Source organism: Miniopterus natalensis, chromosome 4, assembly GCF_054644295.1.
Source record: "Miniopterus natalensis isolate mMinNat1 chromosome 4, mMinNat1.hap1, whole genome shotgun sequence".
Classification (NCBI taxonomy): domain Eukaryota; kingdom Metazoa; phylum Chordata; class Mammalia; order Chiroptera; family Miniopteridae; genus Miniopterus; species Miniopterus natalensis.
The window spans coordinates 79,832,764-80,114,442 of NC_142084.1; the positions used below are offsets into that span (position 1 = coordinate 79,832,764).

The window sequence follows — 281,679 nt, forward strand, 5'->3', positions numbered from 1 at the left end:
GAAACCCCGGGAACGCCCACTCAGATGACGCAACAGGGCCCTCCCCCGAGAATCCGGGACGCGTGGCCCTTTCGGTCCAGGACAGCCAATCGCAGGCAGGAAAGCGGCCAAGGGACCGCGCCCCGTCCAGCCCGGCCCAGCCATTGGCTGGGGGCCGCGTCTCTCGCCCACGGTGCCACGTGACTGCCGCGGCTCGCGCGTCTGCTCGCGATTAGCTTTCCGCGCCCCACCTCTGGTGCCGGGTCCCGGCGCCCCCGGGTCCCGGACGGCTCGGCCCCGCCTCCTCGGGGGCCGGAAGATGGGCGGGGAAGGGGGACGAGCGGGTAAAAGGGAGGCCGGTCCAGGGCTGGCTGCCACTGCCCGCGCGGTCCCGTGCCCTCCGCTCCGCGCCGTGGGGGACGCTGCTGGGGGCCTCGGCGCGCCGGGCGGCTCCGACCCCGGAGGTGAGAAGAGGGCAGGGGGCCCGAGAAGGGCGGGGGCGGGGGGAGCGACGCGGGCCTCCCCCAGGTCCGCCGGCTGCTCCTAGGGTCATCTTGGCTGTGTCCCAGGCGTGCGGGGAGGAAGCCCGGACCCACGGTGGCCGTGGACGTCGTGGCCCAGCCGTGGTCGGGGTTATGCCCCGCAGAGGCAGAGGCGAGGGAAGGGCAAGTGTCAAAGCCCCACTCCCCCGCCGGGTCCTCCTGGCCCTGCCCCTGGGGCTGAGGGCTTCCCTCCTCCCTCCAACCCACGTATCACGCCATGTGCCCTGCACCTCGCTGATAAAGGTGTTGCTCTTCGGACCGAGTCGTACGCAACCCAGATATCTGGGAGCAGGACCCGGGAGAATGAGCTGCCTCTCCCCCTCCTTCACAGATGGGGCAACTGAGGCCTGGACACCAGAGAGGACTTGGTGATCTTGGTTTTTAAAATCACACACCTGGTCACCTGGTTAAGTACAGATCAGGACCTGTGTGTATTTCTTGGAGATTCATAGACTAACTTGAAATTCTTTCAGGGATAGATGGGGACCCTGAAGGGACACAGAGAAGACCAGGGTCTTGCCTAGAATTACACAGCAAGTCATTTGCAGAGCTAGGACTTGTACTCCCAAACTCACAGAATATCAGACTGGGCCCTTGCCTTGCACAGATTGGGGACTATGGGGAGTTAGAAGCATTCAGGACCTAAACTCCTTTCTGGTACCTAGTCTAGTTCCAACCCCCACCCCACCCCTTTGTCCCTACGGCTCTGTATATGAAGCCTGAAACTAATGTGATATCCAATAATTGGGTTAAGCAGAAGTTCTTGTTTTAGAAAATAGCCAATAAGAAATGGAGAACCAAACCTGTTGGAAAGAAATGAGCTCACTTTTTTCCTTCAGGACTCTCAAAGGACAGAGACTAGTAACTGTCATTTATTGAGCAAATGCTAAATATCAGGCACTGTTCTAGGTACTTTACTTGTGTGAGCTTTACAACACCCTGCAAGTTAGGTGATGCTATCTATCCCCATTTTACAGGTGAGAAACTGATGCTGAATACAATGAAGTTTTTCACCCAGTGCCGTATTGCTGTTGAACAGTACAGCTGGGGTCTGATTAAGATCATACCCAGTATTTCTCCAAGTTTGGCCTTAAGCTCATTGGCTCAGAATCATCCAGGGTACAGAGTCTTAAATCTCATCCCTGAACTTGCCTGAGAACTTGCATTTTAATAGATCTCTGGTTTAATATCATTGTACTCACAGTGCTATAATGTGCTGCCTCCTAGGGGAAGACCTAGAAATGACAGGGCTTTGCAGAGATCTAGATTAGATTTATTAGGGGTGATTTTTGACCATTGACATAACATTTAGTGAGCATAATCCCCCAGGCAGATGCTTGCCAAATTGTATAACTTCTTTACACAAGCTTGGTTATTGTGTGCAGGGAGTGGAGGGAGAGGGGTAACCCCCCCCCTTTTTTAACACACAGTTGTTAAACTATCCTTTTTCCATTCCTCAACAATACTTGCTAAGAATTTAATAAAACAGCAAGTTATTGCTCTCATGGGAAAGACAGACAATTAACAAAAGAGTAAATGCATGAGAGGAGATGGTGAGAGGGTCAGGGAGAAAAATAAAATAAAGCAAAGTAAAGGAGACAGGAGTGCAAGGCAGGGATGAGCTCTGGAGGGAGGCATGATGGTGGCAGTGATGCTATTTTATGTGTCGTGTCGAGGAAGGACCTGATTAAGGCAGCATTTGAGAGAAATTCTAGCATTCCAGTTAGATGGGCAGCAAAAGCAGATGAAGGCAAGAACCTCCTCAGCTTGCTTGACTATTGTCTGGAATACAAATTATTCTAACCAAAATGTAGCTACAGACAATCCTTTTACCAAACCTTCTTTAAGCAGTTTGTTCCCTTCACTAATTAAAATTAATAATAACTCAGAAATGAGTTGAGGACTTGGCCACAGAGTATTGCTTTAAACTAGCTCCTAAGACCTCTTAGCAAGGAAACAAACTTGGGGGCCATGTAGTATTTTAGAAAGAGAGTTAAGCTTGCAGATTGGAAGGTGAGGTTTGGGAATCTGGTCCTACCAGCTGAGCAAGTGACTAAATTTTTAATTTGCTCATATTAGAGAGAGGAATTCATACGCTGTTCCCAGATTTATTGAGGTAAATGGGAGATGTATATGAAATCTTTTTGAAAGCAGTGAATTACTATTTGCTGGAACTATTTAATTATTTGATCATGATTTTACATTAAGTTGTTTTCTTCTTGGGTATTTTATTTTTTTATATTTGGCTTTATACTAGGATCAGTATGTCATAGTGCTTGTACTACTGATATAAACATTATGGTGGTTCTTTTTGCATCACAGACATAACTGAACATTGCTAATAATTTGTGATAACGGAAAATAAGGAATATTTTTTTGTCCTCATTATATTTATTTGAAACTTCACCGAGATGTTTATTTCCATAAACATAGATACATAGCCATACATGTCAAATGTGAGGCGTCTCGTTAGTGCTGGGTTAGTTGGAAATGAGAATGACTTGGTGTTTGCCCTTAAATGAGAGGCATGTAAACGTAAATGCTAAATAGTCACATGTAATATGTTGGGGAAGCACAGCCCAAGAAGTTTCAGCCCCCTTATCCTATGTCACTTGAGGTGGGCCTTAAAGGATTAGAAAAAGAACAAAGATGGAGATAGAAGGGAAAGGCATCCCAGACTAAAGAAAGAACACGAGCAAAAGCTCGTGATGCTTAAGGATGTAAAGGATGCTTAATGTATCATGAATGGGTGGCTGGGACACTGGTGTGTGGAAGGAAGCAAAAGAAAGGCAATTTTAGGCTCATTCATAGAAGACCATACTAAAGTTTTTAGACTAAATTCAGTAGGAGGTGGGAAGCCATTGCAGATTTTTCAGGAGTATACCTAAATGATTTGGTCTCGTGTTGTAATGAATGCTTCTTTTGAAGAAGAGGCAGCATAGCATAGTGGTTAAAAATGCATGTTCAGTTAAGTGTTTAAGGCTAAAGGATGTCTGCAACTTTCAAGTAGTTCAGGGGAAGAAAAAACCCCCCAAATAAGCCTGTGTGTATGGAGAGTGCAAAAGTGCAGATGTAGCAAAACATCAACAATTGGTGAATTGTTAAATAGGTAAACTGTGAATAGACCTGTGTTCCTTTCGTTCAGCTTTTCTGAAGATATGACAAGTTTCAGAATAAGCATTCCAGAGACAGAAGAGAGTCTGTTTGAATCAGAAAGGCTTTGGTCCCAGGCATGGTTCCCCTGCTTACAAGCAGTGTGAGTACTGGAAAATTATTTCCAAACTGCGCAGGCCTACTTATTCCAGCCTTACTCTCGTGTAACGGATTTTTCCATGTAAGAGAAGAGACTTTTTGGTAGATGACTTGTTCATGTAATAGCAGGTTAATGTTAAGACTTCAGGTTTTCCACAAATTATTTATATTGAGGTTATTTTCTATGGTTCCTATTTATTTCCTCTTCTCTGTCTTCTTTTGGATTACTTAATATTTTCTGTGATTCCATTTTTTCTATTTTGTTGATATATTAGCCATGACTATTACCAATGGGATTGCTTGAGGGTTTATAGTATGCATCTTTAATTTATAACAGCCAACCTTCAAGTGTATAGTATAATACACTCCATTTAATGTATAGTATAAGAATTTTACAATATTATGTTTTCTCCCCTCCTGCTTTTGTGTATGTGAGTGTGTTAAAATATATATTACATAAATGGGCTATTTTAACCATTTTTAAGTGTACAATTCAGTGGCATTAAGTACATTCACAATGTTATATAACTAGCACTGCCATCTATTTCCAAAACTTGAAACAGAAACTCTAACTATTAAGCAATCTTCATTCTCCCCAGCCCCTGGTAACTAGTAATCTATTTTCTATATCTATAAATTTGCCCATTCTAGATATTTCATATAAGTGGAATCATACAATATTTATTCTTTTGTTTGGCTTCTTTCACTCAGCATAATGGTTTCCCCCTCCCATTCTTCCTGCTATTTTCATACATTTTACTTTGTAAGCTATGAACAAAATGCATTTCTAGTTTTGCTTTGAAAGTTATCTTTTAGAGGAATTAAAGATTTTTTTAAATTAAAAGATGAATTTTATTTTATCTTCATATGTTCTATTCTTGTTATATATTGTATAGACCTGGGTTTCCTCTGTCTGGTATACATTTATATAGTAGTGCTGGTCTCCCAGCATTAAGTCCTTTTAGTGTTTGTTTGTCTGAGAAAGTTTATTTCTCCATCTTTTAAAATATATTTTCTCGCCCGGCCGGGCGTGGCTCAGCGGTTGAGCGTCGACCTGGGATCCAGGCGATCGGGGTTTGATTCCTGGTCAGGGCACATGCCCAGTTGTTGGCTTGATCAGTGACTCTCTCATCATTGATGTTTCTACCTCTCCCTCTCCCTCTCCTTTCCTCTCTCTGAAATCAATAAAGATATATAAAAAAATAAATAAATAAATAAAAATAAAATATATTTTCTCTGGGTATAGAATTCTGGGTTGATAGTTACATTTCTGTGATAAGGATATCTTCTGGGTTGTATGATTCCCAATAAGAAGTCTGTTTATATTCTTATATTTGTTCCTGTGTACGTAATGTGTGTGTTTTTTCTTTGGCTGTCTTTAGGATTTTATCTTTGTCTTTTGTTTTTAGCAGCTTGAATATAAAATGTATAGATGTGGGGTTTTGTTTTATTTATTTAATCTTCTTGGTATTCTCTGAGATTCTTAGATGTATAGTTTTCTGTCTGTCATTAATTTTGGAAGATTTTTGGCCATTTTGTCTTCAAATATTTCTTCTGCCTATTTTCTGTCTTTTCCTTTTGGAATTCTAATTATGCATATGTTAGATTGTTTAATATGTCCCACAGCTCTTACATGCTCTCTTACATTACTGTTACTGATTTTTAAATAAAATTCTGTTTTTCTCTTTTTGTTCAGTTTAGACAATTTCTATTGACCTAGCTTCAGTTTCATTAATTCTTTCCTTGGCTCTGTCAAGTTTACTGATGATTGTGTCAAAGGCATTCTTTATTTCTGTTTTTGTGTTTTTCAGCATTTCAGTTTGATTCTTTCTTACAGTTTCCATCACTCTTCTGTGCTTTCTAGTATTAATTTTTATCTTTTTCCTTACCAGATAGCAGCCATATAGGGCAAGATGTGGATTTTGTTAGTTTTTCTTATGCCTTTCTTGCATATCTTAGGTTTGGAAAAGCCTTTTGACCCAGAAATCACCAAAAGTTGTTCCAAAATAGAATGACAGAACATAAGAAGTACACTTGGAGTAGGTAGGCCTGAAAGTGGAAGTGAGAAGAGGGTTACACAGTGGTTGCATTGAGGAATGAAGACCTGCGGTGTGTATCCACCAGTCTGATTGACTTGCTCAGGGTAAGTGGCCATCTAAATCTATTTCTTTTTTTCCCTTATCCTGTTCAGAACAAGACAATCAGAGTAACTATTATTTTACTCTTTTTTAGTGGGATGGCCCTTCATCCTAAACAAAATTAATGTGGGTTACTTTTCCATATCTTGTGCTCTTAAATGAGTTGTGGGTCCTGGATTCTGACATCTTAGTAATGTCAGGTTTATAGAACTTCACAAGGGCCTATTTTTCTTTCAGTTCCAAAACAGAAAGCTTCCTGAGTCCTCTGTCTACTGTGTTTTCTCTCTCTGGCTGTAGTCATAAATTTGTTTATTCATTTATTCTTTCATTCATTCAAACATTTGGCAAGCCTGTTCTCTTAGAGTTACTAAGTTATATTCATTGATGACTACAATGGTCAGCAAGATGCCCCTTCCTCCAGGAGCTGGAGAGACTCCTACTTAACAAGTACAAGGATGTGTGTAGTACTGTAGCGGGAGTGCAGAATGCCATGGGACATAAAGGGTGGAATGATTCATCGGGACTAAGAGATTGGTCAGTGCTTTGTATAAGAGGTTGCATTTTAACTGGGCTTTAAAAACGATTAGGATCTTGACAGGCAGAGGAGGTGGATGGCCATGCTGAGTTCAGCAAGCAGCCAACACAAAGACACTGATTTGTAAAGTATTTGGTAAAAAGTCTATTCCTTTGAGAGCCTGTTGCTTTTCCCTCCTCTTTCACTCTTATTACAAGATTTTTTGTTGTTGTTTCTCGCTCCCCCTTTTTTGGTTAATTTTACCTTCCTCATTTTCCTGTAGTTGTTAGTGGAAGACCTTATGGCACTAGTTCTGTAGCTCAGGACCCAGAGATGCAGGATCACCTGGTTAACCTCCAAGTGGAAGTGCAGGGCCACACTATACTTCTATTTAGAGTGTGGCCTTAGAATAGGAAAGCGAATCTTCATTTGCACCAACAGAGCTGATATGACTCCGTGCTAGAAGACAGTAGAAGAGACCAAAACTTCCAGAGCATGTAGAGGACACTTGCCCAATCAGCCCACCCCATGTTCTTGACATCTGTTTGCTTCAACAATCTCTTATCAACCTCTCTCTACTCTTTCCTACCAAGCAAAGGAATGGTGTTCAAAGACCTAAATTCATTCCGCCCTAGCTTCTTTCTTTTTCCAAAACCATTTATTTTTACTCTTTCACTTGCTCTTTCTTCTTTATGTTTATTTTCAATAATTAGGGAGTTATTTACAGAGTCCCCCCAAATCATCTTTCTTGTTTCAGGAACTTGCAGGTAGGGTGAAAGTTTGGGACCAGATTCTATTTTGCAGTATATCTGGGAGTGATAAACCTGAAAAGAAGACAGTTGATGGCATATAGAAAGGAGGAAATAGGCCACCCTGATACCTTTTCTGGAGAAAAAACTATGGGGGGGGATCCAGGCAGGCATGGAGAAAAATCCTTGAATGATTTATACTCTCAAAAAGTCCTGTATCCAGGGAATTATTTGCTTTGACTTGGATGTTTATGGTCTGTTTGTTTTTTTCTGACGAAGACAAATGAGGCTTTACTAAGGAAAGTGACTGTAAGATACCTACCTCAAAACTGAACTCCTCTTAATGCTCATGAATGACAGGTAGGGCTCTTAAAATGTTGTGCACTGACAGTTACTTAATCAGCTAACTCTGGTATTTTCTCTGCGGTAGGAGGCTAAAGCATCTCTGTCCAGAAATGTCTTCGGAAAGTACAGAACAACATGACCTGTCACCCAAGGACTCACTTGAAGGAAATGGACAATACAGCGCTCCGTCTAGGATCCGCGTGGAGCTTGAAAGGGAATCGAGTCCTGACTTTCAGCAATTTGAGGCCACTAATCAATGCAGACATTATCCTAGGATCCACGTGGAGCCTCGAGAGAAATCAAATACCAACTTTAAGCAATTTGCCATCAAAAAACTACGGAAGAGTTGCCAGTGCAGCCCAACCAAAGCAAAAAATACGATTTTTGGTTTCCTTCCTGTTTTGCAGTGGCTCCCAAAATACAATCTGAAGAAAAACATTTTAGGAGATGTGATGTCCGGTTTGATTGTGGGTATCTTGTTGGTGCCCCAGTCCATTGCTTATTCCCTTTTAGCTGGCCAAGAACCGATCTATGGTCTGTACACATCTTTTTTTGCCAGCATCATTTATTTCCTACTGGGGACTTCCCGTCACATCTCTGTGGGCATTTTTGGAATACTGTGCCTTATGATTGGTGAGGTAGTTGACCGAGAACTAAACAAAGCTGGCTTTGACACTGCCCATATTGCCCCGCCCTTAGGAATGGTTTGGAATGGGAGCACACCATTAAACCAGACATCCGAAAGGATATGTGACAGAAGTTGCTATGCAATTGCAGTGGGCAGCACTGTAACCTTTATGGCTGGAGTTTATCAGGTAAGAAACAAGGGCATGAGTGGTTGTTTCTGATAAAAGAAATCGCTATGCATGAACTCTCAGATCTGTAACGGATCTTAGATACCACAATAATTAAAGCTATTATTTATTGAATGCTCAGGATGTATGAGAGGTAGAGCCAAAATTCAAACCCTGGTTTGACTCTCTAGGTAAGATAAGGCTGCGTCTCTTTTCTCAACCCTAGGCTGCCTCTTAACCAATGAATTTCAGTCAGCCAAATTTTAATTATTTGGTTGTAAGAAATTAGACCAGAAAGGGACCCTAGACTGCCTAATACAACTCCTTGATTTTATATGTCAAAAAACATTGCTGAGTCAGCCTTAACAGGTAGGCAGGAATAGTAACAGAATGGGGATTAGGAGAGGAGGAGTGTGGGAGTTTTTCAAACTATGGGTGACCAGCCCCCCTTTCCTTTAGAATTGCTAGATAGTAGTTGGACTGTTGCAGAGGGAAAAAGTTGAGGAACACTGTATTATCAACCAGGAGAAAGGATTAGAAATGAAATTCTTCTTGGGTCTCCCATAGAACCTGTTAATCTGCCATTCTCATCATGCCCCTGCCTTTGAGCATCCAGGAGTCAGTGCCAGCATTAACACTCTGTTACAGGCAATTGAAACCAGTAAGGGAAGGGAAGAGTAGCTCACTTTATTTGGTGCTTGGATGAGGAGAGGGAGTGGTGTACAGAGTTGTTTTAAGAGTTTAAGAAGGTAGGAATCCTAAATTCTTGTCTCACCTGGGCTAATGAGTAACAGTGTGCTTAGCCCTCTGAGTGTCAGTGAAATGAACCCTGTCTTTAAAATGAGAGGATTGATGCATGAGTGCATTTTTCTCTAGCTCTGACATTCTGTGATGCTCTGATAGTATATCTCCGTACAAAAAATGCCGGGGGTAATACAGGATTTAGAGGCTCCTATCCACTTATATTTAACACTTGTATATCCTTCCTTCCAGGTAGCGATGGGCTTCTTTCAAGTGGGCTTTGTTTCTGTCTACCTCTCAGATGCCTTGCTGAGTGGATTTGTCACTGGTGCCTCCTTCACTATTCTTACATCTCAGGCCAAGTATCTCCTTGGGCTCAGCCTTCCTCGGAGTAATGGTGTGGGCTCACTCATTACTACTTGGATACATATCTTCAGAAGCATCCATAAGACCAATGTCTGTGATCTCATCACCAGCCTTTTATGCCTTTTGGTTCTTTTGCCAACCAAAGAACTCAATGAGCACTTCAAGTCCAAGCTTAAGGCACCGATTCCTACCGAACTCATTGTCGTCGTGGCAGCGACATTAGCCTCCCATTTTGGAAAACTAAATGAGAAATACAATACCAGTGTTGCTGGACACATTCCCACTGGGTTCATGCCACCCAAAGCACCGGACTGGAACTTAATTCCTAGTGTGGCTACAGATGCAATAGCTATGTCTATCATTGGTTTTGCCATCACTGTGTCACTTTCTGAGATGTTTGCCAAGAAACACGGCTACGCGGTCAGAGCTAACCAGGAAATGTATGCGCTCGGCTTCTGCAACATCGTCCCTTCCTTCTTCCACTGCTTTACGACTAGCGCAGCTCTCGCGAAGACGCTGGTTAAAGAATCGACAGGCTGCCAAACTCAGCTTTCTGGCGTGGTAACTGCTCTGGTTCTCTTGTTGGTCCTCCTGGTAATAGCTCCTTTATTCTATTCCCTTCAGAAAAGTGTCCTCGGTGTGATCACTATTGTAAATCTCCGGGGAGCTCTATGTAAATTTAAGGATCTGCCCAAGATGTGGAGGGTTAGCAGAATGGATACAGTTATCTGGTTTGTCACTATGCTGTCCTCTGCACTGATAAGTACTGAAATGGGCCTGCTTATTGGAGTTTGTTTTTCTATGTTTTGCGTCATCCTTCGTTCTCAGAAGCCAAAGAGTTCATTGCTTGGCTTGGTGGAAGAGTCAGAAATTTTTGAATCCGTGTCTGCTTACAAAAACCTTCAGGCTAAGCCGGGCATCAAGGTTTTCCGCTTTGTAGCCCCTCTCTACTACATAAACAAAGAATGTTTTAAATCTGCATTATACAAAAAAACTCTCAACCCAATCTTAGTAAAGGCAGCTCAGAAGAAGGCAGCAAAGAGAAAGCTCAAAAAGGAAACAGTGACTCTCAGTGGACTCCAGGATGAAGTTTCAGTGCAACTTTCCCACGATCCCATGGAACTCCATACCATAGTGATTGACTGCAGCGCAATCCAGTTTTTAGATACAGCAGGGATCCATACGCTGAAGGAAGTTCGCAGAGATTATGAAGCCATTGGCATACAAGTTCTGCTGGCTCAGTGCAATCCCTCTGTGAAGGATTCCCTGGCCCGGGGAGAGTATTGCAAAAAGGAAGACGAAAACCTTTTTTATAGTGTATATGAAGCGATAGCTTTTGCAGAAGAATCTCAAAATCTGAAAGGAACATGTATTCCCAATGGTCTGAGTCTTTCCAGTGATCAGCTGGATAAGTAGGTGGAAGGAGGAAGAATGTCTGGCCAATAGCAGCTTGCACACTTGAAATTTTAACCTGTTGAGTAGACATCCTTCCTTCGAAGCTGATGGCCTTTGTAGATACACAGATGCAGCAGAGCTCCTAGTTAGGATCAGAAAGAAGGAGATATCGTGGTTCTATGCTTTCTTGCAGATAGGAAGTATTCTTGAAATTAAGTATCTATTGAGGTGAACTGTGAAGTAGCCCTTACACTTAATGACCATCCTCTTTGAGGAGATATGTATTTGGACTCTTCCTTCTTCACGGGGTAAAGGGGGGTGAAGTTGGCATTTTACATGAGAAGTGCTGGAGCCTACATCATATGGCTTTTTGGAGAGAGAGTGGAAAGGAGGCAGGGAAAGAATGTTGTGTCTGCTATTGTACCAGCAAGTCAAGAGACCTCTGGAGCCCAAGGTAATAACTACACAAATTTCTTATTTGTACTTCTGCATACCCAGTTTCTGCTTCCCAAATGGCAGTAGGATCTTTGGCTTTTAATAGGAAAGCACCATTCCTTTCCTTAAGGCAGGGAACCGTGGGCACAGGCCCATCAGGAGTCTGATGGCTAGGTATGTTTTTGAAATCCTACCAGTCAATTTCACATTATACAGGACACTCTTTGTAAATCATTTGATGTTTTTGGTCATGCCTTTTTGTTCAGGGTAAGTAGGTAAGCAAAGAGCTTTTCATAACTAGCAAAAATAATGGGAATCCTCCCTCTCTTTTCTGTGATCTCTGTCTGTCCCTGTTTCTGAGTATTTCTCTACCACTGAGCTCTATTTTAGCTTTCAGTAATTCAGTGTATTTTCCATGGAATCTCTCCTAAACTGCTGTGTCTGATTACCAGTGACAAGCTTGCCAGATAAAAGGCAGAATGCTGACTGCAATTCTATACAGCATTTTAAATGAGCTTGAGGCAAACTGTTAAGGACAGATTGCAAATAGGAATGATTGACAGTTTCCCTTAAGAATTTGTTTACTTAGCAGTGATTTTTTTTTTCTTCCCATGGCATTTTAGCAGGGGTCAGTTGGAGACTGACAGTCTTTCTCGAATAGAAGTTACTGTTCGTCTTTCCTCTGCAAGAAAAATTTATTGGAACCAACAGAAAAGAATGCACAGAAGCTTCCATAGGAGCATCAATAATTAATTTGTAGATGTTTTAGTGAAAACAAAGCTAATGTTACTGCCATGAACCCTGTTGATTTACAACAATTATTGATAATAGTGACAGCTTTGAACTTTTTGGGCCACCTAAAACTATTGTGCAAGAGGATTTAGAAGTGTCACATTCATACAACCCAGTTATTTATGATAGCTGGCCACAGGTTGTGGCTGTAGAGAGAGTTCCTTTTGAAAAGCAAGAATGTCTGACATTGGATGCTTAGAGTTCTATATCTGGACCTTGATAGGCTAGAAAAAACCAGCTTTTCCAAAATTAGGACTAGGATACTCATTTATGTGAGATTGAAACATTTACCCACACCATTTAAAACAATAATATTTGCAAAAGTGCAATATCATTTTTTAACCTGCTCCTACATTCTTGCTTTCTGCCCCCAAGCCAGGTTTGAATCCAGACCATTATAGATGTCTAATGCTGTGTGACAGAGTAGAGTACATGTTTAAGACAACTCTATAATTTAGCAAACACTAGCACGGAAAAAACAAAAAAAGTCCAAAGAATTTGAAAAACCCCTTAGAAGAATGGGGTAACAGAATTTGACCTTTACCTAACATTTCTCTCCATATGTGGATATCAACAATTCTGGAGCTTTATGCATTTAGCAAAGTCTTGAATTGTGCTCTGGTTTGTCCCTCTCCCACCCAAACAAACAAGAGATTCTGCTTTTGGTTGCAAGTTATAAAAACATTTAAGATTTCACTGGAATTTATATCTTACCCTTTCTGCTTGGGTCTAGGTCAGCCTATGTGTACACGTTTTAAAATTTTTTTGCTGGTATTTAAAGAGATCAAGCATGAAACCAAAGCTTAATTCACCAGCAAAACTAATGTTTTCATTTCCTTTGCTTTCTTACCCAAAGCCTTGAATTTTTAGTTCATTAGGTGATATTTTACAAGCTTATTAAGGTTCAAAAATATCTTGTTTACTCTAAATTTCATGTCTAAGTGAAATATTTTTTCAGTGCTTATTGACAAATGTACAAAATTCTGAATATCTTAAAATGGTCACTTAATTGAAATGTATTGTGTACACACATTAAAATGTAAGTTAAAAATGTACAACCTTATTTATTTTTAGATTTGCTACAGTCAGAGGGGTGGAGGGTGCCCATGCACAAAGAGACTAAGGATTGACATTCAAGAGATGGGTGAAAGGAATAAACCATTGAAAAGAATCCCTTACCAAACAAAGGAGGAAACAGAGGGACTCAATGGAATAGGATCCAGTCCCTGGTTAGCCCCACACAGCAGCAGGGAGGTCAGGATTAGGAGCCACACCTTAGTTTGAGAGCAAGGTCAAAACTGGGTTCTGTTTCTAGAAAGAGAGGGGCACAGATTCACCAGAGGTGAAAGAGCTGAGGAGCATGCAGTAGCCAGCCTTGGGACAAAGGCCCAGGTTGACCTACTCTGGAACACTAGTGACGACAGTACTGTCTCTGCCTCTGATGGCGGTAAAATGGACAGATATCTAGTTGACAATTACTTTTTAAACTTTTAAATTGGGACCAAAGGAAAACAAGATTTGGGTAGTCTGACTTACTTTTTTAAACAATAGTAGACATTGAAGCCAAATTTGTTGCTAAATTTAGAGTATGATAAATGGTGATCTTTTAAACATGTATTGTGTTCTCTCAGTAATTTGTCATTTAAGAACACATTGTCTGGGTGTTAGCTCTGACCTTAGAAAGGGGCTGCAGTGAATTTCTTGGGAACTTAAAATTGAGTCTAGGAGTTATAATGATAAATTCAAGGTCTATGATCCTTATTAATGTTTTTAATGAATGGTTTTTCTCTGTGTAGTGCAGGGGTGGGGAACTCTGGCCCATGGGCTGTATGTGGCCTGAGAAATCATTTGGTCTGACCCTATCAAGGCAATCACAGGAAGGACTCAAAATTCAATAAATCTAGGAGCTTTTTTCATAGCTAATTTTTAAGTTGGTAATTTTGTATGGCCCTTGAATGATGTTATAAATATCTAAGTGGCCCTTGGTAGAAAAAAGGTCCCCCACCCCTGATATAGTGCTATAGATGAGCTGTAGGTTCTTTTTGCATCGATGTAGATAATTCCTCAAACACTTCCTGAGGATCTATGCAAAAGTCTAGGGCTCTGCCAGATGCTGCAACGATGATACTAAATCCAGTAGGGGGCTGTATGGTAACCCTTCTGGGTGACACACAGTGGTGCTTGGAGGTGCTTTATGGAGGAGTTGAGCTGAGCCTGGACTGAGGTCTGAGCAGGAGGCAAGCAACTGAGGCAGGGATGCCTTGGTCTATTCAGAGAATGATTTTACAGTGACATGGTAAAAACTCAATTGATAGGATTTAGACTTTACCTAATTTTTCTGTTCTTTAATGTTTCTCTCTTATTTTTTCCTCTAATGTTTTCTTTATCTGTTCTAGTGATGCTTTATTTGAAACTGGGCTTAAAAACTGCAAAAGGAGGAAATTGGATCTAGAAAGTTCTTAGGCTCAGAAGTAATTTGGCTTTATTTTTTGTATAAAGATTTTTGTTTGTTTTTGTTTCAAATTATAAGAGAAAGTTTATTTAGAAAGTTACAGAGGTAGTAGAAGTGAGCCAGCTGGGCTGCCTGGGCCCACGAAACAAGTTACAGAAGCAAAAGAAGGGCCCTTGGAGCTTAGGAGAGAGAAAGGCAAAGGTAACTACCTAGAGGGAAGTGGGGGACAGGCATGCTCCCCAGAGGGACAGCACCAGTATAAAGATTGTAGATAATCATAAATGGAATCATTAATCTGAGTGCTAACAACAACAATTTCTAATTATAATGGAACAGGCCAAAATAATACACCAGCTGGTTTGTTATCATAGCCTATTATTAAGGTAAAATTCTATTGAAATACTGTAACTTAAAGGTACATTTTAGTTTTTAAAAATATATATATTAGTAACTAGGAATGAAGAATTTAGATGTGGGAGTGGGGGAGATTTATTTTTATAAGGTAATTTTTATCCTGACAAGGACTATTTTTTTAAAAGTGTTTTGCACTTCAAATTTTAAAGTAAACATGTTAAATACAGTTAGGAAAGTTAATAAGCATTATTCAATTGTGGGGGTGGTGGTGTGTATTTTCTTTTCCTCTTCGTGATATAAAATAGGAAGGAGAGATTGAATTGTGAAAACTGGAATAATGGAGGACACCAGATGCCTTTACTGGAGATACCATGTTTGTAAGTCTACACTGGATCCATGTATATAACCTTTCTTGGACTTGAGTCATGATTCTGAAAAAGGCCAAATAATCACAATCTTATTACAAAATACCAGTGACTGAATTTCTAACTGAAGATTTTTTAGTTGGCAAACAGACAAGCAGCCTAAGCCAGAAAGGATTTTTAACTGCAGGTTTAATAAACTTATTTTAAGGAGTCCTCTACCCCTGCCACATTCCCCATCCCTAAAATAATTAGGTAATACTTGGAGTGGAATGGCTATTGTCTTTTAATTCAAATCCGTTGGGAAATTATTGTTTGAATTCTGATGCTGCCATGACTTCTCAAAAATCATTGTGAACAAACCAGTTTATATAAAATGCTACCTTTCTGTCTCCTTTGCAATTTAATATACAAATCAAGACAATATCAAGGTGACACATGAATGAACTCAAATTCTGAGTCTCATCACTTCACCAAAAAAGTATACTGCCCTCTTCCCCCCAATTATTCAAGACCAGTAACTTTTAAGAACGTGTTTTATACCACATATATCTTTTTTAAAGCAAGTGCCTTGATGCTATTCCACATAAATCATGCTTAACTCTCTATGGAATGAAGATGAGTTATGACTGCAGCCTATTGCAGGAGAGGGGGAGTAGGTTACTAGCAGATCCTTTTCTGCTGGAAGGATATGTTCATGATGATTACTACGTAAGATCCTATATGTGTTGAAATCTAGAGGTGGTATGTCATTTGCTAATAAATTGTTATGCTAATAAAATATTCTGTGTCTAAATTATTTAAGTGCAAGATGGGGTTCTAACTAAGAAGTACATTTAGGTCACCAGTGAGCTTAAAATACCATCTTTTTACCTTCAGAGTGATTTAGTCATTAATTTTCCCTAACTGTAAAAGAGGATCTGTCCTTATAGAAAGCCATAAAGCATAAAGAAACCCGATTCTTCCTGTTTGCTTGTGGCTCTGAGGAGTAGGTCAACCCTCGGGGGACTCTTTTCCATCAGCGAAGAGGGAAGGAGGATAGATTGAGAACTCTTCCAGTTTTCATGTGCTATGTCTCTGTTATGTACTGTGCTGGAATCAGAAACCCAAATCTGACTTATGTTTTACCTTGCCCAACTCTGCATTTAAGTAAGTGAATTCTGAATCACATTTTTTTTCATTAGTCAGTTGAGGCTAACACCTTATACCGACTAAGAGAACTGGGAGTGGAATTCCTAACTGGAGCACAACACTGTGAGGGATAATCTGTACCCTACCATCTCCCATGTCTTCAGTGAAGCCTCTCCCCACATGTCCTCCCCTTTCTACATCTCTCAACTCTGTGGGAGAGGTGGAAGTGTGGATACAGGGGTAAGGACAGTTCTCAGTCTTCCTTTTGCAGCACTTCCCCTCTCAATGTCTACCTTGTCAAGAGAAATTACAAGTGACTGCTCCTAAGTTTCTTCAGCCGGCTAAATTGTCTCCCGTATGTAGTCTGCCTCTGCCCTCTGGTGGCCAGAATATGCTACCACAATCCATTTCAAAGCTGGCTTCAGCTGGCATGAACAGTTCTTTAATAGGTCTGCAACGTTGGAATTACATTATCTGTGCCTATTTATCCTTTTGTATTATGATTTTATGGAAATACTAATAAGTGAAACAGTGTTTGACATATAATAGGCAATCAGCAACTTAGTTTCCTTTTTTTTTTTTTTTGCTGCAAAAAACTTTATTGTTAACCTTTGGTCCAAAACATGGGAGAGGGCTTCAGGGTAGTTAAAAGGATGCCTAATGGTTTCAGTGAGAGGCTCAAACAGAAGCCAGACACTAGAGGGGTACAGAGGGGCCCCACAAAGGCCTCTGGGCTCTAAAGGCTCCTAGTCCTTGAGGGTGAGCCTTTTGAAGAGATACTCAGCCTTTCCAGCCCCAGGGCTGGCCAGCTTCTGGAGGTGGGTCAGGTGGTTGCCCATCTTCTGGATGATCTTCACCTCCTCACCCAGGAAGTGGTTCTTCAGGAAGCCACAAAGATGGGGGTCTATGCTGGCAGAACCCAGGGCATGCAGGTCCAAAAGGGCCTGGTTCAGGCTCTTCTCCAAGGCCATGGCGGCTTCCATGGCATCCTCAGCTTTATCCCACTCATCTTGAGAAAGCTTCTGCACCTTCTGGAAGAAGCCCTTGCCGCCGCGCTGGTTTTGCATCTTTAAAAGACGGTCGGCACCTTTGTGCTTCTCTTCAGCTAACTCGCGGAAGAAGTGGCCCATGCCCTCCAGAGCCACATCTTGGTGGCTGAAATAGAAGCTGAGAGAGAGGTAGGTATAGAAGGCCTGCAGATGCAGGTTGACCAGGCGGTTGATACCAGCCTCTACCTTGGTGGAATAGTTCTGACGAATTTGGGAGCTCATGGCTGCCCCGCAATGAGTTAATCAAAAAACAATGTTGGCTGGTCCCAGAGGCCGAGGATGGCTGAGATGATTCCGAAGGTGGTGACTGAAAAAGAGGTTGGAGGGTGGTCAGAAGCTGGAAGAAGGGGTGTCCCTGGGTCTGTTCTGTTCAAATACTGTTGAAGCAAGAAACAGATCCAGGGGACCCCGAGGGCACTGCCAGTTTCCTTCCTTTTCAATTAAAGAGCCCTTCTTAGGAATAGGGCAAAGAAAACTCCCAGAGTTCTCTATTATCTATTATCTGTCAGGCTGGTGGTTTTGGAACACAACCCCAAGATCTGTTAGTGTTAGATAGGGCCGCTAAGGCAGGTCCCTGTCTCTGGTGGTACTGGTAAAGTCCTAACCGGGGATGGAGAGTAATGACAATAGCATTTCTAGAACTAGTCTGTGTCAAGTACACCTTTTTATTTTCATGACAGCACAACTGAGGTAGGTGCCTAGTCCCAGAATATTGGTCTATGGAGTAGATTGGTCATCTGGGGCAAAGCAGTCCTCATGTGGGGTTGGAGGGACCAGAGAGGCAGGGAGAAGCTGGAGAGGGCGTGAAGACAGCAGACTGAACAGGGATAATAACCTCTTTCAGTTTAAAAAACAAAGCATCAAACACCTGAATGCCCAATAGAATTAAAGGTTTAGCCAATGTAAACCAGATTGCAAAAGCTCTCTTTTGGATATCATTGCCATTTATCAGGCTCTAATTCATGATATGTAAAATGAGTTAAGAATGTGAGGATTTTTTTTAACGCAAGTTTAAGCACATATTTACTGAATACTGCTAATGCAAGGCACTTAGACAAAGCCTTTCATACTCAAGTCTTGTGTGTATACATGGAGAATCTCCCAATAATGCTCAGTGGAAGAAAGCAGGCTTAACTTTATATATTAGAATTCTTCATTATCAAAGAACAGGCTATAACTTGGATTGGAATAATATATTAGGCAATGATATTCATGGAAACTTTTGCAAATCCTTCTAAACAGAGGAAATGCTATCTTATCTCCAAGTCATTTTCTAGTATAATCAATGCTTCATACAACTTAAAAAGGTGGCCTTGACACATGTATCAATTTATACACAAGTGTTTACTGAAGTGCCTATGATGTGCCCAGCACAGTGCTAGGCACCATTAAGGTCACAAAAGGCTGGTTGCTCTCATGGAGCTTACAGTCTAAAGAGCCACAGAACACTTTTAAAACATTTAAGTGCTTAACTGAGTGGTAGAGACAAGAAGTGCTGAGGAGTTGAGGGAAAGAAGGGTGGAGTAGGTACTGGAGTCTTCAAGAAAGGCTAGAAGAAAGAGGACTCAAGTTCTTGAAGAATCCAGCTAGACCAGTGGTTCTCAAAGTATAGACCCTGGACCACATCAGTATTAGCATCACCTGGGAACTTGTTAGAAATACAAATTCTTGGGCCGCACCTAAGGCCCACTATATCAGAAACTAGAGGTAGAGCCCAGCAATCTGGGTTTTAGCAAGCCTTCCAAGTGATTCTGAAGTGAGCTTAAATTTGGAAACCCCTGAGCTAGACTTACTGGGAGGAAATTAGCTCCAGGCCCATAGTGTGCTTGATTTTCCTATGGTTAATCTAGTAGTTCCCAAACTTTTCTGCACATTGGAATCACCTGGGGTGCTTAAAAAACTGCTAATACTTATGACTCATCACAAGAGATCATGACTTAACTGTTCAGGGATAAAGTCTGGGCTTTGGAAATTTTTAAAAGATCCTTAAGTGATCCTAAGGTTCAGACAAGTTTGGCAGCCACTGGGTTAATCAAAAGAGAACACACATATTAGTCAAATTTTATTTCCAAATTCCATTCAAGGAAGTTTCCTGATTATTTCAGAGGACTGGAATATTGTTGCAATTATGTTGCTTAAAACTTAAATTCAATATCCCCTCTAAAGAAATCTAAAGATTTAAAGGTTCTTGTAAGCTACATCTTTCAAAGTAAGAGGCAAAGTAATGCCTCTTTGGAGGAAATCTGTAACTTTGAAATCAATAAGAGTTTGTAACTTTCGAATCAATAAGAGTTTGTGCTACTCTTCTCATTAAATATTCATCTATGCCATTTAGCTGTCCAAAAATGGCATCAGGAACATCTATGCAAGTGGAAAGGAACCATCTAAGTCTCTGTACACTTGAGATGGCTTCTGTGATGGTGATTTTTGGCTGCTGTGGTAAAAAGATGCTTCCCCCTCATCTTCACTTTCAGCTTCATCAATATTTTCTTTCGCTAGCCACTATACCCTGGATGACCTCTGTATCCATCAGCTCCTGAAAGATGACAAGGTCATCATCTACCATGACAAAGTCCTGGAAATTTACTTCATTTGAGACACAGGTGGCAATAGCCACTGAGTGCTACAACTTTTCAATGGCAATATCTTGTTCAGTAGCTGCTGCTTCTGTCAGAATCTGTCAATTCCATAGGGACAATGTCTGCTTTCTGCCAGCATTTCACCACTGCCTGACCACCATGCTGCAGCCATTATGTCAATGGCCTGCTTGATATCCACTATTCCTTGCTCCTCACTGCTGTTGAGCTTGAGGAGGACCTATTTTAGAAGATGGCTCCTGTACATCACTTTCATGGTGTGAATTATGCCAAGATTCAGTGGCTCCAGGACAGCAGTACAGTTTGAGGGCAGATACCCTACCTGAATCCTTTCCAAGCATGGAAGCATGTGGAATGGCATTCTGCCCACTTCATCCTGGCATCTATTTGCATCAGCCACTCATTGAACAGATTCTGTGTCATCTGTGACCACTGGCTGGCTCGGTAATCACAAGGGAGGGAATGGACGTTCTTAAGGCAGTGTGGGTTGGCTGACCTACCAACAATCAATGGTCTCATTTTTTTCAATCCCCCACTGCAACAAAGGAGTGCTGTCAATCACTGCTTTGCTTTCTTGCCCCCTCTACAATGGTCCCCTTTAGCAGCCAGCATGTGCTGGGGAAGCAACTGGAAAAACACTCCTGTCTTATCAGCATTAAAGATATCATCTGGGCTGTAGTCAGCAACCAGTTTTATAATTTCCCCTGCTTGCCACTTGTTAACCTTATCTATTCCTAGACCATTCATTAATCTGTCACTATCCTCTCTACAGACTTTTCAAAGCAATTCCATAGAGATCCCTAAATCTGTTCAACCAGCCCACACTTGCTTGAAAATTGTCATATCCAAGCACATTGGCCAAACTTAGTGCTTTTTTCCAAATGACAGAACCAGTCACAAGAATGTTTTTGGCATGAATATCTTGAAACGAAGCAAAAACAGCCTCCTCGATGTCGTCATAGAGTATTCCTCATCCTTTCCCACTGGAGTTCACAGAGGCCTCCTCGCCTTTCTTCAAATTTGGCATGATCCTTTAAGAAGGTAGACAAAGCAAAAGGAGTCATACTGAATTCTTTTGCCACATCACCTTTCCTCTTGCCTGAGTCTGTAGCTTTTACAACTTTCATCATTTTCTCTTCCAGGGAGAACTGCCGACATTTCTTATTCCCCTTGTTTGCCACATGTGCAGAATGAGGGCTGGGCCACAACTACCAGGGCTGTGTCCGCTCCTCCTCATGGTTTGTTTGCCACAAGTGTGGAAAACTGAGAAGACAAAATGGAGTACTATCAGGAACCAAAGTTAATGAATTGCCCTGAACATATGAGTTCAGATTTTTAAAAAATCCTATTAGGAGCCCTGGCCAGTGTGGCTCAGTTGGTTGGGTGCTGTCCTGTACACCAAAAGGTTGACTGTTCAATTCCCAATAAGGGCACATACCCGGGTTGTGGGCTTGATCCCCGGTAGGGGGCATGCAGAAGGCAACCCATCGATGTTTCACTCTCACATAGATGTTTCTCTCTCTTTCCCCCTCTCCCTTTCTCTCTTTCTAAAAATCAATAAAAAAAAATCTTTAAAATCCTATTATGAAATAATAAAAAGACAAAATCAAGAGAAGATGGGACTCATGATACTGACGTTTTGTAGAGATTATTTTAGAATGTTTGAAATAGAAGAGATCTTACAAATAATCTAACACTTTCTGAGCCCCCATAAAAATAAAAATGTGTGCTCCATCTACTATGAGAATACATTGAAATAATAGACGGTAAAAATTATTTGCAAGTAGCAATGCATTGTATAAAGGATTATTATATGACTTGTTTTATAAATACAGAAATTGAGGCCCAGGGAAGGGGGCTATCCAGGTTCATGCAGCTCAGATTTCTTGACTCAGATTAGTGCTATTTCTGCCACTCCATAGTCCTGCTTGAAATTCCACCAAAATGAGATCTTCAAAGCTCTATCACCATTTGGCTTGGAAGGATGTTCACTGTGGGAAAATGTTTCTGGTCGTATGTATTCATTTAACGAATATTTACAAGTGTCAAGTGGTAAGGATACTGTGATGAACAACATAGTCAAGGTATTTGCCCTTATGAAATATAATGTGGTGGAGGGAGATAAACAATAAGTAAATAGATAAATTAGAGTGCGATATGTGCTATGAAGGAAATAAACAGGATCCAGCAGTAGCAGTTTTGGTAATTGCCTGCTTAGACCTTTTATCATGAGAATCCTCAAAGGACAAGAGGAGCTGCTGTGAAATTATGCTGTGACTGCCTCTTCCTGAAGAATGGCTTCTACCACCACCCCCACACATCTGTCTATCCATTCATGGCATCCTCTTTGTGCTAGGCACTGTGCTCGATGCCAGTCGTACAGAGATGAATGGAGCATAGTGCCCACCTTTGAGGAGCTTACCAGGGAAGAAGAGAAGACAAACACTGGAGTATAAGGAATACTATAAGAGAGGTTACAAAGTACTATGACTAGAACATAGAAGTAGGGATGATCAACAAGTACACTTCAGAGAGAAAACACTACTGATGTTGGGCCTTAAAGTACAAATAGGAATTCATGAGATAGAAGGAAATATGTGTAAAGGTAATGAATTACTATAGGAAATAAAATGGCATGGTGAGGAAAAAAATGTCTTTGGACACAGAAATCACAGAAAGGCCTACTAAGGATTTTAGCTTGATCTTGGGACAATATGAGGCCGTTAGAGGTTGATTTTGTTTTTCTGAATATAATCAGAGTTGCACTTTACAAAGAGTCCTTTGCTTGCAAAGTGGAGAACCTAATGGGTAAAGTCCAGTTTTCTAAGAGGTAGCCCTAAAATCTAAATCTAAAGGCTAGTCTAGTAGGCCACATACAGTTTAGATATGTTAATTTGAGTCCACAAGAAGCCACTGAAGGATCTTAAGCAAGGAGAAAGATGACTGCCGTGTGAAGAACAGAGTTGAATGTGTCAGAGAAAAAGCAGGGAGGCTACTTAGGAGGCTGCTTCAGGCGTTCAGATGTGGGATAATGGTTGCTTGGATTAGAGTAATAGTGGAGATGGTAGGAAGTAGTCATTTCGGGGCTGTTTTTGCAGATCTTGCTGATGGACTGGATGTGAAGTGCATGAGGAGTCAAGAATAGCTCCCAGATTTTGGCTTGAGCACTGAGTGATCAGTGGATGGTGGTGCCATTTACTGAGATCAGAACGAATTATTGAGGATCTACTTCGTAAACATAATTTGTTACTTTACATGCATAATACAGCTTACATGTGGCAGGACTGGAATTCAAACCCAGGTAAGGCTCACCATAAAACCAGTGTTCTTAGTACTATAGAGTGTTATCTAGCTCGTTCTTGGAATTACGTTTTGAGAAGAGACATGGAAAGGGAATGAAGGAAGAGCCAAACCAAAGCCTTGTAGGTCCAAAGCCAAGAAATTTGATTTGTAGTCTCAGTGAACAAAAAGGCTCTGGATGGTTTCAAGCAGGGAGTGACCTAATCAGATTACAGTGCAAAAAGACCAGTCTGGCTGTTGGAGAATAGATTGTAGAGGAACAAGAGTGGAAGTAGGAAGAAATTGCATCAGTCCAGGCAGGATATGATGGTGACTAGGAGAAGGTTGGTGACAGTGGTAGCTAGAGAAGAGTAGGCATTTTGGAAACACATTTGCAAGATAGTGAGGGTTGTGGGTAGGTGGAAGAGGGCATACAGGGCATAAATGGTGTTGGAAAAATAAAAATTTAAAAGACAGTTAAGGTACTGCGAGGACTTGCACAAATGTGGGACAAACATAATCTGTGACATCGGCGGGAACGGACAATACCAGCTAGATTTGATTCCAGAGCCTCTCCATTGGGTCATTCAGTTCAGTTTGAATCACTTCAGGAACTCACTGCCATTACTGTGTGTGGGACGGTGGGAGAGAAGGGTTCAGGGCAGAACACTGGTGAGGAGGACGGCTTAGTGCGACACTAAGGAGAACCCTATCCTGAACGGGCGGGGACTGACTGAGGAGGCCTGGGGTCAGGCCGTGATCGCGGTGCCGAGAGTTGTACTGCTGAGGCTCCCCAGAGCTCGACTAGCCTCTGCGAGGACAAGCGGTGCCTGCAATCCTCCACTCTCGGCACAGTTACCTGAACGCCCTACGTCAATGACTGGGGGCCGGACTGCAGAGACGTCCCGCGGTAAGCGACCGCAGCTTCCTCTTCCTTCCAGAACTTCTGACCGGAAGCAGTCCGTCCGCGTTAGCAGCCCCCTCTAAATCTCCAAGCAGTTCCTATGGGCCCGCTCCTCAGCGGAGGCTGGGCTGTTGCGCTTGCGCGAGGGAAGGCACGCAGTCACGCGCGGCAGCCGCTTCCGGTGCGCCGCGAGGGCCGCCGGGACGGGTCTCCCAGATGATTCGAGGTTACTGTTGCCTCTGCTGTCGCCGCAGTCGTCGCCGCTGTCGCCGCCGCCCCCACCGCCGAACCGGTGCCCCGGCGACGCCGGTGTTTCTGCTGTCTTCCTCGGGCTCCCCGGGGTTTGACCCCCCCGGGGCCCTCAGCAGGCGTCGGTGAAGAGCCTGCCGAGTGAACCTGTGCTCCCACACCCGCCCTCCGAGACCTCATACCGCGACTCTGAGGAGTAGGAGCGAAAGGGGCTATCGCGACTCCGCGCCGTGTGTCGCCGGGCGGGGCCGCGGGGCCGGGGCTCCTCCAGCCCCCGGGATGCGCGCGCGAGCCCTTGCCTCCACTTCCTTGTTGCCACTGTCACGACTGGAGCCGCCTCTCGCCGACAGCGGGGAGCGCGAGTGCGCGGGCCAGCCCGCTCGTCGAGCCCCCGGGCCCGGTGCCTCCGGGAATGTGAGCCGCGCGGCTCGCACGCTCCTCCGGGTAAGTCCCGCCCTGGAGCGCCGTGCTGCACCGCGTTGCGACCGGCTGGGCGACCTCGAGCAGGGTGCGGTGGCTCTCTGAGCCCTGTTGCCTTCTGCAAAGTGGGAGCAGTGAGCCTTAGTCTCCTCCCGCATTGGGTACCTTTGGGCTATCTGGGACCCAGAGAGGGAAAGGAACTAACCCAGAGTCAAACCGTGGTCCGTAGCTGAGCTGTCAAAGCCATCCCATGAAGTTGGGAGGACAATATGATGGGACATTGAAAGTGTCTGGCAAATTTCAAGCACTGCCCTTAACTCTGCTTTGCAGGTGAGAAAACAGAGACTTAGAGTACGTAGATTGCCCAAGGTCGTAGAGCTCTGTGGGGGCTGTTAAAATGTGTACCTTAAATTAATATCCTGATTTTCTGCCCTTCAGAGCCCTTGGTTTTAACCTTTATATTTCCTGCCTTTGGGGGGGGGGGGGGGGCATTGCTGTCCTGAGGCCTAGGATCTGAAAACAATCTTGGACCCAGGCTAAAATAGGGTAGTCAGACAGACAAAAACCCAGGTTAGTCTCTTTCTGCCCCCACCCCAAAGTGGTTGTAATGGTTTTGTTTCCTAACTCATTTGGCTCTGGGTGCTAAAATCCTATATGCCATTCTTTGTAGATGCTCTCCTGCAATTATGCTTTTCTCTGCAAGACCAGTTTGAAGGGCTGAGAAATCAGTTATTAAGACTAAAAAAGTACAGGCCCCACGTAGCCTTGATTTGAACACTAGCTTCCCTTACTCATACATACCCAGCCAAATTGTGTGTTATGTTCTCTTGCAGGGTGGCACTATTGACAGAATGGAGGGGTGTGTGTGTGTGTGTGTGTGTGTGTTTTAGATGGGAAAGGAAATTATTTAGAGATGACACAGAACTAGAAATAACTTTGGGAATAGAATAATATGTTCTTATCCTGGAGTATGTCTTTAAAAGTATAGGTGAAATACTTTTTGCCTGCCTTTTCTAGGAAAGGATTTTTAACTTTCACAACATTCTCAAAGGGATTCCTGCCTCCCAAAAAGTTAGGAGCCATTGATTCCTGCCTCTTTGTCTCACTTGAGGAACAACTGAAATTTACAGAGATCATGTGGTTAGAATTTAGAGTTGGATCCAGGTCGCCTGATTCAACATGCTGTGTTCTTTTTCTCCTTATACCCTGTAAGATACCTTATCATTTGTGTAGTGAGGTCTGAATGAGATGTGAGTGGGCTTTGTGATACACAGATAGCCCTGTGTATACCACAGCTCCCTCTTCCCAGAATCCTAAATTCTCTCCCAAAATTGACAGATTTTTAGGAGCAAGCATGTTATTTCTTTCACATAAAATTCACATGGTTTTTGGGAACCTTTCTCCCTCCAAGGATTGAGTCTCGTGGGTTAAACTCCAACTTAGAATGTGGCCACAACTAACTCATTCAACTGCTGCCTGCCTTTCTTTTACTAGGAAAGGCTGTTAGATTTTCTATTGTTTAGGCCAGTGGCAGAGAGCTAATGTTGGTCTGTCAGATTACTGTCTACACCTGTGCTGTCCAGTGCCATAGCCACTAGCCATATGTAGCTATTTAAATTAATTACAATTAAAATGAATTCAGTTCCTAATCACACCAGCCATATTTCAGGTACTCATTAGCAATAAGTGGCTACCATATTGGAGAGCACAAATAATAGAACATTTCTGTCATCACAGAAAGTTTATTGAACTGTGCTGGTTTAGAGGGTTCCAGTGGAGATGGGTAGCAGTGTAGTATAATGAAATAAGGCTCAGAGAGTTGGATTTTTGAATTTAAAAAAAAAATCTGTCAGACAAGTCCCTATTTGCTATGGTGGCCTTGGGCAGGTCATTAAGCATCTCAGCCAAAGATTATTCATCTTTCATAATGAACCCTTCCTTTTGTATAGCACTCCACGATTCTCAAATAGAGTTATGTCTATGATATCCTTGAACCTTGCCACTAAAAATCTATGGTAAAGTGGGTGACATCCCTTTTTTTTAATCCATGAGAAAAATTGAACCTAAAGCAGCTAAAGGACCTGCCCAAAGTCATACACATTGGCAGAGTATAAAGAAGTCTCTCATCTATAAGCACTTAATGCATGTTTGAATGAATGACTGAGTGAGTTAATGAAGCAGATTGCTTAAGGTGGTGAAACATGAGGGAGGGAACTTCTGATTTCTGGCCAAGTATTCTTTTTACCTGTTACCATATGCAATTCTTGTAATGTGGGACTAAAGTCTTTGAGCCGAAGGATTACTGTGAGTATCCCATGTGTGAGTATATTCCAGAGGGCTAAGCTAATGTTCCCACATTTGGCTGGTCAAAGGAATCACCTGGGGCACTTGTTAAGTATGCAGATTTCCATACCCTTTAGACTAGATGCTGATTCAGAAGGTCAGGAGGAATCCTGAAATCTGTGTCTAGTAAGTATCCTCCAGGTACTTCTTAGGACCTGCTGAGTTTGGGAAATGACTCAGCCTTAAGGCCCTAGCAGAGATAAGGAATCATTTGCTGTTCCCTTTAGGGTGAATTCTTGAAATATATTTTGTGTTTGACTGTCTTCTAGCCATGGATGCATCATATGATGGTACTGAGGTAACTGTTGTGATGGAGGAAATTGAGGAATCCTACTGTTATACCTCCCCTGGGCCACCCAAGAAGAAAAAAAAGTATAAAATACATGGAGAAAAGGCCAAGAAACCCAGGTTAGTCAACATGTTTTGGTAGCTGGCATTTATAAACAGTAGCTGCTAGAGAGCTATAATGAGGAGGACTTTAAAGCCATGTCCAGATTTACTGGGTCCCGTGTCAGTTGAAATCTCTGCATAGGCTTTGGGGTTAGGGGGAGAGGAAGATGGGCAGTGGTAAGTGGGAGATTGATGCCAGCAGTTGCCATTCCTGGCCAGATTTTGGTCACATTTCCAGGCTGTCAGAGGAAATTGTACCATACAAATAATGGAAGCTATGTACAGCAGGTCCTCCAATAACATCAGTTTTTTAGTGTCATTTCTTTGAAATATTGATGGGATGCCATAGAGACTTAACACTTGTTTATATCAATTAGCCTATGGTAAAATAGGTTTCGTTATATGTTGTTTTGCCACAATTCCAAGAACCTGTCAATGCTGTTAGGGCATACTTACTGTACAAAATAATTATGTTATTTATTATTACCATTGTTAGTATTTAAATATTTAAAATAGAGCATTAATAAAAATGTAGAATTATAAATAGTACCGAAGATACCTATAAAAACTATCCAAATTATAGCTCTGTCCTCCCTCTTAACTGTGAACACTCCTAATTTCTCTCTGTGGCCACCAGCATTGGGTCACTTTGATAGTTCTGTTTGCTTCCCACTCTCAGCCTTGGTGAAGTGCAGTTGACCAGTCAGATGACTAAAGTCTGTAAAGAGTGTGAGTGGTAACCTGACTATGTAATCAGCCCCCCAAGTACCTTTCTGAGAGTGGAGTGGCAGGGTACTTGAATCTGTCTTTGCTCATATTTGGTTTTAAAGCCAGTCATCCCTCCAGAAACGGTGGTCCATGGAAGTAAGCCAGACAAGCCTTTGCTTCCAGGTTTCTGAAGAGAGAAACCTTTGATACACCATCTGGGGGTGTTATTTAAATGTTTCTTTGCTCCAGTTCTTATCTAGTTAAATGCTTTGAAATGAAAAGCTGAGTTTTGTATCTACTTCTTCACCACCAGTATTTACTGGTTGAATGAGGGAAAACCTTAAGAAGGCATTGCTTCCTCAGGTCGGCTTACCTTCTGTACTATTATGACATCTACCTGAAAGTGCAGCAGGAGCTCCCACACCTCCCACAGTCTGAGATCAATAAGAAGATTAGCGAGAGTTGGAGGCTTCTCAGCGTGGCTGAAAGGAGTTACTACTTAGAGAAAGCCAAACTAGAGAAAGAAGGTTTGGATCCTGTAAGTAATTTTTTTTCCTAACTGATTTCTCCATTGGTTCAGTGGTGAAGGCCTTGGGGAGACCAACACCCTTGCTCTCCTGTCTCCTTTACTTGAGAAAACTTTGAATTGAGTCACTTTTCGTTCTTGAGTCTGATATTGCCTGTTTTAATTTTGATGATACCATGTACTCTTTGGTCCTCTGATTACAGCAGTGTACAAGGAGATGACATTTTCTGAGTTATCTGCAGCAAGCCTTACATTCCTTTTCTGAATTTTAGCATATGTTGCAGCCCCTTTATCCTTTTTTTTTTTTAAATATAACTTTATGGATTTCAGAGAGAGGAAGGGAGAGGGGGAGAGAGAGAGAGAGAGAGAAACATCAATTATGAGAGAATCATCATTGATCGGCTGCCTCCTGCATCGCCCCAACTGGGGGTCAAGCTCGAAACCTGGGCATGTGCCCTGACCAGGAATTAAATCATGATCTCGTGGATCCTAGGTCAGTGCTCAACTGCTGAGCCACGCCAGGCCAGAGCCCCTTTATTCTTGTGGGTAATTAATATTATTTACCTTTAATATAGTTGCTTATACAGGGGTGGGCAAAGGTAGGTTTACAGTTTGTATGAAAAAATATAATACAAGAATAAACACTGTGCTTTATGTACTTATTACTGTAAAATCTACTTTTGCCCACCCTGTATAGGCATTTCTCCTACATCATAAGTGTTCATGTTATAAATTGAATGTAATATAATTAATTTGTGTTGTACTGACTACTGTCAGGTATAACAATCAGCAGTTAGGCTTTGTGTTTAGAGAGAGAGATAGTTGTTTTGTGTAATGTCACCACTGGTGGTTATAAACTATGCTAGAAGCAGAAACGCGAAGTTAAAGCAGAAGATAATGGAGAAGACTGAAGCTTTGAGTGCATGGATTAAAGAATAAGCAAGGAAGCATTTGGGTTTGTGTCCCTCAGCCATTTTGTTACTCTAGTTCACAGTAACAAAATGCATTGACAACTATTAACACTGCTATATTTTTTTAAACTAAAATTCCTGTAGGAAAATAACCTTGTTATTGCATGCTGAAACCTATTAACCACAACTCCATTTTTTTAATTGAAACACTTGTCTCTGACTTCTTTTCTGATAATGTAGAGCAAAAGTTCCCCAGGAATGCAACTGTTATAGCAGAACAGGGTGTATTTTTCCCTTAGTGGAGCTCATCTGCCACTGCCATTTAGATTCTTTGTTCTTCAGGCTTGGCATCCCTCTTCCAGGAACAGGTTTGTGTTACCTGCGGTCTTGGAGATGCTACTGTGTACTCCGTCCTCCACTTAATTTGCCTATACACTTTGAATCTGGGAAACATCATGAGGGGTGGGTCTAGGAGAAGTACACATACCTCCTTTGGTTTCCCCATTATATAGTTGTCAATCTTTTTGCTCATTATATCAAATTTTTTTTACCTAATCTGGAGTGATATGGTTTTAAAAAATACATTTCTATAGTCCTTATTAAGACTTTAAAAAAAATAAATCCTTTGCAGTGATTCTTTTTTATCCATTTTGAATTTATATGTACCATCATTTTACCACTGCCACCAAGAACATGAACAGATTACCTCTGATACTAACTAGCTGTGACCTTGGAAGAACCGCTTAACCTTTGAGTATTGGTTTTCTCATTTGTAAAATGGAGATAATTATATCTACTCACACTGTTTAAAATAGATATGTAAAGCTCCTAGCTGAGTTCTTGGCACATACTTACTCGGTCAATAAATATCACTCTTTAGTAGATTAAATGTCCAGTGACCATATAATAAGAAAAGGTGGCATTTAATGAGCATCTGGACTATGCCAAAACTGAGTGAGGCTTTTTGTGCTGTGTTTGACCTCACCCACAGTGCCAGATGTGAAGGTGAGACCCTCCTGCCTGGATACTTTGGAAACCTATCAGAATCCTTGTGGCAGGCTGACTCCTTAGCAGCCCCTCAGGCCTCCTACCAAGGGGTGGGGCCCATGGTTCCAGTGTTATTCCTTCCAGTCTGTAAGATAAATGTCGTTCAAGCCACCCTGGTTTCTCTGTCTTTGAATCTGTTCATTAAGTCCAGACTATCCTGTGCATTTGCCACTGTTTAGTTTTGTTCTCCTGACGTGTCTACTTTAAAGGATGACTTGAGAATGTCATTTCTCCATTATCTCTTCAGTAAAGGTTCCGTAAAGGATTCCGTCTGTCTGCTTTTCTGTTTCATCTGAGTGCTTCCTTTGTACCTTAAGTAGACTCATTGACTTACTGCTTTTGATTTAAGGATCCTTTTGTAATTGACTTAGTATTTCTTTTAAAAAATGCTTCTGAAATTATTTTTGTTCCGTTTAATTTCAGTTCTCACTTAACTGCTCACTTTGAAAGTTTCTATTTTTCTTATTGGGTAACTTTCTGTTTAAATTAAAAAAAGAAAAGAAAACACACACAAAAGCACCCTTTTCTTGGTGCCAATTAGTCATGCAGAGTTGTGCTTCTAGTACCTGGCCTCCCTTAGTGGAGCCCATCTGCCAGTGCCATTTAGAATTTTTGTCTTTATTGGCTTGGCTTCCTTCTTCCAAGAACAGGTTTGTGTTACCTACAGTCTTGTAGATGCTACTGTGTAGTCCCTCCTCCAGATAATTTGTTTATAAATTGTGAGTTTGGGAAACAGTCCTTGTGGGGGGAGAGGTGTCGGAGCATCTTAGTATACCTGGAGTCCCTGCTTTACTACTTACTAATTTTGTGTTTTGGGCAAGGTTACCTCCCTAAGCTTCAATTCCTTCATTGTCACATGGAAATAATAATAGTATCTGACTTAATAGTGGTGTTTTTAAGGTTAGGAAATTATTTTCTAAGCTTGAAGATCCTCGGTTGGTGTCGGTGTATGTACACCCCCCCTCACCACCACCACCCCCACCCCCCCACCCCCCCGTATATTTGAGCCCTTGTCGCATAGCCCCTGGCAGGTGCGCATTCTCCCGAGGCCACTTTGGCCTCATGAGCTTTTCATCCTCTTCTCTGTCATTTGGGAGAAACCAGTAGTGTCTGAATGCCTGCTGCCTTGGGTTCCAGCTCAGGCTGTTGACTTGTAATTTAGGCTTTTTGCTTTTTTATCGCACATTATAAATTCTGGCGTTTAAATCTTCTGCTACTGTGGAATCCTAGAATATCAGAGCTGGAAAGGAATTCATAAATAGCCAGATTCAGTTCCCTCATTTTCCAGTTCGGGCAGCTAGTCTGAAAAAAGGGAATGGATTTGCTCAAGACTATGCCACACCTGGGTTCCCATTCACAGTTTTGGATGCCAAGATCAGTGCCCTTTGCAGAGTCTAATCCATTTTCTCTGCCTCCTGTGTGAATGAGTGAGGAAACTCCATTGGTTAGAGTGTAATTCAATTGAAGAATCACAGCTTTGTGGGGGGAGAAGAGTCAGAGCATTGCTGTTACAGAGGCTGACCCTACCTAAGTCTTAGGTCAAGAGAGTAGAGTCTTTCTGGTCCCTTTTGCAGGGAAAAAAAATGAGCACAGAAGTGTGTATCCATGTGGCCTTACTCCACTTATCTTTGCTTGTCTCCCCTTTCCTGGCTTCCTCATCTTCAGAACTCTAAGCTCTCAACACTGACCGCCGTGGTTCCGGACATCCCAGGTTTCCGCAAGATCCTACCCCGATCAGATTACATCATCATCCCCAAGAGCAGCCTACAGGAGGATCGGAGCTGCCCCCAGCTAGAACTGTGTGTGGCCCAGAACCAGGTGTCCCCTAAAGGATCATCTCTTATATCCAACACTGCCTTGGAAACAGTGCCCAGCCATGCAGGCATGGCAGAGCAATGCATGGCTGTGGAGGCTCTAACTGAGGAGGTGGGAGCCCTTGCCCAGCCAGGTGCTGTACAGGAGATCACCACCTCAGAGATCCTCAACCAGGATGTGCTCCTGGAGGAGGCTTCCCTGGAGGTAGGAGAGAGCCACCAACCTTACCAGACAAGCCTGGTAATTGAAGAGACCTTAGTGAACAGCTCACCAGACCTTCCCACCAGAAGCCTGGCTGTGCCTCAGCCCCAGGTTGGGGAGAGCATGTCAGTGGTAACAGTCATGAGGGTAAGTGGCTTTGGTACTTGATGTCTTTTGCTTTCTCAAGAATTACTAAAAAGGCAGCTAGCACCATGCAGTTTGATTCTGGAGCTATGGTTATGAAGAAAACTGCTGATGTGGCACTTCTAGTAGAACTGCAATCCTCTTGAACCTTCTTGCCCCTGGGCTCACTCCAGGTGGTTTTCTGTTTCCCGGGCGCTCTCACTAGCTTCTCTTGCCCAGCATAGGTGGAGTTTTCTTCATATGAAATAGTACATAATACATTAGCAAGAAGGATGGAAACAATATTTGGGCTATCCATGAGTTAAAGCCAGGATCTGTCAGGGTATTAGGACCTGTCAGGGCTTTATATTCCCTGAAGATTGTTTCTTCAAACTCAATGGCACCTTGAACTGTATAGGAAAATTTTCAAATGGTCTTCATGGGCATGGAGTAGGCAGGAAGAAGGAAGTTTTCTTCAGGTTGATGGGACTAAGAAAGAAGAGGCAAGTCTCCAGAGCTCGAGTGGCATGTCCAGTTGAGGGGAAGAGCAGTTTCTGCTGAGAGGCCCGGCATGCTGCAGCCCCTGTGGTCTGTGAAGATGAGAGCAAGTACCCCTGCAAAAGAGTGTGCCAGGCCTAAGTCCATTTTATCGTTTGTTGCTCCAGTGCTGCTAATGATAATGAAGTATGCTGCTGGCCGGGCTAGGGCAGGTTGGCGTGGTGCTAAGAACATTCGACAGGGTCAGAAGGGGTGGGTTCTTTCACTGCTTGTGTGATCTTAGGAGTCCTAAGTCTCTTAGAACCTCAGTTTTCTTATCTGTAAAATGAGGGTAGCACATACCCTGTGGTAATGTTGGGGTTTTTTCTAGTTTTATTTGCTCTTAATTAAACTTTATTTTGAGACAATTGTAGATTCTTTTTTTTAATTTAATAAGCACATTGTGGTTATTGGACTCGATCTGATCTTCCAGTGTTGGGGAGCCCTTGGTGTTCTTTACTCTGTCTCAGTAAAACTCTTCTTTCCATGTGCCCACAGGATTCCAGTGAGAGTAGCTCCTCTGTGCCGGCCACACAGTTCATCATGTTGCCTCTTCCTGCCTACTCCGTTGTGGAAAATCCCACCTCCATCAAACTGGTCAGTGTGTGGGGAATTGATGGAGACTAGTCCTCCATAAGAATTCTCTTCCAGGTAGTTTCCTAGAAGTCTTAGACCTGAAGACGCTGGGATGGCCAAAGTTCTCAGATTATCTGGTCATTGAGTGTGTCAGTGGCAAAGTTACAATCCAAGGCCTGGTCTTTTTTCCTGGTGCTGCAACCACTTCACACTGTCATAATCACCTTTTCCTAGGTAGCCTAGTGGCAGCTTGGTGTTTTCTCAAGAGTGATTTTTGCTTTTTGGCCAGGCTAGGGAAGCTGGGATTAATAGCTGAATACACGTTCTTAAGTGACAGTACAAATCTGACAGGGAAATGTTCTCTTTCCAGCATTAATCTAGAAATGGATCATGACTAATTTCTATTTGTAACTAAAATACAACAACCCATTGTAATACGTTCTGTTGAAATCAGCACAGAGATGGTGAGAGCAAGTGGCTGAATATTTTCATAAGCAAGTAAAATTGACCCTTAAACAACAAGGGGATAGAGGCACTAACCCCCTGCACAGTTGAAAATCTAGGTATAACTCAAACAGGCCTGCCCTCCGCATACTTACTTGGACTGCCAACCAGAGATTAAAAATAGTAATTAAATTCTGATTTCTGCTGAAGTTCCTTCTCATTATTTAGTGACCATTTATAGTGACCATTTAGTGATTATTTTCTATCTCTGAACCCTCGATTCTCTGGTTTTAACGATGGGAATGAAGATGAAGCACGTTCTTTGAAATATTCAGAGTCTCGGTGCAGCAGGGCATACAGAAGGGATCTTGGACCAAGAGTCAGAGAGAGCTAGTTTCTAGGTCTAGCTCTGTCCTTGAGTCACTACAATTTCAGGCAAAGTACTTAACCACTCTGAACCTCAGTACTGATACGACTTCATAGCATTGCTGAGGGCAGTAAATGAGATATTGTGTAAAATGTTTAGCGCTGTATGATTCCCCACTCAATGGCAACTGCTCTCATCACAAAAAAAAAATTACAATTTCTAGATATTAACTAGACTTGTGATTGTTTTGGAATACATACAAATATTGATCATTATTTTGGACAGCTGGAACTAATATGATGTTAGATGTCACTTATATCTCAATTTGAAAAATAGGAGCTATTACTATCATCATTTTTCTGGCATCTAACTGTGTAACCTTGGGTAGCTACCTTTTCTCGTTTGAACTCAGTTTCTCTGTTTCTAAAAAGTTTACTAGTTGTATCTGAGGATCTTTACAGCTCTGGCCTTTTATACCATGAATTGCCTTATCCTTCTACAAGTTGGTGTCCTCCTGTGATTATAATGGTCATCAGGATCTGAGAGAGGTTAGACTGTGGTGTTGATTCTGACCCACTCTTCTTTTTTTTACGCAGACCACTACATACACCCGCCGGGGCCATGGGACATGCACTAGCCCAGGTTGCTCCTTTACATATGTTACCAGGCACAAACCACCTAAGTGCCCTACCTGTGGTAACTTCCTAGGAGGGAAGTGGATCCCAAAGGTAAGGTCTTTTGGCCACTGCTGCCTGCTTTGGAAGCCCACAAAGTAGGTTTCCCTTAAGAACAGATGACTTTAAAAATTAATATTTATTTTTATTTTCTGATCATAAAATTTCATTGCAGACTGTTTTAAAAAGAAAGAATAAAGTATTATCCATAATCTTATGCCATCCGAAGAAAAACCATTATTAGTTAACATTTTGGTCTTTTTTGTGTGTGAATATACAAGTTCTGTATCTTGCCTTTCTTCATTTAACGTATCATGCCTTTAGATATTCTTCAAAAATGTTATCTGTAATTGCTTTATAATTTCCCATGGATGACTATACCATGTTAATTTACTCATTTCCTTTTGGGGTTAAATTTTTAACAATCCATCTTTTACACTGACTGCTTTGTTATTCAGATGTATAGCTCACATCTTCTCACCCCTTAACTCAGAGTCGTTTCAGTCCCCTACGTTCCTGTTAAAAGTGGAAGTTCTTAACCTAATACTCAAGATCCTTCATATTCTGACTCTGACTTTCCAAATATATGCCTCTGTCTCTCTCCAAATAATTGATGCTTAGTAAATAAATGAGCATCAGAGCTATGCCCCTGTGAAGTTCCGTTCAACATAGTCAGAGATGGTTTTATAGAGGGTATAGAGGGGATGGTCTAGAAGGATCAGTAGAATTTGGGTAGATAGAAAAAGAAAAGGGGCATTGTTTTTGTGAAAATAGCTTATGCTAGGATTGTGTTTATAATGTGATTAACTCAGCATCATCCAAATATATTTGTGTAGAGAAAACTTAGCAGTATACTTATTTTCTCTGGGGCAATTTCTAGAACATCTCTTAGAGAAATACTGGGATGACGATTTTTGCCCTCTGGCTGAGTGTTGGAGTTCAGGGTAGCACCAATTCCAGGAGACAGAATAGGGTAATAGTTAGGAACACAGTCTGGATTCAGCTTTATTAGTTCAAACCTCTGCTTCCCAGGTTTTTAGCTATGCAACCTTGGGCAAGTCATTTTATGTCTCTATTCTTGATTTAGGTTTCCTTTCATTTGTAGTCGGAAGTTAATAATACCTAACTCATTGGGGTTGTTGCAGGGGTCCAGTGAGATTATTCATGTAAAGTGGATGACACATTCCTGGCATTTATTAAATCCTCAGTGAAGCTTCACTTCTGTCATTGTTGACAGCAACATAATTATTGTCTCTATTATTGCTATTAATGTGATCACTCAAGGGACAGGAAGGATCTAGCGTTAGCGTCTGCTCGGGGTTTTGTCGAGTATCTTGTGCCCACCTCTGCTGTGTTTCTGTGAAGTCGTTCAGTCTATTCCCATCCTAGTTCTCCCCAGAATTTACTTCCCGGCTGCAGCATGGAGGTGGAATTGGACAGTAGTCAAACCCTCCTTGGCCCTTCTTCACTCATGCACAGCAGGTCTGTCTGTTGACATTATTTCCTTGCTTTTACATGGAAGAATCTTACTGACCCTGTGGCCATGGCTTCTTCAGATTATGTTTTTATCTGCTTTCTTTTTTATTTTATGTCTTTTCTCCCACCTTTGATTGAAACAACTTTTGAGCCATGATTCTCTTTCTGAGATCAAACTCATGACATGAAACAATTTTTATTCTTAGCTACTTGTCCCCCATATTGACTTGCTAAGTCAGAATTTTCCCCCAAAGGTTTTTGTAAAAACTTTTATGTAAAGAGTAGATTCTATGATTTCTGAACCTCATAGGAACAGAGTAAGTGAGTACGAGTAGAAAAAGAGTATAGCATTAATGTACTTAGAATTTTAGAGATAAAAGTGACCTGGGTTATCAGGTAGTTCAACTCTAAGTTTCCAGCAGAGGAAAAATAGATTCAAGGGAAGTGACTTGTTAAGTTCACTAATTATGCCAGCACTTTTTCTTCCACTAAACCGCACTTTCAAGCGTTGCTGGGATTTTTTAGTCCTGATTTTTGAAGCAAGTATAAATAGTTTCTAAAAGCTCCAAATGTGTCCATGCCAGTCAGGAAATGACTCACCTTTTCTTGTATTGTTCTGGAGTTCATACTGGCTAAAATTAGCCCCAAAAAACATGTGGCACAGTTCCCAAGGAGTTGGATGGAACAAAAGATGGTGTAGGAGGTGTAGGATAGCTCAAGGCCTCACTCCTATGGGCTCTTTGATAGTGGTAATTGAGGTCTCTCTGAGTGGGCAACTGGTAGTATTTGCCTTTCATCTTGAAAGAAAGGTGACATCTAAAAAGGGTAGGTTGAGTTAAGGAAATGTGAGATCACCAGCTAGAATTTTTGTTCTTATTGCTTAAATTATTCAGTCCTCCCTGCAAAGGATTTTTGTCTAGTCTACTTAAGGGGGCAATGTTTTGCTCAAAGATCTCATCTTAGAGGCTTAGTTTAACTTGTCTCCTGTTTTGCTGCAGACTTTTCCCTCTTTAGCAGTCAATACGCCCTGTGCAGTTTCCTTGGCATTTTTCTGTATTTTTACTCATCCTCATGGGCTAGTGGGTGTTAGAATCTGAGAATGCTTTATGCAGATTTCTAAAGGTCGTCTATAATTTCTTAAAGTTCTTAACTAGATGCAACATGCTGCCTGGGGGGATAAGGGGTTTTTGGTAACCAGTGACTGGAAAATAGTAATGAAATTTAATGACAGCCACAGATGCTAGTGGGGCAGGGGGATCCTGCTTCATTTGGGTTATCTGAAAGGCTGTCTTGTTGCTGTCGACAAACACTGAGAACCCAATTCTCTCTTATTTTATAATGGGGAAATGAGAGTTCGGCTGAAGCTTGCCTTGGGTCACTTAGTTATTAGGAGTGAAGACGAGCCTAGATAGAACCCAGCTTTTATGTTCGTCTCCTAGGTTTCCAGTTTTGAGTGCGTGCAACAGAGTTTATTCTTGTATTATTAGTTATTAATTATTGTATTTTTCATATGAACAACTGTAACCTACTTTTGCCCCACCTTGTATATGCATGTGTATGTATATGTTAGTTGGATAAAAGTTAAAGCACCAAGGAATTTTTAAAGTAGGTCTGTCTGAGCCCGGCCAGGCATGGCTCAAAGGTTCCAGGCGATCAGGGTTCGATTCCCGGTCAGGGAACATGCCCAGGTTGCGGGCTCAATCAATGACTCTCATCATTGATGTTTCTATCTCTCTCTCTCCCCTTTCCTCTCTCTGAAATCAATGAAGATATATTTAAAAAAAAAAAAAAAGTAGGTCTGTCTGAGATAGCAGCTGATACTTTTAGTGATTTTGAATATTTTCTAGCACATAATGAGTATGTATGAGTTAAATTATCCCAGGGAGAAGTTTGTGGCATATATGTAAGTCAGCCTTAAGACTCACCTGAAAGAATCTGGGACAAAAGATAGACTTTTTCCCAACAGAGTTGGAAGCTTTGAGTCTATCTGTGTGAGATTGTGATCACATTGGAATTAACTGAATCTCACAAAGGGACCACCAAGATAAATAACTTAGGGGTTCTAGGCCCAATATGGCACATGCCAACCCTTTTTTTAGACATACAAAGAAGTAGGTTTTGAACAGTCAAAGGTCATGGTAAAAATGCCATTTGTTTGTTTGCTGAAACCTAAAGAGGCATACCAGTAAGAAGTTTGTTAGGAGGAGAAGAGCTTTACCCTAACACAGGCATTGAATACGTAGTGAAGAAGGGGACCTGGAGTCAGAAGACTTAGATTCATGCCAGTTTCATACTTGGGACCTTAAGTTAGCCTCTTCCTCTCTCGTGGCCTCAGCTTCCTTATCTCTTGCCCGTAAATTATTGTTACGAGCATCAAATGAGAATATATTTGTGAATGTGTTGTCAGTTGTAAAATGCCATATGTATACAATGTATTTTTATTCTTTCTAGGAAAAGCCAGCCAAAGTCAAAGTGGAATTGACTTCTGGTGTCTCCTCCAAAGGCTCTGTGGTTAAAAGGAATCAGCAACCTGTCATCACTGAGCAAAATTCCTCTAAGGAAACCGCCTCCAAACTGACTCTGGAGAACTCCGAAGCTGTAAGCCAGCTCTTAAGTGTAGCTCCTCCAAGAGAAGTGGGTGAGGAGAATGAGTGGGAAGAAGTGGTCATCTCAGATGCCCATGTTTTGGTCAAGGAATCTCCTGGGAATCGTGGTACAGCAGTCACTAAGATGCCAGTGGTCAAGAGTGATGTGCAACCTGAGATCTCTCTGAGGACAACTGAGAATGACAGTCCTAGCCCAGACATACCACCACCAGCCGAGGGGACCAGCACCTCCAGTTCACTCCCTGCTCCTAAAAAACCTACAGGGTAAACCAATGTGTTTATACATTATAGGATTGCATTTAGAATAGCATCTGGGGAAATGCCTCATGTTTGTTTTGTCCCATATAGCATTCCTGAGAGTCCACAGATCCATTTATGGCTCCTATTTTAGAGATGAAGAAACCAGGGCCTAGCAACATGCAATGATTTACCTTTCCTCCTATACTCTGCTGTCCATGCCCTGCTGTTAGGTTCCTAATACATCTCTTTCTGTCAGTCTCCCTAAAGCAGCTATCAGGGTCTTGCTGGTGCAGGCTGTGGGCAGTATTATAAACTATTATTCAATCCTGATACTAGATTTGGAAAGAGAAACTCTATTAAGTCACCTTATAGAAAGATTCCTGTCATGGTGGTCAGAGAATTCAGTTCTGTTTGTGACTCTGTCCCTGGCTTCCATTTGACCTTGGGCATAGTCACTTCATGCCTCTTATCTTCAGTTCTCACCTCTGAAAAATCTTGAGTTGAGTATTGAAAAAAATCTTATCCTCAGTGGCTCACCCATACAGACTGAAAAAGATTGTGCACCTTGCAGATAGGAGGAGGTCCATAAACGCGGGCTAATCCCCCCCCCACACACACACACACTTTCCCTCCTTAAAGGCTTAACTGGATTCTCCATGTAGCCCCTTCCCAGAGGTAGTTGTGGTCTAGTAACTGAAAGCCCTTGTTTATATCAGTGGTTCACAATGGGGAACAGTTTTGCCTTTAGGGGATGTTGTGTCAATGTTTGGAGACATTTTTGGTTGTTACAACCGGGTTGGTGTAGGGGTTATTACTGGCATCTAGTGGGTAGAGGCCAGGAATGCTGCTACATATCCTACAATGCACAGCACAGCCCCCACAACAAAGAATTTTTTGGCCCATGATGTTAATACTGCCAATGTTTAGGAATTCTGGTTTATGTTATTATAGTTTTAAATTTTTTATTGTTGAGTATGAAATACATTCATTCACATGGTAAAACTCAAAAGGTATAAGGAATTTACACTGAAAAAATTCACCCTTCTATCCCATCCTTCAGGCATCTATTTCCAGTTCTGAGAGACAATCAATATTCTCAACATCCTGTTTCTAGAGAGAATTTTAAGCATATTCAAATATATAAATGTGTATTGTTATGTGTACACATGTATACTTTTAAACAATGTACTTTGAGATGGTTCTGTGTCCTTAGAGGTGGAGGGTAAAGCTGCGCACTTGAGACCTTTTGTTTGGGCAAGTGAGTCACTTTAGCACATGCATGGGTTGAGGCCTTCTGTGCGGCAGGCTCTGCGCTCAACCTGGAAGCTACAAGAGGAAACAAATAGGTGGTTCTTTTGGGTCTCTCAGCCGCTCTCATGTGGGAGATTGATATGCTTTAAATACTTGCTCTAATTAGAGACTAATTAGATGTTATATTACGGCTATTGTACACTGTAGGCACTGTTTTGCACATTTTTATCTTCATAATGACCCCATGAAGTATATGTAATTATCCTGTTTTACATACTAGGAACTTGAGGTTAGCAGAAGACTGAAATTACTTGCCCAGGGCCACACAGCTACTTACAGGTTTTATTTGAACCCCATCTGTCTAAAGCCTGACAGTTTAACAATGAAATTACTCCTCTAAATAAGTGCTATTTAGAGATTGCACTTTTCTCTTTCTTTTCTCTTTGTCCTGAATTTCTAGGAGATTTTCCTCCTTGTTTTTTGTTTTTTTTTCCAGAGTTGACCTGCTCATACCTGGTCTTAGAGCCCCAGAGCTTAAAGGCAGAGCACGGGGCAAGCCTTCACTACTGGCTGCAGCAAGACCCATGAGAGCAATTCTCCCAGCTCCAGCTAATGTGGGCCGAGGCAGCAGCATGGGACTTCCTAGGGCCAGGCAGGCCTTTCCCCTGAGTGGTAAGGACTGGGACAGACCCAGGAGGAGGGGCTGTCTAATGGGAAGGGGACAGGAGTATGGGGTTGAGAATGGAGATGAGAGACTTAGGGAGACAAGTGCACTTAAGTTACCAGTTTGGCTCCTGGTTGTCTCAGATAAGACTCCTTCTGTGAGGACTTGTGGCCTGAAGCCAAGCACGCTGAAACAGCTGGGCCAGACCATCCAACAGCCATCTAACACTGGTGAGGTGAAGGTAAGATGCATTCCCTTCCCTGAGGAGGAGCTGTCTGCTCCAAGAACAGGGGTTCCATTTAGTGTCCCAAAACTATGCAAAAAACAGACTTTTATTACACTGGGGGACCTCTGGGAGGAGGCTTAGCATGAATGAGTTATTTACTTTTTAATTAATTTCTTTTCTTGTTATAAAATAAATAGATATTTTAAAGCTATCTAGAAATAATTCAAAACATAGAAAAACACTTGCACAAGTAAAAATTAGCAAAATCAAAGAGCGCCCATGTACTTGTTACCCAATTATCTATTGTTAACATATTAGTCCATTATGCTTTATAATGTGCTCATATGTGTCCTCCCATATGTGTGTGCATGTATAAAATATACATAAGTTAAGGCTATGTGTCCTTTTACTTACTAATGCTTCAGGGTGTATTTCCTAAGAATAGGATATTCTGTTACTGAAACACTGATAACAATACTTTATCATTTGTATTCCAACCCTGTCAGTTTTACTCAATTATGTCCTTTATAGCATTTTTCTACTCCAGTACAGGGTCCAGTCTGAGATTAGATATTGTGTTTAGTTGTCATGTCTCTTTAGCCTCCTTTAAAAAACTGAATGCATCTTTGTTTTAGAAAACATAGAAAATTCAGGTAAGGCAGAAAGAAAATAAGTCCCTTGAGGTCCTGCCACCCAGAACTAACTACTATTAACAGCCTGGTGTGTGCTCGTTTAACCTTTAAGTTCTTTTTTGCATTTGTGTGTGTTTACTTTTTTAATACAATTTTTTTAAACCAAAAAATTATGGCTCTTACTCTATATATTGGTTTGTAGCCAGTACAGTTCATTCAGTTTAACGATATAGTTATTTAAGATTTCTGAGGTGTCAAAATTCCATGTACTTCAGCACATTTATTCTTAGATATATATTTTTTTAGTTCTTTTGCCATACGTGGCTAGAATAGTTATTATCAAAATTCTCTAAATCAGTACTCTTCACCAGACTGCTTTTTTTGACCAAGACCCTCAGTAGGAAACACATTTTTACATCAAAGCCCAGTAAATATATGCATACAGCCACACATTAAAAGTTTAATGAAGCAGTGCCCTTAATTGTATGCAGTCACTTCGGTATTTTCCATTTCTTTTTTCAAAGTGCTAGTTTTAGCTCATTAAATTTCACGACCCCTCAGTGGATTGTTGCTTGTAGTTTGAAAACCCTGTCATGGACCAAATTGGAACAGGAAAATCGGCCTACCATCTCCTTTGCCATGTGCACTATATCAGGTAATTTCCTTTGTCTGATAGTTCTGAATTTGTCACAAGAATATCAACCAGCTTTTACTTTGAAGGCTGACTTGCTTGTCATCCAGGTGTTGTGTCAGCACTGAGTGTACCACTTTGTAGATTTCCAGGCCTTAGATTATTCCCTTTACTTTGTAAACTTCCAGTCTTCTTTGTAAATAGTTTTCTTTGGTCTAAACAATTGGTATTTGTTCAAATAAGCCCTTTTGCTAGTCTTAAACTGTACATGAAATCTTATGTTCTATACATCAACTTAAATTCAGTATTACAGAATACTTTCAATTTAGAATGCTTTCTTTGTCTTTTTTAATTATATAAGTAATATCTACATTTAGTATAGAACATTTGACATTTTGTAGATAGTGGTAAAGGGGAAACAATCATGATATTCTCTCACCCTGGAACACTTTAGTGAGTACTCTTTCAGACTTCTTTTTATGCCAGCATTATCCAGCCACATAACTACTACATGCTTTTCTCACTTGATGGTAGTTTTAAATCTGATTCATAGTGTTTCTAACACGCAGTGTTAGAAGCTGCACAGAAAAAGTGTGGCAACCTGTGAAGTTGCTCATTTGGAACATGACTACAAATTTCCTGGGAAACTTTCTTCAAGCTGTTTTAGAACACAGGACCTCAGGAGTCTGAGGTTCAGACACTAAATAATTTGTTCTGATCCACAGCTACCAAATGGCTCGGCCAATAGGACATCTCAGTTGAAAGTTGTAGAAGTCAAGCCTGATATGTTTCCTCCATATAAGTACAGCTGCACTGTCACGCTGGTAAGTGTAGCCAGGTGATGGGCTGACACAGAGGTGGTTTGATTTTGTGGTTGAGGGCGAGTAGGAGTCTGCGGTAGGTGGGAAGTAGTGGTAGTTAGGAGTGAGAGTAGGGTCAGGGATAGATCGTTGATTCTGAAGACCCTGTCACTAATACAAATGATAGCTCCTGGGTAAATCAGCTAGATTTGTTGTTTTTCCCAGGAGATCTATAAAGCTGAGATCAGGATATTTCTACTAAAAGTAGTTGGAGATGAGAATACATTCCAGTTTTAGCGTTCAACAGTCTTTGTACCTTTTAGCCTCAAAAGTGTATTCCATAGACAAGTTTGGAAAATGTTATATTTTTCCTCCCCAAAGTAGAGTCACATTCAATCCTAGTATCTTAAAGGTTTGAGAAGTACTTTAGAAGTAACTTATTTTGTTTAGCCTGGCATTTCCCACCAAGGTTTTCCCTCTCCCTCTCTCATTTGTAACATAACACAAATGTGTAACTCTGGAGTCATCCTTTTAGAGCGTAAGCATCATGGAATAAACACTAGATGTCAAAAAAATCTAATCCAAAAGTGGATCTGGCTCTGCTGCTAGCATGCCATGTGACCTTGGGCAAGGCTCTTTCCTTCTCTGGTTCTCAGTTTTTATTGTCTATTGCGTTGGTTTGGATACCATGTTGGGGCTTCTCTTCCTCTTAGCATTCTCTAATTTTGTTGATCCTTAAGATATCAACCAGCCGGATACCTCTGACATGTTCTCTGGCTGAGTTGAGTAAGATGCATAGATTTTGAGAGAGCATCTACATTTTTAGAAATTCTTACCAGATATAGGCAGTCATTTACTCAAAACAAGATTTATTGAGCACTTACTCTGTGCCAGGCCTTGTGCTAGGGATCCAGTAGTGAACAAGAGAGCACAGGTTGGTGGGTTAGTACCTAGTCTGGCCTGATCCTTAAGGAGAGTGTGTCTCTTATCCAAGCATGTGCTCAGGTTTCTTTTTCCAAAGACCTAATTACTACCTTCTGCATGCCATGCTATTCTCACCACCCCCTCCCTTTGGCTACAGTTGGCCACTCAGGTTACCATCTGGTGGAAAGTGCCCAGGACCCTCTGTTTGGCTGATTAGACAACAGCTTGTCATAGGAGACTAAATGCCAGAGCTTTTAGCTTAAGTATTTCAGAAGTTACAATTTGTATTTAGGAAGGGCTTGAAGTCTTTAGTTCACTGCAGTTTCTTGTACTCTTTGTTAGAACAGGCCTGCTTCATTCTGCCAGGTGTCTGAACCCTGGAGGTATTCGAGTCCCTGACCTTTGACAGTCAACTCACTTGTTTCACAGATGGGGAAGGACTTGACAAAATTATATAGGCTGTATTAAGATGAAAAGGGATAACTGCAGAAAAGGGATCTTGCTTCAAGGCTCTTTGGAAGTTAGTCTAAGTCTGGTTTTGCATTTGCTACTTTCTTCTCTGATTTACTGATAGCTGGTCATCCTGGTTCTTGGCTCTGTCCAGGTATAACTCAACTTTTGAAGAATTGAACGTTGGTCTTACTTTTTTAGGATTTGGGCCTGGCAACATCAAGAGGCCGGGGAAAGTGCAAGAATCCCTCTTGTAGCTATGTCTACACCAACCGGCATAAACCGAGGATTTGTCCCAGTTGTGGTTTTAACCTTGCCAAAGACCGGACTGAGAAAACCACCAAGGCTCTCGTGAGTTCCTTCCCCAAACACATCCCTTGGCCTTGGGTTGGGCTCTGTTAGTGAACTTGTTTTAGTAGAAATAAAAGGATTTCTTAGTTAGAGCACCAGAACTGGAACCAATTTATAGGTTCTGAATCTGGGCAAGTGCTGCCTTCTCTCCTTGTCCTCATTGCCAGGGTGAAGGGGTTGACCAGATACCTTGATCTCTGAGACCCTTCTGGCCCAGTGAACCGAGAGCTCATTCACCAAAGAAAATGGTAACACAGGCCTTAAATAGAATTCAGAAGAAGAGGTGGAAGGGTTACATTCTTTTACCTCTGAGGTCTGATAGAGGACCTGTTAATAGTATTTTGGTAAATAGAGAATGCCAATACCAAGATTGTAGATTAGATTGATGCTTCTCATGTTCCTTGCAGAGCTTTTATCTAATCACAAAGCTTTATTTCTAGCAGTCTTAGCAAGCCTGCTCTCTGAAGTTGGAACAAACTATTTGGATAGTAAAATACTTTCCACTTGGTTCCTTAGGGCTCACTTTTTATTATTTAGAACCAGGAAAAATGGGCTTTTTCAGAGGTCCTTTGAATTTCCACATGGGAGTTTTTTAAAGTGAACAGAAAGTGACAGCATCTGAGGCAGCAAGTGGAATGACTAGGATGAAAATAATTAGAGAAATGTCAGCTGATCTGCCTTGCAGGGGAAGGATGTTACATGGTCAGGATCTGAGGTGTACCTGGCCACTCCAGATCTAAGCTGAGCCTTGCAAGATGGGTAGGATTTGGATTGAAGGGGAAGGCATGCTGTACTCAAGGGCAAGCATGAGCAAAAGTTAAGAGGCAGGGAGTCATTGGGTGTTCACTTGGCCAGAGGAGAAGGATGTATGGGGAGGAGTATGGAAAATAGGCTTGAAAGGCATATCAGGGCCCTATCACGGAAGATGTTTAATGCTAGCCTGGGCAGTTTGTCTTTTAGTCATGGGGTCCCACTGAGTGTCCTTGAGCCAGGGAGAGGCCCAGAAGAAGGTTAGGAGAGGGAGAGGGAGAGGGAGGAGGGAGACTTATGTGGGTTTGGGAGTGGATAGGACTGAGACACGGACAGAACTGCTTCAGGCTTCTAGGTTTCTTTGCATATGGGGAGGGGCCTTTCTTGCAGGTGAATCTCATCCCCTTTTTTCCAGGTTTGTCTCTGTGTTTGGGGTGGTGGTCTGAGGTTATCATCTTTGTGAGAAAGGGGAGTGGAACTAAAGTATGTGGGCATTGATGGCTTAGTGGAAAAAACACTGGGACCAGGAACCAAGAGACCCTGAGCTGGAAGCTTTTGTTTTCCCTATCAATCAGTGAGCCCTAGAGCAAACTCAGAATTGAGTTTCAAATAATCTGTAACTCCCTGAAATTGCATGTAAATAGGTCCACGCTCCCATCACATTCTGCTATTCCACTGGGTGCCCTCTGCTGGCAGTGAGCATTCTTCCTGAATTCTCCATGTGCTTGCTTGTTTCTCTTCACTAGTGTTGACCACACCCTGTCTTGACTCCCTCTTTTAGTTCCCTATGAGACTGTAATCTCTTAGGGCAGGTGTATCTGTTTACCCTGTACCTTCTAACCCTGGAGGTTGCATACACAGTACAATAATGTGTTGATCAATGGCTATGGGATGAAATTGCATTCTGTGTAGGTAGATGCTCTGAACATTCCTTTCTCCTTCTATAGCTGTTGGTTTGCAGCATGGAAGTGGGTGTTGGTCTCTAGGTCTTGGATGATGAGGTCACTTAACTTTCCAGGTGAGGCAAGAATTGATTTCAAATCCCACTCTTTCTTATATTATTCTGTCTTTGGCTAACTGGTAGCTGCCTACCCCAAGAACCCTCGTCTTCAGCTGTTCCCTTACCCTCCAATCTCCTTAATTTTAGGAGAAATAAAATGCCATGGTTTTCCACAAAATCAAACACAGGTCAGAAACCCAGAGACCTTTGGGTGTGTTACTCTTTGGAGCCCCCTGGTGGCCATACATTTCCTATGCAGTTTGTCCTGCTGTAATTAAGATTGCAACATCTTTGGGTTGGATTGGTCTTCATTCCTGTCCATCTTTCAACTGTGGCTCAGAGCCAAAGGACAGTATTCATGCCAACTTCTGTCCCAGCCCATGGTTCAACATAGTGATAACAGGGAACACACAACCTCCCGGGGCAACACAATTCTAGTGTCACTCAGCTCTTCATTCATTCTTTCTTTTGGCAAGCATATATTGAATGCTTACTATGGATCAGGCTTTTGGAGATACAGAGATGAGTGGGACATGGCCCCTTCCCTTGAGGAGCTTACAGTCTAGTGGGGAAGAAAGATAAATAACCAAACTATTGTAGATAAGAGTTAACCTAGGATGTAGAGTTAACAGAAAGCTCCTTCTTTTATTAAGCACATAACTTCTACAAAGCAGTGTATACTATGTCCAGCAACTATGAATTAGCATCTTTTGTGTACCCAGCCTCATTCTGGTATTGGGATTTAGCAGGGACCCTACACTCACTGAAGAGTGGGGACAGTTGCTTACCAACTGTGAGACAGTGCATTCTACAGTAAAAGAATGGACTGTGGGAGCATGGAGAAGGGAGTAATTCAGGCTGTATTGGCATAAGGAACCTTCATTGAAAAGGGACCCGCCTGAGAAGGACCTTTTTTTTAATCCTCACCTGAGGATATTTTTTTCCATTGTTTTTTTCAGAGAGGGAGGGAGGGAGGGGGAGAGAGAGAGAGAGAGAGAGAGAGAGAGAACGAACACATTGATGTGAGAGACACATCGATTGCTTGCCTCCCACACATGCCCTGACCGGGGCCAGGGATCCAGCCTGCAACTGAGGTACGTGCCCTTGACTGGAATTGAACCTGAGACCCTTCAGTCTTCAGGCTGACGCTCTAACCACTGAGCCAAACCAGCTATGGCAAGGACCTGTTTTTAATGAGCATTTCAGAACCTTGTTCCTGGAAGCCTCTGACTGGTATATAAAGTTCTCATGTACCTAGAACCCATAAAGCATTAAAAATAAATACTTTAATTAGTATAGCTATTTGTTTATATATCAAAACTACCATTCATAGGGTTTTCATTGCATCCCAGGCACTGTGCTAAGTGCTTTACTTAATATCTTGTTTACTTTGTACAGCTACTCTAGGATATTACCAGTATTTTGTTCCTCCATTTCATAGGTGAGGAAACTGAGGCTCAGAAAGATTAAATTGCTTTGGGTCACACACATACAGTTGTTAAGTGGCATATCCAGAGCTGAAGCCCACGTCTTTATCCTCTAGATCCCCTACTTGGTGAATGGGAGCTGACACTTGAAATCATTACTAAGAGGTGTATATAGTCTTTTCATTTTTATTGATAGAGAAACAGTGCCAGAGGGAGAAAGTACCTGCCATAAGTCACAAAGTGAGTTATTAGCTGAGTTGGTTAGGAGCCTAGGTTTCCTACCTCTCAGTCATGGGCCCATCCCTCTGCTGCTTCCAGTCTCTCATGATATAGCCTGAGGCTGGCTCTTCATGCTCTGGGTGCTTGGTGATCAATCCACTCTCTTCCCAGGAGGCGAGCTCACCGCTCCCAGATGGGCTAAGTGTCACAGAGCCCCTGAGTGCAGCCCAGAGGGAGATCCAGCGCCAGTCCACACTGCAGCTGCTGCGCAAAGTCCTACAGATTCCTGAGAATGAATCCGAGCTGGCCGAGGTCTTTGCCTTGATAAATGAACTCAACAGCTCTCGACTCATTCTGTCCAACGTGAGTGAGGAGACAGTCACCATCGAGCAAACCTCTTGGTCAAATTATTATGAGTCTCCATCCACGCAGTGCCTTCTCTGTAGCAGCCCATTATTCAAAGGGGGACAAAAGTAAGCAGTCCTTTCGCATTTCCTGCCCCTAACTGCCCCATCTCACTTGACCCATATTGCTGCTTTCTTCAAACAGCTTTCAAACTATAACCTTTGAAGATGTTATTCTCTGCTTTTCTTAGGTTTCCTTTACTTTTCCAATTTCTAATTAATAATAATTAGTAATCATCCATTATTTCCATTGAAAATGCCTGAAAGTTACTGTCACCAGTTTAGGATTTAGTTTACATCTGGACTGCCCAGCATAATGCTTGCATTTGGGTTCAGTGGGATTGGTTAAATTGGGTAACAAATTGAGAGGTATATTAAATTTGGGTGTGATTCTACAGACAAGATTCCCACAAAATGGAACACCCACCTAGAAAGCTTTGGGACACAAGCTCTCACACTTCACTTTCCTACTGCATTAAAGTCTTGAGAATTTTGCCATTCATCACTGAGCCCTGGAGGCTGATTAATTATTAAGAGGTTGATATCCCTTCTGTTTTTGTTGGTGATGTTTTGGGTACTAGCTCCCTTGCTGGGCCCCAGGAGTGCTGGCTGCTGACAGCCAACCGGCTACAGGTGGTGACTGCCCAGGTGAAGATATGTCTGAATCCCCATTGTCTGGCACTGCATAGCTTCATGGACATCTATACAGGTGGGTGCCAGTCTTTCTTCCCTCAGTGGGCCCCCAAAACAGGCTTGAGTACAGCCTCTGTGGGTCAGACCTCTGGTCCTGTGAGCACTGGACCTTCTCTCAGATGGGGCTTCTGAAGGAGAGGGGATTTTCCCTCCTGGATGTCTCAGCCCCAGTATACATGTACCTGTCAAGTGTTAGGATCATCCTGGATCTTTAAACAAAGTTACTTTTAAAATAATAGATTTTGATTATAGAAAAACTGGAAAATGCTGACAAGTAGAAAGAGGAAACTGAAAATCATTAGTAATCCTGCTATGAGATAAACACAACATTGTGCCCTCTAATCCCAGGTGTGCTATTTATCACTGCAGAATATAAGAAAGTGTGGAGGGATTTATAGGTTTATAGCTTTAATTTCAACAAAAATGGGTTTTTGCTGGATGTTGTTTTGGAATGTGCTTTTTAAAATTTAGCAGTATATCATGGGCATCTTCCTATGCCAGCAAGTGGAGAAATACATGACCATTTTTAAGAAGTAGCACTCCATTTTAGAGGACTCTTTATAATTAAATCTTTGTTACAGTCTTAATTTTTTCCTTTGGGTAAATGCTCAAAAGTGGAATTGCTGTGTGTTCACCCATTTCCCCTCCATTCATCAACATCAAACATTTATTGAATATTTATCACGTGCCAACCATTGTGAGAATTTGAATCTTGAGTTTCATATGTAGAATTGGGTGCTGAAGATTAAAAAGTATATGTTATTTTATTCTGTCTTCAGAACCTTATGGTGCCTTATTTTGAATTCATGTTTTCAGTGTCTTGCATTGCCAGATTAAGTTTATACTATTTTATACTCTTGCCAACAGTTAATGGAATGCAGCCTGTCTAGGCTAGTAGTACCTTAGGATTATATATATGTATATATTTTTTTAATTTTAACTTGATTTTTAAATTTACACACAGTAAAAAATTTACTTTGTTGTTGTATAGATATGAGTTCTGACAAATGCACTGAGTTGTGTAACTGCCACCAATCAATATGTAGAATAGTTTCCTCATCCCAAATCGTTGTCTTGTACTGTGTTTTTGTGATCAAGCCCATCCTTTACCCCTCACCCCAGCAACCATTTGATATGGTCATCTCTATGTAGTTTTATTTTTCCAGAATGTCATAAATCCAATCATAGTAGCTAGTGTTTCGAGTCTTGTTTCTAAGCATAATGCCTTACAAAATCACTCATTTTTGAATGTATCAATAATTTGTTTCTTTTTATTGTTGAGTAGTTTTGCATTTTATAAAGTATCACAATTTGTTTATTCACTCATTGAAGTTGAAAGACATTTGGATTGTTAACCAGTTTAAGAACTTGCCAGACAGTTTACCTAAATATCTATGTATACCATTTGGCATTCTCTCCAACAATGGCTGAGAGTTCTGGTTTGCCCCACTTGTCAGCACTTGGTATTGTCTATTTCATTTTATTTTATTTTAGCCATTCTAATAGGTATGTAAGTGGTATTTCATTGTGGTTTTAATTTTTATTTCTTTGATGAATAATGATGTTGAACATATTTTCTTGCCATCTGTATGTATTCTTTGGTGAAGTGTCTGAACTTTAGCCCATTGAACTAGGTGGTTCATTTTCTTACTCTTTAGTTTTGAGAGTTCTTTGTATATTCTAGATACAAGTCCTTTATCAGATAAGTGATTTGCAGATATTTTCTTAGGGCCTATGGCTTGTCTTGTCATTCTCTTAACAGAATCTTTCACAGAGCAAAAATTTTTAATTATGATAAAGACCAATTCATCAAAATAAATTTTTTTTAGTTCATCAATTTTTTCTTTTATGGATATGCTTTTTTTTTTAAATCCTAACCTGAGGGTATGTATTCATTGATTTTTAGAGAGAGAGGAAGAGAGATCAAACCCAAAACCTAGGTATGTGCCCTGACTGGGTATCAAACCCACAAACTTTTGGTGTACAGGACTGTGTGCTCCAACCAACTGAGCCACTTGGCCAGGGCTGGGAAAAGCTTTTGATGTTCCATCTCAGATTTCTTTACCTGGGTGAGAGTCATAATTTTCTTATGTTTTCTTCTAAAAGTTTTATAATTTTATGGCTTACAATTAGGTCTGTGAATTGATTTTTGTATAAAGTGTGAAACTCAGATGGAGTTCATTTTTTGTTTTGGCCTGCGGACCTTCAATTATACCACCATTTGTTGAAAAGCAGTCCTTTCTTCAATGAGTTACCTTCATTTCTTGGTTGAAATAAATTCATCATACATGTCTGGGTCTTTCTGCATTCTCTTCTGTTCCGTTTATGTTTATTCTTTTGTCACTTTCACACTGTCTTGCTCACTGTAGCTTTAAGCAAGTCTTATAATTAGGTAGCATGAGCCTTCCAACCTTGCACTTGCCTGAATTATTTTGGCTATATTAGTTCCTTTGCGTTTCAAGGTAAATTTAAGAATCAGTTTGTCAGTGTCTACAGAGTCTTGCTGGAATTTTAATTGGGATTGTATTGAATCTGTAGATCAATCTGGGGAAGTTTGACATGCTTAAAAAATACTAAGCTGTTCCCATTTATAAACATGGTCTGTCTCTCCATTTTATTAGGCTTTCTTTTATTTCTTTCATTGATGTTTTATACTTTTCAGCATATAGGTCCCACACATATTTTGTTAGATTTATACCAAATTATTTTTGTAGGAATTTTTTGTAGATTAGTATTGTTAGTTTTTAAAGTTTATCAATTTGGTAGGTAAAAGCTGATATATCATTTCTTAATTTTTTATATTTCTTTGATTTCTAAGAAGATTGTATATCTTTTGTGTGTTTTTTTTCTCCATGAATTTCTCATGTATTTCCATTCTTTTTGGGGGGCTATCTTGTTGACAGAGTTCTTCCTCAGTTTATCAGTTGTCCTTTAAATTTGTGATTTTTTTTTGACACAAAGGGTTTTTTAATTTTTTTGTTTTAATTTTTATGTAATCATTGCTTTGGTCCTCTCCTTTATGGCTTCAAAGTGTATCATGCTTAGAAAGGCCTTCCCCATTCATTTGTACCCTTTTTTAATGGGAACACTTATTCCATAATTGGTTTTTGTGTAAATTTGTGTGTTATGTATTGTGCAAATGTAAAATCACCCTCTTTTATTTGTCTCAAATTGGCTGATTTAAATTCCACTGAGTCTTTTATCCCAAGGGTCGTAGAGGGGTGATTTTATAGCCTTTGTCACATTCCCTACACATCCCTGGGCTAAAGAATACTCCTGCTCTTTCCCTGCTGCGCAGCTGTGAGAGGTCATGAGGCCTGAGCTGGGTGGTTGGGAGAGGTTTCTTTTTTTCTCTTAAAAAGTTCTATGCGTATTTTATTACTTGCTTTTTTCATTTAATAATGTATTAGGGACAACTTCACATCAGATCATTTAGGTCTACCTTATTCTTTGTAATGTTGCATAGTTTGCTATTTTATGAATGCACCCTAATTTATTTATTTGTTCCCGTATTGGGCATTTAGTTTGTTCCCAATTTTTACCATTGTGTATGATATTGTAATGAATTTCCCTGTTGCCTCTTCTTAACCTGCAGGTCTCTTTAATGTGGGAAACAGGCTGCTAGTGAGCCTAGACTTGCTTTTTGCAATACGAAACCAGATCAAGCTGGGAGAGGACCCCAGAGTGTCTGTCAGTGCTGTTCTGAAGTCGGTGCAGGAGCAGACAGGTAAAGGTTGGCTCCCTCCCTTTCCCAAGATTAGGTGTAAGCTCCCTGGGAATTTTCAGTGATGGGCTTTGGTTGAAAGAGTCCTCTTGGAGTAGAGCTTGATATTTTGAAAAGGAGACAATCTTGGCCTCCTAACACACTTTTCCTCTTGAATTTTACAAATGCCAAACTAACTTTGGAAAGCGTGAGTTTGTCTGTACATCCAGGGACCCTCAGCATGAGGTTAAACTGACTTTTAGAAGCTCGTCTTTTGGTGATAGGTACATTTGATCTCACTGCATGTTAATCAGACTCATCTTGAATACACAGCTTCTGGAGATATGCTACCAATCCCAGGGCTCATGCTGAGAGGACCACCCTCCTTACTATTAGAAATTATTTTTCCCTTGCTCTCCTTACTTATTTCTGTTTGTGCTCTTCCCATCCCATTATTACAGACTCCAATCCTCCTGCTGTGAGGTCAGATGGATTAGAGCAGAGGTTCTAGAGCCAGAAAGGCCTGTCTTGGCTCTGCCGCTTAGTGGCAATGTGATTTTGAGCAAGTTATTCTCTGTGCCTCAGTTTCTCCAGTTACAAAGTGAGGAAAATAATAGTTCCTTATTCATAAAGATATGAGTTAAATGAGATAATTTGAAGTTCTCGGCACAGCATCTAGTACCTAGTAGGTACTTAGTACAGGCAGATGTAACTGATTGGAATTATCCTCTGGGTTGCCACCTGAGCACTTGAAGGTCAGGGTGCTTGATCCTCGGAATGGTTAATACTCTTGGGTGTTCTCAGGAGAGAAGCTATCTTGCACAATTGCTATTCTTGCCAGCCATTAGCTCATCCCCAGTGGCCTCGGGGTCTTTTTCTCTGACCTCCTCAGAGCTCTTGTTCTTCTTCCAGAGAAGACACTCACCTCAGAGGAGTTGAGCCAGCTGCAAGAGCTGCTGTGCAATGGCTATTGGGCTTTTGAGTGCCTCACTGTCCGAGACTACAATGACATGATCTGTGGCATCTGTGGTGTGGCCCCCAAGGTGGAAATGGCCCAGAGGAGTGAAGAAAACGTGCTGGCACTGAAGAGTGTGGAGGTAAGTGCCTCTCAGTCACCATGGGTAACCTTTAGAACTGTTCTCACACTTTGCTGTCACCTTCCTGCGTGATGTCCCCAGGGGCAGATGGCCTCAGTCCTGTCCTGTGTGAGAAGAATGGCCTTTTCCTGCCACTGCCCAAGTTTTCATCTAAGGAAGGTCAGATGGAAATAGAGGCATTTGTTATTCATTCAACAAATTTATTAAACATGAACTAGGTATACTTTTTAGACACTTGGGAAATGACAGTTAAAAAAACAACCCACAAAGTTTCTGTGCTTGTGGTGCTTGCCTTCTGGTTTGGGGAAATAGGAAACAAACATGAATTATATATATTATATATTATTATATGTAATAAATTACAAGAAACGTAGTAACCGTGAAGCAGGGTATGGTGGAAAGGGGAATTCCTATTTTATAGAGGGTAGTTAGGGATGGCCTCTCTGATAGTGGGCGTTTGAATAGAAATTGAAGCCCATGTTCTTCTCTGGGGCAGGAACATTTCCAGGCAGAGGGAGCAGCAAGAACAGGGTCTAAGGTGGATTTGCTAGACATGGTTGAGGAACAGCAAGGAGGCCAGTGTGGCTGGAACATATGAGTCATGGAGAGAGTGGTAGGATATGTAAGGTTCAGGAGCCAGACTCTACATGGGGTCTCATGGGCCATTTTAAGGATAAACACTGAGGAAAACAGAATCTCTGAAGGGTTTTGAGGACGTGATCTGATTTAGGTTCTTAACTAAAAAATGTTCACACAATGATAACACCAAACTCATATAGCTTTATATATTGATTCTAACAAATATCCAAGAAACACATGATTCCAGTCATAGAAGAATAGCACATATGCATCTCATTGTATAAGGTCACATAACCTTGAAAACAAAACTAGATGTTTAATATAATAGAAAAAAATGAGGCTGATTATACTCATGAATACAGATGTTGAAGTCCTGCCTAAGATAATAGCAAGTCAACTCTAACAATGAATAAAGTAATCCATTGTAACTAACTTTATCTCAGGAAAGCAAGATTGCTTCATTGTGAGAAAGTACACTAATATAATTCACTACTTAACAGATTAAAGGAGAAAAGCCATATGGTCTTTTTTTTTTTTTTTTTTTTTAATATATCTTTATTGATTTCAGAGAAAGGAAGGGAGAGGGAGGGAGAGATAGAAACATCAATGATGAGAGAGTCGTTATTGATCAGCTGCCTCCTGCACGCCCCCGATGGGATCGAGCCCACAACCCGGGCATGTGCCCTGACCCAGAATCAAACCACGATCTCCTGGATCCTAGGTCGATGCTCAACCTCTGAGCTACGCCCAGCCGGGCAAGCCATATGGTCATTTCATTAGATATAAGAGGCTTTCATTATTTAACACCTATTTATGATAAATCTCTTAGCAAACTGGGAATAATAGGGAATCTTTCTTAATGTGGTACAGGGGTTAGAAAACCCCATAGGTTGGTTAGCTGTTTCCCACGATCATGTGCCGTAAGTCTGATTCTGCACATAGTCTCACTGGGGTACGATTCTGTGACCAGCAGACTGGAACAGAGAGTAACTCTTAAAGGCACCAGGCCTGTATCTCCACCTGTTCACCACCAGGGGAGGTGTGGGACCTTTGGAGAAAAGCTTTAGTCTTGCCAGCTGAACATATTTAGGATTTAATACGTAGTCTCTTTTTCTTCCCAATTAATAAAAAGTACATATATTGATCAAATATTTATATTTGAAAAATGGTAGTATATAACAAGAAATATGGAAAACAAGCATGCTGAATCCTGGCACTTTCCAAGTGTTCCTTGTAGATAAAATGAACTGCAAAATTTTGCTTTTGTGTCTGGTCTCACCAAGAGGCTATTCTAGACTCATCCAAAGCTGCTTGCCTAATAGTAATATTAACAGTAATGCAGCTACGGTTTATTGAGCATTTTAGTACATATACCAAGTTCTTACTCTGTGCTCAGTGCTTTGCTATATGACTGGCTTCTCGCCCCAACACTGTGAGATTTGTGTAGATGAAGGGACTGAAGCCCAGGTGACCTTGTCCATGCTCATTTAGCCAGGCAGGGTGGAGCTAGACCTTGACCTTGGTCTAGTTGTCTGACTTCAGAGTCTGAGCTCATAAACACTGCCATGCTCACCCAGACCTCCTGGGTCTCTGAGCTTTGGTTTTCTAAACACACTGAGCTGCAGAGACTTCGGTTTCCAGAATAGACAGAAGCCCCCCTCCCCACAAAGTTCACATCTCTTAGTCCTGCCAGTGCATTCCCTTCATTCTCAAGATGCATGTGTCTCCCTTTCTGTGGCATTGGGATTTCTTTCTTGAGACCAGGGCTTGCTTTATTTTCTCCCTTTTGTGCATGTAGAGTGGTATGTGTGTGGGGAGAAGGGAGTACAGGGTATCCTGAAGTCTGAAATAAAACAGAAAGTTATTGAACAAAATTTAAATATGTAGTTTTCTATGAAGAGACTGTCGGGTTGGCCCTGTCCTCAGGGACTGTATAGAGGAGGACCCTGTGGACTAATGACAGCCATGTTAGTTGCACAGACCGTATACTCATTTGGCATTTTCTGTCCCCTGTTCATTGTGGAGAGGGTGTGCTCAGAACCTTGTGAAATTGTGGTGGGAGACTACCATTTACTTGCAGCATGTGCTTGTGCCCCATGAGATGGGGAAGGAATAGGAGTAAGATGGGGAGATAGATGTCTTGCATAGAGCAGTGGTCCTCAGACTTGGTGGGCATAGGCATTATATTGGGCAGTGGCTGTCAAAATTTTGTGTGGAGGGCTTGCTTGGCCCCACCCACAGGGTTTCTGATTCAGTAGTTCTGGAGTGGGGCTGAGAATTTGCATTTCTAACAAGTTCCCAGGTGATTGATGCTCATGTTGTTGGCCCAGGGGCCACACTTTCAGAACTGCTCACATGGGAAATTGTTTTAAAATACAAACTTAGAGATTTAGTTCATACTGATTGACATGCGCCCTGGCGTTAGCATTGCTAAGTAACACAAATTACTCTGCTCTAGGTAATAGGATCAGGCCACACTTTGCAGACCATATAAGGGAGATACCAGAAGAAAAATTGAATCGCACAACTACTAGGTGCCTACAATAGATAAGTAAATGCTGCGTGAGGTAGAGGAGATAGCTGTGTGCTGGCAAAGTCTGGGAGGCCTTTCTGGAGGAGGTCAGGGATCAACAGGGCCTTGGAAGTGGGTGATGATTCCTGCCAGCAAGTATAGGGATTAAGGGCATGGGCTTTGGAAATAGACCTTTGTTCACAGCCTTTCTGCCCTTGTTCCAGTAGTCTCAGACACCTCAGGCTTGTATATGGCCAAAAGACAGGTACTGAGATGTCAGATTTGGGGGCATCCCAGCAGTGCATGGCTGTCATAACCCCCTCTCCCCAGCCTTGGTTGCCCCGAGTGTATCAAGAAGGTAGGCTATTGTGTTGCTAATATTCTGTGGCTCCTACAGCTTGACCTTTTTTATCCTGACCTTTTAGTTCACCTGGCCTGAGTTCTTGGGCCCTAGTGAGGTAAACGTGGAGGACTTTTGGGCCACGATGGAGACAGAGGTGATTGAGCAGGTGGCCTTCCCTGCCAGCATCCCTATCACCAAGTTTGATGCCTCTGTTATTGCCCCCTTCTTCCCACCACTCATGAGAGGAGCTGTGGTCGTCAACACTGAGAAAGACAAAAACCTGGATGTACAGCCCGTACCTGGTAAGGCCACCTGGTGGCTGACTGGGGTCAGGGAAGGGCCCAGTCAAGAGTCTAGAACATTGCCCATGGCAAGATGCACAAATGCAGAGCGGGGGCCAGGCCCACCTGAAGGGCTCCTTCTGGAAAGATAGGACACCCTGTGACAGAATCCCCTAGAGATTAAATCATGTTGTGGAGTTTTGAAGAGCTGCCAGCCACATTGTATAGGACTGACCTACACAGTCCACTGTCAGCCTTCGGGGATGCACTGCACTGAACAGTGGAAGTCCTCTGAGAAATGCTGATGATAAGGCTCCACTCCAAAGATTTTCATTGATAAGTGTAAGTGGAGGCCAGGGAGTCTGCCTTCTAAGTAGTTTTCTAGATAGTTTTGCAAATACCTTGTGGATATACATTGAGATGTCCTGGACTAGCTGTTGAGAGCATAGGTTTCTGACAATATGAGTTTGAGTCCCAGCTATGCCACTTAGTATTAGTAGCCACGTGACCTCCACCAATTCCCTTCATTGCCCTGAGTCTCTGTTGCTTCAGTCACAAAGAAGCATGATACAGTTACCCACCTCCTGGGCTGTTAGGAAGTTGGAGTGATCTAATTAGAGTGATAGTCTTCTACCTTTTTTTTTTTTTTTTTTTTTTTTACTGCAACTCACAATAAGAAATAGGTTCTGCATCATGACCCAGCATGATACTCATATAAGTATGTACATGTGTGTTTATCTGTAAATGAAGCAAAACTTTCATAAAACAGTATTTTTCCTTACCAAATGCAGTATATGTTATTTTCTGTTTTATTTCATTTTTAAAATTCTGGATATGACCTACTGAATTGATTTTTCTAAGTATTTAATATGTTGTGATCCACTGGTTCTCAAACAGTGCTTCCTAACATTAGATATTGGGGCCCACCTCTTGTTTGCTGCTTCAGGGCCCAGGAATTTTTTTAAGGCCCCCACATATTTCTGTTGATTAGGCAGGTTCAGGAACATAGTGTATAGAGAGCATTTTAAAATGGGAGTTGCTGCTTCTCGTTGCTGTAGTTGTGGTAAGCATCTGAGATCTTGGTTTTGAAAAACCTTCAAAGGTTAAAAGCTGACCCATTTGGGAGTTCTTTGCGAGGGCACTCTGCTGGATGTATCCCTTAGATGTTCGAGGGCATAAAGCCAGTTGTGAGTAGCTTTAGATCTCTGCAGAAGTCATAAGACCTGCCTTGAGTCCACCTCTCCCAGTGCCCAGGGCAGTGCTCAGGGCAGACTGCTTCCACCCCTTGCTGCACTTAGGCCTTGCCCCTGCCCCTTTGTTCTCATCCTCACGCATCAGGTACTACTCGTGACCTCTGGCTGAGGCAGTGTCCTCCCCTCAGCACCGTCATCTCTTGCAGGCAATGGCAGTGCCTTGGTGAGGCTGCTCCAGGAGGGTACCTGCAAGCTGGAGGAGATGAGCTCCTACACTGAAGAGGAGCTGCAGCATCTGCTGAGGCAATGTGGCATCCCTTTTGGGTCAGAAGACTCCAAGGTGAGTGTCAGGGGTAGTAGTAGAGACAGAGTTGTTGGGAGCAGGCTGGTGGTCCATTTCTGGGCAGGAATCTAAACACCTGTGACTGGGCACCTGTGTTGGACAAAGGATGCTGGCAGTCAGGGAGGCCTGGGAGATAGCCAGATTGTGATGTGCACGTGAGGCCTTTCTCTCCAGTCAATTCCTCCATTGAAGGTAGTGGGTTCAGAATCAGGGGCTGGGAATCCTGGTCTCCTGCTTGTTGTATGTGACCTGGGATGAGCACCTTACATTTCTGAGCCTCATTTTCCTCATTTTGCCAAGTGCAGAGAACTGAAATACCCACATCACAAGATTGTTGTCAGGAAGGCACTTTGCACAGTGTCTGGTTGTCACCTGTCCAGGCTCCTAGAAAGTGAGTGCTATGACAGTTCAGAGAGCGTGTGTAGGAGTTTATTCATACATTATTTACTTTTCTTCATACTCATAAAGCTGTTGAACATTTTATGTTTCCTTCAGTTCAGACTCAGATATTAGCTTCTCTTTGAGACTTTCCCTGCCCTGTAAAAAGTAGGAGGAACACCGGCCTCAGAGTGGCCTGGACAAAGTTGCAGCTTGGTCAGTCGGGCTGGCTCTGTCTGACCTGAATCTTTCAGGGCCTCGGCCTCTGGACCTCCATCTGTACCTAGAGGACGTTGGGCTGGTGGGGCTCCAAGGCCCACTCCAGGCTTGACGGTTTATTCTATGGCTTTAGGTATTGAAATGATCATTTGGTGCTATGCACAGGCCTGGTCCTTTAGCATTTACTGCTGTGTTTTTAATCTTAACTTGCTCTAGGAACAGCTCTGCTTCTCCTTGTTGGCCCTCTATGAATCTGTACAGAATGGAGCCAGAGCTAGACAGCCTTCACCTCATCTCACAGGGGGTAAAATCTACAAGGTGTGCCCCCATCAGGTAAGAGGCTAACAAGGAGCGGCTGAAGTGAATTTGCTTGTGATTCATTGCCTGCATCGTGATTGAGCCAGCTCATCCTTGGCAGGGTGTTACCTAGCTCACTCGGCAGCCTGTGGAGTAGCTCCACATGTGTCAGGTGGGGAGCCCAGGTTGTCATCAGTGAGTATTAAGCACCCTACCATGTGCTGGCCCCCACATTAGCTTTTGAGGGTACAAAGGTGAGCAACCATGTCTTTCCTTCCTAGTTGACCTCATTTTAGTGGAGAGACAAAGTCACCACAGCTTGTGGTACAAGTGCCTGAGATAGGAAGTTACCATGAGGGACAGTTAGGGACCTGCTGTCATGGGGCAGCCAGAGAAAGCTGAGAACCCCATTGATGAACTAGGGGTTCCAGCAGAGGGAAGAGCGGCCACTATGCCCTCACTGGGGAAGCGTAGTGAGCCAAGAGAAGGGGGAGTAGAGGAGTCACCAGGGGCCAGATCATGTAAGACTTTATAGGCCAGAGTAACAGTTTGGATTTTTTTCTGAGAGCAATGAAGGACCCCCTGGATGGTTTTGAATGGGAAATGGGATGGACATGGCCTGATTTTGGTGTTAGGGAGATTGTCCTGTCTTTAGAGGGTGTGGGCAGGGTAGGCGCCGGGATCACTCTGGAAAGGTCGTGCTATGTGACACAGTGGGCCCAGGAAGACACTAGGGTTTAACACCCCATGAACAAGCACTGAATGGGCTGGGGGGGCTAGCAGAGCTTCAGTTCACTGAGATGTGTGAGTGGACAGGGTGACCTGGCTGTCAAAAGATAATTAGGTTGTCAACTCCTTTAATAAAAGCTGTGTCTGAGTAAGACCCTGGATGCCTCCACCCAGGCAGATCAGAGCCTGCTCAAAGGATTGTATTCATGTGAACTGGGACTGTCTCAAGACAAGCACTTGGCAAACAGGGACAAATGTGAGAGCTAGAGATCTCAGTGCTGTGATGGGAGAGCCATATCACTTAGAGGCGACAGCTAGGCCTGGTGGGTATGAAAGTGGAATCAGAGGCAGAATTCTCCAGTGTACACACAGCTGCCTGGCGGTGGAGTGGCGTTTGGGGGCCATGTTAATGGAGGTGTTTGCTAGCCTGCAATCAGGGTCTGGTGGGGAGCTGCTTAGAATAAAGATGCCTTAGATTTCAGGTAGGGCCCAGGAACCTCCATTTTTAACCAGCTCTTAGCTGCCAGTGCTGTGCATCCAGGATAGGGAACCACTGGGCTAGATGGTGGTAAATGCGTAGGGTGATGTGGGGGTATGGTGGGGCAGATGACCTGGGAATTTTTAGCCTCAGTTGAGGACTAGATGTTCCCAACTCTTCTCTCAAGAGGTCAAGGATGAGCCTGTGACTTCATTTAGGGACAGAAGGAAGACAGAAGCAGAATGTTATGGGCTCTGGCAGGATCGCTTTTGCTTCAGTCATGAAACCTGATTGTTCATCTTCCTGGGAAGAAGCCATTGAGGACTTGACTCAGTCTGTCTGCAAATCAGCTTTTTAATCCTATGCCGTGCCCTCCACCTCTACCCCTAGGTGATCTGCGGCTCCAAGTATCTTGTGCGGGGTGAGAGTGCCCGTGACCATGTGGATCTGCTTGCTTCTTCCCGCCATTGGCCACCTGTCTATGTGGTAGACATGGCCACACCAGTTGCCCTGTGTGCTGACCTCTGCTACCCAGAGCTGACCAGCCAGATGTGGGGGAGGAACCAGGGCTGTTTCTCTAGCCCCACAGAGCCGCCTGTGGTGAGTTTTCTTCTGAGGACCCAGAATAAGTTCTGTGGGCCAGCCATTTCTCACCCCCTGGTTCTCTTGGAAGGCCTTATCTCTAGTATCCTTTCTCCATCAGTATTTTGTTTTGATGCTCTGGAACCAACATTTACTCCACAGATTTTACTGACCAGCCCGTGCGTGTGTGCAGCCACAGCATGTCACTTAGGGTGCCCAGGGTGTCCCAAACGCAGTTATCTTGGGGGTCACTGTTGCCTTCCTGATAAACCTAGAAAATTGCCACCTTTGAGATTCATCATGAACACTGACATACTAAAGGCCCCAACCAGCCCTGTCTTGGATTAAACCATGAATATGCCCCATGGCATGTCTGTTATGGCCTGGAGGCACAGCAGTTTAGAAAACACTGACCTTATCCAACCCTCTCCTTTTATTAAAAGAAAGTAAAGCCCAAAGGGGGAAATAGACTTGTCCAGTGTCACTCAGCATGTTAGTGGCAGAGCCCTTTTCTCTGTCTTGGTACATTGTACCAAGCAGTGGTTCTTGCCAGAGGCATGTGCCCTCCAAGGCCAGCTGAACCTTGTGCAGGAAGAAATATTAGGATGGTAATAGGAGAAAGGGGACATCATTATCACCACTCACCTTTTCCTTATTCCCTGGGGCTCACTGGCTCTGTGAGTTTGTGCTGAGCACTGCAGGAGACACCTGACCCTCAGTGGGAGCACTCCCTTTCTGTCACCTTGTAGCCCTGCCTCAGTTGACCAGGCATGGCAATAAACAGTGGCAGCTCAGGTAATCCAACATGTGCTCTGGTTACTGTCCCTGTTCTCACATGAGGAAACCGAGGCACAGAAAGGGAGAAGAGGGGTGACTTGCCCCAAGAGAGATGATATGTGTTGACATGAGGATTTAAACAGAGCTGATGACCCCACAGCCTTCACTCTCACCCACCACACAGGTACCACCTGTCATTCCCTCATGTCAGAGTAACTTCTTACCTCTTTTCTAGAGTGTGTCCTGCCCAGAACTCTTGGATCAGCATTATACTGTGGATATGACAGAGGCCGAGCACTCTGTCCAGCACCCAGTCACCAAGACTGCTACACGGCGCATAGTCCATGCAGACACACAGCCCAGTCCTGGTGACTCCAGTGCTGGACACCACTCTTTGGCCCTGTGTCCTGAGTTGGCCCCCTACGCAACCATCCTGGCCTCTATCACAGACAGCAAACCAAACAGTGTCCGCCAGCGGCCCATTGCCTTTGACAATGCCACCCACTATTACCTCTACAACCGCCTCATGGACTTCCTCACCAGCCGCGAGATTGTCAACCGGCAGATCCACGACATTGTGCAGAGCTGCCAGCCTGGCGAGGTGGTCATCCGTGACACCCTTTACCGCCTTGGGGTTGCTCAGATCAAGACGGAGACAGAGGAGGAGGGTGAGGAAGAGGAGGTGGCCGCGGCAGCAGAATAAGCCAGGCTTTTGTACAGGGACCGCACCATCTCTCTCAAGCCATAGTGAGGCCCTTACCAAGGCAGAGCCATCCAGGGGACCTGCGGGAGTGTTCACCTGTGGAGAGGGCCTCTGATACTGGCACTGACCAAAGAGCTCCCATTTTCTGAGCACGGTGGGGCCTGGGGTTCTTGGTTCTCAACCTTCAGGGGGTTGGGAGAAGTACCAGTACATTCCTTACCAGCCCTGAGAAAGCACTTGGAGGACATAGTATATTCAACAAAGAAGGGAGGCCGAGGGAAGACTGATAGCCGGTGGCGGAGGTCCTGGGGTGGGCTAAGGCGGAGTGTGGCACTAAGTGGGCAGGCTGCTGAGGTAGCCTTTTGGGCCCCTGGGGACGCTGTTTCCTGCCCCACAGCCACACGAGCTCCTTAGCCTGTTGTCTTTGACTCAGGGCCTTGGGGCCTCATTAGCTCTAGGGGCCCCTTTGGGCTCTCCCAGAGGAGGACGCACGCACTTCCCTCCTGCTTTTCCTACACCCAGGTCTGGGGAAAGGGAAAAACAGCCACGACTCTTCCAGGTTTGTCCTGTCTGCCCGAGCTTTGAGGAAGAGGATCCCCTTCCTCCTTTTCCTGGCCACTGCTGCTGCACCCTATATCCTTTCTGGGCCCTGGGCCCTCGCCACAGAGGGGATGTGGCCCATGGCATGACATAACCTGGCAGCAGTAGGAAAAACTCCCTTCTGTGAAGGGGAAGCAGACTGGGCTATAAGGAACAGTGGGACTGGCTCAAGTGCCCAAGGTTTGCTTAGGGCACAGGAATTGGCCATGTGTTATTTAACTTATTCAGAAGAGTAGAGTAGGTGGCTTTTTTTCCTCCCTCTTTCCCCAGCAAGGATAAAGTTTATTAAATTATCTGGTTTTGGTGAAGTAAGAGTCAATTCCATGCTCATTGTGTGGGGCACAATGTGGTTGAGCTCTGGAGGTGCTGAGTTGGTCACTTGCCATGAAGGAGGGATGGTAGGAGGTTCCAAGGAGTCTGTAGTCCTTCATGAGATGCAAAGAACCAGAGACCAGCTGTGTTAATGCTGTTAGTTTAATGCTGACGGCGGCATCCCATAGCGTGACTGTTAGTTATGATGAGTCAACTTGGGGAAATGCGTGCTGCTTGCTTGGTGTGGCCAGCCACACGGGTCCCTGCCTTCCAGCTCAGGAGGACGGGGCAGGGGACTGGGCAGAACACCCCAAACTTTAGCTGCCACCTGGCTCATTACAGCAGTACCAGATTCAGGGTGGGATGGGGTTGTGGGGAGAAGACCAGAGGGCAGACACTAGGAGGTACAGTTAGATTCTTACAAAGGAGCCACTCTGCTCCGAGGGGTCTGAACCTAGCACAGCTTCTGAGCATCTGTTTGCTCTTGCTGCTCCACTTGGTTAGAGAGGGGGCCCCAGGAGCATTGTTTTCTCAGTGTTGGGACAGCTACTGGGGACTTCATAGGTGCAAAACCAGTCCATTTCCATTGAGACGGGTGACAGGGAGGGAAGGGGTTCCTAGAAATGGGAACAAGGTTAAGAGGGTGAGCTGGGGATTCTCCCAGTTGGCATAGTGAGCATGTAGCCACAGTGTTGAGAACAATGGGAGGGGAGGGGCTCAGCCCCAGCCCCTGACTGGCAGTGATGACCCAGGCCCTGGAGTTGTGGTGCTCTTAGATATTTCATGGATCCCACACTCCTGAGTTTCAGATCTGGGCTGGGCTGAGTGAAATGACCAGGGGCAGAGTCTATGTTCTCGTAGCACCCTATCCACAGAGGAGTTGAAGCTCGGAGGAGGGGACAGGCAGTGCTCCCCTGTCGTCATCTCAGCAGAACTGGTAGTTGTTAGGCTGCAGCAGGGGCTGGGCAACGTCCCCCTCCTCACAGCAGGCCAGCTGCTCGCTCGAGCTCTCCTCTTGCTCACTGCTGCCGCCACCACCATCACTGCTGCTGCTGCTTGGCAGATTAGTGTAGCCCTGAGGGAAGGAAAGGCCAGAAGATGTTGAGACTCAGCCTGGCCTGCTCTAGCCAACCCCCATTCTGAGCCTGGCGTCACTCACCTGCTCTCCGCTGTCCTCTTGGACCTGCTCCTGAAGGAGGAAGCAGATCTGCTGGAAGGTGGGTCTGTGGGTGGGTTCCAAGGACCAACATGCCTGCATGATGCTGTATCTGAGACAGAGCAGAGGCTGCCTGTGGGTCTGGGGATCATTACACGTGCACATCCCCTACAGAGTCTTGCCCAGTAAGAGGGCCCAAAACCTAGTCAAAGTGAGAGCATGAGACCTGCGCTAAGCCCTTGGCATTTGTTATCTTAATCTTCCCAGTAGCCCTTGGAGAAAGGTATCTTCATCATGCCCATTTTGACAGTTGTGGGGAGAAGCTCAGAGATGCTGTTTTGCTCAAGCTCCTAAAACAAGAGGGGGCTACTCTGTGGTCAGCAGGTAGATTTGTGAGGTGGGCTGAGAGAATGAGCAGTTCATTGGGTGTAGCAAGAGACTAAAGAGGAGAGTGGGCTGAGGGGCAGGTTAGCCAGGTTGGGTAGATTTACCCTGGTGGTGAGACAGGGAGGTTGTGTTGAGAGGTCCTGGAGAAAGAGGCAGTGGGTGAATTTGTGGAAAGGCTGTGATGAAGGCAGGGAGCCAGTGAGCAGCTCGCTTATGGGGGCTGGCTGTGGTGAGGTGTCAGGCTGTAGTGTCTGGTAGCACCACAGATCACCAGGACAGAGAAGAGATGAGAGGAGCCTTCCTTGAGGTCATAACCATCTGAGTTAAAAATCTGTCATCTGTGTTAGGACCGGCCCAGTTAAGAACCGCCTTTGAGAACATCTCCCATGCTGCCTGGGAAACCAGAGGTAACCCTGAACTTAACAGGGGCTTGTTCTTTAGTCCATTGTGGGGAGATGAAGCCTGGACCTGGAACACTGGACTGGAAAAGCTGGGTCACACACCTTTCCATGCCCTTAAACTAAAGTCAGATGTCCTCCCCACTCCCCTCCCCCCCCCTTCCCGGGGTCCTTCCCTTACATGTTCTTTGGAGCGAATGCAGGCTGAGCCATTTGGTATCCATCCTTCACCAGTTTGTAGAACTTGCTGTTTACCAGGATGCCAGGGTAGGGGTTCAGCCCTGCAAATGCCAAGATCATGTCAAACTCAGTGCTCCCTTCCCCATCCTCACCCCACACACATCTTGGCAAGGTTGGAGTTCAACAATAGAACCCCAGCTCCTCAGTGCTTTGTGCTGGGCACTGTAAAGGGCTTAGGTTCTAGAAAGCTGAGAACCATCACCCAGCCTGGTCACATCACGCAGTTCTAGCACAGGCTTGGGAATAAGAGGAGTTTAGAGGAGTGCATTGAAGGGCTTAGCCCAAGTCCCTGTGCCCAGCACTCCAGAAATAGGAGCTGCATCTTCAAGGACGTGCAGGTTTCAGATAACAAGGGGAAACAGCATTATAGGAAGCAGCAACAGCACAAGCAGACAGATGAGGGAACAGTCCAGAGGGAATGCCTGTCTGGATAGAGGATCTGCCCAGCCCATGCTGGAGCGCAACACTTGTTTTTGTTTGTTTTAAGTATATCTTTATTGATTTCAGAGAGAGGAAAGGAGAGAGAGAGAGAGAGAAAAAAAAACCATCAATGATGAGAGAGTCATTGATCGGCTGCCTCCTGCACGCCCCTGACCAGGGGTCGAGCCCACAACCCAGTCATGTGCCCTGACCGGGAATTAAACCCTGATCGCCTGGATCCTAGGTCAGTGCTCAACTACTGAGCCATACCCTGCTGGGCCAGCACTTGGTTTTAAGATGCTCTGCACATCCCTTCATTTCCACCAGCCCTTGCTCTGCTCTGGGCCCCAAGCATCCTGGACTAACATCCTCTTTGAGTCATAAGACACTGTGGGTAACCAAACATGAGCCCCATAGCTGAGCCTGCACCAGGCCGGCTGCTCACCAAGTGAGAAGATCTCCCAGAGGAGGATGCCGTAGGACCAGACATCGCTCTGAACCGTGTAGATGCAGTCGAAGATGCTCTCTGGAGCCATCCACTTCACGGGTAGACGGGCCTGTCACAGCAGACCCCAGTCACCTTGGGCCCTGGCTCACCACCCTCTCCCCAGCCTGGTCCACACCTCCCAGCACTCACGTTGCCCTTGACGATGTAATTGGAGTCATTCATGATGTCTCTAGCCAGTCCAAAGTCTCCAATCTTGGCCACACGCCCACTGGTCAGTAACACATTTCGGGCTGCCACATCCCGGTGGATGCACTGGGGGATCCAGACAGGGTTAGTCCTGGCCCCTCCCCTACCTGAGCTCAAAGTGCAGGAGAAGACAGAACCCCAGAAGGCCTCGGCATCCTCTTGTGAGGGAGTGGGCATCAGTTGTCCTGACCCTGGCTCCTATCCCTTCTACCAGGGGCTGAGAAGATTTTATGTGATCAGACAATTCAGTGTTTAAAAACCACCATCACACTTGTTTGGCCCTAAGCAGCAGCTGACATTGAGCTACGCGTCTACACAGGCCGAGAAGCAGTGAGCCCTGGCTCAGTGAGCCATCACTGGCCCACATCAGCTGCTAATAACAGCAGCTGCCGTTTTCAGGGCCCTACCATGCCAGGCCCTTCCCTAAGCACCTGCACACATTGTAACCCTGTTTTGCCCTCAACCCTGTGATCATGCCCATTTTATCAATGTAGAGACAGAAGCTCAGAATTCCAATATTGCTGAAAGTCACACAGCAAGTGGCAGAGCCAGCAATCAACTCCCAGTCATGCTCTAAGGAGGATGGTCACCTGTCCTACTCCCGGGGCACTTATCCCTGGACAGAGTGTATTGTACACTGTACAGGTCACCTCATAGCCTCTCAACTATTTAGGGAGGTTCCATTTTCATCCCCACAAGACCGTGTGCTTTACGCCATTGACCCAGCAGTTGTCCTGTTCATACTGTTGGTTAAAACTAACACCTGTTCTTGGATATGGGTGCACAGCAGCCTGCTGCACACCCGGCCCCCCTGCAAGAGCTCTGGCGCAGCTCTTTCCCACCCCCTCCTAAAGCTCTTCGAGGCCACTGCCCATGTGCTTTCTGGCGTTCTGGCTCCTGTCTTGCCCCTTCATGCCTGCTTTCCTCCCCCTCATCCTCCTCCAGCCTCATGGGGGCTCAGCGGCCCCCCACCCTTCTGGGTGACTACATGGGGGACCTGGTTCCCGACTCACGTTCTTGGAAGCAAGGAAGGCCATGCCCTGGGCCACCTGGCTGGAGAAGTGGAGCAGGTCTCGCAGTTCCAGTGGCCACTCATCTTTGCCCAGGTCTGGTGTGGGAAGAGGCATCAGGGTGGCCTGCCACACCCCCGCCCTTCCCTGCCCAGCCCCCAGCAGCCCCTCTCCCTCTCCCTCTCCCTCCTCACCTTGTTCGGAGAAGGAGTCATTTGAAGAAGAAGTGGATACAGGCCTCATCTCCACGTAGGTGTCCACACCCTGGCTGGAGAAGCCACTGTCCCTACATAGGAGGGCCAAGAGCCAATCAGTCCCAATCACCCCAGCTCAGGTCTTGGCCTCCAGCCACTCAGCAGGGAAGGGAAGGGACCTTGGAGTCAACTTGAACATCTTTTTCTGACAAGGATCCCCCTGCCACATTCTGTCTGAGTGATCACTGATCCCTGCTTGGCCATCCAGTGAGGGAGCTGACAACCTGTTCTCTGGGCAGCTCTGCCTATTAGAAGGTTCTTCACCATCTGTGATGTCAGTCTGCCCCAGAGATTTTTCTCCTCCTGGTCATTGCTCTGCCCTAAGGGCCACAGAGAAGTGGGCTACCCCTTCCCCATAACAGCCCTGCAGGGATATGAGCATATTCTAGGACCCATGGCCCTTACCCCTGGCTTCATATTAAAATCATCTGGGGAGCTTTTAATACGTCCCTGTGCCCAGGCCACTTCAGAAATTCTAGGGGCAAAACAGTCATTTGGACTTTGAACTCTCTCCAGGCAATTCCAGTGTGCAGCCTGAGTTTAGGCCCACTGGTCCAGAGTAGTGCTTCTTAAACTTGAATTCATGTGCATAGACTCATCTGAGGAATCTTATTTAAGTGCAGATTGTGATTCAGCAGGTCTGGGTGGGCCTGGGATTGTGCATTTCTAACAGCTCTCTGGTGATGCCTATGAGCCCATGTTTTGGGTAGCAGGCAAGTTTGAGAGGCACTGCTCTAGAATGAAGAGCTATTACCACTTCTAATATTCCAACCTGATGAGTTCTGGGCCTCTCACCCTCCTGTCCCCTCTGCGATAGAAATGTGCACCTTGACAGTGTCTATACTCTAGTGTTCCCCAAAAGAGAACCTAGCGTTTCATTTATGGGCAGACCATGGCAAAAGCATCCCCTCCCTTGATCTAGAAACTACTATTAATGTAGTGTGGATCCCATTGGCAGGATTGGTTCACATGCCATTTGCCCTTTAAATCACCCCATTCCATGAATCCTTTTCCCACCGGTGGATTTGAGGATTGAAGCTAATACTTTGGTTCTCATTTTGATTTGATCTGCCCTGAGGTTCCAGCCTGCAGAGGCCCAGTGTCAGAGAATCAGAAGAGGAAGTAGATCTGGCCAGCACCCATGTTCAAGCACACTGGATGGAGTGAAATAGCCTCCTTCCCCTTTTGCCTCCACAGGCTTAGCAGCTGACAGTGGCCGGGCTAGGGGCCCAGTGTACACCTTTCTTGTTCTGATCCTGCCCCAGCCCCAGCAGCTTGGTCCTGAGGCCCCACAAGCCCCAAGACTGAGACTTCCAGGAGAGCAGTGTGGCTCAGGTAAGCACTGGGCCAGGAGTCAAAAGAGCAGAATCTAGCCCAGGCCCCTCCTCTGCTTCTGACTGATATGTGACAAGAAACTGGCAACTTCCTCTCTCTGGTTCCCCATGTGGCTCTGTCCATCTGCCTCTGCGTGGTTTCCAGGAATCACAGCATTACCACGCAGGAAAGACCCTGAGAGGTTCAGCCTCCTGATGGCTTGCCTGGAGAAACTGAGGCCCAAGTGGACCAAAATGGCTGTCATGCCATTTTGCCTCCTTTCACTCAACAACCCACAGACTCTGTTCCCACTTCTCCGTGGGGATGTGGGGAACTGCCACTGGCTACTCCCAAGTACAGTGGATTCTCCAGCCTCAAGTATTTGTCGGTTGGTGAGAGTAAGTAGACAGACTGAGTTGCCTTCTGACCTGGGGGGGGCTACTCCCCATGGCACAGATGGAAATGTGAGGGCCACTTGCCACCCGACCCTGAGCTGGCTTTGGGGACAGACCTGGGGCCCCACCTCCCAGTCAGAGCCTCCTTCTTGTCCTTAGCCAGGGTGCTACCTGCGGGCGTATTTCTTTTCCAGGTGGATGTTTTTGTAACCCGGATCCTGGCCTGGACTCAGGCTGGGTCCCAGCATGGCCTCAGCCTTCTTTCGCAGAAAGTTGAGCAGGTCGCCATAGCAACAGTACTCAGTGATGACCAGAACAGGGCCTAGAGAGCCAAGAGAGTGGGGTGAGTGCACCCCTTAACCCACTCCCCATGTGAACAGGAACACGGGCAGTGAGGCACCCTGGACCAGGACTTAGGAGCCACATCTGTCTAAAGTAGAGGAATCTCAAAAAACTAAAAAAACCCTGTAGCCAAAGAATTCTGTCTTCAAAGGCAGTCTATGGCAGCTCCATAAAGGTCAGAGCTCCTACGGAAGAGGGTGGGATGGACATGGAGTCCCAATAGGCTGTGGGGCTTCACTCCAGAGCCACAGAATCAGACTGCCTGGAGCAGGGCCCAGGGATCTGCACTGTTAGTGCCCTCTCCAGGTGACTGATGCCCACTGGTGTCTGAGAGCCACTGCTCAGAGCTCCCAGAACCATCTGCCAGGCACAAGCAGCTTGACCAGCTCAGGTGTCTGGAACTTAAAAGACACTGATGCTGAGACAGGGGTCCTACCTTCACTTGGAGGAGATGGGAAGTGGAAGATGGACTGAGGTGGCCCTGGGGCCCTCAGACACCTGAGAGGCCCCAAGACCATGGGCCCCATGCCATCAGGGTCCCTCACCTCCGTGGGTACAGGCTCCCAGAAGGTTGACTATGTTCTCATGCTGGCCCAGGTGACTCATGATCTTCAGTTCAGACATAAGGGCCTCCTTCTCGTCTGCATGAGCCGTGGCTGGGAGGAGGGACCACAGGTCCCACAGATGGGGAGAGAGCAGGACATGGAGAGCCACACAGATAGGATATACCCAGGGGAGTAGGCAGGGATACCCAGAGCCCCAAAGCAATCAGGAGCCAAAAGTGGGAGAAGGGGAAATGCAGACACACAGATGGATGTTAGGAAGAGAGAGGAGAGATGGCCAGTCACTGAGCTGGTCTCAGGTGGCAAGAAGCCAAGCTGTGACCAAGCCCAGGCTGGCCTTTGTGTACCCCAGCCTCTCTGTGTATCCAGCTCAGTCAGAAGCCCCTCCACACCCAGGAGTTAGAGGGAGCCTGGAGCTCAGAAAGGAATCTAGGAGTCCTCACTGCCAACCCCAGGTTCTGTCCCCAGGCTCTGATAGACCAAAAATGTAGGTGATGCCTCTTCTGACAATAGGACAGATCCTCCCCCAGCGTGCACCACTTCCCACCGGTTCCCCTAAACTCCCCAGGCCCCTTCCCCTTACTCACACTTCAGCATCTTCACAGCCACCTTCAGGACAGCATCTTCCTTGCCCAGACCAAAGGCTGTGGCCTCTACCACCTTCCCAAAGGCGCCGGCTCCCAGGGTCTTACCTGCCGAGCATGCAGGCAGGCTCCTTAGGTCCCTGGGCACCAAAGGGCCCTTTCTTTAAGGGCCACAGGCTCCCTGTAGCCCATGCTGCCCTGTGACTGGGGGCCCTGGTGGGCTGGGATCCCATCTCACCGAACTGCAGGTTGTTTCGGGGGAACTCCCACTTCTCGTTGTAGGGCAGCTGGGTGGGATCGATGAATGTGTAATTGTTGCCCTCGAAGCTCTCAATGATCTTCCAGCGCACCTGATACTTGGGCTTCTGCAGAGAGAGAGGGAGGAAGCATGTGGCAGTCAGGCCTGGCAGGATCTTCTATCTCATTCTGACCCCCAAGGGCAGGGGGAGTGGGCAGTCCCATGCCCTCGGCAGGAAAAGGCAGCATGTGGCCCTAGATCTGGGGAGAGTGGCTGTGTCTTCTCATGCCCATGGCACTGAGAGTCCAGTTCCTTCCTGACTTGGCCTCGCCGTGTGACCATCCTATGTATTCAAAGAGTTGGACAGGATCGCCTCTGAGAACCTTGATAGCTCTGATAACTTAGGTAATTCCTGAGCTGGGAGGGAGAGTGGAACTTGAGATCTATCCATTCTCTCATCCAAATATTGTTTGTTTTTACTTTTAATTGCGGTAAGATACACTTAACATGAAATTTATCATCTCAACCATTGGTGTGTACAGTTCAGCAGTGTTCAGTACATTCACATTCTTGTGTAACCAGTGTCCAGGACTCTTCATCTTGCAAAACTCCATGCTCTTTAAACAACTCCCCATTCCAACTTCCCCCCGGCCACCACCATTCCACTTAGCTCATGAATCCGACTACTCTAAGTGCCTCATGTAAGTGTAACCATGCCCTATTTGTGCTTTTGTGACACTTAGCATAAGGTCTTCAAGGTTCCTCCACGTTGTAGCGGGGGACACAAGTTCCTTCCTTTTCAAATCTGACTAATAGTCCCTTCCAGATACTTCACTGAGCACCTGTGCCAGACACTGTCATTCAGAGTAAAAAAGACAAAGTCGCTGCCCCCATGGACTCTGCCTTCTAAAGGCTAAGACAGGCAGTCACCTCAAATAAATAGACAAGTAGGAAATGTTCAGAGTGCTGTGAAGAAAATAAAGCAGGGTGGCGGGATAGAGAGTGGTGTGTACAAGTGAAGATGAGTCAGGGAAGGCCCCCGAGAGCTGGGAAGGAGCCCGTGCATGGCCGTGGGAGGGAGCTCGGTGAACAGAGAGGCAGATGCCTGGGGTCCTAAAGGTCCTGGCAAGTCTGACAGCAAGGTGCTCACCCACGTGGCTCAAGGGGAGCAGGGGAGGCTGCAGAGTCAGGAAGGTCTTGAGGGCTGTGGGGAGAGGCTCTGGCCACAGTGTCTGGAGGACCTGGGTTCTTTCTCAGGCTTTTCATACTGTTGCCCACCACCAGCTGGAGCTGCGCTGTCTCTGGGGAGGCGGAGCGGGGGCCTTTCTCTTTCCAGCCCAGGGTGGCAGCTGCTCGGGGGCATCATGCCAGGGGCTGTCCATGAGAAGTGCTGATGGAAGATGGCGTTTAGGAGGGAAGTGGAAGCTGGGCTGGGGCAGTGGAGGACACTGAGGCCTCAGGTCAGCAGTCCAGCTTTCTTTCCTGTCAGTCCTCTTGGGGACAGGGACCAGCTGGGCTGTGCTTCACAGCTGGGCTCCTTTTTGGGCACCCAGCTCTGGGGAGCTACAGGAGCATGAGTGGGTGTTGGGAAGGAGGGTGGCCTGAGGCCGAGAGTCTCTCTGGGTTAAGAAACAAGACTCCAGATAGCCATGGGGAAGAACTCCCAGATGGTAGTTTGGGAGAAAAGAGTGCATTTAGACGTAAGGAAGAGCTGCCGGGTTCCACTGGGGGTGAGGGGGTAGAGACTACATTTGAACTTAAACACTGCCATGCTAGGGCTTGGGAGGAAAGTCTGAAATGGGACAGAGGAAGGACTTATTTTTTTATAAGACAGAGAGAGAGAGTGAGGGAGAGAGAGACATCACTTGCTGTTCCACTTATTCATGCATTCATTGGTTGATTCTTATATGTGCCCTGACCCAGGATCAAATCCACAACCTTGGCGCATCAGGATGATGCTACTCGGCCAGGGCAGGGAAGAACCTTCTGAGTCTCCGAGGATTCAAACCTTGCACATGGTGCCTTTCCACCTTTCCAACCCAAAACACAGAGAGGGAGTTAGGAGGGGATTCTTTGACAACCCACCCCCCCCAGGCCACTTCCATCTCCAGGAGCCTCCGTGGCCAAGCCCTGTTTGTCTCCTCACCACTTCTCCTTCCTCTGTCCCCCACAGCTGGGCCTGAGTCAGCCCCCTCCCCACCGCCGCCCCCAGCCTGTGGGCAAAGCCTCTCAGGAAGGGGATGTTGGAGAAAGCGAGGGGGTGGAAGGAAGATGTTGTCTGGCTAGAATCTCTGGGTGCCAAACTCTCTACCTGGAGGAGGTGGCAGCTCTCCCCAGCCTGCCTCAGGCATCACGCCTCTTCCTGGCAAGTGGCCCCCCAGCTCTGCTCATGCATCACTCAGGCCTGTCCCTGGAAAGGGCTCAGATGTCCTCCCAGGGCTTCTATCCAGAGGGGCCTTTCCTCTGAAGGAGAAACTTACAGGGAGGCCAGATTTCCTAGTAACAGTGGTAACAATTATGATGACAGCAGCAGGCGCTTCTGTAGCACTTGCTGTGACCAAGGTGCTGGGCTGCACACTCCTCCTGCACCATCTCATTTATTCCTCATGGCAGGCCCCGGACCTGACCCCCCCCCACTTCCTCTTGGCAACTAAGGTGGGTGCAGGTGGGCGGGAGACACTGAAGTCCCTGCGACCCTCCCCACTAGGCCCACTGGTTCTGGGAGGTGGCTGTGCTCTGTCTCAGGAAGGTGGAGACCTCAACAATTCCCACAAATACCTTGAGGAACTGCATGTCCATTCCCAATTTGACCCTAGTCTCCACAGCTCAGTTCTGACCCCCAGAATCCCAGCCTCACCAGCGGCCTCCCGTCCCCTGCACTCCTCTCTGCCTCATCCTTTCCTCCCTGTGTCCTCCTCCTTCCCGCCTGCTGACTCCTGCCCTTTCTCTTCCTCCTTGGCCCTCCCACCCACCCTGTGGTCTTTCTGAGGACCCAAAAGGCGATGACTCAGCCTGAGGCAGAAACAACCCTTCCTCCAGATGAGGCCACCACCCTGGGCCTTAGCAGTGAGGACTGACCAGGCTGAGTCCCCAGGGAAGGGTTAAGTCTCAGAGCCCCAGGGAGACAAAATAGAGAATTGGCCTGCCGGCCCTGAGATGGAGCATGACCATCTTGACCCCTCGAGGTCTTGTCCCGTGGGATGCCCTCCTCCTTCTCTTGGCCTTAAGCGGGATCAGGGGGCAGTTGAATTTCCTGGATGGGAAATGAGGTGACTGGGAGTACATGTTCCAAAAATGGTCCCACGGAGAGAGGATAAGGTGTCCCTAATCCACAGCTGGCCAAGGGGGCTGGCAGCACCAGGCAGAAAGGGCTGGAGGGGGAATTGGGAGCTTCTCTGGAATCTCTGCAGCCTGGCTTGGGCTGAGGAGGCAGCTCTGTAGGGCACTGGGAGGCAGTTTCAGCTCCATATAAGGAAGAACTCAGCAAGCCAGAGCTGCTCAGAGAAGGAATGGGTGGCCACAAGCGTGAGTGAGGTCCCGTCCCGGAGGTGGACCAGCAGGGCCCAACACCACTTTGGGTATGTAGTCAAAGTGATACCCAACCTCAGGTCCCAAGATGCATGAGCTAACTTGGGTTCCTCGGTCAACTTCCTCCTGGGACGAGGTATGCAGCTTCCATTCTGAACACTATGCCCAGCACCCTGTGGAGTCCTCTACCTCCCTGATGTCGTGAATCCTTAAGACAGCCTGGTAGGGTAGCTGCCATTATTGACCCCATTTTACAGTTGGAGAAAATAGAGGCTGAGAGATACCTATTTTTCCAGAGTCCTACAGCCAGAGATGCATAAGAAGGATTCAGACCCAGATCCATCCAATTCACAACCCCTGGCTCTTAAACCAGACCATCAGTAGGTTCATGGAATGTCAGAGGAACAGGGCTGTAAAAGGCCACCAGTCCCATGGCACAGGTGAGGAAACAGGTCCAGAGGGCAATGAGTCAGCTGAGGTCATAGGGCAAAAGTGTCAGAGATGAACCCAGGTCCCCAAAGTCTTGACCTGGGGCCTTGGTTTCTTGGGGGCTGTGCTCTGAGCTGGGTGCTGGCATGAGCATAGAGAGCCAAACCATGGGCCCCTCAGTGCCCCCACGTCCCATCCATCCTGTTACTTCAAGTCCTCTTCTCATACTGAAAACCCCAAGGTAGGCTGGGGAAGAAGTTACTCGCCCCTAAATCACATCACTACCTTATGCAAACCTGCTGACGGCCTGGAGACTACAAGATGAGATCCAACCCCTTAGATCCCCAACCTGCTCCCATCTGCCTCCTCATCTAGGTGCCAATATTTCCAGAACTCACCTTGGTCTTCCCCTACCCTTTACACACATTGCCCTCTCCCTGAGAGAGCCTTTCCCTGAGTCTTGTCTCTCCTTGCTGCACCCCTCATCCTCCAAAGCCTGTCCCACACATGACAAGCCACCTCTTCCAAGCAGCCTCCCTTCCCTGCCAGCGGCAGAGATCCCTCCTTGCTGGCTTCCACAGCCCTCTGGCCCGGCCCTGTCTGCACCTGGTCACACTGGATGCCATCGTTTGTGGAGGGTGGCCAGGTGGTGGAGGCCACAGAGCTGGTGTGGGAGGTGCCGGGAACCCTAGGGCAGGTTCCACCTTCCACCTTCCTGAGCCTCAGTTTCCTTATTGTAAAATGCTGACTGCCATTGTCCCTGCCTCCGGGTGTCATGAGGATAAAATAAGATGATTCAGTGTTTCATATAATGGTTAAAAACTGGCTTTTAAAAAAACCAGCCTCAGCCATCGACCAGCTGTAGACCAGGGCAACAGTCTCCACCTCTCAGAATCTCAGCTCCCAGATCTATAAAATGGGGTTAGTGACACTATCTCCATGCCGTGGCTGTTGACGGCATTGAATGAGAGGATGTGGGGTAACGCAATTTATAGGAAACGCCCCTGAAATCGCTATTACCGATTATGCACTCAGAGTGACAGGCAGTGCACTAAACATCAACATGCAATAAACAGTAGCTTTGAATAATAATATTAAATAACAAAGAGGCTGATGATGGCCAGGCCTTCCTCCTCCACTAGACCTCCTGCCACCTGAGGGTGAGACACAGGCCGGGCCTGTGTTGTCCCCTCCGTGTGCCTGCGAGCCCCCGGCTGGGACAGGATCCGGCGCTTATACTCTTCCAAGCCAATTCCTCTCCCAGAGCATCTTCCACCCTCGCTCTCCTGGTGACTTGCTTATTGACCTCACCCTGCCCTAGACAGTGAACCTGTGAGGGCAGAGCCTCAGAGGCTCCGAGCTTGGCACCTGGCCCACATTGGCCCACAGTAGGTGCCCACTAAAGAGCTGTTGGCTGAATGACTGGCTGACAAGATGAGCGGGTGCTTGGGAGCTGAAGGGAGAACCGTGTGGCCTGGCGGTGCCGTCCCAGGGTCCAGCACACTCAGGGCCTAGCTGTTCCTCCCTGTGCAGACTCACCTGCTTGTACTTGTACAGAAGCAACAGGAGCAGCAGCAGCAGCAAGGCCATGATGGACAGGCAGGCGACCAGCACGGGAGTGAAGAGGGGCTCCTCAGAGAGCTGCATGATGGCTCCTGGGAGGGGCGGGCAGAGGAGTGAGCCGCAGGGGCTCTCTGTGACCCCCCCCACACCCCCACACCCCGAGAACAGGCCAGTGCATTTCCTGGAACACAGTGGGCACTCAGTAAATGCTTTGACTGAATAAAGTATCCTCTCACATGGAAGCCTGCAGAGCCTCAGGGAGCCTTCCTGCAGACTGTCCCCAGCCAGGGGCCAGGGGCCAGGGGCAGGGAGGTCAGGCCCTCCAGCTCTGCTCATGCCCAGCCCCAAACCCTGCCAGAATCACAGCCTTGTGTCTAGGGGAGCCCCTTGTCTGCTGCTTCCCTGAGTGCCCTTTGGGACCAATGCAACCCTTCATGGGGCCTGAAAGCCAGGCTCATGGCCCCTGGGTCTCCTCTTCTCAGATCAGTAACTCGTAGTTCCCTTGATGTTTTGAAAGACGTCATTTCCATCACCTTGCCCAGACCAATGGCATGGGTCTGAGGCCAAATCTCACCTCTGCTACTTAGGAGGTATGTGGCATTGAACCTGTAACTGCTCCCAAAGCCTCAGGTTCATCATCTCCAAAGTCAAAGGGAAATAGTACTGACCTCCTAGGGATGAACCACTTCATCAAGACAATGCCTATAAAGCTTAGCACAGTGCCTGGCACAGGGAGACTGGGAGCAGCCATAGCAGCTGCGTGTGGAGACGGGTCCTGGCAGCGGCCAGCAGCTGGGCACTTGAGGGGCTACCTCTGAGCCAGGCAGAGGCTCCCGCTTTGTCCTCTCTGGCCCAGAGAGCCTTGCTAAGTCTGGCACATGGGTGCTAAGATCTGCTTGTCAGAAGTCAGAGTGCTGTGGGCTTCTGCACAGATGAGAGAGCTCCCCACACGGAGCCTTTGTGCAACCCAGAGATGGGCATCCCTTCCCCTCAACAGTGCAGCCGCACTGATGCATGGAGATACGCTCCCCTGCACTGAGTAGGTCCCTGGGATGCAGCAGATGCCAAATAAATACTTGTGAATTAATGCACGAGTTCAAATGCAGGGCATGAGCAGAGGGGCCAGTTAGGCTGTGCTTGCTTCTGGCTGCTTTCTCTCTGGATGCCTGCTTCCCCTCCACCCTTCCCCCCTACCTCCAGTCCTGGGGATTTTGGACTACTCCATCTGGCCACTTCAGGAAACCTTTGTTTAGGAGGGGCCTGGAGTGGGACCCACAGAGGTAGGACTTGGTTCAGCTGGGATCTGGGTAAGCGCCACATTAGAATTCTGGCTCCTTGAGCTGGGGCAGTGTCCTGGGCCCCTTCCTGTCCCAGCCTGGAGGGGCGGACGCAGGCTCACCTGCTGAGATGGGCTGGAAGGTGTTGGAGCTGTTCCCCGCACTGTTGTGGGCCCTGCACTCATACGTCCTGTTGTGTTCCAAGGTCCCAGTGACCAGCAGGCTCTGGACAGTCACCTTGTGGAAGGGCTCCTGGCTCACGATCTTGGGGTATGGGTCCTCGAAGACCAGCAGCGCTTGGGCCTCATCGCATCTGGGAAGAGCAGTGTGTGGCTCAGAGTTTCAGGGTGCCCAGCCCCTCTTTCTGGGCGAGGTAGGTGAGAGGAGCCCACTTACCTATCAGTATGGCCCCCGCATAGCACCCACGTCACGTTAGGCTGGGGATACCCGGAGGCTTCACAGAGCATGGTTCCAGAACCATTGCTGGGGTTCCACATGACCCTTACCTCTGGGGGGTCTGCAGAGGAAAAGAGTAGAAGGCAGAGGGATCAGCCCAGAGGCCTCAAATCCCCTTGTCTGATCACCTTGCACTGAGCTTCCTCTCCCCCAACCTTTCCCAGCTCATCTCTCCAGGACCCCATGTCCCCACCACCCTGCTCCGTCACTTACATCGAAGGGTGATCTCAAAGGTCAGGGCCTCCTCGCCTCTGGCATTTCTGGCCAGGAAGGAGTAGCGGCCGGCCTCAGAGGGCTTCAGGCGAGGCAGGGAGAGGGTGGAGGTGTACCTGCATGAGAGGGGCAGGACGTCTGGGTGAGCCCAGGATGGTCCCCACCAGGACAGTGGGCTCAGACAACCACTCTAACAGGCTCAGCTAGGGCACAAAAGCCTTGACTGAACCAGGAACTCGAGCCAGGTGCCAATGAGACGTGCGAAAACCACCAACCCGATTTCCCTAATTGGTTCTCTTATCTGTAAAGCAGTTTTGTTCTGAGGTACAGGTGAGGTCTGTAAAGTGCCGACACTGGGAGGCACATCACAGGCCCCACTGAATGTACCTGCTTCCGCCACCATCACTGGGCTAAGCCATCCCTGCTGAAAGCATTGGCATCCAAACCAGTTGCCATCCCTAAAGCTCCAACCCTGCCCAGAGGGGCTGTGAGAGGAATAAGAAGTAGGATGTAGCCATTAGGCTCTAGAGACTGGGGGTCAATTCCTATGCTGCCAGTTCTCAGCTGTGTGACCTTAGACAAGTACTTAACCTCTCTGACCCTTCTGTTCCTTTTCAGTGAGCGCAACACTGATGGAAATTAATTCACAGACTTGGCATAAGATTAAAGGACTATATACTCAGAGTGCTTGACACACTCACTCACTGCAGACACTCAATTTAATGGCACCCTTTATTACAGAAAAAGCCTGGAGGCAAATGCAAACAACAAGTGATCCTGCACTGACTCCAGGTGATTTTTAAATTATTTTCTTACTCTCTATTTTAAAATGTATCCACAGTGAATGTGTATTGTTTGGGCGATGAAAAAGTTTTAAAAAAATAAATTATAGCAAATTTCCAGCTCTTTTGGAAAATGTCCTCAGTCATGACCCAAGACGAAAATGCATTGTCTTCAAAGGGCAATCTCCTTCAGACCTTAGGTGTACAGAACCTCTCTACACGTGTCATTTTTCATGATAACTGTTTCCTCTTAAACTAAGAGAATTTCACTTCTGTGGATGTCTCAAAGTGACCATTATGAACACACCCATCGCTTGAGCTAAGTGCAGTGGCTGTTTGGTGTGCAGGCGTGTCTGCCTTTTGATGAATGGCCCCAGACTACTGTGTTTGGGGGGCTCTCCCTGGCTCCTTTCTGCAATATTCCTGTTGCTTATAGATCCCTGAAATCTGTCCATAAACCCCCCTGTCAGGGGCCTGCAGACTCCAGGTTCAGAACTTCTGCTTTAGATGAGAGGAAGTTAGAAATTCTGGCCAGGAAGGATAGTGGCCCTGGGAGGAGGAAGGTGAGGACAAGGGAACATCCTTGTAGGTTTTAATGACTGACAAGCAAGAGTCCGGGAGCCAGTGAGGTCTGGGCTTCAGGAACTAGAAAGAGAACCCTGGAGAGTTTGGAATTAGGAAGGTGTCTAAGGGATTATTTAGCCCAGGGATAGCAAACAGGTCTGCTCTCATGAGCCATTTATGATGGAACTGCTGTCTGGAGACTGTGTTGAGAAGGAATCTGAGGTTGCATCTAGATGCTGCAGAAAGTGGCATAGGGATATCTGTCTTGAGAATGGGAGGGGACGTTATCACATACATGCCACATACTTGCCATCCTTGATCGAACTGTCCGCTCTCATTCAAAGAGATCAGTAAAGACACTATTGTTTTAACTTCTTTTCTCATTACAGAGTACCAGCATTTCCCTTAGGGAGGAAACTCTTGTTTAGAAAGCTACCTGGTTAGGCCATGAAAATAAGACCCTGAGGACATAGTCCACAAGGAGACAGAAAAAATAGATTCCTAAAATGTTGTGCATGTGGGAAAAGCAGGATTCTGAGAGAAGACAGGATGCAGTCAGGTAGCACTTTATGAGAAGAATTTGAGCCTGTTGAGTGGCCCATGAGAGATTCTCAGGGCTAGGTGACCACAGGCCTTTAAAGAACTTCTTGATGTGTCTGTGATTGGGTGGTGTGAACTCCCTCTTTCCCACCCTCAAACCTGTGCATGTGGCAGATACCCTGTGCAATCATTATAGAAATGTGTCTAGAAGTGGAAATCATGGGGCATTGTCTTCTACATTTGGATTGGCCTGGAAAGAGGAGAATGAATGAGACTGAGAGTTCTTGGATGACCATGAGAATGTATACCCCCCCAGAAAAAGTAGAATTTTGGGGGGCATTTCCCAAGGATGTGGGGCAGGGGGCTATGCAAATTTGATCTAAATCTCAAACACAGATGACTGAGATTGAGGTTCTACACAGTCAGGGCAAGTGAGATGCAGAAAGGGGAAGGGACTCGCTCCAGGTCACACAGCAAGGTTGAGACAGGACCCAAGTATCCTGACTCTGGCTGAAGCGTTCCCCATCTGCTGTGGGGCTATGCAGATGAGAACTGATAGCTGGTACCTGTATGTATCCTTGACGGTGACAAAATTGAGCTTGGGTTCGTGGTCAGAGAAGGGTCCCCCATAGGTCCAGTTAAAGGCTTGTAGGTCCGGGTAGGCCTCCACTGTGACCTGGAGGTTGAGCTTCTTACCCAGGGCCACCTCCTGGAGGAGGTTCTGCTCAGAGGTCAAGTTCAGGTAGGCACTCTCTAGAAAGCAGAACACAGATCTGGCATCAGTGGGGTGATGTCCTAGTTTGCTTGTTCATTTGGTCACCCACTTGTCAATCCAGTCCTTCAGCTGGGCCCTCCTGCCTGCCTACAATGTGCCAGTCCCACAGTCCCCATCCCTAACCAGTGCTTGTCCTCTAACATCTCTCTTCCCACACCCACCACAGAAGCCTAGGGCTCCAAACTCTTCTCCTCACTGAGTCCCTGGGAAAACTCTCCTCCCTGATGCCTTCACCTCGTTATTTGCATAATGAAGAGGTTGAATATATCTCTGGTTATAACTTTTTGAAAAAATTTTTAGCAGTAAAGAAAAGTCCACTGTTTTTTTCACATGCCCCACCCATTTCCCCTTCTTCTGGAAGTAGTTCAATCAACGTGGCTTCCACATCTAGCTCTAAAGTAGGCATGTGACTCAGGCCAGCCAGCCAGAGTAACATGTCCCCTTTTGACCAGCGATTGGTTGGGGATAGGCACATGAGTCCATGAGTCCACGACACACATTTCCATGATTTTTGTCGGAACTCTGGGAAAAGAAAAGACCTCATTCTATTAGGGTTATCATGCCTGGTGCTTTTTGAGGTTCCACAAAAAAAAAAAATGTACAGCTGAGAGTTAAGAAAGAGCAGATTCTTGTCCACATCATCTGAACACCTAGACCCAACTGTACCTGAAGCTCATATCCATGGGCTTTTAGCTATAAGGCCAATAAGATACTCTTTTGACTAGGCCAGTTTGAGTTGGTTTCTGTTACCTGTATCTAAAAGAGTCATAACTAGTTTCTTCTCATTAAATCTTGTATAAATTAAAATCAAGCTACTCTGGGAGTCTGAGGATGGAAAGGAGAAGCAGAAGAGGGAGGGAGCCCCAGAGCCCCCAGTCCCCTCGGTGTGCCAGGACACTCTGCACTTCCCCCATGATCACACTGCGTGAGCATTGTTTGTTCACGTGCTTGTTTCGTGAGTGTTCCAGGCCTAGGATAAGAGGGTTCTAGGAGAGATATTCTGAACAGTGTCTTCTTCTCTGCCTTCAGCTCCCTCTCTCTCAATCCCTTATGTACGTCCCTCACTCCAGGATCCCTGCCAGCCCTCCCCCACCATCCTGATGCTCACCTACCACCCGGAAAACCATGGAGGTGGAGTGGGCACCCCGGGCATTGGTGGCCACACAGGTGTAGATGCCAGCATCTTGGAAGCCTACTTGATCGAGGTTGAGGGTCAGGACTTTCTGGTAACTGTTATCACGGAAGTCGGTGTGTTCAGAGATTGCGAGCTGCAGCCGGAAGAAATGGAAATGCTATACCAAGGTTGTTTAGGGATTAGAAAGACTTGGGTTCAAACCCTCATCCTTTAAGGATTATTATCTTCCTTTCCTTGGGCAAGGGACTGATCTCTGAGCCTCAATTTTTCCATCTGTAAAATGGGACAATGACTGGCCCCGTGCTTCCAGGGCTGCAGTGAAGAGGAAATGAGATGTTGTACGCAATGGCTGTGCCTGGCATACAGTAGGCAAAGCGGGACAGGAGGGGGTTCTCAAAGGCAGCCTAATGCCAGTTCCTCCTGGGAATGCTCCCTCTTCTTCCCTCTCTCTCAAAGAAAGTCTTTCTGAAATAGCACTTACATCCCTGGGCTTCAAAGGTGGCCCGAAGTGAACTGACATCTGGATCTTGTCTTCAGCGGCATGAGCTGAGTTCTGATTTTGGACCAGCTACTGACTGCCAGTGAGATCCTGGTGAGTCCACTCCCCTCTATGGACCTGGGCCGTGCCCTCAGCCTAGAGAGCCAGCTTATGGTAGGGCTGGGGGCCTATCCTGCAGGGCCCAGTGTATTGGGAAGATGGGCAGACTTCACCCTGCTATCTCCCTGGGGACTGACCTTGGTGTTTCCTCGTTGGAGGGAGACGTCAAACTTAACATCAACGTCACTGGCTGAGCACACAATCTGGGCAGCCTCCCCTCGAATCCGCACCAGCTCTGCAGGCTCCAGTGTCACAGTCGGGGGCCTTGGGACAACTGAGGGCAGAGGGAGGGACCCATGAACACCCAGGCCAGAGCTTTTGCTCTGCTCCCTGCCATGGGCCAGGCTACTGGCGGGGGCTCCCACCACGTTCCCATCCCAAACCCTGGGAGGTGCCCTTGATGCTTCAATTTCCCTGCCAGCAAGTAGTATCTCCTAAGAGACCTTGAAAAGTCCACTTCCCTCCATCACTGCCGCCTCTCCCCAGTCTCACAGCCCTCTCTGCTCTGGGCCCCTGCAACAGCCACCCGGAAGGCCCCCCTGCTTCCTGGCCAACCCCTCTACCACTTGGACTCCTCACAGCCACCAGAGTTGAATGCTTAAGAAGGTGCATTGGATCATGCCCTTCTCCTGTGCCAGTATTCAGTGGCTTCCCATCACTCTCAGAATGAAAAGTCAAAGTCCTTCCTACATCGCCGTTGCTGACCACCCCAGCACCCTGCACCCACACTGGCCTTCCCACCGGAGGCCCTTTCGCTCGCCCCACGTTCCTGGAGTGCTCTCTCTCCCACACTTTGAATGGGTACCTGTTTTCACCCCTCAGATCTTTAGCTCAAACATTCCTCAGAGAGGACTTCAGTGATCATTTAGCCTCACTGCCCCCCAACACACACACACGTCTAGCTTTCTCTGTCTGGGTTTCTTGTCACAATTGGTTCGTCATTTACTTTCTCTCGAGCGGATAGTCCCAGCTGCTAGCCCAGTGCTTGACATGTAGTAGGCACTGAATTAATATCTGTGACTGTTGCTGTTGTTGAAAGATGATCTAAGCCAGTTTCCCAAGGTCCAGGGACACTAAAGGACACATCAAAGGTCGCTCAAGGGGTCGTGGCAGAACCGGGATCCAGGGTAGCCCAGGGCTCTGCAGGATGGTTTGGGGGACTCCCCCTAAAGGCCTCCTCTACCCACAGAGTGGGGACCTTTAACTTCTTGGGCAGGTTTTGTGGCCTCAAGGCCAGGGCCTGGGGCCACCCATGCTGCTCTGACCCCGGCCATTCCAGGGACCTGCTTCCTTCCTCAGGTCCTGAACCTGGGGCCTCCTTATTCACAGTCCTTCCAGAAACTAGAATCATGACCCCCAGCCCAGCAGGGGTGAGGGGGGAAAGGAGTGAGCCTGCACTACCTCTGTCCCCCAGCCCCCCTACACACAGTTCAAGCTGTCCCACCCGCCCACCACCACCTCCCTGTCACTGGGCTCACCACCCCTCTTTCATGTGTCCAGTGCCCAGCACCAGGCTGGCACTGAGTGGGATCCATGTGTGAGGGTGTGGGAGAGCTTCAGGTTTTCCTCCTGTTCCTGGAGCATTCCGAGCCTCTCCCCACCTCATGACTTTGTACCTGCTGTTTTCTCTGCTGAAATACACCTTTGAGGGCCACCTTCTCGTCATTCACATTTCCGCTCAAATGAAATGTCAATCCCTTAGCAAGGCTCCCCTCCCCTTGTCCCCACACACTTAATTCCATCGCCTTGTTAATGGTTTCTGATCTGAGTGTTCTGCCCACTAGTTATTTACTTGCATGTAGTATGTCTTCCCGCCCCACACACCTTGCGTGTCTTTCCCCAGCAGGTGCCCCAAAGGTGACTGTGGCACAATTGGAAGGAAGAAGTAAAATCAAGGGGATACCCGTTATGTCCCATCACATGGGGCCCAGCCACCACTAGCATGGTGGCCAGGTCCCCCTCCCTGCCCTCCATGCCTGGCCTGTCCCTCCTGGCCCCACGCACCTTTCTGCACTTTAAGACGGATGCCGAGCGACGTCACCATCCTGCCGGCGACTTGAGCGCTGCATTGGTAATCCTGGTTGTCAAGGTACCTGGCGTTGTGAATCGTGAAGCCGTGCCGGGGTGAGAAGGAGTAGTTGGTGTGGCGCAGGACAGGCCGGTTACGCACCCGCACCAGTGAGACACCAGCCTCCAGTGCCGGGTCGGTGAGCAGGCAGGGCAGCAGGGCATCCTGGCCCTCGAACACTGTCACTTCCTGGGCCAGCAAATTCCAGGGCCGAGCAGGGTCTGGGTTACAGGGGGATACAGGGTTACAACTGCCCTCCCTCTACCGGGCTAAGTGGTCCCTGGACATTGGTGACAGGGAGGCTCGGAGATGCTGATCCTTTGCCTGAGGTCACACTGTACCAGGGAGGCTCAGCTGATGCTTCAGAGTGGGGGCTTTGGAGCCAAGTCCAGCCCTACTACTTGATGCTATGTGAGCTTGAGCAAATGACTCAACCCCTCTGAGCCTCTGAAAAATGGGCGTAATTATGGAACCTACTTGCAGGGTTATTGTGAGGACTATATTAAGTTAGAAGCGCTGCCACAGGTCCTTGTTCTGGGAAGACACTTGATAAATATGGAGCTAGTTCTTCATGATTGCTAATATTAAAGCCCAGCCCTCCTGCCCATTCCTGCTGGGGTTGCTGGGCCAGGCCTCTTGGGAGTGGGCCTGGAGTCCTCACCTTTGACGTAGAGGTGAATGCTGGCACTGCCCCCCAGGGGGTCTCCGGGCTCAGTGCAGCGATAGGTCCCCGTGTTTTGGAAAGTAGCATTGTTTGTGGTCAGGATGCTGCTGGGGGCATCAGGGTCCAGGGTCCAGTGTGGGAAGGAGGTGGGGCCATCCCATTCCACACTGCCATTGCCCACACATCGCAGGGTCACCGTCGTGCCTGGCATCACGACCAGCTCAGAGACACTGGGCTCTATCACGGGGACCCCTTGAGCTGGTAGAGGAAAGATAGCAAACAGAAGTGAGGCCTAAGGTGACACCCTCCGGGCCATTACCTGCCTCTGAGATGGGTGGTGCCCTGGCAGGGGTGGTGCTGGTGCTGGGGCTCAGCTGTGACTTACAGGATCACCCTGAACAAGCCCCTGCCCTTCTCTGGTCATGTGCTCAGGCCCCCACCCCAAGCTGCTCAGAGATGGACTGGTGTCTCTGACGCCCAGCAGGCCCCTCCTCTGAGAAAGAGGGGCTGGGAGCTTTCTTGGCCTTTCACCAGGCCGCTGTCCCTCGGGGGCCCCCAGCCTCTGCCTTGGTCTCTCCAGCTATCACCCACTATTCCTCTCCCCAGGAGCAGATTCCTTCCGCCTCCTGAAGTGGGCTGCGCACTTACTCCCATACTTAGGGCCTGGCTCAAAGCAGGAGTTTCACACAAGGAAAGGAGGAGACAGATGAATGGCAAGTTCATGACGAAGTCCTCTGACTTAATTCACATGGGTAGGAAGGTGTAGGGTTTTGGCCCAGCGGAATAAAAAAGGTTCTAATTCTTCTGTTGTACCCATTCCCACCACTGGATGTCTGGTCTGTAGCGCAGTGGGATGGTTCAGAGGCTCTGTGCCTCACCTTCCCCACCTATAAATTGGGGGCAATAGTTGTACCCATTTATTGGGATGTCAGGAGGCTTAAATGCATGGAAAGCCCTTAGAACATCACCTGTCACCAAATAAGTACTAAGAGTTAGCTGTTATGTTTATGATCTTCCCTACCCCAACCCCCAGCGCTACTGTGTGTATCAGAAAGCCAATCTCTTTTAAGGAAAACTTTCTTGAAGGACAAAAGAGAACTTAAAACCCATACCAGGCCCTCCGGGAAGAAGGCCCGTTGCCTCTGCAGTGTCAGCATTTCTCCAGGGCCTAAAATAGGGGCCAAGGAGGGAAGTGAGAGCTGATTTAAGGCCTTGGAGGGGCTGCCAGGCGCCCTGGCCTGTGCCGGCGGAAACATATTGCTGACGCCCAGCCGGGCCCCCGGTTTCCTCTCTGCCTGTGTCCCTTCTCCCTGGGATGCTCTCACTTCTGCTTCCTGACCCTCCTAGCCACTGTCCCCTCTCTGGGGGAGAGACTCCCAGGAGAGGCATTGCTACCTGCTGGGCATCAGAACACCCTGGACTGCGGGGCCTGGCCCTGCCACTGACCCACTGGGTGCCCTGATGATCACAACCCCTTGGCTCTGACATGAGAACACGGACACCCCAGTCCTGAGGGCACTCGGGGCCTCTCCACTGTCCTGCACACAAGCGCCTTAGGTGGATCTATCCATCCCCAGCCCACCATCTACCCCAGAGTCAGAAAGATCTTCTCTGTCAAATTATTTCATGAGGGCCTTGGCCGGTGAGGCTGGGTTGGACCATCCTCCCGCACACCAAAAGGTGGTGGGTTCGATTCCCGGCCAGGGCACATACCCAGGTTGGGGCATGTGTGGGAGGCAATAGCTCGATGTTTCTTATGTTTATCTTTCTCTCTCTCCCAATGTTTCTGATGTTTCTCATCCTCTCTCTAAAATCAATGAAAAACATATCCTCAGGTGAAGATATTTTTTTTTAATGACTTCGGGAGGATTTAATTTATATTTTGATGTTGTACCCATCAGGGGTGTGCAGCCTCTGTGCCCAAGCTTCTGATCAACATAAGTGATAGAGTGAACCGGTGGATACTGCCAGGCCGACAGCTGGGGACAACAGGTCTCCTGTGCCATGTGACCACCAGCAGAGGGGCAGCAGCATCCCTGGCAGGCTGTCTGCTAATCCCAACAGAGCTGGCGTTGCCCCACTGCAGCTGCAGCGATGCAGGCCCTGGGCCGGGGGTTATTGCAGGGGAGAGCGTGGGCTGTGGGGCTACACAGTGTGAGTGAGAAACTTGGTTCTCCCTTACAGACTGGGTAGGTGCCCTCACCTGTCTGCCCCTCACGCTGCCCTCTGTCCAGTGGAATAATTGAATTTCCACCCCTGAGAGGTCTGCGAGGATTCAGGGAGGGAGTACACAGTCCCCGGCTCCCATCTAGAGCTCCTGCCCTGGGCTGTGCTTTAATTGCTCCAAGTCTAACCTCCCTTCTGGTCTTGACATGCTGATATCTAAAGTTTATAATCTTTAAAGGTCAGAGTCTGTGACTGCAGGATCTGTGATCTCGGATTCTGTGTTCCACTTCTACACCCGTCTGGTCTTACAGGCGTTTCTTCCTCTCCCCCGCCCCGTCCCTCTAGCCTTGGCCTCTTGGAAATGTGGTCAGACAGAGGCGTCTGTCCTGTTTTGCCTTGTCCTGTTGTCCTGGATATTCACGCAAGACAGAGCTGACACCCTCAGCTGACACCTCCCCCCTCCCCAATTTTCCTCCTGCTGGCTTGGCTGGTGGGAAAGGGAAGCCTGCTCAGGCCCTGGCCTCCCGAAGTGGAGGTTAGGGCATGGTGAACATTGCCCAAGGCCCCCTTCTGCTTCTGTCCAGGCTTCCCCCTCTCTTCTTAGCTCCCCAATTCTCCCCACGCCCGAAACCTCCCTTTCTCCCACTTACCCTCCATCATCAGCTCCCAGGATATCCCTCAACTTTCACTCCTCTCCCTCAACACACACACACACTACACACCAAGGCCTGGGACACAGCCCCTCCTTAGTCCAGGGTCTTAGCAAGCCTCTCTCCATCTAGGGTGCTCTGACCCCATCCCTTGACTCCCCCACAGCCTTGTTCACTTGCCTCTTAGCTTTCCTTCCAACCCTTCTTTACCCAAGCCTCCCAAGGAAGGACCACTGCCCCTTTGGGCCTTTCCAACTCAGGTCCTGCCTACAATCAGCGGGTCACAGCTGGCAGAGCCCGCAGAGCTATCAGGGGCTCTCCAGGGCCTCCCTGCCCACTGTAGATCTGGACCAGCAGCATGTGCATGTCTTAGGAGCTTGTTAGAAATACAGCATCTCAGGTAGCACTGAAACCTACTGAGTTAGAATCTGCACTGTAACAAGATCCCCAGGTAATTTGTTTTGGTTTGTATTATTTAATGTCCATTGCTTTTCAGAGAAAGTGGAAGGGAGAGAGAGAGAAAGAGAAACATCGATGTGAGAGAGACACATTGATTGGGTTGCCTCCCGAACACACCTTGACCAGGGGCCAGGATTCAAGTCTGCAACCAAGGTACATGCCCTTGACCAAAATTGAACCCAAGACCCTTCAGCCTGCAGGCCATTGCTCTAACCACTGATCTAAACCAGCCAGGGCTCCCCAGGTAATTTGTATGCACAGTAAAGTTTGAAAAGCTTTGCTTTAGTCTGGGCCCCCGACTCCTGCCATTGAATAGATGTGGACACTGAAGCCCTGATAGCATCAGGGGCTTGTTCAGGACACAGTGAGTCAACATCAGAGCTGGGACTGATCCACATCCCTGGCCAGGCTGCCTCCACCCTTTAGCACCTCTCCAAAGCAAGTAGCCACACACCTGCAGACCAGGCTGGGGAGATGGAAGCAGAGAGAGGGTACACCGAGTGAAGGGCAGGAGTTTAGGGTCGTTCCATGGGGAACCTTGCTGTCACAGCCCCCCCCCCCACACACACACACACATACCCAGGGCCCTCAGTTCTGCTCTTACCATGCCAAGCTGTGGCCACCAGCAGGACCAGCAGAGGCCCTGGGCCCATGGCTTCTGCGGGGAGGCGGCAGGCTGATGCAGGGCTGGGGCTGGGCAGGCACTGGGCTCCAGCTGCTGGCTCTGCAGGGACCAGGAGCGCCGGCTGGACACGTTCCTGTCCACTGCACCAGCTATTTGTCTTGCTTCCCTCTTCCTCCTCCTCCTCGGGCTGATCCCCTTCTTCCCCTTTTAGCTAGGCAAGGCAACCACAGGGTTTGGAAATCTTGGGTCTTTAGAACAAAACAAAGCCTTGACCCCTAGGGGGAGGGGTTGAAGTCTGGGGCAGGGCCAGCCTGAGCCTGAGGGAGCTGGTGAAGTGTGGCGCCCTCTGAGGCCACTTCCAAAGGGCCCTGGCAGAAGAGACGTGCCCAAGGTCAAGCAGTCAGTCAGTAGCACAAATGGGTGTCTCCAGAGTGGCCAGGTGGCTCTGGCGAAGCCATAAGGGAAGTTAGGTTGGTCTGGAAGAACCTGATAATAGCAGTAAAAAGCTTCCATTTGCAGGACACTCAAAAGCCAGTCCCTTTACATTCATGATCTCCTTTGGTCCCCACAAAAACGTTATGTGGTAGGTACTGTTATCATTCTCATTTCACAGATGGAAAAACCGTGGTTCAGAGAGATCAGACACTTGAAACTGGCCCATGATTACACAGCTTCCAAATGGTGGAGGTGGGATTTGGATCCAGGCAGCCTGGTTGTAGAATTGCCTTTTCATGGATTCATTAAGTTTTATTTATTTTAACAAAGAGTCTAATTGTGCTGCTATATTTCTTTAAAAAAAGTAACATTCCTCTGCCCTTTCCTTTCCTGGAGGCAATTGCTTTTACCCCTTTTAGCTGATCGCTTAATATTTCCTTTCCTATTTCTAAATAACATGGTTGTAGAGTTACTTCCTAAAACTAAAAAATTCCAACATAACACTGCCCCAGGAAAATGATCATTCGTTCCATGTACTGAGATATATGTAATATATTTTATATATACATATTTTTTTCAGGAAGATGTTTTGAACCTTTAGTAATTATCAATACCAACCAAAACTGACTCAAGAAGAAATAGAAAATTTGAATATACCTATAACTAGCAAAGAGATTAAATCAGTAATCAAAAACTTCCCAACAAAGAAAAGCCCAGGACCATATAGCTTTGCTGGTGAGTTCTATCAAACATTTAAAGAAGAATTCATACCAGTTATTTTCTTATTTTATTTTATTTTATTTCATTTATTTTTTAAAATTTATCTTTATTGTTGAGAGTATTACAGGTGTCCCATTCCCCCCCCCCCAACTGACCCCCTCCACTTTGCTCCCACCCCCTCCCCAGGCCTTCACCCCATTATTGACTGTGTCCATGGGTTATGCATATATGCATATAACTTCTTTGGTTAATCTCTTCCCACCCTCCACCCCCCTTCCCTCTTTCCTCTGAGATATGATCGTCTGTTGCATGCGTCAATGTCTCTGGATCTATTTAGTTTGTCAGATTCTTTTGTTCATTAGCTTCTTCTTAAAGAAGACCCTTCAACATTTCCTGTAGGGCTGGTCTGGTGGTGATGAACTCCTTTAGCTTTTTCTTATCTGTGAAGCTCTTTATCTGACCTTCAATTCTAAATGATAGCTTTGCTGGGTAGAGCAATCTTGGTTGTAGTTCCAAGTTTTTCATCACTTTGAATATTTCTTGCCACTCCCTTCTGGCCTGCAAAGTTTCTGTTGAGAAATCAGCTGACAGTCGTATGGGTGCTCCCTTGTAGGTAACTAATTGCTTTTCTCTTGCTGTTTTTAAGATTCTCTCTTTGTCTTTAACTCTTGGCATTTTAATGGTGATGTGTCTTGCTGTGGGCCTCTTTGGGTTCCTCTTGTTTGGGACCCTCTGTGCTTCCTGGACTTGTAAGTCAATTTCTTTCCCCAGGTAGGGGAAGTTTTCTGTAATTATTTTTCAAGTAGGTTTTCAATTTCTTGGTCTCTTTCTTCCCTTTCTGGTACCCCAATAATACGAATGTTGGGCCTCTTGAAGTTGTCCCAGAGGCTCCTTATACTATCTTCATATTTCTGGATTCTTTTTTCTTTTTGCTCTTCTGGTTGGGTGTTTTTTGTTTCCTTATGTTCCAAATTGCTGATTTGATTCTCAGCATCCTCTACTCTACTGTTGATTCCCTGTAAATTATTCTTCATTTCAGTTTGTGTAGCCTTCATTTCAAATTGGTACTTTATTATGTGATTGATTTTCTCAGTTATTTCCCTAATAGTCAGCTTAAACATCCTTATAAACAAAATTCTGAACTCTGTATCTGTTAGCTTGCTTGGATCTATTTCATTTAGTTCCTCTTCTAGAGATTTCTTCTATTCTTTCCTTTGTGACATGTTTCTTTGCCTCCACATTTTGGCTGCTTCCAGGTGTTTGTTTCTATGCATTAGGTAGAGCTGCTCTGTCTCCTGGAATTTGTAGAGTGGCTTTGTGTAGTAGGTGTCCTGTGGGGCCCAGTGGCTCAGCCTCCCCAGTCACCTGAGCTGGGCCTTCTAGGTGCTCCCTTGTGTGGGCTGTGTGCACTGTCCTATTGTAGTTGAGCCTTGTTTGCAGTTGGCATCACTGGAAGGAACTGACCCCTAGCCAGTTGGCCGTGAGGACCAGCTGCAACTACAGCCAAAGAGCTGCTGTGCTGGAGACACCCCTATGGAGCAGGAATTACTTCAGTGGAGCTTTGGTGTTCACCAAGTCCGCCCCTTGAGTGTCACTCGTGGATGTGGTAGGGTTGTAATCCAGCGTGGTAGAGTCTGACCACCAGGTGCACTGTCTCTGGGGCCTCCCAGGAGGTGCAAAGTCAGCCTGTGCCAGTGCCTTGCCCAGGGCCCCCCAGCATGAGCTACACAGCAAACCGTAGTTGGCTGCTACTTGTGCTGGGCTTGGTGTTGTCCAGGAGAGGCCAAGCTATGAGCCAATGCAGCTGCTGCTAGTGCAGGCCTGGGGCCACTTATCAAGACATGTGGGGCCCGCTGCTGCTTGTTTGAGAGATTTTAGGAAAGTCCTAAGCATGAGGCTTGAGAGGCCACTTGCATAGAAAAGCCCCTGGAAATGGCCTGGATGAGCTGCAGTTGGGGAGGGGCGGGGCCTCCGGGAATCACGGGGCGGGGCCAAAGGTGTGAGTCAGGTGCTGGCGACTCAAACATGGCGCCTGCCTGCCGGCTGTGTGCGGGGAGGACTCGCCACAGGAGCCATGGCCTCCGCCAGCCCTTCTGCCCAGGAGGAAGCCGCCCCTCCGCCTCTCGCCCGGATCTCAGGCAGGTTAGTTTCCCCCGAGTGTCCCGGGTCCTTTCTGGCTGCTGCCCGGCGCTGGGCTCAGAGGGAGCGTCCGAGTGAGTCCCTGCCGGGCCCTTAAGGGGAGCTGCTGGGGCTCCCGCAGCCTCCGCGACCCTCAGGGACAGTCCCCGCTGGTTTCACAGCCTGGAGTTGTGTCTTCCTGGCCCTGGGGCTCTGGGCTGGGGCCCTGATGTGGGGCTGGGACCCCTCCCTCCTCTGGGAAACCCCCACCGCAGAGATGCCCTCCCGGGCTTAAACTGTGGCACCGGGTGTGGGCCCGCGGCCTCGTCTCCGATTCAGCCCCGATCCATCCGCGTCTGCGCCCCTCCTACCGTCTCGGTGCTTCTTCAGTCCCCTGGTTGTGGGGCTTCTGTTCAGCTAGATTTCAGGAGGCTCTGAGTGATGGTTGTTCTGTATTTTAGTTGTAATTTTGATGTGGTTGCGGGAGGCGGCGGGCGCAGCTGTTACCTATGCCCCCATTTTGTTTCTCTCCCCAATTATTTTCTAATTAATTAAAAAAATAGAAGTTGAGGGAACTTTTCAACTCATTCTATGAGACCAGTATTACCATGACATCAAAGCCAGACAAAGATATCACAGGAACTAGACCAAAGTCTCTTATAAATATAGCTGAAAATATACTCAACAAAGATACTAGCCAACCAAGTCCAACAACATATTAAAATGATTATACAGATGACCAAGTGGTGTTTGTCACCAAAATGCAAAGATGATTCAACATATGAAAATCAATCTAATACACCACATTAGTGGAATGAGACAAAATTGACATGATCATCTCAAATGATGCATAAACTCTGACATGCTTTCATGATAAAACAGCAAACAAACTAGGAATAAAGGGCAATATTCTTAACATGATTAAGGGCATATATAAAATATTCACAGCTAACAAGACAAGGATGATGCTTTTACCACTTCTATTCAATATCATACTGGAAGTTTTAACCAAAACAATCACAAAGAAAAAGAAATAAAAGGCATCCAAACTAAAAAAGAAAATGTAAATTCTCTCTATTCATAGATGACATGATCGTAAACATAGAAAAATTCTAAAGAACTTAGTTGTGTGGCTTCAGAGTGAAGGCTGGAGGATGACCACTGTTTCCTGTGTTGAGACCTCCCCACACGTGACCAAATCTGAACCTGCCACAACCCAGCTCCTGCACTGCCCAAGGCTCTTTTAGCAGCAATCAGCCTGGGCCTGCATTGAAACTTTTCTTAAAAATCTTAAGGAATTCTGGTTGAGCTTGGAGGTGCCAGAGACATACAGGAGAAACTAAGTTGTGTGGCTTCAGGGCAAGGGCAGAAGGTACAACTGCCATTGTCCTTGTGTACAGCCCCCATCCCACATGTCCAAACCTGATTCTGCATTAGCCTGGTGAACTCCACTAGCTCCACCCTCATGACTCCCTGAGACCCAGACCCACTGCAAAGGTTGTAGGCCTCCAGACAGTTGGCAAAGATCCACAGGCCCAGGTGGGCTGGCCTTGATGTACTCTGAGACCTTTGCTGAGTGGCCTCAGGCTCAGCACTGGTATGAATCTGAATCTGTATTAACCTGATAAATACCACTCACCCCACCCTGGTGACTCCCTGAGATCCTGCCTCACTCAACTTGCATATCACCCTATGCTATTTAGGAAGCTGAGCTTTACCAGAACCTGGCAGGTGGTGGCAGGTCTTAGAGTGCCTTGGGCCTTTTGCTGACCTGCTACAGGCCCAGTACCAATGGTAGCCAGCCTTGGTTCACAGCATGGCCTCTTGCACACACATCTAGGCCCAGCACAGAGAGCTACCAACCATTGATCACTTTGTAGCTCCTAGCAGGTAGTCCCAAACCAGTCACAGGCAGTATATCACACTGACCTGCACTGGAGCCCCCAGAGTCTCTAAAACCAACACACCTGGTGGCCAGCTTCAGACCACAACAGAACACCACCTGATCAGCTCCACAAACAGCACACCCAAAGGGTAGTCTCAGCAGGCACCAGACCCTACTGGGGAAAATCCCTCTCCATGGGGTCAGCACTCCCATAGCAGACCATACACTGTGGTCATGGCCAATCCTCATAGCCAGTTAACCTGAGGGTCAGTCCCACTCACTGATGTGCCAACAGCAATCAAGGCTCAACTACAACAGGAGGGCAAATACAACTAACACAAGAGATACTCCTGGAGAACCCCAGCTCAGGTGGCCAGGGTCACTGTGTCACTGGGGTCCACGGGACACCTACTGCATAAGGCTACCATGCCAAGACTGGGAGACATAGCAGATCTATCTAATACATAGAAACAAATATAGAGAGGTAGCCAAAATGGGGAGAAAAGGAAACATGTCCCAAATGAAAAAACAGGAGAAGTCTCCAGAAAAAGAGCTAAATGAAATGGAGGCAAGAAGTCTACCAGATACAGAATTCAAAACACAGGTTATAAGAATGCTCAAGAAACTTAGAGAGAATTTCAACAAAGAGATAGTAAGCATAAAAAAGGACACAGAAACCATTAAAAAAAGATCTAGTCAAAATGAAGAATACAATATCTGAAATGAAGGGTACATTAGAAGGAATCAACAGCAGATTAGATGAAGCAGCGGATCGAATCTGTGATTTGGAAGACAAGATAGCAGAAAATACACATTCAGAACAGCAAAAAGAAAACAAACTTTGAAACAATGAGGATAGTTTAAGGGACCTCGGGGACAATATCAAATGTAACAACATTCCCATCATAGGGGTACCTGAAAGAGAAGAGAAAGCAAGGGATTGAGAACCTATTTAAAGAGATAATGACTGAAAATTTCCCTATCCTGACAAAAGAAATAGACAAGTCCAGAAAGTGCAGAGTCCCAAACAAGAACCCAAAGAGGCCCACACCAAGACACATCATAATTAAAATGGCAAAGGTTAAAGACAAAGAGAAAATCTTAAGTAGCAAGAGAAAGATAATTTTCTACGAGGGAGCTCCCATAAGACTGTCAGTTGATTTCTCAACAGAAACTTTTCAGGCCAGAAGGGATTGGCATGAAATATTCAAATTGATAAAAAGCAAGGACATACAACCAAGACTATGCTATCCAGCAAGGCTATCTTTTAAAATTGGAGAGGTATAAAAAACTTCCCAAACAAGAAAAAGCTAAAGGGGTTCATCACCACCAAACCAGTATTACAAGGAATGGTAAAGAAATTTCTTTAAAAAGAAGATGAAAGGAAGAAAAAAGAACATAAATATGAATAATGAAATGGCAATAACTACATACCAATAATCACTTTTAACATCAATGGTTTAAATGCTCCAACCAAAAGACATAGGGTAGTTTAATGGATTAAAAAACAAGACCCATACATATGGTGTCTACAAGAGACCCACTCGAGATAGAAAAACACACACACAGACTGAAAGTAAAATGATGGAAAAAGATAATGCATGCAAATGGAAACAAAAATTAAAAGCTGGGTTAGCAATACTCATATCAGAAAAAATAGGCTTTCAAATAAAGGCTATAATAAGAGACAAAGAAGATATTACATAATGATAAAGGAATCAATCCAAGAGGAGGATATAACCCTTGTAAACATTTATGCACCTGATATAGGAGCGCCTAAATATATAAAGCAAATATTGACAGACATAAAGGGGGAGATGGACAGTAATGCAGCCATAAAAGGGGACTTGAACAACCCATTGTCATCAATGGATAGATCTTCCAGACAGAAAATGAACATGGAAACAGTGACCTTAAATGATACACTAGGCAAAATGGATTTAATTGATATTTTTAGAGCATTTCACCAAAAACCAGCAGAATATATATTCTTTTCAAGTGCCTATGGAATATTTTCCAGGATAGGCTATATGTTAGGCCACAAAACAAGTTTCAATAAATTTTCAACAATTGAAATTATATCAAGAATGTTCTCTGTCCATAATGGTATGAAACTAGAAATCATTTACAAGAAGAAAACCAAAAAACACACAAAAACATGGGCACTAAATTACATTCTACTAAATAATGAGTGGGCTAACAATGAGATCAAGGAAGCAGTTAAAAGTACCTTGAGACAAATGAAAATGAGAAAACAATGACCCAAATCTGTGGGACACCTCAAAGGCAGTCCTAAGAGGGAAATTCATAGCAGTACAGCTCTACCTCAAGAAACAAAAAGATCTCAAATAAATCTAACTTTGCACCTAAAGGAACTAGAAAAGAACATAAACAGAGCCCAAAATGAGTAGAAGGAAGGAAATCATAAAGATCAGAGTGGAAATAAACAAAATAGAGTCTAAAAAATACAAAAGATCAATGAAATCAAGAGCTGGTGCTTTGAAAAGATAAACAAGGTTGACAAACCTTTAACCAGACTCATAAAGGAAAAAAAAGAGAGAGGACCCAAATAAATAAAATCAGAAACAGAAGAGATGTAACAACTAACATCACAGAAATACAAAGGATCATAAGAAAATATTACCAATAACTATATGCCAACAAATTGGACAATCTGAAATAAGTGAATAAATTCATAGACATGTACAATCTTCCAAAACTGAATCAAGAAGAATCATAAAATCTGAACAAACCGATTGCAACTAATGAAATTAAAGCAATAATAATAATAATAATAATAAAACTCTCAGCAAACAAAACTCCTGAACTTCACAGGTGAGTTTTACCAAACATTCAAAGAAAATCTAACACCTATCCTTCTCAAACTATTCCAAAAAATTCAAAATGAGAGAAGACTCCTCAAGTGCACATGGGATATTCTCAAAGACAGACTACATGTTAGGACCCAAAACAAATCTCTACAAGGTCGGGAAGATTGAAATCATATCAAGCATCTTCTCAGACATTTACACCATGGAATACTATGCAGCTAGTAAAAAAGAAGACCTCCTTACCCTATGAGACAGCATGGTGGGACCGGGTAAGTATTATGCTAAGTGAAATGAGCCAGTCAGAGAAAGACAAGTATCACATGGTCTTACTCATATGTGGAATATAATGAACAAAATAAACCAACGAACAAAATAGATCCAGAGACATAGAAGTGTGGAACAGGCTGATGAATCTCAGAGGGAAGGCAGGGATGGGTGGGTGGGAGAGATTAACTTAAGAACTTATATGCATATATGCATAACCCATGGACACATGTGAGGTAAAGGCCTGTGGGGAGAGGTGCAGGGTGGAGGGGATCAATGGGGAGAGAGGGGACATTTGAATCCTTCGACAGTAAAGATAAATTTCTAAAAAATGTCCATCCTACCCAAAGCAATCTATAGATTCAATACAATCCCTAACAAAATACCAATGGCATTTTTCACAGAACTAAAACAAATAATCCAAAAATGTATATGGAACAACAGAAGACCCCCAATAGCCACAGAAATCTTGAGAAAGAAGAACAAAGTTGGAGGTATCACACTACTTGATATCAAACTACACTACAAGGCCATAGTAATAAAAAACAGCATGGTACTGGCATAAAAACAGATATATAGCTCAATGGAACAGAAAAGAGAGCCCAGAAATAAACCCATGTCTTTATGGTCAGTTAATATGTGACAAAGGAGTCAAGAACATACAATGGGGTAAAGACAGTTTATTCAATAAATAGTGTTGGGAAAACTGGACACATATGTGCAAAAAAATGAACATAGATCACCTTCTTACACCATACACAAGAATAAACTCAAAATGGATTAAAAACTTAAATGTAAGACCCAAACCCATAAAACTGCTAGAAGAAAACATAGGGAGTAAACTCTCTGGCATTGCTCTTAGTAATATTTTTTCTAATATATCTCCTTGGGCAATGGAAACAAAAGAAACAATAAACAAATGAGACTACATCAAACTAAAAAGTGCACAGCAATGGAAACCATCAACAAAACAAAAAGACATACTACTGAATGGGAGAAGATATTTGCCAATGAAACATCCTATATGGGGTTAATATCCAAAATTTATAAAGAACTCATACAACTCAACTCCAAAGAACAAACAATCTAATTTAAAAATGGGCAGAGGACCTGAGTAGATATTTCTTCAAGAAAGACATATATACTGATGACCAAAAGACATGTGAAAAGATACTCAATGTCACTATTATCTGAGAAATGCAAATTAAAACCACAATGAGATATCACCTTACACCTATCATCAATAAATAAATGAACAACAAGTTTTGCCAAGGATGTGGAGAAAAGGGAACCCTCGTGCACTGTTGGTGAGAATGCAGCCACTGTGGAAAACAGTGTGGAAGTTCCTCAAAATATTAAAAATAGAACTGCCTTATGACCTAGTGATTCCACTTCTGGGAATATATTCAAAGAAACCTGAAACACTAATTTGAAAGAATATATGCACCCTCTGTTTATTGCAGCATTATTTACAATAACCAAGACATGAAGGCAACCCAGGTGCCCATCAATAGACTTGTAGATAAAAAAGTGGTGGGACATATAAACAATGGAATATTACTCAGCCATAAAAAAGAATGAAATCTCACCATTGGTGACAACATGGATGGATTTAGAGGGTATTATGCTAAGTGAAATAAGTCAGACAGACAGGCAAATACCATAAGATTTCACTTATATGTGGAATACAAAGAACCAGATAAATGAACAAACAAAAAAGAAACAGACTCATAGAAACAGAGAACAAATGGGATGGGATAAGGGGCTGGGTAAAAAAGGTAAAGGGATTAAGGAGTTACAAAATAGTCATAGAATGTAAAGTACAGCATAGGGAATATAGTCAATAATATTGTAGTAACTATGTATGGTGCCAGTACTAAAATTATCAAGGGGATCACTTTGAAAATTATATAATTATCTAACCATTGTGCTGTATACCTAAAACAAATGTAAAATAATACTATTGTCAAACCAAAAATAACCAGTGAAAAATCTTAAAATGTATAAGCTATAAGCCAATAGTAGAGGTAAAATAGAGTTATAAAATATACTCAGTTAATCAAAGGAAGACAGAAAAAGAGTTAAAAAGAAAGAAGATCAGATGGAACAAATAGAAAACATCTTACAAGATGGCAGATTTTAATCCAACTATATCAACTATTGTCTTAAATGTAAGCAATCTAAATAGACCAATTAAAAGGTAGAAATTGTCAGGTTGGATTAAAAAAAGCAAAACCAACTATTTGTTCTCTACAAGAAATCCACTTTAATTATAAAGATTTAGATAGGACAAAAGTAAAAGGATGGGAAAATATTTTGTGTAAATAGAAATAAAAAAAGGTTGGAGTAGCTCTATTAATATCACACAAAATGGACTTGAGAACAAGGAATGTTTCTAGGGATGACAAAGGACATTACATAATGACAAAGAGGTCAACTATCCAAAAAGACACAACAATCCTAAATGTATATATTTCTTAGAACAGAGCTTTAAAATACACAAAACAAACCAATAGGAATAAAAGAAGAGATAGAGAAATCTCTGGTAACACTTAACTCTCAGTAATAGATAATACAAATAAATAGAGAGAAAATCTGTAAGGATATAGAAGACCTGAATAAAACTTTAACCAATTTAACCTAATTGGTATTTATAGAATACTCCATTTAACAACTGCAGAATACACATTCTTCTCAAGGACACATGGAACATTTACCAAGATAAACCATATTCTGGGCCATAAAAAAAAATTAAAAATTTAAGTAACTAAATTACAAAGTAATTCTTGTACCATAATAGAAATTATTGACAGAAAGGTATCTGAGAAATCTCAAATATTTGGAAATTGAACAAACAACAAACTTACAAACCATGAGTCAAAGAGGAAATCATAGGGAAAATTAGAAAATATTTTGAATTGAATAAAAAAGTAATAAATAATCTGAGTTTTACTTTAAAAAACTGGAAAGGTGAAGAATAAATTAAACCCAAAGCAACTATAAGGAAAGAAATAAAGATAAGAGCAGAAATCAATGAAATCCAGAACCAAAAAATAAAAGAGAGAAATCAATAAAACTAAAACCTGTTTCACTGAAAAAAATCAATAAAATATCTTAGAAAAAAATTAAAAAGACACAAGTTACAAATATAAAAAATGAAAGAGCTGACATCACTACCAAACCTACTGACACTGAAAGAATAATAAGGAAATACTATGAACAACTCTAGCCGAGTCAGTTCAACAAGTTTGATAAAATGGACAAATCCCTTGAAAGATACAAACTGCCAAAGCTCACTCAAGAAGAAATAGATAGCATTAATAGTCCTATATTTATTAAAGAAATTAAACTTATAATGTAAAAATATAACAAAAATAACCCCACAAAATTCCAGACCCAGTGAATTTGCTGGTGAATTTTACCAAACAAGAAAGAAATAATACCAGTGCTACACAAGCTCTTTTAGAATGCAGCAGAAAGCACCATTCTATAGTATGTTTGCTTTCACACCTTTTTTTTACACCAATGCTGTAAGATATTCCTTCATAAATAGGATCTAGCCCCCCAGATGGAAGTCCCCCCAAACACCTTTCCTTCAAACCACAGCCCATTTCCGAGCAACAACTATTGGTAGGAAACATTGGGAAGGGTAGCAACAATCCTTTCCAATGTTTGCTCTGCATATACAGGTTCATCCATGTATCCGTTCATACATTCATCTATCCATCCATCCATCCATCCATCCATCCATCCATCCATCCATCCATCCATCCATCCACCCACCCACCCACTTAACAATACTTTATCACATGCTATTTATTGCATTGGGCCTTGGGTTTTATCACTTACTAACACATCTTAGAAATCTTTTCATGTCAGTACATAGAGTTCTACCTTGTTTTTTAAATTGCTGCACTGTATTCATAGTATGCATATATGATCATTTATTTCACCATTCCTCTGCTGAGTGGATGCCTTAGTTACTTTACATTTTCCCGCTTGTAAAGAATGTTGTAGTGAAATCCTTGCACGTGAATCCTTTGTTCACCATGCCATCGTTTGAACAGGATCCAACCCTAGCAAGGAGCTGCTGGGTCAAAGGGTAGGTGTATTAAAATGCGGAACATTGTTAAATTGTCCTACAAAAAACCCCCACTATGAATGTGTACAGTGTGTGGGAAACCTAGTTTCACTATATTCTTGCTGACATTGGATATTATTGACCTTTAAAGTATTTCCCAAACTGATAGGCAAAAAAAGTTATTTCATTGAGATTTTAATATGCATTTCCCAGGTCAGTGGTGAAATGAACATTTTTTTCATGTGTGTATTGGCTATTTCTTCTACATATATCCTTTGTCCATTTTTCTATTTGTTTTTTGTCTTTTTATTGATTTGTTGGGACTGTTTATATTCTTCATTATGTCTGTCAGCCCTATTATCATATATGTTGGAAGTATTTTCTATCAGTCTACGACCGCTCTTTTACCTTTCTTTTTTTGGTGTCTTTATTTACACAGAAGATTTTACTTTGCATGTAGTCAAACCTGTTGTCTTTTCATTTCTGGCTTCTGAGTTTCGTGTCTGACTTAGGAGGGGTGAGCACTTTATTGTTTACCAGGCACTTTCATTTTGATTTTTTCCTGCAGGCTTGGGCCACAGGGACTCAGTGAAGTTCATAGTGTCTCCACTGTAGAGATAAGAAAAGGGAGGGTCAGAGAGGGTGACATCTCGTGTCACACAGCTACTTAGGAGAAGACTCAGAGCTGGAATTGGGATTCTCAGGGTCTCATACCCAAGTCACCACTTCTTGCTACCTGTCATTGGTCATTGGGCCAATACCATTCCCCACAGCCCCACAGCATTCCTGGAAGGTCACCTGCACACCTCTTGTTGTTAGAGACCTGGAGCCCTTGCTTCTCTGCCAGGGGACAGACCTGCTTTCTTGGGGCACCTGCCTGCTGTTTCTGGTGCTGCACTCTGACCTCCAGGCAACTCTGTTCCCTGTCCCTCAACAGGCCTCCAGCGATGTGGGGCACTCTGTGCTTCCAGGAGGCACCACTTCTCCAGGTTGAGCACTCTGATCTCTTAGGTCCTCCTGGGACATGATCTCCAAACATATTTGGTCATCCTGGCTCTCATTAGATCTTCAGCAATGTGCAGGGTCATCAATGTGACATTAACTTTTTCAAGTCTGACCCATTTGGAGGGACCCCCTTTGTGTGGTGATAGGGGAACAATCAGATGCCATGGGTGGACAGAGGATAGACAGTCTGCCAGGGCTTCAGAGCAACAGCTTTAGAGCTGGGCCTTGGATGAGTCCTCCAGGCAGAAAGGAAATCTAGCAGAAGGGCTGGAGTGGGAGTAAGAGAGGGTGAAAAGTCAGGGTTCCCTGTGGCCAGCCAGAGGAATGGAGCTACAGTGGAGGTGACGAAGGATGAGCTCCAAGTGCACAAGGTCCCTGCCACCTGGATGGGAGCTCAGGCAGTACCCTGTAGGCCATGGTTCTTCAAGAGAGCTCCTAGAGGGAAGACCTGCAAGGACAGTCCAGGGACTCCAGCATCAGAATCACAGGGGGGCCTGCTAAAATGCTGATTCCAGGGCCACACCAGGCCTGCTGAGTTAGGTATGGGAGGTGGGAACCTGCACAGGTAACAGGCCCTCTAGGCTGCCCTTGAAAGCTCATGGATGGCCTTGAGGAGACCTGATCATCTCTAACGTGTAGGTGGGGCTTGTGCTTGTTCTCAGGACAAGGTGCCTGGCTTTCCTGGGATTCTCACAAAGTCCTGACCCAGGCTGGCAGAGACTCCTCTCAGGTGGAGGGTGTTGAGGTGAAAAAGGTATGTGGTTGGCAAGGGGCAAGGATGGAGGCCACAGTGGCCCTGAGGGGTGGCCTAGGTCACCTCAACAGAACCCGTCTTTGTCCCCAAGATTAAGGGAAGCTGCTCACCCTGTTATGTCTGTGTAATCGGCTAATTCCTGTAACTCCTCAGATTCCCTACCTCCAGGAGGCATCCCTGCCCCTGGCAGAAGGGCAGATGTCCTTCCTGTGCACCCCAGGCCTCCTGACCTCACCCCTATTCCAGCATATTCCTCACTCGGCAGACTTCAGAAGTTGAACACGACCTTGCTGTATGTCAGGCAGTGTGTTAAGTGCTCTTTGGAGATTTCTCATTGAATCCTCAACCCTAGAGCTACATATGGTTATTATCCCAAGGCTCAGAGAAGTTAAGTCACTTCCCCAAGATCACACAGCTGGGGAGGGTATTTCTACCTCCCGAGCCTGTGGTATATCTGACAGCTCTGATCCATTGACTTTAGATGTCTGAAAGATGAATGAATGAATGAATGAATGAATGAATGAATGAATGAATGAATGAATGAACGAATGAGTGCTGTGTTGCAAAGCTCTGCAATCAGGAAGGTAGATGGCTCTCCTGGGAATATGGCATTCAGAGACCCAACATTACCTAAGTGTTGTTTATGAGCCACACGAGACTCTGCATATTTACCCCTTTAATCCTCTTGACCATGAAGCTGGTTCAATTCATTATCCCAATTTGCAGATGAGGAAACCAAGGCTCAGAGAGCTTAGGTCACTTGCCCAAAGTCCCAGAGCCAGCAGATGACAGAGCAGGCTGCAGAGCCTGTGCTAGTAGTGACCACCACGCTGCCCAGGGTGACCTGGGTCTTCCCCAGCAGCAAACATGCTGCCCAGAAGTGGACATGGGGCAGAAGTACCCTGGGGCTCAGTGCAGTGACCCCTGGCTGAGGAAGCCACAGTGATGCTGCCGGAATGGTGACGAGCAGGATTCCAGATTGACATCACTCTTTCCTGTGGCAGAGGAACTCTGAGAATGGTTTGCATGTCAGCCTAAGGATTAGGAAATCCTGAGGGGACTGTGTGGGCCATGTCACGCTTCTGCACAGACTGAGGCCCAACCTTCATCTCCCTGCCTGGCTCCTGGCTCCTGGTTCCTGGTAACTCCAGACCCCATGGCAGGGAAGCTTAGGCCCACCCTCCAGACCCCTCAACCCCAGCCCATGCCCTGGGGACAGCCCATGCCTGGCAGCTGGTGGGAACTTGGTCAGTGCTGGATCCATGAATAAATGAGTAAATGGATGAACAAATGAAGAGAGAGTAGAAGGAATTCTTTGCTCTCAGAAAACACTGGGCGAATGCTTTGTGGGTTGGGCCCTGTTGGCACCCAGGAAGGGGAAGGTTCAGGGCTCTTCCCTGCTGGTGAGGCCCTCACTCTCCTGCTGGGAGGTAAGACAAGCACCTAGGTGGTGGGGCTATATTGCAGGTGATAACACTGACAAGGATTGATATTGACATGATTTATCATCCAAATGGGGACCTTTGAGACCAAAAGGGATGCTATTAATAATTGCACTAACTCAGGGGCCTAAAGAGGGACCATCTGAATCACCCTGTCCATTAGGCAATCTCTTTGCACCTGTCTCCGGACTAAGTTCTTTGCACAGATTACCTCATTTGGTCCTCACCTTACAGGACAACTATAATCATCCCATGTTCCAGATAAGGAGAGACAGGCTCAGAGAGGGCAAGTGTTCTGCCCAGAGTCACACAACTGATAAGTGGCAGAGCTGGACTTGAACCCAGGAAGTCGACCCCAGAGCCCATGTGCTTAACCACCTCCCTTTGGCAATGACTGGGGCTCTCAAAGGTCAAGGGGGAGGGGGAAGCCTGGGGCTTTGGAGCCAGAGAGACCAGGAGTTACATCCCCACTCCTAGCTGTGTGACCACAGCCAGGTCCCTGGCCTCTCTGTTTCTTCATCTGTAAAATGGGAAAGGGGTTATTGACTCAGACCCAGTGAGACAATAATGTAGGTGAAGTGCACTCAATGACATTGATTGAACATTTACTTCGTGCTTGGCCCTAGAAACACAGTGGTGAACATGGCAGGCATGGTCCCTCCCCTCTGGAGCTCACAGCCTGGTAGCAGAGCCAGCAGAGGAACCAGGATACAGGGGGAGTTGCAGGATATCCTGGGAGCACTGAAGAGGGGAGTCAAGGAAGAGTCTGCCTAAGCTGAGACTGTAGAATGAGCTGAGGGGAGGTGCAAGGAGGAGTGGGGAATATTCCAGGAAGGAGAGACGCATGGTAAAGCCTGGAGGTGAGAGAGTGCACAGGACATCTAGGGACTGAGGATGTTGAACCAACAAGAGGGCCCATCAGAGGAACAAGCAATGGACTGGGAAGACCAGGAAGATCTCAGTTCCAGCTGAGAGATCAGGAAGACTTCTTGGAGGAGGCGGCTTTGTGCTGGGCTAGAAGTTAGAGCAAGAGTTCGTCCCTTAGCCATAGGGAGCTGGGCATTCTAAGTCGTAAGGACAGCACCAAAGGAAGTGCAGAGGTAGGGCTTCTGCACAGCCAAAGAAATGGTCAACAAAATGAAAAGGCAACCAACAGAATGGGAGAAAATATTTGCAAATCATGTATCTGATAAAGGGTTAATATCCAAAATATATAAGGAACTCATAGAACTTGATAGAAAAAAAGAATCTGATTAAAAATGGGCAGAGGAACTGAGCAGACGTTTTTCCAAAGAAGATATACAAATGGCCAACAGGCACGTGCCGAGATGCATGTCATCAGGGAATGAAAATCAAAACCACAATGAGGTAGCACCTCACAGCTCTCAGGATGCCTGTTATCCAAAAGACAAGGACTGGCGAGGATGGGGAGAGAGGGGAGCCCTTGTGCACTGTTGGACGGCTGGCAAGCTTGCAGCCCACACGGGGAGACAGGCCTTGGAGGGCAATGGGAGAAGCAGCAGGAGCAGTTTGAATCAGGTCAGGGAGGGCCTGGAAGACCACACTAGGGGGTCCGGACTTTGTTGGGCCATGGGGAGCCATCAAAGGTGTTTGAGCGAAAGAGAGCCAAGATCATATTTGCTCCAGGAAGGTCAATAACAAAGAAGAGAAGCTTTCGTGTGTGGGAGCTTCCATCTTGTCCCCTCAGAAAGGGAACAAGCACTCTGAGAACTCTGATTTTATAGAAGCAAGGTTACTTCCCCATATTTGTAACTTTGTTAGTTCCTTGAAGTGATTACCCATGAAACCCGAACCAGAGACTATGGAACTGCTCCCGAGCCTGTTAGGACAAGGAGAGGAGCCCCGACAGGAACCATTTGACAGGGCAGGCCAAAGGGGGCCCAGAGAGAAGGGCAGGGGCTGAGCCCGTGGGAAGGGTCACAGGGAGACACCTGGCTTCTGTGATGTCCCTGAGTCCCTGCTAGATCCTCAGGAGAGACAGTCCCCTCCCTAGGCCGGGCCCCCTTATCAGGCCCCTGGCACTGCTGTGGCAGATTGTATTTTAAACTGTGAGAATTTGTCACAGCCCAGGGAACCCCAGAACCCTACTCCAAGGGGGAGCCTCCCCAGGGAATTCTGAAGCCACACCCCAAGTGGGCAGCCAGCACCCTGACCCCACGGCCCAGCCCGTTCCCCCTGAGTCCATGGACTGGACTTAGAGACTCCCTAAGGGAGGCAGTAGCAAGGACACCAGACTGGAAGTCAGAGCCTCCTCCCTGTGTGTGACCACAGGCCAGCACTCAGTGGCTCCAAGCCACAGCTTCCTCATCTGGAGCTGATCTTCCCTTGGCTAGTCTAGTAGGGGTATTGCGAGAATTACATGGGACGCCGATAGGAACACACTCTCTAAATGGCGAGGGTCCAGGGCAGAGTCAGAGTAGGAGGGGATGCCAGGTTTCCCAGTGGGTGCCCTCTCTGGACTTGGGGCTGGGAGCCTACCTGAGGGAGTTGAATCTCGGGAAATTTCCTGCCTCCAAAATCTCCAAAGCCTTTCTGGTCCTACCTGATGCCTTCTGTCTTTTAGCTCTTTTCTACCACTGGTTTGTGGTTTTTTTCAACAGAGGCTCCAGACTGTTTCCAGGATGCCAGAGCACCTCACTAGAATTAAATGGTCATTTTCATCGTTTTTATGTTCGATTTTCTTACCCTCCCAGAAACTCTATGATTTTGTATTTTATTTTATTTTATATTTTATTTTATATCTTCATTGATTTCAGAGAGAGGAAGGAAGAGGGAGAGAGAGATAGAAACATCAATGATGAGAGAGTCATTGATTGGCTGCTTCCTACACATCCTTCCACCAGGGATCAAGCATGCAACCCGAGCATGTGCCCTGACCAGGAATCAATCCTCGATCTCCTAGATCATAGGCTGATGTTCAATCGCTGAGCCACACTGGCTGGGCAATTTTGTGTTTTTTTAAAGGGAACTTTTAGGCTCCAGTACCATTTTCAATGTTTATTCTCTTTACTCAGCAACTCTGTGTCCAGGTATTTATCCCATGGAAAAAAATACTTATATATATGTGCAAATATAAATATACTTCACAAACAGTGGCCATTCCAGCATAATTTATAACTCTGGGACACTAAACATGCATCGGTAGGGGGTTGGTGAAATACTTCATGGCATGCGCATGCTTTTAAATTATATGTAGCTCTCAGAATGAATGAATGAATATTCATACGTACCACTGACCTGCGAGTGTGTCCATGATGAGTTGTTATGTGAAAAACAAAAAGTTGCAAAATGGCAGTGGAAGTTTTGTTTATAATTATAATTATGTCCCTATATACATAGCTATAGATACAAAATACAAATACTAATATGGGTGTAAGGGGTGGGAGGACCTAGCAGAGCATTACTAAACAAATAGCAAGGAAAGGCAGAATTTCTGTAAGATAAATTCCTCCACAGAGTTGCTGAATAAAGGAGACAAGCATTTGAAATGTTACTGGAATTCAAAAAACACGAAGACTTTCTCTCTCTCTGTTATATATTTTGGTAATGGGTATTTTAAGTGCTGGCAAATGTTACAAAAATGTTTCATAAAAGTAATTTTTAATTATTATGATGTTGAACAACAGACTAAAATAAAAGGACTTTTAGGAATGGTGCCCTAATTCAAAGAAGGGACATCAATGGGGGGTTGTAAGGCACCTTATCAGCTGGAGGTCAGGGCCCCAGGAGCAGTAGTTTCTTTCAGGCTCTCCCTCTTTTTCCAGGAACAAGGACCCTGGCTGAGAAGGGGGGGGGAGGGGGGGGCGGAAGAACAGTGTAGTCCAAGTGGCTCATCTGTCTGGGAGGAAAATTCCAGCTCACTCCTTCCCTGGGGCCTGCCCGAGCGGTGAGGCTGGGAAGCAGGAGCCAGCCAAGGCTGACCTACAGTCGCCTCTCCCCTGACTCCCATACCTCCACCAAACTCGTTTTTATTCTTTGTATGTTGCCTTCAGACTCACTGAGCTTCTTCCTCTTATCAGCACGTTCCTGCTCTTTTCTTGGGAACACAGCACCAGAGAGGCGTGGAGTCGGGAGACAGGGGCTGGGACCCAGGCTTTCCCCCCCCCTGCTCCTTGGCCTATAACCTTGGCCGGGGGCTCTATCTCCCTGAGCAACAACAGGGGAGTGGGCCGGGACCAACCAGACGACCTTGCAAGTCACTTCGCTACCTCCCTAAACTGGCCTCTCCTTTGTAATACGAGAATAATAGTGGTACCGGGCTCCTGGAATTGCTGTGAGGGTCAAAGGAGAAAGTGTGTGTGAAGCAGGGCAGCCCTGGCACGTAGGAACTGCTCAGTCAGTGGTCAGCTGTGCGTTAGCGTCTGCGATCTCTTCACAGCATCACCAGCTCCATGTACTGCGGGGGCAGTGAGGCCGCTGTGGTGCCATCCACCCAGGGTCCCATGCGGAGCAGGCCCGAGGTGGCGGGAGCCATCTCCCTCCCTCCAGACCGAGGCTTTTCCCAGGAGTGGGGATAATCCCGCCTGGAATGCGGGGTTTATTCCCTTACGGGGCAGATCTGGGTATTGGTTTATCCATCCACTGCCACGGCCGGGAGAAGGAGTTCTGGGCTTGGGTGTTCTCTGAAGCCAGGACCCCGGGAGGGTGGGCTTGGCCTGGTCGGCCCTGCCTCTGCCTGGGGTTTCCCCTGGCGTGGCTCAGCTGCTCCTGAGCTGGCGGCTGGGCCTGTGAGTCAGAGCTTCCCGAGTCTCCCTTCCTCTCCCCAGTGCAGCCACAGCCCCAGACTCCTGGAGGCAGTCCAGGGAGAGGCTCCAAAACAAGGTGCCCCTCCCCCAGCAGCGAACCGAGATGCCACCTCCCCAGCTCAGAGCAAGGGATGGCCAAGGTCACACAGCGAGGTATGACAAACCTGGGTCCGCCTCAACTGACCGCTCCCAAAGGGCCCAGGCCGGAGTGTCAGGAAGGTTGAACTTGGGCCCAGGACCCCTGCACCTGCCCCCCTGCCCCTGGTAGCTCTGTGGCCGCTGGCCTCATGCTCCTGCCAGGGTCTCCCAGACCTGGGCTGGGCAGTGGAACCTATGGCCAGTACTGAGCTGACCAGTAGGCACCAAGATGCCTGGCTCATGCCAGCCCCACACCACTGAACTCCTGCAGTTGTGAGGGGCAGGGGGCCTACCAGGTCTGCACCCCTCTGCCCAGCCTGGTGAGACTGCCCTCAGAGCCACAGCCAGGCCCCTTTCCCTCCCCGGGCCTTGCCCTGGCAGCACTCCCACAGCATCCTTCTTCGTTCCTCTTCCTCTCTCCTTCACCCTGTCTCCTCTCTTCTTCCCGCTCTCTGTCCCCTTGGGTGCTCTGTCTGCCCTCCTCCTACCTGGGACCCAACCACTACTCACCGGGCCTGGAATCTGGGCCGTAGTGGATGCTGCTCAAGAGCCACAGCAGACTCAATCTGGCCCAAGGCAGAGTGGACTGGACAGGGAGGGTGGGGCGGGGCAGCTTAATATCCAAAGCCAAAGCACATGGTGGAATGGGGGGTGGGTGCAGGAGGGGCTCAGGCTCCTGAGCCTGTGAACAGTCCCATCCACCCCAGGGCCAGGCACCTACAGAGCCGTAATAGCCCTCCCATTTCCCAGTTTGGAAAACCGAAGCCCATGTCCAGGTCACCAGCTACTAGCAAGGAGTGGGGGTGGGAGTGGGGTGTGAAAATCCCCATCTTATAGATGGAAACCAGACCCAGTGCTGAAGGGACCTGTGTGGGGACCCTGTGGCTGAGCTGAGCCCTGTTGGCCCCACTCCATTCCTGACACCAACCAAGCACAGGGACCCCAATCCACCAGAGACCACGAAGTCTGTGGGAAGCACCAGTTTAATATTAAAATCTTTCCCTTAAAAAAAAGTACACAGATAGTAAATTTTGATGGCATATAAAATAGCACTTCTGTTGTATAAATGTGAGTTAATGTGAGTCCTAAAAATACTTGTAAACCTAGGTGATTACATCTTTGGTACCGTAGTGAGAACCCAGTTTCTCTCCTCAACCAGTGTTCGGGAGTCGCAGGGCAGGAAGGTGCGAACCAGCATAGGGGGCTTGGTGACCAGAAGGGGGGGTCTTGCCTCACCCCCTTACAGCCCTCCCCTGCCAGCGGTCTTGGCCACAGACCTCGTTCCTTTAGCACTTCAATGCCCACTGGGCTGGGTGGCTGGCAGAGACAGTGAGGTGAGTAGGCCCGGGCAGTGACAAAGCCATATCCTGTGGGTACTGCCTCAGGGATGGGGCAGCTGGCAGCTGAGCAGGCAACCGTCAGAGTACCTGCTTCTTATATCCCTTTCTCAGGTTCCCCATCCAAGGCTTCTTGTGGTTTCCAGGGCCCCCCAGGGGCCCTAACTGTCCACTGTCTTCGACACAGACCTGGACAGCAGGTGTTGGAGTGGGAGGCGCAGCAGATGCTCTGATTTGCCCTCTCCACCTCCTTGGCCCAGGATAGCTCCGGAGGTCACTGTGGGTGCTGAAAGAGCTCCCTCGGTCCTCCCACATCCCTGGGGCAACTGCCTGGGGCTTTCTCAGATACTGGCTGCACTCCGAGTCAAGGCCTGGGCAGCTGGCCTTTTGGGATTTGCTGGGGGCCTGGGGAAGGGGCACAGTTCCTGAACTCCTGGAGTGTGATATGTGGTCTGGAATCTCCCCAGACCTCAGCTGACCTCCAGGATGGAGACTTGGGGTGTTTGGCTTTGCTTTATCTGGGCAAGTGTGTAACTCCAAAAATATTCTAGAATGTTAGTAGTGGAAGGGCACCAAAAGTCAATGAGTCCAACCTGCTCATTTTTCAACAGGGAAAACGGGCCCAGAGAGGGCAAGGGATTTCTGCAAGGTCTCTTGGCAGATCCAGTGCACATACAATCCACAAACTGGTCCTCGCGTGTGGACACTTCGCACAGGCATGTCAACACACTCATCATAGATGTGGGTTCGTCCGGCCCTGGAGACTGGTGGGTAGAATATGACTGGCAGTGATGAAGAAAAAGACTCCAGGACTCATGGAGTCAGGAAGACACAGACTCAGGCACTTTGTATGAAGAGGTGTGTCCCGAGCGCCTGGGGCAGGGGCTATGGGCCAGAATGTCCTGGACTGGGCTCAGCCCCTCGCATTCATTAAGCATGGGTGGCCCCAGACCAGCTCGGGCCTGGGAGAGTGAAGACTGACTTTGAGGAGAAGACGCAACACTGTCCAAGGCCAGGCCCTAGCTCAGCCAGGAGCCAGGGACGCCAGGGTCCCCTCCCCAGCTTTTGGGTGGATAAAGTACAAGGAAAGAGCTACAGCTCCTGAGGGGTAGCTGGCTGAACAGAAAAAAGTTCATCTACCACCTCATGAACCTTGAGAATCTTCCCAAGGATTCCAACCACCCCACCTGTCAGCCAGGGGAGAATCCCAGACTGTGTTGCTGAGCCTTACTTTCCCATCTTACAGATGGGGCAACTGAGTCCTGTGGGAGAACCCTGGCTCAGAGTCATATGGCCTCCCCAGAGGCAGAGGGCTGGTCATGGCCCCTGCAGGTCTCTTGCCTCCTAAGCCTACCCCAGGGGTTGGGGTATGACATGTCAGGGGCAAGAGCCTTCCAGAGGGGACAGCTGATGAGAACAGCCCAGCTGATGGGAGGCCCGGCAGGACAGGACAGGAGGCACAGGGTGCTGGGAGGTAGAGGGGGAGCTTCGGGCAGGGCAGGGTGGGGGCCAGCCCCCTACAGGAAGCTGTCCTCTGCCTCAGCCCGGGGCTCAGGACAGCTTGACTCCGGCAGCCACTCTGGTTCTGCCTCCAGCTCCACCCGGGACTCAGGCTGGGGCTCTGGCTCTGGTTCCTCTTGTAGTTCCAGGGGGCTGTCACAGGAGATGGTGGAGGAGGTGTTGACTTCATTCAGCGTAGAGCTAGAGGGAGAAGGCAAGTATGTGAGAGGCTGGGAGGGAACCACAGTAAAATAACAGCGGCTTTCAGTGTCCAGCCTTGCACTGTGCCCCTTACACACTTTGGCTCATTTAATCCTTGTAAGGACTATGCAAGGCAGGCACTGTGAGAAAGAGCAGCTCAGAGAGGTTATGTCATTGCCCTGCACCACACAGCAGGTAAGTATAACAGCTGGGACTTCACAGCAGATCCAGTTGACTCCAAAGCTTATTCCTTACTCACCAGTGTCTCCATCTCCTGCGCTCCTAGAGGTATATACTGTCTCATTTATTCCTCACTACAACTGCCCAGCTGAAGAACTGATTGTTTTTATTTTACAGATGAGGAAACTGAACTTCAGAGAGGGGAAGTAACTTGTCTGAAGGCACAAATCAGGGCCCGCATTCACACCCTCAGCTGTTTGAACCCTGAGCTTAACGCCTCTGCACACTGTCTACACGGAGCCTTGGAATATTAGCTGCTTACACAGGGTAAAGAGGACCTTCGGGACGGCGGGGGGGCGGGTGAGGCATCTGAGTCCTGTGTTGCTCCTAGTACTCAGAGAGAGCAGGTGCCTGGGGGATCTCGAAGCAGAGCTGGGGTTGGAACCCAGGTGGGGCTCCTGCCACTTCACTGTGGGCTGGGTCTTGTTTTGGGGGAGTGGACCTGGCCTCATGGGGAACCCTTCTCTCCAGCTGAGGGGGCATCCTGTCTGGATATCAAATCCAGGCAACAGCTGGGACTTCCCTCAAAGCCCTCCCCATACTCCAACTTCACCACATCCCAGGGCAAAGAAAAGCATGGATCTTCCCAGTCTGAATTCTGGCCTGAACTCCTGTAGGCGCCTCTGCCTCCTGCAGCCACGCCAGCTCCCTGGGGTCCCCAAGGTGTGGTGCTAAAGGACAGACCACAGGCCTGGGGCTGGTGATGACCTGAGGTAACACATGGGGTGCTTGCTGAGTGCTAATTAGGTTTCTTCCTCTTCTCCTTAGGGCTAGGACAGGGCCTAGAGAGGGGAGAGAGTAGATGTCCTTTAAGGGCTCCTTTAAAGGAAGCAGCTACATTGCAGATAAGTCCCAGCCCACTCTTTCTCTCACCAACCTGCCCTTTCCACTTGAAGGCATCAGAAGTCAAAGGAGTTCAATTCTCTCTTCTATTCGCTGGCAGGAATAAGTGCTCACTCTGGGTAACTTAATTCTAAGGCAAGCCTGATGCCACAGAGACAGACAGACAGACACACACGCACACACTGTGCACACTATTGCAGGCCCCGGGCCACAGCGATTACCTGGCAAGGCTGGGGGAGCCCTCCAGTGGGCCCTCATCAGCAACCTCGGGTTTAGGGTCGGGCAGGGGGATGATATAGTCATTGTCACCCTCGTTGGGCTGCACAGCAGTGTAGAGGACTGAGCTGGTGTCCAGGGGGGATCGGAGCCCATGGAAGCCTGGGAAGCGGGCTTGGGACCGAAGGACAGCGGGGTGGTCGCTCCTCAGGAACTCCTCATCCACCTGCTGGTACTTCTGCTCCGAGGGCCAGGGAGAACCCGAGAAACAGGGCAGGGCAGATCAGAAAAGCCTTGAGGGGTCATCCAACAGTAAGATTCTGACCCAGCCCCTCTCATCTTGTGGAAATTAGGCAACTGCTGCTCAGAAAGGAAGGGCAATTGCCCAAAGCCACGCAGCTGAGCTGCCCTCCCACCTGGCATCTCCCAAGACAAGGTGAGCTCAGGGCCACCCAGGGAGGGCGCAGTCAGTGGAGCAGCACCCGAGACACTAACACTTCTCCCACTTCAGACCAGACAGGTGCGAGCTCTCATCCTGCCTCAACCTGCTTCAGCGGGACCTCAGTTTCCCTAACTACCTAATGGTGACAATTCCACTCCATCTCACTGGTCCTGGAGCCTTAACCAGACCTGGGGTGGGAGGAGGCTTAGAAATGAGCCTGGGGAAAGGGCTGTGTCTGTGCCAAAGGAGACTGGCATGCCCCTCCTCTGGCTCCTGCCATGGGCAGGGAGGGCATTAAGACCCAGCTGGCTCCATGTGCCTTGTCTGAGCCTGGATGAGACCCAAGTGGTCAGGCCCTTAGCAGTCATCTAGCCTTAGGAATTTCAAACCTCTGAAGGAGCCCCAAGATTTGGCATGGGTAAGGATTAAAGGGGGCTGTGCGCTCCCCCCCTCCACTTTAAACCTATCAGCTTTCACATGGGATTTCATTTCAAAACTCTTTGTTCTGCTAAAATAAACTCATAGCTCCAGCCCATCCCTTACTGGTACCAGCAGGGAAACTGAGGCCCAGAGAGGGTAAAGGGTGGTCCTCCAAATACTGGCATATCATAAAGAGCCTTGTAACCAGTGTCTGGCCTCCGGACCAGAACTCTTCATTTCCACCACCCCCACCCGCTTCAACATACCTTTTTGTAACCCTCGCCCAGCAGTCTCTCGAGAAGCAGCACCAGCTGGGAAAAGGGGGGGCGGATCTCAAACTTCTCTTCCCAACACTTCTGCATGATCTCGTAACTGGGGAGAGGTGCAGGGGTCAGGATCTCTGACACAGGGCTCAGGGGAGGGGGCTGCCACCCCAGAACAAGTGAGCGATGATGGGTTTCGGGGAAGGGAGGTACATAGGTGTTGTTTCCCATTATCACACCCGGATATACCCTTGGGGGGCCCTCCCTCCAGCCCCAGTCCAATGGAGCCCCACTCCAACTCTGTGGAGTTGACCATGCCTGGGTGAGCACATGGTGCAGATCTGGCCAGTGGGACTTTGTATCCCCTCAGCTTAGTGGCTGGTTCTGGATGGGCACATGACCCAAGCTGAGCCCATGACAGTCAGCCCTGGGCCTTTTGCTGGAACTACAGTGAATGAGGCAGAGCCCAGGGATAGAAGGAGGGATTGCCAATGACATCCAGCTATGCCAAGATTTTTCTAGATCTCTGAATGAATAAATCTATTGTTGGCTTAAGCTGGTAAAGTTCGGTATCTATTGTTTGCACCCAAAAAGTCCTCACAAATGCCCCACTCACATCTCGTCGGAGGCGTGGGCAGGCTGGGCCATGCGGTAACCCCGCTTGATGGCATTGTAAAACTGCTCGTTCATGGGCAGCTCTGGGTAAGGGGTGCCACCTGTCAGGGAGCAAAGACAAGAGAAGAGATAGATACACAGGCTCAGGGGTGTTGAAAAAGTGGTGAGAAACCCTCACGCCAGGGCTGGGTTGAGGGGGGAGTGGCCCTGGAATTGGGAAATGTGGCTTCTTCCTGGTTCTGGACAGACTACAACCCTCCCCAGAATCAGAGAACCGAAGAACACCAGAGCCAAACAGGTTTTTTGATGTCACTGTTCAAACCCCTCGATACTCAGATGGGGAGGTAAAGAGACCCAGAGAGGGCAAGAGACTTGCCCAGGACATGCAGCAATAAGAAAGCAGCAGAGCTGGGACTTGAACCAGAGCCCTGATCCCTGTCCCAGAGTCTGTTCACAGCCCTGCCAGGCTGGAGTGTGAACGGTCAGAGTGGATGTGAGCCAGGCTGCTGGGGACTCTGGGAAGAAGGAAGCATACCTAGGGTAAAGATCTCCCAGAGTAGGATCCCAAAGGACCACACGTCGCTCAGGGTGGTGTAGAGGCTGTTGAAGATGCTCTCGGGGGCCATCCATTTCAGCGGCAGGAAGGTCTAAGGGAGGGCAGGAAGGCCTGAGCGCAAGGAGGGCTGAGCCCCACTGCACAAAGGGGTGGGGTGGGGGGAGGAGACCTGGCAGTTCCCACCCCCAACTCTTTCTCACTCCCTCATCCCTGAGGTAAGGATGGGCACAGTTCCCATGTCCATCCCAGTGCTGGCCAGAGGATCAGGAGGCTGAGTTTCTTTTCCTACAAGCAACCAAGGTCTGAGGCTCCTCAGAGAGCAGTCTTCCCTTCCTGACCCCAGGAGAGGCCCCTGACTGAGTTAGCAGAGGGGAGTGGGAGCCAGGGACATGCCAGTGGTGCCACCCAACTCTGATCCTGGCTGCCTCAGGTCTCTGAGGCCTAGCATCCCTCCAGTTCTGGGGTTCACTGTTCCAATGTGGAAAGTGGGGACACAAATGGGAGGCAGGATGGTCATATTTTAACCAAATACTGCCTGCCACCTATTCATCTGTTTTCGCCTGCCACTTCAGCTTCTTCCTCTGCCTTCTCCCACCATTAGGACAACACATTTGGCCTGTTCCCCCTCCAAACTCCCTGGGATCCTATACAGCTAGTCCCTTGCTCCCTGTCATGACCAGCAAATCTGAGCCCCCAGCTCACCCCACAAGCCTCAGCATCTCTGCCCACTCCAGCCCCATGCACAGCTGGTGGCTCCCTTTCCTGTCCTTGCACACATGGCTAGGCAGGCAGACCTATCACTGTGGGCAGGTCAGACCACAGGGAGCCCTGTCCTGACCTCTTAGCCAAAGCCATGCTGACTGGGAGGGTCAGAGGCACACAGAGTGGGGAAGGTACTCACACTGCCTTTGGAGATGTAGTTAGAGTCCCGCATGATGTCACGAGCAAGGCCAAAGTCACAGATCTTGACCAGCTTGCCCTCACAGATGAGCACATTTCTGGCTGCCAGGTCTCGGTGGACACACTGGGGGGTTGGGGAGGATCAGAGCTGAGACCTTGGGGGGCAATTGTGGGGAAAGACCCTCCATGTCAAGTGCTTTGGGGAAGATGCATCACTGTCCAGGTGCGAGTGGCCACACAGGTGAGAGGGGCCATGTGGTGTGAGGGCATTTAATGTCCTCACCCACCAGAGGGGACTAAGCTACCATGTGGATCTGTGTACTTAAGGGATGCTGGCTGGCTGGGTGACCCACCTCCCCATGACCTCAATCTGCCCACTGTGACTACACGTACATTCTTGGAGGCCAGGAACTCCATGCCATTGGCCACCTGGTAGCTGAAGCCCACAAGATCCGTGTAGCTAAGCACTGGGGACTCGTTAATCAAAGTTGCTCGGCAGGTCCTTTCGGGAGCTAGAAGAGAGCAGAAGGTCACCCACTGTCTCGTGTGTCCCATGTCCCACAAGACCTCTGCTCTTAAGCTCCCAGAGGCTAAATGTCCAAGGCAGGGGGCTACTGGTCCTCTATGTCTCCCTCCAAAGAAAAACAATTTCCAATTATCTAACTTAAACCTCTCCTACTTTATCAGAGCCTTTGTTTTCCAGAAAAGCTGTCGGCATTTGCCCTGGGCCACCCTTGCTCGGCCTAGCCTGCCTGCTTTTCAGGGGCACTAGATCAGCCCGAGGTGTCCTCTGAGCAGACTACTCTTCCCCAAGGCCCAGGAGGCAAGGTACTCCCTCCCTGACCCGACCTTTCCCTCTGTATGTGCTGCGCGCACATCTCTAGACCCACAAACTGGTTCATATTGGGGCCCCACCACACAGCATCTTTGTGCAGGTGGCTACCCTCAGTTTCTGCACCTATGAAATGGGCACAAGGCCTGCTTCCTCTCAGGGTTGTTGTCTGGCTGGGCATGTGAAAGGCTTTGAAAAGAATGCATCACTGTGCAGGTGTGAGGGCCACACGGGGGAGGATACCGTGCACCCACCGGAGGGGACGTAGTTATCATAGGGAGCCATGTAGTTGGAGGGCTCAATGTCTGCATATTTGATGTCTCCTTTCATGTCCAGCATGGGCACATAGTCCACCGACTCGTCCTTGCTCATGTCCATGTAGCCACCGTCACTCTCCCCAGGCAGGGACATGTGGCTGAGGGTGAGAGGAGTGTCACAGAAGGAGAAGTGACAGGGTTTCCCTTCCTTTCCCCTCCTGCCCCTCTGCTTACCCCTGGGGCCTGCAAGACCCTGTCACTCAAGTATTTCTTCTCTCCCTCACTGAGTCATCCTCCTCTAGCCTGTCACCATCATGTGAAGAACCTCATAGACAGCGCTTTCAACCAACCTGTGGGGCCCTGGGCTGGGCCCTGGGCCTTCCAAGATGACATAAGACCCAGTGTGTATTCTCAGAGAGCTCGGGTCAAGGGCAATTACACCCCTCCAGGGCAAGGGTCACAAGAAGGGCATGTACAGAGGTGCCTTTCTGTGGCCTCTACAGCACCAGCCAGCCAGGATGCCCCATGGATGCCCGGCCCCAACCCAGAGTGGGCAACGAATTGCCCGAAGGCCTCTGCCTGCAGCACCCCCTCCGCAGAGAGCGGTGGGACTATACACACGTGTCTCTATAGGTAGAAAAAAGACTGGAAGAAAATGGATCAAGATGTTGGGGAGAACAGGGATGAGTCTTCTTTTAGTGCTTTTCTAAAGTTACCCTCATCCCTGCGAAAAATACATATTGCTTGTGTAATCAGCGAAAGAACTAAGGTGCTATCTTTGGAAAGGAAGACGCAGGGGGCTGTGTTGACCTCGGGCACTGGAGAGGCTGGTGCGCAGAAGGCGCGGAAGCTACCGTGAGGGGTACGGCGTGGAGTCAGGCCTGGGGCAGGGGGGCCCCAGTGCTCACCGTGGAAAGCAAGGAAGGAATCACAACATAGGGAGCATGTGAGGGACCAAGGGGTCACACCTGCAGAGTGCTCAGCACAGGGCCTGGCACACTGCAGGCAGCCAGTGGGTGGCAGGTGGCAGCCGATCCCACCATTACCATCAGCATTACTGTCATGCCCTCTGGGGTGGCCAAGCCCCAGGTCCACTCTACGCTCCCTGGCCTCAGTTTCCTGTACTGGACAAAGACGGAGCAAGCAGATGCTCCTCAGGGCTCCCCAAAGATTTAGATCCCCATCTCCCTCCAGGTACCTGGGGAGGGGGAGCCCGACCGGCAGGGCGTTGCTGTAGAGCTCGGCGCTGGCCCGGCGGCGCTTGTCGGAGCAGTGCTGCAGGAAGGTGTGCTTGTTGCGGTGTAGGTAGTCCACCAGGTCGCCGTAGCGGCAGTACTCAGTGATGATGTAGATGGGCCCTGTGGAGGGACAAGCTCAGGGACAGTCCCCGGGGAGGCCTCAGGGCGATGAGACATCAGGGCCAGGAGGCTAATAACAGGCTGCGCGTGGGAGAGGCAGCTTGGTGTAATGGTGAAGAGGCTTCGGCTCCAGGCAAACCTGGTTTCTTTTCCTGCCTCTGTGACTGTGAGCAACATACTTAGTTTCCCTGAGCCTTACTTTCCCCATCTGTTAAATGGGGCCAACAATACCCGCCACAAAGTGCTGTCATGACAATGCCTTTGCCAGCTTAGCTCAGTGCCTGGACCATAGCAAGCACAGTGTTAGCTGCTGTCAATAGGTTTTCAAATTAAAGCTTATTTTGCAGCCAAATTTATAAAGTAAATAGTGACAATTATTTATTATCAGGTTATTGCTTAAATTCAAATACGATGCATTTATTTAGAGTCAATCGGTGGGAACTTGAAGATATATTAATGAGAACAAAAATTGTGAAACAGGGTGATCATTGCAGACATAAGTTGGCCTATGAGTGCAATGTACTTCTGAATTTTGCTTTGGTTGCACAATACTGAGGAAAATCCCAAACCTCACAATAAACAGCTGTAAATGGCAATAACATTGTTTTTGCAGCCTAACAGCCTAACTTGCAATCAGACTTTCAAATAAACATGCTTAGCCAGAAACACTTTATTCTATGATCTGAATGCAGGCTGGTGGTCTCCGACAGTGGGGACACACTTCATTTCAGTGTCGCCTGAGCTGTGATTTATTACAGTTGTTAAAATATATAAGCAAAAACCAACAACAATGAACAGACAGACGCAGACAACAGTATGGTGACTGCCAGAGGGAAGGGGGTGGGGGAGGTGGAAGCGGGCACAGGGGGGATAAATGGTGGCGAGAGAGGCTTGAATTTGGGTGGTGGCTGCAGGGTGCAGTATGCAGATGATGTGTTACTGAGTTGTACATTGAAACTTGTATGGTTTTATTAACCAATGTCAGCCTAATTCAATTTTTTAAAAATGTGAAAGTTTTAAAATGTCAGAGGATCCCTTGATGTGGGAACTCCTGGGACTGGTGACCTGAAAAGTCCTTTGGCCTTGGTGGCTCTATGATTCTGTGAATTTCTAAATCCCATATCCAGCTGACTCCGTAAAGTGAGGGTGTGGGACAGGATGGGTGCAGACACTCCAGCTGGAGTGTCTTGCTGTTCCTGGACTGAGGAGGGGTGGAGAGGGGCCAGGCCTTGGCTGTTGGCATTTCCCAGAGTCCTCTGGGCAAGTGGATTTGTACCTCCTTTGGTGCAGGCTCCCAGCAGATTGACCACATTCAGGTGGGGCCCGAGGTGACTCATGATCTTCAGCTCCGACATGAGGGCTTGCTTCTCACTGCTGCGGGCTGTGGCTGAGGGACAGAGGGGGCCTCAGGCCTGGCCCCATCACTGAGGCCCCGTGGAGGCCCCACTGGAGCTTATTCTGGCTCTGCCCCAGTCTGTGCTGTAAGACCCAGGCGGCCAAGGGCGGGGAGGACCCACATGCAGGGGGAGGGGAAAGAGGACAGGAGGAAGGAGGCAAGGAGGGGGAGGAGGGGGAGGGAAGAGGCTGCCAGAGGCGGGCTGGCTGCAGGGTGACTGTATTCCTTGTGCCAGGGAATAGAATCAGGCCTGGCCTGCTCTGGGAGTGCTTGAATGTGTGGGGAGGGAGCAAGAGAGAGGTGGGGCACCTTGACTCACATTTTAGCATCTTGACAGCCACTTTCATTGTAGCCTGAGAATGGCTCAGGCCATGAGCCGTGGCCTCCACCACCTGCCCAAAGGCCCCGGAGCCCAGGGTACGTCCTGGGAAAAGATGATCCCTCAGCTCCTGGCCCACCAGGAGTTTGCATTCCCCACCCTCTCTGAGATCAGCCTAGACATTCCTCAACCACCCTGGACTTAAGGTGTTCCCCACAATAAGGCTCCTAAAATCACAGCGCTTCATGGTCTATCCTGGTGTCTCACCTAAGACCTATCTGCTTGCTGGCCCATTTAGTCCCTGGGAGCCTTCCTCCCTCCCTAGAAGGGAGCACGGCTCCTCTGCACCCCTCAGCTTTCCAGCTAGACTAAGCACAGGGTTGGCGCTCAGCCTGTCCACAATTAATACTTCCTCTCGTCACAAAGGGGTCCCACCTCACACAGTCATGGGATCATAGGACCTCAATGCTGGATAGTCCCTGGGGATTGTCTTATCCCCATTGTACAGAGGGGGAGACAAGGCCAGAGAAGGCAAGGCATCCATCAGCCCTAAGTCTCAAAGTTAGTCATGGAAAGCTGGGACCAGAATGCAGATAATCTTCCCACCCGCCTCAAGTCCACACACTGCCATGTGAGGTCTCCTTGGACTGACCAAGCACAAGCTGGTCCCGCGGCAGCTCCCAGGTGGAGTCATAGGGGAGCTGCATGGGGTCCACGTAGATGTACTCATGGCCGTCAGAACTCACAGATTCAATCACCTTCCATCGGATCTCATAGCGGGGCTTCTGCAGGACCAAGACCAGGGATGGGTCATCAGAGGGGGTCTTGAGGCCCACTAGGTCCAGTCCCTTATGGAACAGATGGGGCAGGAGACCAAGAGGCCCAGAGAGTGACAGGGGCATAGCTGAAGTCACACAGCAAGTTATGGATAGAGCCAAGGCCTTCATGGATTCAGTGGGAACTGATGTTAAGGTGGCCCAGCTATGGAGTGGCTGAGGAGTATCTGACAGCCAAGGACCCAGCTCATCAGAACCGCCTCCTCAGCTTCTCCCAGAGCCTCAACTGCTGCTCAGATGGGAGTAGAGGAGTACACAGCTCCAGAAAGTGACACAAGGCAGGGGCACTCTGCTGGATGTGGACAGCCCATCTCCATGCTGGGTCAGTCACAAAGATGTAACAATAGGATGTTGAAACCATGAGGTGTTGGAATCACTGGGCTAGAATCTTAGAAAGATAGACTATGGGGTACTGCAATTCTAATTCAGGAATCTTAAAATGTTAGAAGCAAAGAATGGTGAAATCTCAGAATGGAACATGGAAATTACAGAGTAACAGGATTGAATGCAGTTCAATAGAATCCTAGAGTCTCTGTGGCTAAGAGCTGGAAGAATCCTGGAGCCCATGTAGTCCACCTGGAAGGTCCCATACCCTGTGTTGGGATGGGCAGGAATGATGTCTGAGCAGGAGCTGGACAGGGGAACAGTAGAGGCCGGGAATCCTGATGGCCTGGACCAGGCCCATCCTGGCCCGGACCAGGCCCATCCTGGCCCAGGCTGCTGGGGATGGAGGTAGTTCAGACATCCAGCATTACTCTATATCATTTTATACTTGAACTCTGTGCTGGGTCCCAGACATGGCAGATCCTGCAGGATTCAAGGATAGCAGGGGGTATCCATATAATATAATGGTGTGTCAGTCTGTGTCCACTCGGCAAGGGTGGCGCTTACCTTCTGCCAGAGCATGATGAGGATGATGAAGGAGATGATCGTTAGGACAACCAAGGCCAGGATGGCCGAGATCACCACCACCTTGAAGGGCAGGGCTGGAGGCAGAGACAAGAGCTGGCCATAAGCCAACAGAGCACTTGGCAGCTGCCTTCCTTATCCTACCTCTGAGACCACAAATCCCTCTCTGCCTACCCATCCCAGAGCAGAAGCCCCTCCCCCCCCAGCCTATAATGTCAGACAGACCCTCAGCCTCTCCCTCTGGGCCACACCTTCAGCCTCTCCCATAATTACCCCATGCCCTTCAGTAATTACCCCCTGCTCAGACCACCATCCACCTCCCTATCCCTTCAGCCCTAGCAGGGGTCCAGATGGCCTGTCTGCCATAGCTCCAGATCAGATGCAAGCTCCTGGCAGCTAGGCTGTGGCTCACCTTTCCTCTCCATGCTTATAGACATGCACTATGCCAGTTTGCACACATGCACAGGAATTGTACATGCATTGTTTGCACACTTGTATAGGGATTGTGCACACGCATGTACATGCATAGACATATACTTGTGGGTTTACATATGTATCTGAGGGCATTCTTCATTACATGGTTTAAAAATCTACATTTGGGGAGTCTGCACACATGCCCAAGGGTCAGGCATGCTCATGTACGTGGCTTACGACATACACATAGTGTACATATACTAGGTATAAGGAGATAGTGCTATTCATGGCCATGGCTTACAGACATGTGCTCCTAGATGTATGCATGTGCCAATGTTGTGTTGTTGTGTAAGTGCGTAGGGACAAACTCTGGTGGGTTTCACAAGGTTCCTGAGTGGCCATGGACTTGCTGACTCTGGCTGGCTGTGGCACACAGGCACAGTCACAAGTATGGCAGGCCCGAGGTGGGGGTGAGGGGTCACTGAGGGCCGCTAGGGCTGGATGACTCACACTGGGGCACCAGGATGACCTCCTGCACGTCGTCGCCCAGCAGGTTTCGCAGCGTGCAGCGCACCGACAGCGGCTGATCCACTCGGCGCAGGCGCAGGATGCTCACCACCTCGAACTCCTGCTCCTCCGCCCAGTACGTCACGTTGGTCTCCAGCTGGCCCTCCTCCTCCGAGCTGTTCCCCAGAGGCGTGGGCGGCAGCTCGCGCGGACACCTGCCCAGGGAGCCCGCAGGTCAGCTTCCAGTCCCTGCGCTCTGCAGGCGGGAAACTGAGGCCCAGAGCCGGCAGTCCCAGGAGGTCGTGGCGGAGGAACCGGAGCGCCCGAGCTGATCTCCTGCGCTATCCCAACTGACCGGCAGGGGGCGCGCCTACCCCAGAACTGAGAAGCCTGAGTTCGCAAAATCCATTTCCCTTGGTTTGACTCTCAGAATGAAGGTAAGGAAAGGGGCAATATTGGTTATGCAGGGTATCTCCACGAAGCCACATCTTTTAGGACGTGACTCTAGCCTGGAACAGTGTGCCCAGAGGAAGGGCCTGGACTAGATGACCTTCAGTGGGTCCTTCTAGCCAGCTGTGGGTACCCTGGGAGACTGAGGCTCACCTTTTAAGGTCACTGCAGGTAGACCAGGTGATGTGTGGCTGAGGCATGCCCCGGCCACGACAGCGGACTGTCTGCTCCCCATTGGCAGGGTGGCTCTCGCTCAGCTCCAGCACCCGGACAGGCACTGCACGGAGAAGGCATGGGGCCAGGAGGAGGGAAGGTCGGAATAGACAGTGAGAAAGACCCTCAGGGAGGAAGGTCGTGGCCCAGAGTCTCCCCTCAGGGGAGGGGAGCTGCAGGTGAACATTAAATACTAGGAATCACTGTGTGAAAACTGGCGGATTCCCCTTCTGGGTACTTCAAAGGGAAAGCCTCAGTAGGGTGCTAGTCTGTCTTTAACACCTCTCTGAGATTTGCTAATCTTCCCGTTTAACAAAGAGAGAGCAGGTCTCGGGATCAGGGCCCTGGAAAGGCAAGAGCTTGGAGCTAGAATTTAATAGCGTTGTTTTGTTATCTTAGAGTTTATTTAGTAGTTGCTTTATATATATGATACATAACAGTGATTTTCCTTCTACAATTGAAAGGTTAAAGTCTCTTTCAAAATAAGTTTTTAGAAAGTAAAACTGACAAAACATTAAATCACTATCATGTCATTCCTCTGCTCAAAACCCTGCAGTGACTCTTCATTTCAGTCCATACGAGAGCCCACGAGGACCTACACAAACTGTACCACCCACCCACCCTAACTGCCCTGTCCCAGCTCCCACCTCATCTCCCACCACTCTCCCAGCCACTCAGGCCTTTCTGCTGCCACTCCTGTCTTTAACTGCCTGGTGTGCCCTTTCCTCAAATAGCCACTTGGCTAATGCCCTCATGACCTTCTTCAGGTCTTCATGCAACTGTCATCTCAGTGAGGCCAGCCCCATTGCTGCTGTTTAAAAGCGAAACCCTCACTGTCCTGCCCCTGGAACTCTCAGTTCTCCCCCACCCCGCACCCTGCAGCTTTTGCTTTTTCTTTCACCGCACTTGCTACCTTCTAACCTTCTACATAATTTGCTGGGGGGTTTACCCCTACTGTTGAATAGTTGTCTTCCCCAACTAGGATGCAAGCTGCACAAAGGCAGGGCCTGAAGAACCTTGAACAGACTGGCATACTGGAGTTGCTCAGTAAATATCTGTTTAATTAGTAGTGTAGTTTAAGTGGTATGTGAGAAGGAAAAATCAGGGCATTGGCACATGAAGGTCTGAGGTTTTGGAAACATCAGTCTAGCCCAATGGCCAACTTGTACAGCTAGGGAAACTGAGGCCCAGAGAGGGGTTATGCACAGAACAATGGGTCAGTGTTGGAGCTAAGACTAGAACCCTGTCCCCTGAGTCCTGGACTCCCTCTCCTGCTCCTCTGATGGGGGGTGGACAGTGTAAGAAAGGAGAGGAAATGGGCGGGAGATGAGCGCAAGGAAAGCAGGGTGGAGGGCCCCTCACCATTGATTTGCAGCTGGAAGGAGACCTGGGCCTCCGCATCCTCGTGGAAGGCCAACATGGTGTAGTGACCAGCCTCATCCACCTTCACTCGCACCAGTGTCAGTTCTGACACATACCTGGGGAACAGGCCAGGCCAGGAGACCCAGCTGTCAGAGCTGGAAGAACTCTACGGCCCTCCCCACCCTCCTTGCACAGACAAGGCCCAGGGACAGGAAGGTCACAGGTGTCAGTAGCAGAGCCAGGACTCACACCCATAGAATTGTCTCCTGAATCCCCACCCACAGGCAGCTCCGCTGAGCCCAGAGGGAGGGTTAGGAGGGATGGGGTGGGGGAGAAGGGATGGCACCGTCTCTTCTCCTTCACAAAGGCCTGACCCTGCGTTATTCTAACATAGGGCACCTCAGGTCGCCTGCTAATCTCCAGCCTCAGGGCTACCACCCACACATAGGTGGCGGTGGCCTGCCAGGCACCCTCTTTCTCAGCCACCCTGCTTTTTTCTCCTCAGCTGCCCCCGATGGCTCCACCCATCACAAGGACAGCTAAACATCTGGGAGATCATCTGACCAGTGCCTGTTTTCCCCACTAGACAGGAAACTCTAGGAGGCATGGAACTGTGTGTTTTCTCTGCAGCATCCTCAGGGCCTGGCACAGCACCTGGCAGGGTGCCTGGCACGTAGTGGGCTCTCAGGAAAGGTGGGCCTAGGTTTGTGGAGTAGCTGAAGGCTGTGGGCTGCCTGGCAGCTGCAGACCATAACTTTGAGAATGGAGTGAGTAGGTGGCAGCTCACCGAGTCTCGGACACATTGCGCGTGGACAGGGCGATCTCGCCGGCGTTGGAGTCGCCCAGGGTGCGGTTGTCCTTGAACCACAGGACAGTGGGCAGCGGGTAGGCCTCGAACACCACCTGCAGAGTCCGGCTCCGGTGCAGTTCCGCGAACTGTACAGCGTCCAGCTCACTCAGCAAGTGCACGTAGCCACTCTCTGCAAGGGGTGGCTGTCAAAGGCGAGGCTGTGCCCCACCACCAGTGGGATGGTGCCTCGGGGGGGGGGGGGACTTCTGGAGGCAGGGCACCAAACTTTAGAACTACCTGAGCTGGAATTGAAGTTGGGGCTGGGACTAGAACTGAGTGGAATTTGGGGCTGATATTGGTTTGGAGGCTGAATTTAAGATTGAGACTAGAGTTGTAGTTCTCACTGGGTGTGTTCTGGCCCAGGTTTGTGGCTGAGATGAGTTGCAGCCAGCTTGAATTCAGGAATGGGGCTCCCTGGGCCTGGGATGGAGGCTGGGATTAGAAATTGGGTTGGGGCCTGGGTTCTGGCAAGGAGGAAAGTCTAGATGGGATTAGGGCTGGATTTGGGGTTGGCACTGTTTTGGTTTGGGTTCTCCTGGAAATGGAGCTTCAGTTGGCACTGTGGCTAGAGCTGGACTGAAATGTGGCTGATGGTATCCTGGGGCTGTGACAGGATATGGATCCAGCCCAGAATGAGGGTTGGGGCTGAGCCCAAGGCACGCACCAACCACGGTGACATTGATGGCCTTTTCATCTTGATGGTCGTACAAACTCTCGGACACATTGCAGATGTAGGTCCCTGAGTCGCCCAGCTCAGCACTGGGGATGTGCAGGGTGGAACGTATGTGGGGAATATCAAAGTCGGTCACTGGCTCCACCAGCCGCCCACTCTGCAGGGACAGGTAGGGCAAGTCCCCCAAATCAAGAAGCATCCAAGAAGTCAGGCTGCCGGTTAAGATATCCATCCCTGCCCGGCCCTTCCTCCAAGCCCTGGCCCAGCATTACCTCCTCGCGGGGGTACGTCCACTCAAAGTTGACCACCTCGTTGCCAGTGACGATGCACGTGATGGTGATGTTCTCGCCCTGGCGAACCACAGTCTGCGCTGCATTCATTGAGACATTGATGGATGACGCTGGTGGAGAGAGACTGGCTTAGGTCTGAGGAAGTCACCACCAGCTACCAGCACTTCAGCTTGGGGATGGGGTCAGGGCCCAGAGAGAGAAGGGATGACTGGTGTGGAAGATGCATTTATTCCACAAATATTTATTAAATATCTACTCTATGCCAAGTGCTATTCTCGGCACTGGCGTTTTAGCAGTAAACACAATAGACAGAATTTCTCTCCTCATGGAGTTGACATTCCAGAAGGGATAAGAACTGGAAATCAAAGTACTCTCCAGGCATCTAAGCACAGGGGAAATTTATTGCGCATAACTGTGTACCAGACACCCTCCATCTTCTTTTTTATTTAATCTTTTCAATAATCCCATTTTACAGCAGAAGAAGTAGGCTCAGAGGGAGTGTGCCTTGTGCAAAGTCACCGAGGCAGGAAGTGGCCGAGCTGGGATTCAAATCCAACTGGCTCCAAAGCCCGTGCCGTTGCCTACCACTGTATACCACCCAGCTCTGCCACTAACGCATCCCAATGACCTGGGGCAAAGTCCACCCTCTTTCTGAGCCTCAGTTTCCTCATCTGTAAAATGGAGACATGATCTGCCTGCAAAGGCTGTAATGAGGATCCAGTGACAAATAGAGCTGTGTACTTTGTAAACTGGAAAGGGCCTCTGTGAATGGTCATACTTGCCTCTGCTGAGCATCAGGCCAGAAAGGGGGCTCACCCTGGAGGCTGTAGACATAGTAGGGCTCAGAATCCACCTCCTTGTCCCCGATGGTCGTTTTGCAGACATAGGTCTTGTCCTCAAAGGTCCCAGAGAAGCCACGTTGGTGGTCGTAGGGGATGGGAAGTGGATCGTCCACTTTCTTCTCATGCAGTGTCACCACCAGTTGGGGATCCGTCACGCGGCATGGAATTGTGGTCTCAGTTACTTCCGTGAGAAAGATGAAGAATTCCTCGGGGAAGATCGGGAGGAAGCCCATGGTGGGGTCTGCCAGGGGTGGGGGGCAAAAATGGGGGTCAGGGGGAGCTGGGTTTCTGGCTATCCCCTGAATTGCTGTGTGACTTTGAATAGGCCCATTTCCCTTTCTGGCGCTCAGTTTTCCTATTACACAATAAGGCTACTCTCAGAAGTCCCTTCCAGCTTTAACATTTGATAGCGACAGTACCAGTGTGGGAAAGCCACCTGGAGCCTGTGGAATGAGGAAGCTGGGAGGTAGAAAGAGGGAACATATATTGGAAACAGCTGAGAATGCAGAGCTCTTGGGAGCCAGGACTGGGGTGGGCTGGAAGGGAGCAGATTGATATTCAGACCAAGGGGTAGGAATGAACATGCTCCTGGACTGAGCCAGGCTGGGTTCCATAATTCGTCTGCATTTCTAAGCTGGCTGTATTTCACCATGTCACTAAAGCACTTTCTGAGCTTCCCCAGATGCCTGCAGTTGAAGAGGGGTAAGGGAGTGAGCACAGGCCTTACCTGGCACAAAGATGTAGAGCCGTTTTTGCTCACCAGCCTCCACCTCATTGGAGTTATTGTAGGTACAAAAGTATTCTCCTGTGTCTATCCCAGTGACATCAGTCAGCGTCAGGATGCTGGAGAAATTGCCATCCTCGGTCTTGACCATTTCTTGCGTGAGCTTCTTGGACATCCGTTTCCACACCACAGGCTCTGGACCCGAGCAGGTCAGAACCAAGGTGCTGGAGACATTGAGGACAAGCTCTGGCCCCGGAGGTGTGATGACCAGACCTTGGGATGTCTGTGGTCCTAGCAACAACAGCAGGGGCAGCAAGAGCGCCTGGCCTTGGGGAGAGGAGGCACCAGATGTCAGAGCCCAGGAGCCTCCACACCTCTCCTCAAAGCTGACACATATGCACAGCCCTTGAAAACGACATGTCCCTAATCCAAACATAGACTGGAACCCATGGCACTGAGGCCTGCTCACTCAATGCCCAGTCCCCAGGGCCTCAGGGCCTCCTGATCTCAGTGCCTTTAGCCCCCCAGCCTTGAAGTCCTTCAGCAAGCAGCATTCAGGCGGTGGGCATGCTCTCACAAAGGCGGCAGGAAATCCTCGGGAAGTAATTCCCAGCCTCCAGTTCCTGCATTATTTCCCAGGTCATTTTCTGCGTCTCTTCCCTAAAGCTGCCCCAGCTACCCAGGTTCCTCCCAAAGCCCAGAGGTGGCCCTGCTTGGGGAGGGTGGGGCAAGGTAGCTCAGAGTGGGGCAGACTGGGGCAGGAGAAATACTGAGGCCCTTGGGAACTCAAGGGGACAGAAGTTGTGGGGTTGTCAAGTGATTGGTTCCAGTTCCCGAGCTGACATCTCCCAGGGAAAGATCCTGTAAGCCATGCCCCACAGCCAGTCAGCCATCCTCAGGTAAGCAGTTATCTAGTCATCGATTGCCAATGAGCATTGATTGCCTGGTCAGCTGCCTGGCCCCTGGACAGCCAAGTGAATGTATGGGAAGGAGTGAGGGAAGTGTGTGCTGAGAGAAGCCCAGCCTGGACTTGGCAGTTCACGGCCAATGAGGGATCCAAGCAGGGTGGGGACTCCCGAACCTCAAGAAGACCCGCCAGACCAATACCAGCGATTGCTGAGAAGAGATAGGAGCCTGGGGTGACTCTTAGTGAGTTGGGTGGGAACAGCTGGTGAAGGGGCATGGGGTGTGGAAGGCCAAGCAAAGGATCTGAGCTGAGGGCTCTGAGCAAGCAGGGAATCCACTGAGGTCTGTGAGCTGAGAGTGGACAGTGGAAGCTGGTCTCCACTGAGACCCACTGGAAAGGCAGGGAATTGAGGCTGAGAGCATAGCGGTGCCCCTCAGTGCCTAGGCTCTGGTGTTAGCATGCACCACTCCTGCCAGCTCCAGGGTCCTGCTTAGTGGCTCCCCAGGACCCCTACCCATGCCCCCAGTCTACCTACCTTTGAGGACAGGACCTGGCATGGCACTCAGAAGCAGCATAGTGTCCTGCAAAGTTAAATGGGGGACAGTTAGGGCCCAGGGTGGGCAGGGGGGATGCTAGGGCCCATCTTCATACCTGGGTCCTGCAGAGTAAACCTCATCCTGGGCTACCCAGCCTTCTTGTCCATGGGGCCGAAGTCAAAGGTTACCCGTGTCCCATGGCCGAGAGGGCCCCCTGCCCACAGGTCCCCTCCAGCTGCACTAGGCCCAGCCTCAAGGAGCCTACTCTTCTTTGGCTCTGTCTCTACCTCTCTGGTGACCCTGGCTGAGCCCCTGCCTCTCTTTGGGCCATAGTTTCTCTATATGTACAGTGGGGCGGGGGACTTGGACTGGATGGTGTCCAGGGGCCCGCCTGTCCTCCGGGTGACAGTTCCAATACCAGGCTCTTATCTGCCAGGACAAATATTTGGGAAAGTGTGATGAAAGGCCTGGAGGAGAAGGAGGGGGTAAGCCAGAACCCACAGAACTCCCACAGCTCCACAAGCACAATAGGAAGTGGAGGTGGCTGTGGGAAGGGAAGCGGGGGAGTCAGGGCTGTGGAATGTAGGGGGAGCACCCCCACGCCTGGCCCCCTTTCCTTGGTTCTGAGCTGCACAGGGAGGCCCAGGATAGAGGGGCCAGCGGTTGGGCCCTGGGGAGGCCCCACTGCAGAGCAAGCCTTGGGAGGTCTGTGGAGACTACTGAATCCAAGCCCCTCATCCCACCCCTAGTGTCCAGATGGGGAAACTGAGACTCTGAGAGGAAAAGAAGTTTGCCCGAGGTTACACAGCAGAATTTGTCCAAGAGAGAGACAGAGCAACCTGGACTGATAGAGGGGGAAAGAGACAAAGACACAGAGAGACGGAGGGAAGGAAAACAGTGATGGAGACAGAAAAAGCCAGAAGCAGGGACACTCACTGAAAGGCAGACTGAGCTGGATGAGTCTTTGTTCTATCCCTGCCTGTGGCCACCCATCCAAAGATCCCAAATAACCACCAAAAGCCAGGCTTGCAAGGGTCTGCCTACAGCATGGACGGGAAGGAGACCAGAAGGGGATGGGAGTCACAGCAAGAAATGTGGGCAGTAGCCACGTGACCAGGCAACAAGGAGCCTCCTGGTGCTGTGGGTCTGCTGACTTCCCTGAGTGGCTGCCCAGCCTGGCCTGGTCCTCAGGCCACACCCAGGTCACCCCCATTGCACCCCCAACCTCAGCCTTTTAGCTTCCCGTCCAAGGCTGGAGTCCGGATCTGAGCCCCAGCCAGGCTGCCTTCTGGGCCAACACTATCTCTGTGTCCTCAGTCTCCAGCTCTCAAAATGGGATAATGCTTAGCATACCACTTACAGCGCAACATTTACACATTCGTGGACCCCCAGTTTCAGCTCTGCTCAGTACCCCAGTGAGCTCTCTGAGTGAATCTGCTCTTCTCCTCCGTCTCCCCATCCCTTCAGAGCAGCCTGCCTGAGGGTCCCCTCATTTCTCCCCTCTCCCATTGCTCCAGACTGAGAGCCCAGCCCTTCCGATGTGCCCCCTCCCTCTCCCATCCCTCCTGCCCCAGCCCCTCCAGCTGGATGCCAGGCCTCCTCCAGCAGGAGGGAGCAGCGCCATGGTGGAGCCAGCAGCCCCCACAGAGGCCCATCTGCCCCTTGGTGGGTGCCCCTCTGACTCCCCCCTTCCTGCCAGAGATCTCAGCCAAAGAAAATCATTAGCAGCCGAGGCTGGGGGGAGGGGGTCATTTCAGCCTCCCTGCCCCTCCCCTCTCAGCCTCCTTGGCTGGCCACACTGTTTATTATTCTAAAGGAGGAATTTGGTCGGCTGGCCTGGAGATGGGAGATCACTGCAACTGGGGCTGGCTTGGCTCTGGAAGGCTGGGCTGTGTGGGCTGGGCCCCCTGGGCAAGCAGCCCCTGACCCTGGCTCCTCTCCTGCTGAGCCCTGGGCTGGGGGTGGCTGAGAGTCTCTGAGAGTCTCAGCTGGGAGGGGTCTTCTTGAACAGGCAGCAGAGGCCCAGAGATGGAGAGAATCGTGGCCTCGTTACACAGCAAAAAGGCGGAAGAATCGGGCTATGGGAAGAGGACAGGCTGGTCAAAGGAGCTTCAGGAAAGTGTAGACACCTTGGGAAGAGTATAGATGTCCTGGGGACCTTGGACTGGCTTCTCTCTTTATGAAATGGGCATTTGGGCTCTGATCACAGGGGCCACGGGCCCACCATGAGACTTAGCAAGTCTCTAGCTCTCTCTGGGCCTCTGTTTCTGCATCCATGGAGGGAGAGGTTTGGATGGGTCATCTCAAAGAGCCATCCCTGTTCGAAAACTGCCAGGAGAAGGCTCTAGTCACTATTATTTCTGCTTGGCGCGGGGGGGGGGGGGGGGGGGGGGATGTTGATGAGGAGAGGGCTACATTTCTGAGGCTGGACTTATATAAAAATTCATAATCCATCTTATTTCATGGACTGAAATTCCCTGACCATTTGGTCACAGACTTGCTATGTGAAGTTGGATGAGTTATTTCCCTCTCTGGGCTTCATTTTTTCAGGTGACTTTCTTACAAATAAACTGAGGATATGGAAATCCAGGAGGCAGCAGGGGGAAGGGTGGTGTGGACAACAGGCCACAAGACTGGGAAGGACCAGAGTGTGGCTTGAGGCACCTGGACATCACCTCCCCGGCCATTCCAGATGAGGCCCTGACACCCCCAGCTGTCCACCCAATGCCTATGGACCTCTTTGGGCTTCCCAGGGGCTGCCATGGATCCAGCCAATCCCAGAGAGGCCCAGACAGCTGATTTGGGGGTGGGAGGCTTGCTTGTGACAACTTCCCTTCAGGGGGAGGGATGTGCCACCTTGGAACAAGGTGGGTGTTACAATCAGGGAATAGACATGCCCATAGCTGCTGTGCTCTCTTGCCTAAGGAGGCCCCTGAAAGAGAGAGGAAGGGGACCTGCAGGAGTCGCCCCTTTGCCCATGAGGAGAATGCTGTGTGCCAGGAAGCCCTCGTGATGACTCCTATTTTAGGCAGGTTGGGGGACAGAGGTCCAAAGATGGGGTAATTGCCCAGCTCCTCACAGTGAATCAGAGGTGCCCCCTTGAGGGAGCAGAGTGAGGACCTCAAGTCCAGGGGAGCATGCATGCTCGGGGAGCCTTTCTCAGAGCCCCAGCCTTCTCTCCTTCCTGCACACGAGTCTCCACTCCTTTCCCACCGCCTTAATCTAAATAAATCCAATCCATCTTGGCCACATCCGCCGGCAACAGCTTCCCTCCCTCGGGGTCCTGAGGCTCCCACGACACAGGCAGGCCAGGGAGGGGGGCCTGCGCGGCTGCCAGTGGGGGAGGCCTGCACACCGTGAGCACGTGCACACACAGCACAGGCTCCTGCCTACGCGCTCATTCACACACTCCTTGGAAACCCAGCAGACCATGTGTGTGCCGGCCCTCACGCAGGCACTCAACATGTGCACGCAACGCCCGCACGAAACACGCATGCATGCGGCTGCCACTGTGCCCCGCACACATCCACGCAGCACAGGCTGCCTCCTGCGGGCTCTCCTAGCCCCCACATGAGGTGCACATGTGCATGGCACATCACATGTGTACCCAGGCAAACAGCCTGTGCACATACAACATGCACACACATTGTGTGCACACGGGACCCCAAACTCCCCTGAACACACATTCATATGGGCGCACGGATAGGCTACAAAGCCCGCGTGTTGTACGTGTGCTGCGCCTGGTGCTGTTCTAAGCCCTTGACGTGTATTGACTCACCTGCTCCTCGGCCGACTCTATGAGATTGATACAATGATCATTCCTGTTTTAGATGGGGAAACTGAGGCAGAGAGCACTTAAGGAGCTTGCCTAGGAACAGAGAGCAGAGACTGAGCCGAGGTGAGAGCTCTGCCACCACGTCTCTAGTTTCTTGGTTTGAGCAGGTGAAACCGATAGGAACAGATGGGCCGGAGGATTATCTAGCTGTGAACAACAGGACTCGTCGATTAGATGTTGGAGGGCTGAAGAGAGAGGTACCCTAAGTGAGCCCCACCCCTGTTTCTGGCTGGGGGGGTGTACGCTGGAGGCAGTGCCATTTTCTGAGATGAGAGTGAAGCGGGGCAGCAGGATTAAGAGCTGCCACCGAGCTGGTTGAAGATGTGGAGGGGCTGTGGGCACCCTAGGGGACAGAGGGACACTCAGTCTGGCAGCAGGGAACAGGCTGGGCAGAAGTAGCATCTAGATGGGGGTGGGAGGGAGCCCGGCCTCGAGGAGGAGGGGGTGCCAGGGATGCTCTGAATAAATAAGATGCCAGAGGGAGGAGGAGGCCTGGCCATGGGGTCGTGGGGTTAGTCTTGGAATGCCAGAGCTCCACGGCCCTTCGGGATCATCTACGCATCCAACCTCCTTCCTCGGCCCCATTGTACAGATGGGGAAACTGAGCCTGAGCGAAGGGCAGGGCCAGGGCCCAGTGTTTTGACGGGGCTCAGGTGGCCAGTGGGGAACTGAAGCTCACCTGACTGGGCAGCCCTGGCCTCCAGCCCTGCCTCAGCTGTGAGTCTGGTGGCTCAAGGCTCCAGGGTTCAGATGACAGTTGCTGCCCCCTTCCTCCCCACAGGACCCCCTCCCCGCCCCACTCTGCTGTACACAGACCTTTATATCAAAGTCATTCTTCCTGCACTGTCCTAGCCAAGCAGGGATTGGAGACTAAGTGTCAAAAGAGTGACTTATTAAGATGCTGGCAGAAATGGGACAGACTCTGGTCTCCTGACCAGCAGGCTAGTCCTCTCTCCTCCACACCATGGGCACTTCACAGCCTCTGGGACAAACTTCAGGGCACAGATCCCTGGCTGGAAGTAAGGGGACGTGAGTTCTAGTCTCTGCTCTGTCACCCACCTGTGGTGCAGTCCTGCCCCTCTCTGAGCCTCAGTTTCCCCGCTTCCTGGGCTGACATGCTGTGGCTCTCAGGACCCTGCTCTGGAAGGCAGCTGTGCTGAGTTGGAATGCTGGGGTGGGAGTGGGGAGCTGGGGAGGGGCGCTAGCCAGGATGCCATGACTCAGCTGGGAGAAGGCAGCCAGCTCCAGGCCTGGGAGTGTAAGGCGGCAAGAGGCATCTGGGGCCAGAGATTGAGTCCTCCTGTCAGCAGCTGGGAGAGTACAAGAGTGATGGTGGCACAGGCTGGACATGGCAGAGAGTGTGGCCCATGTGGCTTTATCCCATGTGGGCTGAGATGCAAGTGTGACCTTGCAGCATGGGAGCCAGGCAGGACAGCAGGGTCCCCTGGGTGGGGAGAAATTTACAGGTGGGAGGTAGAAACTTGGGAAGGGGCAGAGGCCGTGGGGCTCCCACCTGCCCCCCCTCAATCCTACACCCCACTTCTATCTGTTGGGAAAGGCTCAGCATTTCACCCCTACACAATGAATCTCCCCACAAGCCTCAGGATCACATTAAGGCCCAAGAGGGAGAGTAACTTGGCCCGAACCACACAGTGATGCAGCTGATCACCCAGGCCTGACTCCCTGCCACACTGCTCCTAGACCCAGAGGACCTTCATGTTTTCCAGGTACCTGCGAGGTCCCCCAAAGTAGCAGAAATTGGTAAGCTGGGGCCTGGCACAGGCTCGAGCTGTTCTGGAAGTCCAGGGAGGTACAAGGACAGTCCCAGTTTCATGGACCATCATTCTGATCCCACTACCCCTGCCTCCTCCAGCACAAGCATGGTGGCCTCTGGCTGCCCACTGCACCCCCTCATCCCTCTCCTCACCTCCAGTCTGTCCCCTCCCACCTCTTCTCACACCTCAACCTTTCTGAGACACCTATCCGACCGCGTCCTTCCTTGGCACCTCTGTGGCTCTCCATCACCCTAGGTACAGTTGTCCTCCCTCATTTGCAGTTTCGAGGTTTGTTACCCATAGTCCCAAGAGATTAAATGAAAAATTTCATAAGTTTTAAATTGCACACCATTACGTGATGAAATCTTGCACCGTCCCCCTCCATCCTACCCAGGACATGAATCATCCCTTCGTCCAGCGTCCCCACACTGTGCGAGCTCCCTGCCTGCTAGTCACTTAGTAGCAGTCTCAGTTATCATCAGATCAGTTATCAGAGAGACCACAGTCACATCACTTGTATTACAGTATATTATTATAATTGCTCCATTTTATTACGACTTATTGTTGTCACTCTTTTACTGTGACTAACTGATAAATTACTTTTTCATAGGTACATATATATGGGGGAAAACATAGCACATACAGGGTTCGGTACTACCTGAGGTTTCAGGCATCCACTTAAGGGCTTGGAACTCATCCCCCGTGGATAAGAGGGGACAACTGCTAGGGGCCGGCTTCTTAGCCCAGCCTGTAAGAACCTTCACGCCCTGGCCATGCAGACAGCTCATCATGACTGAGGGAAGGAGGTTGCTGCCCTCCCAGCTCCCCAGGGCCTTGTGAGGCCCCCACACTCGTCACTCACTCTGTGCTCCTCTCCCCAGGAGGCCTCCCCAGGGATATAATGGAAAGAAATGACCTATTTTCTGGAAGTTCAAAATAAAATGAAACATCTGTCTGGATCAGAGCCAGGCTGATAAAGAACGGACTGATCCCCCAGTCCGAGCCCCCCTCCTGCTGCACACCCCCTCAAGCGCCAGAGTGTGAGCGCTTGGGGGTAGGGGAGCTGTGCAGGCCTCGCCACTTGGAACAGTTCGTGGGAAAGCACTCAGTGTGTGCCTCACGGCGGCCGCTGGTGACCCAGAGGAGGGGGCCTGGGTTCCCACACAGGCTGGGAACAGCCTGAGAAGGTCGGTGAGGAAGGGCGGCCAACTGCATGCCCCTGTCCACCTGCCTGCAGAGCGAACACTTCCTGCCTCCTCAGGCTCCTCGCTGGCCTCCCTGCTCATCCCCACAGCCACCCTCCAGGCCATATGGATCCAGAGTCCTCTGGATCCCATCTGGGCCCCCAACAGCCCCTTCAAAAAAGAACAAGACTTAGAAGGCCTTGACCATACCATAAGAATAAGAGTAACTACCTCTGATTTAGTTCATCTCACCCACCACCTAGGCTAAGCCCTTTACGTGAATGACGTCAGAGAAATCCATGAGGCCAGTGTTGCGTCTCCATTTTACAGATGAGCAAAGTGAGGCATACTGAAGTTAAATCATTTGCTCAAGATTGCTGAGCTGGCCGGTAATGAAGCTGGTGCTCAATCCTGGGGAGACTGACCCAGAACACACAGGCTCAATGCCCAGGTGGCAGCCTCTCTAGACGACAGTCCCATGTCTGGCACACAGTATGAGCTCAATACACGAGTCAGCAGCCTTGTTCTTTCACCCTGTTTCCTGACCCCCTCCCTTCAGTCTATGCTCTCCTTTCAGTTGGGCGAGGCTAAAGCTGGCAGACAAAGGGGAGGCAGCCATGCCATCTTTCATAGAGCCCTACAGTCCTAGGGTTGGGAGGGCTGTAAATACTCTCTATTCACATCTCCCCCACCCCCTCTGCAAACAACCTACACTTGCACACCTGCCTGTGATAGGGATCTCACCACCTCACCTGAGGCCCATTCCATTCTTGGCCAGCTCAGGATCCTCAGATGTTAAGCTATTTGAAAATTTTCATTATGTTGAGTACAATCTGTCTCTGTATCCTCTGCTCATTGGTCCTGCTTCTTTCCACCCACAAACCCAGGACAGCTTTTTTCTTATTCATTGTTCTGATGCCCCACAATCTGAAAAGAAATGGAAGCCCCTACTAACTTGGAACTAGGCACTCTGCTAAATGAGATGACCTGGCGGTTCTGTTTTATCATCACAACAGTTCTGTGAGGTGGTCACCATCACTATCCCATTTCACAGTGGAAGAAACGAATTCTCAGAGAGGTTTAGTAACTTGCCCAAGGTCACACAGCCAATCAACAATGGAGCTGGGAAGCAAACTCAGGCTTGTCTGACTCCAAACCTGTATTCTTAACTGCTATGCTAGATTGTTTGTCTCCCGCCCAGAAGGTCAGTTCCCAGAGAAACACTCCTGAGTGGGTTCACCCTAATCCAGGTTCTCAGAGATGGAAGGATCCCCAGAGGTCACAGTCCTGTCCCTCCCCTCACTGAGGTGCAGAGTGACAAGGGGCCTATCCCAGCTCACCCAGGAATTTGGAAGTCAAGCTAGGGGTAGGTCTCAGAACCTTTCTGCAACTTCACTGCAGAGCCTGAGGGTCAGCACATAGGTGGAGGAGAAGAGTCCTTCCTGAGGACAGCCTGGGGCCGTGGCCTGCCTTGAGGCTTATCCCAAGGGCCTCTGAGACAGAGCATCCAGCAGTTGGGCTGGGTGTGTGGCCAGCTCTGCCATAGGCCTTCTGTGCTCAGGGTCCAGGCCTGCCCCTGATGGGGCCCCAGCACCCCCTACTACTGTTTCACAGAGGCCTGGGCCTCTCTCTGCAGCTACAGAGCTGCAGGCCTCTGCCATCCCTAGGCTGCCCTGCCTCACACCCCACCCCCCAGAGCCTCATCTCAGGCGGTGCCATGGCAACGGAGAGCACCAGGCCCTGGCAGCAAAAGGAGCCCCTGAGAGGGGTCCCAGGCTGAGGCTGGGGAGGTGGTGGGGGTGCGGCAGGCGCAGACAAGCAAACCTTCTGTTCCCCGGGCTGCTGCCAGCCCCGGATCAGCCCTGGGGTGGGGTGGGGGCCACAAATAGAATGGGTTCTCAGAGCCAAGTGGGCAGGGGCAGGCAGGCCTCAGGCCATTGGTACTGACCCACCAGCACGCGGCCTTCCCCCCGCAGCCCAGAGCCTGCAGACTATCTGGGTAGCTAGCTATTAATTGGTGCCAATTACGCAGCATTGAGATTCCCCTCAGAGCCCTCCTGGGCAGCAGAGCTGGAGGGGAGAAAGCTCCCACATTTCATTTCCCTCTCGCTGCCTCTGCATCTGCTCCAGCACCCGGTCCTTCAGTCATTCAGCCCTATCCTCCCACTTACTGTTGCTCGGCCTCTCTGTGCCTCATCTTCTGATCTGTAAGTGGGGGCTTGTGGAGGCCTCGAATGAGTTAATACAAGTAAAATGCTTAGAGAAGGGCCTGGCGCATAGCCCTCTGCAAAGTCAGTGGTCATGATATTATTCTTTATTCACTCACGGGAGAGTTACTCACTCGGCACCGAGTGCAAGGCTGAGACCCAGCTGGCTGGGCTTGTCAGTAAAGGGATGCATGTGATAAATGAGATGGCAGGGAAGTCCCCCCCCCCCAGAAGGGCTCCTCAGGAAGGGTTGCTGCTGTTGTTATTGGTGTTGTCAGCAGGCTCCGCTGGGGTGGGGGCAGGGTGTCTCCTCCTAGGTAATCAAGGATTTGGAGGCCCAGCCAGGACCAGAACCCAAGTCCAGTGACCCCCCAGTTCACTGTTTGTCAACAAGCTCTCTCCTATACCATTGTCTTAGTCCTTTAATTTGATTTCCCACAAATGGGGAAACTTACCTAACAATTTTTGGGGATGTCTTCAAGTTCCTAAGAAGGGATTAGGCTTACAGTAGACGCTTACACAGCGTGAGATCAAATGGCTATGTAGGGTCAGCTCTTCTGGTCATCAGGCCTGGGGCCTCAGCTGCCCCCTATTAGCTCAGAACTCACTAGGCTAGGGAACTGGGATGGGCAGGCAATGGTAACCCTTCCCCTGCAGGGAGGTGATGGGACAGGCTGGTGAGGGGGCAGAATAGACAAATGGAACCCTGATGCCAGCACACTGTACCTGGTGCCACCCAGGACACTGAAAGTGCATGGGACCCCAGCCAGTTCAGGGTGGCAGTCCCAGCTCAAAGACACTTAATCCAGGGCCAAGTGCCAGTCCTATTCCCTCTTAAATGTGTGACTTCTGAGTTTAACTTTACCGAGTCCCAATTTCCTGGAAAACGGCATAAGATTCCTTTTTCGTCTCTGAGAGTTAAAGGTGATGATGAAATGAAATGCACCTGACACACAATAGGTGCTCAGTAGGTGGTAACTATCATGATTATGATGATTCCATGAGATGGGGGTGGCCTTGAGCTAGGCCTTCAGGTTTAGGTTCTTTGGAGGATGATGCGATGGTGGGTGATGCCAGGGAAGGGGATTCCACAGGGGGCCTGTGTGAGCAGTTAGAGAAGTGGGTGATCTCAAGGCATCTGGGAGAAACGGCAGAGAGAGATCTGTTAGGCTAGAAACTGGGCCTCTTCAGCAAAGAGGTAGGTGAGGGGCAGGGAAGGAGGGCAGAGGTCACTTTGGGAAAGATTTGGGGTGCCAGGTCAGGATTTGGGCTTTGCCCTGGAGGTAAAGGAAGCCAATTTTCATGACATTGATAGTGAGGGTGGGGGCAGGCTGCTGGCTGGGCAGCCACAATGGTGCAACTCCAAGCACTATGGGTGGGGGGCTCCACTAAGGAGAGTGACAGGAGCAGGTTGGCACTTTGTGGGAGGGCATGGATTAGGATGGGGACAGTGGAGGCAGTGAGGACAAGTTTGGGGATGCAGCCATCTCAGACCCAGCTGACCTCCCTGGCAGGACCAGCTAGGTAATTTGTGAGCCAAGTGCAAAATGAAAATGCAGGGCCTCTGTTAGAAAATGGTTAAGGATTTCAAGTGCAGGGCCCTTCTAAGTGCAGAGGTCTCTGTGACCACACAGGTGAAATAGTCCTTAAGTCACCCATGCTCCCTGGACTGAAGGGGAGGCCATCTGTTCATCCATCCTTTCATCCACTCACCAGCCTGTTTATCCATCTCTCTGGGCCTGCCAGGGACTCTCAGGGGCTAAGGGTAGAGCTGGATGGAACCTCTAGGGTCACTGTGCTGTTCCCTTGCCCCCCTCTTCCATTTTACAGAAAAGGAAATTATAGTTGAATGGAGAAGCCATGTGAACAAAGATTCTGTGGTTCACAAAACTACCCAGGGGGATTCCCACCACTTGTCGGGATGGCATCCCTCTTCTTCAACCCAGACTCTGCCCTGTGGCCTTACCCCAGGGAAAGCTAGAGCCTAAGCTCTGGACCACAGAGGTGGGTGGTGAAGATACAGCACCTGTGGTGGCATAGAAGAAAGGCCAGGCCTGCAGGGTGGGTCCTGGGCTCAGTGCTATCGCTGACGATCTATATAACCTAAGGTGCATCCTCCCTGTCTCTGGGCCTCAGTTTCCCATCCGTACAATAAGGAAGTTGAACCAGTGGCCCTAAAAGCCCTTTTTATCTCTGACCTTCAGGAACTGTCTGACCCCCTAGCCCTGCTGCCCCCACCTCCCAAGGGACAACCCTTCCCATCACAAGGCAGAGAAGCTGGTACCTCTTGCAGATGAAAGGTTTCGGGCACCTGAAACATCAAATAGCCTTGATCTGAAGTGAGGCGAAGAAAAGCATTAATGCAGCTAAAGCAATACACTTTGATTTCCAACCACCTGCACTAGACTGGGGGAGGGGTGCCCAGAGAGCATCTGGGAAGTGGGAGCAGTTCTGGGCCTGGGGCCTGAGGGTTCAGGAAGCCCATTTGCCTGAGGGCTCTGGGCTGAAGTCTTAGGAGGGGCTTGAGTTGGACTTCTACACTGGAATCAACTAGCGTGTGAGTTCCATGCCTCCTTGCGTCTCTGTATCTATTCCCTCACCCAGGATCCCATCTTTTGTCCACCCACCATAGGCCAAAGCCTTGCTTCCTCTTAAAATCAGAGCATATGAGGTTAAAAAATAAAATCAGCATTGGAAAGGACCTAAAGGGTCACAGCATCCACACACACACCCTAACAGGCACACCTCCCGACCCTCCTTCCTCAGTATCCCAGGAAAATGGGCACATGGGCTCTGCTCCCTGAGAAACTGAGCATTAACAGACTGCTCTTAATCGTCTGAAAGGTCTTCTTAGTTATTGCAGGTAACAGTTTTCCATTAGTGGTCATCGATCCTGACCGCTTTCTATAACGTGTAGAAAAAGGGTAAGAAAAAACCCTTTAAATATGCATGATCCCTGAGTAAACAATAGGGCTGGTGCAGCTGCCAACCTGGGCTGGCATGGCCTGGAATCCTGGAATTGTTTTAGGGCTAGAAGGATCTCAGAGACTGTCTTGTTCAACCTTCTTGTTTTATTGATGGGAAAAATGAGGCCCAGAGAGGGACTGACTCCCCCACAGGCACACAGGATGGGCTCCAAGGTCTGGTAACCACCTCTGGAACTCTGAGGGGCCCCCACAGCTAAGGCACATTCTCAGAGTTTATGTGGGATCCCTAGTGGTGACCCCAGGCCCCACTCAGCTTCTTATCCAAGGCACTAGAGTCAGAAACACCCAGGTGCAAGTCCCAGCTCCACAACTTCCTAGCTGTGGGACTTTGGGCAACTGACTTAACCTCTCTGGGCATGTCCCCATCTGTACAATGGAGAGAGTTTATGTATACTTCTGGAGGCCGATGTGATGATTAAATTAGTTCAGTAAATATTTAAGCACTTACTGAATGCCAGGCCTGTTCCAAGCACTGAGGAATACAGCAGTGGACTTTGCGGTAATGGATGCACAGCACAATGGAAGTGCTCAGAAAGGGCTGGTCCCTGTTATATAACCCTGTACATACTGCTTTCCAGCTGAGGCGCTACCAGTTCTGACCCTGGGGAGGCTCCTGGGGTGCGGGTGGGGGAGGACTGTGGAAAAGAGTGGAGGAAGATCTCCCCCAGTCCAAGGCTCCACTGATCGCAGGGTTCTGAACCATGTGCAAAAATGGGGGTGTAAGCAGGGGATGTACTTCAGGGATGTCTGGGAACCTTCTCACTCCTTCCTCCCCCTTTACCACACTCAGTAGCCTGTCCTGAGCAAAACACCCAGAGTTCCTTCCTTCAGCCCAAAGGCAGAAGAGCAACGGCCCTTGCTCAGACAATGACATTGAGTCCTGCCCGTGAAGTGCAGGGACCAACCGTGCTGAGTCTTACCTACCCTGTTAGCTCATGGAGCCTACATACTGCCCTGCTGCTCACAGAGTTGGGGACCGACGCCAGAGAGGCAGAGCACTGGCCCAGGGTCACACAGTCAGCCAGAAGCCGAATCACGGTTAATGCATGGTCAACCGATGCCCAAGCATGGCGTTATTTACTCGTGGTGCCCACTGCCTTCCAGGTGAGGACACAGCCCAGAAAGAAGACATGGGGCCTGAGGTTGGCCACACAATGGATTTGAGTTGAGCCAGGGCAAGCGCCAGGTCTCCTGACTCTAACTCTGTGGTGCTTTCCACTGCCCCACATCTGTGGGCAATTACAAGTCTCAGTTCTACTTCCCACAGAGGAGGGGGGCTGCCTGAGCACTGGCGGGGAGGGCGATGACCAGACGCCCTCCTTCAGGACCAAGCCAGGGCCTGGCAGACCCAGGAGCAGCTCAGGACTGATGCTGAGCTTTCTGTTGCTGGAGGCGCCAGAGCCAGGAGAAGCTCTGTGAGAGTTCTCTCCCCTGCAGCCAGGGTAGCAAGGGGGTTAAGCCTTTGGATTCAGCGGATGGTGGCCTAAATACCAACTCTACTGTGTGGCCCTGGGAAAGTCATTTAGCTTCTCTAAGCCTTGGTTCCCTTGTCTGCAAAGCAAGCGGAGCAGTACTGATTCCAAAAACCTGCTGTGGGGATTATAAGGCGTGTGAGGTCCCAGGTTATGTGCCTGGCATGGGGTCAGCACTTGATGACAGTGACCAACATGGTCCTCCTATCCCTGAGTTATGTAGACTCAAGGCCCTCTGGAGGCCTCGCTAGAGGCCTCTGTGCACTTTGGGATCACAGATGCAGGCAAGGCCACTCCTCCCCGTTTGACACAGACAAAAGCAGGCTGGAGGAACTGCACGATATGTGTGTTCTGGAAGGGTACCTGAGGGAAGACAGGAGGCCTGGGTTCTGGTCTCACACTTGAGAACAGAAGGTCTTCAGCCAGTCCCTCCTCCTTTTCACCAGCACATTTTCTCAGCCCCATTGCAGCTGGGGGGACATAGAACACAAGATGGGAAAGATCAGGGTCTGAAGGATCTCTGATGTGCAAAGAGAACACAAATAGGAAGAAAGGGGCAAGCAACAAGGCACCAGTGAAAAGAGCATGGTGGGCACTTGGAAGACTGGAAGAACCTGGGAAGGCCGCCTGGAGGAGGTAGAGTGGGAAGGATCCTTGAAGGGAAAGTGCAGGAAGTGTCCACAGGCAAATAGTGCAAATTCCTTCTGGGAATCCTGGGGTCTGACAGGAAGGAACAGGAACACAAGGACCAAGTGTGGAGTGATGGGCAGGGAGCTTACTACCTAGCAGCACTCTGCTACTTACTAGCTGTGTGGTACAGTTTTGTCGCTGCTGTGAGCCTCATTTTCCCCTGATGTAAGGCGAGAGTAAAATCGGCCCTGCCTCTGGAGTTGCTGGTTAGAGTTACACTATAGAGATCACACTATAAAGCACTGCGCACAGTCCTGGCGTGCAGTAAGTGTCCAACAGGCAGCATGGTTAGATGTTTGGGCTTTCTACAGGCCTGGGAGAGTCACAGTGAGAACTGTGATCTGATTCATGTTTTAGGATAGAGTGGAGAAGGGGTGGAAGGAGGGACAGGGCCAGGAGGCACGATCAGCTGCCTGGGACCAGGGAAAAGGACCCAGCAGCCGACCCCCCTTCTTCACAGGGGGGCCCCCAGATCTGACGGCTGGGTCCCAGACCCCCAGCCCCAGCTGCGTGAACATGGCCTGCCAAGCCCCAGCCCCTTCGCCTTCAAACTTTCCCAGCCACTGGGGGTTTGGAAGGATATCTTAGGAATCTGGAAAATTTGCAAATCCATTTAAATCCCCAGAGGTTGCCTGGCGGCCCACTGGCTTAAAGCCAGGCAGATCCTTAGGGACCAGGCTTGGGCCCAGGGATAAGGCTATGGCTCTGAGGTCTTCAGTGTCCTGGTAGGTCCCCTTTCCCTGTGCCCTGCTTGCCATCTCCCAATTTCCTCCTCACTCCCCTCCCTGCTCTCCCCACCCCCAACAGGCGCTGCTGTGCTTTGAAGGCCCCTCCACTCAGCCTGGCACCGCGAGAAGCTTCTGGGGGTTGTTTGATGAGGACGGGGGCGGCAGGGTTGAGGAAGCCTGGGCCACCCTCCCCAGGAGCAGCCTAAGCAGGAGAGAGTATAAAACTGGCTCCTCCATCCCTGAAGTTGCCCGCAGCCTCCCGTCTCCTCCCATCTGGTTTTGTTAAACATATTTTCCATTTTTTAACCTACTTGAGAAGGCACAGGCTGGGGTAAGGGGACAGGACAAGGAGTTGGGGTCCGTCCCCACCCCCAGACGAGCACTTACCTTGCTGCTGAATGAAGCCTTCTGGTGGGGACAAGATCCCAGGCTCTGGGCTGTCACCCCCTCCAGGAAGTCCTCCTCACTGCCCTCTCTCGTTATCAGAAAGTCTTTGATGGCCAGAAATGGGAAAGCAGCTGGGTAGGGGGGCAGAAAAGACTGTTGTGGGCTCCCGGAGAGCCTCAGGAGGAGGGAGGGAGTCGGGGGCTGCAGGGGTGAGGAGTGGCCTCACGCCCAAAGCATCCCTTTGGAGGCGCAGGGTAGCCAGGAGGGGCCCCCCTGGGCCTGGCTGGCTGTGTCGCTCCACACAGGTTGCTGCCGGCAGCGCTGGTCAGAGGGGCCCGGCTCCCTCCTGGCTGTCCTCTCCCGCTCCAAGTGGCTCGCTGAGCAATCCCGGGTCCCAGACGGGGCGGGCAGGGCCTGAGGGCTGCTGGCAGCCCCCGAGCTCGCACCACTGTGGGCTTCCCTGCCCCCCCCTTTGGGGGAAAGGCTGCAGGGCGGCCTCTGATTGGCCCAGCTGGAGGAGGGGGGCGGTGGAGCAGGGAGGGTGGACGCGTGTGTCTGTTTTCAATTTGAGTTTTTTCCCTCCTCTCTTTCTTTTCCCCCAAGTTTCTTGTTTTTCTTCCTCTTTTCCCTCTGCTCGCTCCCTCCCGTCGCCTGCTCTCTCAGGATGTGAGGGGATGTTTAGAAATTCCACAGCCCACGCCAGCAGCTGAGTCACTTTTATTAAAGAGTGCCCCAGCCCCACTCGCCCGATGCCTGTCTCGGGTGGCAGCCTCCCCTTGCCATGGCACCTGGGGGTGGGGCCCTTCTCTGTGCCTCAGTTTCTCCATCTGTAAAGAGAGTTCTGATAACTTATACGGTTGATTCACTCAACATTCATTCATTGAACAAGCATGTCGAGCACCTACTATGTGCCAGACACTGTGCTGGGTGCTGGGAATGCAGTAGTCAGTAGGATACAGTCCTTAATGTCAGGGGCGCCCAGGCTGGTGGGAAAGAGACAATGCACTGGCAGGTATTCCAAGGGAGGGCAAGGGGCTGAGAGTACAGTTAGAGGGGTATCTGACTGAGGTTTGAGGCAATCAGAGAGGGCTTCCGAGAAGAGGTGACTTGGAACAGATGGAAAGACCTTCCAAGATTATCAGTCACTTCTCAGAAGAAAAAACCAAGGCCCAGGAGTGAATTGGTGCAGAGGGAAAAATACTTGTCCAAGGTCACCAGCATGCTTCAGATTTCAAGATATATTTCTTTCTATTATCTCAAAGCTCCTACAGTCCTGGGAAAGAATTATCCCCCATTTTATCCCCCATTTCACTCCGAAGTACTGAAATGTTCACTCCTGAGTGCTTGCTCACACAGCAATCCGTGGCAGAGCTGGGACAGAATCAGGTCCCATGAGTGACACGATGGAACAGACACAGGTGATCTGACCCCAACGGAAAACACACTGCAGTGTAGGCTGGTTCTGTCCCACCTTCTTCCTAGGGCATCCCTTTCCCTATCTCTCATTCAGTGCCTCAGCAGGTATGTCCAAGTACCTGTTATGTTACATGTCCACCCTCCGGCCTCCCTCCCCACCAGGGTCCCCTCCAGGACCCCAGCTGGGTCCTCAGCCCCTCACTTCTCCCACCCTCATCTCCTCGGATAAGATGTCTCTAGTAACAGACACCTGGCCCTTGGATGCCAAAGGGCATCATTTAAAATGCTTAGAGAGTTGAGCTGAGTCACCCCCTGCCCCTACTATTATATACAAGGGGAACTGAGTCCCAGAGAGGGGAAGAAAGTGTCCCAGGTCACTCAGGCAGAGCCTAACTCTGCTCCTCTGTCTACTCCCTTCTTTTCCTGAGACTCGCTCAAGTCCTGTTCACAGGGCGGGGGGTTGCTTGACCTGGGATTTTGTGCCAACCATAGTAACCTATCTTGGGGTCATTTCTTGGTTTTATTCCACTGGGATAAGCAGAGCATCTGGGCTGGGCCACACAGGGAAAGAAGGGTTCTCAGACTGACCCCAGGCCATAGGGTGGGGGCCAAGAGAGCCTCCCAAGAGAGGGGGCCTGGCCCAGCTTTGTGGCAGCGAGGTCATAGGGGAATATGGGGCACTTTAAAGACCATAGGTCGGCCTACACAGGGATTCCTTGTGCCCAAAACTTCATCAGTCTTTACAGTGCCCCTCCTGGCATTCGCCTTGGCCATTCACCTCCAAAGTCTTAGCCCATCTGCTGGGACCAGGATAGCTCAGGGGCAGCAAGGAGGCATTTCAATCCCCAGTCACCCCAAAAGCTAGTCTGGGAGTCAGGAGACCCAGTCATGGACTTGTTGTGTGGCCTTGGGTAGGTACCTTGTCCTCCTTGAGCCTCAGTTTCCCCAAATGTACATAATAGGGGACTCCCTGTGCCGATAGGTCCTTAGGAAGCTCTGTCTGCAACTTCCTTAGAGTTATACTCTGGTTAGGGAGAGGAGGCTAGTGGGACCCAGGGCACGGGGACAGCTGGGGGCCAGAGATGCAGCACAGAGGGGAGGGGGTGGCTGGTGGTGGCTCCCCTGGGAAGCTGGCGGCGGCCAGTTTCCGGCCAGCCCAGCCGTCCGGCTGGCCCATCTGGAATCACTTAGCCCCTATTACCATTAACCCTTGGCAGGCACCAGGGCTGTTACACCTCCTCTCAGCTCAGATGGGGATGGGGGATGTAGAGCCACACAGAACACCATAGGACACTGAGGGCTGGACAGTTGAGGCAGAAGGGTCATGATTGACAGGGCAGGTTCCGAAGCTAGAGACAGCTGGATTCAAATCCCAGCTTCTGCAGTTCCAAGCTGCATGATCTTAGGCAAGTCATTTAAACTCCTGAGCCTATTTTCTTCTCTGGAAAAGGGAGGTGATTCAAGGATTCATTTGTAAGACTGTTGCAATACGTAATGCACTTAATGGGCTCAGTACAGTGTCTGGACCTGTTATGATTGATATAGTGGGTTTCCCTCATTCTGGCTGCAGCCCATCGCTGTGTGCCCTGGGGGCTGAGCTCTCCTTCTCTGGGCCTCAGTTTCCCTGTGCACTCTGAAGGGTGGGCAGTAGGCAGTGCACACGGACGTACAGCACCAACATTCTGGGGTGCTGGCCTCCAGCATGGCCTCCAGCCCCACTGTGGACAGAAGGAGCCATGACCAGTCTCCCATTTTCTCAGATGTGTTAAGAGCCAGGTCCAGCCTCAAACAACTCTGTCTTGGGGAGGCTGGGCTGAGACTGGCTGAGCACAGAGTGTGGGGAGTGCTGAGCGAGATGAAGTGAGATGCGGAGCAGAGAGAGAGAGAGGAGCTCTGAGCCTTGGGGTTCAGCACTCCCCCCCCCCCCCCCCCCCCCCACTGTATGGTGAGCTCTGATGTGGGCAGTTCCAACGCAGCTCTGCCTCTTCCTAGCTCTGGCACCCTGGACAAATTACCTGATCTGAGCTGTCTCAGCCTCAGTGTTTTCAGCTGTAAAACGGGGATACATGTGCTTATCTCACAGAGTTGTTGAGAGGCCTGAATAAATGATGAACAAAAGGCATCTTATGCAAGGAATAGAGAAAAGCAGAACAATCCACAAAAGATGACAGATTTTCAGGTGTCTCTGGGAGCTACTGTCATAGAAGGAAGCTGGGCTGACCCCACAGCAGGGATGACTGAGGCCCAGTGACTGAAAGTGACTGCAAGACCAGGACTGGAACCGAAGTCTTTGTCTAGACTCGCAGGCCCATGCTCTTCCCTGAAGGAGGGAACCAGGCTGAACTGACTACCACCACCACCACCACCACCACCACCACCCACCCCTCCAGGACCTACCCCTCACGCTTGTCAGAGCCGGAAGCCACAGTTCTCAGTGGGGTGGGAGGACAAGGGGTCCGGAAACGACGCCTGAGTGGGAGAATTCCCAGGAGGCCAGCTCAGCACTCACTCAGGCAGGGCCAGCGGCCACCACATCTGGCTCTCCCACGCTCCCAGCGCTGCACCCTCCCCTTCCCCCACTCCCAGGATCCTCCTGGGCTGAGGAAGCAGCACATATGTCACAGGCATCAGCATAGTCATCTTGGATATCAGGGCTCGAAGAGTCCTGAGAGGGAGTCCACTGTACAGGCATGGGAGCTAGGGCCTAGAGAGCAGAGGGGACTTGCCTGAGGTTAGCAGAGAGAGGAAAGATCTGGAATGCAGGACTGCCAACCTCTAGCTCAGTATCCTTCTACCTTGCACAGGTATGTCTTTGAACCTACAGCTGGAGAGCCAAAGAGGCACACAGTGGGAACTGCCCCTTTCCCTACTGGACATTCAGCATAGTTGCTGTCTAGTTAAGCAGAGGGACCAGTGGGGACTTCAGGCCACATTCCTACCCTAGATACCCAGGACTGCTCTTACTGGGCCAGACTGTAGCCACCAAAGCTTGACAGGGTCCCAAGATATAAGGGCTTCAAGACCTTGCCTACCTCAGTCTCTCCCTAGCCTCCAGCTGGCTTCAGCCCCAGTGCCCAGGGTATGTCCTACATAGGTGGCTCAAGGTCATCAGAACAGCAGGATCCTCAGAGGCCATAAATATCCCCCACTGGACACACTGGGTCCCAGAGAAGGCCAGAACCTGCTGGAATGGCACACAACAAGTCTAAAATGGAGCCTTTGACCCTAACTCCCAGGCCATTCTGTTCCCTGCACCATTTCTCCATGCAACCAAAGTTAATTGAGCACCTATTCTGTGCCCTGCCCTCCTAGAGGTCACAAGCTAACACCAAGGAAACCACAAATTAATAATATCAAATTGTGATGTGTGATGAATCCTACTGGGGATTGAGCCCGCAACCCGGGCATGTGGCTTGACCGGGAATCAAACTGCGATCTCCCAGATCATAGGTCTATGCTCAACCGCTGAGCCACGCTGGCTGGGTGTCACTGCAGGATTTTAAACAAGGGACCAATGATATCAGGCCACTTCGGTGCACTGTGGAGACTGGGCTAATGGGGGCAACAGGCTAGGTGGGGGTGGAGCTAGTGTGGACACTGTCGTAGTGGAGCAAGGGCTGACAGCTCACCCCCACCCATCTGAGAGGCTGCAGGAATGCATCTGACAGAGAGCTGGAACTTCTGGGCCCCAGTCCATGCTTGACCACTGACTCACTTTGTGACCTCCCTTTCCTCCCCTGGCTTCTCTATCTCCTCTGAACAGAGGGTCAGGCATAGTGCTTCTTTGGATAAGGACATTCTGTCCCCCCCTGCTCCCTAAGTGGCAATGTATTGGGGAACTGCCTCCCTCCTCCAGGGCACCGTTTCACCACCGGGAGGGAAAGGACAATCAGCAATGCAGGGGGTGGTGATTGAGACCAGGCAGCCAGTGAGCCCTCCAGCAGTGCCCTGCAGTGACAGCAGGTGGCGCCCCAGCCTCTAGAGGGGCAGGAAGAGAAAAGAAAGGGTGCTACCAAGGGGGAGGAGGGGGAGGGCTCTGGAAGGCAAAGACACCTGACAGAAGCCCCAGCACCCACCCGAGAGCCTCGCATCTATCCCCTGACAGTAAACAAGGCAAGAATTACCTTCCCTACTTCCACCTCGGGAACAGCTCAGAGGGAGATTTCTTTGCTCAAGGTCAGAGTGAGGCTGACGCTTGGCTGGGGCTGGCCTCCAGTCAGAGCCCTTGGGCTGAAATCCAGATCAGCCCAATGCTGGTCCTGGTGCCCACCAGCTACTCTTAAGCAAACTGCTTCCAATGGAAAGCTGAGCCCAGAACCTTTTCTCTACCAGGGCCATAAACCTGATTTAAAAACCACGTTATCGCCAAGATCTTTATGACGCCATCCTCTCTGCACCCCGCCCCAAAAGGCCCTGGTGGGGGGTGTGGGAGCAGCGCAGAGGGAGGACTTCCAGAGGGAAGAGGGGCCCACCCGGGGAGCCAGGGGGAAGGAGAGGTCCAATAAACAGCCGCTCCCAGAGATAAGGGGCTGTCAGAGGGGAAGAGGCGGCGCCAACAGACGTGGTGGACAGAGAAGGTGGTGCTTCTCCACCCACACATGGTAACAGCACCGTGGCTGGACCACTGTCTGAGCCACCCAGTCCCTAGTGGTCACATGAGGACACTGAGGCCCAGGGAGGTAAGAGCAAGTCAGAGACCAAGGCAGAGGAGGCCCTGCAATTTCAGCCACTCAGCCTGGGACTTTTAAACAGGGTTACAGTGTCCTCAGAAAGGAGAAGCTGGGGTGTCACATCAGGGCTGGCTCAGGTCTCTGGTGGGGGGTGGTCTACCTAGAGTGGCCATAAGGGAGAGCTGAGGCTCTTTTGCATGATGAAGCCAGAGGAGGAAGAAGAACCAGGTATTTGTTTAAACAAAACCCCAAGGATAGGGGTTGGGGGGAGGCACACCCAGGCTTACTCCTCCCAGGCTGGCTCAGCTGGAGAGGAAAGAACTTCCACATAGGCCACTGACTTGCTGGATGGCCTCAGGCAGGTGGCTTCACTTCTCTGAGCTCCAGGGGCTGCATCTGCAAAATAGAGATAATCAAATTCTTCTACCTCACTGAGGATGACCCGAGATAACAGGGGTCCCCCCACCCCACCCCCCGTCTGAAAGTAGAGCTGTCTCTATGGAAGATTTCTTAAGCTGATGTTTCAGTTTAAGAGAAGAAGCAATTATCTTAGGATACATCTTGCTAACGGATGCACAGAATAAACTGGGATGAAGCACAGATGCCCACAGACCAGTTCAAAGCCACGGCAGCTTGATGCCGAGATGCTGAGCGTAGTTCCTGGGCAAGGAGCTTGACGAGGCCACTCTCGCTGCTCAGGGTACACGCTGCCTCTCTAAGGGCTCGCTGCGAAACAAATGCAGAAAGCTACTTTATTTTTTGCCTTTTTTCATAAAAGCAAAAATACCTTTGCATTAGCAAAAATAGGTACTACTGTAGGTCTTTCCTAAAAGCAAAGTGGCGTGAAGTGAACTTTCAAAAAGCAGGGGATACCTGTACACACAAACAACTTGGTATAATGCCTGGCACTTAGTAAATGCTCAATAAATAGTCATGCTATTATTATTACTCCAGCACAGGTAAAGGGTCCGACTCTGCCGTCTCAGAGAAATGCAGTGAAAGGGCACTGTGCTGAGAGTCAGAAGACCTGGGTCTGTTTCCAGTACAGCACTGACCTGCTGTGGGAACTTAGGGGGGAAAAAACACCTTTCTTTAGGCTTCTGGGCCTTTCTATCCCTATCCCAGGGCCTTGACTCATATGTCACTTCCTCTTGTACGACTTTCATGTCTCCTCTCTTTGGGTCAAAGCTCTGGATTCCTGGCCTTCACCAAGATATAATTTTACCTTTATTTGTGATTATTTTATTAATATCTACATCTCCCCCTTCCCATTCTGTAAGCACCCTGATGGCAGGCCTCATATTGTGCCTAACACGGTGTCAGCACAAAGGAGTATTAATACATACTTGTCCAATTAATGAACACAAAAATGAATACCTATATCTTTTCCCAACCTTTAAGCCTTCCATTTAGGTCTGATTTAGCATATTCTTGGAGTCAGAGGCACCTTGAGAGCACTAACCTTCCTACCCTCCACCCCACCACCCAGGATATGCATCTTTTCTGCAGCATCCCTGACCAGGGACTTCCAACAGTCACTTACATACCTCCTGTGATGGTGAGCTCACTCTGTTTTTCATGACAAGCCATTTCCTGAGCACTTTAGAGAGCACTTTATTATGGGCACAGAAATCTTTGTGCCTGCAGCTTTCTTTCTCAGGTCCTAGGTCTTCCCTGTCCCATTCCCCACACTTGGACCTTCAATTCTCACTCCAGGTCTCCTCTTCTTCCAGTCTGAGCAGTCCCAGTTACATCAGATCAGAGAGTAGAGCCTAGTTCTCCTTTCTCTGTACCTTTCCAGTTTCTCACTGACCCCCTGAAAGATTTTACAAGACGTCTGAGTAAAATTTCACCAACACATCCAACTTCCTGACACAGGAAAGGGGCTTTCCCTGCTGACGCTGCCCTGTGCTCATCTAAGTCAGCCACAACCCAGGCAGCTCCCTCTCCCCTCTCCAAGAGCAGCCTTCATTTTGTTGCATAAACTTGGGCACAGCCTCTTCCTTTCTAGACCTCAGTGTTTTCATCTGTACAGTGGAAGGAGTCCCTCTGAGCAGAAAGTGGAGCCCTGGGCCTACTGTCCCTGCCCTGTATCCATCAGAGCCCCAGAAGATTAAGATCCTGATTGGGGCCAGCTTCATGGGTGGGTCACCTGTGCAGTCACATGGGGCCCAGTGTTTAGAAGGGCCCCATGATTGGTTGAACACTCTGCTGCTGCTATCTTGAAATTCTTAATAATTTTTTAATGAGGGCTCTCACATTGTCATTTTGTGCCTGGGCCCTGTCAATGGTGTGCTGATCGGGACACATCTGTCTAGCCTGACCTGCCCCAGTGTGGTGACTCAAGGGAGAGACAGGGTGAATAAATAAGAACCTGACTCTTTCTGTCTACTTCTGGGGCCACATGTCCCTGCACATTTGGGGGACTCCCAAAAATGTCAGAGGATCAAACCCCATAGGGGGCTTCTGAGCAACTCCTTGGCACTGAGCCTCTTGTGGGGAAGGAACCCATCTTCCCCAGACTTTCTGACCCAGAGCCCTGTCCTTCATGAATTCTTCCTCAGATCCCTCAACCTTGCTCCCCACTCCCAGTTCACTCCTGGCCGCTCAACTGTCTACCCGCCCCCTCCACTTGGGTTGCTGTGAAATATTTGCCAGTCTTTAATTGGGGGGGGGGGGTGCTAGATTACACCCAAGAATTTGTGTTCATTTTGTTAGATGTGACAATTGGCATATTATGTAAGAAAATGTCCACGTGTTTTAGAGATGCAGGCTGAAGTATGTGGGGGTAAAATGACATGATGTTTAAAATTTGTTTTAAAATACTTCAGCAAAAAAAGAAGGGGAGGCGATGAAAGAAATCTTGATAGTGGTTGAAGCTGGGTGATGGGTATATAGCAGTTCACTCTACCATTCTACTTTTGTGTGTATTTAAAACCTCTCATTAAAATAAAGGGGGCAGGGGATCGCCAAGAGAACTGTGAGAAGTTCCTTAGAATGTCCCCCAAGATGTCCCTACCCCACCCCTTAAGAACTCGTGTATGTGCATATGTGCATTTTCCGGGTAAAAACATCCCCAGCTTTCATCGGAGACTCAGAAGGGTCGTGACCCTTGCCCCCAAAAGATTAAGAACACCGCTACCTTGCAGACAGGAGCCCCGTTTGAAGTCAGGTTGCCCTCTCCCCTCAAGCTGGTCCCTGTGGGGTGTGCCACCGGCCTGGTGTGGCTGTGTGACGCTGGCCTGGGGCCCCCTGCAGCCCCTGGGCCCCTTTTCTCACGGGGAGACGAGGCTTTGCGCCGCTGGGCCACTGGCCCTCGGGAGCTCCTACACCTAGCGCGCCTCCACGCTCGCCCGGGATGCGCCCTCCGCGTCCCCACCTCTCCAGGCCCCGACCAGTCCACCTCCCGCTTGGGGTGGCAATTTGTCTCCTTTTGAACCCCCCGCCCCCGACGGGTTTCCCCCTTTGATTCGCGGCCCCGAGGCTCCCCCCGCTTTGAAATGCAAACCCGCCTGGGCCGGGGCCTTGGGCGGCCCGGGGCTATAAAAGGCCTGGGTGGGGCGGCCCGGCGGCGGGGCGGCGAGTTCAGGTGAGCTGTTGCTCGCCGGGGCGGCCCGCAGCGGCGGCTCCGGGGCCCAGCATGCGCGGGGGTCCCTGCGGCCACCATGTACGTGGGCTATGTGCTGGACAAGGACTCTCCCGTGTACCCCGGCCCCGCCAGGCCCCCGAGTCTCGGCCTGGGCCCGCAAGCCTACGGGCCCCCGCCCCAACCCCCGGGGCCTCCGCAGTACCCCGACTTCACCGGCTACTCTCATGTGGAGCCGGCCCCCGCGCCCCCTGCGGCCTGGAGCGCGCCCTTTTCTGTGCCCAAGGACGACTGGGCCGCCGCCTATGGCCAGGGCCCCGCGGCCCCGGCTGCCAGCCCAGTCCAGCTGGCATTCGGGCCCCCTCCGGACTTTAGCCAGGTGCCCGCGCCCCCTGGGCCTGGCCCGGGACTCCTGGCACAGCCCCTCGGCGGCCCGGGCGCACCGTCCTCGCCCGGAGCGCAAAGGCGGACCCCCTACGAGTGGATGCGGCGCAGCGTGGCGGCCGGAGGCGGCGGTGGCAGCGGTAAGGACCCCCTCTGGCCCTGCCCTGCGCACGGTCTCCCCGAGCCCGGCAGGTGCTAGGGCGAAGCCCCGGCCGCCCCCGTCTGACCTCTGCCCTGGCCCAGCTTAGGTTCCTGGAGCAGGGCCCCCCGGACCACCCTCGCCCTGGGGGTCAGTTCCCTCAGCTTCCCCTTCTGAATCCCAGCCCGAGTAAGCACAACCTGTCTGTCTGTCTGTCTGTCTAGATAGGGAAACTGAGCCCGGAGAAGTGAAGATTCCCACGCGGTTAGGCGGCAAGGTCCGGACTAGAACGCTATCCCCAGACTTTTATCCCCGGGCTCCTTTAGCAGCACGGGCCCAGATCATCACAGGCCTCAGAGGCTGCAAATCTGCCGCCGAAGGGATGGTGCCCTGATTGTAGGAACTCAGCCAGGTCACTTTCCTTTACAGGTCGCCCCCCCCCCCATTCCAACAGTGAAGAGGTTGGTGGTTCATATCATTTGGACTAAAAAAGAGCCCTCTTTGGTTAGAGTGGCGGGCAGGGGGCTTCCTACCTTTCCATCCCAAGGCCCTTCCTGAACTCTTGACCCTGGGGGCGGGGAAAGCAGGAGCAGTTGGGAAGGTGGCTGCTGTTTGGCTCCTGAGCCTGTGAACCTCCTGCCCCCAGGCAGGCCTCTCTGATCCACCCTCTTCAAAGGCAGGGGAGGGGGCAGGACAAAGGCCCAGCTTTAATGAGGGGCGGCCTGACCTCCTTTATAGGTCCCCCCTTTGTCATGTAACAGGCTGCGCCTTGGCTCGGTAGTGACTCCTGTTGGCCGGAAAGTGAACAGGATACCCCATTGTCCTGACTGTGTTGGGCCTGTCCTGACAAAGGCCACCTGGCCTGGTGGGCGGGAAGTTAGCCTGCCCACCCTTTGATGTCCAGCCCCTCCTCCCCTTCCCCCAGCTGTGAGCTAGCCTGAGACTTCCCCTCCTCCTCTCTCTCTTCACCCCCATGTCTCCACACACGCCCAGCTCACCCAGGGGGCAGATTCTGGGGAGGGCTTGGTCAGTAGCTACAAGTCTGGCTGTAATCGGACCACCTTCTTGGGAGTCTCAGGGACCCAGAACCTCTTAAGGGACTTATGGCCCGGATGTGCCCCTTGTTTCTGTGACTTTGGCTAAATTATGACAGCTAACATGTAATAGAACACTTACTAACAGACCAAGCACTGGCCTAAGATCTTGCATGTGTTAACTCATTTAATTCTTACCACATTATAGTATGTACTGTTATCACCCCCAGTGTTAAGATGAAGAAATGATGCCATAGAGAGGTTAAATACTTTCACGAAGCTGTATAACCAATAAATGGTGAGGCTGGGACTTGAAATCTGGCAGACTGGCCCCCAAGCAAACCTGTGAGCTAATTCTCTAGCTTCTCTTAAACCAGTCATCTTTCCTGGGTTTCACTTTTACCATCTGTGACATAAAATGGAAGGGTCCTCATAACTTTGTTTGAGGGACAAAAGGACCCCTTTGAAAAATGTGATGGAAAGTACAAATCTTCTCCCTAGAAAAGAGTGTTGCCTAATTCGACAGACAATTTCAGGAGTTCTAGAGGCCCCAGAAGCTTTATCCATAAGCCCCAGTTGAGAACCCTGCTTTAGATTATATGAGAGAAGGTGTCTGGGGCCACTGACCCTGGGGCCTGCAGTTCCCTGTCTGTTCCCTGGAAAAGGAAGCCCGCTTTTCCTGCTCCTCTATTCCAGTTGTGGCTTCCTGCTGATCGGATGACTTTGGAGATGGATGGGGAGGTTCCCTAGGGGCGGGACTTGGAGAAAGGCCATCACTGTGTGAGGCAGAGAGGGTGGGCTAGTGGGGGTCAGAGGACTGGAGAGGCCTGGGGGATGTCAGACAAATCCCTTCTCTCTGGGCACAGGAGCTGCAGCCCAACTCAGCCTCTGGTCTCAAAAGCCATTTGGACACTTGTTCCCAGGCAGAAAAAGGGCCTAGAAGAACTCTGCCCAAATGCAAAGACCTTTCTCCCTTTACTCCCAGAGAGTAAAAGGAAGGGCTAAGGGTGATGTGGGGGCTCCCAAGGAAAGTGGCTGCCCCCAGGAATCAGAAAGACCCATCCTGCCCAGGAGGCAGGAGCCTTGGCCTTCTGAAAGCTAGAAGCTGCTGCCTGTCTGCCTGGGGGCATCTGACTCTGACCAATGCTCCTGAGATGCGGGCAGAGTTGGGTGGGGTTACAGACCCTCCCTGAGAGAGGCCAAGTCCTTCCCCTATTTGGCCTCAGTTTCTCCTTCTGGGCAGTGAAGGTACAGGGTCTCTCAGGAGTATTTCCTGTGTCAATGCTATTGTGTCAGATGGCAGAGGGAAGGTCAGCACACGTCACTTCGCCCCTTTGGCTCAATTCCCTGCAAATGTTGCTCCTGGTCGCTAGCTCTTATGGTATCATTTTTGGCCAGGCCATTTCTCCTCCCTCTTGAGCCTCTAGCATTCTGTAATATCTGAACTGGACAATTAGAGACCAGCCATACAGATGGGGCACTGAAGCCCAGAGACTGGAAGGAATGTTCTAGTTTCACACAAGTGGAAGCTGGACTACAATAGATGTTGAATGAGTCAGTTAAAATTTTTTCCAAAGGTTTTCCATCATTTTTTAAGGCAAGATCTACACTCCTTCTTGAGGGCTCTGAGACTGTAGAGCATCAATGCCTGGTCCCTGCCTGCCTTCCTGACCTCAACCCAGGCCACTTTCCCCTCAACCACCAAATTCTAGTTTTCTTTCAGTTTTTTCAGACATGCCATGTCTTACTGCAGATCTTGTGCCTGTGTTGTTCCCTCTTCCCAGAAACCTCTCTCCTTGACTCTTTGCAGGCCTATCTCCTTCTCACCCTTCAGGTCTCATCTTAACGCTCACCGCCTTAGAGATGTCCTCCATGATTTTTCAAGGAAGGCTCCCCCTATACCCATCAATAACCCTTGCCATGTTTTTTAGAGCACTAACCCTGATTGCAATTTATTCACTATTGATGTGTTTGTGTGTGGTCTGTTCCCCCACCCACCCACCAAGGTAAACGCCTCTGAGGTCCCGAGCCACGTCTATTTGACCTGTCACTACATTCCCAACATCCAGCTCAGTGTATGGCATTTAGCAGGTGCTCAATACGTTTTGTTGAATGAATGAATGAATGAATGAATGAATGAATGAATGAATGAATGAACAGGGCAAGTGTGAGATCTTGGCTTTGACACAGGTTTCTGAGGTCCCAACCCTGGAGATGGGACCCATGACTCTCCAGGCCAGCTGCTCATGCCAATGGCTGCTCCTCTCTCCCCACTGGGATAGTGAGGTACCATCCTCACCTGGGGAACTGGCATAGCTCTGGCTGGGACTGAGCCCCTGGCTTTGTTCTCAGGAGGGGGCAGTGGAAATGGGGAAGAGGCTGCTAGCCTTCATTCCACAATCAAAATATTAAACAGTTCCAAGTGATTACCGTCACTTGACTGAGGCCAGTAGGAAATGACTACAAGGGGTTTTATTTCTTTGCCTTCCCCCTTTGCATCTATAAACACCAGCGTTTTCATTAAGACCGTCCTAAATTATCCTTCTGTCAAAGGTTTAGCAGCCGGTTCTTGTGAATAAACACAGCTTCACAAGTGAATGGCCCATTAGGGTGGCTGAGGTCCCCCACAACTAAGGAGATGTTCACTCCGATTATGAGACTGCTGCAGCAGGGTTTAGATCTTGGTCCAACCTCTTTAGCTTCAGATGGAGAAACTGAGGCCCGTGGAGGGATGACCCTCCCTCTCCTCACCACATTCCAGACCCTCTCCCTTAGCCCATTGGCACAGCCATCAACCTGGCCTCTTACCTTCAGCCTTTCTCTCTGATGCCCCAGCTGTCTTCTAAACCATTATCAGATTTATCTATTCAAGGCACATCTCCTGCTCCCCACTGCCATGGAATTGCCATTTCATTTTATGCCATTTCGTTGCTCTAAAATCCAGCCCCATTTCTATGGCATTCAGAACCCTCTTGAGAACTGGCCCCCAACCCACTATTGAAGCCACTCTCCCACTAGTTTACCTAGATACAGAGATGCTTACTTGCAGCAGTTAAGGTCTGGGTCTTAACTGTAATTGTATTTCTGTTAGAAGCTGCGTTAGCATCAGGAAAGTTAATTTGGATCATTGCTCTGAGCCTCAGCTTCTTCCACTGTAACACTGGGATAACAATAGGATTGCACCTTGAAGCAATGGTACCTAGATCCCTCAGCCTGGCACAGTAGGTGCTCAGGGCATCGGTACCTGTGACCATCTCCTCTGGTCCTTAGCAGGTGTGCTCAAGCACATACCTCATACCCTGACTCTCCAGTCTAGGCCCCTCTACCTGAACTACTCTCCCTTTCCTCTTCTATTTTTTCACTAGTTCAAATGCTGCTCCTTCTCCAGGGCCGCCTCCTCTAGCAAACCCTCCTTGGTTCCTCCTTCCCAGCACTGTATCAGGCCCTTGTATTAACAACATTTACCACTGACTGTGTTTATCCCTATCATCTACCATCTGTTAGCCACTAAAGAACCAGTCCTAATCAGTTCCACCCTTCTCACCATTCCTTGCCCATAGTAGGAGCTCATGATAAAGCTGATAACTGTGGTCTTGGCTGGGTCCTTACCATGTGCCAGGCACTGTGCCAAGAACTTTGCATGAGTGATATCACGAGCCTCAAAACAACCCTAAGAGGTGTGAGGATCTATATTAGCCTCATTTTACAGATAAAGTTAAGGAGGCTTTGAGAGGGTAAGGTAGTTTCTCAAACTCACACAGCTGGGACATGGCAGCACCGGGTGCCAAGCCAGACACTACAGCCCAGGGAGCACCTATCAAATAAAGCAACACCCTGGGCGCAGGAGCCCCAGCCCCCGTTTCCCATGTGCTTCCCAGCCCAGGTAGGGAAAAAGGAGGCCAGTCTGGGAAGAGCTATAAGAGGCTGGAGGGGGAGGGTGGGCACAGCAGGGGCCAGGCTGTTTAAAACTGGCTCTCAAGGCAGAAGCTCCATGTGACACCTCATCTCTCAGATGTAGCTGGGAAGGAGAATGACCCAGTTAGAAGGTGGCAGAAGGCTGTTTTTGGTGGAGTGTTTCCTTCCCCCCACTCCTCGTTTTGACAGATACTGCTGCTGAGAGCCAAGGGAGTCATTCCGAAGGTCCAAAACGTCTTTGTTAGCAACAGTGTCTGGCTTGTCAGGAGGAAGTTATCTTAATGGGCTGGCCCCTCAGGTTTCTGTCCTAGAGCTCCTGGGATCTGGAAACAATTGCATCTGGAGTCAGGTCCATCATGGTGTTAACATGCTAAACCTTCTCTCCAAACTCACCTCTTAAGTTTGTAAGGGGGCTCTAGATCCCTCTGCATTGACAGAGGGAGCAGGTGTTAGTGAAAGCCGGGACTGATGCTCTAGGCTCAGCACCCTCCAGTGACTTCCCTTTGCTCTTGAAATCAAATCCAAGCCCCTTACCTCAGGGCTCAGCTCTGCTAGCCTCCAGCCTCATTATGTGCCTCTCTCATTCATTCATTCATTCAGGCAGGCAGGCCTGTGGGCAATAATAGTGTCCAAGGGTCTCTTTGGTGCCAAACATTTTTCTAGGTGCTGGGGATTCCATCCAGAACAAGGCAGCCAGTGTCCTCTCAGGGAGCTGGCCCTGTCTGGCCCTGACTCTGCCATTTTCTGCGTCGGGGCCTTTGTAGATGCCGTTCTCCCTTCCTAGAATAATCTTCCCTTTCGGTAACATGGAAACCTCCTTCTCTGCCTTTAGGTCTTGGCTTAAATGTTGCCTCCTCCAAGAGACCTCGCCCAAGCTAAATACAGTATGCCTCCCCACCCCCGCCGCTGAACCCAGCTCTCATGCCTATGCCTGCTCTCCTCCACACTAAGCACAATTTGTAATTATTTCATTTGTTTGTTTTCATCAGTGCCGTCCCCCAGTGAAAGAGGGGAATGAACTATTTAACAAATACGTACCGCGCATCTACCAGGGTAATAATATGAACTAGCATCTATTGAGTGCTCAGCATTTTTTCAAATGCAGGTATTTCTGACCCGGGAACAGCACATTTCTGCATTAGATTAGTGGCTTTGACGATGGCTGTGGGAGTGGTGGAGCTGGACAGATGGATGTCTTTTGGAAGTTGAGCGGACCAGCTGATGGATTGGATGTGGGGAGTTGAGAAGTGCCAGCAAGGCTTTTGGCCCGAGTGGCTAAAGGATGGGGCCTGTTTTCTCAGATTAGGAAGACCAGGACAGGAAGTTTGTGTTTTGGATTCAACAAGATCCAGCAAGCACTCGCCGTGTGCCAGCCGCTGTTACAGGACTGGGCGAGCCAGGTGGCATGGTGCGTGCCCTCATGGAGCGTCCAAGGAGCCAGGCACTGAGGGGAGGGGATTTGCCAAGGTCACACAGAGCTGGAAAAGGGCAGGGTTGTCCAACAGAACTTTCTGTGATTCTGAACCTGCTCTATAGCTGTGCTGTCTGGTGTGCTAGCAACTAGCTGTGTCTTTCGAGCTTTCTAGCCGTTTGAAATATGGCTAATGTGACTAAAGACCTGAATTGTAATTCTATTTAATTAATTTAAATATAAATAGCCACATGTGGCTAGTAGCTGTCATATGGGACAGTGCAGGAAAGTCCTTCTCAAGAGTTCTGAGAGGTAATCCACTCCAGATGGGCTCAGTAGTCTCCATCGTGGAATCTCCTGCCTCTTCCATCTCGAAGTCATCTTCATCTTCATCATAATTATTCATAATGACCTTGTTAAGTAGTTTGTCATATCTAATCTCCACAACTACCGTGTCTAAGGAGGAATTCATGTCCCCACTTTACAGATGAATGAACTGGGATTCAAAGAGGCTCAGTGACTTGCCTGGGTTCACACCGCTGGCATGTGGCCGGGCTGGGTGAGAGCCATCGGTCTGTCCTCTTTGCTGCTTCTCAGAGCCAGGTCAGGCTGTAGACCTCCAGGAAGAAGGTGGGGCAGGGGATGGCCCTCAGGTGGCCTGGGAGGAGGAGGGTGCGGTGCTGACTGAGCACTGTAACTAGGAAGGACAGTGACAGTGGAGGGGTAGGGAGAAGCTGACCTGGGGCTGGTCAGGACATTTCCCCCTACCCCATACCAGCCTCACCCCTGCTCCAGGGCCTGAATAAGGAGCTGGGATAGAGCATCCTGGGACCACAAATCAGCAGGAACGAGGACCCAATAGAAAGCCTCATGGCCCAGGGGAGACATCCGTCTCTCCAGATCAGGACCGGCCAGATCAGGGCTGCCACAGCAGAGGTCCCACTCTCTGGCAGCACAGATGAGGAAAGAGACCCAAACTGAGCATCTCATGCGCAGCCGGTGGCCCAGCCAGATCTCCCCATGCCGGGCCAGCGTTCTTTGCCCTGCTGCTCCCCATCAGGCGGCATTCCTCCCTCTCCCGGGGGAGCCCTCCAACATCCGCTTCTACAAATAGCTCAGTTCTCCTTGTCTCTCCATAGCTCTTTGCCCTTTAGAAAATGCTTTCACATCCATCCTGTTCCCCAGGGGGAAGGAAAGCCCAAAGAAGCTCAGCCACTTGTCAACCCCTTCAGCTAAGGGTGGTCAGACGTGGGTCAGGTCTCTGCCTCCAGCAAGGTCTGGGGACTCGTCCCCTGGGTACCAGGCTTTCCCCCAAATCTCAGTACAGTGGAAAAGCTGCTAGGATCCGGGCCTCTCCCGAAGCACAGCCACCTTGGGGCTGCCCCACGCCCTGCCACCTTTGCAGCCCTCTTATATATGTTATCTGGGTAACGCCTCACGTGTTTTATATTAAAGTTATTTGCATGTTCAACATATTTGCACTTCTTTCCTCCTAACTCTTCACCAGTGAAATACACCTCTTTCCTTCCCCAATCCATTTTCAGGACTCCTTGCTGTGGGATTCTGTGGCCACCCTGTTCCTTCCTCCTTCCCTGAGCTCCCTCCTGCTAACAGCCCCAGAGCTTGCATTTCTCTTTGTCTTCCCCAGACCAGCACTACAGACAGGGGTCACTCCCCAGTGCCTCCTGCCCACATGTGTCTGAGGCACGTGGCTGGAGGATCTGCAGGCCAGGCCCTCCCTGTGGGGGCTGCCCAGGTGGTAGACAGGGAGGGGGTGGGGGTATCTGGTCCTTATGGGAGGGCTCAGAGCTGCACAGAACTTCAGAATTTACAGGACCCTCAAAGCTGACACCCCAATCCTTTCCTGATGTACAGGAGAAACTGAGGCCCAGAAAGGAGAAGGGACTTATTCAAGGCCACACAGGTGGCACAGAACTGGGATGAGGCCCTACTGACTCCAGCTGGTGGTTCAGGATCCCCCAGCGGGCTTGTTAAAGATGGCAGGGGGATCAGGATGCAGTAGATCTGGGGTAGAGCTTGTGTGTGTTGGGGGAATTTTGATGCACAGCCAGGGCTGGACCACACAGTGAGGGGTGACAGAGGGTCCAGGGCTGGATTTGTGTCCCAGGCTCTGAGAGCCGGAACTGGCAGTGTCGTCCCTCAGGGCCACAAACCCAGCAGGAAGAAGGCAAAGGAAGTGCTGACCCGGAGTCCACTTGATTTCCCTGGAGCCACCCAGCCAGCCCTAGAGGCAGAGGCTGAACTCTGTCCTTGCCTGGCCCAGGCTGGATGCGGAGGCCCCGCAGAAGGCTGTGTGGCTCCTGACCCCCGTCCTCCAGCTGGGCAGCCTCCCTATCTAGACTCTCAGACAGGGAAATCGGTCTTAGAATTCTTTCAGCAACAATAACAAACACAATCACAGAATCAACAAACATCGGGAGCTTTGCGTTTCCAAGTTGGAAAGGACCTTATAAATAAACAGTCTCGTCTAACACACCACCCATTTCACAATCATTTCCCAACATTCCTGCCATATGGTTGTCCTGCCACTATTGGAAATGAATGAGACCTACCCTTCCCCACACACCTATTACACCCAGGGACTGTGCTAGGCATCATCCATCCATCGCAAGTGATGCCCTGGACACCCATGATTGGCTGGTTACGGGAGAACTTACACTTTTTGATAGTGCTGGTGCTGTTTCTGAGGCTGGACAGGCCTGGGTTTAAATCCCACCTGCCAGATGTGTGGACCTCTGTGAGCCTCAGTTTCCCCACTTATAAAATAGGGATAACAGTTGTACAACTTCATAGGTTGTTGCAAGGTGTACACAAAGTGCCTGACACATAGACATGTTGGCCCTTGTTAGAATAATAATTACTCCCAGTTTATAGATAAAGAAAATAAGGCTGGATCACCCAGTCAGTGAGAAACTGTACTGTACAACCGCATGTCAGGGTTGCCTGAGAGCTATTCAGCTATCAAATCCCTGAGCCCTATTTCAACCCTGCTGAATCTGAATTTCTGGGCTAGAATCTGTGCTTTTTAAAAAGCTCCCCAGCCAGTTCTGAGGCTGCTGGTCAGGCGTTTGGAACCATTAGCCTGCAGCTTCTAGGGCCTCTGCTGTGAGCACTTTAGGGGATGGGGAATTTGCTTTCTCCACGCAGGCTGGTGCACATGGGTGGCCATTCCTCCAGTCCCAAAGCCAGAGCAAAGAAAGCCTCCCACTTGGGTGAGTTACCCAAGGCCTTCCCCCATGCTCGCCCCTAAAGAGCTAGAGAGCTCTCCACCCTCCCCCTACTCACTCACATTGGCATCTGGCCCAGAGGGCTATTTATTGGGTGCCTGGGAGCAGTGGCCCCCATCAGACACCTGTTACAGGCGCCTGGACTTCCCCTTCAGCCCCAGCATCCCAGGAACCTGTAAATCATTGATCCCGGGCCCTCTCCCTGCCCCACCACTCTCATGCACCTCCCTGCCCCCTCTTTCCTGGGTTCCAGGGTGGCACAGGTGCTCACAGGCGGGGGAAGGGAGGATGGCTCCAGACATTCAGGAGTTCTGGCCCAGAGCTGTGACTGGAGCCCAGGGCTCCTGACTGTCATTAAAAACACAAGCTCACATCTGCACATGGTAAAAATTTAAACATCCCTAAAACTCCATTCTACCTGTGGCTCCCCAGTTCTCTCTCCAGAGGCAGCTCCTACCAATGGCTTCTTGTATATTCTTTCAGAAAGAGCTCTGTGGGTGTGCAAACATATGATTGTGTATATGTGACTGTGTATCCCCCCATTTTTATACAAAAAAAATAGTAACATATTATTCACAACACTCAGTGTCTTGCTTTTTTTTTTTTTTACTTAACAAAATATCTTGGGCATTGCTCCATATTGGTCCATACGGAGCTTCACCATTTCTTTTGAATGATTGCATAAAGCTCGTCTCCATGGATGTATCATCTTTTATTTAAAATGTTCCCTACTTGTAGGCATGCACATTGTTTTTAATCTTATGCCGTTTCAAACAGCTACAGCTTCGGACATTTCTCTGTGGGATCAGTTCCTGGAGGTGGGATGAGTGGATAAGGGGTATGTGCATGTTCAACGAGGCTAGACATCACCTACCTGAGCTCCTGTGGGATTCCCTGGTTCCTGGACCACACAGTGTGATAGCAAACATTTTGTTCTTTGGCAGAGCCATTTTCTTAGCAATAAAACTGTGTATGTTTGAGCAGCTCTATCAATAGAAGTTGGCCAGTAGGTTCCTGAGCCCACCAGCCCCTCTCCTGGGCCCAGATGGAGAATGGGGGATGGGGAAGACCGGGTCTGTGGGTTGGGTCTTCACTGGTGGCCTTGCTAGAGCAGAGAGGACTAATTACGCAGCTAGAGCCCTACCTCCCACCTAGTCCTGTGCCCACCCCCCATCCCCCCCGACCCCAGCTCTGGGAAGAGCTGGATTAGAGGTCTGGACACCTGAGCCCGCCCAGGACACCTGAGCCCAGGTTCATACCACTCACTACCAGGCAGAATAGCCCTCAGCAAGGGCCCCTTTCTAAGCTTGAATTTCCTCCATCTATGAAATGGGTGTGATGGATCTCTGCTTGCTCATGCGAAAGGATGGGAGTGAGAGCTGGGTGCCTGGGGGGCCAGGTAGCTTCATAATCACTGCTTAGAATCTCAGGCTATGAGTCTTCTGGACCCTCTGGCTGCAGCCCAGGGCTCTCAGGGGCCTGCCCTCACTATGGGCTGACCCCTCCCTTCCCAGGAGCACAAGTAGATGGGTGGTCTGCTCTTTGAGCTTCTGCTTCCAAAGCTTAGGGTGGGGGGGGTTCCACGGTGGGTTCTGCAGACCCTAAACCTGGTGAGTGACGAGTCGTGAATGAGAATGGGGAGTGAGAGCTCTAGGCCAGGTGACATGGTCTTGGGTGAGTCCGTGACTGCCAGGGGCTTCAGTGACCCTGACTACACAGGGAGGCTGGATCAGGAGGACTCACCAGGCCTCTCTTATTTGGATCTCTGGCAGCTCTATAATCATCCTGAACCTCGGTCTCTTCTTTTATAAAATGGGAGGAGAGTAAACTCCCATGACCCCTTCTGGGTTTAGCCCGGCGAGCCCAGTGGGCTGTGGACTCAGAGCTCCACGGGGATCTGGTGGTGGTGGCATTAGGCAGAGCTGTTTTTGAGCTGGGGTTGAATATTCTAGGCCAAGGAGGGGCTCCATCTGGACCAAAGCCTTAGCAGCCACTCCCTTGTCCCTTTCCCGGGCCAAGCTGGCTGCCGGCCGAGGCTGTCCCATGCTGCACTGGGCAGTGAGCTGAGGGCAGTGGATGTGGGAGCGTCCAGTGCGGTTCCGCTGCTCTGGCAAGAAACCCAGGGAAAAGAGCCCAGGAACATCTGTTGTCTCCCATTCTCCACAAAACCATTTGGCTCTTGAGGAGCCCAGTGCTGTCCTGCCAAGCAGCGTGGGCTTGGTGGAGGGGGTGGGGGGGATAGTCAAGACAGGGGTGCTGATGGACAGGCCATGCCAGAGCTGTGTGTGACCCAGACAGAGGTGAAGGCTAGGCTGTTGGGGGGGCGCCTGGGTGAGGCAGGAGGGGATGGATGGTTATTCAGAGACCCATCAACCCCTGGTGGGATGCATGTGTGGGTCTGAAAGTGCTTGTCTGTGCCTCCTATTTATAGCTGTTTGCTCAGCTTCTTACAAAGAAAACTCGTGTTTAGTCAGGCCCCCACACCAGCCCAGGCCAAGCATGATTCTTAATATTCTCTCCAGACAGACCTCTGATCCCAGCCCCAAAGCAGCCCTGACATTAACCCCAGTCAGTCCTCCGATCCAGTTCCTGGCCCCAGGCTGAGCCCCATGTAGAAGCCAAACCACCGCCTTCTCTCTCCTGGGCTATTGCAGGTCTCTCTGTGCTTCCTGCTACCTCTTGCCAATCTGGTCTCCATGTAGCAGCTGGAGACATATTAAAACATACATCAGACCTCGTGTCTCCTCTGCTCAGAACCCTGCAATGGCTTCCATCCCAGATAGAGGAAAACCCAGAGTCCTTTCAATGGCCAGTAAGGCTCTGGGCAACCTATGCCTCTCCCCTTGCTCAGTGCACTCAAGCCACACCTCACTGTTTCTCACACATGTCAGATGTCAGGCATGGTCCTGCCTCAGGGCCTTTGCACTTGCTGTTCCCTCTGCCCGGAGCCCTGAATTTTTTTTAGTTTTGCTCTTACTGGTGTACCCCGGTACCTGGCTCACAGCAGGAGCTCAGTAAGTATTTGTGGACTGAGTAGTCACCCTGCTCTGTGTCCAGGCACAGGTAGAACGGTGGATGACTCCAGGCAGACCAGCCCCTATCCACTGTGCAACCCTAGACCAGGGCTTGGTGTCCAGGGCTAGGGCCTCTTGAGGTAACTTCCAGGTCCTCAAGGGTCACCAGCAGCCACATTCGACAGGAATCGAGGTGCCATACAGCCCAGGACAGTTCAGCAGACTTTCGCCCTGTCTTCAGTGGCTCTTCCCTGCTCTCTGCTGCACAGGAGAAAGGAACAGCTGCCATCATTAGTCTCAATCTGCCCTTGCCTGCCAGGTGTCCCTCCATGTCATTGGTGTTCGTACCTGTGGTCTGAGGACCCTGAATCTGAACCACCTGGGGAACTTATTAAATATACAGATTGCACCTGTGGTCTGAGGACCCTGAATCTGAACCACCTGGGGAACTTATTAAATATACAGATTGCACCCCCCAGGCTTTCTGACTCACATGATCAGGGATGCCATGGAAGCTACTTTCCACAGGCTCCTGGAGTTTCTGTCCTGTAGCCAAATCTGGAAGCTGTGGAGTTAAAGCTGGATGAGCTGGTGATCAGAGTAGGGCTCTGGACCAGGAGACCCGGATTGAAAGCTCAATGTCACCAGCAGCTTGCTGCATAACCCTAAGAAAGTTACTTCCTCTCTCTGTGCCTCAGTGCCTCCCCAAATGGGCACGAAGCAGTGCTTGCCTCTCAGGAAGTCTCCAAGACTGAGCCTGGGAGGAATGATTATCCCCCCAGGACTAGGCTTATCCCCTCCCCACCTCAGGGTCCTTCTACAGAGGGCTGGTGGCCCTGCCTGGGCCTTTTGCAAGTTCCCCCTCCCCACTCACCTCCCCTCCCCTCCTGGCCCCTCTGCTTCTCAGGTAAGACCCGGACCAAGGACAAGTACCGCGTGGTCTACACCGACCACCAGCGCCTAGAGCTGGAAAAGGAGTTCCACTACAGCCGTTATATCACCATCCGGCGGAAATCAGAGCTGGCCGCCAACCTGGGGCTTACTGAACGGCAGGTGTGTGGGTCCCCCCACCTCAGCCACAAGAGCAGCACTGGAAGTCTGGCTTCCAAGCTGCCAGGCAGATTAGGGAGCTCAGTCAAGGGAGGAGAACAGAAAGGTTGAGCCTCCTGGCCATGGGCACACAGCACAGAAAAAACTGAGCTACTGCCAAATCCTCTCCTGCCCCAACAAAACCCAATATTCTTAACCCCCAATAGGGAGATAGCAGATCTGATTAGCTATAGGCCACAGCTGGCTATGATCAGTGCTGTTTAAATCCAGAGGAGGGAGAAGTCACAGGCAGAACAGGGAAGGCTTCCTGGATGAGGGGTGTTAGAGCGAGGCCTTGGGAGGTGGGGAAGAAGGTTACAGGAGAAGTTGTCGTTAGAGTAGGGGAGCGTGTTGTGGAGAGGAGAATGCGTTCAGGGTCCATGTGTTCATGGCCTGGGTGGCTGGGGCAGGAGGGAGGCCACAAACGACACATCAGGAAATAAGAGCTCAGCTGTCCTCCCTCTCTTCCTCTCACTGTCGTCGGGTCTCTGCGCCACCCACTTCTCTCTTCCAACCCCAGGTGAAGATCTGGTTCCAAAACCGGCGGGCAAAGGAGCGCAAAGTGAACAAGAAGAAGCAGCAGCAGCAGCAGCCCCCGCAGCCCCCGCAGCCGCCACCGCCAACCCATGAGGTCACCCCCACCGCAGCCGGGCCGCCCTTGGGGGGCCTGTGCCCCAGATCTGCCAGCCTCCTGGGCGCCTCCTCCCCAATGCCTGTCAAGGAGGAGTATCTGCCTTAGCCCCCTGCCCAGCCTTATGGGCTAGGGGTCTGGGGACTGAGATGCTGGGAATGTGGCTCCCGTCGGGGCCACGGAGGCCTGGTCTAAGTTGCAGTCCTGCCACTGACCTTGGACAAGTCCACCCACCCAGCCCGCGTGTGCCCTTGGCCTCTCTGTGCAGTGAGCTCTTTGGATGGGACATTTTCCTTTTCTAGGCCTCGGGAATAAAGGAGCCCAGGGTGGGAGGGCTCAATCCCCAGAGGGCTGAGTAAGGGAGCCAAGATGAGTCCCCAGTCCCCAACTCCTTTTCCATAGGTTCAAGGGTAGAAGGCTGCTAGGGGGACTAGACGACCGTGGAGAAGGGAGATGGAGCTGAGGGAGGATGGGATGCTTACAGACCATGACCTGTGGGGAGGACTGTGGTCAGCTCACGCCTGCCTGGTCCTGCAGCCTCACCTCTACCTGCCCCCATCCAGACATGCCCCAAACCTCTCCAGGCTGATGCAGAGCAAAAGCCCACAGGACTGGGCCTGAGAGGCTCTGATGACTGATCCCTCTGGGTCGCAGAGTCATATCCCCTCACTATCATTCGCAATGGGCCTCCCAGTGGGGGGTCGGGGGGCCTGGAGGGGGGCAGAGAAGCAGAGTCCACCCTGCCAAGTTCCTCCTCACCAGGCTGTCCCTCAGGGCCCAGGCCCCAGTGGGCCCTTGGAGGACTTTCTCTGGACCAAGCAGAGCTCACAGCTGGGCAAGTGTTGTACATAGAGTGGAATCTCTTGGATACAGCTTCAAGAATAAATTTTTTTCTCTTTTTACAGATGTATAAAAATCATTATACATGGCATTAAAGGAAAATGTTAAGCATAAATCATCCTCACCCCTTCCTAACAATTGCATAATCCCTTTCCATCTCTGTGGGCCTACAACAAGGTCATCTTTAAAATGCATTTGAACGGTTAAAACACAACATTGTTAGAATAAGTCTATGAGACTAAAATTTTAAGTCCATTTTCTAAGCAGAATCTCAGACTCAATATATCAGTCTTTTGAATTTTTCAAATACTTTCAACTCAGGATTTTACAATATTCATTGGTACCCCATGTGCCAGGCATGGCTGGGCCCCGTGAATGCACAGTCCTCACCCCCCAGAAGTTCCCAGTCTGAGCCGTGCTCTGGGCACTAGGGAGCAGAGCATTCAGGGGCTCTCAGCTTCTCCTGGAGGATCCGGAAGGCTTCCTGGAGGACGTGAGGTTTGAACTGATGCCTAAAGGACTAGTGGGTGCTGACAAGAAGGAAAGATTGATAATAAAGAATATGAGCAGTATGAACTTAACAGATAAGTTTTAAAAACTCCTGAGAAAAGCTGCTGTTCTCAACTCGCTTTCAGAGGTGGCCAGGAGTCTGCTACCTGGAGGGCTCCAGTGCCAGCTGCCTGCCCCTCTGTTTACTGTTCTGGGAGGTGGCCCAGCCATAAAAAGTGTGCACAGCCTGCCCTTTGCTCCCGGGGCACATGACAACAGTGCATGAGGTGGATCCCTCCTGCACACAACCCCCTGAAGAGCAGCAGGCATTCCTCTCCTCCTGGTGGTGGCCTGGGAGATGTGGCTTCGCTGAGGGTGGTGGGCATCTGAAGCACAGGAACCAGATGGTACCAGGGAAAGGACCGGGGTTCCAGGAGCAGAAGACGGTTGGTGGGAGGGTGGCTGGCAGTGAGTAAATATAGTTTTCTGATCATCAAAAACATTTGCTGTGTGACCCGGGGTAACTGCTTCCCCTTTCTGGACCTCGTTTCCCCATCTGTAAAACTGGGGAGCTAGTTTACCAAAAAGAAATGGCTCTGTCAAGTAAGTCTGGAAAGTCCTACAGACTCAACCCTTCTGGGAGAGTCACGGTGGCGCATCAACACCCAAAGGCTCTGACAAGTCCCACAGCAAACACACCCCTTGCATCTTCTCTAATCCAGCATTCCCCGTGCTTCACTACCCAGGAGCCCCCTACTAGCGCCTACCAGCACCCCACTGGACAACCCTCACTCTGGAGTGTGGGGGTTCTGTGGGCTGGATGGTCACACTTCAGCTGTGATTCAGTGTTTAGTAACAGGTTTTGTTGTCAGATGGCCTGGGCTCTTGCCTAACTACTTCTAAGCTGTGAGACTTCAAGCAAGTTACTTAGCTTCTCTGAGCCTCTGCCTCCTCATTTGTCAAATGAGGAGGGAAAATGCTCTCTCCTCTCTCAGAACTGTGTTTAGCACAGGGCCCAGCACACAGTAAGTTCTGGGTTTCAGCCACCTGCTCATAGAGCTGCTGCATCCTCTGTGACAGGCTAACAGGCCTGACTGATGTTTTAACTACCCCACCCCCAATGCTGAGGACAGATGGTGGCTGGGAAGATCTGAGGCAGGACCAGCCTGTCCCCAGCTACCGGAAGGCCTTCCTGGCAGGAGGTCAGTGGCCAGGCCTGGCAGGCTGGATGAGCTGCAGCTGCTGCCCACATGGGAGGTCAGGGCTTGGGTGGGGCTCACAGGTTGGGTTGGCGATCACCTGTCAAGTGGTAAGATTGCTGTGAAAAAGAAAACTTATCTAAAACAACTTCCAAGCAGTGCCATGGGCTGGCTTGTGAGGTAGTGAGTTCCCTGTCACCTGGAGAGTTCCATCAGAGGCTGAGTGTTGTAAGATTCAGAAAAGGGAACCCTCTATCCTGTTAGACCCCAGTGCTAAGAGATGTTCCAGCTTTCCTATCAGCTGCTTCTGCTTTGCATATAGAGATTTTAAGCTTCCCCCTGCTGGTTGGCAGGTTCTGCATTCATACTGGAGACCTGGGGTCCAGACAAAAGTTAGATCTGGCTTAACATGGCCCCTGAAGTCCCTGGGCCTGGTCATGGCCTCTACGGAACCAGAAACATGCCCATCAGCACCATGTTTTGCATATAATTTCCCCTCTAGACCCTTAATGCCATGCCGAGAACCTCAGTCTCACAGAGACCATCACTGATTGCAGAGAGATTGGTATGGGCTGAGCAGAGGGCCACAGCTCAGGGTTGGGAATGGAGTGTTCTCACACAGGAGGTCTCCAGCAGCCCGGTGTGTGTGTATGTGTGTGACAGGTTACAATGAAGGGACAGAAGACTGTGGGGCTCCAGGGAAACCAGCCTGGCTCTGGGTGGCTGAGAGGCCCAGCCAGCGGGATGCAGAGCCCGGGGGCACAGCAGGCCTAGGACAGGGCAACTTTGAAGGCAAGCCTGTCCTAGCAAGGCTGCTCCGGAATCATTTCCTTGGAATCACACCAGATGGGCTAGCAGTCTGGATCCTCATTTCTCACAGTCACCACTTGCCGGTGTAACAAACACATGCTCTATAGCTATAAAGTCTGAACATTAAAGCAAATTAAAAATGTTTATTTATATGCATTTAAAAATATCTCCCTATATAATAACGGGAAGTACATTTTCCTCTAACACTTTCCTTAAATTAGCACACATCTCCATTTCACTTTTGATGTGAGACCAGAATAGAGAGAGGAGGGAAGGGGGAGAGGAGACAGACTAAGTATTCAGTGGCTTGAATTCCTAAGTATTTTGCCAGTAGTACATTCTCAGAGGGATGGAGGGAAGGGACGGTGGTGGTAGCAATTGTCTAACATGTTGGTAGCTGAATTCGTGGTCAGTCGTATGATCATAAAACTGGGGCTTCAGTGGGTAGATTGACTTATGTGGACCGTGTCTTCCAATGTTGGGGTTTTGTTTGTTTTATAAAGTACAGATTTTTTTCAACAAAGGCTGTGGTGGTAAAGAGAGGACGGCAGAAAGGTGTGATCTGAGGGCACAGCCTGGGTGGAGTCAGACCCCTAGAGTCCAGGCCTGACCCTGCCTCTACTCCACAGAGTGATTTTGCAAAGTCCTACCTCTTCTGGGCCTCAGTTTCCCCATCTGAAATGTGTGGGCCTAGACCCATTTGCACCCAGTGACTACTGCTGATGTTCAGTGGTTACCCCATGACGCGTTTGCTTCAGAAAGGCTAAAACCCCAGCCCTGTTCCTTCCCCCTCCCCCAGGGCTGGCTCCTTCCAGGGCTGGGGCTGGGGGGAGCAGGTGCTGCTGGGAAGGGGCCATTAAGAGACTCTAGAGCTAATGCTTTAATTCTATTCCCTGTTCTTGTGGTTCTCTGTGCCTTCCATAGGGTCTAATGAAACTCCAGTGGGAGGGGGTGGTTCAGCAAAGCTGCCTCCTGTCCTATAAGAAATGTGACAGGCCCCAGGGGTGGGCCTTGGCTGGGCTTCCTTGGAATCCCCAGGCACCTCCCATGACCCTCTTGCGTTATCTCCAAAGCCTAGAGATTCAGTGTTCTGTGTGACATCACTCCTCTGACAGTGTCCTCAGGGGCCAAATGGAGATGCACAAACCTGGCCTACCAGGCTGTTAGAAAGAATTAAAAATTAGATATTGGATATGAGTTCATCTAATGCACACAGTAGGGCTCGATGAATGTTCCTTCCCTTCACATTCATGTCCAAGGGGCCCTTCCTCCTGGGTCTGGAGAGCCCCTGGCATGCCCTGTGAGGCCAGGTTTCAAGGAAAGAGCAGCTGGGTGGAACCTGGGGAGGAGAAGTGGGCTGGGCATGGACCAGGCCAGGCCTTTAATCCAAGCTTTTGCTCTGACTTAAACCCTTTCCACCTCCTACCAGGCTCCAGGGTGTAAGCAGCAGCACCTGTCTTCACTCTCCTCAAAGGCCTCCCATGTTGGCTAATGGTAGGGTGACCCCATGAAATAGTACCTAAGCAGGGACACTTTTAAGAGTGAAAGGGGCACAATTTGTAATATATATGCTGGGTTCACTAGCAAATACTGGTTCAGTCCCACAAACGAATGCATATAATCACTCTAGCTAATAATTTCCCACCCTAGCCCAGGCTCACTGGACCCTCGCAGCACTCTAAGTCAGCGATTGCAACCGGTGTGCCACAGGAATTTTACAAACATGTACTACCTGACTCTTTAGTCAGGGGCACTGACCTCTTTTCCCTTAGATTGTCAAATTAAAAAAATGAAAACAGCCAGCACAATAGTCGTCCAGTGTAAAGGAATAAAAAATATTCCTATTTTTTGTCAGATGGCAAAAAATATATTTTTGGTGTGCCACAGAATTTTAGTAATTAGTTTATGTGTGCCATGAGATGAAAAAAGTTGAAAATCACTGCTTTAAGAGGTCAGCCAGGCAAGGGCTGGTTGATGGCCCATTTGACAGATGTGCAATCATAACATTCCCAAGTTCATACTGCTGGTGGACCTCCAGGAGCCCAGGTGCTCATGATCTAAGTCACAAATGATCAGAACAACACAGTTGAGTTTGTCCCTTCTCCCCACCCAAACCTCCCTGTTTCACTTTCATCCCATGGGAAAAAGGAGTGTTCAGGATCACCACTGGCCTGGAAGGTTCTCGAGGCCTGACTGTCACTGGTGTCATTCACTAGCTCTGTGACCTTTAGTGAGTAACTGAAACTCTCTGTGCTTCAGTTTCCTCATTTGTAAAATAGGGATCATACCCTCTGCCTCTCTAGGTTACTGTGTTGAGGAACTAAGACCTAGCCCAGCATCTGGCACATTTTAGATGCTCAATAAATATTGGTGGATTTTTCTTCTGTTGGCAGGAGTGGGCAACCGACAGTTCGTCAATAAATGTTAACTGAGTCCCTACTATGTGCCTGGCCCCATGCTAAATGTTTTCCATGCACTATCTCCCTGAATCCCTCACGTCCTTACAAAGGAAATAAGATTCTTATCCCCATTTTCCAGATGAAGTGGCGGTGCAGGGAGGTTAAGCAACGTGGGCAAGGTCACACAGCCCAGAAGAGGAGGCACGGGGATGCTGGAACCCGCGACTGGCTGTTAGTGTCCACAGGCATAGCCTGTCTCCCTAATCGTCCAGTTGAGGAAAGAGAGGCCCAGAGAGGGCAGGTTACTTGCTCAAGGTCACACAGGACACTGTGACCTAGGCCTCCAGACCTCCAAGGATTTCTGTCGCAGACCCCCCTCCTTACGCGGTTGGCCCCTCCAATCGCAGCTCTGCGCGAGGGGGCGTGCATCCCCCCATCCCTACCCCTCCGCGGTCTGTCGGTCTGGGTGTCTACGCGGGCGCAGCCGAGCACCCCTCCCCAGCCTCCGGCCCTGCGTAGAGAGAGGCAGGCGTTTACAGCGCCGGCCCGCGCCCCACACCCGCAGCCGACAGACGGCAGCGCCTGCGCTCGCCCCCCCTACAGCCGGTGCGCGGGAGCCGCCGGGGCAAAGGCGCGGTGCCGGCCAGCGGCACATCTCCTGTTCTCTCGCTCGCTCTCTGCGCTGAAGGGGAGCCAGGCCGGCAAGTCCCAGCATCTTGCCCTCCAAGATGAAGAAGCTCCAGGGAGCTCAACTCCGAAAGGTAGGGCGCGAGGGCGGGCTGGGGGCGCACCTGGGAGAGGAGCGCAGAGGCCCGCCCCCAGCGAGGCCCGGGGAGGAGAGGGGAGGGCGCCCAGCTTGGAGCTCTGGGGGAGGCGGGCTGAGCTGGATTGCAGGGAGGGGCGGGGTCACGGGCTGGGCCATCCCATGCCACCCCACCCCGGTCTGGGGGTCGGAACGTAATGTTTGGCCCTGGGGTTCCTTGGGCCAGGTTCTGTGAACAGGTGTCTGCAGCCCCAGGAGGCGGAAAGTAGGGGTAGCTGGGGCCAGGCACCCACCCCTCTCCAATCCCCCACCCATTTCCCCCAGGGGCTGATTGGAAGGTGTGTGTGTAGAAAAGCTGAGCACCAGCCTTCAGCTGGACTAATTTCGGGGTGGGGGGGTCGTGGGCCTGCACTCCAAGCTGAAGCAGCCTCCACCATCCAGCAGGGGCCCAGGCTTTCCTGCTCATGCTCCTGCCTGCTGGACCCACCACCTGCTTCCTACCCACTCCCTTCCTTTTCCAGGCAGCTTTAGTGTCCCTGCTGAGACCCCAAGCTGCCCCTCAGCAGGGCAGAAGGAGGCAAAGGCAAGGAGTGAGGTACTTGGAGACACAAGGGATATGGGGGTAGGAGCTGGCATGAAAGAGGCAGCCAAATCTATGTGTTCCTGGGGCCTTGGGCCCAGACCTCAGCCCCTCCCACCTTGTCCTATGGGGTTGGACCTACCAGCCAAGTGGCGTGGGACTGGGGAGGGAGAGTATTGAGGCTCGTTTTCTGGCTTTTGGTTTAAAAGTACCAGTCTCAGCCAAGGAGTCAGGATTCCAAGGTACTACTTCTGCAGTTGCCCCTTACCCTGTGGCTTTGGGCAAGTCCATTCTCTAACCTGGACCCTTGCCTGTCCATCCCTAGCGTCTGAGCACCAAAGCAGGCCCCCATCACAGGTGCTGGATGGTGTGAGACACGGGCTGAGGGGCTGGCGTTATTGACCACTCCCCTCCTCCAAGGGCCTGCCCTATTTATTTAAGCTCTCTGCCCTCGGGCAGCACAGAGAACCGCTCTGATAAGTGGGTCCTTTTTATTCCTGACATGAGTGACTTCTTGGGGACATTTGAGGGTCTCTTGGGTCTTGAGTTCTGCCTGGTTCTTTTCTATTCTGCTCCTCTCTTCCCTTTCCTCTCCCTCCGCACAAAAACTCCTCCCCTCGCTGTCACAGGACCACACATTATGTAAATAGCTAGGGTTTGTGAAGCCTTGTCTCATGTAATCGCCCAACAATTCTGGGAGCTGCGTTGTCTCATCCCCACTTTATAGACAAGGAAACCAAGGCAGAGAGGGGTGCAGCTTACTGCTTTCCTGAAGGTGGGCCAGCGGAGCAGGGGTGGGGCCGCCTAGCTTCAGGGTACCCTCCCTTGGTCTGAAGGAGAAGCGGGCAGGAAGGCAGGAAATGCAGGGTATCAGCAAAGGAGCAACACTGTTCACAAATGAATATTGGACTGAGAGTCAGAGGTCTGGGTCCTGGTCTAGCTCTGCCCTTAACTTGCTGTTTGACCTTGGGCTCATCCCTTCCCGAAACTCGGTTTCCTCATCTGCATAATGATAAACGTGGGTTCCAGATTCCTATGATCTCCCTCATCCTGAAGATGGTAGGAGAGCCTCAGCTTGGGCAGCCCTGCCTCTCCCAGCCCCTGGCACTGCTGGCAACCTATGTCTGCTGGTCCCTAAAAGAGAGGGTGCAGGTCTGCCCAAATCAGGTGTGTTCCCATGTGACTCTAGGTGTGGAATGGGGGGATCCAGGGTGGGAGCCTCACACCCAGGTGGAAGTGTGAGCTGGCTCATTGAGCTTCCAGCCCGGCACCATTGATTTGGTTATTGACCGAACCTGTCTCCCAATTGATTCCATCCTCTCTGTTCCAGCCTCCTGGGATTCACTCCATGGTGGGGTTGGGGGCTCCAGGTGGGCTTCACATTGGCTCAGCTTTGGAGGACTCCATCCCTACCCCTGGAGCAGAAACAGGCTTTCCTCTGATTGGGGGAGGAGGGGGACGGAGAGCTGGCAGCATCCTGCACTTGGAACTCTTGTCACCATGGAAACAGAGCTGGGACCCGCTCTGTGAACATAGAAAGGGCAGCAGCTTCTCAGGAGGGATCAGAGGAACCTCATTATCGGGCCTTCTTGCCAGCTGGCCTAAATGGGGCCGGGGGTCACAGGGCGACAGGCTTGCCTCACCACCCAATACCTCTGTCAACTGGCATTACCCCATCCCTCCTGGAGCTTACCTAGGAGGGAGTGGTTCCAGAGGGCTGATGCTCACCCAGGTGGTGAGAGAGCCTTGGGGAAAGGGCATCAGGGGGAAGGGGCGGGTTTCAGATAGGTCTGAGAGCTGCTGCCACCCTAACCCCAGCTGAGATTACGGATAAAGAACTGCCAGGCGCATATTTGTTTCGACCCTGGGAGCCCAGTTACTTAAAAAGCAGCTTTTCATGGTTTTCATTATTGTCACCATCACCCATATTCATGCCAGGCTGTGCCAGTCACCACCACCCCTCAGTCCAGTAGCCAGCCTCAGGCAGGATCATCCCCAGGGTCATCATTATCACTGAAAGTCAACCCAACACATTTATCCCATTTCTGTCACCTGAGCCTATTGCACCAACCCTGTCATCACAGCCAGACACCTCCAGTCCTGTGACACTCACACTCTTCATCCCAGCAATGCTCATATGACAAATCCCCAGCAAAGCCACCTCTGTCGCCACCTGATTTGTGTGTAGACAACAACTTGGTCTGGTGGCAGGAAGGGCGGTTTTAGGGGGAAACATACCCTGGTTAGTAGCTATTTCCTGAGCCCCTGTGAGTGAATCTGACCTGGTCCTCTACCACTGCAAGTGTCTCCAGTGAAGTCTCTGGTGAATCTTGCCTCACACATCAGAGCCAGAAGGCTATTAGATAGAGATTGTCTAGACCTGCATTTCCCCAAGTATATCCTAGCAGGCCAGCTTCTTGAAACCCTTTTCTTAAACAGGATTAGGAAATGCTCTCTATTCTAGTCCCCATTTGGAGAGTCACAGTGCATATTGGTCCATTAAAGGATCTGACAAGTCCTGTAGAAAAGAAATCTATTTTACTTTGTGTTAACCCAGCTTTTCCCAAGCTTCTTTGAATCAAGAATCATTTGTTCCACTGAACACCTATGAATGTCACAAGGGATGTGTTTCTGGAAACACTGACCTATCCAATCTCCCCAGTGTTCAGATGGGGAAACTGAGGCTCCAAAGACCCTTTCCTAAAGTCATACAGTGAATTGGCACAGACCTGGAATTAGAATTGTGGTCTCCTAACTTCCAGTCCAGTGGAATCACTATCTTCCCACAATCATTCCTCAGTAGGAAGCAGGGAGTCCTTTTTCTCTGAAAATCATGGATAATTGGCCTTCTTTGCAGTTCCATCTTTTTCTGCCATAAGGTGAGACTTTCACAGGCAAGCAGGAAAGGCATGACTGCCCCTTTCTCCTGACCCATTCCTGGAGCCACTTCTGCTCTCTGAATTTTAGGTGATCATCCTGTATCTTTGGGCTTAATTCCAGGCCCCAAGCCCAGGCAGCCCATGGACGTGCTAACTCACATCCCTTGGGGCCAGGATTCCAAGCAGCTGATCTAGCTCCTAGCCCCCGCCTGGAGGGGGAATGCCCATTGGACTTCCCCACCCTCCTTGAATCACAAGAGGAGCCCTTAGGGACAGCTGGCCTCCATTCCCCTGCAGTGACAAGAAGATTATAACTTTGTGAGACAGATGTGTGCCTAAATAGCGACTTCCTGCTTGTGAACTAAAATTCACAGTCCTCTGTAGGCCCCCTTGAACATAAATCTAATCCCTCCCTCAGGGGAGCTCAGGGTCCCTCCGAGCCCTCTCCTTTCTATGCTCAGGCTTCCCAGCTCCTTCCTCCTGTCCTCATGTCACCACTTTTCCTGAACAACCTCCAGTTTGGCCACCTGCCCTTTGGACACACTCCAAACTGCCTGTGTCTTTCTTTAAATATGGTGCCCAGAATGGCGTAGCAAAACTTCAGCACTGGTGTTCGAAACATGGGCTTTAACATCGGGACGCTCTCCCACTAGCCAGCCTTATAAAAACCTCAGGTACCTCAGGGTTCCTCGTTGACCCTCAATTTCCCCCATAATTAAAAGGGAGCTTAGATGAATACCTCGCTCGTGGGGTTGTTTTGATAATGAAATCAGGTAACGTGAGGAAAATGTTTAGTGCAGTGAGCACACAGTAAGTGCTCAATATATGGCGACTGTTGTTAAGATCATCAACTTTATCATTGTCATCGTCATCTTCAAAATAGGACCATCCCTTGATTTGACCTCTGTGTTAGCCAAACTAAGATCAAGGTGGCTTTCTTAGTGCCTGAGCTACCCCGCTGGTCTCATAAGTTTGCAGTCACCTAAAACCTCAAGGAGCTCCTGCGTATGGACTGTGTTAGCCCAAATGAGAGAAATTGATCATTTGAACCAATAGAAGGTCTTCAAGCCCTAGTCAAGTCCACATTCTTGTACTGGTGGTCACAGTTCCAACCTGGCCTCACCTTTCTCCTTCACACTTTTGATCTCTCTTATTGGTAGCCCATCACCCCAGACCTGCTGATGACCCCCAGTGACCAGGGTGATGTAGACTTGGACGTGGACTTTGCTGCAGACCGGGGGAACTGGACAGGCAAACTGGACTTCCTGCTGTCCTGCATCGGCTACTGCGTGGGCCTGGGGAACGTCTGGCGTTTCCCCTATAGAGCCTACACCAACGGAGGAGGTACGGCCGGGTGATGGGCCAGGGCTCCGGGTGGACTGAGGTTTGAAGTAGCCTTAGCTACTGTCTCCTGTTTGACCTTGAGCAGAATTAGTTGAAAGTGGTTTGATAGCAACCTGGAGCTGGAAAGAGGGAGCTCGCCTTCCATGTGCTTTTTCATCACCCAGGCCCCTCCTCCCTCTCTCTCGTCCCCAGCATGGATACCCACGCAGTAAGCCCCGAGCCTTGGCATTTTCTGGGCCTTGAGTGATGGGCAGAGGGCTGCCTCTGCTTCACAATGAAGAGCTGTATCTGCCAGCCAGTGATTACTGTACTCTCAATATTCTCCCCACTCCCGCCCAACCTCCTCCAGAACCTTGCTCTATCGATAATTCCTGCTCCCGAATCTTCTATCTGGTCTCCTCTCCTGGTTCCTTCATTCTGACTGCAAACACAGGCTCTCCCATCTTACACAAATCCTTCGTTGCCTCTGCTTCTCCATCAAGTGACTGTTCTGTCTTATTAACAATAGCTGGGGTTGAGCACTCACCATCTGCCAGCCCTGGCTTGGTGCTCTTCAAGCCTGTCTCATTTAACCCTGAAGACAGCCCTCTTGGGTGGGCACCTTTGTCCTGATGAGGACCTCTGGGCTTGGAGAGGCCGGGTTCCTTGCCCAAGATCACACAGTGGCAGACCCAACATCCCACCCCAGGACTATCTTCTGCAGAGCCAATGCACGCCCACCAGCACTCCATATCTCCTCCCATCTCCACCAAACTCGTTAAAGAAACACATATTGGCAGGGTGACAGAAATCCAAATAAAACTAGATGAAGCGAAGACAGATGAATGATACGACTGGGAAGGGGGGAACTGGAGCTGGGCTCTGAAGCCCCAGGAACTTTATAATATCCACAGTTCTCTCTGCCCCCACCCCACCCCCCAGTTCCTGACTCTTTTTACCTCTGTATGCTGACCTCATTTTTTCCTGGGACAGGCTTCCTCCTTGCAGGTGGGGTGGCCAGAGAAAACTCTGGAATGACTTCATCCTCAGAACTGCCGCCTCTGAATGAATCTATGTAGAATTGCAGGGAAGGTCTCCAAATGGCCTGGCTGGGGTGTGTGCCCATGAGGAGGTGGGCATGGGTTGGCTGATGTGACTGGCAGCCCCTCCAGAGCCATGTGGTGGTGGGAAGTTCTCTAAAGGAGTTGGCTGCCAGTAAGAGAAGAAAGGGGGAAGGGATGTTGGGCACATGGGACCACAGGTGGCAGCCACGGGCATCGGGCATCTGAGGTGGCAAGGTGGGGAGAGGAGGGGCAGGTAGATTGGAGGGTTGATTTCTGCACTGCAGAGTTTGCACTTTTTTCAGCAGGGAATTCGCTCATTTATTCATTTATTTGTTCATTCACTCGCTCAGTGTCTGCTCTGAGCCAAGCCCTAGGCCTGGGCACTGGGGCTACAGAGGTGAGTGAATCCCCGCCCACCCCTTGGCCCTCAGTGATTGATGGTAAAAAGGAAGACAGTCCCAAGACACAGGAGAAGTATCCCCTCAGGTCGCAGGTGGTGTCCCCTGGTCGGGGAGGGGCGGGGCTAGAACTGGGCTTTAGGGGAGCTGACCCACTGAGACCCTGCCCACCCTCGCTTCTCCTTGCAGGTGCCTTCCTCGTGCCCTACTTCCTCATGCTGGCCATCTGCGGCATCCCCCTTTTCTTTCTCGAGCTCTCCCTGGGCCAGTTCTCTAGCCTGGGGCCCCTGGCTGTCTGGAAAATCAGCCCCCTTTTCAAAGGTGAGGCCTCAGTGTTCCCTGGGGTGGTCTGGGCCTGGGGGAGGCCAGGTGGTCCCCCTACCCTTCAACCTCCAAAAAGGGATGGCTTCCCAGCCTGGCCCGCAGGAGGGCTTAGCCTAAGGGCAGCGCCTGTCGCCACACCAGGGGCCGGCGCGGCCATGCTGCTCATCGTGGGCCTGGTGGCCATCTACTACAACATGATCATCGCCTATGTGCTCTTCTACCTCTTCGCCTCCCTCACCAGCGACCTGCCCTGGGAGCACTGCGGCAACTGGTGGAACACAGACCTCTGCCTTGAACACAGAGGCTCCAAGGATGGCAACGGGGCCCTGCCCCTCAACCTCACCAGCACCGTCAGCCCCAGCGAGGAGTACTGGAGGTCTGGGGGGGCCCCCGCCCCGGGGGATGGGGGCGGGCAGGAACCAGCCCGAGTCCCCTAGGGGCCCAGCATTCACCTCAAAGATGCTCATGTTAGGTGAACTCTGGGCTCTAATCCCTGCTCTTCGCCTGACCAGCTCCGTGACCTGGAACAATGTATTTGGCTTCTGATGGTTTATGTATAAAGTGGGTACAATAGTAGTAGTTTAGAGGGCTACCATGAGGATTAGAGAAAAAAAGGCATATAAATGTTGCCAGCCAGTCTGGTGGGTAGCAAATGCTCAATAAATGCTACCTGATGATGATGATGATGATGATGGTAACAGTAGGAGTAACTTTTGGAACCTCAGTTTCCACCTCTGTAAAAGGGGTTGATAATAGCCCCTATTTCATAGGATGTCATGCAGTCAGTCACTCATTCATTCATTCATTCTTTCAATCAATAGTTATCGAGCACCAACTATATTAGTAGGTAAAGAACATAGCATCAGCCAGGATCACATAGTAAGGACCATCTCTGGTTATTTTAATAGCAGAGATAAGACTATAGTAGAGTAAGGGATTGTTGTGAGAAATGCACAAGGTAATGCAGGTAAAACCCTTATCACATAGTCAGGCATATTGTGAGCCCCCATAAATGATGGGTGTCAGGATGGCACTACTTATCAGCTTGTCCTGAGACCCCACTTTATAGCTGAGAAAACCCAGAGGTTTGCTCAGTACTTGGTGGAAGGGGCAGTACAGGAACCAAGTAACCCTGATTCTTGATCCTGTTCTGGAACATTCCAGAGTAGTCTGGTCCCTGGGAAGGGACTATTGGCTGACCAGAGGACACGGTCCCGATACCCTCAACCCTTCACCTGCCAAGAGTGCTCTTAGGTATCTTCCCCCAAATGGACCCCATGTCTTGAAGTATTTTGGTCTCCAACCTACATTTATTATACAGTTCATCTGTTTTCCATTTAAAGCGCATCTAAAGTGTGTGCACCTGTTGAGGAGTATGTCTAGTCAGCTGGAAAGGATGGGCTTGGGTGTGCAGCTTAAAGCCAAAGAATGTGATGCGAGGGCCCAGCAGCTGCCAGGGGTGTCCATGGAAACACCATGACCCACTGCATCAGTGGGGATGCAGGCAGGAAGCAGAGAGCACTCTCACGAGGCTTCAGCAAAGGGTGTTTAGTGGAGGGACTTACAGAGGTGAGGGAGTCCACACGGAGAGGTGAAGCACCAGGAACCAGCAAGGGGGTCGGCTGTAACATCCCTGAGCCGAGGAGGCAAGCCAAGGGACTGGTGGTACTGGGACCAGGGATGTTTGGAGCCTCGGAAGAAAGGCTGCCCACCAATGGGCTTGCTGTGGAAGAAGGCGGTCACGGCCAGGTCTTCTGATGGCATGCATACATGCATGTGTGCATGCACAGGCATGTGTACACATCTGTGTGCAAATACCCCAATCCTTCACTTCTGCCACCCTCCAGTCTCCTGCTGTTGCATCCCACTAGCCAAACCCAAATGGAAATCAAAGAGGAAGGCAGGCTGGGTGATGGGGTCTGTAGAGGCAAACCTCCAGTGTGCAAAGCTGGTCAGAAGACAGACTGGAATCGAAAGGAAACTAGCCAGAATCACCTTGCGGGCTGGCCACGGCTTTCCTCCATGTCAATGGAGTGTGCCAGTGTGACGAGAGGACACTCAGACCTTCGTCTCCCACAGCCGCTACGTTCTCCACATCCAAGGCAGCCAGGGCATCGGCAGTCCCGGGGGGATCCGCTGGAACCTCTGCCTCTGCCTGCTGCTCGCCTGGATCATCGTGTTCCTCTGTATCCTCAAGGGTGTGAAGTCCTCAGGCAAGGTGAGACCTGAGGAGCTGGGACGGGTGAGGGCTTCCTGGAGGAGGCAGGGCGTGGACTTAACCTAAGAGGATGAGGGGAAGGGAAAGGGCATGGAGTTGGGGGCAGAGGGGACACTGCCTGAGAAAGATGTGGAGGTAAGGATGGCCAGTGGCTAGGCTGGTTCACTAGCCTAGAAACTTGCCAAGGGCAGGACCTATCTTATTCAAGTTTGTATCCTGACCCAGTGCCTGGCACTTTGAAGAGGCTCAGCCAGTGTTTCTTGAATGCTTGGAGGGTGGCTGTATGAATCAGAGCTCTTAGAGATGCAAGTGGCCAGAATCCAGGTATCCAGGTGTCGCACTCGATTGGAAAATCCAGAGTGTGTGCTTCAGGCATGGCTGGGTCTAGGGGTTCAACGAATGCTATTAGGACCATGGTTCTCACAGTCTCTCAGCAGTGCTTTCCACTGCACTGGCTTCCTTCTCAGGCTTCCTTCTTTATATGGTTGTCTCAGCCACTCTGGGCTACACTTTGCATGCTTAGTGAAGGGTTCCCCCTTTCCCCCGTTTGCAGAATCCTAGAAGTAGGTCTCACTGGGTAAGTTGGGTCGCAGTACCCATGCCTGAACCAGTCACTATGGCCAGGAGGGTGGAGTGCTGGGCCTGGGTCACGTGCCCACCCCCGGAGCTGGGAATGGAGTGAGGCCCAGCTGGGGAAAGTTAGGGGACTGCTCTCTGAAGAAGGTCAGTGAGCTGCTGGGCAGACGTCGCCACAGGTGTCCACTTTAGGTTATGAAGGGTGGGAAGGCCATAAAGCTGTTTTGGAAGGACTTGGAAACCAGAATGGTTTACTTAATCATTTATAAATCAGAACTGGTCCCTCTGCAAAGTGCTCGGAAGTGTTATCCACTTGGAAGAGAACCATTAAAAGAAAGACTAGGAAGCCAGAGGAGAAAGCATTTAGAAAAAGAAGAGAGATAATTGTGGTGCAAGCCAAGGCAGTAAGGAGCCTGGGACTCGATGGTATCTGCAGAGGGCAGAGACAGGGCAGCAGGGAGCCCAGGAATGTCCAGTGTCTGATGAGCATGCTGGCTGATGGGTTTGCTGGACATGTGGACATGTGGGACATGACCTCCAGGGGAGGGGTGATGGTGGCTGGAGTGAGTAAGTGGATTTGGGACAGCTTGGGAAGCAGTGACAGGACTTTGCTGATGTGATCAGTGTGTGGAGGGAGGAAAGAAGGGAAGGAGGGAGGAAAGAAGAAGCATCATAGATTGATGGCTGTTGCCGGCTTGGGAGTAAGATGGAGCTTTCTAGAAGAAGAGCAGGGTAGAGAAAGTCACCCTGCCTTCCATACCCACTTGTCACCTCTCAGGTGGTGTATTTCACGGCCACATTCCCCTACCTCATCCTGGTCATGCTGCTGATCCGCGGAGTCACCCTCCCGGGGGCCTGGAAGGGCATCCAGTTCTATCTCACCCCCCAGTTCCACTACCTGTTGTCTTCCAAGGTGAGGCCCTGGGGGCTGGGGTGTGGAGGGAGGGGTCAGGCCTGAGCTGGGAAGGGGAAGGAGGGATCCCTGGAGAAAAGAGTGGGCAGGGGGGTAGAAATCCCCCAGGAGGTGAGCCTCTAGTACCAGGCACTGTGCTCGGCACTCTTTTTCATTTATCGTTCTTGACAATTCTATGAAGTAGGTGTTATTCTCCCATTTCACAGATGAAAAAACTGAGGCCCAAAAGAGTTAGCGATGAGCTTATGGTCACAAAGCTAGGGAGTGACTGGCAGAGCTAGGATTCTAACCCAGGTCGTCTGTCTGACTCCAAACCCCAAGGAATGCATTAGTAATAGTAGTAGTCACAACAATAATATTGATGGCTATCATTTCTTATTTATTGACAAGTTACCATGCCCAACGCCGCTCTTAGCACTTTGCATGTATGTAGTCAATCATTTAACCCTCACCACCACCCTATTCCCATCCCTTCGTTGCAGAGGGGCCTGAGGCCCAGAGAGGTGATGTGGCCTCCCCAGGCTATACAGCTAGAAAGTGGTAGAGCTGGGGCCCAAATCTAGGTCCCTCTGACTCCAGGAGGGAAGTTTAGGGGCTGCATGGGCTTGTTGTCCATATGAATATACTGAAAAATTTACACGAGGAACTACTTCCTTCAGAATGAGACCAAGCTTAGAGATTACCTTCTAGATCCTGGATGGGGAAACAGGCCCAGGAGGCCCAGCGTAAGTGTTGAAACTGGATTTGCTCCGAGCCATGCCAGTTGTGAGCCAGGCCCTTCCCCATGCTGTCCCTGGACCTATCGACTGGCTCCCTCCCCACCTCCTTCCTCCTGTTTCCTTGGCCCTCGGGCACCACGGAGTGCCAGCTGCTTCTCTTTGCCCTCCATCTGCATCCTTCCTGCTGCAGGTGTGGATCGAGGCTGCCCTTCAGATCTTCTACTCCCTGGGTGTGGGCTTCGGGGGTCTCCTCACCTTTGCCTCCTACAACACGTTTCACCAGAACATCTATCGGTCAGTGCAGCCCCCTGGGCCCCAGGGCCAGAGCCGGGAGCAGAGGGGCTGGCCAGGGAGGGCCTCATGGGGTGAGGCTCACCCAGCCTGCACCTGGACTTCTCCCAACAGGGACACCTTCATCGTCACTTTGGGCAACGCCATCACCAGCATCCTGGCTGGCTTCGCCATCTTCTCTGTGCTGGGCTACATGTCTCAGGAGCTGAATGTGCCTGTGGGCCAAGTTGCCAAAGCAGGTGGGCGGGCTGCCCCGCCCTGGTGGGCAAGGGCGTGTGTCAGGCACAGCTGAGGCTGGGGAAGTGAGCCTGTGTGTGGACCAGCAGGGTTGTGGATGGGTGCACTGAGTGTGTGTGTGAACGTGCATGCATGTGTGCACGAATGAACGTGTCTTAGCTGGTCTCTGGGTGGCCATGTGCGAATAAGTGTGTGTTAACCTATGTCCGGAGATAAATGAACTCCTGTATGAGACTGTCTTATGTTTTCTCACAGCTTAGAAACTCGCCTTGCTTGTCCAAATGAGTCATATCCTGTACTGAGATGTCTGTGTGCAAGTGAATCGATGGTGTGAGTGATCTTGTGAATCAGTGTCTTGTGCCAGTGGACGTGTTTAAGCGTGTGTGTTAGTGGGATTGTTTATGCAAATGGTTGTGTACATAACTGTATTCAAATGAGGTGTTATATTTGGGTCTCATGTTTATTCATGTACTCATTATTAATTCATTTATTTTATCAGCTTATGTCTATTGAGCACTGACAATGTGCTGGCATGTGTCCTAGGAGTTAAGAAGTATCAGGAATGTGCAGTTAGTGGGCATCTTTGGTTTGCCCAAGTGGGTGTAAGTGACCATGTGTGTTGGAGTATGTATGTGGGGGCATGCCATGTGCCCCAGGCTGCTGACCCCGTGTGCCCTTGGCCCAGGCCCTGGCCTGGCCTTTGTCGTCTACCCGCAGGCCATGACCATGCTGCCTCTGTCGCCCTTCTGGTCCTTCCTCTTCTTCTTCATGCTGCTGACTCTCGGTTTGGACAGTCAGGTGAGCCCTGTCCGCACCAGTGGGGCCTCATGGCGTGTGTGCTGTGTGAGTGCTGTGTGTATCTGTGCATGGGTGAGATGTGTAACTGTGTATCTGCGTGTGTCTATGTGACATGTCTGTGAGTGTCATGTGTGTTTCTGTGTGTGTCTGTGATGTATGTGATCTTTGTGTGTGTGTATCTGTGTGTGTCTATGTGTAATGTGTCTGGAGTGTGATATATGTGTGTGTCTGAATCTGTGTGTGTGTGTGTGTGTGTGTGTGTGTGTGTGTGTGTGGTGGAGGCAGAACTCTGACCCTTCCCTCTCCCCCACCCCCAGTTTGCCTTTCTGGAGACCATTGTGACAGCTGTGACAGATGAGTTCCCATACTACCTGCGACCCAAGAAGGCCGTGTTCTCAGGGCTCATCTGCGTGGCCATGTACCTGATGGGGCTGGTCCTCACCACTGACGTGAGTGGCTTTGCAAGGCAGGTGGCTGGGAGGTGAGGCTGGGGACACCTGTAGCAATGTCTGTGGCCAAGCTGTGCCCTCCCTGAACCACCCATTTATTCGACCTCTTTGGGGGTAACCTAGACCATCCCAGACCCTCTCTCCCAAGGGGCACTTGGCCTATGACCCAGGGTCCTGGCTTTGGAGTCTGAAAGACCTGGTTTCAAGCCTCACTCCTGCACTTGCTGGACAAGTGGCTTCACCTCCCTGAGCCTGTTTTCCCATCGATTAAATGGGGTGATGCATAGAAAGGGCTTGGCAGGTACCCTGTCATCAGCTTGCTCTCCCCGCTGGCCTGGCTGCTTCCTGCCTGGAGAAGGGGCTGCAGCAGGGAGCCAGGCCATGGTGAGGGGACCCCAGAGCTGTAACTTGTATTCCAGGGGGGCATGTACTGGCTGGTCCTTCTAGACGATTACAGCGCCAGCTTCGGGCTAATGGTGGTGGTGATCACCACGTGCCTCGCTGTCACCCGGGTATATGGTGAGAGGGGCCAGGGGAGGTGGAGTTGAGGCTCCCCACAGTGGGAGACGGGAGCCTACGCTGGAGCCCCCAACAATGGGATTCCTGGTCCCAGGGGCCAGGGTTTCTGGTGGGGACCATTGGGGTGGAGGAGGGGCTGCTGGCGCTTGTGGGGCCTATGGGTGGGGCCCATGGGTGGGACCTATGGGTGGGGCCATCCTCCTCTCCTCCCTGGTGCAGGAATCCAGAGGTTCTGCCGAGACATCCACATGATGCTGGGCTTCAAGCCGGGCCTCTACTTCAGGGCCTGCTGGCTATTCCTGACCCCAGCCACGCTCCTGGTAACTGGGGTGGGAGGGCAGGCTGCTATCTGGGGGCCCAGGGCTGAGAGGAGGGCCCCTCTGGGCATTAAGTCTGGTAGGGCTGCCCTGGCCCAGAGTGGACCTCTATCAGGGCTGTGGGTTGGGCTGGGCACCAGGATCAGGTCTACTCCCCAACCCCCTTTGATGCCCCCAGCTTTTGTGTCTGTGGTGGGCCTTAGGGCTGGAGCTTTGAGGCTTTCCTTTCTCAGCCTTGGGGTTGGAGCAGGTCAGGGATATACCATCTCAGAAATTAGGGTGCTTCAGAGCTGGGCTGTCTCAGGCCTGGGCATTGGGTGAACTTAGAACAGAGTAAGCTCAGGCCTTGCCAAGGTTCCAAAACAAAGATGGCCCATCTCAGGTTCTGGTACCACTTAGGACTGGGCTATCTCAGACACTGGGTGTCTCTGGGCTGGGCTATCTCAGGCCTTGGGGTGGCCCTGGGCTGGGCTTTCTCAGGCCTTAAGGTAGCTCAGACTGGGGCTATCCTAAGCCCTGGGGGCCGCCCAACACCCACAGTGATGCTGGGAGCCCCCTCCCTGCAGGCCCTGCTGGTGTATAGCATCATCAAGTACCAGCCCTCAGAGTACGGCAGCTACCGCTTTCCAGCCTGGGCAGAGCTCCTGGGCATCCTGATGGGCCTGCTGTCCTGCCTCCTCATCCCAGCCGGCATGCTGGTGGCTGTGCTTCGAGAGGAGGGCTCACTCTGGGAGGTGAGTCAGCCATACCCCTGCCTTCTCCCACCTTCCCAACCTGTGGCCTGGCCATGGGCCCACCCACTAAAACAGAAAACATTTGCACCAACACCTTACCCAGGGCCTTGCAGCCTTCTTTCAACCAGGCTTCTTTCAAGAGCAATGTTTCTAACCAGTAGCCTGAGCTATGAATCGGCTCAGGCCTATTTGAGCTGAGGTAGGGTTGGTGGGCCTGCCTTGTGGCCCCTCACATCACACAGAGCCTCTGAGGGGCTCAATCCAAAGACCACCAATGTCAGCCAATGCTTGCTTGTCTTGGGGAGAGGACAGGGTCCCACAGTGAGTCAGTCAAGGGTCAGGACTTAAATCTGGTCACCAGAGCTTCCCTATGGTCAGAAGGCAACATTGAGGGACCCCAGAGAGTGGGCTGTCTCCCTCCACCTGTGTCCAGGAGCCCTGCTGTGGCCCACAGGTGACCTGGGAATGGAATGATGGTGTGAGCCCTCCTCATGGCCAGGGCTTTGTGGAGAGACCCACAGGGATTGCAAGCCTCAGAAGAAGGGAATAGTGACCCTTGCTGGGCTCATGAGATCCCGCCCATCTCTGAGCCTCAGGGTGCCCTTTATACTGAGGCCTTTGCCTCTGAGGCCATGGGTGTGGAGTCCTCTGGTGGCAAGAGGCTGTCATAGTGAGCAGAGCTGAATGAGCCTGCAGGTCCCAGAGAGAGCTTGGGGACCCCACCTCCTACCCCCACATCCCATCAGAGGTGTGTGAATCCAGCTAGTACTGCCTCGTAAGAGCTAATTATTAAATATTTGGGAACTTCATTAACCACTTGTCAAACCATTGGTAGCTTGAGAAGGACACTAGTGGGATATTTGCACCACTGAAATTGGCTACAAATCAGGCCTCCTGCACCCTCCACCCTCCTCCCCAGCCTGCCGACCAGCACACTCTGCCTCTCCTCCCCATACAGCTCCACTGCCCCTCAGCTGTCCCTCACCCCACCTTCCTGTCTCCACCTGGAGAGAGGCTCAGAGCCCTTCCCTGGCAGAAGTGGGTTGTGGCCACACCACCCAGACCACAGGGGGTCCTGGTGTCCAACCACTGCTCTGCCTCCACCTGCTGTGTGACTGGAGGCAAACCCCTTGCCTTCTCTGAACCTCGGGAGCCCCACCTGTGCCACTACAGGAAACTTGCCTCCTTGCTTGAGAACCAGGGTGTCTGAAAAAGGAAGGGAGAAAAGGGGTTGCTCAGGATGAAGGGCTCGAGTCCTCCCAGAAGCTTATGGTTTCCAAGGCCTCCTGACTGCCCTGCTTCCCCAGCTGCTCACAGCCCATTGGAGAGGCATGTTGTGGGGTGGGGGGAGCACTGCAGAGGGGTCATTGTCCAGCTCCAGAGTGACACCTTCAGAGACCAGGGCTTCCAGCACAAAATTGACAAGACCTGACTAAATTGACAAGGTCATCGGTTATAGAAAGCTAAGGGGAGAACATTCCAGGCAGAAAAACAATTAGTGCAAAGGCCCTGAGGCAGGAGGGGCTGGTATGTGTGGGGACAGCAAGGAGGTCAGCATGACTGGATCAGAGAGGGTGGAGGGAGAGTGGCAGGAGCTGAGGTCAGGAAGGTAGACAGGGGCCAGGACATCTCATTCCAAGTGAGATGTCAAGCCATTGGCAGGTTTCTGAGCAGCAGGGTAACATGCTCTTTCCAGATTTTAATGTGTCACCATGCTTGGAGTGTAGAGCCAGGCTAGGCCCCAGGCTAAGGGCATTGCATGCATTCTCTCCTGTCAATCTGCACCCATGGGCTCCACTTAATGTTGGTTGTCTTTCCTCCTTGGAGGGCCTGGGACCCTTCTTCCTGGCAGGGCAGAGGGCTTAGAGAATGTGCTTTGAGGAAGAAGGAACCCTAGAATATCCAGGCTTAGTCACCATCTTAGTCAGCTTCCTCTTTCCATGGAAATGGGCTCCGAGAGGGAAAGGTCAGACATCAGTCAAAATGAGGCCAAACATCAGATATTTGGAAGATGAGCAGTAATTCCTGCCTCAGTTCTCCCAGTTCGCGACTTTCCCCCAAATCTGCCAGCTCCTTAGGACTCAGCATTTAGGAGAAGGGATCCAGAGTGGGCTCTTGCATTGGCTGCCATGCAGCCATAACCACTGCCACCATTTACTGGGCCTTACCTCATTCCCAGCACCCTGCACAGCAACCCTAACTGGGTATCATGAGTCCTGAGTTAAAGATGAGGAAACAGAGCTTAAGTTCTGTGCCAAAGTCCACCCAGCCTGTGAGTGGCAGAGCAGGAGTCTCATCCAGGCATGCGCCCCATCCCCGGGATTGTTGCAAGGACTAACCCAGGTGATGTGGGAAGGTCTTTGCCGGTGCCGGGCCCCAGGAAACACTGCTGCAATACTGGCTGTTTTCACCGCTGTTTGTTTGTTTGTTTTTTACTTTATTTATTTTTGTTTAAAATATCACCGCTATTTTTGCTCTGCTGCAGAGGCTCCAGCAGGCCAGCCGGCCAGCCATGGACTGGGGCCCGTCGCTGGAGGAAAACCGGACGGGCATGTACGTGGCCACTCTGGCTGGTAGCCAGTCGCCCAAGCCACTGATGGTGCACATGCGCAAGTACGGGGGCATCACCAGCTTTGAGAACACGGCCATCGAGGTGGACCGAGAGATTGCCGAGGAGGAGGAGTCTATGATGTGAAGCGGGAAGCAGGTGGACAGGAGGTCCTGCCCCAGTGCAAAGGCAGCCGTGCCCTCTGGGATTCTGGGAGGCCTGAGGCTGTGGGAGGTGGCCATGGTGATGCTAGTCCTCAGTGCAAGTCCTTCTTTGTGGTCTCTGCCTCTCCTGAAACCTCTGTCTACCCCCTAAACACACACACACACACACACACAGAGCTGAGAATGACCCAGCTCAGCCCTCACTTCACAGACGGTAAACTGAGGTCAGGGAGGAGGACTTGCCTGAGGTCTCAGAGGGGACTGAACCCCAGGCCTCCTGACCAGCCAACTCCCTTTCTCACGTGGCAGCTGGCACCACCCTCTCATCTGTGTTCCCCTCCCTTTTCTCAGGGAGCCTGCCCCCCACCCTTCAACACAGCCAGGATCTTGACCGGGGCAGGGACACTCAGGGTGTCTCCAGGCCCACCAGGCCCTGGGCACCGAGGGTTAGCAAGTCCAGTGGGAGAGAGAGCCCTCTGGGTTCAGGTGCACAGGCTGGGTTTCCTGAAGGAGGTGGGACCTGAGGGCCCTGGAGGAAGGGCAAGTTTGGAAAGAGAGGAAGAGGAGGGCAAGGTGGTGAAGGCCGCTGTGGGGGTGCTGACCCAGCCAAAGTGTGGATATCAGAATGTAGCCTCTTGTTCCTCTCCTGGGAACAGGAGGCTGACTGCCTGGGGCAGAGACCAGGGGCCTAGGAGCAAGAAGAGTGGTGGGAGAAGCAGTTACCAGGTTACAACAGGGTTCAAGTGGGAATGAGAAATACTGGGGAGGGGAGCCAGGGACATGGGGTGGGCAGGGGATTTGCATGATCTGTCTGTGCTTTGGAAAGAATGCTGTTCTGGGTCAGTGTGCGGGGTGGGTTAGAGGGGACAGGGTGGAGGTGAGAGGCCTGTGGAGGACAGGCAAGAGGGGCTGGTGGCTCGAGTGAGGGTGATAATGTGAGGGTAGGGAAAGAAGGGGGACCCTGCACTTCCCTCCTTGTAGGGAGCCCTGGGCATGACTGGAACAGAGGGGGGAGATGCCTGACATGCACAAGCTTTGGAAATGGGAACGAGGGGCCATAGTCAAGACAGGGCCCCTCTCTTCCCTTCCCCCTTGTCCTGGTGGTCCTCACTGTGTCTTCCAGCTCCAGGCACTGCTGGGATGTTGGCCTTGGCTGTGGGTGACCAGGGCAACTAGGAAAGTCAGAGTTGGTCCACACATGTGGCTGACCGGTCTTGATGCTGCTCATCTGTTCCAGGAAGCCGGTCCCTGGGCCCGGGCATGAGGGTGGATACAGAGAGCAGAAGGCAGCTGACACCCCAGGCCTGGGGCCAAAAGCCTTGGTATCTTGAATCCCGAGGCCTCGGAGGGGCTGCCCTGGGTCCCTCCTTTGCTGAGAGATGAGGGTGGGGTATGAAAATGCCTGAGCAGGCCTCCTGCACACGGTGACCTCCCCACCAGTGGGGCATGGCACCCACACGCAGCTATGCCAGCCTCTGCGCCTGTCTCTCTCCTGGTGTCTCCCCAACCCATCTGTGTTCTGTTGTTAATTGTTAATAAAACCCAATGAGGTCATCCTCCTTACCCTGCCTCCTTACTGCTGAGAGCCAGGAGGGGGGTGGCACAGGGCCATCCAACTCCCATTGGACAGATAAGGAAACTGAGACTCAGCTGCCTCCTCTCCTGGCTTCTGACACTTCGTTTCTCTATGGGGGGAGGGGGCTGAGGGAAGATGAAGAAAATGAGGAGGCCCTGAAGACCACTTAGTTTCCCATTAGACATAGGGACAAGCCAGGCCCACTGAGGGGAGGAGACTCTCTCAGGGATATTCAGCCGAGGCAGGCAGAGCTGGGAACAAACCAGGACCTCCCAGCACCCTCCTCTCCCTCTCCAGCTGCTCTCCTGCCCTCTCTGCAGGTGAAGCTGGAGCTGGAAGACCAGGGTTGGGAGGAGCCCAGAGTTTCCCAGGCTGGAAGAATTTCCTGGTTCTCCCACCCCCTCCTGGCAGGACCTTGCCACATAAAAGAGCCCCAGAGTCTTTCAAATGCGAGGCCCAGGTGTTTGCAAAGGCTTTGATTGGGGGTGGAAAGGAAGGGCCCACATGCTGCATATTTCGGATATTAATAAATTTCCCCTAACAAAGGGCCAGCCCCCCCTCACCCCTCTTTGGGGCTTTAGGTGGGGGAAGAGAGATGGGTTTGCTAATTTGCAGAGGATGTAAGAATGGACTTCCCAATTCAGGGTGCCTCTTCCCACACCCAGGGGGTAGGCTCCAGCCTTGCTAACAGAGCCCCTGGCGCCAGCCCTGAGAGCGACCCTGTCCCCGTCCCTCTGTCCCTGGCTCTCCCTGCCAGCTCTAGGACAGACTCCAGGCCCAGGCCATCATGGCCTTGTATGTACTTCTCACACAGACACATCTCGGGAATCATAAATGGAGGATCCTAAAGTCTAGGCTTCTCCCGGGATTCTGAGTCTGGGACTGGAGGATCCTAGGAGTCTGGACCACTCACTCCCAGCTTCACCTCTCCCTGCCTCACCTCCCTGCTTGCTTTCTCCTGCCTCCCCTTCGCCTGCTCACCATCCTGTGGCTGGGCCTGCGGTTCCTGGACTGCCCTCCCTGGCCCAGTCTTCCAGGCTGTCCTGCTTTTCCCATTTCCGCTGCTCCCAGACAGCCTGTCCTACCGCACCACCCTTCCCTCCCTCTGCCGCCAGCACCATCTCCCAGCTGCTCCCATCCCAGTCTTTTTATGGACCCCTGGCTCAGAACAGACCCCAGCCAGGTCCCAGCTGCAGTGGAATCTGACTAGGGACTAGGGACCCCTAGCTAGAGGACTCCGTGACAGCATAGTAGGCACCTGAAAGGAAGCACAGCCCTGTCTGGAGTAGAAGCTCAGCCAAGAATCCTACACTGTCCAAGGAGGTGAAAAAACCCAGTGCCTGCAAGACCAGGTGGAGAGCCTGGGGGAAAAGGTTGTAGATGCGAGCAAGCAGGAGAAAAAATGGCAACTGACTGTTAGTATTGGAGAGACAAGAGGGAGTGGTGGGGACTGTAGTGAACTAGTGAAGGACCCATGCCTCCCTTAAGAGGGAGGTTACCCTCAGAAGTGTGGGCCTGGGTTGCAAGATATCTTTTTAAGAGAAGTTGGGAGTCTGAACTTTTATAAGGAATTTCCCATTTTTAAACACGAGCAACTGATCCAAAGATGTAAACGGGCATGGCTCCGTTAGGGCCTCCTGTCAGCCTCTCTGTGCAGTCTTGGGGGATTAGCAGCCAGAGGGGCAGGGCTTGCCCCAGGTCTCCCCACCCAACTCAGTGCTCTGCTCTCCTTCTCAGCTAATCTCTGTGTCCATACACAGTCCCTTGACCTTGAGAGGTTGGTGGGGGGCCTTGGGAAGCAGCATCTGCGCCTGACTGGGGTGTGGTGGAGGGTGCCCTGGGGCCCTTCGTTCATGTTCTGGGACTCATCAGAGAAGGCGTTCTCTTGGGCAGTGCTGGAAAGCGCTGTAGTCACTGCCCACCTATGATCTGAGAGCAAACATGGCGGAGGGGGAGTAGCAGAGAGGGGAGGGGCATTTTATCATTAGGGTCAACCATTCCCAAGGTCAAGTGAGGGTCAACAGACAAAATCAGGGGTCACAAGGGTTAGTGTTTGACCCTCCTGTGTTCCCTCCACTGCCCCGGTCAAGTTCATCCTTACACGGTATCCTGAGCAGGCCCAGCTCCTGATCCAGTGTCTTCCCCACCTACCCATGGGAATCCTGCCCATTCTTTTAGGTCCCAACTCCGTGCACCCTCCATCCCCACCAGGTGTGGACTCCTAGAGTCTTGGGAGGGGCGCCGGCTCAGCCCTATGGTGAGCCCTGACAGCCCAGCCAGCCTGCACGGGGCCCTTGAACTTCCAGCCTTCTGAGACAGCCCATTTTATTTGCAGCCCATTAAGACTCATATCACGCTCCCTGGACCCCACAGGGCTTTGAGGACGGTGAGCACAGGCTGCTCAGCCACGCAAACCCAGGTTCATTCCCAGCTCAGCCCTTCCCTGCCTGTGTGTCCTTGGGGACCCACAGTGCCAGTTCACAGCTTGGCACAATGCTGCATCATGCCGAAAGCAGTTTGTTGGTGGCTCTGGGGACAGCCAATAAAGAGTTAAGACAGTCCCGGCCTCTCTGAATTCCACGTGACCCTGGGCTGCTGAGCCTTCAGGTCTGCGGTGGACTCTTCTCCAGACTCATTTTTTGCTGGTGGCTCATGGAAAGTTTGGCTCCTTGAGCTTCAGGCCACTCCCTCTGGGGCTGAGGCCTCGCTGACACTGGTCGCTGGTCGTGCCCTGGAAGGGCATCCAGGGCTGCCCTCCCTCCCTGGGATCCTTGGCCAGCACCCCCTTGCTCATCTCCGCCTGACCCTCTCCCTCTCCACATGAGGCCTCCTTCCAGCACCCCCATCCAGGATTTCGTTTTATTTGGGAGAAAGAAAGCCTTTCCCACTAAGGTCCATGGCATCCCTTCGAGGATTGTAGCAGGTAGACGCCAAGGCCACCTTGGACATCACTGGTCAGAGCCCCATCAAGGTTTCTTGACCAGGACAAATCTGCTACTTCACTTCTCTGAACCCAGTGTCTTCAGGTGCAAAATGGGGAAAATAACCTTCTCCTAGCAGGGGATTAGATGAGATAATACAGAGGATCAGTGTATGTTTCCAAAAAATGATCAGAGTGCTTAGAGCAAAACACGGTATGTAAAAACCCTCCAGGTGGGCGAGTCCTCCTGAGCCTGCTGTCCCTGGTATAAAGAAACAGGCCCAGCTCCTGCCTCCAGCCAACCTAGGGAGGAGGAGGGTGGGGAATGTGTTTGGAGCCAGAGACGGCCAAGATGGAGGCCCAGCGCTGGCTGGCACCTTTGGGTTCCATGGCAAGGTACCTTGGAAGCCGAGCCTCAGTGTGCCCATCTGTAAAATAAATGGGTTGGACAGAAAGTGTGCCCCACAAAGATGCCTAGGGGGAGAGCTGTGGGCAGAAGGGAGATACCTGCCCAATTCAGCCTCCAACTAGAGACCATGCTGTGGAGAGCTGCAGGGAGAGCAGAGCCCCTTCTCTGAAGCAGGATTCAGGGATTGGCTCCTGTTGCCGGATGGAGTTAGTGACTAGGGGCCCTGTGGTTTCTCCAGTGAGCCTGGATGCCCTGCCAAACCAGGAGGAGGTGGGGGGTGCAGGGTGGTAATGGGACAGCAATAAAACCCTCTGGGCCCCAAGCCTTATTTTGACCTTGACTCTGCTGACCCAAGGTCAGGGTCTCATCTGTGGGGCTTTGGGGTGGCTTGGGAGTCAGAGGCAGGGGAGGGGCAAATGGTCAATACTGACCTAGCTGAGTCAGGAGAGAGGGATGGGGAAGCTGGAAGGCTGGGGTGGGGCTTGCAGATAACTGGATCTTTCAGCACCAGTGTGATTGTGGGAACTGGGGAAAGGGGTGCTCCATGCAGAATTCCCAAAGTGAGTGCTTACTAAAACTACAGCTGCCTGGAGCCCTGCCCAGCCTGATGTAGCCTACTCTCTGAGGGAAGGGCCTAAAACATCTGTATTTTTAGTAAACTCCCTGGGTGACTCTGTGGCAGCCAGTCCAGTTCCCATTTTTGGGGACCACGTGTTCAACCCCAGTGTAGTAATAATGACGAAACTGAGATCCAGAGAGAGAAAGTAACTCACCCAAGGTCACACAGTGGAGGGAGGGAGGTTGATGATAATTCTCCCCTTTTTCTTAAGGGGAAGGAATCGTCTACCTCTAGATAGCTTTGTCCACCCCCAGCTGTGGCCCAGGGCCCAGGAAAGGATGGGGGGGGGGCAGGCAGCCCAGAGGTAGGTGACCTCTGAGACCTTGGCAGGCCCAGGTGGAGAGGGAGGGTGGGGCTCTTCCGGGAGGAAGGACAAGGAGAGGGGGCCATTCCCACAGGACTGGACCTGCCGGCCTTGCCCTGTGCAAATACTCCCGGCACCTGCTGGGAGATGTTTCCTAAAAGATTTACTATGGCCCCAGCCTGGGGAAGGCCGTCTCCATTGCTGGGGACCCGCCACTCTCTGGAAAGCATGACCTCAGCACAGTAGATGGGGGGCATTTCTGGTCCTCCTGAGCCTCCTCCCCAGCCCCTTTTCCCTGACCCCTCAGCCTTTGCCTTCACTTTAAGCCTCCCCACATGTCAACCTGTCCAGCACCTGCACGAAGCCTCCCCCAAACCCCCAGCTACCGCCATGCGCCTCCTACTCCCTCTTCTGGCTCCCACACACTTTGCACCTCCAGGTCCAGCCCCCATCCCCACCTGCCCTGAGTTCTGGTTCTCTGCATGGCTCTTGCTCACTGCGGGGGGGGGGGGGGGATCCCTGGGACAGGCACCCAGCCAGCTGCAGCCCGGAACTCAGAGTGGCTAAGACTCAGTCTCACTTTGCTCCCTCACACCCTGGGCCATCTTGGGCTGGTCCTTCACTGTCTGCACCACAGGCTCCTCGTTCACGGAATGAAGAGAAAAGCCGTGCCCAGTAGAGGGGTGAGATCACACATAAAGGAGGCAGGGAGCGCCGATGTTATTGCAGAGGTGGGTTCAGTGCTCAAGCCCCCACAGCACCCAGTTCTCCTTCGTTCCAGCAGCAGGTATCTGCCAGGGGTCTACTCCGTGCAAGAGTGATGACACCTGAGGCATGTGGCCCAAGCATGGACAAGATGCTGTCACGACTTCAAGGAGTGCACAGGTTTGCAGATGCTTGCTAAGTGACTTCAACCCGGAGGGCTACGTGAGGTGGGTGGTAGAGGAGTTGTGGAAGCCCATAGAAGGACCGAACCCGGTGTGTTTGGAGAGAGGAGAAGACTTCCCAAGAAGATACCAGAGCTGTGTCCTGAGGGTACGGAAGTGTTGAGCTGAGCAAGAGAATGAGGGGTAGCCCATCCTCTACAGTGGTTTTTGGTGTAAATGGGCAGTGAGGAAGTGGAGACTGTGATGTAGACAACTGAGACACGAGGCAATAGCTGAGAGGGACAGAGGGCTTCCTAAGAATCAGTCACTATTTGCTCCCGGTCCAGAGACAGGAAATGCAGACCAAGGCATGGGAGACCTTGGAGGTCTGCCCTGGAGCCCTGGCTCTGTGTTGCAAGAAGCCTCTTTGCCTCCCATTGTCTTCATCTTCAGAATAGGGCTGTTGTAAGTGGGACAAGAGGTGTGGTGAAAGGTCTGTGAGCTATAGAAGGTCATGATCCATTAGCTAACAGTGGTGTTTTAAGTGGAGTTGGTACTGTTTGAGAGGTAAAGGATACCTCTTGAGGTCAACTGGGTGTGCCCAGAGCACCGTAGCCCTGAAGGGCCCAAGACATCCTGTAACTTGCTCTTGTGCTTCCACCTGCTGGCAAGTGTCTGCAGTGGCACCCAGGCCTCAAGCCCTTCCTCCTGCCCAGGCAGGAGATCTGGGCTCATGAAAGAAGAGCTGGGTGGTCTGGCACTAAGATTTGCAGGCTCCAGGGCTAGAGTGCAAATGGAAGCCCCCAGGTCCCTGTGCAATCAGCCTTGGCCTCTGCTCTCACTGCTAAGGTCCTCACCTGTGTGTTAGGGGCACACGCCCTATGACATGCCCCCTGGCCACCCCAGTTAACAGCAGTGAGGGTAGATTCAGAAAGTGGCTGGTACAAAAATTCTGGAGGCCCAGAACACTAGGAGTGTGGTCTAGAGGGGACTGTGGGCTCCAAAAGGCACATTCCCTTGGCCCTGTGGAATCCAGGCCTCTTAGGGGACATGACTTAGGGCAACCAACATAGTCCTGGTTTGTCCAGGACTATCCTAGACTTAGCACTGAAAGTCCTGTGCCAGCAAACTAGATGGTTGGTCACCCTGTCGTGGTCTGAGGGGAGCCAAAGCCTCTGCATTACCCCCTGGCTCAGCCTGAGCAACTTGGGCTTAGAGAACCAAACTGGCCTCTAAGGTAGCCTCTGATGGCCAGTAGAGCCTCTCGCGCCATCCCTCTCTCCAGCCCCAAGGCCCCTGCCCCATGCACTCAGTCCACAGGTCGTTTGTGGGTAAAAAGACCTTTGCTCCTTCAAACCAGTCTCCAGGGACTCTGAGGCCTGAGAGCTTGTCTGTGAAGTTGGGCTGAGGGTAAAGAAGGGGTTGGGGGGAGCTTCTTGTGGAACAACCTCCTCATTGTACAAGGAACTGACGCCTGGAGAAGACCCTTGCCCCAGGCCCCTGAGGGAGACTTCGCTATTGGCAGTTTGTGACAACCCCTTTGCTTTGTTAAGGGCCCCCCATGTGTCTGAGAGCCCCATCCCTGGCCCTAAGGTTGGGTCATGTGGTCCAGCCATAATCTCACAGTGACTGGCTCAGCCTTGAGCATGTGACAAAGTTGGTCCAGTCAGAATGAAGACCTGGGTTTTTATTTTGCAACTAAGGAGATCTAGAACAGGAAACAAATAACCTCCCAGTGTGCGCCTGACCCAGACAGGGAGACAGCGTGCACAGAAGTTTGTAGCTATTTATTGCACTGAAAACACCAAGAATAAAACAGACGCCCCTCCTTTCCCCCCTCCCCCCCAATAGCAGAAAGTTTGAGCAGTGGTCATTCAAGTTCACAGCCACATATTTTTTAAAACAGAAAAGAAAAAAAGAAAGAACTGAAACAAAACCCCAAACAAATAGTAACAAAGAAACCAGCACGGGGAGTCTGCCAAACACATCCCCCCAGAGGGTCTTCCCTTGAAGGGAGACAGGAGGCCACGGTCAGGGTTAGTGCCATGGTGGGCAGGAACTGGGGAGAACACTTTCCTGTAAACGTGTTTGCATGCTGGAAATTAGGCCTGGTCTTAGGTCTGGATTTTTTGCATCTACAGGATGTTTGGAAGGAGCACAGAGTTGATTGTCCGGGGTGTTGGGGGGAGGGCGAGCTCTGGGCTACTTTGTCTGCTGTCTCCCCCGCCTGCTGCCTCAGGATTACTCTGGTGCCCTGCGGTCCACACCAGCTGGCTGCCCACCCACAGGCGTGGCCTTCCCAGTGGGGCCATCTCAGCCTGGGGTCGGGACCTGCTTCCACTTCCCTGGTAGTTAGAGAGGGACACAGTGGACAGGAAGTGTGTCAGCAAATGAAAGGCAGGACGTTGGGGTCCTCCAGCTTGGTTTCCTCTAGTGGGAAAATGAGGACCAGAGCAGGGAAAGGACTTGCCCAGGGTCACACAGCAAGTCTGGTCAGGGCTGGGAATGGAATCCTAATAACCGCCAAACCGTGGCTCTTGCCCCACAGTCCACTGCTGATAAGCAGTTGACAGGCACCATAGAGGAGAATGGGGGCAGGCGAGGGAGGGGACTGGCCAGGCTCAGAACGGAACAGGAATCCAGCCAGTGACTAACCCTGTCAGTTCTACCACCCCATTGGATTCTCTCATCAGCCCAGCAACACAGGCTGAGCAGGACTATTTAAACCCTTTAACTGATGGGGAAACCAAGGCTGAAGAAGGGACCAGACTTGGCCTTGGTAGTTGCAGCATCCCCTGGTGAAGGGCGCACCTTTGGCTTGGGGATGACTGGGAGCTGGCAGCTCACAGGGAGGCAGCTTTGCTGCTGGGAGGCTGGGATCACTGGGCCTTACTAGGAAGCCCTCTGGGTCTGGGGCAGGCCAAGTGCCCACCCCTGGGCCTCGGCAGCAGGGTCTCTGCCAAGGATAGAGGCCAGTGATCAACCAGTTTGGAGACCAGGAGGCCTGGGCAGCCTCTTTCCTGGCCTGTAGCCCCAACCTGCCTGCCTCACCTGTCCCCCAGGCAGCAGCAATTGAGAGAAGAGCCCAGCAGACAGCCCTCGATCAGGGGAAATTCAGAAAGGTCTCCATCAAACATCCCATCCGTCCTGCTCCACCCACCACCCAGGACTCCCCAGAGGTTTGGGGGGATCAGTGCCTCCTCTAAAGCCTTGGGGATGTGGCTCTTCCTCCCCTAAAATCCTCCAGAGGGGACAATATCTCATGCTGGCAAAACACGGCCACACAGAGGCCAAAAGCACAGAGAGGCAGCAACATATTTCCGAGTCGGACACTGATAATACAACCTCTATTTTTTTTGTCCAAAACACGTAGATTGGTTTTGCTGAGTGATTTTTCTTCTTTTCTGTTTTTTTCAACATACTTACTGCATATAAAGTCATGCAAAGGAAACAGTGCAGACAGTAGGTCCTAGTGGACATGCCAAGGCATTCCACATCAGAGTCAATCCCAGGGAAGAGGGCAAGAGAAAGAAAGAGAAAAGGCGGGCGCGGTGCGAACCCACGGCTGCAGGACGAGGCTTGAAGAGTAGACACTCCGGTGCTCTGCCTGGACCAGCAGACACCGAGGGGCGGCGATGAAGACACATGCTCATGAGCCCACCCCAGGGAGGGGCGGGGACGCTGGGGGTGGCACACAGGAGGCGGGATGAAATCTTGGGAAGCGTGGTAGTGAGAGCCCTGATTTGGGAGGCAAGCAAAGAAAAGTCCAGATATTTCCATCCTGAAAACCTCCCCCACTCTCTCTGCCCTGATTTATTGTTTCTTCTCAGCACTAAAATCTGATTCGGTCCTGAAAAGAACCTCGGGACCAAAATATCAGTGAGGTCCTTCCCACTGGGGCTGTCTACCCGGGCCCTGGGTAACCACTGGTGACAAAGTCCATCTCAGAGGTGACATGAAAAAATAAATAAATAAAGGACTTAGAACAGGAAAAAAAAAAAAAACCTACCCCTCCGCCCTCTTCCCATTTCCTTCCCAACCCAACCTTCCTCACAATAATTGAGAGGTCTAGTTATTACATAAACATCCATTAACGTGAAATCCATTTACGAAACACACAGGGTTTGGCTATAAAAGGCATGCGGTCCATAGAAGTGATAACCTAGGCGTTGCTTTCTTTTGCCCCAAAAAGCAATCGGGTTTTCTCCCTCAGATACGATGAAGCTGGAGTTCCCCGGGCCTGCTGGAGGGGTGGAATGGGCAGTTAGTGTCGGAGGTAAACATCAGAGAAGGAAGGAGAGTGGGGGCACCCTGAGAGGATCGCGCTCCCCACACTGAGGGAGAAGTGCCAGGCGGGGGCGGGAGGGCAGGGCAGGATGGCAGAAGAGTGAGGGGGGCCGTCTGAGGCAGGAGGCTCCTGGCACCTGCCCCTCTCTCCCTGTCTCCCACAGGGGATGTGGGCTCAGGGACTTGGGGGTTCATCTGCCTTTCCCGGGGGGATCCTGGAAGAGGGGAGATCAGGGATCTCCTGACTCTGTCTCTCCTCCCCAGCCCCTGGGTGAACACACAGCTGGGCGTTTTGCAGCCAAGGCAAGTTAGGCCAATGACAGCCAGGTGGGGGGTCCTCAGGGCCAGCACCCGGGGCACCTAGGCCTGAGGCAGCTCCGCCCTGGCTGGGGACAGAGACTGAGAATGACAGGTGGGAGGCAGGGAGATGTGGCCATTTGCTCGGAAGACGAGGTGGCTTTTGTGGGTAGGTTTCTCGATGCAGGTATGAAGGTGAGGGTGATGGTGGTGGTAGTGGGGTGACGTGATTGAGGGAATTCCAGCAAAATCCAAGGTGGGAGAACCAGCAGTGACATTCCACGGACGATGAGTGGCTCTCTGCAGTCCAGTGCTCCAGCCTGGTCCTTCAACTGCAAGACACGATATGTGCAGCGGGTAATACGAGTGCATCTGAGGGCGCCCCACTTTCTCCCAGCAACCACCCTGGCCCACCTCCTTAGATGGAGGTAGCTGCCACCTAAGGGACCTGCCCGGCTCTTCTCCTGGGACCTACAGGCCTAGTCTCCTCCTGTGGTCCTCCCGCCCCCACCCCCTGGCCTCCCTTTAGAGTGTCCTAATGACAGAGGCAGGAAGGAGGGGCTCTTACTGGGGCAGGACAGAGGGCGCCCCAGATCTGTGGAAGTGGACGATCTGCCATTTGCCGTCCCGGCGGTGCCAGACGCGGGTCTCCTCCGACTGGGCCGTGCGGGGGATGCCACCAGCGTCCAGGTACTGTGTGATACGAATGTAGGCGATGCAGGCCGACTCGTCGCCCATCAGGTGGATGTGGGGGTTCAAAATGGTGGTGTGCACAGGCTTGCTGTTCCGGGACCACACTGCAGGCGGGGGTGGGAGCGAGCAGAGCAGATGCAACTGAGGGGCCTCCTGCCTCCCTTCCTTCACCCCCCAATCCCAGCAGCATCCCCAGGGGAGGCCCCTCCGCCTGCCTCATTTCCAGAAGAGCAGGCTGTGTGACAGGGCTCAGCCACCTGGGAGCCAGGCAGAACTCCTAGATGACTAGGTCATATCCCAGCTTAGATACAACGGATTTCAGACCCTTTGAAGTCTTCGAGCACAGGGAAATGGAATTTTAGAATCACAGCATCTCAGACACACAGAAAAATAGAACTAAGAGGGTTATAGAATTGTATCAGTTTAGATCAGAGTCTCAAACCCAGATCCATCCCTACAGAGGTCAAGCAAATACATAAACGAGGAGCTGAGCTGGGTATAGGTTGCTAAATGGCAACTGACCATTTGCCTCTGGGTCAAGGACATGATAGGGGGTGGTGGAGACTGTGGTGAGGAGCTCGCCCCGTCCCATCTACAGAGGGCGCCCTGTACATAGCTTCCCTGCTGGTTGCTATGTGAGTAACTGGGACCCATGTTACCACTTTCTGACTTTTCAAGAGCATCTAGAAATCTGGGTTTTTATGCAGAAATGTCTTATTTTTATCAGCACCTAATCCAAATTTAAAACATCATGTAGGCCACATAAAACATATGTGCAGTCCAGATATGGCCTGTGTTCTCAACATGTAGAATTATGGAAACTTGGGGAATATTAAGATTGTAGAATCTTAGAATTTTGGAATTGTAAGGATGGTATTTATGGTCATGGGGTGAGGTCATGGAGCTTTCCAGAGTTAGGGAGAAATGCATAATTCTTAAAATCATGATAGAACTGACAAAAGTATCTGACACTTCTTTCTCTATGGGAAATATTAGCCACCACTATTATTATTATTATTGCCTATTTTGATTCTAGGAACTCTTACTTTTTTTCAGCAAGATAGAAAACAAAACAGACAGATGATGACCGAGTGAGGGGCTGGACAGTGGTCACGGGCATCTTGGGCTCCAGAGTGACCCTTATGCTTTTCCTTAGTGTAGCCCAAATGTAAGCCCAAACTCCACAGAGAGCACATGTCTACCCTTGGAGACTCCAGTTCAAGAATCTGTAGTATTAAGAAGCTCCCATCCCTTTCCCCACCCTATCTGATTCTGATGCCCAGCCAGGTTTTGAGTCACTGATTACCTGAAAAACCTAAAATGTCTATTTTTGCCTGGCCAGTGTGGCTCAGTTGGTTGGGTGTCATCTTGTGCACCAAAAGGTCACCGGTTAGAGCACATGCCCAGGTTGTGGGTTTAATCCCCAGTTGGGGGCGTGCAGAAGGCAGCCGATTGGTGTTTTGTTCTCACATGGATGTTTCTCTCTCTCCCTCTCTCTTTCTTTCTCTCTCTCTCTCTAAAAAAATTTTTTTAAAAAATCAATACAAAATCTTTATAAAGTAAAATGTCTTTTTTTTTCCCCCCCAGAAAGCCTCCAATAGTATCCATCCCTAACATTATAATCACACTCTACCCAGGCTTTGGATAAAGGACTCAAAATCACTGAGTTTTAGATACATAGATTAACAGACTTTTACTTTTCTGGGCTTGCAGAGAGAATGTACAGCTTTTTGTGTTGTAGGCTTAGGAGTGACCTCAGAGGTCCAAGGTCACCCAGTGGCTCTCCTCCAAAATGCAAGGAAGCCTCCGTAAGCATCCTCAACAGCATCCAGAGCCGAAGGCATTCAAGACAGTCTAGTTCAATGCATCCATTTAGCAGATCTGGAAATTGAGGTCCAGAGAAGCAATCTGACTTGTTCTAAGCTGGGTCCGTTTCTGAAAGAAATGCAGTAGAACCTAAAAGAAATCAGTCTCTATGTGGGACTGAATTAGAGAAATCTAGAACAATTCTAGAAGGGACAATTCTAGAACGGCCAGGAGCAGGCAGATACTCTGGGCCTTGCTCTCGTGGGTCCTTTGACATCACCAGGCGGTCAAGCCGAGAGCTCAGGGGGCTGCTGCTATGACGGGGTGGACTGCCTGGACCCACACCAAGGGCCAGCACGGGCTTCTCTCTGTGTTCTTTATGCTTTTGCCATCCCTGAGCCCTCAGAGTCAGCCCAGCCTAGTCTCTGCTCCACTCTGTGAAGACTGTGGAGTACACACCAGGGACCGAGCACCCCCAGAGGACAGAGCAGTAGAGAGATGGTCGTGGTGATCAGCCAGGGAGCTCCAGGGTGATGGGGACCATTGGGGGTTCAGCTACCTCTCTTCACATGAGAATTCCATTCCCATTGCTAGCCTTGGAGAATCAGAGTTTGGTTGATCAAGAAAAAAAATGCAACTTCCTTCTTCAGAGCTTTGGGGGTCCTCTTAAGCCCCTGTACCCTATAACATTCAGTCAGATTGGGCGCAGGCAAGAGTGCCCAGCTGATGGCTGCTGAGGTGCGGATGAGAGGGACAGCCCATGGAAGGGAAGGGAGCGGCAGTGAGTCAGGGCTGGGGTCTGCCATCAACTTTCTGGGTTCCTTCAGACAAGTCACTTCCCCTCTCTGGGCCTCAGTTTCCCCTTCTGTGTGATGAAGAGTCGGACTAGATCCTACTTCAGTCACTTAAATACCACCTTTATTTTAACCTACAAGTGCCACTTGTATATTCCATTAAAGTATTTCCTTATATCAATTCACTTTAATTGATATAAATTTATTTTAAAAATTTCTAGCACGAGCATTAGTGAACTACCAGTATCACAGAACACAATTTTAATCAGTCCAGCAAAAATGAAATGAAGTTACGTAATCCTAGCTCCACACTCCTGCCTGCAAGACATCTGAGCCTGAGACGGCTCTCTTTGATGAAGAGGGAAATTGGAAAGTGTTAAGAGGCGTTCAAGACAGACTAGCACCCAACTGAGCCTTTCCCCTCGATGGAGCCAGGCGCATTGAAAGAGAATTTTAAAGGGACCAACTTCCTCACTGTGAGAACCAATGTGGTTTTAAACAGTGCTCACGTGCACTGGAAATCATCTGCTGAAGCCTCAGTGGTACATGCCTTCCCTTCGGAAGGCCCTGGATATGTCACCTCTCAAGGCCTTCCTCCGAGTCCTGAGCTGCACGATCCTAACCTGCACGTGCTTTGGTTCATTCCCGTCTGACCCCTGGCCAAGGTGAGACATGGACACAGGCAGAAAGCATCCGAGGTCAGGCCCAGCCTCAGCCCCCAACAGCCCCTGGTTGCAAAGCTGCCTGGTCTCTCCTGCAGAGGAGAAGCCTGGAAAGGACAGACATGCGGACAGAGACCTGGACAAACAGGCAGGGCACAGCAGTGTGAGCTCGGGGCCTTTCCTCCTCCCCAGATTGCCCACCCAGAGGGAGCACTTGCATAACAACCCATGAGCCAGCTTGTGACCAGTTGGGCAGCTGGGGTGGCCCCAGGTGTCAAGATGACTGTAGCTTGGGTGTGTGCCCTTGTGGGAAGGCTTCCTTATCTGTAAAATGGGAATAAGCCCTCCCCAGACCCTTCCTGGGGAGAGTCACAGGCAGGAGAGGGCTGGGAGGGCTTGCCAGGCTTTAATCCCAGGCCCCCACCCTCAGCCACAGGAGGGGCATCTGGCCGTCAGATGGGCCAGGGTTAGGAGGGGGAACGAAGATGGTACCAACCCCTGTCCACACAGGATCTTCCTCTTAGCTGGCTCCTGAGCCGCCCCACAGGCTCTGCCTGTCACCCTGCTGTGCCATCCAGCAGGACACCGAACGAGAGCAGACAACAGGCACCCCAGACAGAAGGAATTGCTCACGGTTTTCAAAATAGAATCGATGGAAGTCCAGGCCCTCGACCAGGTTCCCCAGGGCCTCGGGTTCGAAGGCTGTCATCCCGGGGTCACACATCTTCCTGGGGGGAGGAAGTCAGAGGAAAGAGGGGCTGGGGTGGCCTCTCAGAGCCACCCTCTCATTCGGGGGCCTGGACCCAAGGAGGATGAGCCTGTAAAATTGGAGTAATTGCACCCACCTCACAAGATCAATGAAGCTGATGGATGGGGAAGGGGCTTGGGGACTGTGCAGTGTGGGGCATCACTGACTGGCTGGTGCCATTCAGAACCTGGAGGCTTTGGGTCAGGCCCTGGCTCTCCCATTTGCCCAGCAGGTGGCTTAACTTCTCCAAGCAAGAGCACAATGAATGGCATGCAGAGTGCGCCCTACACAGGTCAGCCTGGAGGCTACTCTCCAAATTGCATCCCATCCTCCCACTCCTGCCCAGGGCAGCAGAGCCCGGGGGGGGGGGGGGGGGGGGGGGGGGGGTCCTGATTTGTCTTCTTGGGAAGGGGACCTTTCCCTTCACATTAAAATGACTTCTGCTCACCAAGAAGGTCTATCCCTAGAGAGGGTACGTTTTGCTACTTTAAACAAAGATGCCCCATGGGTAGCAGCCCCCCTCACTGTGAGCCTGTTCCCTCTTCTGCGACGTGAGGAAAACAGCACCTACAAAGCAATGCCTGGGAGGAAGGGGCAGGGCGTGGAGCGGCAGGGGAGGCCCTCGGCTGTCTATTTTCAGGGCAGTGCTCCTTTCCAGGTCTCAGTCTTCCGGAGACCCTGACAGCTGGGTTGGGGAAGGGAAAAACTGTCTTCCCCACTCCCAGGTCTCTGTGGCACAACATGGACTCCTGTGACAATGACAATGAAGCCACAGACAGAAGGTACCCCTGGAAAAGAAAAGATCCCAATCTGGGGAGGAACTGGAGACACGTGGAGGAGGGCATCAGGCTCAACATATTCTGAGCTGGACACCATGGTGAGTACAGGGCACTCTGTCCCTTTGCCTCCCAGACTGTCCTGTCAGTGTGACCCCAGGCAACCAGCTTTTCTACTTGGACTTCAATTTCTCCAGGCGGATTAACCAGGGGCTGGGGCTGTGCTCAGACCACATGGGATGCTCAGGATCCTTCCAACAGCAGAATCCTCCAAGGCTGGAGGATTCTGAGCACCATTACAGAAGCCCCTCTCCAGGAGGTCTCTGGGCATCCCTTCTTCTGAAGGAGACCATCTACTCCAACTTCATTGTACACGTAGAGAAACCAAGGCTCATGATATGAAGGGGCTTATCCAGGGTTACACGGGGCCAGACTCAGGGTACCACTGGCCCCAGAGGTCATGGCAGAGGGTCAGACCTAGAGTAAACTACAGATGCCAGAGGAAGGGACATCACAGAGGGACATCACAGAGATGGGAACAGTCTCCAGAAATGGCACTGGGAGTCCTGGGGTCCACAGGAGCCACCTCTCTTTCCCTCCTTCCCTGGCTCTCCCATGGCTGCCTTAACTCTTTCTAGGGCTGGATGCAAAACCTGTTTAACAGCACATTTCCATGCTTTCATGTGATACCCAGTGCACACGCACCTCTGCACACCCCTGTGCACACAATCACAAATGTGCATGCATGGACAAGTGCACACACACACATACATGTAGCCCCAGTCTCACACCTGAGCCTTCCAAAGTCCTGTTCCTCCAGAGATAACCAGTAGATTACTGGGGCTTTGCCACCCATCGCTGCAGAAACCTTCCCGCAGTGGCCTGTAGGCCTTTGGGAGACACACTTCAGCTCCTGGGCACAGTGGAAACCAAAAACAGGCTGCCCCAGGAGCAAACCCCAGCCTGGTTGTTCCCATCTCACCTGAACCCAACAGGCAAGGGTCATTCTGCCTTAGTTAGCAGGTTTTGTCCACTGAAAAACATATGTGGGATCTCCAGGCCTGACTTTGTAAGCCCTGGCCAAGAGATTGAGGCCTCGCCCGAATCCTTGCTCCGCCTGGAGCCAGCTGGAGGCGGCCTCGGGGCCTGCTTCTGGGCCAGACCAGGAAGAGTGTGACCACCAGGGGGCGCCCCAGCTCAGCCTTTGCACACAGCGGCCCCTCCAAGGGCTGGCCCAGGTGTGCAGAGAACATCTTACGCCACCTGTTTCCTTTTATGTTATTTTTGTGCACACAGTCTTATACCCCAGAGGATTTAAGGTTCCATTTTGAGGCTCTTTTGCTCACCCTTGCTCACTGGAGGTACACACCCTATGGATGCCTGCCCACTCCTGTCCAGCTGAGGTCAGAGGTCTGAGAAAGGCCAGGGTGAGACCCAGGCCCACACGTCAAGACTAAGGAGGGACCTGCCTCCCTCCCCTGCCCCCAGCTCAACTCCCAAAGAGGCCCGCGCTGTGGTGGAGAGCACCCCCTCTTTCCTTGGGGAAGCAAAAGAGCCTTGTAGGAGTTTCTCCTGGGGAACGAGATAGGAGGAGCAGGAGGAGCAGGGCTAAGGTATAGAGAAGCATTTTCAACAGGAAGCTTAATAAAAGCATAAAATCTGAAAGCGAAACAGAACCACGAGTTCATTCTGATTCACAGCACATGCAGAGTGAGTGACTGAGGGTCAGAGATGCGGACCCCCAAATTAGTCATCAGCCCCCCGAACAACAATCCAGGCAGGACATGCAGGATGGGCCCAGCCGACTCACGTGTAGGACTCAAAATCTCCATTGCTTATGGCTTCAATCAGCTGCTCTGTCACTTTTATAATTTCCTGTTTCCGCACTGTAAGGCAGGAGGGGACACAGAAATAGTAGCAATTGTGACAGTAATGAAGCGCCAACTACCATTTCCTGAGTCCTCATCATGTGCCAGACCCTGGACCGGGGCCTGAGGGCCTCATATACATTGTCTCATTTATCCTCACAGTAGCCATGACAAGTCGACATCATTACTCCCATTTCACAGAAGAAGAAACTGAGGCCCAGAAAAGTTAAAAGGTATGAAAGTACCCTCAGCTACAAAGGACAGAGCCAGTGTCTTAGCTGGCAGCCTTTGCCTCCAAAAAGCAGCCATGGTGGGCATTCTGATCTTGGGCCTGTTTTGACTCCAAAATATACTTCCCTATCACCTTGCTTTACCCCCTGAATCAAAACAACAACTGTGGCAGTTGTCACTAGCAGCCATAAACCAGGGGCTCCCCCATGGCCCAAACTGGGGCCACTAAGGAAAGTCCCAGGGCTTATTCATCCCTTTAGTCTGGGGGAGCTTTTTGTTCCACTTGGGTGCCTATAGAAATCAGGCACTGAGCTTTCCAGAACTTTCTAGGCATAATGAATCCCAGTTGCTGAGACCTGGCCTTCCCAGCCACCACAGAAATAACACAAACAGCTGCTGTCTTTCTGGTAGAGCGTTAGATGTCACTTTTCTTATTATATGTGTGATGTCTGAGCCCCAGTTTTCCCATCAGTAAAATGGGGACAACATTACCTCTCATTCATTCAAAGCCAAAAGTATCATGGAAAGAACCCAGGCTTCAGTACCAGACAGGCTTCATCTACATTCCAACCCAGGCCCTGGCCAGTGTGGCTCAGTTGGTTGAGTGTCTTTGCATGCACCGAAAGGTTACCGGTTTCATTCCCGGTCAGGGCACATGCCCGGGTTCCAGTCTCGATCCCCCGTTGGGGGTGTGAGGGAGGCAGCCCATCGATGTTTCACTCTCACATCGATGCTTCTGTCCCTCTCCCTCTCCCTTCCTCTCTCTCTAAAGGTCAATAAAGAAAAAAAATCTCTGAGGCAATTATAGGTAGAAGGACCTTTCATTGTAAGCTGTCCTCTTTTAAAAAATTCAATCAATCAATAAATAACTTCCAACCCAGGCCCTTACAAGGCGTGCAACTGTGGGCCACAAGGCTGTTCCTGGTTTGTCCGATGAGATGACCGTGCTCCCCTCCTGGGGTTGGCGTGAAGGTGGGGTGAAGTGAGCATGAAGCAATCAGACTAAAGCCTGGCACACAGTAGGTACACGGTGTAAGTGCCATCTCCTGCATCCTGAGGGTTGCCACATGTGCTCCTCATAGACACCCTGGGAGCTGCGCGGTGCGCCAGTTTCCCCCGGCTGACACCCGAGGAGGCTAAGCCTCAGTAACGAAGGAATTCGAAGTCAGGCGTCCTGGCTCCTAGAAGGACAGTCCTACCAGAAGCTTCACATGGGTTCCTGAAGGCACACCCTCCTCCGCTCCTCCCCCAGGCTCAAGCTCAGCTCCTAATCCCTTCAGCCCATTGGAGCAGCCTCAGGCTAGGTAGATGGACTCGTAGCCCATTTCCCAGTCTGGGAATGTGGGAGAGAACTCATGCCTGGCTGAGGCCCTGTCCCTGGCCTTTCCCTCATCACTGCCCATGACACCCCACCTCATCTCATGCCAGGAGCTCACCTCAGACCCAGAGGACACGGAGTCACAGAACAGCCAGGCTGGGAGAACCCCTGGAGACCAGGGACTCAGCCTCCTAATCAAACTGTTGGGGAAACGGAGGCCAGGTATAGGGTTGTGACTTGCCCAAGGACACAGAACAGACAGGGTGCAGTTTGGCTCCCAGCTCAGGACCTTTTCCACAGAACCCTGGCACCCCAACACATTCCCTGACACATTGGGCCTGTCTGCTTCTATTCCCCAACTCAAATACTAGTTCCATGGAGGCTGGGCCATGGCTGCCCTTGGCAGCTGGATTCCAGGAGCCTAGAACAGGCCTGCCCTCTTGGGAACTCGTTATTAAATAAATGAGTGCCCCAGGCATTGTGCTGTGTGCTCAGCCTGCAGAATCTTGAAGGCTCACAGCACAACCTCATGTGGCTATCACTTCCACATCAAAGACAAGCAAATTGGAAGTAAGAGAAGTCAGATAGTCTGTACCGGTGGACCAGCTGCCCAGCATTTGCAGTTCCAAAGCCCATCACACTCTCCCCCGCAGCACATGCCTCTCAGGGCAGGGGCCCCTGCCCAGAACAGCTCCTGGCACATGGTGGGCGCTAAGCAGACACGGCAATTATCATCTTCAATGTCAGTTAACCACTGTGAACGACAAATTATTTTTCTCTTGGCTCCGCTAAGAATCACCAGGGCTGGGAATGAGTCCATCTTAGACCATGAGCTCTGCCAGGTCACTCTGGGGCCTTGCCTGGGGCTGGGGCAGAGGTGGCAGGAATGAATGAATGAGTGGATGGCACCAAACCAGGGTCTAGGGCTGCTGTCTTTGCCCTGTTTCCTGGAATTGACCAAGTCTCCTGGTGGCCTCTTTGACTGGGAGCCCAAGAGCCCAGCCTCCTGGTCAACTCTGCCCTCCTTCACGGAAGCTGGAGACTGAGGATGGAAGAAACCCACCCCTGCCAAGAGACACCACGTTCCAGCCTCTCCCACGTGGAATCAAGGTGATGACCCAGAGCGAGTCCATGTGCTCATGGCAGTCGTGGGACCTGTGCCACCTTCCTTGCTGCCTGTGTTTGGACTGTAAGAACACTTCCAGCTTGACATCCCGTGAGCCTGTGCTTCATGCCCCATCTCCTGTGGGCTGCTTCTCATGCCAACTCAGAGAGGCTAGCAAAGTGGTCAAAGGCATGGGTTCCAGAGCAGACTCCCTGGATTTGGATCCTATCTCTGCTTCTTAATAACTGCGGGACCCTGGGCAAGGGATTTCCCCATGCCTCAGTTTCCCCATATGTATAGTGGAGCTACTAATAGCACTTACCTTATAGGGTGGATCTGAGGATTATGTAAATTCAGAATATACCAAAAGAAACAGCTGATACTAAGAGCCAGCTACTGTCTAAGCCTTTTATCAGCTTCTTTATGTAATTAATGATGCAATATGTCAAGCACTTAGAGCAGCATCAGGCACTCCACAAATGAGAGCTGTGGTTATTATCACATGCAAGTCTCTAAACTGGAAGTTCCTCCTGAGGATAGTCTCCTTCCCAGCAGCCTAATATGTGACAGTTCCATCGCGGTTGGCATTTGGGGGCTTGCAGCCTACTGGGCAGCCCACTGCACTGTTGGACAGCTCTCACCATTGGTGCCTGCCTCCTTCTTCCGAGTTGAAATCTGTTGCTCTGGAAGCCCCTAGCTACAGTTCTGGTCCCTTTCTGCCTTCTGGGGCCCTGCACTGAGTGCCTGCTCCCCTGGACTTACGCTCTTCCCCCCACCAGTCTTCTCTCCTCAGGGCTGAAGGCCTCCAGGATGTGGTTTGCAGGATCTGACTCAAGTGGGCCGTCTACTCTTCAAAGGCCTCATGAGTGTAAGCACACAATCCCAGGTGTGGCTTGGATACTACACAGTATCAGGTCTGGAGTAGCACTCTCTATCCCCTCCCATTCTGGACACTATACCTCTATTAATGCAGCCCAAGACAGTGCCTAACTTGGCTTTGCCTCTAGCCACTCAGGACACCGATTATGCCAACAGCCAAAGCCTAGTGGGCAGGAATTTCTCTAGCTTCATTCTCTGGAACAAAAGATCTCCACTCCTTAAATCTGGAGAAATTCACTCTGGTTCTGGGCCCCTCTCATGCCCTCAGCTATCCCATTGCTATGTGAGGGGTTCATTCAGCAGCTTCCAGGTATTCACTCAGGCAGTGCAGGAGTGCTCCCCTACAGATGGGAAAGCTGAAGCCCCAGAGAGGTTAAGGCACTCCCTCAAGGTCACACAGTATGCCGAGGCTGAGATGGGATCAGCATTCCTGGCTGATATTCCCCAGAATGTCTCTGCCGAGGTTCTGAGGCAGCTTTTCGGGTTGCAGAGGAAATTAATTATTCGTGGAGCTGACCAGGAGGAGGTAGGGGAGTGGGGAGAAAGCCAGGCAGAGCCCGGTGAAATTTGGAGGGTGAGAGGCGTGTGCATGAAGCCTGAGGTGCTCTGAAATATTAATGTCCCTTTCCTTGCTCAGGGGAAAATGTTCCCTGGAGGATGACATTTCTAATTAACTTTAATGTTAGGTCAGAATCCACCCCACCAGCTGCTATTCTCACTTAGGAAGAAGTCTTAACAAATCAACACCAGAAAACGGTTCTCTGGAAGGTTTCCTCTTTCCTGCCAAATATGGGAAAAGCTCCTGGCTGAACCAGTGTCTCTTCCATCAGACATGGCCTTCTACATGTGGGGAAACTGAGGCAGGGAATGGGTTCTAGTTCTGCCATTAATAACCCAATGTGCCCTTCCTCCACCCTGAGCCTCTGATTTCCTCCTGTAAAAGGGGTTTAGCCCTGGCCAGTGTGGCTCAGTTGGTTGGAGCTTCATCCTGTGCACCAGAAGGTCACAGGTTGGATCCTCGGCAGGGTGTGTGCGGGGGGCAACCACCCAATCTATCTCTCTCACATTGATGTTTTTCTCTCTCTCTCTTTCCCTTCCTCCCTAAATCAGTAAAAATAATTTTTAAAATTTTTAAAATAAAGAAAAAAGGGGGGGCCTAAATGAACCAAATAAATTTCAAGGCTTTACAAATTTTCCCATTCTGTTCCTTCTAAAACAGAGAATTATGATTGTAAATGTGGGGCCTCAGGGGTGCAGCCCAGAGCCATTACCCCAGGTGGAAAATGTTTTTGGCAGCTCATATTTTATATTAATAGTGCATACAAAACTTACATTCTCTTCCAAATATTTCTGTCTGTTTAATATATAAATATTTGCCTTAAAATAATCTTTCGGTAAAATTGATGTTCCAAAAATGGCATGTGGCTTCCTGTTAACCACAAGCTCTCGTTAAAAAAAAAAAAAAAAAATAAGATTTATTAAACAATTACCATGTGCCAAACACTGTCTAAGCACTTTATATGCAGCCCTCACTTCATCTTTATAGCAGTCCTCTGAGGTTGAAACTATTATCATCACCTTTTTATTGTTAAGGAAACCGAGGCTCAGAGAGGTTGAGTAAGTTGCCCAAGGCCAACCAGCAAATGGACCCCAGTGGAGAAGCACAGAGCTAGCTCGCCAATATGGTCCCTGTCTGCTCTGAGACCAAGATTATGGGGCCATAGTTAGTCTCCTCAAAATTCCAATCTTACCATCAGGACAGCAAGCCTCAAATACGGAGACCATCATAGAAACGCCATGTCTCAGCCCAACACAAAACTACAGAATGGAAATCCACTGGGGCAGGGCCAGGATGTGGTTAGAGAATCATACTTGAGGGACTTAGATTGCTGACATGACCCTAACATAGAATTCTTCTTTAAGACAAGCATTTTTAAAGGTTGGCACTAGTGCCTACATAGAAAATTGCTCTGCTGTAGTGCCAGGCTATGGCGTTAGTGACCCTCTCCCGCCTTTCCGCCAGCTGGGACTGACCAGAGAGGGCCATAGACAGGGTGGGGCTAATCTCCCAGGGCATCCTGGCAGAGTCTGGAGGTAGTCATGGCACTTATTGTATCAAAAGTGCCTTGAAGCCTGGCTTACAATTGTGCAGAAATATTTATTACATATTAAAACGCTCTTTTCCCCATCATTGTATTCTTCTAGAGGCGAATTATCTAAACCACTGGAAAATGTCTAAACTGGTATAGCAGTGATCTCTCCAGGTCAACAGTGTTTTTCTAGGTTTCAGAGACTCCCAGGCATCTCTGACACATGCCCACATGTGAGATCCCTTGCACTCTCTGGTCTCCCTCTCCCAGGGGGATGACAGAACACAGAATGCCACCAACTCATCCAAGGGTTTAGTGTCACTTGAGCAGATGACAACACTCCCTCCTCCCTCCTCTAAGCTCCATGCACACTTTCCACACACCAAGGCCTCCAGAGTGGTGGTTACGAGCCAGGCCCTGGAGCCACACTGCCTGGGTTCAAATCCTGACTCCACCCTTACCAGCTGTGGGACGTGGGACAATGGACTCAACTCCTCTGCTTCCAGGGCTGTAGAATGGGGTTAATGACAGCACCTACCCCATCAGCTTGTTATGAAGCTCAGGTCAATGTGAAGCACTTCCAGTCTAGCCCACAGCGAGCGTCCCATAAAAGGCAGCCAATGTTCCTGTTCCTGTCCTGATTATTTCCTCTCTTACTGTCCGATCACAATTATCCGGCTGTTCCCTCCCTCGTCCCTCTGAGGGCTCCCTGTTAGTCAGGCCGCAGTCGCTCCTGCATTCCTGGCTGCTCCCGGGCAGGGTTTCCCATGCTTCCCATACAACTGAACTTTCTGTATTTTTGCTGTCTCTTCCCTAACGCTTATGACTTCATGTTTTCAAAATCAGCACCCTTAAAAAAAGGCAAAACCGCTTACTTCAAAAGGAAAACGCCTACCACTGTGATACATTTACGACATGAAGATGTTAAATTAGTTTTTTTCTAACACATAGTAAAGTAAATGCATAACCCCTACAATGAGAAAAGTCCGGCTATGTACCACTGGTGTATCCCATGGCAGGAACAGTGTACTCAGTCTGGAAGGAACCAAAGTGAGGTTCTGTGCAGAGCAGCAGGACACAAGGTTGGCACTGGGGCCCTCTCCAGCCAGGGGCTGTCAGGGAAGGGGGCCTGAGGCGGCCTGGGGGCCCAGACGCCAAAGGCAAGGCCCCCCCTACCTTTGGTGTCTTCGTCCTCAATGGTGGTGTTGGTGCTCTCTGAAGATTCCTGCCAGAGAGAACAGGGAGGCGGTGAGGCTGGCCTGGCCAGCAGGAGGAACGCGGCCAGTGGGGGTGCCCCACTGCCTGACACTGTCGCCCAGTTTCTGTAAGTCTCACTGGCTCTGCCATCCGGATGCTCCCCTGAAAGCCCTGTCAGACTCCCGAGCCTAAGGAGGGGAAGGGCCTAGCTTAGCAGGAGGCTGGCGGTGAGGGCGTGGGTGGAGGGATGGATGCAAGGAGAACCCTGGCCTTGCTGGAAGGGCTGGGAGGGGTACCTGCGCCCTTTCTGCTTGACGGGTCAAAGAGGGGGTGCAGAGGGGCAGAGAGGCACATGGTGGCCACAGAGTGGGGAAGGAATACACACATTGGCAGGAGAGGAAGAGAGAGAGAGAGAGGGAGGCCCAGTGTGAGAGAGCTGGGCTTTTCAGGGGGGAAAAACCACACAATTGAGGGAGACAGCGATGGAATTAGAAGAAGAGGGGCGTGGGCCACCATGCCACCACTGGAACGTTTAGACAGAGGCAGGAACTGGTGGCTCCCCTGCCACCGGCGGGCCCTGTGTTAGCCTTGCTCAAGAAGGGCCTCTACGGCACCCACTACTTTGGCCAAACCAAGCCCCTCCACCCCTCGCCACAACTGGCATAAGCCAAGCCCTGAGATGAGTTCCAGAGCAGAGGGCGGGGAGAAGCGAGAAGCCAAGGGCTGGATGTGGGGTGGGGTCAAATCAACCTTCACACCCGACCGAGTTCTCAGGTCTACTGTCAGGCTGCTGGTCTGGGCCATGGAGTTGGAGGTGTCAACAGAAACACGCCAACAACACGCACACGCAACACACATATTGTCACACAAGGCACACGTACCAAGCACGCCCTGAGCACCCTCTCCCCGCCCCGGGTTCCCAGTGCAGCCTGCAGGAGGGAGGCAGGAGCGAGGGGTCGAGGCCCAGCATTTACCGGCGTTTGAGAGACGGCAGACACTCACCATTAACTGAACGCTGGAACTGGACTTTCTTTTCTGGAAAAACAAGGAGAAGAGATGGGACAGGAAAAGACACAGCGTGAAAACGGCAGGGAGCAGAGAAAACGAATGACAGGGGAAGTTTGGAAGGAGGATGGGCCTCGGGGTCATCCTCTGTGGTCCCTTGCCTACAGGGCATGTGGGCAAGGAGTCAGGGCCACCAGCACCAGCTGACCTGGTGGGACCGGTCCTCTCAGCCTGAAGTTCTGGGGCCTTGTGCACAGCTGCCTGGCTCTCACAGCCCAGTCGCCAAGTTCCAGGTCAAGCCTCCCTTGGACCAGGGCTCCCTCTGCACCAAGCTCTGACGGGGGAAGTCAACCCTGGGTGTCAGATGCCAGTAGCCTAAGGCCTCCAGAATGCAAAGCTCTTGAAGGGTAAAAGGGTGCTCAGCTCTGGGGATGAGGTCCAGCCTCTCCTCCGAGACTCCCCGTGCATCTCTGCTGAAAGGACTCCAAGTGGCATAGTCACTTGGGAAACTTGTCAAAAACACACGTAATCAAGCCCCTTCAAGGAGTTTGGTAACTCACTCTGGGGTGGGACCTGGGGGTCTCTACTTGAAACAATATCTCCAGGAGATTCCAGAGTAGGGCCAGTCTTGGGAACCACTCCTCTACGTGGCCTTTGAAATTCTGCTTGTGTCCCCAGCTTCCCAGTGACTGACCTAGCCAGCTCCTTTATGCTGAGAGAGAAGGCAAGGCACAGCCAGACACACAGCGGTGCCCAGAATTTGAGACTCTGGGCCCTGCCATTCAGCCTATTCTAGCTTTGGGGGAGTTTGTAGCTTTCCCTGTATTACTGGCCATGGAACTAAGGGAAGGAGAGAGAGAGGACAAGGGTAGATTATCTTTTCCTTCTCTCAGACCTAAGCCAAGAGTCTAAAAGACTCACATTCATAGAGGGTTGCAGGTCAAGACTGACACTTGAATTGAACAGATGAGAAACTGGGGCCCAGAGATGGGCAGTGATCTGCTCAAGGTCTCTCAGTCTCTCAGGCTGCTAGCAGAGCAGAGGCCGGAACCCCTGAGTGCTGCTCTCTCCTCTGTCCAGGCCTCAGGCACCCACAGTCTGGCTGTTCTTCAAAGGCTTATTCTTCCCAGACCATTTACATCTGAGGCCAGAAGGCTGCTCTCCTTGCTCTGCTGGGTGGATGGGGACAGATGAGGGACTTGAGATGCCCTTGGGGTAGGCCTGCCAGGGAGAGGCACAATCTTCTCTGAGGGCCCTCAAGTCTAATTCTGGGCTTTCTTACTCCAAAGCCCAGGAGCCCCTGAGTGCCAGGAGCCTGAGATCTTGTGCTTTCCATCCAGGGCCTCCTCAGACATGGCAGGGGTGGCTCACGGGGCATTTCTAGTGTAAATGCTGCAGCTGGGCAGGACAGCGTGGCTTCCAAAGCCAGCAGTCTGCAGACAGTCCTGCCTCTTCTCTCCTCTCTTCCCCTCTCCATCTAGAGTCAGCCTTACTCCTGGATGGAGCCAAACCAGGCACAGTGGGAAAGGACAAGCCCTCTCAGCTGGGCTGTCAGCAGAAACCTGAGGAGTGGCCCGGGGGACCAGGAGGTTCCAGGCAGGACACGAGGAGGGAACATAGAGCAGAGACTGCGTCAGATTCGGACGTACAGTGACAGGATGGGACATGGGGGAGAGAAGTCACAATGGCACGCATGGGACACCAACAGGGGCAGTGAGTGGAGTTGAGGGGTGGGAGCAGTCGGCCCCTCCTCATAGCAGTAGAGGCCTCAAGGTGATTGGGAGAGGGCATCACTTCTTGGTGACAGAAAGACTCAATTTCCCTGAGTCACAAATGATGATGATATTAATCATAACCCTCACTGACTGGCAAGTTCGAGTATAATTTACAAGGGGCTTTCACCAAAAGTAGAGTCACATTTCTTAGAACCACCTGGAAAAAGCATGGTTCTAAGGTTAGCAAGGATGGTAGAAATGAAGTATGGTCAAAATTAGCCTTGAAAAGCCATTAAAGCCCATAAAGTACAGTATTGTGTCATATCTCTAACTCCAATTGGCCAGCTGTCCTCCAGAGGTGGGACCAACCCCCACTTCTTCAGTAAAGCCCTAGATGGAATCGGTCGTTAGTCTCTGGAACGATGTTGTAGGAAGAATCTGTACTTCCCCACTTTGGCTGAACATGTGTCATTTAAAAAAGCACTCGATGACTCGGCGATGACTCCACCAGGCCCTGCAAGCCCCATTCTCCCCTTGCACAGATGACAGAAGTGATGACTCAGGTCCCCAAGGGAGGGGACGGTGGGCCTAGACTCAAACCCTTTACTTCTTGACTAGATTCAGTTTTACTCACGGGGAAAACAGGACTGGACCCCCAGAGTGACATTGCAGACAGGGTGCTTTGAATCCCGGGCAAGGCCCCTGGGTGACTTCTTCCAGCTGGCCTTCCCCCTTTGCTACCCCAAGGAAGGGAAGGGGGCTGTGCTACAGAGGGACGGTCAGGGCAGGAATAGCCTCTGAGCTTCTGTTCATCCATACCCAGGCCACCCTGAGAAGTCATTCAGGGTCTGTCTTAGCTGCTGGAAGGAGAGACACTTTCTTCAGCTGCACCCACAGGAAAGCCCTGCAGGGATTAGCTAGAGCCCCACCATGTCATGTCCTTGCCCTGGGATAGTCTCTGACTCCTGGCCTTGCTTGGAAAAGAGCCAGACCAGAGCTTTGTCCCCAGACCCTGTCTGAGAGAGGCCTTGACCTCACACCAGTGGCTCTGAGTTAGCCTTTGCCAGGGCCACACCACAAGCCAAGCAGACGGGGACAACCCTCCCTCTGCCCCCTCCTCCTCCACTGACCTGGGCACACCAGCTGCTCTGGCCTCTGCCCCAATTTTCCCCAGGGAACCCAGCACCCCAGTGTTTACCAACAAGGGCCAGAGAGAGCTCTGGCTGCTCCCAACTGGGCCATCCCCACATCACACATCTCCCCATTACCCCTTCAAATGAGTGGGTTGGGGGAATGACTCCTGAGTAACTCAAAACAAGAGGTGAACCAAAACTCAATTCTGACTCCCATGACAGGATTCGGGAGGTGTGCATGTTAACTTTAGAAAGTGGGTCAGCTTTAGATCTGTGGATTACCAAATATTTTCTTGAGCAAACTTTGTTTCCAAAACAAATCTTAACCTGGAAGTCCAATATATAGACCACTGACCAGCACCTCGTGAGCATGCATTGCACGCCCTGCACCGCGCTAAATCCCACACACACGTGGCCTTGGCTCATTCTCACAAGCAGCCTGCGAGGTAGCATCCCCTTTACCCCCATTGCTTGAATGAGGAAACGCAGGCTCAGGGGATTCAAATAACCAGCCAAGGTCTGCGGCTGCTAAGCCCGCCCAGGCTCTCTCAACCACGGTGCTGGCTGCTACATGGAGGCTTTCTGGTTGAAATGCACATGGGATGCCCAGAACCCCCCCCCCCCCTTGTAATCCCTCCCCACCCCATCTGCTGCCAGAGGTGCTGTCCCAGAACCTTTGGGCTCCAAGGACTTCAGTTTGAAAACCACTGACTTTGGCTGACAATCAAATACTTAGATATCCTCAAGCACCCAAGATGAGAGGGGAGAAAGATTAGATAAGGTTTGATTGCTTTTTTTGTTTGTTTTTTTGCTTGTGTGTTTTTGAAGCTGAAGTCCTGGAAATCATGGAGTCCATACTCCTCCCACCCCACCCATTGTACCTACAGGAAAGCTCAAACCTGCAGAGGGCTGAAAGCAGAGGGGAGGCCCAAACCCTGGCCTCCAACAGCCAGCCCAGATCCCTCCCATGTAACCATGATAGACCAAAGCCAGCGGCCTGAGACTGTAAATGTCACTACAAATGAAGCCACGAAGCCACCAGCTCACCTGGATGACTGTGTCTGGACAACGTCCCACACCTTCCAGTGTCTTGGGCACAGCCCAGCCCTAGTGCCCTGGAGCCCTGGCCAGGCAGGGCTCTGAGCCCAGAGAAAGGCAGGGTCTCAAGAGAGGAGAACCCACAAGGCAAGCCAGTGGCAGGGAGAAGGGGGCTGCAGAGAGCGGGGACCAGGCCCCAGAGAGCAGAGGGAGAAGAGAGAGGAGGGGGGAGGGGTCAGGGTGGGTGTATGGAAGTAGCTCGGGCATTGGGCATGGGGGGGGACAGAGGGCAGGCCTAGGTTGGGGGCTGGAGGGGATGCTTAGCACTGAACCAGCAAGCCTTGATGGGGAGGGAGTACCTCTGAGCCTCAAAGAGGAGAGGAATGGTTATCCATCCTTCATAGGCTTTGTGGGTTGGACTGGGGTGTATTTTGGGTGAAGGGCCCGTTCCAGCCAGCCCACACTCGGGAAAGATGAGGTCACCCCCCAGGCTCAGCTCTATTCTTTCCTTGTACCCCCTGCTCATCAGTCCTCCAGCTCCAGAGAACCCCAGAAACCTCCTTCAGACCTGCCCCTTTCCTTGTGCCCCCTCCAACCCAAAGCCATCTGCATCTCCCACCAGTTTTCAAGCCTCCCCCCTCCCCCACCTACTCCCACCCCCAATCCTGGTGAGGAGGTGGGCACCAAGCCCAGGTCTCTGGGTCTGGGGATGGTCCTGCTGCAGGAGTGACTGCGTCTGCCCAGAGCACCATCAGCAGAGCTGGGTCTCGCCTCAGCCCCGAAAGCTCTGCCCCTTGGCGGACACACTGCCGGAGCAGGCCCTGTAGGCTCCCGGGGGCCTTACCTTCACACCATCATTCTTCTTGTTTCCCCCACTCTTCCCTCCTACAGAGGAGAGAAAGTAGAGGGTTACCAACACCAGGCAGGGCACCAGGGCCCACAGGGCCAGGAAGAGCAGCATCCACAGGCAGCCGCGGGGCAGGGAGCCGGCTCAGCAATCTGGGGAGGCCTCCTCCTCTCCGCCCTCCTCTGGCCCGCACTGCCAGTGGCCCCCCACGTGGGCCTGGGCTCCCACAGTTCTCGGTGATCTCAAGTGTGACGCCCCAGCCCCATGGGTTGAGGTTGAGGAAGGTATCCAGTGTGTCCCAGGACCGTGAGTTACTGTTAGAGCCTGGGGATTCCCTCTGGATCCCGGTCACCACCCGTGCTGGTGGTGGCCAACCCGGAGGCCCGGCTGCCCGGCTGGGGCAGGATGCTCCCTCCCCAACCCTCCCGCTCTAATTTTAGCCCCATGCTGCTGCAGAGGTCAGGTGTCAGCCCTGCCTACTCACTCTGGACAGCTGCAAGCCGTGTTTTGCCAGTGACAAGAAGCAGATGCCCCCTGTGGGGCCCACCCCTGCCAGAGCACCCATCCTGGCAAAGGCCTCACCACCCTCAAACTCCAGAGCTCCAAGCTGGGGTTGGCTGTGTCCCTGGCAGCCGGGAAATGCAGAGCAACAGATCTCAGGGAAGCTCCACCTCTGTCATTCCTCTTTTCCTCCCCCCTCCCCTCCTGGCCAGAGCCCGTGGAGAGGTCAGGCATCAGCCAGGAAGTGGCATGAGTGCCCAGCCCTGTCCAACCTGGCATCCGGCTGCTCAGACCTCAAGCAAATGCCTTAAGTTAAATGAGATAGGGAATCTACAAAGTGCTTACTTAGCACAACATTTGACCTCTATGCAGTAGATGCTCAGTAAGTGGTAGCCGCTTGTCTTTCTCCTGGTGTCCTGGAGAGAGTGAGCTGGAGACGAGGGGTGGTACAGGATGTCATAGCCCCAGGGGCTTTGAAGGATGGGGCTCAGGGTCTGTCCAGCTTCCCAGTCACCCTCACATTTCCAATAACCCCTACCAGGCTCTTGTCCAGTTTCCCTCTTGTAAAGCAAGTGGGGACCTCTGGATCCAAAGCCAAAAGGAATGACTGTCCCTCCCCCACAGGCTTTAAGAGTTGAAGTAGGCTGTACAGTGGGGTGAGAGTGTTTCCCCCTCCAGCCTCAAGGGGGGCCTCTCAGCTCTAGCCCACTATTGTAAGACTGTGGGTCCCGTGAGGCCATATATTCTGATTTTCAAGAGAAGACAGAGATCTAGGCTTTTCCAGGAAATCTCCTGATGTTTAAGTGCTAGAAACTCTCCCCCCCCCCAATTTTTTAAACACCACTGCTTCCCCCCCTCCCCGCAAGCACATCTAGAGATTGGAACTAACCCACAAGCACCATCTTGTAAGTTCTGGATTAGAGTTCTCTAGGGGCACTTCAGTTGTTAAAAAAAGACTCTGACTGTCTGGGTAGCTCATGTTTCAGTTTAAGGAGCTGCAGGATCCTTGTCTGGGAGAGAATGGGAAGGCAGCTCAAGCGATGGCAAAAGCTCAGATCTGAAGCTCCAGGTTTTCCCACCCTGGGTCTCATTCTTCCAGCTGGTTCAGTGGGCAAGTAGACCCTCTCAGCAAAGCCTGGGCTGCAGTTTCCCAAAGCTCACCTCTTGCTTTCGGACCAGCCACGTGACCACAGCAGCCCTCTCAGGCTGGCTCCAGCCCCAGTCAGAGGGCCCCTCGGGTGAGCTTTGCTATATCTGCTCAGCTGCCCGGTCAGCTTCCGGGCTCCCCAGCGAGAAGCTTCTGGCAGCACTGGTCCAAGAACCCTCCAGTGTGCCAGGGGGAGCTTCTTGGTAAACCCTGACACTAATCCCTTTCCCTTCTCTCTTCGGGGGCCGCATGCCACAGCCATTGGGCACTTTCCACACTAACCAGCCTGGCTTTGGCCAAGGCTGAAGGCTCCTACCATGGCTAAGGGCACTTTCACTGGGGCTGGTCAAACCTATGCTGATCACAGGCTCTGCCTCCCCCTAGCGATGCCACCTGGGGCCACCATGTTCACCTCTCTGAGCTTCAGTTTCCTCCTTCAGAAAGCAGAGATAGTGATGGCCCCCACTGCCTTGACATAAAGGTCACCAGAGTGAAAGCATGGGGACTGCTTAGTACAGGGTCCCAGTAACGGTGGGGAACAGGAGTACTGCCAGTCCCTGAGCCTGGTTCAGCCCCACCTGGACCTGGACCCAACATTTGAGAGGCCTTCCCCTCTGGCTGGCCCAGCTTGAGAACCCCAGCACTGCTGTGAGGTGGGGGAGACAGACTGAACCTCTGACCCTTCCTGGTAGGCCCTTAACTTGCAGACCTTTGACCTTTCTCCACTTCTGGGTGCAGGTTTGCATCAAGTGAGCCAAGCCCCCTCTCTCTCCCCACTCTCCCCAGACCCCCTGACTTAGGGTACCCAGGTATCTGACATGGAGATGACCCCACCTCCTGCAGGATGTGTTCAGGACTTTGAGATCCTACCACCTACCAGAGAAGTTCCTGGTGGCCAGCATCGTGGTGAGGATAGCTCCCTGCAACAGGTGAGGGGAGAGGGTGTGGGAGAGAGAGAAGAAGCCGAAGGTGAGGGGGAGAGTAGACAGAGAAATGGGTGATGAGTGGGGAAGAAAAGGCAGGTGCTCCATTCAGACAAAGCCAAAGCCTTCTGCCCCTCCCTTTGTTCCCCATTGCACAGTTCAGGGACCAACTCCCACCTCCCTTGAGAAATCAGGGTGAACTCAACCTTAGCTGGCACCATTCCAGGGACAGGGCCATCCCAGGAGCAGATATTAATAGGTTGCACCGGCCTGGCCAGAGCAGGTGGATGGGCTAGGAGACACCTGTCAGTGGGGGCTGCTAAAGGCCAAGGAAGTTTCCTGCCTGAGCAAGAACAGTAGACCCTGTGCCCCTGGGCCCCTCTCCATCCACCTCTGCCTGGAGCACTCAGCACCTCACTCTAGCACTAGCACATCCCTCTGTGGATACTGGGCTCGCAACCCTGGAAGGTTAATGTGGAAAAACCCTCTTCTGTCAACAAGGGACTGGGGGACAATCGCCCTTCTGGTTCTGACACTGTCTGATTTGGACACTCTCTGAGTCCCACAGTCCATGATTTTAAGAATTCCTGATTCTGGCATTTTGAGACTTCTTCTGTGACAGCTCCCACTAGTTTTCCTGGCATCATGCTGGCTGCCACCCACTTGGCCTATGCCCCCATCCTGAGCCACCAGACCAGGCTTGGGAGCAATTGGTGAGAAGGTTCCCAATGAGCCAGGGCCTCAGCATCTGTCACTCAGCATGCTGATGGCTTCTCTGTTCTGAGCAGCTGGGGACCCCTCGGTCGCTCTTCCTACCTGCTCATGGGGTCTCTGGCAAGGTCTAGGCCAGGAGTTGTCATGGCCCTGGGAACACACAGGACCTGCTGAGAGGCCAGCAGCTCAGGGTTCACCTGGTTCCCCTGGTAGCTTCCTTGAGGTCACAACCCATACCCAAGTCTCTCAGCCATTCCTCCCAGTGCCTGGGGCCTCACCCCCAAAGTGACCTCCTGCCCAGTCACATGTCACCTCTGAAACCTCTGCTAAAACACGGCAGTGCCCCTAAGGGATCAAGCTCATACTTCCAGACTTTTTCCACAGGCTTGTCTTTCTGTCCGGAACACCTACCCACTCTGACTCTACACCACTAAAGCCTGCTTGTCTTGCAGGGTCTCAGCTTCAATGCTACTTGCCCAGGGAGGCTTCCAGGATCCTTCCCTGGTCCTTCTAGACCTGGTTCATGGCCCTGCTGTGTATACCCACAGCCTCAGGGCATTCGATCACAGCTCGCCCCTGCCCCATAATGTCCCAGCTACATCTGTCTTCTCCACTGCACACTGCCCTGCCCAGACAGCAAGCATTCAATAAATGCTTGTTGACTCAGTGAAGGAAAGAACAGTGAGTGGTTCTCCTGGCCTCTGTGGAGACGAAGGCCAAGCGACTCCTGTGCCTGGAGCATGGAGGGTGAGGGCTGGTTACCTTCAGTTTTCTCCTGGCGTTGAACTTCTTCAGGCAGTCCACGGTCTCCTGTCTGTGCATGCAGGACGCCACGGTGGACCGGTGCTGGAGGAAGCGGGGAAGAGGGCTGTGAGTGGAAGGCAGACTGCCCAAGGGCCCCTCAGCAGGGCATCTTATGGGTGTGGTTGGCATCTTGGGGGAATAATTTTTTGTTCTAGGGGATGTTGTAAACATTGCAGGTGCTTAGCATTCTGGGCACCAGATAATCAATGCCAGTAGCCCCCCAGTCTTAATGTCAACCTCCCATTTCCACTTCCCACTGAGAGTGGCACCAAGGTCAGTGTCTCTTGGATTAAGCCCCCTTGGCCCCAGGCTGGGCCTGAGAAGCCAGCGTCAAGGACAGGACTCTGTGAAGGCCTTGACCCTGAGATCTGGAGGGGATCCTGGGGAGGGGCTTGCTGAGGAAGGCTCACCGAGATCCAGGGGTGCTTGAGGGCCTCGGCAGCCGTGATGCGTTTGGATGGGTTGATGGTCAGCATCTTATTGATCAGATCCTTGGCTTCTGGGGTCACGGTGTCCCACTCTGGTGATGGGAACTGAAAGGGGCAGAGGGGCCAGGTTTGCCCAGCCTACCCCAGGCCACCCCTGCGATCCCCCAGCCCCTGACTGGCAGGGGAGCAGGCAGGGGTCCTACTGCCTGTCCACTTGGGCATCCACAACCAGGAGGAGCTGGGGCAGGGCCCCCTGGCCCCAGGACAAATCTGAACAGCGGCCAGAGGGAAAGGAGGCCTGCCTCTGCTATTCTGAGGCTGTGCCTTATCTGGAGAGCCGCAGGCCTGTGGTTATAGCCCAGACTTCGGGTCGCAAGGCTGCTTCCTGGGCTGGGTGCCTTGGACGAGTCACCCTTGAGCTGTCCCTGGAGGTGTTGTGAGGATTAAGTGTGGTATAAAACACCTGGGACATAGGTTTACAGAAATCAGCCATGTAGAAAAGCAGTATAGTTTGGTAGTTAGAAGCACAGACTCTAGAGCCAGGCTGCCTGAGTTCATATCCCAGCTCTACCGTTTCTTAGCTGTATGATCTGGGCAGTTATTGAACCTCTCTGTGCCTCACCTGTAAAACGAGGATAACAGTACCTATGTCATAGATCGGTTTGAGGATTAATTGTAATAATCTATAGAAGGCCTTTAGAAGAGTGCTATACGAGTGCTAGCTATTATTATCTGTGTGTATATGTATAGATAGATGGCTGGATCTGTCTATATCTATAGAGGGAATCCGGTTCCCGGGGCCTGCCCCCCCACCTCTCGCAGTACTTTGCTGCTGCTTCTGCCCTCTGGGGCCCCATGGGCTAAACCCCATCACTTAGAGGCCCGGTCACAGCCCCTCGCCTGGCCTCAGTCAGCCCTCAAGCTCAGCCTGCCGTCCACCCCCTGCCCCACCACTAGAGAGTGGCAAGGAGACCGAGAAGAGCTGGGAGGGCGAAAGGGGGGCGTCCTAGGGTCCTGACCTCACTGGGCATTGATTTTCACTGGAAGGAGCCCAGGGGATGGCAGGGAGGCTGGAGAGAGGAGTGACACTCACATCATAGGCGCCGGCTTTGATCTGCTGGTACAAGCGGTGCTGGTCTTCATCCCAGAATGGGGGATACCCAACTAGCAGGATGTACAGGATGACCCCTGGGGAGAGCACCAGGAGGAGCATCAACCCCTTGTGAGGGGGAGCAATGCAGGAGGGGAGTGATGAGAAAGAAGAGAGAGGGCGCAGAGGTGCAGGTGGCCAGGGGGAGCCAGAGGCCTTTGGAAGGACTCACCGCAGGCCCACAGATCCACAGGCTTCCCATACGGGTCCTTCCGCAGCACTTCTGGAGAGAGGTATCCAGGTGTCCCTGCGAACCCTGCTCCCCAGACACACAGACAGGCAGACACACACAGAGGGTGGTGCGTAAGTAAACCAGAGCAAGGTCCTGCTGGAAGAGGGATGCAGGTTGCCCTGGAGATGGCAAAAATGCCCCCTGCCCTCAGACGGGGCCAGCAACACCTCTAGACCAGGGTAGATAAGTACATAGTACCCTGGTCACCACTCCCATTCCAGAGCCTATGGCAGAAATCATTGATCAGTCCCAGAGCCCTTCCCATGGGGTCCTGACTCAGCACCATAAACTTCCAGCACAATCCTCCTAGCAGCCACTACCAATCAATTGCTGGTGGTACTCAAGATAAAATGTCCTTGCCACGTCAGCCCCAAGCTGAGCTGAACCTCTGCCCACTTCCCACCCCTTCTGGGAGCCTGTCCCTAGCTCTGGCTTTATCCTAAATCCCTTGGGTAGGTCTTTTTTCTAGGGGTCAGTTTCCTCATCTGTCAAATGAGGGATTAGGGATTCCTATCTTAAATACCTCCCAGCATTGTTGGGAGAATCAATTGAAATAATGGACACCCCAAATATTTTAACAAGTAATCGTCAGGATAGTTCCTGTTTATTGAGTGTGTGTGCTTAGCAGGGCTGAGCGCTTTCCATGCCTGACCTCATTTAACCCTCACACAGCCCTGAGGAACACCCAATTACTATCCCCATTTTACAAATGAGAAAACAGGCTAGGAGAGGTGAAACGAAGCCCAGTCACAGGCTCACATGTAGCAGAGGCCGGATTTGAACCTAGAGCTTTGGTTCTTAACCACTGATCAGTATTGCTCACTAGAAAATATCCCCAGATAGCTAAAAAGACTCATTTATGCCCAAATTTCAGAGCATGTTGGATCATCTGAGCTTAAAGCCTGGCTCTACCCCTTCTAACCTCCCTTGGCTTTTGCCAGGTTTCTTAGCTTCTGTTCCTCAGCTGTGAAGTAGGGGTAATAATCTCTAGCACTCAGGATGCCAGGGAAACTCATAGAACCCTCTAGCCAACATGACAGTGTTCATGCATGTGAAGAAGCTATGCACCGCTTGAGTGATAACTGTGTCCCTGCACTGGGACCCAGGGAGAGGGGCAACACCCACTGACCGAGAGGCTGGGTGGGAGTGACCTCTAACTCTGCTACCTGAGCTCTCGCTAGTGCCACACCATCTCCAACCTGCCCCTGTTCGGGCAGAGGGTTCCTAGAGGCCAGCATGTCAACACAAGGCTGGCCCCCAACACCCCTGCCTCCCCCGCCCCCACTCACCAAACCATGCCTGCTGCTCCCCCTCCACCTCTATGGCCAGGCCAAAGTCCGCCAGCTTCACCGCAGCACCCTTGAGCTTGGAGGCCAGCAGCAGATTCTCCGGCTTCCCAGGACCAGAGAGAAGAGCGGAAAGTGGGAGGAAAGGCCAGAGGACAGTGAGCAGATTCAGAACCTCACCTTCAGGTGAGGTTATAGGTGGACCTGGCTGATAGGTGGCACAGCTGGATAATCTCCAACCCCGGGACCCTGAGCTTAGACCCCAGAGAGAGGACTACCCCACTGCAAGTCCTCTGTCTTCTGCAGCAGGAAGGCCCTCCGCCAGTCATCCCCTCCTTCCTGATTCCCTCAGGGTCTGGAGCTGGGGCTGAGGTGAGGGCGGGAGGTGGGGGTTGGGGGACAGCCACCACCACAATAAGAAAAAAGAAGCAACATCTACTGTACCCCTACTTTGTGCCAGTCACTAGGCTAAGTGTTTTGCATACATCACCTCATTTATCATCTCAACAGCTCCTTGGGGTAGGCATAATTATCCCCATTCCCTACAGTGGCCTTCTTATATCCCCTGCAACGGTCATGCTTGTTCCTACCTCAGGGCCTTTGCACTTCTTGTTCTCCTTGCCTAATTTGTTCTCCTTCTGTGCTTCACAGGGCTGGCCCCTTCTTGTCATCTGGCCCTCACCTTCATGTCACCTCTTCCAAGAAGCCCTCCATGACTACTCTATCTAAAGGAAGAGTCCCCAGGTTTCTTCTGTCTTAGCTCCTTTTTGTTACCTTCATCGATCTCATTACAATTTGTAATGTGTTTCCCCATTTGTCTATGTGCTTGTTTATTCTCTGTCACCCTGTAACATACGAGTTATCTGTCCTGTCCACCACTGTATCACCAGCACCTAAGACAGTAGCCCACACTTATCAGGCACTTAGTAAATATTTGTCAGGTGTAGAAAGAGGAGGAAACTGAGGCTCAGAGAGGTAAAGTGACTGGAGAAAGATCACACAGCTGGTAAGAGAGAGATCCAGAATCGAGGCACAGTCTGGATCCCAAGCCATGCTCTTAACCACTCTAAGCTGAGAGACAGAGGATGGGGGAGGGAGGTTGTGGGGGGCCTCAGACATGCCTCCTGGCCTCTGGGATGTTGAGGCTGCTGTCTTCTACTGGGTCTGGAGGACAGGAAATCGCCCCAGTCAGGACAGAGAAGAGTTAAGAGTGTGGACTTTCCAGCTAGATAGCCCCAGCCTCTGATTCCAGCTGTGAAATTTGGATAAAGTATTTCACTTCTCTAAGCTTTAGTCTCCACCCAGAAAAACGGGGATAGTGCCTATATCATGGGGTGGCAGACAAATTGATTTCAGTCATCCACATAAAGTACCTCATAGAGGCCAACAGCAAGGGCCTGATAAGCATCAGCACACATATTTCCTGCTTGGGGAGGAGGTGGGGATCCCCTTCCCCACTGGGATTTCCAAGGGGGTCCCACATCTGACCTTTCACTGCCCAAAGCTAGATGGGCCGCAAACAAATATAGCTTGTTAAGGTCCTTTTTGTCCTCTGGGGACTGTTCCCAACGTGCCCTAAGTCTCAGTCGCAGTCCTGCCCTGATTTGATGGATGTGCCACTAATTATTCTATCCAGAGTGGCCTAAATTTGTGCTGCCTCTCCTCCTTCCTCCCGCGTAGGGGCTGTAGTTATAATGGGAACAGGCCTTCGGGGAGCGCCACCCTGCAGTCTGGCCAGAGACCTTCTTGCCTGTGAGTCTAGACTGAGCCACAGGGAGCTCACCTGCATTAAGGTGAGGAGCCACGGACTACTCATGACAGTAAGAGGTGGGCAGGGGTTCTGCTCAGAGCATTTCACCTCAAAGAGGGACCTGGACTGACTGGAGGGTGCCCAGGGTGAGAAGGACCTAGAAGCCCTATCCTGGGTGGAAATGGAAAACAGCTTGTAGATGACCCAGGAGCTACTACAAAGCCACCCAGGTGCCTCTAGGGCGGCTCTAAGCTCAAGGCTCGATTTGTGTGGTCCCAAAGGGTAGAACTGGGGTTCGTGGGGAAACTTCCAGTGCAAGGAAGAATGAAGGAGCATGTCCCAGTGGTGCAGGGGGCTACCTGTAAGAAGTGAGTTCAAGGTCACTAAAGACTGAAAAGCAGAGGTTTGATGGATACCCAGCAGGGTTACCTAGAAGGGGCTACTGCAGAAACAGGAGCTGTATTGAGTGGTTTTTTAGCCACAGACCTCCCCCCAGGGCCTGGGATCTCAGGTCAGAGGCCAGGGCTGCAGTCTTAGCTCAGGCATGACTGAACTGCATGTTCTCAGGCAAATCCCTGGGACTCTTTAGGCCTACTTTCCTGCTCTGCAAAAAAGGCACTGATGTTTCAAGCTACCAGCTGCTGAGACCGTGAGGCCCAGCAGAGCAGAGCTGCAGATTTGTGCTGACTGGGCAAGACCGTGCGGCTGATGCCAACCCTGGACTCCACACCTCCTTGTCCTGCCCGTCTCCTTCATCAGGTGGGAAGAGAGAGCACTTCAAGGGCTCAAGGACTGTGTTTATTCTCCCCCTGCCCCCCACCTTGCAGTCTGCAGTCTGGCCAGAGACCTGGAAACAAGAGTAACAATGGGTCTGTGTACCAGGCACTGTGCTGTCTACTTTGACATCCTCACTAACTTGTGCAGAGGTTGCTATGGCAACCCCCACTGTAAAGAAGCTGACATTGTGAAGCTAGAAAGTGACCCAGCTGGGACTTGGACCAGGCCATAGCCAGTGTTGGCATTCTAACCGCGTCTCACCTGGCCTGGCACAAAGCGTGTGGGGCTGGGAGTCAGAAGGTCTGGGTCCCAAGCCCAGGTGCTCAGCCTCCCTAAGGCAGTTTCCTTATCTGAACAGTGAGGGAAATATTCTCCATCCAGCCCAACAATGGGAAAGTAAAGGGAATCTGACAACACCAGTGGTTCTGCAGATGGAGGGAAGGGCAGGGGACAGAGGAGCAGGCTCCCTGGTGAGCTGCACCCTTGGGCTGGTCGCTCACCTTCAGGTCCCGGTGCACCACTCCCATCTGGTGGCAGTGCAGCACGGCCTCCAGGATCTGCTGGATACAGTGACTGGGGAGAGAAAGGCAAGGGTCACGGTGTGAAGACAGCCCTCCCCTGGGAAGCTGGCAGGTGAGATGCCCTGCCCCACCCTGGGTGCCATTGCCAGGCCACACCTGGAACTCACCTGGCATCAGCCTCACTGTAATACTCCCGGGCCACGATGTCCTCAAACAGCTCCCCACCGGTGACCCTGGGAAGACAGGCACAGTCACCCTCCCACAGAGGCCCCAGGTGCCACCTCTTCTGGAAGAGTGTCCAGGGAGCCAAGGGAGGGCCTGGGGGCCTCAGAGACTCAGCCCCAAAGGGCCCCAGGGATCATAGGGGTGTCCCCTGCTACAACCCTCTTCCTGACTTCTGACCCACCCTTCTACTAACTTCCCTCCCCTCCATCCCAGGCTCTTCTCCCCACCCCCCACCCCGGGCCCAGGCTGAGATTAGGGTGGGACCCTCAGGACACATCACTAGGATTCATCAGATTCCCAGAAGCCCAAGGGCCAGGTCTTGGGGGGTTTTTTTAATACTTTATTTTTAGAGTAGACTTAGGTTCACAGCACAATTGAGCAGAAGGCTCCAAGATTTCCCACATACCACTGTCCCCCCACATGCACAGCCTCCCCCACTATCAACAAACATCTCCAGGGCTGTGTCTTTATAGATGAGACCAGTGTTGTTACCGAGCCTCTCTGCCAATCCAGGAACCACCCAGGCCTCTCACTGAATTATCGCTTTTCATTCAATCAACCCACTTTCAAAATTTTAACATTATTCCAAAAGGAAACTTTATATCACCAGTGGCCACAAGTAGAAATGAAACTAACTGTGCTGGTGTTTCAGGAACACCAACGTGCAATGCTAGGGAGCAAAGCTATCACATCTGGGAAACTCCCTCAGCATGGAGGGTTCGGCCCCATCTGGGGCCATTTCGGACCCCTCAGGCCAAGGGACCCAGACAGGCCATCGCTGTTCAGGCTGCCCTGATATGCACTGTGCATCCCAGGGTGGGCCCAAACTCACAGGTCGAAGATCAGGTAATGGTGTCCCTCCTCAGAGATGCTGTCGTGGAGCCGGACTGTGGGAGGAGCCAAGGCGGCCAGTTACACCAGAGCACACTGGTCCCCACCCTGCCCTTCCTCTCATCCTCCCAACAGCCAACATTGCAATTTCCAGACGGTCACTGAGCACACGCTAGGTACCAGGTGCTTTGACAAATGCAGGTGAACAGGGGCTCGCTGACTTCAGGCACTGCCCAAAGGGGCCTGGGCTTAAAAACAACAGACCCCATTTTTGGTCAAAGCTTGGTCCACTCCTGGCTCCAACCCTCAGTTTCCTTTCTGGGCAAATGAGCACCATAGAATGAGCCTGAGGCTCAGATCTCTGCCACTTGCTAGCTGTGTGACTTTGGGCAAGTTGCTACACCTTTTTGAGCCTCTCTTTCCTTGCCTGGACAATGAGAGTGAGACTCTTGGACTTGGAGGCACACAGTCAGTGCTCAGTCGGTGCTGGCCCCAAGTGAATATCCCTGATCTGCTTCCAGGTCTGAGCAGACAATAGGCCGGTGGGGGCAGCAGTGACAGCAGTCCCCAAGTTCTGGCATGCTAAAAAACTGCCATCCCTTCATACCTCATTTACCAAGAACAGAGCCAGCTTCCCAGGAGCCCAGAGCCTCCAAAATTATTCCCTGCGCTTCTGAAAGAAAGGGCCAGAGGTCTGGGGCTGACTCCAGGCCCTGCACCCTGCCAGCCAAGGGCAAGTTCTCCCTGGACAGGTTCACATCCTCTCCTGCGCCACAGCTGAAAATGTGCGCAGAGGGGGTGCAGGCCAGAGGATTATAATGCGTCTCACGATAGAAAATTACACAGCTGTGAAGATCATGCAGCAGTTATCTATTCACTGGTTTGGAATCGGCTCTCAATTACGCTGTTTAGTGAAAAGCAAAATGCGAAACAGTGTGCATCGTCATTTTTTCAAGATGCATTGAAGCCTGTATATGTCATTAGTCTCGGGGACATGGAGATGTGGGCATTGGGGTGCCTTGGGGTGTAATTGGGGGAGCAGGGGTCATGGATAGGTGAGACTTACTTTTCACTGTAAACCCTAATGCCATGGAATTCTGGCCATGCACATGGATTTTTGACTCAATACTGAGTCCCCTAAATTCCTTATGGCTCTCAAATTTGCATATAAAGTTTGGAGAAACAGGCATCAAATACCTGGGACTAGGTGCCTACTATGGGGGAAGGGGAGATGGAGACCAGAGATGGAGCAGGAGGAAAGGGGCACACAAAAATTGAATTCTTAAATGATGATACATGTATTATAAATAATGTCTGAAAAATGTTTTAAATCTATCTTAAAGCAAAACTAAAAATCCTATAGTATAGGATTATACTATATATACTAAAAGTATATATAGTATAATCCTGCTTTGATTTTTTTAATCAACATTTTATTATAAAAAATTTCAAACATACAGTCAAGTGGCCACCCATGTGCCCACCACCTGGGTCCTATCATTAATGTTTTCTTATACTTGTCTTACTACATGTCTATCCATCCCTCCATCCATTCATCAATTTTAATTTTTGAATGCATTTCAAAGCAAATGCAGGCTTAATTTTGAAAAGGTATATGTGTATTGAACTGAGTATCCTGTGTTTTTTGTGTGCAGACTGTAGCAACCCTACATTGAGGCCCTGCCCAGACCCCCCTTGGTAAGACAGTGCAGCCACCTGCAGCTGCTGGGAAGGTTGGCTGCTCACAGCTGCTCTAGTTTTTCTGGGGAATTGCCCACTGGTGATGGAGCCACCCTGCCCACCAGATTACCTGCAGCCTTCAACTAATGCCTGCAGGTAACGTGGGGAGGCAAGGTTGCTGCAGAGGCCCAGTCTCCTTGCCTTAAGGAGGGACAACTCCAAGATGGGACTTATGCTCCAGAGGCCTCCCCACTGCACACACACACACACACCCCACCTGGGATCAAGTCAAAGTTGTACCTGGCCTCAGGCCACATTCCTTCCCCTTTTCCCTCCTGCTTCCCCCCCCACCCCCATCCCTTACAGGTGTCCTCTGGGAGCACAAGCACCTGAGTCCCTACCTTGGGCTCTTCTTCTAGGAAACCTGACCTGAGAAGAGGTGTGCAGGTGTACTTGAGAAGGTGCAGGCACTAATTGTCACATGGAAGCAAAATCATGCAGTGTTAGCCCTAGATGCTGAAGTTATAGGAGATACTTTAAAAATTACTTGTCTTCTCATTTATGTACAATAAACTTGCATTGTTAGTGTATCAAGGTCAAGTTTTGAAAAAGACCCTTTTCTTGCCCCAGCTTCCTCCAGGTGGGCTCTTGGCGATCGGCTCCTTCCTGTCTCCTCCGCTCCAGTGGGGCATGAGAGGTTTGGACTTCCCTGAGGGTGAGTAGCCACATTGCAGCCAGAACCATGTAAGAAAGGGCTTTCAGGGCTGCCCAACAGCCATTTACAGGGAGCTCCAAAGAGATTGGGGTCCCAGGTCACCTTCTAACCAGGAGCCCCGGCCCCTTTAGAGAAGGCCCTCACGGTTCAGGGGAATGGACAGAATTGGGATGGGGTGTTTCTCCAGCTGACTTTAGCTCAGGTGGTGCATTTGCGCTAATTATAAAAGGCTGTTCCTCTGAGCAGCCAGGTGACAGGGACATGGGCTGGATTCCAGCCCCCATCCATGGCAGAATATTGGAGTCAGTTTCAGTCACCAAGAGGTAGCTGAATCACCGCTCGGAGTCCAAGAGACAGGCCTTCTCCTTTCACTGCTGTTTTCACATAAAAACCTCCCCTCCCATCAGCAGAGGTCTCCCTGAAAACAAACTCAGCCCAGAGCCCAAGAGGAAAGGCAGAATTCAAGGGCCACAGGCTATGCAACGGTGTGACCCCTGGTGCAGAAATCGGCGTGTCTATGCCCATTGAATTATACTGTCCCTTTTTTTACTTTTTAAAATATTTTCATAAACCAAAATTCTGTAACCTAGTTTTCATTTATGTAGCTGAACTCACAAGTTTCTGACATTCCTGCCATATTTCTAACAGTTGCCATTTTTTTCTTAGAAGGTGAAGGGTAGTACTTGTTCCCTTACCCACATGTCCCCCTGACAGCACACGCCTGAGGTCCACTTGGGAAGCTAAATAGAATGACTGAGAGTAGACTCTGAAGTCAGGCTTGCTGGGTTCACCCCCCAGCAACACTTCTTATTAGCTGTGTAACTTTGGGCACACTCTGTAACCTCTCTGAGCCTCCTCTCCTAACAGCAGTGGGGGATTACTGCAATCGTGCTGGTAAAGCACTCAACACAGTGCCTGGCACCCCAAATCACCTGCTAAACCCTCAGGTCGTCCCCTGCTCCCTGAGGGGGCCTTCTGGGGTCTGCCCTATCAGCAGGTGGTAATGATACAGAGAGCTATGGTCTGTCATCCCCAGGGCCCATAACTTACTGCTCCCCATTAGAGCTGGGACTGAGAGGGGGAAGGGGCACAAGGGGGAGGAGGGAGCTTTGACCCGAGGCAGCTGTGATGGAGTAGCAACACACACTCACTCACTCACTCATACCTCCTTTAAAGAACCTTGGAATTTTGTAGCCAGAGATCACTCACAAGCTCCTCCATGATACAGTTGGGGAGCTGGAGGCTGGGAGGGGGCCACACAGTGAGGCCAGAAGCAGACTGGGGACCAGGGTCCAACCAGAGTCCCTCCCGCCAGCGCCAGCTGCTGTTTGTGCAGCCCTGCTCTCCTTCCCAGGCACAGGGAAGGGGAGGTGCCTCCTGGGTATAAATAGCAGACAGAGCGCTTCTCTTTAGCAGGAGAGTTAACCCTTGGGGCCCTGAGCACAGAGAGATGCTTCCCTGGAGGGAGAAGGTGTGGTCGCTGTCAGAGTTGGAATACTCCTTAGAGAGCAGCCAGGCCTTGTTCCTCAGAGTGTGGTCTGTGAACCAGCAGCCTTGGCATCACCTCAGAGCATGTTAGAAATGCTAAATATTGGCCCCCACCCAGACCTAGACCTGTTGAGCCACAATCTACCTGTTAACAAAATGCCCAGGTGGTTTGGATAGCCCTCTCCTTGTGAAGATGGGGGAAAGTGGCTCAGAGAGGGTAGTGCTCCTACCCAAGGTCACACAGCCATTTCCTGACAGAACTATATCTAGAATCTGTACTTTTTCCTCTCTGACTCACCTGATGGGTAGGGACACAGCCTCCCCAACTGTGCAGGGATTGGGGAGGAGAGGGGAGGTGAGGCCTGTCCTGGGCCCAACCTCTCCACATGGCCTGCACTCCATCTATCCTGGGGGCAGGAGCCACCTTGCAGCTTGCCTGTAAGGGGCAGGCCAGCCACAGGTCTAAGTGGGTGGGCAGGGGCACGGTGCCAGGCTGACTCAGCATGGGGGTGGGTGAGGGAAGTGGGCTGCACTGGTCAAGGCCAAGCGTGGCCTATTTTCATCTCTCTCAAGAGATGAAAGGCTTCGGGAGTTTTCCTGAAACAGCTTTTCTGAAGGAGGCTGCCGGCAGCGTGGGCTGCGAGGAAGGGCCCCTTCTTCACCTTCCCCCCACCCAAGCTGGTCTCTGTGGAATGTGGAAACCATCAAAGACACCCCCTGTTCCTATCTCTCTTGCCGCCATCCCGAGAAGAAAGCAACTGCCTCCCCACCCCATCAGCAAAAACCCACCAGGAGGGGCAGGGGACCCGAGCCCAGCCCCACACCCCACCCCTCACTTGTCCCTGAAGAATGTACCGATGTTGGGGTGCTTCAGTAGACGGCAGATGCGGGCTTCACGCTCCAGCTTCTGATGGTCTGAAACACAGATAGATGCCCAGGTGAGTCCCAGGTGAGGAGGAACCTCCACCCGCTCCATCTCTCCCTCCTACAGCTTCTAATGAGCTCCATCCCCCAGGGCAGCCCCTGGGCCCTGGAAGAGCTGGCCTTTCAGGCAGGGCCTCTGGGTTGTCCAGGGAGGCAGTGAGATGCAGCAGGAGAGGCCAGGGTTGCAATGATGCAGAAGACCCTTCCCCTCTCTGGGCTCCAATCTCCAGGGCTCTCAAATGAAGGGTATCCCTGAGCCTCTTCCTGTATAAGACCTAAACTCCATAAAGCCAGGACCCCCCCCACCCCGCCAGGAGGGGACCACCCGCCATGCCCCTCCTCCAGCCCTGCCCTCCTCCAGCCCTGCCCCTCACACTGCACTCCAGCCAGACTAAACTGATGAACTTCACTTCTCACTTTGAGGCCTTGGCACACTGGTTCTCTCAGCTTGGAACGCTCTCCCTCAACCTCCCACTGGTCCTTCACTGGCCATCACTCACTCCTACCCATCCTTAGATCCTCCCCTCTCCTGGCAGCCTGCCCTGATTGCCAGGCTGGTGGGGACCCCTCCTCTGTGCTCTCAGGGCCCCTGCACAGCATATCTCAATGGCTCATTGATATCTCTACCCTTGAGGGTGGGGCCTTGGTCTCTGTTATACCCCTGGCAGCTACCCAAATGCCTGGCACATAGTAGGTACTCAAAAAATAACTGAATGAAAGAACAAGAGATTGAATGAGTGAACATTTCTAAGGCAGTGGGTATTCTCTGCAGAAGAGCTGTATTAACTTGCAGAAGCCACCTCCCCTGCAGAGGACACAGAGAGCCCCAAAGAATCTCCAGGATAGAACTTATATGTGGCTTACCCAGAGCTCTCACACTTGCCTCCCCGGATGCTTGTCCTAATCCCCTGGGCCTCCCCACCCACCTGGTCAGGATCTGCCACCTCTGGTCTCTGACTCTGAGGCTGCTAGAAACAGTCATACCCCGTTCCGGTCCTCCCAGCAACCCTAGCTGTGGGCATCACTGTCCCCATTTTATAGATGTGGAAACTGCAGCCTGAGAAGCTGAGGCCTCATCGGTGGCAGAACTGGGACTGGAAATGTATTTCCCACTTCCCTTTCTGATGCTTTACTCACAATTCAGTCATTAATGCTTTGATTTTCAAAAGCAACACCAATAAAACAGGGACCATTTACAAATGTAGAATATTTACCATGCTCTAGGCATTGTGCAGAGAGCTTTGTATGCATTTCAAACCCTCACCGCAACCCTTTGAGGGAGGTGTAATTACTATTCTGGCTTTTAAGAAGAAGAAACAGAGGTTCCAGGAGGTTAAGTGCCTTCCCAAAGTCACTCCCGTAGTGAGCAATGTAGCCACGCATTGTACCCACGCATTGTACCCAGGCAGCCAGACTCCAGGGGTGAGCTTTAAAATCCTGTGCTATGCTTTCCTCCTTTCCCTGACAAACCTCCACCACTTCTACCTGCCCCAAATTCCCAAAGGGGAAAATCGAGGCCCAAGGGAGGGTTCTCCCACAGACACTCAGAGGCAGAGCTAGGGCTAGAACCCTGGTCTCCCAGTGGCCCCTTCAGAGCAGGTAGGCACCAGGGAGGGTGATGAGCGTGGAGAAGCCTCAGCCCTTGTCCCCTGGCGGCCAGCTCCCTTTGCCCCACCCCCTCCATTAAGCAATCACAGCCACCCTCCAAAGGCAGCAGAAGCCAAGATCAATACTGAAATGTGGCTTTTCCATCAGCAAAGCAATTAAATCCAATCAAGTTTTCATAGAGTGTAAGCTCAACTCCCCAGCTAAAGACCAGCTGCAGGCTAAGGAGGGAAGGTGGGCCCAGGGGTATCCCCCTAATTCCCCTTCCCTCCCTGCCTCCCTCCTTAGCCTCTAGAGTGGGGGAAGGGCAATTCCAGTGCGAAGGAGGGGAATCCCCATCTACTGGTGGAGGGCCCTCAGTGGACTGAGGAAGGCTGGCCCCAGGCCCTGCTCCGTACCCTGCCCCTCCATCCCTCCATCCCTCCATCCCTCCATCCCCAGCAGGACTAGAAAACAGGCAGGTCAAAGTTGGGCTTAGCAGGGGGGGCTGGGGCCTCCTGGCTGAGGCTGCATGTGGGGAGGGGCAAATTCGGAATTCTCGTGTTTCCTCTATGTGAGGTTACCCAGGAGCAGAGCTATACCCAGGATTGAAAGAAGAAACTGTTGGTCATGCAGCTAACTCGTGCCTGGTTACCAGACCTCACTGCTGGAAATGCTGGGAACTAATTGTTTTTATAAATCTTATAATGGTCTTGTGCATAGTACAATTCCACTGCACTGCAACTTTCAGTACTAAAAGCATTAATTTCTTTAATGGAAACAGACACGTTATACAATAATTTTTGTAACTCTGTTTGAAATGTTTTTATTTTCTAACACTATACAGGAAACCCCAGGAAGTGTAGGGATTGTATTTCTCTTGACCTCTGAGACCTTGCTCTGTTATGTAGATGGGGAAACTGAGGCACAGCGATAAAGAAGCAGTCCCTTTATCAAAATCACTTATCAAAATGCTCCAGCCTTATTAGAACTCAGAGCTCTGAGAATCTACTCCTGGACATACCCTCTAATACCCACCCATCAAAAGTCCTCAGCAGCCAAGGATTTCTTATTAAAATATAAAATAGATCCTGTCACTCCTGAGCTTTGAACTCTCCCACGGCTTCCCAATGTACTTTTTTTTTTTAATACATCTTTATTGATTTCAGAGAGAGGAAAGGAGATGGAGAGACAGATAGAAACATCAATGATGAGAGAGTCATTGATCGAGCCCACAACCCGGGCATGTGCCCTGACCGGGAATCGAACCCCGATCGCCTGGATCCCAGGTGGACGCTCAACCACTGAGCCACGCCCGGCCGGGCCCCAATGTACTTTTAATATAATCCAAACTCCCCAGTACAGCCAGCAAGACCCTGCTGGGTCCTGCCTCATCTTGACTTTGAAGCTCCAGCCAAATTGGTCTCCTTTTGGGCTCAAGCACATAGAGCCCTTCCCACCTCAGGGCCTTTGCATTTGCTGTGCCCTCTGCCTGAAATGCTCTTATCCTGGGTCTTCTCATGGCTGCCTCCTTCTTTTGTTCTGAGTGACCCTCCTGCCCCATTATTTCCCCATTACCCTGTCTTATTTTCTTCATAACACTCATCACTTCCCGAGATTACTCAGCTTATCTGTGTGTTTAATGCTCTTTTTAGTCCCCCTTCCTAGAAAACAGGTGCAATGAGAGCAAGACCTTGTCTGTCGGTCTCTGCCACGTTCCCAGGGCCTAGAGCTCAGCTTGTCAAAGATCTCATAGTTAAAAACTGGCTGAGCTGGGATCTCAATCCATGTCCATAATTACTATACTATATTGCCTCCCATTCTAATAATTGATTAATTGCTAAACCAATCCATGCAGCTCAGTAGAGTCCCACAATGGTGAGAGATCTGAAGGAAGCCTGGGTACCTGGAAGGGTCATCCCCCAATGCCCATAACATACCTGTAAACCTTCCCTCTCCCTCCCTGAGGGTAGGCCTCCAGGATGTTGGGGTTTTGGGAGCCAGCCCTGCCCAGAGCTCAGCAGGCATGGGTGGGTAGAAACTCTGGGGGTAGGTTTCTGAGGCCAGCAGGGCAAGGTGGGACAGAGAAGGGGCGGGGGAATCCTGGGGGGAGTGCAATTAGGCAGTTTGGAGGGCTCTCTGTCTGTAGAGGGGCTGCGCTCTAGCAGGCAGGTGGGCTATGAGATTCTGACCAGAGGCACAGGAACCAGGAGAGAAAATAGGCCTCCAAGTCTGGAACAGGCAATGCCCCACCCTCCACCGGGCCTCCACACGACTCAGGATCCTGGGAGGTTGGATAAATAATCATCAGGACAGAGTGCCAGGCAGGGGTGACAGGAGGATGGGGAGGAAGGGAAAGATGTCTTGGTGCCACCCCACAGGCTCCCTCACGAGGACCAAAAGCTCTGGGGCAGCCTGAATGAGCTCATGCTCTAATTCCCACCCGGGTCCTGACACTGGCCACCAGGGAGCTGAGAAGTGACCCCTCAGTGGGGCCTGTGGAGGATGCTGTACCCAGGCCAGTCACCTCTGGCTGCACCAGCTGCGTCCACACGCACCGCAGTGTTAATGAACTCTGCGTGGGCCTGGTGAGCTGGGGCTGGAAAGCACACAGAGCCCCTGGCAGGGAGTTAGCATGGGCTAGATACTCGCTGACAGGATTTTGTCAACGCCACAGGAGCTCGGGCCTCACCTACGGAATCCAACCCTCGGGGGTAGAACCACCCAGGGCAGCTGCATTTCTATAAAGGCTCCCGAGGGGGTTTGGCAGGGACTGGGACAGGCAAAATTACCTTTCATTTCATGTCTATATGGTCTCTTGGAATTGTTTATCATATGAGTATTTTATTTAAAAGGTTAGTTTAAAAATACATACAAAAAATATCTCCTGGGTTTGGGAACCGCTGGATAGAAGAGGCTGCCTGGATGGGGAAGGGCAAGCCACAGCTCCCTGGGGGTTAGAGAGATGCCCCAGGTGGGTATGGTCCCCACCAGGAGTGCCAGCAGGAGAAGCTTAGAGAGTGTTGCCAAATAGTCTCAAACCATCCCGCCCCAGGCACCTTGAGTGGCAAACAAAGAAACCAGCTAAAAAGGAGCTTGCTTGCCTCTCCCGCTGGGGAGAAAGCTTGGGCAGCTGGCAGGTTTCTTTGGAAAGGTTCCCCCAAGAATATTCCCACTCCCATCATATTCACCCAGGCCTGGTCTACTTTCCTCCCAGGAGGTCAGAGGTTCAACAAATCTCCAAAAAGAAGGGGCATGGCAGTTACTGCCTGGCACAGCCCATTGCATACACTGCCCAGGAATGCTTAGTCACCTTCTAAAACAGAGGCAATTGCTCTCCCTTCTCCCTCTTACGTGTGTGTGTGTGTGTGTGTGTGTGTGTGTGTGTGTGTGTGTGTGTGTGTGTAACTGGGCCAAGGCCCCCAGCATCGGAAGGACCTTGGTGCCTGTCACCCCAAGTCATGGCTCTAGTCCTTCCCCCACTATTTTTCAGGGATTGGGACATCTCCCTTGATCATTAGAGATGCAAAGCACAGAGAAGGCACCAGACTGCCACTAGTCACACAGCAACAGCAAGGCCAGTCCCACCATCTGGACGTGAGGCAGGGCTCTGGCTGGCCATCCTGCCCACCCTGGCCCCTGCCCCTGGCTCTGGCTCCAGATCTTTCACAGGACAGTTCTCTCCCTCTCCTTCTTTCCGCACCAGCTTTCATGCTGAGTGTGTGCCAATGGGGGGGGGGGGAGCTGGGCTTTCAAAGAACTTCCCCCGCCCACCCAGCCTCTTCTCCCTGCAGGATACTGGTCTGCCTACAGGGGACTTTGGTAATGAAGAGAAAGTGCTGGGCTCCCAACAACACTGAGCCTGAGAGATGAAAAACAGCAACACGAGGTCTAACACGGGGCCTGCTGGAAGGCCTGCAGGGGGCAGTGTGAACATCCTGTACCAGCCTCCATGAGCCCCACACCTGCTGGGCCTTGGCACAGACACAGCTGCTGCCTGTGCCAGGCAAACACCTGGACACTATGCCAGCCCTGCATGTGATGCCTCCCACACTGCACAAGCCATGGGCTGCGCAGCTCACACCTGCACCCACCACCCGCCAGAGTTCCCTCCACCACCCAGTGGTCCCCCAAGGTAGCTTAGACACCGTTCAGACCAGGGGTTGAATCTTTGAAGGTAACTTTCCCCAACACACTGACCACAGTCACCATCATTGCTGCCCTAATGACATGCTAAAGCCAAGAAGCAAGACCTCTAGGCAGCCTCCCCAAGTTTTAACGTCCACCTGAATCATCTGGGTGTCTTGTTAAATGCACACTGATTTCTTAAGTCTAGAATCAATAATTTGCCTTTTTAGTAATCTCTTGGTGATGCTGCTGCTGCTGGTCTAGGATCACTTCCAAATTAGAATTACCTGGGGGTCTTTTCCAAAACCCAGGTCACACCCCAGGCTAATTAAGTCACAACCTCTGGGGGTGGGACCTGGACATCAAGAATGTTTGAAGCTCTCCAGGAGATTCCAATACGAGGACAGGTTTGGAAATCACTGTCCTAGAGATGATTGGGAACCAGAGATCAGACTGGTGTGGCTGAAGCAGAGCGCCTGGAGTTGGCCGGACACTGGTTGAGCACCTTGGATATACGGGGCGCTGTCCTAGGTACTGAGCAGGGAATGAGACCCTCCTTACCCTCTCGGAATTTAAAGTGAAGAGGAAAGATGGATGTTAAACAAGGAACAAAGCCAGTAAATGGGTCAAGTCCAGGTTGGCGGAAAGCCACAGGAGAGTGAATAGTAATAAGAGATATAAAATGGGGGAGATGCCCTCAAATTTAGGGGCCAGGGAAGTCTCTCAAAGTATGTGACGTTAAGCTGAGAACTGAAGGTCTTGATTAAGAGCCAGACTTGTAAGGAGCCAGGTAAGGGCATCCAGGCAGAGGCAACTGCAGGTACAGAGGTCTGGAGGTGAGAACAGAGACGAGTGGCAGAAAAGCAGGGAGAGGAAGTCTCACCTGACATCTTAGCCTTGACCTGGGTGTCGAGGCAGAGAGCTTGGCCTATCAGAAACTCTGTGACCTCCAGCCTAGATCCCTCAAGGAAGGAAATTGGAGGGGTCTGTTCTCATAATACCCACAGGAAGAAGAGCTCTCACCCCTGCCAGCAGCATCACCCATGGGGACAGACTCAGGCCCTGGTTCTAAGCTAAGAGGTAGAGGGAGGGGTGAAGGGAAGGAGAGCCCCGAAGGTGGTAAGGCATGGATCTCCCACCTACCTCTGGCAGAGAGTTTCTTGGTGTTGATGATCTTGGCAGCATACTCCTGGCCAGCCAACACCTTCACGCACCTGCGAACCACCGAGAAGGCTCCCCTAGGAAGACAGAGAAGTGAAAGAAGGTGAGGCTGGGCCCGAAGGCTGTGTCCCCAGGAGACGCTGGAGGCTAGAGTTTGTGCAACTGCACTGTGGTAGGTGGGGCTGCTCAAGCTCACAAGGACTGCTGCGGCCGATGCAGGGACAGAGCAGGGCTGGAGACCCAGGAGAACCACTGGCGATGGATTATTAGAAACGGCCTCGTGAGAGATGAGCCTTCCAGAGTCCTAGTAAGTTAGGCTCACCAAACTATAAAACATTATTAGAATCACAGAATCTGGGTCTCTGAAAGTTTCTAGTTTTTTGTTCTTTGAGTAGATAATACATTGACGTGGTTCAAAGTTCAAAAGATACAAAAGTGTAGATCGTGAAAAGACTCTCACCACTGGACCTGTCTCCGAGGTCCCCTCCCCAGAGACAGCCAGTGTTACCAGAACATCTTTCCACAGACACACTCCCCCACACAAATGCTACTGGACCCTGCAAGCTGTTCTGCACCCTCCATTTTCCAGGAGATATTTAAGCGAGCCTCCTCTCATTACACAAAGAGCTCCTCACAATATTGTATTCAGTCATGTGGCTGTCCTGTAATTTGCCGAGCCGATCTCCTGTCGATGGGCAATTAGGTCAGCTCCAACCTGTAGCTATTACAAACAGCGCTGCAATGACTAATCTTCTACGTGTGCATTAGAATTACATATCCTACATGTGCAAGTGTTTGTGGATAAATTTCTAGAGCCGGTGTTATTTGGTCAAAGGGTGGGTGTTGTTCAAAAATTTTGATAGGTAATGAGAGATTTGCAGTCTTAGACATTCTCCCAGCTTTTGCCAAGGGGACCATTTCCTCCACTCTTGCCAGCATGGTGCCATCAAACTTGTCTATCTTTGCTAGTGAGACAGGTGGGAAATGGCAACACAGTGTAGACCTGATTTGTAATCCTCATGCTAACAGTGACTCTGGGCATCTTTTCATATGTTTTAGGGGGTTCCTGAAATTTTATCCTCAAAGTATTGGTGGTTGAAGAGAACTCAAAGGAAGTGTTTATATAAGTTTTCTCAATTTTTAAATACTGGCACCATATTTTTTAAAATGTAAACATAGGATCTGGCCAAACAAAACTAGTTTCAGGGCTAGATCTGGCAGCTAGGTGCCATGTTGTACCCTCTACCACAAAGGTCGTCTGGTCCATCCCCTTCATATCACTGAGGGAGCCCCTGAGGGGCTGGACAATGACTGTGGTCACCAACATTACCACCCTGACCACAGGCCAATGGCAAGAAGCAAGTCTGTGGGGCAGGCTTCCCTATTTTTTAAAAGATATGTTTTTATTGACTTTAGAAAGAGAGGAAGGGAGAGGGATAGAGAGATAGAAACATCCATGAGCGAGAAATATCGATCGGTTGCCTCCTGCACACCCCCTACTAAGGATCGAGCCCCCGACCCAGGCATGTGCCCTGACTGGGAATCAGACTTGGTTCATGGGTCAACACTCAACCACTGAGCCACACCAGCAGGGCTAGGCTTCCCCATTTTTAAGGTCCGTACAAATGACCCGGGTGTCTTGCTAAAATGCAGATTCTGATTCCTTAAGTCTGGAGTGGGACTCAAGACTGAGGGTCAGCATAGCTCAGTATAAATTCCTTGAGGTCACACAGTGAATTCCAGGCAGGGCCGTTTCTAGAACTCAGATATTTGCGTTCCCAGGTTTTTGGTGTCTCCCCCACCACTGAGTCTGCCACTTCCTGCTGTGGGCGCCCCCCATCATATCCTCCAAACTTTGACCCCCCTCCTAAGCATACGAGCAGGTTCCAGCCACCAAGGTGAGGCTGATGGGAAAAGGGGAGGACACTGGCAGGCACTGAGGAAGCCAGCAGGCTGGCACAGATGCCCTCTCCGCTCACGTCCCGGGCGTCGTGTCACTGGCTTTGTGTCCAGGCAGCATGAAGGGAGTGTGAAGGGAGTGGTGGGACACTGTGGAGAAAAATGAAGAAGGAAGAGCTGGGAGTGGGGCCAGAGACTAGAAAACATGACCTGCTAGGAAAGCTGAAGAAAGCCAGAATTCAGGGCCGATGGATAGTCTCGCACAGCAACGGCCCCTCCCTGGGGTGGGCAGCCCCTGCCTGTCCTGCACCTGGAGAGAAGCAGTGAGACCCGGGCACCCTCCCTGGGGAGCCTCCTGTTACAGGCCTCTCGTGTGCGCTCCCAGACACCGAGTACCTCCCCATCCAGCCCAGGTCTGTGGCTGCTCATCTGGTCTGTCTCTCCCACCTGACAGTGAGCTCCCAAGGGCCAGGACTTGAACTTTCTTTTCCACATCCCTGTGCCCAGGTACCCAGTGTCTGCTATCAACTGGGACTCCAGAGATGTCACTTGTAAGAACAGGAGGTAGATTTGAGCAACAGTGAGAGGGGCTGAAATAAGACAGGCAGGGGATTTTTCAGTCAGGGTGTCAGGAACAGGAACAGGCATCTGAAGGAAGTAGGGCCCAACGTGTCTCTCAAAGGTGCCCATGCTCCCCAGGCAGGGGATGGACCCGAAGTGCTTCAGGTCCCTGCTCAGGTCCCCTGCTCAGCTGGGATTTTCAAAGGCCCAGGAGAGAGAATGGTATAAGTGGCCACTTCTGGGAAAGATTCTGAGAACTCTGGGGAGAGAAAGGGCAGGGAAGGAAGGAGGCTATAAACTCCCAAATACAGCACTGTGTTCAGTCCTGCTCACCAGCATCCAGTCCATGCTTAGTTCAAGCTAGAGTTCAGTTAATATGGGAGGGAGGGAGATAATTTCTCCACTAGAGAAATAAAATTCCATTCTAGGTAAAGACCTTAAATCAATGGTTATCCAACTGGCTGCTTCAGAATCCCTTGAGGGGGTCTTTAAAAAATACATATTCTAAGGCCTGTTCAGACCTACGAAATCGGTACCTCTGAGTGTGGGACCAGGGAATCTGTATTTTAATTTAACATGCTGCTCCGGCCAACTTGGCACTGTCTTGCCCACCTTCTGGGGATGTCCTGCCTGATGCCTACCCCGCCCTGGAAATCAGCATTGATGGAGCACCACATGGGGCTCTGAGCACAGAGAAGTCACAGGTCCCATGAACCTGACTCTGTTCCAAGAACTGAGGTCCTCAGAGCCCCGCCTGTAAAATAAGAGACATGCTGAACTTCCTCCTCAGAACACAGCCCCGAGTTGAGTAAGTCCCCGGTTCTAACTAAAGGTAGAGGCTATAGTGGTCCTGTACACCCGAGGGACATCCTGCACCTCTGAGTGGAGATATGTGCGTTTTTGTTTTTCTGGGGCAAGGATGCATGGCTTTTAGCAGATGCTCAGAGGGAGGAGTTTATCAAAACCAGTTCAGAGCTACTTATCCAGAGGACACAGGCCTCGCACACACGGGAGGCATCCTCCCTTCAATGCACGTTCACTGCTAAGCTTCTTCTGGGCCCTCAGTTGGAATTCTGATCTCCCATTTAACAGAGCAGGAGACTGAGGCCTCAGTGAGCAGGCATATTCCTAGTGAGGCTGTGAATAGGACCCAGGTCACCTGCACGTGCTCTTCTGACTCCTCCAAAGGCAGGAAAGTGTGACCCTCAGAAGCAGGGGCTCTGGGCTCACAAAGCCCTGTGGTCCGATCATGACTCACCTCCAACTACTGTGTGATATTGAACTTGGCACTGCACTTCTCTGTCTCCTCCTAAAAAATGGGGTCAATAATAGTACCTACCTCCTGGCTATGTTGGGGCAATTAAGGGAGACAACTCCGACAAAACTCTGGGCACAGTGCCAGGCACATAAAGCCTCAAATGGGGCGAGGAAGGGCCTGAGCCAAGGAGCCCCTCTTTCTACCTATGCAGCCTCAGATCTGCACCCATGGTGAGAAGGCTCCTCCCTGCCTGCCAAGGCACTGAGATCAGGGAGACAAGGGGCAGAGGAAAATCTGCTGCAAAAATGAGAGCGGGGGCAGCGAGCCTGCTGCCCTAACTTCCCCCTCTTTTATCTTCTGCTCGGAAGGGCATTTTTCTGCATTCCTGTCCTACGTGAAGGAGTGGCCAGGGCGCAGCTGCCTTGGCAAACAGAAGAGCCGGCCCACTCCTCCCCCGGCCGCCCAGCCCAGCTGAGCAGGTGGCCGGCAAGCGGGTGGGCAGGATCTTGGAAACAGGACTGAGTGGGAGAGGGGAGGCCGGGTGGGGAGGGCGGGGGGGGGTGACCAGGGCCCCCAGGGGCAGGGATGAGGCCTGCGTGGGAGGGCCCTGTGTGGGTGCAGGGTGTCCCGGGTGGGTGCTGGGAGTGCCTATGAAAGCGTCCCTGGGTGCGAAAGGGTCAAGGAAACGTGTCTGCCCACAGGTGTGTCGGCAGCCGGTCAGTTCCCTGGTGCACGTGACGCATGTGGTTCTGGGTGCCGAACCACAGGTGCGTCACCCTGCATGTGAAGTGTGTGTCCACGTTATCAAGAGGGTCACGGAATTTGAGCAGGAGAGGTGAGTGTGAGGCAGACAGACACTGGGGGGACGGAATCCCAGGTCTCAGTTGTGCTGGGAGGTCTTGGGCAGGGGATGGGCATCAATGTGGCCTCAGTTTCTTCATCCGCAGCATGGGATTGGGGTGGGGAGGAAGCTAAACAGCAGAGGCCCTTCGGTCTTTAACGTTCTACACCGGCACCACCCAGCAGAACATCCTGTGACCTTGGAAGTAGTCTGTGTTGTCCGGTGTGGTAGTCGCTAGCTTCATGTGACTATAGCACTTGAACGTGGCTAGTAGGACTGAAGGACTGAAGTTTTAATTGTATCTCATTGAAAATCACTGTTTGTGGCTAACAACCCCATATTGGGTAGTGAGGTTCTATGCGGGTAACAGGCTCTCCAGAACCAGACCACCCAGAGTTCAAATCATGGTTCAGCCGCTTACTAGCAAGTTCTTACTAGAAATTAGATAAGAGCGGTGCCCACCCTGTGCAGCCTTTCCAAGGATTCAATGAGATCATAAGGTATGCAATGGGGTAGCACAGTCCCTGGAGTATAGTAAATGCTCAGGAAACAACACCTTTTATAGGCATCATTACCTACGAGGTGATGAGAACAGCTGGCATCAATAGAAACAAAATGGGCTTTGTTTGCCAAGCTCAGGGAAGAAGCACGCTAGGAGAGGAGGTGGGCCGTGGTGAGGAGGGGAAAGGGGCTGCTCCCCCAGGCACAGCGGCCTGCCCCTGGGTGTGCGCGCCACGAACGTGATCGGGGAGGAGGCCATGCCTGGCTCTCCAGCCGACAGATGGAGAGGGCGCACAGTGAGAGTGGGTCCAGCATGGCTGAGAATGTGGGAACGTGCTAATGGGCTGTGAAAAGCAAGAATCACACTGGGAAATTGCTTTGTGGTTGCCTGGCAGGCATGGTGCCCTGGGAATTGCTGGCTGCCAGCCTGCAGGGGCTCATCACCTTCTCTGGCCTGAAACACCCCAAAATGCTGACATGGCAGGTAGGTGCAGCACCAGGAGCATTCAATGGGGAGTGGAAAGACCTGGGTCCTTACCCAGCTTGGTTACCAGCTCACTTATCCTTCTGGGCCTCAGTTTCCCTATTTGATAGATGTAGATGAGGAGTCCCAGCCCCATTTCCTTCTGGGCCATTTGTGAGAGCCTCTGCACCGTAGGGATGGGAAGAGATTCCTGCTACCCAAGACTGGTCACTGCCAACATCTAAAGGGACCCTCGACATTCCCCAGAGTGCTCAGAGCCCGTGGATCTCAGCAGACAGGAACACTGTTTATGGGGGCCTGTGGAGATGGCACAGTCACCAACCCCTCCCTCCACTCTGTACTCCTTGGGGGTCCAGTGGTCAGGGGTCCTGAGAGTCTTTAGGGTCTTCACTTCATTGGCTGCTTCCTCCAACACACCCAGACCTCCCTCATTCTGGAAAAATAAATTGCCCTGCCCCAAAAATAAAAAAAATAAAAATAAGAACCTTTCTCTCGACTCGGCAGCCTGGGCCACTTCCTTCCTCTCTTCCTTGCTGCCAAACTTCCAGAACAAGTGTCCGACATCCGCCGCCTCCTCTTCCCACCTCCCACTCTCTGTGAACCCACCACAATCTGGCTCCCACCCCCGGGCTCCCTGGGAGAAGAGCTGTGCCAGGCCCACCCCCGGATCCCCCCCCAGCCTCAGCCCCACTGCGGCTGATGCACCTTGGTGGCATTTGGCCCTACTGGACACCCAGCTTTGAGGCCCCTCCTTCTTTTTGTTTCTGGGTCATGGCATCTCCCTGGCACCCCCCCTTGCCAACGTTTCCACTTCCTCATCTTCATCTTCCTCCCAACGTCTCTTCTCCCTGCTCTCTCCACTGTTCTCTTACCATTTCCCTTCCGTTCCATCTACCCAGGCCATTAGCTGGGATCTCCAGGGAGGCTCTGGGCATTCATGAACACACCTAAAATTTGAATAAAATTATTCTGGGTCTGTGCCTTATACTGGGCAGAGGATGCATATTTTTCATCAGCTTTACAAAGGATTCTGTGACAGCCCCCCTCCCAAATGGTGGCAACCATTGACCATGATCCAACATGGAAAGCGGCTTCTGGCTAGCCTCCTCTCTCCGGAATTCCAGTCCCAGGTTTCTACTCCTCACCATCTTGTCTGAATACCAGACTGGCACCTCATAATCAAAGTCCAGTCTTCTCCCCAAAGGCCTCCCAACTGTCAGTTAAGACGCCTAAACGTTCTACCTCCCTGAGATGAGATGAACTGGGTGGTTTCAGAAGTATCTGAAATGCAGACAGACCTGTTATCTGTGGGAGGATTCGTACCCAAAACCTCTTGGTGGTCAGTAACTCATAGCCCAAGTCACCTGATCTGACCACTCAGCACAGAGCAAGGCCTGGGGGCATGGAAGCCAGAGCAGGCAGGGTTAGAATGTCTGGGGGAAGGGGCAGAGCTGGGGCGGGCCACAGGAGCAGCTCCACCCAAGGGGCCAGAGCATGGGCCACATGCAGCTGCATCAGAAGCTGATATGCCCAGTAATATATTGCCATAGGGGTCCACCATCTCCTCATTCCACAGGTGCAGAAACTGAGGCCAAGACCTTGAACCCAGAACCCCTGCTTTATCTTCCATTGCTCCCTTCAATACCCCATACTCTCAGATCAGAAGGGGCCCTAACTTGGGGTCCACCAGTAGGCTTTAGAGTAGGGGGATCTGTGGGAAGTAATATATAACATTCTGTGAATCGCAGTGAGGTGCAGTTTTCTGGGGACAGCAGGTGTGGCTCCTATGAGATTCTATGAGGGGTCCTAGATTCCAAAAACAGTTAACAAGCTGGTGTCAGATTAGTTCAGAAACAAAAGGACTATCCTTTTCTCACAACACCCACCTCTAAGTACTTTAAGCAAATTCCTTCACTTTTGTGGGCCTCAGTTTACCCATCTGTGAAATCAACTGTTGATCAGTCATTTTTAAGGCCTCTCTCTCCTTTTACTTATTTATTTTTAAGCAGTAGTGTCCTTTCTTATTAACAAACAAACAAAACACAGCTATGCAGGTCTCCAAACAGAGCAGAGGAGATAAGGGCTGGGGGCTCAGGACCCCCTTTGCTTGGTTTCCTCTCTCTTCTCCCCAGCTCACCACAGCAGCTCTGCCCAGAACTCCACAAATGACAGCATTTTACAGCCAGAAAATCCTAGGCCTTATTACCAAAACCGCGTCCCTCCTCCCAGCCCGGCTGCAGCCGCCCACTCCCAGTCTCCAGAAGATGCCGTAGGGACACTGTGTGTTGGAGCTGTCCCGCACCCCCAGGCCTGCCCCACGCCAACCCAGCAGAAGTCTTGTGGGGGACACAGAAGGCCTGGGGACTGGAAGATTCTATTTGCTGCAGGGAACATTGAACCAACAGAAGTTCCTTGTTTGGGCTGTGCATGGGTTTTCTTGAATGGGTTTCAAAAAGGAAAGTGAAAAAATATTCACAGAACTTGGAGACAGGACCAGAGCAGGCAAAGCAGGGGGGATGCTAAGGGGCTGCTCTCTCCCCAGCCTCAGATGGCCTCCTGGGTGGCTCCATCCACTTGCACACCCCAAAGACTCTTCGAGGTTCAGAGAAAGATCCTCCAAGGGCCAAACACCAGACTGGAAAGAGGCTAACGTGCCCAATTCTGGTGTGTCATTGGCTTGTGTGACCTCAGGCAAGGCTCTGGCCCTCTCTGGGCCTTAGTTCCCCATCCATCAGACAGGGAGCACTCCTCACTCTGCTATTCTGAGTGGGACTGAGGATATTTTAACCCCTAAACCATCTCCCACTTCATTCATGCAGCAAAGCCTCTCACTGGGCAAGGGCAACGATGTGGGCAGGAGGGAAACAGAGGTGCAGGGGTGGGACGGCTATAAATGTGCATATCTCTGCTACCCAAGTGCTCACTACCTCCTGAGGGTATGGCCATCTAGGGGGGAGAGGAACAGTTCTGACCATTAGAAGGTTCTTGCTTACGCTGAGCGACATCCACCTTCCTGTTACTCTGCATATTCGGCCCTGCTCTGCCCTCTGGGGCCACATAAAACAGTCTGCTCTCTGCCCTAGGGCCTCAGGACATCCCTGCAGAGGTTAAGGGAGAGGACACCCCCTACCTCAGGGGTCTCCTCTTCCTGCTAAAGTCCCCCAGCTCCTCAGCTCTCTCTCACTTGATTTGGCTTCCAGATCTTCGCCACCTTGCCTGGCCCCCCTATTCTCGACAACCAACAGGTTTTTAATATTCCTTCTAGACTCCAGGCATCCAAAAGTTGGGGGAAGGCTGAGCAGGCCTAAAAAGAGTGAGACCCTCCAATTCCCCAGGACTGACATGTTCCATCAATATATACACCTCAGAGCCTTTGCCTGTGCTGTTCCCACTCTGAGGAACACTCTTCCCTCTGATTAACTCTTATTTAGCCTCCAGGTTCTCAATGGCACCTCCTCAGGGGAGATTTCCCTGATACCTCCTTCACTAGCTTCAGTCTCTTTGTAGCTCATATCTCCATGTTTGTGCTCGTAGTTCTTGTCCGGTTGCATTTAAATAATTTCTGGAGTGATTTAATTAATGTCAGCTTCCCACTAGACCATGAACCCCCGTGGGGCAGAGACTATATAAGTCTTGCATGTTGCACCTGCTGGAAACAGAGTATGTGCTCAGGAAATATTTGTTGAATAGATGCAAGAGTCATAGATGTTCCTCCTTTTACGAATCCCCAAGACACTAAGGCCTTGGACCTTCTCCAGCACAGAAAGTCCCCACTGGCCTTATAGCCCCACCTGACGTCTTGGTGGGGAGCCATGCCCCACGAGCACCCAGGGAGCCTGGGCTGTGCCTCAGCAGGCTTCGACATGCTCTGGGAGCTGCATAGGCCGACCTGGGCTGGAAGGCTTCCTACTGTGCCACAGAGAAGCTCCAAAGAGAATGTGACATGGGCGACATGCATGCAGGAGAGGGTGAACTGTGGCCAAGTGACCCACACAAAGACAGGGAAGGGGGAGAGAAAAAGACACAGAGACCAGAGAGACACAGAGAAAGGGAGAGAGGGAAGGGAGATAGAGAGAGATAGAGAGAGATGGAGATAGAGAGAGGGACTGGGACAGAGACAGAGAGTCCAGAAGCCCAGCCAGCATCCTCTTGCTCTGTCTGCACTGGGAGGTAGACTTCTGCTTGATGCCTAGTTGCAGCCAGTGTATGTGTGCCCACGCACGTCCATATGCATGTGTGGGAGTGTGTGTGTGTATGTGCTTTAGCAAAAGGATGCTGGTGTTGCATCCCAGGGCTCTGCCCTCACCCCACCGAGAGACCCAGGGCCCAGACTGCAGGGGTGCTGGCAGCAGTGTCACTGAGTGCTGGTGCCAGGGGGGTGGGCGGGCGGCTCGGCAGAGTGTCAGTGTGTCTCAGGCTGTGTGGGGGTGGTTGCGTGGGGGTGGAGGGCTGCTGCATGCACCAGAATATGTGCGTGCCTGTCGTTCTGATGGCTTGCTGGGTGAGAGGGGAGGAAAGGCTGTCCCCTCCCCTGACCCTGCCACCTCCTCCTTGAGGATCTGCTCCCCCACTTTCCATCTTTGGCCTATGGCCTCCACCCCTGGCTTTGCCACTGCCTCTCCCTGCAGCCTTGGGCAAACCAGTTCTCTCTTGGTATTAACCTCACCATCTGTGCTGAGTAGCGACAGTGTCCGGGGTCCTTCCAGTTTGGAGGTTCTGGAAGTCTGCAATTCCCATGTGTGCCTTCCACAGAGGGAGCCAAAAGAGGGCAGCAATTCTAATGGCGTGTTTTAGCATCTGCAAAGCTATTCCAGTCCCATTTTACAGATGGTAAAGTTGAGGAACACTGAGGACAAGGAATCCATCCAGGGTGGCCCAGTGAATGAGAAGAAGAATCATGATTGGAAAATAAGTGACAGCTCAGAGTCCCCTCACCCACCAGGCCACCATCCCTCTTCCTAGTGGTGTTCCCCAGACACAGCACCAGGAGGCAACCCTCTCATCAACCTTCTCCCATATGCAGGTGCTGGAGACATACATGCAAGTCTAAGTGCTGCCACCAGTCCCCCGAGCCAGTCATTTCTCCTGCTCAAGCCTCAGTCTGTTTATCTGTGAGATGGATAAGTAAGTCCTTTGTCTCCTGCACAGATGAGCTCATGCATGGAGAAGAGCCTCACTGCCCCAAAGTGCTGTAAATGTAATAGGTTATTAGAAGCAAAGTAAAATTACAACACCCATCTTTGGGTGGGGCATCCATGTCCACGTGTCCTCTCTCTCCAGTGTTATATCACCGATCCTCCTAACAGCTCTACCAGGGAAGGGTCAGATAGCTAAACACATTTTGGAGACATTAGAGCTTGTGTCCCCAGAGGGGAACCTAAGCCCCCAGGACCCTGGACACCTAAGTGCAGGGAGCTGCCTCTGGGCCCCAGTATCGCCCCCTGGTCAGCCCAGCCCAAGTCTGGTTCAGAATACAAAGTCCTGGGTGCAGCTTCTCCAGAGCCAGCTCTCTGCCCTCCCCCTGTCCTCCCAACCTTGCTGGCCCCTGGGACCCCTCCCCCAGCCTCAACCCCAACATTGCCCTTGAGTCCATTTCAGATCTCTGTTTCTAGAGAGAAAAGAGTGGGCTGTACCCGCTCTCCAGTCTCCCTCCCTCTCTCTCCTTCTCTCAAGTAATACCTCCTCCAGAGGCTCTTTCTGTACTGCCGGGTGATTACACAGGCTGCAGGGCAGTTCTCGGCCTCCCCGACCTCTCCTGGCAGTGAGATTCAAAGCCCAGAGCATGTGAGAGGCTGGAGGAGGCACCCTCCTCCTCCACCTCCTGGAAACTAACCCCTTCCCCTGATCCTGGTCTTCAAAGAACGGAGAACACCTGCCTGGTCTGCCGGGAGCTATGGCCCGACTGCCCAGGCCCACCCTGACCCTGAGCTGGCGTCTGCAGCCTGCCTCCCAATAAGCTTCTGTGCTCCCAAGGTCTGGCTTTCATTTCTCTCATCCCCTGGGAGGAAGGAGGATTGGGGTCAAGGGAGGGGAGAGTGAGCTGGGCTCTGGGTCCCCAGAGACAGCCCCACCTCACCCCTCTAGGGGACCTGGAATCAATTCCCGGTTTATCTGACTCATATGCTGCAGTGGGACCTTCCTCCAGTAGCATCAAGAGGCCCTTAGAAGCCCCTGCGCAGGGCACTGACTCCAGACCACACGCCCCCAGCAGGCTGCCCACCAGGAGGGAGAGGGGTAGCTTCTGTTTCATCCACAGCCAGCTGGGCTCCTCGAAAGAAGGTCTGCAGTCACCAGCCAGGCCTCATCGGGCAGGACACCAGGATGCCCTCAAGAGGCACGTGTCCTCCTCTCCAGCTGGGCATCCCAGGGCCCTGAGAAGGAGACTGAAAGGCTCCCATGTCCCCCTGTAGGACCCACCCAGTTGCCTCTGCCAGTCACCCTGCCAGTGATCTGAAGTGGCTCCTGGAACCGGGGCTCAGCTTCTGGGTGGCGACTGCAGTGACCCGGCTGGCAGGGACCTTGGGTCACCAATTGAAGGATGGGCCCTGCAGACACCTTCAGTGCTTCAGTCCCCAGAAGCAATTCTTTCTGGAAGGTCCACTGTGTACCAGGCTTGTCACTGTCTTCACGAGCACCATCTCATCTCGTCCTCACAGCCCATTTTTATCTCCAGATTATGGGGGGGGGGGGGGGGGAAGAAGTGCCATAGCCTGTCCAGCGTCACTGAGATCCAGAGCCTATGCTCTGCGCTGGGCACTGCCCCTACTTATCCCACTGGGCACTTGGACTGAAGCATCACGCAGAGCAGAAGACCCTCCTCCCAGTGGTACCCCAGCCTTTTTAACCCGGGCATCAGAGGTGTGGGTCCTCAACCCCTTTTTTCCAATTAAAGCATCCTTAACCTGAGGCCCAGCCGCAGCCGCAGCCACAGCCGCAGCCTTCCTGATGTCCTGCAAGCCCCTGACACTGCATGCAACATATTTTAGGTTGGCGCATTTTCCTGAGGAATGTAGACTTAGCCTTTCATCGGATTCCTGGAGGAATATGTGACCTAAAAAAGGTTAAGAGCACTGATGATTCTGGAAGGAAGAAGTCTGAAATTGACTAGACAAGGCTTGGCCATTCCTGCCACCCTCAGTTTTCCTGCCATGGACACAGCAGGTCTCCCTGTCCCCTGAAGTGCTGCCATTGCCCCTGTCCCTCCAAACACCCTGGCAGGCAGCGGAGCTGGGAAGGCTCCCTGCAAGTCACCCCCACAGCACCCAGTCTTCATGATCTCCATCTCCTCGTGGGGTAAAACATCACTTTTATTGTCATTTTGAACACCTGAGTCACATTTTAACTCAATTTCACTGCACTCTGTGACGCAGTCCTCCCAGAACCAAGCCTTGGTCGCACCCTGAAAGGCAGCTCCCAGCTAATCAGGGAATCCTCGCCATCCAGTGGGCACTGAAAACCAGCTGAGAAGGGGGTCCCTGCCCGGATTTGGCAGTCGGCCTCAGTCCTCCAGAGTAGCCCTAAACATTTTGTTCCTGTTGCCTCCCCCCAGCACAAAAACACACTCAGAAAGTCAGGAAGTCTGCAGACAAGAGTGAGCACACATTTGCACAGGGGTGTGTGTCTGTACGAAGGAGGTGGCGTGTGCCTGTAGGTGTCAGGATTGCCCGATGTGCAAGTGTGTGTGTGCAGGCACCTTACTTGTACACAGCCACAGGCCCACATCCCACATATATGCAGATACCAGCATGAGCTCAGAACATCCACACTCCCACCCGAGCCTGTGGGCCCAGGCCTCACACTCACACACATAAATCTTCCTCTGTGCGTGCACCATGTCCTCACACAGATACACATGTCCAGACCTCGTAGGGACAACACTGTGCCTAAGTCCCAGATGTGCATCCTTACACAGACATATGTTTGCACATGCCCAGACCCCATACACATTTGCTTACTGATGTGCACACAGCTCTGATTTGCCATACATGTGACGCACCTTCACACCTTCACTCCCATGCAAACCAGCCAATAGCACTCCCTGTGCCACTTGCATGCACCGACACTTTCAGGGCACACTTGCTATTTCAGGCCTCACACAAGAAGCACACACCAGCGCCTCCTCCTGGTGCACACACATGAACACTTGCACACCCTCTCAGTGCACAGAGTGTGCCCCAGAGTCAGTCCTTATACAACACACATCAAAATGTACACTTGTGTGTGCACTTCCAGACCTCACAGCAGCACATACTTGCTTACAGGGCCCTCTCCCCTGCACTCCTGCTCCTACAGCAGGAACCACCCAGGGCATTGGGGCTGCTTTGCCCACAGGGCACACTCTACCTCCAAACTGTATGTACCCTTACCCTGGGTGCATCCCTGCATCTTCCACAAACCCTGCTGGGAGCATCCAGGAATGCTTCCCTGACACTCCACAGCCTACTGGGCTACCCCAAGGGGCTCTCCTCTCCCCCCTTCCTCCCACCCTTCTCTCCGCACCAGTCATTAGAGGCAGAAAATGAGCTCAGGGGCTGGACAACTTTGCCAAGGGACCATCAAACCACTAGCCCCTGCAACAGCAATGCCCCCTCCCAACTTCCCTGATTGCCCTTCCCCTCCTCCCAACACCCAGTAAGCCTCACCAGTCGCTCCGTTATTAACCTCTGCTGTACCGATGTCCTCACTCCTAAAGGAGCTGGGAGGAGGAAAGTGGGGAAAGGATGTGCTTCCAAGGAGAAGTTGGCCATTCCACACAGTCACTGAAGGTGTCTAAAGTCAGAAAGGACTACCTGGGAGGTGATGAACTCTCTGTCACCAGAGTTATTTAAATTGATGCCAGATGGCCACCTCACGAGAAACTCACAGGGAATTCCAGCCCTGGACTCAGCTGACAGGAAAATCCCTTTTAACCCTGAGTTTCTAAGAATCTGTGTGTACCCGAGTCGTGTGCATGTGTGTGTGCGTGTGTGTGCACTTACTGGCATGTACCACCAACCCTTCACCTCTATACACACACTCACCCAGCTGGCCTTGGCACATCTGTGTACCCACAAATATGCCCACACCAGTTCTGGGCACTCTGCACATGCAAGTGCCCCCAAACACATACAGCCTTCCTTCCTGTGTGAGCACAGGGAACACCGAAGGTGCACACACACACCCCATGACACCCACCCCCTGCGCCCTCCAGGACGCTCTAAGGTGTAACTCACTTTCCCAGTTCCTCAAAGAGCTGGTACTCTTCCGTGAATCGGGTGCAGGTGATGGTGGCCATCCTGGTGCCGTGCGGGCAGGCGAGGCTTGGGGCTGGAGGACCGGGGCTGGGACACTGCTGTTCTGCTCCCGGAACCGGGGGCCACTCGCCTGCTTCCCCGTGCTGCCAAGTGAGAACCTAGAACCGGCTTGACTGACGAGCCCCCGGCTTCTGAGCAGGGCACTGTGGCTGCTCACAGCCTCGCGAGCCTTCGTCAGCATCCAGGTTCCCATGGCAACCACCTCGGAAACGCCCTGTTCCCGTTGCCCCGGTAACTGCCTCCCCAACACCTGCCTGCCTTCCACTGCGAAACCTGCTCCAGGACGCCCTGGCCCGACCACACACAATACTGCAGGCATGTGTGGGCCCGGGGCAGGCGGACAAAGCACCCCAGCGGACCGGGGGAGGGGCTGCAGCAGGGGGAGACAAACTTAGTCTACAACTGACCTGCTCCCTTCTCACCTCCCCCACTTCCAACCGTGGGACCCTCAGATGGGATTAAGAGGGGCAAAAAGGCAGTTGCCATGGTAATGGTGGGTGCCACATTCCAGGATGGTCCCCAGGAAAGACAGGATGCAGTTACCCTGGCAACTTCAGCTCCTCTGGAGAGACAGGTATTGCCCCGTTGCCCTGGCAACAGCCGGGTTCTAAGGTTTATAGGGAAATGATAGCTAATTCATTGGGATCTCTCTCTCTCTCACTGTAGTCTCTGGAACTGTATCTCTGCTCTCCTCTGTATTTTTTTTTTTTTTTTGCTTCTGCCTCTGTCTTTCTTATTTTGCTGTTGCTCCCTGCTCTTTGCCACGGTGCCCATCACACTGGCATTCTAGCTTGGGGAAGAAGTGCAGAGGAGACAACAGGATTCTGGAGGGAACAGCCCTAGCTACCCGCCCATCCCCCTTTCACAGCTGTAACAGTTGTTTCCCTCCCGAGGCCTCTCCCATAACCTCTCCCCCAGCCCGTGCCCCAAGAGGAACCATGGAAATCTAGTCTCCTGGGGCTCATGTCCCAGTTTCTGCTTGTGCTTCAAGTCAAGGTGAAAGAGGTGGAGGAAGCAGTGGGGAGGGGAGTGTGGCCTGGCATGGAGGGAAGTTGGCCATGGACCTGCTCTGAAACCTTCCTTCCCAAGCTTTGTGGGCACTTTCCCTGCCAACTTCAACTCTGCAGTGTAGTAGCCCCATCTGTGACCTCAAAATCTCACCCCAAGGCCTGGGGGTTAAGGAGGAAATAGACTGGAGTTTAAGGGTCTGCGTTCAATATCAGTTCTGACATTTATTGGCTGTGTGACCTGGGAAAGTCATTGCCCCTCTCTGAGCCTTCAGTTCCTTTTCTACAAAACAGAACAAAGCTACCACTGCTGAGGAAGGCTGTGGAGATGAAGTGGGCTAATGGCTGTGGAGGTCTCTTTTTAGTTTCTAGAAGAGAAAAAGGAAGGTCCAAAGCAGGACCATGACCATCTGCATCACTCCAGCTTGAACTTAGAATCTCAGGCCCTTCACACCCTCCCCCTCCACTCAAGCACATTTCACAGCCCACCAAGTGGAGGTCTCCTGCCAGAATTTGCCCACAATGAGCGCAGGTTGGGTAACAGGATCCAAACCCTCTGGGTTTCTAGCCCACCCCCTTGGAACCTCCAAATTGCCTTACTGGTCACCTCATTTGCTGAAATGGTGTCTGCTTGTCGGTAATCCCCAACCCCAGCAGTCCCCGATTTGCATCCCTAGGTCTAGGGGCCCCTGGAGACATTGGGTACCCCCTCCCCCAAATTCTACTCTTTTTCCTGGAAGTCAAGGATGGGAATGATGGAGCTGACTCTCTGATGCAGCGACTTCTTTCCAGGAGAGAAATGGGAGGGAGGCAGAGGGGAAGGAAGGGAGGCAAGCAAGGGAGGAAGGGTAATGGCTTAGCCACTAATTGCACCATTACCACCTTCAGAAAAAGGAAAAACCACTCAGTTTTGTTTCTGTGCACAATATGCTTCCCGCTTCTGCCGCCAACGTTGCAATTCAGAGGCAAAGAGAGAAGCCTGTGCTCTGGGCTCACAGCCGGTGGGCAGCAGGCAGAGCACGGAACACCGCTAGAGGCTAGAAATGTAAATGAGCAAGTGGGGGGAGGGCTGCACCGCCGCTCCCGGCCCCAGACCTTCCAGCTGGTTCCCGGGAGGGGATGGCTTCCACACGTGAAAATGCTGGAACAGCCCTTAGTGACCACTGAGGGCACCCTAGTTACTGTCCAGGAGAGAGGAGAGTATGCAGTGGTTAGAGCAATTCCACAACCTACAGGCTGTGTGATTTTGGGTGAGTATCCAAACTTCTCTGTGCCTCAGTTTCTTCCTCTGTAAAGTAGAGCTAAAAATATTCCCTACTAGGGCTGTTCTATGGATTAAATGAGATGAGCACAGTGGCTGACACTGTAAATGCTCAGTAGATAGGAATTATTATTATTGAGGGACTCTAAAGACCCTCCCCTTCGCATTACTCTCTCAGCGCCATGGAAATTCACACCACCATCTTCAAGCCCCAGAACTTTGGGGTGTCATTCTCTGAGTCCCCGCTGGGGTTGAGCTCATGATTTGAACATAACCTTGCCCAGGCCTGGTGTGCAGCAATTCCTGTAAAACAAACGACTGGGCTAGAGGGAGAGGGGTCGCAAGACCTGAGGGGGTATTAATGGGAATCTAATGTTCTGAACAAAGGAGGTGATGGTTTGGCTTGGCTCTGGCCTCACCACCCTGTTTCCTTCTCCTCACCTTTCCCCACGAAATGGAGCAAGTTCCATTGCGGGAGGAAGCTGAGCCCATTGGGGCAGGTCCCGGCATCACCATAGGAAGAGCCAGCAGTGACTCAGAGGACATGAGGGACAGAGGCTTAGATGACCAGCTTTCACCCTGACTCTGACAGGGACCATAGAGGTGGCATATGTGGCTTCAGGGGCAGGGCCAATCCAGCCCCCCTCCACCCTGTCACCACCCGCACTCCGTCTGTTCTTCCCCACTTCCACCTCTTTTCAGCTCTCCTTTCTCCTTTGCCACCTTCCCCCCATTCTCTTCCCTCCCTCCCTCCCTCAAGCCCTTTCTCAGTGCTCCCTAGCTCCCTCCCCAGCCCTCTTCAGCTCCTCTCCTCTTTCTGTCTTCCTTCCTTTCTCAGTGTCCATCACTCTTCTCTCTGTCCCAGTGCTGGCAGGGCCCTGTGCACGGGGTCCTGGGGGATGGGCAGGACCCAGGCTGCAGGATCCCCAGGCTGGAGAGGAGGGAGGGAGGACACACACACACACACACACACACACACACACACACACACACGTGTGCGCCCCCCTCCGAACCTTTGAGAGCCTAGCACAGGGGTGTGGGCACTGCCTTGGACAGGCACCCCATCGGGAGTGTAACTGCCACCCTGCTGAGGCAGCACAGCTAATTCACTGCCTCCCTTGTGCCCCCGAGACTGGCAGCTGTGCCCAGTGGTGGCGGGCAGCGAGGAGCCCGCCCTGCCTCCATGGCGCTGAGAGAATGAGCTGATGATTGCATCAGGGGAGACTGTTCCTGCCAGACTCTCCACTCCCCAGGGCCATGGCAGGCATGCCAGCCAGCACGTGCGCCCCGGTCCACAACATGTGTGCGGTACTCAAGAGCAGGACTGCATGCCACAGGCTGGTGGCCAGGGGTGGGAGCTGAGCACAGCCTGACATGCTAGGATGGGGAACGTGACCATGAATACAGGCTGTACTTCTTGCATATGGGGAGGGACAACTGGGGACCAGAGCCAAGTTCCTGAACTGTGGTAGGGGTGGGGGGTGAGGGGAGATCGGAGCCTCAGTAGCATCGTGACAGTTGACTCAAACAAAGCCCACCTTCCACAGCCCTCACACGGGCTCACGTGCACATGCCTGCGTGCCTTGGGGTCCTGCAGGGCCTGGGCAAGCACCACAGAAAACGTGCCAGCCAAAGGGTCCCCACGAGGCCTGTCCCACTAAGGGCAGTAAGCGTAAGGGGCAGAACCGGTGGAAAGTGGGCCAAGAGAGAAATGATCCTGCAGAGGGTCCAGGCAGAGGGTGATTTGGTGAATTTGTTGCAGTAAGTAATGCCAGGCTTGAACTCAGAAGGGAGAGGAGTCAGGGGTCAGGGAGCAGCACTGTCCTCAGAGATGTCCCACATAGGAGGCATTCCTTGCAGGGAGAGGGAAGCAGGGAGCCAAGGGACAGAGGACAACAGCTGCTGGGCCAATGTCTGCACAACACAACCAGCAGTTAGAGGACCAAAGTTCAAGTCCTCCCATTGGCTCTGTGTGCTCATGGAACATCTTTTCCTCATTGGGGCCTTTACTTCCTCCTGAGAAATATGGGGACAAGATGTTCCTTCACAGACTCCAAGGACATGAAAAATAGCTATTTCCACTTTAGAGCCAGGCCCTGTGCTGAGCACTTGACATATTACACTATATATACTTCACAATGCATGTCCATGAGACAGGTGCTGTCATTGCCTGTTTTGCAGAGATGTGACATGACTTACCCATCTAAGGTTTGTGTGTCTTCAGCACCCTGCCCTGTGTTCTTTGGCCTCCACTAGGCCTGGAAGGGCCCTGAGGGAGCCCAGGCCCCCTACAGATAGGTGACTGAGGCACAGAGAGAGGAAGCTGTCCTCCCATAGTCACACAAGTCTGGGGCAGTCAGGACCACAATCTGAAACCCCTGACTCCCAGAACAGTGCTCCTTCCCTTACCCTGCTCTGCCTTCCCCTTTTCTGACACTGCAGGGCTGTTTACTTAGGTCAGAAGGTAGCCAGTAGGCACCAAGAGAGAAGGAAATGTTGCCAAGGCCCAGGGTGGGGCTCAAAGCCCCTCCCGCCAGGTCTGGGGCTCTCTCCTGGCTTCTAGGAGACTGGTCATCACTGTTCAGGAGACTGGTCATGACTGCCCCATAGGTGTGCCCCTGCCTCAAACCCATCCGGCTGGCAGACCTGCTGCCATCTGGCCCAGCCAAGGGGGAAACAGGGCTTGTCTGGCATCCCTGGGCTCCACCCCTCCATATCAGTGTCCCAAGAGGCCAGGGCTGCCTCTGGTCTGCCTACCACCCATCCGTTCCCACCACAGGTGGTGCAAGCATCTGCCTGGTGACACCAGTCAGAGGCCTGACACAGAGTCCAGGCCCAGGTGCCCTGGCTGGGGGAATGCAGGGGCAAGAGGCAAGATGGTGGTGGGGGGAGGGAAGCAGCAGGAGCCGTGTTGATTGCTGGGCAGAGCAGAAGCCACAACAAGCAGGCTGAGCCTCTTGTTACAATGTCCTGAGTCCTGGCCACTCCTCATCTCAAGCTCTCCACCAATCTCAGGTCAGGGCCAGCTGCCAGAGCCTCCGTTAGGCAGGCTTGGGGCTGCTGGGCTATGGGCCGGACCGCAGGCTGAAGCTTGAGCGGGGCTTCTGGGCTGTTGCTGGGCTCTGAATTAGGCAGGACTCAGCCAGGTGAGCTCTAGCCTGGGCTGGAGGTTAGAACGAGCCTCCTTCTCAGGAAACCAGGAACGGAGCCAGCCCCCAACTCCAGCTGGGCTCCCTGTTTGGGACCAGGTTGGCCAAGGGGGTGGGCCTTGGTGTGTAAGAAAGAGCAAAAAGGACTTTTTATAGTTCTGCACTTGTGAAGCGAAGCAGGGCTGGAGCTGGAGACTGGGCTACCTCCGGCAGGGCCAACTCAGCAGGCATGGGCAAGCCTATTACTCAACAGGTACAAGCCTAGAGCGGCAGGGGAGCCCTGCTCCGTGTCACTCTGGAAGGGCCTAGCCCACAGAACTGGGACAAGCCCCCAGCAGAGCTGGAGTATCCTGAGTAATGGGCAGACTGTGGACAACCCCTCCATGGGTACACTGGGCCTGGGATACTGTCCCAATGCGTGACTTCTTCCAAGTCTCCCTCCTGAGCAGGCAGAAGCACTGGGGCTGGCTGGAACACAGAGGCCTCAGCCAGTCCTGGTCCCTGCCTACCACAGCTTTGACATCAACATCCTAGAGAAAAAGAAAGGTTTCAGTTGGGGGACCCAAGGTTGGGAGGAAGGGGTCCAGGACATGAATGGTCACCTCCACCCTGCAGTCCCACGACAGATCCTCACTCCAGGATTTGGCCACTTTTGCAGTGGGGATGCAGCTCTTAACTTATACCCAAACTCCCTCCACTGCACCACACCCACCCACCCCACCCCACCCCGCCCCACCCGTCCTGCTCATCTACAAGCTGACGAGTCCTAACAGGCCTCCTTTGCCAGAGACAAAAATAACTATTTTCAAAATTCACAGCAGGGCTTTCGCCTACACACGCTGTGCCGACTGGAACCTGAAGGGAGATATGCAGAACGCAGTGTGCGGATGGAGGCACACTATGCAGCAAGGAGGCTCTGAAACCCCCACTCCCTCCTCCGACCGCTCAGTCCATGTCCTCCCCCCACTGCCCCCAACACACACATGCACGCAGGGGAGCCCAGAATGGCCAAGTGGAAAGGTCTCTTAGATCATCCACTATACAGAGGGGACACTGAGGCCCACAGAGGGTCTGGGATTTACCTGTGGTTACCCAGTGGATCTGTGCCAGAACAGGACCAGAACCCACACGTTCCACCTCCAGGCCAGGCTGCCCACCTCCTCTACCATTCACTTGGTCAGTGGTGAGCTCACACCTGCCCCCAGGACGCACATGCACACACCCACATGTGCTCATAAACAGCACTACAGCCCTTGCTTCTGTGTTACTGCATTTTAATCAAGTTCATGGGCTCCTCCACAATCACTAGCCTGGCCGGTCCTCTACAACCCTGTGAGGTAGGCAGAGCCAGGGCCAGCATCCCCATTTGCAGGTGGGGAAATCGAGGCCCAGAGGGGAAGGACTGGGCCCAAGGCCAAAACAGAACCCAGATGTCCTGATTGTTGGTTCAGGGGCTCTTTTCATAGCTCTTTCCACAACCCTTGGACCTGCAGCAGCTAACAACCAGGCCAGTTCCTCTGGGTGCTGGGGACAGGAAGGAGATCTCTCTACCACAGGCCCCCCACCCACAACAGTCCAACCCCAGGCCAGGTCACCTCCCTGGATCCCTGCACCTCCACCCACAGCACTTGGGGGATCTCTTCAGAAAGTGGCCAGATTGCCATGCCTTGGCTGGGGGGGTCCAGGCCTGGACTTGCTTCCATGTGGCCCCTCACCCAAGCAGTACCACAGAGGTCAGGGTTCAAGCATGAGACCTTCAATGAGCTGGAAGGTGGTGAGGTCCCAGGAACTCCACCATGGAACCAGGCACCAGGTCCACACCACAGAGCCACAACGTCATTAGAGCTCATTTCACAGATGAGGAAAGTGAGGCCCAGAGAGCTTATACAGGTCTCCTGAGGTCACAGAGTAAGTCAACGGAGAAGCAAGACTGGGATCCAGGCATCCCAGTCTAGTTTATTCTACCCCCAGCCCTGAGTGGCTGTACACCCTCTATTTCCCTGTAGATGGTGAGGTGACCTCAGGCTCCTTCGTGGGGAAGAGCAGGACCAGGCTTGAGTTGGGGAATACATTTAAGAGGGGCTGAGATCCTCACCTCCCCCCACCCCCATCAGATCCGGTGCGACATCAGTCTTGTGTTGAGTTTACGGAAAAAGGATCGCAGCTTGCAAATCTTGCATTTTTTCTTGCGGCGTCCCCGGGAGAAGCTTCGAGACCTGGCCTCCTCCTCCTCCTCCTCCTCTTCCTCATCGCTGGCCCAGGGCCCCCAGGCACCCCCATTGAAGTCAGGATGGGCCCGGGGGTTCTCAGCCGGGTAGCGCACGGGGATGGCCGTGCGGTTATAGTCCACCAGGCGGGCCAGCAGGGCGCGGACCACATCTGGCCGCTGGCCAGCCAGGTCCTCCCGCTCGTACGGGTCGGCACTGATGTTGAAGAGCCACACAGCCTGGCGGGCGCTGGCCATGCGCTCCAGGTTCCACCAGCTGCCGGGGAAGGCCGCCAGCGTCTGTGGTGGGATCCAGTCCCCATAGCCGGGGTCCCCCGTCAGCAGCTTCCACTCGCCCACGCGGATGGCAGCCTGCACGGCCGTGTTCCAGATGCCGAAGCCCCCCTCGAGGGAGCCGTGCCGGGCGTGGTTGTAGAGCGGGTCAATGTTGTGCAGAATCTCCGTGCGTGGCGAGGCCCGGCCCTCGCTGATGGCTGGCCACACATCATAGCCGTCCAGCCCATCGGCCGTGGAGGCAGTGCCCCCCGCCAGACCCACCAGGGTCGGGTACCAGTCTGTGATGTGCACCAGCGCCCGGCTGGTCCGTCGCTTTCGCTTGAGCAGAGGGCTATGGACGAAGCCCAGGCCCCGCACACCACCTTCCCAGTAAGTGCCTTTGCGTCCTCGCAGTGGCCAGTTGCTGCCCCCAGAGAAGGTCTGGCCACCGTTGTCACTGGAGAAGACGATGACGCTGTTGTTGTAGAAACCATAGCGCTTAAGGGCCCAAGTGATATTGCGCACGGCTTCGTCCATGCAGGTCACCATGGCCGCGTACTTCCGCCGGGCCACGTTGCCCATGGTGCGGTAGCGGTACAGGTACTCACGAGGGGACTGCAGGGGGGTGTGTACGGCCTGGAAGGCCACATAGAGGAAGAGGGGCTGCCGCGGGCTGTGGCTGGCTAGGATGTGGCTGACACGCTGGGCATAGAGCATGGTGGAGTACTGGCCGCTGAGCCCCCAGGCCACACTCTCACCTTCATGCAGGTCAAAGCCGCAGACCCCAGGGCCGTCACAGTTGTCGTAGGTGTAGTAGTCCACGTTGCCTGTGAGCGAGCCCAGGAAGGTGTCAAAGCCCCGGCGGGTGGGCAGGCACTCCTTCCGGTAGAAGCCCAGGTGCCACTTCCCCACCATGTGGGTAGAGTAACCTGCCTCCTGCAGCTTCTGAGGTAGTGTCACCTGGTCCAGGGGCAGGCAGTTAGGCTGCCGGGGGCGGATGATGGAGTGCTGAAGTCCTGTGTGGATCTGGTACCTGGTGAGAAAAGCGGAGGGCAGAGAAGGCACAAGTAAGCTACAAATCACCGCCCTGGCCACCCAACCCCTGACACCCTGCAGTGGGCTCTGGCCCCAGCGTTACCAGCGTGCATAGTAATAGTCACCAGCAGGTATTGTCAAATGTGCTTAGCACTTCAAATGCATTCTCTCTCTGAATCGTCAGAATCAACTGAAGCTGATATTATTATCATTTTACAGATGAGGAGACTGAAGCTCAGAATGGTTAAGTCACATACCCAGGATAACACAGCGAGGAAGTTGGAGAGTTAGGAGTTGAACCCAGGTTCATCATGACAACAAAATAATAATAACTAGCACCAAGCACTCACTATGTAGTCAGCACTGCACTAAGCCCCTATACGAATTATCTCGCTAAATCCTCACTACAACCTAGGGGGTGCACATCATTATCATTCCCAAATAAGGAAACTGAGGCTCAGTAAAATCACTTGCCCAGTGATTCATACAATTAGTAACTAGAGACTTGGGATTTGTTTCCCCAGCAGTTTTAGAGACTTCAGAGTTCCCAAGTTCTAAGCCACTAACTTGATATGGGGCCTAGAGAAGTCTTGCCCTCTCAGGCAAACTCCTACTCACTCTTCAAAGCCCGACCCAAATGTTACCCACCCACACACTCTCTTGTAAAGTCTCTCACAAGTCTTTCAAAAAATGAGTCCGTTTTGCTTCTGAGTTCCCCCAGCGGTTAGTCCCATGATCATTGTCACACTTGCCTATGAGTTCTAGTCAGCGTGCATACTCTCGGGCTCAATGATATGTAATGGGATTTTCCTTTACTCAACTTTGTATTCCTAGCACTCAGGTGGTATTTAAAGAACATTTAAAGCCCTAGTTGAGTAGTTCAGTTCGTTAGAGCATGGTCCTAACACGGCAAGGTTATGGGTTCAATCCCTGGTCAGGGCACACACAAGAATCAACCAATGAATGCATAAATAAGTAAAACAACAAATCGATGTTTCTCTCTATATATTTCACTCTCTCCCTTCCTCTCTCTCTCTAAAATCAATCAATAATTTTTTTTTAAATAAAGAACACTCAATTACTTATGGAATGAATAAATGATACTCAGAGGATTTTAGAGCCAGAAGGGACCCAAGTCATCTTCTAGCTTATTCATCTTGTCTTAAAAAGGAACTAAGATCCAAAGAAGAAGAGCCTTGCCCAAGGTCATTCTGTGGTCAGGGGCAGAGCCAGGACTTGAACATAAATGCAAACAGTCCAAGCACAGACCTTTCTCCAGTAAAGTAGGCTGCCACTTCCCTTGCCCATGGGGGCCTGTTTGCTCATATGTAGGAGTGAGGTGGTTGAAATGGGAGATCTTTAAAAATTCTGTTCCCAAATTCTATGAGACTAGTTCTTCTGTGCCTGTCTGTTAAGTTCATGTGGTCTCTGGATCTGGGTCACTTACACAGGCTAACACCCTTAAGCAAATGGCTAGCAGAATCCTGCATTCCTCATTCCTCCATTCATTCATTCAAATCCCATTCCCCCTGATGTGGTAAAGGCCCTGGTGTGATCTGACAATGGGGTGTTGCATTTACTCAAGTCTTAAAAGTTCAGAGGAAATAAGAAGCCTGGAACTTCACAAGTATATTAGAAGCCCACACCCTTTTTCTATACATGCCCTCCCTCCCTGACCCTCCCCTTCCCTCCCCTCCCAGGGTTGCATATTAAGCCAAAGCCTGAATACCTGATACCTTTAACCTGGGCACTGGGGTGGGTTTTCCTGTTGGTTTCCTTATCTTATAGCTGTTATTATTGTTAGCTATCATTAGCTACTACTGCCATTTTTAATACTATATGCCACTTAGATTATTTCACTTACTCCTCATAAAAAACCTACAGGGAAGACTATTATTACCTTCATTCTACAGATGATGAAACTGAAGCTCCCAAAAGTGTGGCCACAGGCCCAAGTTCAGACAGCTGGCAAGCTGTGGGGCTGAGCTTTGAACCCAGGTCTACATAACTCATGCTCAGGATTTCTTGGTGATGCAGCCTCTGCAGCCCTCAGTCAAGCTAATGAATAATTAGGCTTGATACAAGAAGTACTCTAGGGCCCTGAATCAGGGCCAAGCCTCTCTTTCTAGGAGCTGGGCACCATGGAGCACTGTTGCATAAAGTGGGTGGGCCGGCCCAGGGTCCCTGAAGCCCATGTGCAAGTGAGTAACATGAGAAACTGCCTCTCTCCAGCTTCACCAAACACGACTGGGTTTATTAACAAACACTAATGAGAGTCGTCAGCATCAGTCAGATGGAGCCAGCTGCAGGGGGCGGAGGGCAGACGCTGCCCAGCCACGCTCAGCTAACTTCACAGATCATGGGGCTGGAACGCTGCCCTACTGGCTGCTTGTTCCCCTGCTTAAACCAAGTCACCTCTTGGGACAGAAACGCTGATTTGTGCACAAGTCCCGGGGATGCCGATTCCTTCTCTCTCTTCTGGAGGTTAGTCACCATTTGGTCTTTACCCCCACTGCCACCTGCAATACATACAGTGGCGCCCCTCTTGTTCTTTCTCCCGTTCTTTCTTTCTCTTCCTGGATCTAAATGCTGAGTGCCAGACTGAAGGAAGAAAAGGCAGATATTTGACTGCCTGCTCCAGGACCCCTGCCAAATACCTGGCCTCTCAGCCGCCTCTCATACAGACCCTGAAGTTGGGTACGAGCATGAATGAGTTGGGTCTTGCCTCAGTTTCTTCCAACTAGGAATCAGGGAGATTACGGCTCTGGTTCCTGAGATCACACTAGTGGCTTTTGGGTGGAACCTGGGAGAAAGCAGGCCTTGGACCCAATCCAGGGAAGATTAGCTCCAGCCTTGCCAAAGGATTTTCTCTTAAGTGGCCACAGTTTGCTTTCCACACCCGCACCTCCTGTTTCCCTGCTCTTTTAATCCTGTAGTCCTGCCACCTTGCCTGTGGACGACTCCTTACTCGAAAGCAGCATGTCTCTTTGGGACTCGCAGCCAGTGTGGGAAGCTTTCACATATGAAAAAACAGATGTCTGGAGAAATGAAGTAACTAGCCTAAGGCTTCTTAGGTCCCGGCATTCTGTGTGCCTTTCACCTCCACCTATCAATTCTTTGGTTTCTTCCCAATGTAGCCATCAAACACTTTGGAGAGCTTAATCCCTCCAGGGACACAGAGGCTGCCAGTCATTGACAGCCAAGCAGGTTACACAAAATTCATTCCATCTTTACCGTTTTTCTCAAGATAAAAACTGTTCATCCCATTTTATGGACAAGAAACCTTAGGCTTAGAGATATTAAGTACTTTGTTCAGGGCCTCAGGGTATGTAAATAGAAGCACCATTCAAACCTAAGTGTCAGAGGCTGCCGTGTTCCTTTAACAAAGGGATGACCAGATGTCTCCTTTACATGGTGTGGAGTGTGAGTGTCCTGTAACACCAGAGGAGGAGACCTCAAAGATGATCCAACCCTTTCAGTGTACATGCAGGAAACTGAGGCCCAGAGAGGGCAAAGGATTTACTAATGATCACACAGCCAACTGGAGGCAGGATTGGCCCGGAGTCCTGGTTTCCCAGGTCCCAGAGAGGCGACTGTAAAGGCAGGGGAAATCTAAGGCTGGGTTTATTTGGGGCTTAGACAGCCAGCCCCAGGGGCCTGGGCCATGCCTACCTGCCAGTAAGAAGTTGGCTCCGCGAAGGCGTGCAGATGGGCTGGATATAATAATTCTCCAACTTGACACCCTCGGCGGCCAGCCGGTCCAGCGTAGGGGTCTCGATATCTGAGCCATGGTAGCCCACGTCGTGGTAGCCCTGGTCGTCGGTAAGGATGAAGATAATGTGGGGAGGTTGGGGTGGGGCGACGGAGGGCTGCTCGCTGGCCTCGCCGGGGCCGTCGGCCACCAGACTCGGCTTGGCCCAGTCCCAGGACAAGTAGCCGAAGCTGAGCAGGCTGACCAGCGAGAAGCCGGTGAGGGCGTGCATCGCCATGCCGGCCCGCGCGTCCCGGCGCGCAGGGCTCCCCAGGCCTCACCGCAGCGCGCGCCCAGGGCGCACGGCCCGCACGCCCGCCGGCCGGCCCGCCCGGACCGAGTGAGAGCGCTCAGCGCCCCTGGGGGCGGCGCAGCGAACGGGCCGGGGCTGGCGGCGGGGCGGCGAGGCCGCAGCTGGGCGCTCTTGGAGGTCAGGCCCGCGCCCAGCTGCCTCCAGCTGCCCTCTCGCCCGCGCCGTGCGGCTCGAGCTCCCTGTCCCCCAGCTCAGCCGCGCCAGCCTGAGACGCGGCGTGGAGACTTCCAAAAAGTGCTCTCCACCATCCTCGTACTCTCTTCTTCCTTCTAGCCCTCGATTTCTCCCGCCTCCTAATTTCTCTCGCCTCTGCTTTCCCTTTCTCCTCCCCCCCCCCCCCCCGACCCTCCAGCCCCAGGCCCGGCCTCTCGCCCCGCCCGGAGTCGAGAGAACAGTCAGCCTCCCCGCAGGAAGGTGGGCAGGACCCCAGCAGGGAAGGGGAGGGAGGCAGGGGTTGGGCGGGTCTGGGGTTGACACCGCCGGAGAGAATGCGAAAAAGTTGTAACATCTGCCCGCCGAGCCCCAGGTGGAGGGGCGGACTCCGGGGGCGGCTCCGCCCCCGGGCGGGAAGCCCGGGCCCGCTCTGCCCTCTGGCTCCAGCCCCGCCTGGCCGGGACTGGGGAAAGGAGGGAGGGGGCTTCTTGGAATTCGATGGAACCGCTCCGGAATGGCCCGGTCAGACATTCCTCGATTATGGAGACTTAGCATCTCTGAATGCCAGCTCTGGAAGGGGCGCACATAATTTTCTATTCCAACCGGGTCATCATCTACAGTGAGAGAAACTGAGACCCTGAGATGGGTGGAAACTCGTCTAAGTTACGGAACAAGTTAGTGGCTTCTTCCCTGGGGCTCACAGTGGCTGTTGAGTGGCAGTAGAGAGCGCAGTGGAGAATAGGAGAGGACTTTGGCAAGCACCAGGGCCTGAAAATCAGGAAACTAGGTTCTGGCCTTGCCAGCTTCCCTCTCCCCAACCCCCCCGCACCCCCCCTCATTCTGCCATTCATAACTGGAACCTTAGAATGCCAGCGCTAGAATCCAGAGGGCAGGGGCTGTTGTGTACATCTTGCGTCCACAGGATCTAGAAGCTCAGTCAGTATATATAACATGCATGAATGAATGGATGAATGGGCCTCAAGGGTCATCCAGGCCAACTCTCACCCAAGAAAATCCCCACTGCACAGAAAGCAAGCTTGGGGGACTCCTGGGCCAGGCGAGTATCCTAAATGAGTAAAGCAGGGGTCCGCTACATTGCCAGAGGAAGGCAGTGGAAGAATGTGGACCAGTCTGGATCTTCTGATTTTTTTTAAGAAAACGCAAATGTAGCCTATTATGAGAAACATTCCTGTTGTTAAGTGCTAGTGCCTAATTTAAAGCAAAATTTAAACACTACGCAAGCCAAATCAAACCTATCTGAGAACTATTTTAGGCCATTGGGTGCCCGTTTGCAAATTCTGCATTGTTTTCCAAATTTTTACTAGGCTACATTTTTAAATGGGAGAACTGGGTTAAACAAAACCAGTTAGATTTCTGTACTACCAGGATTGTAAATGTTTAATATGCTAATCTCTAGGAGGGAGGTTGGTAAAGCTGTATTTCCCAATTTCATGTGACCGAGGACCCTCTTTTTCACAGATCCTCTCAAAAATCCAGTGTTTTGTGAACTTTGGGAAACAAAGACTATCCAGGTGTGTCTTCTCTCCTAGCGCCTTTCCCCAGCCAGCATTCTGTCAAGATCCCGTCCCACTTCCTTAAAACCAGTGTGTGTGGGGAAAGACACCAGACCTCCAAAATAGCAGCCCGAGTCAATCTGCATTTGGAAATGAGGGCTGCGTGGGGCAGCCGCTCCTGTTTGCTCAAAGGCCCATATTTAGGGTGACCAGATTTATCAAAAGGGAAAACTGAGCCTGTTCTAGCACAAGAAATGTTCAGGACAGACAGGAAAAATACAGCCTCCTGGGGGAAAGCTGCTAAAACAGTGCTTTGGCAGAGGCTATCCTGGGGGTCAAAGTGGGACAAGTCATGGGGGGGGTCAGGTGGACTTGGGTTTTGCACTCTTTGCATTGTCCCAGATCTTGGTCAGGAGGAACCAGAGAAATGGCACAAGGATAAATGGCAAGGGGGATGGGGTGGAGATTCAGCCTAAAAGAAAAAAGGCCTAGGAGGCTCACAGGCTGCAGATCTCACTGAGGCTGTCACAGGGACAGGACAAGACAAGCAGAATTTCTGAGAGTTCACAACTGTGGGCTCTGACATCAGACTGCTTGAGTTCAAATCTTACGACTTATTTGGAATCAGGCCTTGGACAAATTATTTTACCTCCATCAGCCTCACTTTCTCCATCTGTAAAATGGGGTAATGATATAAATGAGATACAGTATGGTGCTCAGTGAAGTGCCCGGCACAAAGTAAGCACTCAATGAATGTGAGCAGTTTTCATGATAGTCCTCTGTGATTTTGAGAGAAAAAACTAAGTCCTGTGAGTGAAAGTGACTGGGAGACAGATTTCAGGCCAATTTAAGGAATTACTTTTGTAAGTAATCTGGCAGCTTGCTTAATAAAAGGATGGCAGTGATGGGTGAATCACCATGTGGAGAAGAGTGGGTAGAGCTCTTGTTCCCCAATAGTCACATTTCTTTTAAGAGTCCCTCAGTAATCACCCAAGCCAACAGTGGCCTCAGAGGGCACCATTCCCCCTCTAATGTTCTAGGAAAATAACTACTGAACCTCAGCTCTTCTTTTAATGCCATTACACAATGGGGCCAGGCTGTAACGTTTAAACCAGACATTTCCAAAGGCTCAGGGTTGATAAGGGGGAAATAACCACAAAGAGTAAT

The 281,679-nt window shown here is 50.6% G+C and overlaps 8 protein-coding genes and 1 pseudogene across 11 annotated transcripts; 4 read left to right on the forward strand and 5 right to left on the reverse strand.

The window, feature by feature from the left end:
• The first annotated feature begins 4,967 nt into the window (after positions 1-4,967).
• Positions 4,968-13,803, forward strand: SLC26A2 (solute carrier family 26 member 2). Its single transcript, XM_016210604.2, has 3 exons — positions 4,968-5,916; positions 7,605-8,334; positions 9,307-13,803. The coding sequence occupies exons 2-3, from the start codon at positions 7,630-7,632 to the stop codon at positions 10,834-10,836; spliced, it is 2,235 nt and encodes a 744-aa protein (XP_016066090.2). The 5' UTR covers positions 4,968-5,916; positions 7,605-7,629; the 3' UTR covers positions 10,837-13,803.
• A 3,284-nt stretch (positions 13,804-17,087) lies between these two features.
• On the reverse strand, positions 17,088-17,688 carry LOC107535255 (ferritin light chain pseudogene; annotated as a pseudogene).
• Positions 17,689-24,632: 6,944 nt separating this feature from the next.
• Positions 24,633-65,718, forward strand: HMGXB3 (HMG-box containing 3). 2 transcript variants are annotated; one of them, XM_087816916.1, is made up of 21 exons: positions 24,800-24,863; positions 27,452-27,590; positions 28,644-28,818; positions 32,430-32,927; positions 33,939-34,037; positions 35,424-35,555; positions 39,429-39,575; positions 39,672-39,847; positions 41,571-41,746; positions 41,882-41,979; positions 43,953-44,051; positions 45,603-45,752; positions 49,320-49,621; positions 50,134-50,261; positions 53,841-53,972; positions 54,861-55,045; positions 58,562-58,781; positions 60,160-60,293; positions 61,110-61,226; positions 62,788-62,997; positions 63,992-65,717. In XM_087816916.1, the coding sequence occupies exons 2-21, from the start codon at positions 27,454-27,456 to the stop codon at positions 64,457-64,459; spliced, it is 3,783 nt and encodes a 1,260-aa protein (XP_087673042.1). In that variant the 5' UTR covers positions 24,800-24,863; positions 27,452-27,453; the 3' UTR covers positions 64,460-65,717. The 2 variants fall into 2 exon arrangements, with proteins under 2 accessions (XP_087673041.1, XP_087673042.1); XM_087816915.1 differs by having other exon boundaries at positions 24,633-24,863; positions 39,429-39,847; positions 63,992-65,718.
• Positions 65,596-92,008, reverse strand: CSF1R (colony stimulating factor 1 receptor). The gene is made up of 21 exons (XM_016210602.2): positions 91,838-92,008; positions 87,956-88,216; positions 87,231-87,515; positions 85,364-85,500; positions 84,602-84,761; positions 83,285-83,471; positions 80,833-80,948; positions 80,560-80,680; positions 80,286-80,476; positions 78,863-78,978; positions 73,367-73,493; positions 73,132-73,236; positions 72,527-72,637; positions 71,811-71,961; positions 69,871-69,962; positions 69,680-69,774; positions 68,610-68,732; positions 68,418-68,529; positions 67,494-67,593; positions 66,531-66,639; positions 65,596-66,446 (listed from the first exon to the last, which is right to left on the reverse strand). Exons 1-21 carry the CDS (start codon positions 91,884-91,886, stop codon positions 66,297-66,299), a joined length of 2,898 nt encoding a protein of 965 aa, XP_016066088.2. The 5' UTR covers positions 91,887-92,008; the 3' UTR covers positions 65,596-66,296.
• Positions 92,009-113,262: 21,254 nt separating this feature from the next.
• PDGFRB (platelet derived growth factor receptor beta) lies at positions 113,263-149,113 on the reverse strand. Its single transcript, XM_016210601.2, has 23 exons — positions 148,771-149,113; positions 133,505-133,550; positions 132,066-132,389; positions 131,313-131,579; positions 130,479-130,606; positions 130,198-130,363; positions 129,471-129,663; positions 128,684-128,799; positions 127,262-127,385; positions 126,662-126,873; positions 125,720-125,814; positions 124,645-124,777; positions 123,993-124,097; positions 123,554-123,664; positions 122,118-122,277; positions 120,917-121,077; positions 120,224-120,342; positions 119,832-119,954; positions 118,910-119,021; positions 118,376-118,475; positions 117,763-117,868; positions 116,640-116,872; positions 113,263-115,335 (listed from the first exon to the last, which is right to left on the reverse strand). Exons 2-23 carry the CDS (start codon positions 133,542-133,544, stop codon positions 115,152-115,154), a joined length of 3,312 nt encoding a protein of 1,103 aa, XP_016066087.2. The 5' UTR covers positions 133,545-133,550; positions 148,771-149,113; the 3' UTR covers positions 113,263-115,151.
• A 9,408-nt stretch (positions 149,114-158,521) lies between these two features.
• CDX1 (caudal type homeobox 1) lies at positions 158,522-173,415 on the forward strand. The gene is made up of 3 exons (XM_016210641.2): positions 158,522-158,966; positions 172,495-172,640; positions 173,197-173,415. The coding sequence occupies exons 1-3, from the start codon at positions 158,522-158,524 to the stop codon at positions 173,413-173,415; spliced, it is 810 nt and encodes a 269-aa protein (XP_016066127.2).
• A 6,357-nt stretch (positions 173,416-179,772) lies between these two features.
• On the forward strand, positions 179,773-196,841 carry SLC6A7 (solute carrier family 6 member 7). The gene is made up of 14 exons (XM_016210634.2): positions 179,773-179,805; positions 184,427-184,610; positions 186,241-186,372; positions 186,517-186,751; positions 188,455-188,593; positions 189,948-190,082; positions 190,992-191,095; positions 191,207-191,331; positions 192,015-192,127; positions 192,445-192,576; positions 192,996-193,095; positions 193,315-193,415; positions 193,979-194,146; positions 196,632-196,841. The coding sequence occupies exons 1-14, from the start codon at positions 179,773-179,775 to the stop codon at positions 196,839-196,841; spliced, it is 1,911 nt and encodes a 636-aa protein (XP_016066120.1).
• Positions 196,842-208,700: 11,859 nt separating this feature from the next.
• On the reverse strand, positions 208,701-265,828 carry CAMK2A (calcium/calmodulin dependent protein kinase II alpha). 3 transcript variants are annotated; one of them, XM_087816918.1, is made up of 18 exons: positions 265,767-265,828; positions 250,993-251,087; positions 244,069-244,128; positions 239,332-239,386; positions 238,442-238,507; positions 238,254-238,326; positions 235,230-235,332; positions 233,881-233,964; positions 233,652-233,746; positions 232,541-232,663; positions 232,089-232,172; positions 230,567-230,609; positions 228,039-228,079; positions 223,306-223,338; positions 222,283-222,331; positions 215,426-215,501; positions 212,725-212,819; positions 208,701-208,933 (listed from the first exon to the last, which is right to left on the reverse strand). In XM_087816918.1, the coding sequence occupies exons 1-18, from the start codon at positions 265,826-265,828 to the stop codon at positions 208,701-208,703; spliced, it is 1,470 nt and encodes a 489-aa protein (XP_087673044.1). The 3 variants fall into 3 exon arrangements, with proteins under 3 accessions (XP_087673044.1, XP_087673043.1, XP_087673045.1); XM_087816917.1 differs by lacking the exon at positions 223,306-223,338; XM_087816919.1 differs by lacking the exons at positions 223,306-223,338; positions 238,442-238,507; positions 239,332-239,386; ... (1 more) ...; positions 250,993-251,087; positions 265,767-265,828 and having other exon boundaries at positions 228,039-228,069; positions 230,563-230,609; positions 238,254-238,280.
• A 6,693-nt stretch (positions 265,829-272,521) lies between these two features.
• ARSI (arylsulfatase family member I) lies at positions 272,522-278,844 on the reverse strand. Its single transcript, XM_016210633.2, has 2 exons — positions 278,454-278,844; positions 272,522-274,779 (listed from the first exon to the last, which is right to left on the reverse strand). The coding sequence occupies exons 1-2, from the start codon at positions 278,768-278,770 to the stop codon at positions 273,375-273,377; spliced, it is 1,722 nt and encodes a 573-aa protein (XP_016066119.1). The 5' UTR covers positions 278,771-278,844; the 3' UTR covers positions 272,522-273,374.
• Positions 278,845-281,679: the final 2,835 nt, after the last annotated feature.

What these genes read in the sequence shown, in the direction of transcription:
- SLC26A2 (XM_016210604.2), top strand. Translation starts at nt 7,630, where the DNA reads ATGTCTTCGGAAAGTACAGAACAACATGACCTGTCACCCAAGGACTCA. An exon ending in TTATGGCTGGAGTTTATCAG is followed by an intron (nt 8,335 to 9,306) that starts GTAAGAAACAAG and finishes CCTTCCTTCCAG; the next exon opens with GTAGCGATGGGCTTCTTTCA.
- HMGXB3 (XM_087816915.1), top strand. Translation starts at nt 27,454, where the DNA reads ATGGATGCATCATATGATGGTACTGAGGTAACTGTTGTGATGGAGGAA. An exon ending in CTTCATGGACATCTATACAG is followed by an intron (nt 50,262 to 53,840) that starts GTGGGTGCCAGT and finishes CTTAACCTGCAG; the next exon opens with GTCTCTTTAATGTGGGAAAC. An exon ending in GTCGGTGCAGGAGCAGACAG is followed by an intron (nt 53,973 to 54,860) that starts GTAAAGGTTGGC and finishes TTCTTCTTCCAG; the next exon opens with AGAAGACACTCACCTCAGAG.
- CSF1R (XM_016210602.2), bottom strand. Translation starts at nt 91,886, where the DNA reads ATGGGCCCAGGGCCTCTGCTGGTCCTGCTGGTGGCCACAGCTTGGCAT. An exon ending in CATGGTTTTCCGGGTGGTAG is followed by an intron (nt 83,472 to 84,601) that starts GTGAGCATCAGG and finishes TCTGCTTTCTAG; the next exon opens with AGAGTGCCTACCTGAACTTG. An exon ending in CCGAAACAACCTGCAGTTCG is followed by an intron (nt 73,237 to 73,366) that starts GTGAGATGGGAT and finishes CATGCTCGGCAG; the next exon opens with GTAAGACCCTGGGAGCCGGC.
- PDGFRB (XM_016210601.2), bottom strand. Translation starts at nt 133,544, where the DNA reads ATGCTGCTTCTGAGTGCCATGCCAGGTCCTGTCCTCAAAG. An exon ending in TCATCATGCTCTGGCAGAAG is followed by an intron (nt 124,778 to 125,719) that starts GTAAGCGCCACC and finishes TTGGTCCTGCAG; the next exon opens with AAGCCCCGCTATGAGATCCG. An exon ending in GTCGGGCTCCCCCTCCCCAG is followed by an intron (nt 121,078 to 122,117) that starts GTACCTGGAGGG and finishes TCTCACCCTCAG; the next exon opens with CCACATGTCCCTGCCTGGGG.
- CDX1 (XM_016210641.2), top strand. Translation starts at nt 158,522, where the DNA reads ATGTACGTGGGCTATGTGCTGGACAAGGACTCTCCCGTGTACCCCGGC. An exon ending in CGGAGGCGGCGGTGGCAGCG is followed by an intron (nt 158,967 to 172,494) that starts GTAAGGACCCCC and finishes TCTGCTTCTCAG; the next exon opens with GTAAGACCCGGACCAAGGAC. An exon ending in TGGGGCTTACTGAACGGCAG is followed by an intron (nt 172,641 to 173,196) that starts GTGTGTGGGTCC and finishes TTCCAACCCCAG; the next exon opens with GTGAAGATCTGGTTCCAAAA.
- SLC6A7 (XM_016210634.2), top strand. Translation starts at nt 179,773, where the DNA reads ATGAAGAAGCTCCAGGGAGCTCAACTCCGAAAG. An exon ending in GGGCCAAGTTGCCAAAGCAG is followed by an intron (nt 191,332 to 192,014) that starts GTGGGCGGGCTG and finishes CCCTTGGCCCAG; the next exon opens with GCCCTGGCCTGGCCTTTGTC. An exon ending in GGCTGGTCCTCACCACTGAC is followed by an intron (nt 192,577 to 192,995) that starts GTGAGTGGCTTT and finishes CTTGTATTCCAG; the next exon opens with GGGGGCATGTACTGGCTGGT.
- CAMK2A (XM_087816918.1), bottom strand. Translation starts at nt 265,828, where the DNA reads ATGGCCACCATCACCTGCACCCGATTCACGGAAGAGTACCAGCTCTTT. An exon ending in TACAGTGAGGCTGATGCCAG is followed by an intron (nt 238,327 to 238,441) that starts GTGAGTTCCAGG and finishes TTCTCTCCCCAG; the next exon opens with TCACTGTATCCAGCAGATCC. An exon ending in ACGCCAGGAGAAAACTGAAG is followed by an intron (nt 230,610 to 232,088) that starts GTAACCAGCCCT and finishes CACCTGTTGCAG; the next exon opens with GGAGCTATCCTCACCACGAT.
- ARSI (XM_016210633.2), bottom strand. Translation starts at nt 278,770, where the DNA reads ATGGCGATGCACGCCCTCACCGGCTTCTCGCTGGTCAGCCTGCTCAGC. An exon ending in AGCCAACTTCTTACTGGCAG is followed by an intron (nt 274,780 to 278,453) that starts GTAGGCATGGCC and finishes TTTTCTCACCAG; the next exon opens with GTACCAGATCCACACAGGAC.